General features: G+C 22.5%; 77 protein-coding genes across 77 annotated transcripts in view; 44 read left to right on the top strand and 33 right to left on the bottom strand. All coding sequences in view use genetic code 6, as the record gives it.

Moving 5' to 3' along the window:
• Positions 1 to 583: 583 nt before the first annotated feature.
• TTHERM_00476400 (hypothetical protein) lies at positions 584 to 1,433 on the top strand (the record flags this gene model as incomplete). Its single annotated transcript, XM_001017348.2, has 3 exons — positions 584 to 722; positions 804 to 950; positions 1,028 to 1,433. Coding segments are annotated over 3 exons (462 nt in total), but the record flags the coding sequence as incomplete, so codon positions are not given.
• A 482-nt stretch (positions 1,434 to 1,915) lies between these two features.
• On the top strand, positions 1,916 to 3,019 carry TTHERM_00476410 (ribosomal protein S6 modification protein RimK, putative; the record flags this gene model as incomplete). The annotated part of the gene is made up of 1 exon (XM_001017349.3): positions 1,916 to 3,019. One exon carries the CDS (start codon positions 1,916 to 1,918, stop codon positions 3,017 to 3,019), a length of 1,104 nt encoding a protein of 367 aa, XP_001017349.1.
• A 3,095-nt stretch (positions 3,020 to 6,114) lies between these two features.
• Positions 6,115 to 6,703, bottom strand: TTHERM_00476420 (hypothetical protein; the record flags this gene model as incomplete). The annotated part of the gene is made up of 3 exons (XM_001017350.1): positions 6,115 to 6,208; positions 6,341 to 6,404; positions 6,589 to 6,703. 3 exons carry the CDS (start codon positions 6,701 to 6,703, stop codon positions 6,115 to 6,117), a joined length of 273 nt encoding a protein of 90 aa, XP_001017350.1.
• Positions 6,704 to 6,864: 161 nt separating this feature from the next.
• Positions 6,865 to 7,956, top strand: TTHERM_00476430 (RimK-like ATP-grasp domain protein; the record flags this gene model as incomplete). Its single annotated transcript, XM_001017351.4, has 1 exon — positions 6,865 to 7,956. One exon carries the CDS (start codon positions 6,865 to 6,867, stop codon positions 7,954 to 7,956), a length of 1,092 nt encoding a protein of 363 aa, XP_001017351.3.
• Positions 7,957 to 12,219: 4,263 nt separating this feature from the next.
• TTHERM_00476440 (transmembrane protein) lies at positions 12,220 to 13,181 on the top strand (the record flags this gene model as incomplete). The annotated part of the gene is made up of 2 exons (XM_001017352.2): positions 12,220 to 12,758; positions 12,911 to 13,181. The coding sequence occupies 2 exons, from the start codon at positions 12,220 to 12,222 to the stop codon at positions 13,179 to 13,181; spliced, it is 810 nt and encodes a 269-aa protein (XP_001017352.2).
• Positions 13,182 to 15,780: 2,599 nt separating this feature from the next.
• TTHERM_00476450 (glycosyl hydrolase family cellulase) lies at positions 15,781 to 18,043 on the top strand (the record flags this gene model as incomplete). The annotated part of the gene is made up of 3 exons (XM_001017353.2): positions 15,781 to 16,300; positions 16,661 to 17,299; positions 17,682 to 18,043. The coding sequence occupies 3 exons, from the start codon at positions 15,781 to 15,783 to the stop codon at positions 18,041 to 18,043; spliced, it is 1,521 nt and encodes a 506-aa protein (XP_001017353.2).
• A 198-nt stretch (positions 18,044 to 18,241) lies between these two features.
• TTHERM_00476460 (transmembrane protein, putative) lies at positions 18,242 to 18,849 on the top strand (the record flags this gene model as incomplete). The annotated part of the gene is made up of 2 exons (XM_001017354.2): positions 18,242 to 18,446; positions 18,497 to 18,849. 2 exons carry the CDS (start codon positions 18,242 to 18,244, stop codon positions 18,847 to 18,849), a joined length of 558 nt encoding a protein of 185 aa, XP_001017354.2.
• A 389-nt stretch (positions 18,850 to 19,238) lies between these two features.
• On the top strand, positions 19,239 to 20,360 carry TTHERM_000476461 (hypothetical protein; the record flags this gene model as incomplete). Its single annotated transcript, XM_012797927.1, has 3 exons — positions 19,239 to 19,281; positions 19,435 to 20,014; positions 20,309 to 20,360. 3 exons carry the CDS (start codon positions 19,239 to 19,241, stop codon positions 20,358 to 20,360), a joined length of 675 nt encoding a protein of 224 aa, XP_012653381.1.
• A 1,832-nt stretch (positions 20,361 to 22,192) lies between these two features.
• On the bottom strand, positions 22,193 to 23,080 carry TTHERM_00476470 (aldo/keto reductase family oxidoreductase; the record flags this gene model as incomplete). Its single annotated transcript, XM_001017355.2, has 1 exon — positions 22,193 to 23,080. The coding sequence occupies one exon, from the start codon at positions 23,078 to 23,080 to the stop codon at positions 22,193 to 22,195; it is 888 nt and encodes a 295-aa protein (XP_001017355.2).
• A 1,914-nt stretch (positions 23,081 to 24,994) lies between these two features.
• On the top strand, positions 24,995 to 26,128 carry TTHERM_00476480 (alpha/beta fold hydrolase; the record flags this gene model as incomplete). Its single annotated transcript, XM_001017356.1, has 1 exon — positions 24,995 to 26,128. The coding sequence occupies one exon, from the start codon at positions 24,995 to 24,997 to the stop codon at positions 26,126 to 26,128; it is 1,134 nt and encodes a 377-aa protein (XP_001017356.1).
• An 819-nt stretch (positions 26,129 to 26,947) lies between these two features.
• On the top strand, positions 26,948 to 27,939 carry TTHERM_00476490 (hypothetical protein; the record flags this gene model as incomplete). The annotated part of the gene is made up of 3 exons (XM_001017357.2): positions 26,948 to 27,023; positions 27,077 to 27,430; positions 27,500 to 27,939. 3 exons carry the CDS (start codon positions 26,948 to 26,950, stop codon positions 27,937 to 27,939), a joined length of 870 nt encoding a protein of 289 aa, XP_001017357.2.
• A 784-nt stretch (positions 27,940 to 28,723) lies between these two features.
• Positions 28,724 to 31,504, bottom strand: TTHERM_00476500 (metallo-beta-lactamase domain protein; the record flags this gene model as incomplete). Its single annotated transcript, XM_001017358.2, has 3 exons — positions 28,724 to 29,436; positions 29,521 to 29,925; positions 30,001 to 31,504. 3 exons carry the CDS (start codon positions 31,502 to 31,504, stop codon positions 28,724 to 28,726), a joined length of 2,622 nt encoding a protein of 873 aa, XP_001017358.2.
• Positions 31,505 to 32,665: 1,161 nt separating this feature from the next.
• TTHERM_00476510 (coatomer beta subunit, putative) lies at positions 32,666 to 36,889 on the bottom strand (the record flags this gene model as incomplete). Its single annotated transcript, XM_001017359.3, has 15 exons — positions 32,666 to 32,944; positions 33,003 to 33,254; positions 33,657 to 34,149; positions 34,214 to 34,407; positions 34,469 to 34,628; positions 34,686 to 34,842; positions 34,957 to 35,047; positions 35,108 to 35,258; positions 35,321 to 35,510; positions 35,574 to 35,686; positions 35,748 to 35,866; positions 36,062 to 36,257; positions 36,345 to 36,511; positions 36,611 to 36,748; positions 36,887 to 36,889. The coding sequence occupies 15 exons, from the start codon at positions 36,887 to 36,889 to the stop codon at positions 32,666 to 32,668; spliced, it is 2,703 nt and encodes a 900-aa protein (XP_001017359.2).
• Positions 36,890 to 38,825: 1,936 nt separating this feature from the next.
• Positions 38,826 to 42,004, top strand: TTHERM_00476520 (hypothetical protein; the record flags this gene model as incomplete). Its single annotated transcript, XM_001017360.1, has 4 exons — positions 38,826 to 39,014; positions 39,075 to 41,132; positions 41,189 to 41,338; positions 41,402 to 42,004. 4 exons carry the CDS (start codon positions 38,826 to 38,828, stop codon positions 42,002 to 42,004), a joined length of 3,000 nt encoding a protein of 999 aa, XP_001017360.1.
• A 1,513-nt stretch (positions 42,005 to 43,517) lies between these two features.
• Positions 43,518 to 46,670, top strand: TTHERM_00476530 (STOP protein; the record flags this gene model as incomplete). The annotated part of the gene is made up of 6 exons (XM_001017361.3): positions 43,518 to 44,096; positions 44,254 to 44,854; positions 45,689 to 45,912; positions 45,972 to 46,067; positions 46,125 to 46,409; positions 46,485 to 46,670. The coding sequence occupies 6 exons, from the start codon at positions 43,518 to 43,520 to the stop codon at positions 46,668 to 46,670; spliced, it is 1,971 nt and encodes a 656-aa protein (XP_001017361.3).
• A 437-nt stretch (positions 46,671 to 47,107) lies between these two features.
• TTHERM_000476531 (hypothetical protein) lies at positions 47,108 to 47,614 on the bottom strand (the record flags this gene model as incomplete). Its single annotated transcript, XM_012797928.1, has 1 exon — positions 47,108 to 47,614. One exon carries the CDS (start codon positions 47,612 to 47,614, stop codon positions 47,108 to 47,110), a length of 507 nt encoding a protein of 168 aa, XP_012653382.1.
• A 2,174-nt stretch (positions 47,615 to 49,788) lies between these two features.
• TTHERM_000476533 (transmembrane protein, putative) lies at positions 49,789 to 50,310 on the bottom strand (the record flags this gene model as incomplete). Its single annotated transcript, XM_012797929.1, has 1 exon — positions 49,789 to 50,310. The coding sequence occupies one exon, from the start codon at positions 50,308 to 50,310 to the stop codon at positions 49,789 to 49,791; it is 522 nt and encodes a 173-aa protein (XP_012653383.1).
• A 2,177-nt stretch (positions 50,311 to 52,487) lies between these two features.
• Positions 52,488 to 55,251, top strand: TTHERM_00476550 (kinase domain protein, putative; the record flags this gene model as incomplete). Its single annotated transcript, XM_001017363.2, has 11 exons — positions 52,488 to 52,529; positions 52,586 to 52,635; positions 52,687 to 52,767; positions 54,091 to 54,177; positions 54,237 to 54,326; positions 54,376 to 54,465; positions 54,514 to 54,603; positions 54,650 to 54,739; positions 54,868 to 54,957; positions 55,018 to 55,107; positions 55,167 to 55,251. The coding sequence occupies 11 exons, from the start codon at positions 52,488 to 52,490 to the stop codon at positions 55,249 to 55,251; spliced, it is 885 nt and encodes a 294-aa protein (XP_001017363.2).
• A 520-nt stretch (positions 55,252 to 55,771) lies between these two features.
• TTHERM_00476560 (hypothetical protein) lies at positions 55,772 to 65,501 on the bottom strand (the record flags this gene model as incomplete). The annotated part of the gene is made up of 21 exons (XM_001017364.2): positions 55,772 to 55,801; positions 55,859 to 55,938; positions 56,033 to 56,285; positions 56,347 to 56,931; positions 56,997 to 57,228; positions 57,296 to 57,531; positions 57,599 to 57,831; positions 57,946 to 58,194; positions 58,405 to 59,235; positions 59,382 to 59,813; positions 59,868 to 59,982; positions 60,206 to 60,613; positions 60,666 to 61,114; positions 61,168 to 61,274; positions 61,327 to 62,222; positions 62,429 to 63,016; positions 63,074 to 63,156; positions 64,427 to 64,601; positions 64,771 to 64,838; positions 64,899 to 64,967; positions 65,177 to 65,501. 21 exons carry the CDS (start codon positions 65,499 to 65,501, stop codon positions 55,772 to 55,774), a joined length of 6,444 nt encoding a protein of 2,147 aa, XP_001017364.2.
• Positions 65,502 to 67,584: 2,083 nt separating this feature from the next.
• TTHERM_000476562 (hypothetical protein) lies at positions 67,585 to 67,926 on the top strand (the record flags this gene model as incomplete). The annotated part of the gene is made up of 1 exon (XM_012797930.1): positions 67,585 to 67,926. One exon carries the CDS (start codon positions 67,585 to 67,587, stop codon positions 67,924 to 67,926), a length of 342 nt encoding a protein of 113 aa, XP_012653384.1.
• A 1,466-nt stretch (positions 67,927 to 69,392) lies between these two features.
• TTHERM_00476610 (hypothetical protein) lies at positions 69,393 to 70,766 on the top strand (the record flags this gene model as incomplete). Its single annotated transcript, XM_001017369.3, has 1 exon — positions 69,393 to 70,766. One exon carries the CDS (start codon positions 69,393 to 69,395, stop codon positions 70,764 to 70,766), a length of 1,374 nt encoding a protein of 457 aa, XP_001017369.1.
• A 1,604-nt stretch (positions 70,767 to 72,370) lies between these two features.
• Positions 72,371 to 72,589, bottom strand: TTHERM_00476620 (hypothetical protein; the record flags this gene model as incomplete). The annotated part of the gene is made up of 1 exon (XM_001017370.2): positions 72,371 to 72,589. One exon carries the CDS (start codon positions 72,587 to 72,589, stop codon positions 72,371 to 72,373), a length of 219 nt encoding a protein of 72 aa, XP_001017370.2.
• Positions 72,590 to 72,811: 222 nt separating this feature from the next.
• Positions 72,812 to 78,669, bottom strand: TTHERM_00476630 (B-box zinc finger protein; the record flags this gene model as incomplete). The annotated part of the gene is made up of 8 exons (XM_001017371.3): positions 72,812 to 75,804; positions 75,863 to 76,061; positions 76,124 to 76,229; positions 76,293 to 76,562; positions 76,804 to 77,051; positions 77,108 to 77,213; positions 77,273 to 77,499; positions 78,019 to 78,669. The coding sequence occupies 8 exons, from the start codon at positions 78,667 to 78,669 to the stop codon at positions 72,812 to 72,814; spliced, it is 4,800 nt and encodes a 1,599-aa protein (XP_001017371.1).
• A 1,711-nt stretch (positions 78,670 to 80,380) lies between these two features.
• On the top strand, positions 80,381 to 80,857 carry TTHERM_00476640 (60S ribosomal protein L24; the record flags this gene model as incomplete). The annotated part of the gene is made up of 1 exon (XM_001017372.3): positions 80,381 to 80,857. The coding sequence occupies one exon, from the start codon at positions 80,381 to 80,383 to the stop codon at positions 80,855 to 80,857; it is 477 nt and encodes a 158-aa protein (XP_001017372.1).
• A 1,510-nt stretch (positions 80,858 to 82,367) lies between these two features.
• On the bottom strand, positions 82,368 to 83,943 carry TTHERM_00476650 (PHD-finger protein; the record flags this gene model as incomplete). Its single annotated transcript, XM_001017373.3, has 5 exons — positions 82,368 to 82,451; positions 82,511 to 82,943; positions 83,274 to 83,437; positions 83,607 to 83,654; positions 83,806 to 83,943. 5 exons carry the CDS (start codon positions 83,941 to 83,943, stop codon positions 82,368 to 82,370), a joined length of 867 nt encoding a protein of 288 aa, XP_001017373.1.
• A 1,704-nt stretch (positions 83,944 to 85,647) lies between these two features.
• Positions 85,648 to 87,824, top strand: TTHERM_00476670 (60S ribosomal protein L18a; the record flags this gene model as incomplete). The annotated part of the gene is made up of 4 exons (XM_001017375.3): positions 85,648 to 85,698; positions 86,158 to 86,273; positions 87,203 to 87,506; positions 87,723 to 87,824. 4 exons carry the CDS (start codon positions 85,648 to 85,650, stop codon positions 87,822 to 87,824), a joined length of 573 nt encoding a protein of 190 aa, XP_001017375.3.
• A 1,757-nt stretch (positions 87,825 to 89,581) lies between these two features.
• Positions 89,582 to 94,084, bottom strand: TTHERM_00476680 (calpain family cysteine protease; the record flags this gene model as incomplete). The annotated part of the gene is made up of 1 exon (XM_001017376.2): positions 89,582 to 94,084. The coding sequence occupies one exon, from the start codon at positions 94,082 to 94,084 to the stop codon at positions 89,582 to 89,584; it is 4,503 nt and encodes a 1,500-aa protein (XP_001017376.2).
• An 89-nt stretch (positions 94,085 to 94,173) lies between these two features.
• TTHERM_000476689 (transmembrane protein, putative) lies at positions 94,174 to 94,578 on the top strand (the record flags this gene model as incomplete). Its single annotated transcript, XM_012797931.1, has 1 exon — positions 94,174 to 94,578. The coding sequence occupies one exon, from the start codon at positions 94,174 to 94,176 to the stop codon at positions 94,576 to 94,578; it is 405 nt and encodes a 134-aa protein (XP_012653385.1).
• A 3,494-nt stretch (positions 94,579 to 98,072) lies between these two features.
• TTHERM_00476690 (mago nashi protein) lies at positions 98,073 to 101,015 on the top strand. The gene is made up of 3 exons (XM_001017377.3): positions 98,073 to 98,339; positions 98,798 to 99,060; positions 99,127 to 101,015. The coding sequence occupies exons 1-3, from the start codon at positions 98,126 to 98,128 to the stop codon at positions 101,002 to 101,004; spliced, it is 2,355 nt and encodes a 784-aa protein (XP_001017377.3). The 5' UTR covers positions 98,073 to 98,125; the 3' UTR covers positions 101,005 to 101,015.
• Positions 101,016 to 102,518: 1,503 nt separating this feature from the next.
• TTHERM_000476709 (mago nashi family, integral exon junction complex protein) lies at positions 102,519 to 103,383 on the top strand (the record flags this gene model as incomplete). The annotated part of the gene is made up of 7 exons (XM_012797932.1): positions 102,519 to 102,553; positions 102,642 to 102,760; positions 102,839 to 102,902; positions 102,956 to 103,043; positions 103,108 to 103,188; positions 103,272 to 103,316; positions 103,369 to 103,383. The coding sequence occupies 7 exons, from the start codon at positions 102,519 to 102,521 to the stop codon at positions 103,381 to 103,383; spliced, it is 447 nt and encodes a 148-aa protein (XP_012653386.1).
• A 1,333-nt stretch (positions 103,384 to 104,716) lies between these two features.
• On the top strand, positions 104,717 to 105,791 carry TTHERM_00476710 (cytochrome b5-like heme/steroid-binding domain protein; the record flags this gene model as incomplete). The annotated part of the gene is made up of 5 exons (XM_001017378.2): positions 104,717 to 104,885; positions 105,026 to 105,221; positions 105,297 to 105,396; positions 105,459 to 105,616; positions 105,716 to 105,791. 5 exons carry the CDS (start codon positions 104,717 to 104,719, stop codon positions 105,789 to 105,791), a joined length of 699 nt encoding a protein of 232 aa, XP_001017378.2.
• A 904-nt stretch (positions 105,792 to 106,695) lies between these two features.
• On the bottom strand, positions 106,696 to 112,228 carry TTHERM_00476720 (hypothetical protein; the record flags this gene model as incomplete). Its single annotated transcript, XM_001017379.2, has 11 exons — positions 112,044 to 112,228; positions 111,434 to 111,970; positions 111,207 to 111,374; positions 110,771 to 111,127; positions 110,625 to 110,695; positions 110,426 to 110,569; positions 110,299 to 110,340; positions 109,838 to 110,251; positions 109,114 to 109,777; positions 106,818 to 109,050; positions 106,696 to 106,752 (listed from the first exon to the last, which is right to left on the bottom strand). The coding sequence occupies exons 1-11, from the start codon at positions 112,091 to 112,093 to the stop codon at positions 106,696 to 106,698; spliced, it is 4,737 nt and encodes a 1,578-aa protein (XP_001017379.2). The 5' UTR covers positions 112,094 to 112,228.
• Positions 112,229 to 112,728: 500 nt separating this feature from the next.
• TTHERM_00476730 (hypothetical protein) lies at positions 112,729 to 114,390 on the bottom strand (the record flags this gene model as incomplete). Its single annotated transcript, XM_001017380.3, has 1 exon — positions 112,729 to 114,390. The coding sequence occupies one exon, from the start codon at positions 114,388 to 114,390 to the stop codon at positions 112,729 to 112,731; it is 1,662 nt and encodes a 553-aa protein (XP_001017380.2).
• A 1,323-nt stretch (positions 114,391 to 115,713) lies between these two features.
• On the top strand, positions 115,714 to 116,741 carry TTHERM_00476740 (hypothetical protein; the record flags this gene model as incomplete). Its single annotated transcript, XM_001017381.2, has 4 exons — positions 115,714 to 115,906; positions 116,140 to 116,247; positions 116,314 to 116,436; positions 116,686 to 116,741. The coding sequence occupies exons 1-4, from the start codon at positions 115,780 to 115,782 to the stop codon at positions 116,739 to 116,741; spliced, it is 414 nt and encodes a 137-aa protein (XP_001017381.2). The 5' UTR covers positions 115,714 to 115,779.
• A 2,296-nt stretch (positions 116,742 to 119,037) lies between these two features.
• TTHERM_00476750 (MORN motif protein) lies at positions 119,038 to 121,007 on the top strand (the record flags this gene model as incomplete). The annotated part of the gene is made up of 2 exons (XM_001017382.1): positions 119,038 to 119,629; positions 120,361 to 121,007. The coding sequence occupies 2 exons, from the start codon at positions 119,038 to 119,040 to the stop codon at positions 121,005 to 121,007; spliced, it is 1,239 nt and encodes a 412-aa protein (XP_001017382.1).
• Positions 121,008 to 123,998: 2,991 nt separating this feature from the next.
• On the top strand, positions 123,999 to 124,517 carry TTHERM_00476760 (hypothetical protein; the record flags this gene model as incomplete). Its single annotated transcript, XM_001017383.3, has 1 exon — positions 123,999 to 124,517. The coding sequence occupies exon 1, from the start codon at positions 124,035 to 124,037 to the stop codon at positions 124,515 to 124,517; it is 483 nt and encodes a 160-aa protein (XP_001017383.3). The 5' UTR covers positions 123,999 to 124,034.
• A 2,552-nt stretch (positions 124,518 to 127,069) lies between these two features.
• Positions 127,070 to 127,594, top strand: TTHERM_00476770 (hypothetical protein; the record flags this gene model as incomplete). The annotated part of the gene is made up of 1 exon (XM_001017384.2): positions 127,070 to 127,594. The coding sequence occupies exon 1, from the start codon at positions 127,100 to 127,102 to the stop codon at positions 127,592 to 127,594; it is 495 nt and encodes a 164-aa protein (XP_001017384.1). The 5' UTR covers positions 127,070 to 127,099.
• Positions 127,595 to 129,592: 1,998 nt separating this feature from the next.
• TTHERM_00476780 (hypothetical protein) lies at positions 129,593 to 130,093 on the top strand (the record flags this gene model as incomplete). Its single annotated transcript, XM_001017385.1, has 1 exon — positions 129,593 to 130,093. The coding sequence occupies one exon, from the start codon at positions 129,593 to 129,595 to the stop codon at positions 130,091 to 130,093; it is 501 nt and encodes a 166-aa protein (XP_001017385.1).
• Positions 130,094 to 131,013: 920 nt separating this feature from the next.
• On the bottom strand, positions 131,014 to 133,332 carry TTHERM_00476790 (EB1 protein; the record flags this gene model as incomplete). The annotated part of the gene is made up of 3 exons (XM_001017386.2): positions 131,014 to 132,813; positions 132,926 to 133,114; positions 133,228 to 133,332. The coding sequence occupies 3 exons, from the start codon at positions 133,330 to 133,332 to the stop codon at positions 131,014 to 131,016; spliced, it is 2,094 nt and encodes a 697-aa protein (XP_001017386.2).
• A 1,162-nt stretch (positions 133,333 to 134,494) lies between these two features.
• On the top strand, positions 134,495 to 134,926 carry TTHERM_00476800 (hypothetical protein; the record flags this gene model as incomplete). Its single annotated transcript, XM_001017387.2, has 1 exon — positions 134,495 to 134,926. The coding sequence occupies one exon, from the start codon at positions 134,495 to 134,497 to the stop codon at positions 134,924 to 134,926; it is 432 nt and encodes a 143-aa protein (XP_001017387.2).
• A 535-nt stretch (positions 134,927 to 135,461) lies between these two features.
• Positions 135,462 to 137,230, bottom strand: TTHERM_00476810 (Mov34/MPN/PAD-1 family: proteasomal regulatory protein rpn11 and signalosome complex protein; the record flags this gene model as incomplete). The annotated part of the gene is made up of 6 exons (XM_001017388.3): positions 135,462 to 135,533; positions 135,594 to 135,881; positions 135,940 to 136,116; positions 136,483 to 136,632; positions 136,793 to 136,902; positions 137,089 to 137,230. 6 exons carry the CDS (start codon positions 137,228 to 137,230, stop codon positions 135,462 to 135,464), a joined length of 939 nt encoding a protein of 312 aa, XP_001017388.1.
• An 825-nt stretch (positions 137,231 to 138,055) lies between these two features.
• On the bottom strand, positions 138,056 to 140,215 carry TTHERM_00476820 (holliday junction ATP-dependent DNA helicase RuvB; the record flags this gene model as incomplete). The annotated part of the gene is made up of 6 exons (XM_001017389.3): positions 138,056 to 138,146; positions 138,204 to 138,413; positions 138,494 to 139,114; positions 139,342 to 139,643; positions 139,890 to 140,024; positions 140,210 to 140,215. 6 exons carry the CDS (start codon positions 140,213 to 140,215, stop codon positions 138,056 to 138,058), a joined length of 1,365 nt encoding a protein of 454 aa, XP_001017389.2.
• A 2,736-nt stretch (positions 140,216 to 142,951) lies between these two features.
• Positions 142,952 to 145,872, top strand: TTHERM_00476830 (zinc finger CCCH type domain protein; the record flags this gene model as incomplete). Its single annotated transcript, XM_001017390.2, has 4 exons — positions 142,952 to 144,366; positions 144,603 to 144,773; positions 144,825 to 145,061; positions 145,152 to 145,872. 4 exons carry the CDS (start codon positions 142,952 to 142,954, stop codon positions 145,870 to 145,872), a joined length of 2,544 nt encoding a protein of 847 aa, XP_001017390.2.
• A 1,474-nt stretch (positions 145,873 to 147,346) lies between these two features.
• TTHERM_00476840 (MSP (major sperm protein) domain protein) lies at positions 147,347 to 153,687 on the top strand (the record flags this gene model as incomplete). The annotated part of the gene is made up of 8 exons (XM_001017391.2): positions 147,347 to 149,065; positions 149,300 to 149,691; positions 149,745 to 149,901; positions 149,961 to 150,549; positions 150,763 to 151,742; positions 151,841 to 152,730; positions 152,819 to 152,976; positions 153,029 to 153,687. 8 exons carry the CDS (start codon positions 147,347 to 147,349, stop codon positions 153,685 to 153,687), a joined length of 5,544 nt encoding a protein of 1,847 aa, XP_001017391.2.
• A 615-nt stretch (positions 153,688 to 154,302) lies between these two features.
• TTHERM_000476849 (hypothetical protein) lies at positions 154,303 to 155,214 on the top strand (the record flags this gene model as incomplete). Its single annotated transcript, XM_012797933.1, has 4 exons — positions 154,303 to 154,382; positions 154,464 to 154,576; positions 154,683 to 154,899; positions 154,950 to 155,214. 4 exons carry the CDS (start codon positions 154,303 to 154,305, stop codon positions 155,212 to 155,214), a joined length of 675 nt encoding a protein of 224 aa, XP_012653387.1.
• Positions 155,215 to 156,299: 1,085 nt separating this feature from the next.
• Positions 156,300 to 165,125, top strand: TTHERM_00476850 (transmembrane protein, putative; the record flags this gene model as incomplete). Its single annotated transcript, XM_001017392.2, has 9 exons — positions 156,300 to 158,123; positions 158,244 to 158,725; positions 158,790 to 158,889; positions 159,163 to 159,679; positions 159,785 to 159,886; positions 159,963 to 160,476; positions 160,528 to 162,539; positions 162,595 to 163,021; positions 163,079 to 165,125. 9 exons carry the CDS (start codon positions 156,300 to 156,302, stop codon positions 165,123 to 165,125), a joined length of 8,025 nt encoding a protein of 2,674 aa, XP_001017392.2.
• A 1,132-nt stretch (positions 165,126 to 166,257) lies between these two features.
• Positions 166,258 to 166,867, top strand: TTHERM_00476880 (Got1/SFT2 family protein; the record flags this gene model as incomplete). Its single annotated transcript, XM_001017395.3, has 3 exons — positions 166,258 to 166,408; positions 166,469 to 166,562; positions 166,618 to 166,867. 3 exons carry the CDS (start codon positions 166,258 to 166,260, stop codon positions 166,865 to 166,867), a joined length of 495 nt encoding a protein of 164 aa, XP_001017395.1.
• Positions 166,868 to 167,852: 985 nt separating this feature from the next.
• TTHERM_000476889 (transmembrane protein, putative) lies at positions 167,853 to 168,536 on the bottom strand (the record flags this gene model as incomplete). Its single annotated transcript, XM_012797934.1, has 1 exon — positions 167,853 to 168,536. The coding sequence occupies one exon, from the start codon at positions 168,534 to 168,536 to the stop codon at positions 167,853 to 167,855; it is 684 nt and encodes a 227-aa protein (XP_012653388.1).
• A 1,058-nt stretch (positions 168,537 to 169,594) lies between these two features.
• On the bottom strand, positions 169,595 to 170,580 carry TTHERM_00476890 (transmembrane protein, putative; the record flags this gene model as incomplete). The annotated part of the gene is made up of 2 exons (XM_001017396.2): positions 169,595 to 169,612; positions 169,660 to 170,580. The coding sequence occupies 2 exons, from the start codon at positions 170,578 to 170,580 to the stop codon at positions 169,595 to 169,597; spliced, it is 939 nt and encodes a 312-aa protein (XP_001017396.2).
• Positions 170,581 to 171,542: 962 nt separating this feature from the next.
• TTHERM_00476900 (transmembrane protein, putative) lies at positions 171,543 to 172,839 on the bottom strand. The gene has a single exon (XM_001017397.3). The coding sequence runs from the start codon at positions 172,751 to 172,753 to the stop codon at positions 171,695 to 171,697; it is 1,059 nt and encodes a 352-aa protein (XP_001017397.3). The 5' UTR covers positions 172,754 to 172,839; the 3' UTR covers positions 171,543 to 171,694.
• A 197-nt stretch (positions 172,840 to 173,036) lies between these two features.
• Positions 173,037 to 178,914, bottom strand: TTHERM_00476910 (ABC transporter family protein; the record flags this gene model as incomplete). Its single annotated transcript, XM_001017398.2, has 3 exons — positions 173,037 to 177,814; positions 178,177 to 178,648; positions 178,714 to 178,914. 3 exons carry the CDS (start codon positions 178,912 to 178,914, stop codon positions 173,037 to 173,039), a joined length of 5,451 nt encoding a protein of 1,816 aa, XP_001017398.2.
• Positions 178,915 to 180,823: 1,909 nt separating this feature from the next.
• On the bottom strand, positions 180,824 to 181,798 carry TTHERM_00476920 (hypothetical protein; the record flags this gene model as incomplete). The annotated part of the gene is made up of 1 exon (XM_001017399.3): positions 180,824 to 181,798. The coding sequence occupies exon 1, from the start codon at positions 181,730 to 181,732 to the stop codon at positions 180,824 to 180,826; it is 909 nt and encodes a 302-aa protein (XP_001017399.2). The 5' UTR covers positions 181,733 to 181,798.
• A 1,671-nt stretch (positions 181,799 to 183,469) lies between these two features.
• On the bottom strand, positions 183,470 to 184,339 carry TTHERM_00476930 (hypothetical protein; the record flags this gene model as incomplete). Its single annotated transcript, XM_001017400.2, has 1 exon — positions 183,470 to 184,339. Exon 1 carries the CDS (start codon positions 184,181 to 184,183, stop codon positions 183,470 to 183,472), a length of 714 nt encoding a protein of 237 aa, XP_001017400.1. The 5' UTR covers positions 184,184 to 184,339.
• Positions 184,340 to 185,714: 1,375 nt separating this feature from the next.
• On the bottom strand, positions 185,715 to 186,410 carry TTHERM_00476940 (hypothetical protein; the record flags this gene model as incomplete). Its single annotated transcript, XM_001017401.3, has 1 exon — positions 185,715 to 186,410. The coding sequence occupies one exon, from the start codon at positions 186,408 to 186,410 to the stop codon at positions 185,715 to 185,717; it is 696 nt and encodes a 231-aa protein (XP_001017401.1).
• Positions 186,411 to 187,249: 839 nt separating this feature from the next.
• Positions 187,250 to 187,954, bottom strand: TTHERM_00476950 (hypothetical protein; the record flags this gene model as incomplete). The annotated part of the gene is made up of 1 exon (XM_001017402.1): positions 187,250 to 187,954. The coding sequence occupies one exon, from the start codon at positions 187,952 to 187,954 to the stop codon at positions 187,250 to 187,252; it is 705 nt and encodes a 234-aa protein (XP_001017402.1).
• Positions 187,955 to 190,458: 2,504 nt separating this feature from the next.
• Positions 190,459 to 190,833, bottom strand: TTHERM_000476968 (hypothetical protein; the record flags this gene model as incomplete). Its single annotated transcript, XM_012797935.1, has 1 exon — positions 190,459 to 190,833. One exon carries the CDS (start codon positions 190,831 to 190,833, stop codon positions 190,459 to 190,461), a length of 375 nt encoding a protein of 124 aa, XP_012653389.1.
• Positions 190,834 to 191,768: 935 nt separating this feature from the next.
• TTHERM_000476969 (transmembrane protein, putative) lies at positions 191,769 to 192,950 on the top strand (the record flags this gene model as incomplete). Its single annotated transcript, XM_012797936.1, has 1 exon — positions 191,769 to 192,950. The coding sequence occupies one exon, from the start codon at positions 191,769 to 191,771 to the stop codon at positions 192,948 to 192,950; it is 1,182 nt and encodes a 393-aa protein (XP_012653390.1).
• A 611-nt stretch (positions 192,951 to 193,561) lies between these two features.
• On the top strand, positions 193,562 to 194,632 carry TTHERM_00476970 (hypothetical protein; the record flags this gene model as incomplete). The annotated part of the gene is made up of 1 exon (XM_001017404.1): positions 193,562 to 194,632. One exon carries the CDS (start codon positions 193,562 to 193,564, stop codon positions 194,630 to 194,632), a length of 1,071 nt encoding a protein of 356 aa, XP_001017404.1.
• A 672-nt stretch (positions 194,633 to 195,304) lies between these two features.
• Positions 195,305 to 196,468, bottom strand: TTHERM_00476980 (MAC/perforin domain protein; the record flags this gene model as incomplete). Its single annotated transcript, XM_001017405.1, has 1 exon — positions 195,305 to 196,468. One exon carries the CDS (start codon positions 196,466 to 196,468, stop codon positions 195,305 to 195,307), a length of 1,164 nt encoding a protein of 387 aa, XP_001017405.1.
• A 2,406-nt stretch (positions 196,469 to 198,874) lies between these two features.
• On the bottom strand, positions 198,875 to 204,617 carry TTHERM_00476990 (ABC transporter family protein; the record flags this gene model as incomplete). The annotated part of the gene is made up of 3 exons (XM_001017406.2): positions 198,875 to 203,688; positions 203,878 to 204,361; positions 204,420 to 204,617. 3 exons carry the CDS (start codon positions 204,615 to 204,617, stop codon positions 198,875 to 198,877), a joined length of 5,496 nt encoding a protein of 1,831 aa, XP_001017406.2.
• A 4,231-nt stretch (positions 204,618 to 208,848) lies between these two features.
• Positions 208,849 to 212,440, bottom strand: TTHERM_000477018 (cyclic nucleotide-binding domain protein; the record flags this gene model as incomplete). The annotated part of the gene is made up of 3 exons (XM_012797937.1): positions 212,231 to 212,440; positions 211,716 to 212,118; positions 208,849 to 211,397 (listed from the first exon to the last, which is right to left on the bottom strand). The coding sequence occupies exons 1-3, from the start codon at positions 212,390 to 212,392 to the stop codon at positions 208,849 to 208,851; spliced, it is 3,114 nt and encodes a 1,037-aa protein (XP_012653391.1). The 5' UTR covers positions 212,393 to 212,440.
• A 1,073-nt stretch (positions 212,441 to 213,513) lies between these two features.
• Positions 213,514 to 213,759, top strand: TTHERM_000477019 (U6 snRNA-associated-like-Smprotein LSm6; the record flags this gene model as incomplete). Its single annotated transcript, XM_012797938.1, has 1 exon — positions 213,514 to 213,759. One exon carries the CDS (start codon positions 213,514 to 213,516, stop codon positions 213,757 to 213,759), a length of 246 nt encoding a protein of 81 aa, XP_012653392.1.
• Positions 213,760 to 215,347: 1,588 nt separating this feature from the next.
• On the bottom strand, positions 215,348 to 215,851 carry TTHERM_00477020 (hypothetical protein; the record flags this gene model as incomplete). The annotated part of the gene is made up of 1 exon (XM_001017409.4): positions 215,348 to 215,851. The coding sequence occupies exon 1, from the start codon at positions 215,690 to 215,692 to the stop codon at positions 215,348 to 215,350; it is 345 nt and encodes a 114-aa protein (XP_001017409.3). The 5' UTR covers positions 215,693 to 215,851.
• Positions 215,852 to 216,322: 471 nt separating this feature from the next.
• Positions 216,323 to 218,338, top strand: TTHERM_00477030 (hypothetical protein; the record flags this gene model as incomplete). The annotated part of the gene is made up of 3 exons (XM_001017410.2): positions 216,323 to 216,971; positions 217,051 to 217,756; positions 217,894 to 218,338. 3 exons carry the CDS (start codon positions 216,323 to 216,325, stop codon positions 218,336 to 218,338), a joined length of 1,800 nt encoding a protein of 599 aa, XP_001017410.2.
• A 601-nt stretch (positions 218,339 to 218,939) lies between these two features.
• TTHERM_00477050 (macro domain protein) lies at positions 218,940 to 219,710 on the top strand (the record flags this gene model as incomplete). Its single annotated transcript, XM_001017412.3, has 1 exon — positions 218,940 to 219,710. The coding sequence occupies one exon, from the start codon at positions 218,940 to 218,942 to the stop codon at positions 219,708 to 219,710; it is 771 nt and encodes a 256-aa protein (XP_001017412.1).
• A 711-nt stretch (positions 219,711 to 220,421) lies between these two features.
• On the top strand, positions 220,422 to 220,988 carry TTHERM_000477060 (transmembrane protein, putative; the record flags this gene model as incomplete). The annotated part of the gene is made up of 1 exon (XM_012797939.1): positions 220,422 to 220,988. The coding sequence occupies one exon, from the start codon at positions 220,422 to 220,424 to the stop codon at positions 220,986 to 220,988; it is 567 nt and encodes a 188-aa protein (XP_012653393.1).
• Positions 220,989 to 221,887: 899 nt separating this feature from the next.
• On the bottom strand, positions 221,888 to 222,598 carry TTHERM_000477071 (alpha/beta superfamily hydrolase; the record flags this gene model as incomplete). Its single annotated transcript, XM_012797940.1, has 1 exon — positions 221,888 to 222,598. One exon carries the CDS (start codon positions 222,596 to 222,598, stop codon positions 221,888 to 221,890), a length of 711 nt encoding a protein of 236 aa, XP_012653394.1.
• Positions 222,599 to 231,091: 8,493 nt separating this feature from the next.
• Positions 231,092 to 242,818, top strand: TTHERM_00478070 (zinc finger lsd1 subclass family protein; the record flags this gene model as incomplete). The annotated part of the gene is made up of 6 exons (XM_001017415.3): positions 231,092 to 231,122; positions 231,173 to 231,218; positions 231,388 to 236,561; positions 236,847 to 238,352; positions 238,581 to 240,776; positions 240,834 to 242,818. The coding sequence occupies 6 exons, from the start codon at positions 231,092 to 231,094 to the stop codon at positions 242,816 to 242,818; spliced, it is 10,938 nt and encodes a 3,645-aa protein (XP_001017415.2).
• A 3,438-nt stretch (positions 242,819 to 246,256) lies between these two features.
• Positions 246,257 to 253,583, top strand: TTHERM_000478080 (zinc finger lsd1 subclass family protein; the record flags this gene model as incomplete). Its single annotated transcript, XM_012797941.1, has 10 exons — positions 246,257 to 246,287; positions 246,338 to 246,383; positions 246,569 to 249,639; positions 249,947 to 250,102; positions 250,166 to 251,455; positions 251,693 to 252,169; positions 252,360 to 252,769; positions 252,905 to 253,142; positions 253,205 to 253,468; positions 253,531 to 253,583. 10 exons carry the CDS (start codon positions 246,257 to 246,259, stop codon positions 253,581 to 253,583), a joined length of 6,036 nt encoding a protein of 2,011 aa, XP_012653395.1.
• A 48-nt stretch (positions 253,584 to 253,631) lies between these two features.
• On the bottom strand, positions 253,632 to 254,015 carry TTHERM_000478091 (hypothetical protein; the record flags this gene model as incomplete). Its single annotated transcript, XM_012797942.1, has 2 exons — positions 253,632 to 253,696; positions 253,820 to 254,015. The coding sequence occupies 2 exons, from the start codon at positions 254,013 to 254,015 to the stop codon at positions 253,632 to 253,634; spliced, it is 261 nt and encodes an 86-aa protein (XP_012653396.1).
• A 1,336-nt stretch (positions 254,016 to 255,351) lies between these two features.
• TTHERM_000478102 (hypothetical protein) lies at positions 255,352 to 255,819 on the bottom strand (the record flags this gene model as incomplete). The annotated part of the gene is made up of 1 exon (XM_012797943.1): positions 255,352 to 255,819. One exon carries the CDS (start codon positions 255,817 to 255,819, stop codon positions 255,352 to 255,354), a length of 468 nt encoding a protein of 155 aa, XP_012653397.1.
• Positions 255,820 to 255,827: 8 nt separating this feature from the next.
• On the bottom strand, positions 255,828 to 256,096 carry TTHERM_000478113 (hypothetical protein; the record flags this gene model as incomplete). Its single annotated transcript, XM_012797944.1, has 2 exons — positions 255,828 to 255,859; positions 255,952 to 256,096. The coding sequence occupies 2 exons, from the start codon at positions 256,094 to 256,096 to the stop codon at positions 255,828 to 255,830; spliced, it is 177 nt and encodes a 58-aa protein (XP_012653398.1).
• A 707-nt stretch (positions 256,097 to 256,803) lies between these two features.
• On the top strand, positions 256,804 to 262,653 carry TTHERM_00479080 (ABC transporter family protein; the record flags this gene model as incomplete). Its single annotated transcript, XM_001017417.2, has 8 exons — positions 256,804 to 257,425; positions 257,576 to 257,891; positions 258,576 to 259,090; positions 259,142 to 259,653; positions 260,181 to 260,961; positions 261,018 to 261,516; positions 261,594 to 262,159; positions 262,220 to 262,653. The coding sequence occupies 8 exons, from the start codon at positions 256,804 to 256,806 to the stop codon at positions 262,651 to 262,653; spliced, it is 4,245 nt and encodes a 1,414-aa protein (XP_001017417.2).
• A 3,044-nt stretch (positions 262,654 to 265,697) lies between these two features.
• TTHERM_00479090 (zinc finger, lsd1 subclass family protein) lies at positions 265,698 to 277,095 on the top strand (the record flags this gene model as incomplete). Its single annotated transcript, XM_001017418.3, has 5 exons — positions 265,698 to 270,774; positions 271,033 to 272,538; positions 272,858 to 275,053; positions 275,108 to 276,923; positions 276,978 to 277,095. 5 exons carry the CDS (start codon positions 265,698 to 265,700, stop codon positions 277,093 to 277,095), a joined length of 10,713 nt encoding a protein of 3,570 aa, XP_001017418.3.
• Positions 277,096 to 281,390: 4,295 nt separating this feature from the next.
• On the top strand, positions 281,391 to 281,831 carry TTHERM_000479100 (hypothetical protein; the record flags this gene model as incomplete). The annotated part of the gene is made up of 1 exon (XM_012797945.1): positions 281,391 to 281,831. One exon carries the CDS (start codon positions 281,391 to 281,393, stop codon positions 281,829 to 281,831), a length of 441 nt encoding a protein of 146 aa, XP_012653399.1.
• Positions 281,832 to 283,429: 1,598 nt separating this feature from the next.
• Positions 283,430 to 285,106, top strand: TTHERM_00480110 (hypothetical protein; the record flags this gene model as incomplete). The annotated part of the gene is made up of 3 exons (XM_001017421.1): positions 283,430 to 283,583; positions 284,364 to 284,421; positions 284,722 to 285,106. The coding sequence occupies 3 exons, from the start codon at positions 283,430 to 283,432 to the stop codon at positions 285,104 to 285,106; spliced, it is 597 nt and encodes a 198-aa protein (XP_001017421.1).
• Positions 285,107 to 287,209: 2,103 nt separating this feature from the next.
• TTHERM_000480149 (oxalate/formate antiporter protein) overlaps positions 287,210 to 288,358 on the top strand; it is a gene marked incomplete at both ends in the record, with an annotated part of 1,602 nt that continues 453 nt past the window's right edge. The window contains 5 exons of the mRNA XM_012797946.1: positions 287,210 to 287,245; positions 287,306 to 287,355; positions 287,608 to 287,697; positions 287,755 to 287,844; positions 288,091 to 288,180. Coding sequence (XP_012653400.1) covers positions 287,210 to 287,245; positions 287,306 to 287,355; positions 287,608 to 287,697; positions 287,755 to 287,844; positions 288,091 to 288,180 — 356 coding nt within the window. The remainder of the gene's footprint in view (positions 287,246 to 287,305; positions 287,356 to 287,607; positions 287,698 to 287,754; positions 287,845 to 288,090; positions 288,181 to 288,358) is intronic.

The raw sequence follows: 288,358 nt of genomic DNA on the forward strand, positions 1-288,358 counted from the left end.
CAACCCCAACCCCAACCCCAACCCCAACCCCAACCCCAACCCCAACCCCAACCCCAACCCCAACCCCAACCCCAACCCCAACCCCAACCCCAACCCCAACCCCAACCCCAACCCCAACCCCAACCCCAACCCCAACCCCAACCCCAACCCCAACCCCAACCCCAACCCCAACCCCAACCCCAACCCCAACCCCAACCCCAAACCCCAACCCCAACCCCCAACCCCAACCCCATTAATTAATTAATCAAATATTTTTTAAAAATTCATAATTTAATATCAAAATTATTAAATATTTTTGAGAAAGTAAAATCTTTTAATTTTCAATAATATCTCATTAAGTATGTATTTATGTATGGATGGATGGATTTGATTTAGTTGTTGAGGTGTTTGTTTTGAAGGGATTGATTGATAAACTAATAAGTTGAAAAATGTAATTTAGAAATGTATTTTTGATTAGAATATCTATGAATTTATTTGGATGTTTTTTAGATATTTAAAGTCAAAAATATTAATTTTATATAAGGATAATATTTAATCAGATTTGCAAACTTTCTATTCTAGATCATAATATTTTTCTTTAGAACTTTCAAAGAACTTTTTACATTCAAAATAATATAAAAAGATTGATTTTTAAATTTAAATCAATGGCTGAATTTTAGTGTTTTATTGAAAGATTTAAGTAAAATGATGCTGACTTTAAATCTCTATATCAAAAATTGAAGGTATTTAGCAGGCGCAGTATTGTGCATGATTATAATCAAGCTATTTTAGATGTTATAGAGTTTTTTTGATATTTTTTACAGGATTAATAAGAAGAATGTGTCAATAATGTGAATAAAATAAGTTCCCAAGTACCTGACTACAAGGATTTAATTGGCTATGATAAGTGCTATAAAGATAAGAAGGATTTTGATGAATATTTTTAAGCATATTCTAATCAGTTTGTAGAAGTAATACACTAAATTAAACATAATTTGCTTTTGAGTTTGTGATTTCATATTTTTATTTTATATATGGAAAAAAATAGAAAGGTATAGAAATTTGCTAGAAATCGATTGAAGATGAAATAAATAATCAAAAATAGTAAGGCGAGGCAAAAAAAAATTGTTTATAATTTTATTACAATAATCTCCTGGTTTTCAAAGATAATACAGTTAAAAAGTTATAAAATTTAGTCGAGAAAACTTCTATGAATTAACTTTGAGAGGAATAATATATGTGACATAAAATGATTCCTTAAAATAACATAGATTATAGACAAATTCATGGTGTTTAGAATTAATTATTATGATCAGATTAAAAAAAATAGAATTACTTTTTATCTATTTTAAAAGAAAATATTGTTAAATTTTTGTTAAATCTCTTTGTAATTTTTCATGTTTTTATTTTATCAGCAATGGAATCTTAATGGAAGCTTGTTACGTTGTTGGAAATAAAATTTTAAATGCATGTCCACAAAATTTGTTTAGTACAGAGGTTTTGGGTAAAACAAACATATATTAACGTTTACAGTAAATATAGACCTGTTAAAGCAGAATTGTTTAGATTTACTACTTCCCAGTCGAGTGATACATTTCCAATCCTTCGATTATTTTTCCTTTTTTTTTCTTTCTTCAAAGAAAGGACTTAAGGATGCACTCCTTTGGCGAAGTCACACAACAATTAAATATATAATTTGCAAAAAAGAAAGACTAGATTGATTGATTGATTGCTCAGATGAGAAATTTGAGTAGTTTTTAAATTTTTAATAAAAGTATAAGAAGGATGATAGTTAGAAATACCCAATAAAATAAACATCAATATTTAATAAATAAAAAAATCATATAAATTAATTAGAAACAAAAACTACAAATTGAAGAAACAAAGACAGAAAAAAAAAAATTAATTAAATTAAATTAATTGAGTTCAAATTAGAATGATGAAGCACTCTCACGAAGAATTGTCTGACAGCACAGACGTAGAAACCCTCCCAGAAAAGAAATAACTTAAGATAGGTTATATGGTCAACCCAGATCCTGTCTTTTTCAACGAATTAGATTATAAGCTTATCGATGAATTGAAAGAACTAGGTGCAGACATTGTTATGATAAATTTTGAAGATATTTACTTTAAATTTACAAGCGAAAAGATAGAGCTCTACTTCAAGAGCTAACCTCTCCAATTAGATGGTTTTATGAGCTATGGCTACATGAGCCCTGAGCATATGACCGACTATATCGAAATGGTCAAGATATTTGAATAGATGGGAATTACATGTCTTTATAATCATAAGGAAATCGAAGTATTTTCCAACAAACTCTAGCAAGCCGTACATTTCGCAAAAGCTAAAGTGCCCATTCCAAATACCTTTAATGCATATTCAGTTAAGTCTACCAAGGACTATTATTATACTTAACTAGGTTAAAAGGCTGTCATTAAATAATAGACTGATTATGGTGGTGATGGTATTAAATTAAGCAAGCATCCTGATGAAGGTATTACATAATTTTCCAAACTTAAATGGATCAATTAGAAGTCTATTTCTCAAGAGCTAGTTCCCGATGTCTGGGGTTAATCAGTTAGAGTCCTATTTATACAAGGAAAGCCATTTGCATGCGCTTAATATAACGATAAATCAGGCGATTTTAGATCAAATGTTTCCTATCATGAAAACTTCTCCTTGCCTTCTTTCATGGATAACCCAAAATTAAACTAATACTATGAAGTCGCTCAAAAAGCTGTGCACAGTGTCTCCTCAGATATTATGATCGCTGGTGTCGATTTAGTTGATTCTCCTACCAAAGGCGTAATTGTCCTTGAAGTCAACATCTGGCCTGACATGTACGACATCTAAGAGTCTACCAAAAAACCAGTATTTAAGAGCTTAGTAAGCTCTTTTTACGAAAGAGTTCAAAACAAAGTGAATCATGCAAATTTATTATCTCCCAATATCTTACCTAAATGGATAGGAGGCAATATACAAAATGAAATACCTCTACTAAACCAAAAATAATAACAAATAGTTGAATAAAAGATCTGAAATAAACTTAAGAATTAAAATTAATAACTTCTATAGAAAAATAATCTCAACCTACAACAATTTTAAATATAAAAACTGCACCAGCAAGTAAGCTGACAATACCTAACAACTATAAAAATCTAATTAAAATTGTCTAATTTGTTTGAAAAAACTAAATAACACTTTGACATAAATAAGCAAATAAATAAATAAAGCAAATACTAAAACAAAACAAGCAAATCTTAATAATAATAAATAAGTTGAAATATGAAAACAAATAAATAAATAAATAAACAAACAATCCTACTAAAACTAATTTATTTAATTGAGTTTATTTAACTGTAGAATTTTCCTTCCATTAATTCATACTCTATTTTAATATATGATTAAATTACTTATGATGAATATACATATTATTTGTCATATATATTAGTATTCTTTATTAATATTATATTAATTTTCAATTCCTTTCAAAAAAGAATAGATTGATTTATTTGTATTTTCTATTTAACACTCACAAACATACATATTTCATATTTCTTAAATTGTACATTAAAAACAAAACTTGACAAAATTTTAGAAACAAAAAAACAAAATAGCAAAGAAAGAATAATTGCAAAGAAAGAAAGGAAAGAAAGAAAGAATGAAAGACAGAAAAGAAGCTAACAAAGTTTATTAACTCGTTTTAGAAACCTTTCTAATCAATTTTTTGTTAATCAATAAATTTGAATTTTTTCTTTTAATTTATTGATTTGTAATTGTTTTTTACCAAATAAGTGAAATTCTAAATATTATTTATTTATTTACTATTCTTTAAAAGTCTCTATTTACAATTTTTTTTTCTAATCGTAAAAATTTATTTTTTTACAGTTTTTACAATATTAATTTGTATTTCTTGTGAGTGGGCTATCAAATCAATAACCAAAATAAATAAAAGAGCGTTATAGTTTTTTAGAATTAAAAATGCCTTTTTGATTTCAAGTTTACTTAATTGTATTGTAAGACAATCAAAAAATTCCATATACATATATATAATTCAAAAACTAAATTTATATTTAATGGAGAATACTCAAAAATATTTAAAACTCAACTAAATATTACTTAATTGAATAGTTGTTTAACAATCAAATGATAGGAATTTTTGTATAAATAATCATTTCAATTTAAAAAAACAGTTAGGTGTATTTCTCCTTTCTTAAAATGTAAAAATTATTCAGTAATTAGTAGCGGAAATATTTATTATATTTTTTAATAAATAAAAATGTATAGAAGAAATTTATTTATATAAATATATGGTGAAATAATACGTCACATAACTATTTCACTTATCTTAATAGAGCTATCACAGTACACCAAATAGAATAATCTGGGAGTTTTATGAGTTATTTCAATTGAGTTAACGGAGATTTTAAATTTTGTTTTATTTTTGTTTTATTTTGATGTCCTTTTTAGTATCTAATTAGATGAAAGTATACGTATATATTCAAATAATACTCAATAATTTTGATTTATAACTTTCGTCATTCAATGATCAATTTTTAAATAGCGATGTTAATTAAAATTTTGATTGAATTCATTATAATTTGAACTTCTTTACAATTGTTTGCACAAAAAAAAGTGTAATTTCATTCAATTAACATAATAAGCTCTAAACAAAATTCTACTTTGAAAACTAAAAAAAAATAGGTAATTTTTCACCATCATAATTACTATTTGTTTACTCTTAAATTATTATTATTAAATTGGCTTATTTTATAATATTGTATAGCTTATTCAATTGATATGAAAGAATTCAACTAAATAAAATTTATTATTTTAAAAATATTTAGCATTTACTTTATATGTTTTATGATTTGAAATTAGTTTAAAAGCTAATTGTTAACTTCCATATTTAATCAGGTTTTATTAAATTTATTTATGTCTAATAAATAGATATTCTTATCTTTTTGTACTTCTACCAAATTTTTTTATCACCAATCATTTCTAATTCTACTTCATACTTTTTATTTTATTTGTCTTTAATTATTTCAAATAAATTATTTGTTTGCCATTTATTTAAAATTTTTACCAATAACTAACCATTAAATAAAAAATTTATCTGCAATGATTATGTTAAGAATTATAACATCAATAACAACAAAAAATTTTATTATTATTTTAATTAGCATAAATTATTTTATTTTAAAAATCATAAAATTATTAAATTCCCAATTAATTTAACTTTTCATTTTAATTTTTAGGCATAAATATATATTAATACCTCTATAAAAAATAATGATAGGTTTTATTTTATTTTTAAAATTTAAACATTTTATAATATAAAACAAACAAACATTTTTCGTTGTAGTTTCTTCAAACATTTTATTTTAAATTTTTCCTATTTTAAAATAATTTTTAAGCAAGCAACTTGGTTCTTAATTTTATAAAAATTTTTCAAAACTCTTTAATAATTTTAATAATTTAGGTTTTTTTTATTTATTTAAATTATACCATCAATATAAGCTTAAACAATAAAAAGTAAGCTGATTAAATCTTTGTCTGTAATCTATTTTATGTTTCACTATCTTCAAATTATTTAAAAGCAATTAAATCTGATGAATTTTTTTAAATTTGCTTTTAATAATCTTCAGTTTTTATTATCTAAAAGCTACTTTTAATTTAACAAAAGCACACAAAATTTGTAGGCATATTTTAAAATATATTCTCTTACAGTTTTTGCTTTAGCTTGAACAAAATTTAATCTTTTTTTTAAATAACCATGAATGATTTAAAATTTTAGCATGCTTTATTGATTCCTATTTAAAGTTAAAATAATATTTTGCATAGTCTGTCTTTTTTTAATATTGACAGAAATTTTAAAATAGCTCAGAATTGAACAAAGATAAAAATGATTTAAAAAGTTCTATAAAATGGTTAGTTAATTAGTTCTAAATATTTATTAAAATTAAATATATTTGACATATAGAGTTAAATTAATATAAAAACTTTTAATTCATGTATATTATTTAAATTAATAGATTTGTCAAATAACCAATAGTTATAATTTAAAATGCTAATTGCTTTCTTTAATGCACAGCTTTTGAATAATTATTCACAAATAATAATGAAATTTATATTCAAACATTAGGATTAGCCCATACCATTTTAATTAGACATCTTTAGAAAACTTTTCTGGGTAGCCAATTATTGATTATTTCTTAAAAATTTAACCTATACATGGTAAATATCTTATCAAACCTCATTTATTCAATGATATTTTTTAATTTAAATGTAAAATGAATGGATTTCAAGGGAGATAAATTGAATGTGCTTAAATTTCCGTCTTAAATTATCTATTTTAACTTAGATGTCTATTAGCTGTATGTCCTAGATTTTTTTTATGCCATAGAGTAGACGAGCGAGATTCCTACATTTTTTAAAATATTATAATGATTCAATTTTAAATATGATCATTTAACATTATCTATTTGCTTTTTTGTCTATTTTGAGGTCTTTTGTAGAATTTTTTTTTTTAATTAATTCAAGCTCACTCATTAATATATTGATTGATTGATTCATAAATTCATTCTAAACAAATCTTTTTAATTAACTTATTTCTAACAAATCTATTCCTTAATTAATTATCATCAACTCTAATTTCATCAGAATTTAAAATGATTCAGCATATTAAATAATTATCCAGAAACCTTCTAATATCTCCCCCATGGCATGAAATGCCAAATTAAATAAACATTAATTGCTTATAATAAAAAATAATCATAAAAAACAAAACAAAATTTTAAAAAATCAATCAATTAATTACAACAATCATCAATTAATCAATTAATTATTATTTAATTGAATTATAATAAATAAATCCCTTCCAAATGAATAAATCATCTCAAGACGAATTGTCTGACAGTACTGATGTCGAAACTCTCCCAGAAAAGAAGTGCTATAAGATAGGCTACTTGCTAAACCCTGACCCAGTCTTTTTCAGCGAATTAGATTTAAAGCTTATCGAAGAATTAAAGGAACTTGGCGCAGATGTTGTAGAGCTAAACTTCGAAGACATCTACTTTAAATTCTCAAGTGAAAAAATTGAACTATATTTCAAGAGTAAACCACTTCAATTAGATGGCTTTATGAGCTATGGTTATATGAGTCCTGAACATATGGCAGATTACATAGAATTAGTTAAGATATTTGAAAAGATGGGTATCGTCTGTCTTTATAATCATAAGGAAATAGAGGTATTTTCTAACAAACTCCAACAAGCTATGCATTTTGCTTAAGCTTAAGTACCCATTCCTAATACATTCAATGCTTACTCAGTCAAATCTACCAAGGATTATTACTATACTTAGCTAGGATAAAAGGCAGTCGTTAAATAGTAATGTGATTTTGGTGGTGATGGTGTTACTTTAAGCAAGCACCCCGATGAAGGTATTACTTAATTCTCTAAGCTTAAATGGATCAACTAGAAGTCAATTACTCAGGAGTTAATACCTGATGTTGCAGGCTAATCTGTGAGAGTTTTATTTATACAAGGAAAACCTTTTGCATGTGCTTAATATAATGATACTTCTGGTGATTTCAGATCAAATGTTTCCGTTGCAGAATTCTCCTTGCCTTCTCTTATGAATCACCCTAGAGTAAAGTAATACTATGAATTAGCTAAAAAAGCAGTCCACAGTGTTTCTTCAGATATCTTAATTGCTGGTGTCGATTTGGTTGATTCTCCTACCAAAGGCATCCTTGTCATAGAAGTCAATATCTGGCCTGATATGTATGACATCCAGGATTCTACTAAAAAGCCTGTCATCAAAAGTTTGGTTAGTTCTTTTTATGAAAGAGTTCAAAACAGCGTTAACAGCGCTTCTTAACTATCCCCAAATATTCTACCTAAGTGGATTTGCTTACAAAACGATGTTCCCCTACTTAATTAGAAGTAACAAATGATCGAACAAAAGATTTGAAATCTCTTTACACTTAAAAAAAACTAATTTATATATATAAATAAATAAACATTTCTATGGAAAATAATCTCAAAACTACTATACTAAAAAAAAAATTGCACCAGCAAGTAAGCTGACAACGATAACAAAGGAATAAAAATTTAATTAAAATTGTCTAATTTATTAGAAATAACTTATTAACAATTTTAACAAAACAAATTTTGCCAATCAATTACAAAAAAAAAAAAAACTAACATATCAAATTTCAATAATAAGTAGAAATATGAAATCAATCAATAAATTTACTAAATAAAATTAACTTATTTAATTGAGTTTACTTAACTATAGAATTAATTATTCGTACTTTATCTTAATATATCATTAAATTACTGTATATTCTTAAAAAATTATATTCAATTCAATCAATCAATCCATCATATTATTTAATTATTAATTTATGCTTGTTTGTTTGCTTGTTTACCTATTTTTTGTGATTAAATTGTTAAGATTTTATGACAGACAGACTGACTGACTGCACTAAATATTCTTTTGAGAAATTTTCAAAGATAAAAAATAAAACATTTAAGAAAGCTAATTTTTTTAGAAATATTTAAATAAATTTTTTAATAATGTCAAAGGTAAAAAAAATAAACAAACAATATTTTTTTATTTATTAAATTTGTTAAAACTTTTTTGAGAATGAAAATAAACAAATAAATAAATAAATAGTTAGTATCAATAAATAAAAAATAAAAAATTAATTTGACAATTAATTAAATTTTTTTCTTTCGAAAAATCTTTAGAAGTCTTTATTACATTTATTTATTCCATTTACATTCATTTTTTACTTTTTTACTTTGATTAAATTACTTTCATAATTAAATAAATTTTATTTTGGGTCATATTATATGAAAGAGTTTTTATTTTTATTTGAAAAAAATAAAACCAAAGCCTTTTCATTTTTTAAGCAAAATAAAAAAAGTAAAATCTTACTTTTATTGTTCAAAATAAAGGCAATATTTGAAGAGAAAAAAGATATATTTATCTTATTTAAAAATTTTTTTTTATTGTTGTTTTATCAATTTTATTAAATTAATCTTAAAGGATTTCATGCTAAATGTAAATAAATGATAAAACAAAGAGAATAATTTTATTTACACAATTACATGATCAAATAATAAAAATTTTTACAATTACATGTGTTAATTAGGATATTAAACTTACTAAAATAATAAAATAATCAGAGATTTATGATGTTTTTGATTGAAGTTGAGGATAATTTCAATTTTATTTTAGTTAAAATTATTCGAATCAAATTGAAATTTTAAATAAAATTACTAAGTTTGCAACTCATAATTGTTTGCATCTTTAACTCCAGTAGTCATAAAAATAATATTATATATTATTTTAAAGAACTTCTGAATTTGTAATAATGATATTTCTATTATTATTGCTCAGAAGTTGCAATCACACTTAGTTAATTTAAAAAATAATGTTTAAAAGGAAAAAAATTGGCAAGTAACAAACGAATTAGAATATTTGATTTTACTAATTTAATCGTCTTAAAATTTTTAAATAAAATTTATTTAAATTCATTATTTAATAAATAAATAAATCAAATAGATTTATTAAATTAAAAATTTTTTTTTATTTATTAGAATAATTTAAAATTATAAAATTAAATATTTTGTAAAGAATTTTATTAAAAAATAACAAGTTTATATGTAGAAAGCTTATTCTAAACTAGCTAAGTAATTACTAAAAATTACTTAATTAACAATTTATTCACAAAATAATTTGACTTTTCATTTATCTTTACAATACTTGTTGATTGTACCTATAGATTTATTTAGTTAATAAAAATTAAAATTTTTTTAAAAACAAACTGATTTTTTCTCTATTAAAAAAATATTTAAAAATAAATATTCTATTTATTTTTCTAATTAATTAATTTTTTAATATCTTTCTAAGGATTTAAATTTTTTAAATTATTTTTAATCTAAGTATTTATATTGTAAACTATTAAACTAATAAATAATACTAATTACACTTAGTAAATGATAAATTCAAGTTAAAAAAATAATTAAATAAATTTTTCATTTTTATTAATAATTATTATTTTAAAATTAAGTTTTTAAACCTTGATATTTTAATAGCAAGAACTAAATATATGATAATAAAGACAAAGAGCATAGAAAATTCTTAGAAAATTATGTTTGAAGATATTACTTAATAGATACTTTTTTTAGTACTTCTCTTAAATTTATTTTTTTGTTTTGTTTTGTTTTTACAAATATCTAAATGATTGAAGTTTTAAATTTAAAATAATATTAAAAATTAATCATTTTGAAGTTGAAAATTGATATCTAATTAGACAGACAGACATCTAAGGTAATTCTTAAGTTTTTCTAAATCAGAAACTAAATTTCAAACTTCTTTTGCAATTATACTTAAACCTATATTATATTATTTATTTTTTTTAACTAATATTTTAAAAAGGATCAATAAATATATTATGGTGACTATATTTTTGCACAAAATATGTTCTATCTAAACACTAAAGTCAATCAAATAAAAGTAATTATCAAATAGTGTATTATTAATTAGTTATGCTTTTCTGAAATTTTTTTACCTTCTTTAAATTTCTAAAAAATTTTTTTTCCATTTTAATAGTAGATAAACATAATTAATAATTCTGATGGTTATATATTTATTTGATGCTATAATTAAAATTAAATAAAGCACTTTAAAAATTTGTATTATTTTTTAGATAATACTATTAAGATGAATATGTCATATCATAAATAATATAAGTTATTTACAAATTTCAGTTGAAATTAAACTTATTTTCTAAAAAATTTACCTTGTTAAAAATCAAATTTTTGAAAAAGAATGTTGTACCTTAATATAAATATTTGCATCTTATCATTAAATATAAGATATAAAAACAAGATTTAACTTAAAACTAAATAAAAAATTATTATAAATAATCAATAAAATGTAACTTGAGATTTGTAATCAGTAATTGAAAAGATTTTAGATAGATATGTAAATCCAAAACTAGTTTTGAGATAAAAATATGGTAAATTTTAAAATCTTCAATTAAGTAGTAAAGATTTTTAATTATTGATCATAAAATTTATCATAAAAGGACAAAAATATTTTAATTATTACCTTAAGTTAGAATATAAATTAATAATACTCTTAAAAAATATTTTTTAAATTGTTAAATTGATATATAAATTATATATTAGAATATAGAAATTGATTCCAAAAATTGTGAATTTTTAAAATAATCCTAATAATATTTTAATTTTTTATAAAAAAATGGCCTTAAATATTTTTAAACCATTATTTTCCTTATCCTTATTAGATATATATAAGATTAGATGAAATGTGTCTAAAAATGATTGACCCTTAAATAAAAATCCAAAATATTTTATAATTTTAATTATGAGTAAATTATATTTTTGTTTAAAAGAAATAACAATTTAAAGCAAATTACAATAAAATTAAATTGCACTTTTAATAATAGTTAATTTTTAATTTAAGCAAAATTATATTTTAAATTGAAAGTAAAACATTTTAGATTTCTAATTTTTAACTCAATCAAATACAATAAATTCAATTTTCGTTTGTATATTAAATTAGTTTTTTTATGTTAAATGCTTCTTTTAATATTATTTGATGTGGATATTTTTAGTCTAGAAAATAAATATTATTTTATATCTGAATGCTAACAAATACGACTATTTTCATGCTAATAAATAAATACTAAAATAAATAGATTTATTTATTGATTGGTCAGGAGAAAGAGTTTTAAGTGTAATTAAGATGAAAGATAAATTTATAATAAATTTAATGAAAGTGTAATTAAGGTATATCAGTTAACAAAAATAGTAAAAATTACTACTAAATTTGTTAGTATGTATTAAATAGAAAGATAGAAAGATGAAAAGTGCTCAAGTGAATGTAATAACTTGCAACTAAAAAATAAATAATAGTTCATATAAGAATAAAACCAAGTTATTATTAAATCATAAAACACAAATGACGAAATATCAAAAAGTAAAATAAAAAAGATTGAGTGGAATTCAAAACAATTTAATAATTTACTCTATGCAAACTAAATGGCATTGGTTTATTAATTGATTAACTGGAAATACAAATAATAAAAGAAAAGCATACTATTTACTTATAAAAAGCAAATTAATAGCAAAATCTTTCAAATAGGATATAATTAATAAATTAATTAATTAATAAATAAATAACTCTAGTTAATAAATGTCTTCAACTCAAAAAGAGCAAACCTAAGTATCTGAAATTCCTAATAGCCCTTAAAAAGAGGCTTCTAAAAAAACAAAGGATTTAGAAAATATTATAAAATAGTATTTACTTAAATTTATTAAGATTAGTAATTGCTCAAAGACTTCTCAATGCAAACATGATGATGGGTGCATTTTGAATGTTATTGTTAAAACAATTAAAGGACTTATTCTTGGATTCTCTGCCAAGACAGCATTGAATTTAGTAGGTCTTCTATTGAATTTTAAGAAAATTATGAAGAATCCTCTTAGCATTTTCAGTATTTTTAATGATTCAGTCAGATTTGGATGCTTCCCTGGCGTTTTCAACCTGGTCATGTAGTCTACTCTCTGCTTATTGAGGAGACAAGGATGCAATTAAACCCTACAATACTTTTTGAGTGGCTTTTTAGCTGGCTTCCTTTCTCTTGCCACACGCTAGAAAAATAATAGGTCAGTTTGGGGTATTTTCCTTCTTTCAAGAGGACTTGAATGCTTCTATCATTCCATGGCTAACAAGTAAATTTTGATAAAAAATTATATTGAAATTGACCCAAAAAATTTAAAATTAGAATACAAATCTTATAATTATTGACAAAATTATATATATATCTGTTTCTTATAATTATATATATTCTATTTAATTAAATATTTTTCATAATGTGAAACAGGGGAATCATCAAGAAAAGAAATATAGATTATACAATACTATTTAGTGTTTTGATGGTCTTCGTAGGAGGCATAGGATATGCTTATGAGCCATTATGTCTTCCTCCAGGAATCAATAAATTTTATAGACTCGTAACATGTGAAGATGATACAGACTTAACTTTCAGAAAATGTTGGATAGAAATTAGAAACAAAAAGCTTTCATAGTACGGAATAGCTCCTTAAAACCCACTTGAAGCTCTACTCTTACAAAAGAAGAGCAGAAAGCATTGAGTTAAATAAAATGAAACAATTAAAGAACAAATAAAAATAAGCAAATAACAAATAAATAAATAATTGATAATAAATTAGAAAGAAATGTTTAAATACCAAACCAATAATTAATTGCAAAGCAAGCAAGCAGTTAGTAAAAAAAGCAAACTACTCAACAAAATTCTTATATAAAAAATGATAAAAAATATATATATATAATTAATTATAAATATATTTATTTTAAGTACTTCAATTTCCAATACTTCTTGTATTTTTTATACTTAATATTTCTTTTATTAAGTAGATTAAATCATTTATCAATTCAAAAAATCTTTTATATTTATTAACAAAGTTATTTCATTGGTATTAGTATAATTAATTTATTAACAAATTTACTAACTTAATTAATTATCAAATCTAAAAGTTAAAATTTGTCCACCCACAAATTTTATTAATTTGATTATTTTAAAACTAAAGCTATAAATAGTCCAGCCAACCAAGGTAAATAAATACTAGATATTTCTCAACAAATATTTAACACTCAATACAGACAGTATTTATCAAAATTTATTATTATAGAACAATAAAAAATAAAATTTTCCTAATAATTAGCTAAAGAGAAACACAATTGATTAAAGCAGTAAAAGATTTTAAATAAAACAAATAATTTATTTCAAAAGGGTTTTAGCATTTAATAAAATTTTATATAAAAACAGCAATAAATAAATAAATTACCTTTTTTAATAAAAGAAAAAAATATTTTAAATATAATTTACTGATAATTAGATAAATGATTACCTAATTAATTAATTTATAAATAGTAATTAAATAAAAAAATCATAAATATAAATTTGCCTATTTTATTGCTTTCATTTTAAATTAAAAAATCAAAAATTTTAATAGATATTAAAAAAAATAGTTCTACTAAAAAGCTATTTATTTATAAAATCATTATTCTTATATTAAAAATTTTACTTTTTATTACAATTACTATTTCAATAAAATTTAAAAATTCTTAAAGTTTAAACAATTTTATTATAATAAAAAATAAACTATTTTGTAAGAAAATATATTTATTAAAATGAATTCGATATAAAAAATAATAGAATAATGTTAAATAAAATTATTACTAACCTTAAAATATGTTTAAAATCTATAATGGTAAAAATATTTTTACTTATATTTAAATGTAATAATTATTAAATAGATTATTAACTAAATTATTTAAATTTGTTTGTTTGCTTGTTCGATTAAATGATTAATTTAATTTTTATCATAATATTTAAAAGCTATAAAGTTACTAAATAAATAAATATGCTAGAATAGTGTTTACATAATTAATTCTATTAATTAAACATAATTGACTAATAGATTTAAATACACTTCAGTAACAAAATACAATAAATAAAGTAGTTATTATTTTTCCTTTTATCATTTTTTGAGTATGTGAAATTTGAAAATATTTGCTTTTCTTGTTAATATAAAAACTTGATACAATAGAATATTTTCATTTTATAAAATGTAAAATGCTAATATTTAATTTTTAATTTAAATTGTAAATTTTAGTATTCTTATAATAAAAGAATTTAACCATATATTTATTAATAAAAACAATTTCGCATATTAAAGTAAATAATTAATTTCAAAATATTTTGATTTTATTATAGTTTTTCCTGCATTTAAAATATCAACAACCTTAAATGATGGTATTATGATAAAAGGTTTACGAAAATTTATCAAAATATAAAAAGTTTATTCAGTTTCTTACTAATAATTAATAAAATATTTTTAACAAATACTTTCTAATTAATACACATTAACATTTTTTTAATGTTATGAAATCAATGTATTTATTTGTTTATTGTTTTCTTTATTTGCCTCTTTTAATAACAGAAAAGTAATTAATGATGAGATCATTTTTGTCATTTGCAGTAATATTTTAATTAAGAATCTGCATGTTTACAGACAGAATATGGTTAAATAATGAAACATAAAAGTGAGGTCAAGTAAAACTTTAAAATAATTCCGAATTAAGTAAGTAATCCATAAATATAATTTAGAGGGATAAAGAGTTACAAAGTAATTTGCTAAATAATTTTAATATGTGGCAAAAATTAGATAGATTAAAATCTAATTTCAATACTAAGTTTAAATGATGAAAGGTTTATTTAATTTTTATTCCTTTTTGTAGAGAATACATGTGCTAATTCATAAAATAGATGGCAGATAATACGATAATAATAGCCAACAATTAAAAAGAAAAGTAAATTATATTGCAACTTAAATTTAAAAAAACAAAATTTACCACAAATAAATCAAAAAATGAGTAAAAAATTTGCTTTGATACACTTACAATTAAATAAAAATCATGTACGTCATTTTCATTACTTTTTCTTTTATTTATTTTCAGAATTATTAATAGAAATAAAAGTAAGTAAGTAAAAATCTTTCTTCATTCACTATTTGCTTTTTGATTTAATTGATTTGATCAAATTTTACTTTGGATACTTGATCATTCATTCATTAGCAATCCTGCTAGTAAATAAAAAGGGAAAAGATAAGTTATTAAGCAATTTAATTATTTAAATTAATTAGAAACAACAACACTTTTAATAAAGTAATGAGAGTCTAAATGAAATTAGTTCTTTTAATCAGTCTTACAATTTGCTTGTCTTATTGCGAATTGAATGTTAAGGTTGATCCTAAAACAACTTTATTCGTTGATTAATTCAATAGAACTCGTGTTTATCACGGATTAAATGTTGTTTACAAAGTCTTCCCCTTTTATCCTCCCAACAATACATTTGATCCTTTAAACTCTTTTGTAGAAAAGGATGCCAGAGATCTTCGCAATTGGGGTTTCAATTCTATCCGTTTGTTTATGGCATGGGAAGCATTTGAGCCTGTAAGACAATAATACAATTACACTTATTTAGGAGAACTTTAAAAAATCGTTGAACTTTGTTAATAATACAACATTTCAGTCTTCTTAGATGCACATCAAGATGTCTACAATAGATTCTTTTGTGGAGAAGGTATGCCCGATTGGACTATTATGGATAACACCAACAAAACTTTCCCCTATCCACTACCTAAGAATTTCTTAAGAAGAGATGATCAAGGATATCCTCTTATAGAAGGTAAAAATTAATTTAAATGATACACTTGTTACTTCTAACACTATTTCGATTTATATTATTTTATTTTTTTGATACTTGATATTCACAAAAATCTATTTTAACTTACATTAACCTATTTATTATATTACTAATTAATACAAAAATCAATTAACCAACCAACAATCTTCATCCAAACTTTAAATCAAAATTTAACTGTATTTAAAACAAAATTTTAATTTTCTGAATCTCAAATAAGAATTAAAAATATTTTATCATTTTTATTATTATTTAAAGTTCATCAATTTTAATAGATATTATTTAATATTTTATTTGAGATCATAAAATATTGAAAATATTTTTAAATAAAAAATAAATAAATAGATTGCCTTAAGGTTGGTTTCTCAACTTACTATTTAACTAAAGATGGCAGCTAATAAGGAGAAAATTTATTCTTGAACTATCAAGGTTTAGCTGACGACTTTGCAAATATGTGGGGTGAAGTTGCAAAATACTTCTCAAAGCTTACTCATTTGACTAACTTCTTAGGTTATGAAATCATCAATGAACCTTTCGGTGTTTCACCTTGGAACCACTTCCTTGATTGGATATGGCCTGGAAGAGGTAACAACAAATACATGTTACCTTTCTATTAAAAGGTAGCCGATAAAATTTGGGCAAATCACCCTGACTCCATGGTCTTCTACGAACCTACAGTTGTTGATTATTTAAGTGGTGGTTTCAGCCATAACTTAGGCCATCCTGAAAAGGAAGTCCTCTCTTACCATGTTTACTGTATGGCTGTGAACCCAGTTGGTGATCCCTTCTCTAGAATACTTTGCGATATTTTAGACTCCATTTTTATTGGTGGTAAGGAAAAAAATGTCCAAAAGATCCATGTTGGAGGTTTCTTAACTGAATTCGGTGCTCTCTCTAACTCTACTAAATCTGCTGAAGAATTAGATTACCTTTTAGATAAGGCTGACAATCACTTAAGAAGTTGGGCTTACTGGTAATACAAAGGTAATCTTTTTTCAAATATTATTTTTAACATTTTTAAAATTTAAAAATCATTTAAAACAGAAAATAAATTCCTCTAAATCTTTAAATTATTTGATTTTTTAAAAAAATTTTCTATTCTTGTTAACTTTATAGAAAAGATATACAAAATTTAATAAAAATTGATAAAAATTAAGCGTAAGAATAATCTCATGACCTATTTGATAGAAATAAAATAATAATAAGAAAATATTTTCAATAATTAAAATTTTAAAATATCAACTTAAATTTTATTATTAACATTTAAATAAAAAATATTTTTGATGAGAAAAATATTAAATAAATTTATTTAAAAATTTTAAATATCTTAATGCTAATATTTGAATGTTATTTTATAAATTAAAAGGATACGCTGACTTTACTACTGCTGCTGGTCCTGGCTCTGAAGGTTTCTACACTGAAGATGGGTAATTATAAAGCAATAAAGTTAAGCATTTATCTCGTCCTTATGCTTAAGCAATTTGTGGTGAAGTTCAAAAGAGTAAATTTAATAGTAATAAGGTCACTTACGAATTGATTTATGTTAGTGGTACTTGCAGCGAGTAAACTGAAATTTATTTGAGCACTGAATACTGGTTCACAAACTTGAAATTTGAAAAGAAGGAAAACATCAAAGAGATTATTCCTAATGCTTAACTTCCTGGATACTTTACAATTATTGCATCAGAACCTAATAAAAAGGTTCATTTGATTGTTAAAAATAATTGAATAGTTTTTCTTATATGACATCACTAAAGTTAAGACTATGCCCTAAAAAGGAATTAACAAAATAATAAATAAATGAATGAATAGATAATATAATAAATAAATAAAAGAATAATTATACCTCCTTGTTTATCAAATAACTAATATATGTGGATTTGCAATGATTATTATTTTTGTAAATTTAAATACACCAATATTAATATGTGTGTTCACTTCTCAATAAAAAATTTAAAACCAAATTTTAATCATTAATCTAAATTACAAAAAAAAAAATTTTTTCATAAAAGAAAAAATATAAATATAAATTTTCATAAAAGAAATAATTAAAATAAACAATAAATAAATAAATTTGCAAATAAAATGAAAAATCATACTTCATTTTTTATCTTCATTTTAGCAATTTTTGGTAAATAATTTAAAAATAAAATTTTATTTTATTTTATTTGTTGAAAATAGATTTGTTTTATATTGCACTCGCAGGATATAGTAGCGGCCAAGAGTAAGAGTATCAGCAAGTCTATTGCTAGCTTTATAAGCAATTCAAAGAATTTGAATTTTATAATTAGATTTACCTTTTGAGTAAATAATATAATCATGCTTAATTATTGGGTTAGGATGCTCAAATAGATATCAAAGCTTAACAGAAATGCTTAGAAGCATTAGATAAATCCATTATTGATATTAGCTACGCCAAATAAATAATTTTTGAATAAGATGGGCTAATTATTTTATTCTTAAAAAATGATGAAGGATCACATTTAGAAAAATAAGTCTTATGTAAATAGTTTAGTTTTTTAATTATGCTTTGAAGAGAATTTATCTTCAATTTATTTAATGTCAACCAAAAAATTAAATAATCCTAGACCATGTAGAAAAAACAGAGTTACAATTAATTAAATTTAGAATAATATTTACAATTCTATCTTACTACTTTATCATTTGATTTATTAATTTTTTACCTTAATAAAAATTTAATTCTTAATTTTTTATTAAAGCTTTCATGATTACTCATCATTCTATGCATTCAAATACCTAATCTTAACCATATAAACATTTGATATTACAATCCAAAATTTCTGTGAAAGAATTACTAGAGCAATTTTTTTTTAATTAAATTGATCTTGCTAACTTCTAACAAAAATATCAAATTTCAGCAAATCATATAAACGAAAGTAACATAATTTTGTTTTTCACCTTGATGGAAAAATATTTTTGCTAAAACGACTTTAAGTTGGTTGCATGTAAGTAAATACAAAATATTTTCAAATTTTTTGATCATATCGATAAAAATTTGTAGATATTTAACCAAGTTGAAATTATTGATATTACAAAAAAATAAACTCATATAAAATTATTAAGACATTTAAGAAGCTTAAAAAAATTTTCTAATAAAGATTTATTTCATTGTAAAAATTATCAAAATTGGCTTTGTGTATAATGTGATGATGGATATAGATTGTAAAATCATATATGTTTTCCAGACAATAACAACAACAATAATAATAACAACAACAACAACAATAATAATAATAATAATAATAACAACAACAACAATAATAATAACAACAACAACAATAATAATAACAACAACAATAATAATAACAACAACAATAATAATAACAATAACAATAATAATAATAATAATAATTCAAACTCTAATAACTCTGGTAATAATGGAAATAGCAACTAAAATAGTAATAATAATGGAAATACAGGGAATTAAAATCAGTAAATAGTTTGTGGTTAGTTTTGCTTGAAATGTACTAGTTCAACTATTTGCATTTAGTGTGAAGATTAATATTTTTTAAATAATAATATGTGCTCACAATCTCTTCCTATTTCTGGAAGGTTTAGTCCTGAATAAACTAAAGCAACTAAAGAATCAGCTTAACAAGCTAATACAGCCTTATTGGCATCTTCATCAACAGCACAATTGCTAACTAGTTTTTCGAATCCAAATAGTTAGATGCTAATGTAAATGCTAGCTATTCAAAAAGTTTACTTTTTATTACTAGTAAATGTGCCTCTTCCAGATATTTTATATAATTTCATTCTGGGGTTATCAGGTATATAAATAAATAATTTAATTAATTTCTTAATCTATCAAATAAAATCCATAAAAAAAATTTTATTTGAAAACTTACTCACAAATCTTAATTTACTTACCAAAAGTTTTGAGAGATTGAGAAATTCTTGAAGTCCTAGAAATTTTACCTTATAGTTATATTTTTTTGGATTAATTTTTACTTTACTTTTTTATTAAAAAAGGTTCTTCGCCAGTGTCTTAAATACAGAAGATTAATTTCTTAGAAGAGATTGAAAGTTTGTATAATTAAGATAAGAATGTAACTATTGGTGACTAATTTTAGAAATAAAAAATATCTTCTAGTATTTTGATTAGTAGTGGTGGAGCGCTCTTTTTATTTCTATTTTTACTGCTCATTTTATTCATATTCTTTCTATTAATCAAATGGACTAAAACTAGTTATATCGCTGTAAAAATATTTGATAAGCTTGCTTCAGGTTTGATAGTTTAATTTAACTAGCTTCTCATTCTAATTATTTCGTTTGGGATATTCATGTAGCTGAAGGAGTTTTTTTCAGGAAACCATATTAATAATTTAGGTTTAAAAATATTTTTTGTTATTTTATTATTAGCAGTATTAGCGAGCATATGCTACACTCAAATCAAAATATCATAAAAGAATTATTTTTCTTCTAAAATAATTTATAACAGCTAGTAAGATCTCTAAAAAGAAATTATTAAGATTTTAGATCAAGATAAGGATTAAAATAAACTGTCCTAGGTGAAAATCATCACCTTTTTAAGAGAAAGAATATAGAATGATTGCTTGAAGGAAGTTACAATTTAAAGAATATACATGAACATATATTTGGCTCATGAAGCTATAATAATACCATTTATCATAGTTATGTTCAGCTAGTATTTCTACTTGTAAATCATATTCATCACATTTACATAGATACTTTTAGCTATGATCACCATTTATTTGAGGCCATTTTACTAAACAATCGATAATCTATTTTTTATTATTGATTAACTGTTGTGGGGATTCACTTTCTTTATTTTCACAATCTTAAGTTTCATAATTAATAATTTAGAGAGCTAAATAGTTCAACAAACTATCTCTTCTCAAAATATAAAAGTTCTAGATGCGCTGAGTGTATTGCTTATTGTTTAGTTGATTCTAATTTAGATTCTTAATCCTCTGGTTTCTTTTATTAAGATTGGAATGGACTTATATTACATTATTTAGTCCTATATAAAATAAAGAAAAGCTAAAAATGAACCACAAGCTGAATTAATAAACACTTCAATACAAAGTATGCAAAAAGCTATCTATAATTGACATATTTAAATTCTAACAAATAAAATTTTATTTTAAATGATAACAAATTCTATAATAAATACTATTTTATATTTATAATTAATGTAACAAAATTTATCAATTTGCTTTTAAATCTCTTAAAGTTTCTTTCTTATATTTTCTTTATATTTTAAATTATTTTATTAATTTCTAATTAAATTTTAATATTTTATTAATTACTAAACAAATTAAAAATAAATAATTTTATTCATAAACCAAATCAAATGTTTGTTTTTTATTCTTTCATTTTTTTATTTATTTTAAAATAAAATTTAAATTATTGAATCTTTTTATTTAGATTTTTTATTAAAAATTTTCTTTACAAAATACAATGTGTTCTTAAACATTAATTATAGATATCATCAATCAATTACATAAATTAAATACTTTTTCATATATATAGGGATGAATTTTATTTCTCCTTAAATCTCTATTTAAATATAAGAATGGTTGAGGTATCTTTTACAAAAAATCTAGTTAAAATACATTAATAGAGGTTAATTTGTCTAATAAAATCTTCCTTTTTTGCAAATATTTTTGACAAACGTTCTTTCATATATATGTAAGTAATATTTTACTTTAGGAATGAAAAATTTTAAGGTGTATCTATCTATGTATAAGAAGATTGATTATTCGACTATAAAAAAAATAAAAAAATTTTATTTTAAAAATCTTAAAAAAATACTAACAAACATGAATGAAACAAAAAAAATTTGCAATTTTATTAATTAGTACAGTTTTTGATTTTAACTAAGATTATGCTTCAATCAAAATATGGAATTCCTTTGAAGAAATACTCATAATGCTAGACATCTACTACACGTGTTTTAGAATCTAACTTTTGAAGTTATTCAATATCGCTTTGATCTAATTTCAACTGAAGTGATTGGAAGTTTTCTTTAAGTCTTGATGGCTTTTCAGTCTTTGGAATGACGATTATGCCTCTTGATAGCAAGAATTAAAGCAAAACCTAAGCAATAGGAACTTTGTGTTTCTCAGCCACTTTTTTGATAGTTTCATTATTGATTATGCTATCATATTTTGCCATAGGACTGTAAGCCATAACTTACATTTGTAATTTTTGGCAAAATTCAACTAATCTTTTTTATTAGTTAAAAACATGCAATTCTATTTAGTTAACGACTGGTTTAACATTTGCATATGATAATAAATCAATCAAACTTTAAGTGTTAAAGTTAGATACACCCAAAGATTTGACCAATCCTTTATTATAAACTGCCTCTAATTCTTACCACTGAACATGGACAGGTTTGTGATTGATCTAGAAATTTTCTCCAGGAGGAGCAAAAGTCCAATGCAAAAGCAATAAATCTACGTACTCAACTTAAAGATCTTGCAGACATCCTTTCACAGCTTCTTCAGTGTTTTGTTGTTTGAAAGGAAGAATCTTTGTGACAATAAAAATATCAGATCTTTTGTACTTGCCTTCGCTAAAAATTTCTTAGAGAGCTTCACCTATCATTTTTTCATTTTAGTAAATTTTTGATGTATCAATAAGTCTGTATCCATCATCTAAAGCAGTTCTAATGAGAGTAGTCATAATATCCTTATTTTTGGATTCATAAGTACCAAGGCCAAAGACAGGCATCATCTATCCACTTAAAAGCTTAACAGTGTTTGATTGAATCATTTTATTTTTTTGATAAGTAATTAAATTTATTGTTTATTTATATTTTAATTACAAATTTCTTAGCAATTATTTTAGCAGTTTTTAAATGAAAGAATGAAGAGTTTCAAATGAAAAATCAAATTTAGTGTTACATTATTTAATCACAAAATTAAAACATAAAATCAATTAAATTATTGAATCAAATTTTAAACTGATGAATTCTAATATTCTTTAATTGTTCTTTATTTTTTCTGTATTATTATAAAACTTAATCAAATTTGTTTTTTTACCCAAAGTTACTCACTTTATTTCTTAAATTAAAAAGATTAATTTTTATTTATATTCATTTACAACATAATTTATATAATTATTCTTTAGACAAATTTAATAATTCTATTATCTACTTTCCTTTATTATTTTATTTGTCATATCAAGTAAAAAGTGAATAAATATCAATCAATTAAACTGAAATATTCAGATAAAACTTTTAAAATAAATCAAAGAATATTTTAAAATTTAAACAATTTTTAACATTTTAAACTAAAATAAAAAATTATCTAGTAATATTCCTAAATTCGCTGTAAAATAGATTAATTAAATAAATAAATAATTTTTTTAATTTAGTCGAAAAAGCCTACTTTAATTATTTTTTGAAATTAAAATTTTACTATAAATGTTCAACTGTTAGTTAATTAAGTCCATCATTATTCATATTTAGTTATTACTAATTTTTTCTGGTTTTATCAAAAATTTTTATTATTGAATATTAATTAATAGAGACTTTAATTTATAAGAATTTAAATTTTATAATTCAAAAATCACTAAAAAATAATTAATAATTAGTAATATTTTTAAGACAATTAATTTGTTTTAAATAAAGAAAAAAAATGATTTCGAAAATTATTTTCTAAAAATAAAGCAATTAAAAATCAATAAATAATATATTATTTATGATGTATTTATATCTCCTTTTATTTTATTAAAATTACTAAGATGGAAATATTCTTTCAAATTTTTTGTAAAGAAATTAAATAATATCAAATGAATTGCTTATAAAAAACATTTTTCATTAATTTGAGTGAAACAGAAAACAAATTAGATATTGAAACTAAAAAAATGCTTATCGGTGAATTAAAAACCAACTACACTTTAAAGTGCAAATCTATCATTAATTTATATTTAGAATAGATTATTATTTAATAATATAGTTTTAAAAATGATTATTTTTTGACTGTTAATTAATAATCTTTTGAAATTTTTTTTGTTAAAGAAATATTATATAAACAATTTACTCTATTAAACTTGATCGAAATAATATTATGACTCTAATTAACAAACATATTAAATATTGGATTCAATTAAAGATTTTATAATGCAGTTAGATATGGGAATCGAAAGTTTCTATTTCATGAAAATTAATAGAATTTTAAGAAATGATATAAACTAACCTATACTTTTTATTCAACTTCCATTCATATTGATTACATCTATACTTTCGATTCCCATCTCTAAATGCAGCCTTTCATTCTTTCATTGATTCATAATTTAAGTTTATTTTTTGTTTGAATTGAAAAATTTTTAAACTTCCATTTTTATTTAAAGATGATTAAAAATCATCAGTAAAAATAATATAGAAAAACAAAGCAAAGCTTATTTACTTGTAACTAATAATTTAGAATATTTAATTTGTAGAAAAATCAATTTTAATTTTATTAAGAAAGTTATTTAATTGCTGGAGACACTTTATATCAAATTTATCTATATTCCAAATAAAACATCTGATTAAAATAGATAAATTAAATCAACATTCTTCAGAATTTATAAAATTTAAAAGATACTTTAATAAAAAAATAGTAATTAGCTTTTAAAAGAAAATTTAGATTGAATTTTAATATAAAAATTAATTAAAAAATTAAATTTAAAAAACATAAATAAATGGGTTAAAATAGTGCCAAAAATTAAAATGTAACAAAAAATAAACATTATGTTTAAGCATCAAATAAGGAAAAAGAAATAATATAAAAATATACTAATTTGAAGATTGGCGAAAATTTAAGAATATTAAATGTGGAATTTAAATTTAATGGGAAAGATACTTTTATTCACACTTTAGTTAGCGGAGAATAAAATTAGTAGGTTATTGTGTTGATACATGGATATTTAGCTACTTCGCTCTTTTATTACAAAATTATCGAGAATTTAAGCTAAAATTATAAAGTATATTCCATAGATTTGTTAGGAATGGGTCTTTCAGATAGGCAAAATATAGAATTTCAACAACCTAAAAATGCTGAAGTTGCTACTTAATTGTTTGTAGATTCTTTAGAAGAGTGGAGAAAAGCTCTTGGAATTTAATCTTTTAAGTTATTTGGGCATTCATTTGGTGGTTTTATCTCATTTAATTATAATTTACAATATCCTGAACGAGTTGAATAAATAATTTTAATATCACCTATGTCTGGATCATCAGTTTAACCTAAATATGATTTGAGGGATAAATAAAAATTTAAAAAATATTCTTCTAGTCTTACTTTCAAACAATCATTGTTTCCCAAATTTTTGAGATGCATGCATGAAAAGAAAATGACTCTATCAAAGTTTTTGCAATCATCTTTGATTCCATCTGACTACTTTGTAAATAAAATTATAGACTAAAGATTTGAATTTCAGACAAAGCAAGAGAAAGAAGATTGGAAAATTTATTTTAAATCTATTTAAATGCTGCCTGAGTGTACTGATCATTTAATCCATGAATTTGTATCTATGCCTTATGTCTAGCCTAAAATATCAATAGAAGAAATTATTTTATCTGGTAAAATGAAGGAACAACATATACCTATACACTATATATACGGGGGCTAAGATTGGATGGATTGGTCTGGTACAAAAAGGTTATTAAGCAATTAACAAATTATAGGTACTATAGATTACATCAAAGATGCCGGTCATTTAATACCTTTTGAGTAACCTGAATATTTAGTCAAAGAAATGCTTGAAATATTTTAAAATCAATAATATTACTTTAATTAGATGAAAAATATAAAAAAGTAGAAACAATTATAACTTTGAATAAAGAATTTAAAAAAAAAACAATTTTAACTTTTAACAATTTATTAATTATTTATTTATTAAAAACTTAAAAAATTACAAATATATTAATATACTAATCGCCATTTAAATTATTTTTCTTAATTAAATTTAATATACCATGTTTCCTTAATTAAAGAGCGCAAAACAAACTTGTTTCAAGTATAAGTAAATATTTTTTCAACCCATTTAAAAAAATCTGGTGTTAATATAATCGAATTTTATTTAATGAAAATTTATATTATAATAATTGCATTATGAGTAAGTATTACTTCAAATCCTATAAATTAATTTTTAAACATATTAATTAGAATAATTTGTCTGTTTATTATATCTAATTTTTTATTTATTTGTTTTTTATTACGAATAAAACTAATTTGGAAAAAATACATAATTTCTTATTTATTTAATATCTTTAATTTTAGGATTTTTTGCTTTGACTTTTTAAGTTAATCTAATATTTATCTAATTTAATTTTATAAACAACCCTTAAATAACAATAATAGATAGAATTTTGATTTTTTTTAATTATTAAAACATATAAAATTCACTTTTGAAGTATTTTAAAATTATAAATTACAAAATGCTGCACTTTTATTATGCTAGTATTTAGTTAGGTTCATTCATAAAAAATAAACTTACATTTTTAAACTTAGTAAAAATTAAATTAATTTTTGCAAACTAGGATTAATAATAATAATAATAATAATTGATTTACAAATCATCAAATTTTGATTAATTGAAGATTTTATAAACAAAAAGGAAAGTAATTAAATAATAACTTAGAGAGAATTAAATTAAATGAAAAAGATTTTAATAATTAAAAACAATATTCTTATTTTATTAATAAATGCTTGCTATTTGTCTCAGACAGCATGTAATTTCAATTCTCCTTAAAATATATCTTGAATATTGATTTAAATTAAATAGGTTTTATTCTTTCAGAAGAAATTAATGCTCAACACTCTTTTGTTATTACTTCGCGATATAATGGATTTCAACATGATCCTTGCAAAGTTTTTGAAGAAAATGAAAACAGCAATAAATTGAGAATAGACCATATTACCACTATGCTGTAAAACTCAATAAGAAGATTGTCTCCTTCTTATGAAGAGAAATTAGAGTTAAGTATTTTGGTATGGTCTGATAATTAATAACTACTTGATGAATTTGAAAAAAGAGCTATTGAAGGAGATTATCTTTACAAAGAAGAAAAAGAAATTTAGATTTCGAAATGTCAATTAAAAAAAAAATATTCTTTTCGCTCTTTTTCTTTTAATTCGGGTATTAATAAGCTTTTAAGATTTATTAGTTTCCTTTTAATGTGATTTATTTATTAATTACTATTAATAGGGAAATTAACTAATATTGATTCTCTTAATCAATTGAATTTACTCTTTGGGGAAAGTGGATTATTCAGTTAGTTTAATTATGGATCTCTCTATTTAGGATTCTAAAAATTTAAAGTAACTGCTAAAATGTGCCATAACTCTTGTTAATAATGCATAGGAGGCGATTCTGATGACATGTGTACTGAGTGCGCATCTAATTTTGAACTAGTAAAAGGAAAATGTTAACTCAAATAAATGTTTAAAAGTGTTAGATTAGAAGAAGATTTAAAAGATAACTCAAAAAAAATAAATAATGTTAACCAAAATTTTACCTTTCTAACTAAATGCTATAATGGGTGCATTTCATGTAATTATAGTACTGGAATATGTAAAGATACTATTAAAGGAAAAACAATTATAGAATAGCTAGTAAAAAATCAGTTCAGTAAAAAGTTATCTTGAAAGATAAAATAAACAAACAAACAAACAAACAAACAAAGAAGAGATTGAATGACCTTTATTTTGCAATTCTCTAAAAAATACATTATTTATTTATGAAATTTCAAATTACAAAAATTTGCATCTAAGTTAAATAAAAATAAATTTACATATTTTAATATTACTAAAATAGATTTTCTTAAATTTCAAAATATTTCCCAATTTATTTTAAATCTTTTAGTTAATTAATTAATTAATTAAGGTTCTTATTTTATAGATTATTTTCATCAATATCTATAAAATTACATAATGTTACATACAAATCTTTCATTTTGTATATTTTTGTAGATACTTGAAAATATCGATTTTATTCTGTGTTAAATTAGATTTATTCAATTAATAATTTTATTTTTATTTTGTCTCAAAAGATTGTTTTAGGATTTTTTATTTGAATTTGTATTTTAAAATATTAAATTTTATTTTTTTATATTTTAGTTTAGTTTATACTTAAAATAAATCAACTTATAAGAATCAGACTCGTAGAAAAATTAAAATAGTTAGATAATAAAGACTATCCAAGTTGAGTTTCAAAAGATAAATTTAATGAGTAACTCTTATTTAAGAAGAATATTGTACACCATCTTTACCAATACAGTTGGTAATATTTTAATATCTGGATTAGCAACATTGAGTTCAATAAAAGAAATAAAACAAAAATTTAAACAAATATAAGTACAATAAAAATTAAAATCTATAAACTATAAATAAAAATTTTGTTATATTTAAATAGAGAAATTTAATTAATCAATCAATACTCATCATCTTAATTAGGAAAAAGACTGTGTACGCACTTTGAAATAAATGGAACAGTGCTATACTTAGATAATTAAAATGCTAAATGATCTAAAGCTTGAGAAACTCGATATTTAATGAATCTATTTTTTTCTATGGATTAGTCTGAAAAGTCTCCTAGGTCTAACTTTGAGTGTCTTTTAGAAAGATGAGTCAGTACTAAAGCTTTAGCTTTTGCTTGAATAGCTATATCTATTGCTTCGAAGGCTGTAGAGTGTTTTGCATACTTGGCATGCTCTTACATATTTTGATTAAAGGTACCTTCATGGATCATTAAGTCTGAATCCTCAGCCGCTTAAGCAAACTCTATACAAGGTCTTGTATCTCCTGAATAGCTAATTTTTATGCCAGATGTATGCTAGAATACTATTCCAAATGCCTACGGGCAATGTATGACAGGGATAAATTTGATTTCTTGTATTCCTAAAGAAACAAGCAAAAATTAATTAAAATCCTATTTTAATTAATGAATTTCTGTTTAATCAGATTTCAAATAATTTGACAACTGCATAATTCTAATTTTGGCATTAAATCTTCTGTTATCTTCTCTTTCTTCATCTGAATTATAGTTTTCATCTTAAATGTTTTAATCTTCATTAAAACTTTCTTAGTTTTCTTTAATTATTTCTTCCTCCTTTGAAATCATTTCATTAGGAAATTATTTTTACTCTTTTTTAAATAACAAGAAAAACATAATTAATAAAAATAAATTGCATAAATAAATTTTTCTTTATTAAAATAAAATTTGTTTACCTTTTAGTTCTGTTTCTTGGACCTGATTATCGCAACATGGTTTTTTATTGTATTAGTTAAAGAGATCGTTGAGATTTTATCCATTATAATCTTGAAAATAAATGAGTTTGCAATTCATTTTTTCCATGTAACAATCTACAACTCCATACCAAGGAGCAAGAGACCAAGGCAGGGCAATATACATAAGCTAATCTTCTTCTGTAAAAAATTTTTTACCTTCATTAAAAGCTGTTTAGAAAGCTTTGTGTCTTTAATATACTATGCTTTAAAATCCTAAGTAATGGTCAGAGTGTGCATGTGTTAAAACAATTAATTTTAAATTTCTTAAAACTTCTTAGCACTCAGCTTCACCAAATTAGTTTAATAACTAATAATAGGTGCCTTCACCACAATCTAACATTATGCCTTAATTGATATTTTTAAAAAAGATATTAAAAATAAAGATATACATATGCATGTATGTATGAATAATGATGATACCTTATTTTAAACTCTACTCATAGATTAAAATGCTGCTGTTATTCCTAAAAATAGTTGGAGTCATGCAACTGGTACCTAAAAAGTAAATATGCGGATCATAATTCTTAGTGTTTTATCTTATTTAAGCATCAAAGAGAATGAATTCGTTTGATTTCATTTCTTAGACTAAATCTACCTTTAACTTTTCTGCTTCTGATTAGAATTCTTCAGTCAAAAAATATTTTTTTGTATTTTTCTAAGACAAAATTGGTTGATATGCTTATCCTGCTTATTTAGAATTAAAAATGAGCTAATAATTTTTTTTAGAAATTGTTTTATTTTTAAGATATGGAAACAATTAATTTAATTCTATTTCATAAAATTCTGATTCGCTTTTATAATTCTTAGTGTTTTCACTGATTTTAGGGAAATTTTCTGGAAATTACTCAGCAATTATGTTAGTAGCCTATACGTGTAAAAAAGTATCTGAATGATTGTTTTAAGGTATTTAAGTTTCTTTTATGTGGGAATTTACAAAGATGTGCAATGTATTTACATCAAACTTTTTCAAAAATAATTCATAATGATGACTCTTTAAGATATGAATAGGAGTCATGTGAATAACTGCGTAGACAAAGGAATCTTATGTTGTTGTATAAGAAATATCCTCACAATTAATAATATTCTTAACGCATTCTTCTGAAAGACAGTCAAATATGAGCAATTATTAGGCTGGCTAAGGATCTTCTAAAACTTCTTGTAACTTAATTATTTTACCATCTAATTCAATTTATTTATTTTATTGAAACTCTTTCATCATTTTACCAGGAATATTGAAAGATTTAAGTTTTTCTTTATTCATCTTACATTCTTATTTTTGAAATTTGATTAAATAAGCAAGGACATCTTCAGATTTAGATTGAACATAAATAGGTACAACCTCTATTTCTGCATCTTAATAATTGCCTTATTCGTTGATCATCTATCTTGCATCATTTAAGAAATTATTTTTATTTAAGCTCTATTGTTTAAATTTTTCATACAAATAAGCATTAGCCTTTTACTTATCCTAAAAGAAATTATTTGAAAATTAATCATCATATTTTAAGCCAAAAATGGAAGCCATATCATTAATTCCTAATAAGAAATTCGACATTTATTTATTATTTTCTAGTTTGTTTGTCTCAAATCCTAAAAACGAATAAGGTAGGCACTTTATATAAAATTTGCTCTTCATATCTTAAAACATATTCACTAATTTTTAAGGTCCATAAATCTTATCTTGTAATCCCATAGCATTACAAAATAGAAGAGTCATATTTGGAATTAGTCCATCTAGAGTTTCAGAAGATAATCTAGTTAAAAAGAAGCAAATCCCCTAAACAAGCTTGATTTTATTAAATTTTTAGAATCTCATAAAGTTTTCTGAGCAGTTAAAAATATATTTTTAACTTCCAACGTGCAAAATGATTGTAGGAGTCTATTCGCCCACATGATTTATTATAATTTAAAGGTATGTCTTCATGCTAAAAATAAATTAATTTATTTTACTTTTATAAAAGTTATTATTAATTTTGTTTAGTCTGAATTAATTATTTAAAACTATTTCGTCTTAAAGTTATTTTTTGAGAATAAATAAAATGTAAGAATAAATTATAATTATTTAGTAATTGATTAGATACAATTGATGTTTCTACCAGACGCTTTACAAAAATTTTGTATAAAAAAAAATTAAAAAAAGAAATAAATAAAAATACAGATTACAATTTAAAACAAAACCAAAAATTGCTTCAAAAATTAATAACTTTAAAATGCAAGTTATTTTTTTCTATTAAAAATAAATTTAATTTTTGAATCAATTAAGTAAATTTCTTTTTATTTAAAATCAATTAAAATATTCTCACTAAATAAAGCTAATTTTTATAAAAATTTAATTTTATAAATTAACTAAATTGAAAGAAATATCAAAAAAACTATTAAATGATGAATTTATTTTAAGAAAATAAATAACTGTAAAAATATATTTTATTTAAATAATTAATATTTATTTTACTTTTGTTTAAACTATACTAAAAATATACAAATACTTACATAATTTATAAAATTTATTTCCTAAATAAAATATAATATCTAAGAAATTTCTAGCTTTTAAAATCTATTTAAACTTGTTTAAAATATATTCTCTTTATAGGATTAATTTTAATAGTTTGTTCAAGTATTTGCTCATACTTAAAAACTCTTTTTACTATTATGAATTTAATTTCCTTCAATTTTAATAACAATTCAGCTTTCATAAGTTAAACATTAAGTTAAAAGATGTGAACAATTTTTAAGTAACTGATTAACATAAGAAGAAGAGGGAGGATTCTGCATTCAACGAGATGAATTAAGGATAAGAAAATTAAGATTTGCATTTTCATATTCAATAAAAAATATAAAAATTTATAAAAAATTCATAATTAAAAATAAATTATTTTTGATTTCCGAATAACAAAAATTAAATTAAAGAATAAAATAAATAAATAAATAAATAATTTATATCATGCTTTTGTAATATTTTTCAAATTTATTTATTTATTTAAAATACAAAATAAATGGACAAATTCATACAAATATTTTTAAACAAACTTTTAGAATTTAAAAAAGATGGGATTTAAAATAAAGCAGAGTATAAAGTAAGTTGTTTTCAATTTTCATCTTCAACTTCCTCTTCTTCCTCTTCTTCACCCTCTTATGCTTCTTCTTCTTCTTCCTCTTCTTCCTCCTCTTCTTCTTGATTTGGATTGAAATAAGGATTTTCAGCAGGTATATTTGGAGGTCTTAATGAAACTGCAGCTAAGTTTCTGTTAGGATCTTATTTTAATGCGCTGAATAAATCTACATTCAATCTCTATTCATAAATATCAAAGCTGTAACTAGGGATATCTTTATTCTTTTCTCTTTGGTCTTTGTAAAATTGTTCAAGCTTTAAGTTTTTATTATTTAAATTAATCATTTTTGATTTCTTTTCTAAAATATTTTACTTTTAAAAGAATTTTTAAATCAGAGAATGAGTCATCTTCAATATAATCCATAGGGTCAGCTATTTTCTATGCAGTAAACTAATGATGAGTTTTAATTAAATCTTCTTTCCATAACTTTGTCAATTCGCTTATTCTAGAAGGACAATATGTCTTTGCAAACATAGCTGCTTCGCTGATTCTACCACTTTTAACCAAAACATCAATACATTTATCTAAGTCAGCCAAAGAGAAGTAAATTTAGAAAGCAACATTCTTTTTAAATAGTAAAATATATTATCAAAAAAATTAAAATTCAAAAAATAAATTTATAAAATTGAGTTCAATAATGAACTAAAAAACCTACATTTATGAGATAAAAATATTTTTTAGAGAATTATTAAAAAAATTAAACAATTTATTAAAAAAAATTATTTAATCCAATCAAATAAAAAATTACTAATTTCAAAGTAAGAATTTTAGTTCAGAATTTATTTTATTTTTTTATTTATTTAGTTTTTAATTAAAAATATTTTATTGTTAAATCGTTTGCTTTTAAAAGAAAAATTATTTTTGAACTTTTTATATACTGATAATGTGGTCATTGGTTTATTAGTTAAATTGATTATAAAATTTAGTTATGAATAATAAAATATAAATAAATAAATAAATAAATACCATTCTCTTTTATTCCACGGCCTTTTTACCAAGCTCTTCTAATTCTTCTCTAAGACCAAGAGAGGTGTAAATCAAGAGCAAACTGTTAATATCTTCAGATTGTTTGAAACAGTTAATAGCTCTAGTTAAATCACCTTAGAAAAGGGCTAAGTCACCTACTTATTTCAACTAACTAGGACTTTAAGTTTCTTGTGCAATCAAATTAGCTTCATTAAGCTTTCCTAATAACAAAGCTAGTTCAAATTTATGTTCGGGATCCTAGGCAATATTAAAAGCCATTTCTTTCTTATCAAGTTAATCTAAGAATTTGGCCAATTTATCGTAATATTTAAGATCAATTTACTTAATCAATTCAGCTGCTTAATCATATTGTTCATCTCCTATCAAGCTCTAATACTTGGCTACTTTAACGGGAAGATCAAAACTGCTGATGTTAAAGAATTTGTCAAGCATATAGAGTCTATCTTAAGTAGGAATGTGGCCTAAAATAAATCTTTTAAATATTAAATTACAATTTGTGATGCAATCAACATGAAATTTATCAATAACTAAATTACTTCTTTTTATCTGTATGTTAGAAAGTGAATTATTTTCCTGCGAGAGAATAGCTGATTTTTCCTGTTCCATTTGTAAAGAAGAAAAGAGATTCAATCCAAATACCAGAATTAATGCTTTCAGATATTTCATATACCATTTCAAGAGCTTCGTCAATACCTTCATTACTTTCATCTTCAGCAATATCTGCAATAAGCTTTTTAAATATTTTTGAATGATTAATTTTCATGTTTGCCTATATTTTTTTTAAATAATACTTCTTTTTTGAATTGAAGAACGTAGAATTCATCAGCAGAAGCAAGAGTGACAAAGTCATTTTAGCTCCAATATAATTTTTTGAGACTGAGTTCAATTTTTCTAACAATCTTTGCAGTAGTCCAATCATAGAAAATAATAAAATCGCTGCTCTTGACACCTCTTTTAAAATTTAAATTATTAACCTGAGTTTTAAAATTAAATCAAATCTATTTTTACAATAAAGGACCACCGTAGAGACCTTCAACAATATAGTCAGTAGAAAATTCAAATATTTATTAATTAGAAGAACCATCAAATGCCTTAACTTAAAAGTTTTCCTTAACAGCATAATCACCATTTGTATTGAACACTAAATCAGAACCATTTCCATGAACTAAATTTATAAATAAGTAAGTAAGTAATTAAAAAAATATATTAACAAACAAATAAATCAATTTTAATGAATTTTAAGAGCAGAAATAAACATAAATTTGTTTATTTTATTTACCTATGCTTTTGAAATTGTTTGATCTATAGATAGAATATTCAGTGTCATTAAAAATAGCAAATGAGTGACCATTTGGAGCATGTCTTAAACCCTATTAAAAAATGGTAAGTTAAATTAGCATTTGGAATAATAACTATAATAAAATTTGTACAGTTGGATAAAAATCAGCTGTGCCTAAATCTTTGCTGTTAATATTGGGAATGTTTTCACCTTCAACAACAGCATCTTTATCAGCAGTATTAACGGATTTCAAGTTTGCAGTAAATAATTCTAAGTTTTTGGCATAGATGATCTTACCATTACTATTAAAGTATAATTTAATATTAATCTTTTATTAAAATTGCTGAAATATTTATTTGTTTACTTAATTGAAACAACAGGTTCGTCTGAGCCAATTTTTACTATTACAGAACCTTCATCACAACCAATAGCAAGCATGTTGGATGAATCTTTACAGATGTCTACTGACCATACTCTGTCTAAGTTATAATTTAAGGAAGTTTCTAATCTATAAGTTTATGAATGCCATAATTTAACAAAGCCGTCTTCAGAACCTATTCATTGAATAAATATCACTTAACTATCTAAATTTACACTAAATCAATTAAAATAAATACCAGTTATAATAATTGGGAGTTCGGGGTGGAACAAAGCAACAGAAATATTTTGAGAGTGTCCTTCGATGGTGTGAATGCACTACTTAGTAGAGCAATCCCAAATTTTTACTAATCTGAATTTATTAAAGAAATAAATTTAAAAATGAAAAATGAGTAAATAAATAGTTTGTTTACCTGTCATCACCTCCTGAGATAACGTAGTTGTGTTCTCCTCTGTGGTAGTCTACGCTATTTACACCTTGTTCGTGACCAACCAAAGAAAAATTAGGAGATTTACTTAATATGCTCCAAACCTATTTATTTATTTTATATAAAATATTTTATGAATTATGGATAACATTTTGTGATAACTAAAAATAAATAAATAAGCATTTGTCGCTATTGCACTTTAACACGTTTTAGATTCATGTAAATAAGTTGCTTCTCTCTCTTAATAATAATAATTTATTGTACAAGATATGTATATTTCTAATATTTGATTTCATTACCTTGATTGTTTTATCGAGAGAAGCTGAAGCAAATAAATTTGTGTCACGAGGATTGAAGCACATCTTCATTACATAATGAGTGTGACCTTCGAATGTTCTAGCCAAAGAAAACCCTTTTTCAAAATCCCACATCTTGATAGTAGCGTCATCTGAACTTGTCAAAAAGTAAGGCTCAGAAGGGTGAACTTCGATAGTTCTTTTTATAAAAAAATTAATTTTATCTTAATTTACTTATTTAAGGTAATATGAATTCTATATTAATTTAATTTATCCTCGCATTTACCTAATGTAATCTGAATGGGCTTCCCATGATTTAATCTTTTCCATTGTGTTATAATTGTAAACGCGAACGCATAAATCATCAGAACATGCAACAATCCACTATTTTCTTACAATAAACTTAGCAGCTCTTGTTGGAGTTACTGAATTTTCAAATGTTTTAACAGTTGTCTATTAATTTTATTAATTATATTTTAAGTTTCAAATATTCATTTTGAGTTTTGCTTGCTTTATGCTCGCAATCTAATTAAGCAAATCTATAATAATTACTTCATTTGAATAATCGTAAATAGTAATATTTCCTGAATATAAAGAGACTAAAGCCCAAGGAAGTTCAGGGTGCAATTCAACGCATTTAACACGTTCTGAACGTGTTTTCATTTTCTTCTTAATTTCAAACTTTAAAGGCTATATTTTATAATAAAATGCATTAATTAAATACATTAGCTATCCTATAAATAAATCCAAAATCAAATGAGTTTTTAGAGAATGTTGTTTATCAACTGCTCTAATAACTCCATTCTTTCATTAAATTAAGCTATCTACCATTTCAACAACTAATTTTAATTTTTTCCTATTTTATTAAATTGATCAGCGTTAGCTTTCGTTAGTGTTTATTTATTTATTTGTTTGCTTGTTTCTTCGATTAATCCCTTTTTAAAGCAACGAATCCTATTGTATGAATTTATTAATCAATAATAATTATAGTGATTTTTTGATGAAAATTTTATTGAATTAAATTATTAATCTAAATTATGATTTATCCTTATCTATTACGCAAAAATTATTTATTCTGTGCAGTGACTTTCTTTTTTAAATATCTTTTTATTTATTTATTTTTTTATTTCTCTCAATTAACTAACTAACTAACAAGCAATTAAATAAATAAATGAATTAATTCATTAATTAATTATATTGATTTATTCATTCATTTTCTTTTTCATTTCTAATACAAAATAAGATGAAATAAATCAATCAACTTTCTAATTTTTATCAAATTAATTGGCATTTAACTTGCTTATTTTATTTATTTTGATTTACGTGTAGCAGCATTAATAATTCTAATTTGACGAGCTGAGCATATCCTTTTTGATCCCAACAAAGAATTATTCAAACTAAAAAAAATAACAACATATCATGAAATATTTAAAATTTAAATTTTAAATAAAATATTAATTAAATCATTAAACTATTAAAAATATTTTATTTAAATAAATGGAAAAATGTTAAATTTGATGTTTATTATCATTTATTTTAGCATTAAACTTATTAATTGATATACGTGTAGCAAGCAGCATTAATAATTCTAATTCTAATTTGACCAACTGATCATATCCTTTTTAATCCCAACAAAGCATTATTTAAATTAAAAAATAATAATAACATATCATTCAATATTTAAAATTAAAATTTTAAATAAAATATTAATAAATTAATAAATAAAATTTAGCCATTATTAATACTTTACTTAAACTGAATGCAAAAAATGCTATTATTTGGTTTTTAAATTTTAATTTTAGTGTAAAATTTAATAATTGTGATTATTCTATTAACTTTGGTTCATTTACGATTGTTTACAGAATCGCTAATTTTAATTTTATTAAATTAATATTTATATTATATTTTGAACTAATATATCCTTTATACTATTAAATTTAATTAAAATAACAGATTTTATCATTATTTGAGATAAAATTAAAAATTTTAATTCGAAATTATGAGCATTTCATAACTCATTAAAAAGACGAAAATTCATAAAAATATAAGGTGAAATATTTTAAATTACAATAAATTTAATAATTAAATAAATAAATAAAAATTTAAACAAACTTTATTAAACAGATTATATTTACTTTTTCTTATTTGAATTAACACTTAAATAATTGATTTCAAATTACTTTATGTAAATAAATTCTAAATTATTTTAATATTTGCATTTAAATTTAGATTGGGATTATCAAGCACTTAATTGTTTTTACATAAAAAATTGTATTTTTTATAAGTATTAAAATAAATTTTATCATTTTTATAAATTTAATATGACAAAACAAAAAAAATAGTTATTTGTATTAATAAAAATTATTAAAAACTAAGTAAAACAGTAAATGATTTACTTTCATTATAAGTTTAAACACAATTAATTAAATAATTCAAGTAAAGATTTAAAAAACAATTTTATTAAATAGTAGAAATTAATTAATTAATTACAATTTAAAAAATATATATTGAAATATAAATAAATAAAGATTTTTAAATATTTAATTAATTTCTTGTGGTTCAATCAGCTTTGTTTTGTAAATAAATAAATTTGATTGATTTTAAATAAACAAATTCAAAATTTGACGGAACTTTAATAATACTCCAAACCAACCGCAAAATTTAAATTATTCAACAAATTAATATTGCTAGGCAATCATATCTAAATAGCAAGGTGATTACATCTCAAAAAGTTTGAAAGGCTTTTGCAAATTACAAAAAAAGTTTAATGAGCGACAGCAGCTTTTTGAATTCAAGCAATATACAAAAATTAAATAAAGAATTAAATGATCTGAAATCGCGGAAAGTTTTAACTGATATGCTTAATCAGCAGATTGATGTAAATGAGCATCTCTCACAAGAAAACGCAACTTTAATAATGAATTAAAGAAAGTTATTGAATTTAATTTAGTCAAAGGTATTTATTTATTTTTCAAAGTAGCAGATTGAAATTTGTATAAACATATTTTGATAATAGGATAGAATCATAGAAGATATAAAATCAGGTACTTTATCATTTTGTGATCAAGGATAGGATGATGGAGGAGGCGATCACAATGCAAGCACATATAGATAGATTTAGATATAGTTATATTAGAATAAAGCTCAGTTGATGGCTGATCATTAACAATAAATCATTCTTTAAAAAACTCTACAAGGAGGATTATAGTTAAAAATAGTTTATGAAAAGCATTCGCTTTAAAATAAGTTTTCATTTTTTGAAAGGTTGAAAGAATTACGATCTAGTATTTAAAAGCAATAAATATTTAGTTAAGTAGAAATGAAAAGCCAGTAGAATTAGATTTTAAGACTTTATTCTTTGTTTAAGGTCTTGCTTTCTTTGATTTATAAGAAAAAGAAAACAGGATTTGCTGCTCTGTGCTGCTATTATATAAAATAAAATTAGCAAGAAATATATTAAAAAGAATAGGTTAAGATAATTCAATAAATGTAAAATGAATATAAAAAAAATAATGATCCATTAACTATCTATAAATAATTCTATGATTTGTTTAAGTAAAGTAAAGCTGCTTAAAAATTCAGTAAAAATAAAGGGAAAAACTAAGATAATAAAATTAGTCATGCTTAGTCTTTAAACAAATTGACTTTTGTTGTATCTAATTATTCCTAATAATTATAAAAGTAAGCCAATCAAGGATCATTCATGAAAACAGTTTAAAAATTAAAATAATGCAATAAATATTAAAATTTTTCAAAGCGACTCAAAGCTGTGATTATTTAATAAAAGGATAGAATTTTAGAACTTCTTTAGCAATCCAATTCTAGCTAAGAATAGGTCTAAGATTTTATCAAAAAAACTTAAATTATAGTTAATACTATTTAAAATGATTTCAATGTCAAGTGCAAAGAAATAGAGCAGCTCAATTAGGAAAAAGTGTATTTATAATAAACTCATTAGTAGGAAATAGATAGTTTGGAAGAGTAGCTCCAAGAAATACGTTAGTAGAGAGAGGAATCTTTATAAAATTTAAAGGAAAAATAAGACATATAAAGCAAATATCAGTAGAAATGTATGGAAATAGAGGAATTAAAAGATTAAAATCAAAAGAATTCAAGAGAACTTTAAGTTTAAATTGATGCATACGAATAAAAGTTTAATCAATTCTAAGAGATTCATGACGAAGTCATAGGTTAGCTTTAAGAAGTTTAAGACGCTTACAATTAAAAGTGTGCAGAGAATGCACAAGTAATAGAAGAGAGAGATAAATAGTAGCAAGAAGCTGAGGAATTTATTTTAAAACTTCAAAAATAGTTGCAAGAAAGGCATAATGAAGGTGAAGAAGATAAATCACTAATTTAAGAATAACTCAAAATTTAATAGGAAAAGTACGAATAAAAATGTAATTAATATGATGAATTTTTGGAGTAAAGCTAAAAGCAAAAGAAAGAATTTGATGATGCTATTATGAAATTATAGAAAGAATTAAAGTAGTACAAAATAAATGATGAAGAAGGCCAATAGCAACTAATTTAATATGAGTAGAAAATAGAAATGCTTAAAAAGGAATTGCTATAAAACAAATAATTCATCAAAGAATTTGAATTTCAAAAGGAAGAATCTTAACTTGAAATTGAAACTCTCACTAAAAAAATTTAACAATTACAAGCTGAAAAGAATAATCTTGTCAACAACTTAGAAATAAGTGTAGCGAATCTCAAAGATCTTAAATAGTAAAATGATCACATTAACAGCCTTCTTAATAAAAACAAAGAAGAGAAGTCTTTCCTTTTCTAAGAATTAGAAGACAAAGAAAGCATGATTATTTAGCTCAATGAAAAAATTCTAGAATCAGAAAAAAGAATTAAAGATGCAAATAGAAGAGCATCGCACTCACCGAATATGCAGAATGAAAGAGACGAAGCCATTAAAAAATTTAATAAAATAAAGAAAGAAAAGGAAGACCTTCAACAATAGTTGGAGGAAGTCTCTCAAAAATTACAAAAAACAAAGCAAATTAACTAAGAACTAACAAAAGAAGCAATTGAATTGAATAAAGAAAAATTATAAATGAGTGTAAAATTAACTATAAATATTAATTTTAAATAATAAAAATTATTTTAAATTTAAAGGAAGAGTTTGATAATCTATGCCACTAGTTGGAAGACAGAGAAAACAAAATAGCAGCTATAGAAGATAAATTCTAAATACTTCTTCAAAAGTTAGAAGAAAAAGAAATCCAGCTGTAGAAACAAGCAGTGAAACCTGAACTTCTATAAAAAGTAAAATAAAAATTAAGAAATTAGATTTATTTTTGATTTTGTTTAAATTATTGAAAAATATAGATTACACAGGATAAGCTAGAACTAGAAGAAGAAAATAGAGGGTTAAAAAAGGAGCTACTTGATATCGATCACTAGATTCAGCAGTATTAAATAAATATGAAGAAACTTCAACAGGAAATAAACGAGTATAAACAGAAGGAAATAGAATAAAAAGAATAAATAAATGAAATAAATTAAAACTTAGCAAACTTAACAAGAGATAAAATAGGCTATCTCAGAGAAAATTCTGAAAAGCAGCACGAAATATAAAAGATGAAACAAGAAAACTAAAACTTAAAGAGCATGTGTGATTAATATTAGACTTTAATAGAAGACTATAATGATTAATTCGAGCTTTTCACAAAGACAATTAAGTCTATGGATTCAAAAATTAAAAATCTTGAAAACAGATCTCAAAATACAATGATGGAAGCTATGGGAGAATTTAAACAGAATTAAGAACTACAAAACTCTTAAGTTTCTAAAAGCAGCAACTAAAATCAGTAACAAAGTAAACCAGGTTCAATTTAACTAGAAAATATTGACTTAACTAACATGAACACAGGTCAATAATTAATAAAAAGGATAGATTAAATGAAAAATATGTATTCTAAATAAAATTGATTTTAATTTATTTTTAATATATTTACTAATTAATTAATTAACTAATTTTGTTAGCAAGAAATTATTAAATATTTCATATATATTTTATTACAATATTAATAAGTTTTTATATTAATATCAATACTAATACTAATAAGTAAATTAATGACTAACATAAAATTAACTATTTTTAATTTAGGTTGAAATAAAAATTATAAAACTGACTATTAGTCAATATAAATTAGTTAAACTTAATTTAAAATTAGTTTTTTAAAATGTTTTTTAATGAATAATTAATTATTTTTTTCTAAAAATACCCATAAGTTTTACTTAAATTATAATATTGAAAGGCAGTAAATACAATAAAGTTAGAGAATTAGGGGGGAAAGTTTATTGTTAAACACAATGACTTTTATTTTGATTATATGTTTTTCCAAATTGTTTCATTCAAAAACGTAATATTTTTATGAAAAATGTTAAAATCATCAACAAAAAAAATATAACCTATTTAAATTTAATAAAATCCATAAAAATAACTAATTTACTTCTAATTATACCTAGAATATTGGTGTATTTATTATTTATGTCAATAAAATGTATAACATCTAAAGAATTAAGAGAGAAAAAATAGAATTTAAATGCTGATTTATTGTTGTGTTTTGTGTTAATTAATTATTCAAAAACTAATTGGAAATTATTAAAATAAGCTTTAATATTTATTCAATTGAAAATAAACAAGATAACTAACAAACTAATAACTAAATGATTCATTTTTATTTAAAAATACCATTCATTTATTTATACTAATTATCATAAATAAATAGTGAAAAATAAGTAATAATTCTAAACTATAAAGAGATAATTAGAATGTAATTATATTGAAATAATTAATTTATTTCTTAATATATCATATTAATATTGATCTATTTATTATAAATAAATACATTAATAAAACCTATAATAATTAAGGAATTAAAAGAAATAAAATAGGATTTAAAAACTAATTTATTGTTGTGTTTAGAGTTTATTAATTTTTCAAAAGCTGACTTTTTGGAAATATTAAAATAGGCTTTAATATTATATTTCAATTTGAAAATAAATATGATAACTAACTAACTAATCAGCTAAATAAATAGATAAACAAACAAACAAATAATTAATTAATTAATTATTGTACAAAGCAATAACTTTAATCAAATCCTATTGATTAAAATTTGATAAGTTAAAACTTTAATATTCATTGATTAATACAAAAACTCTGAAATAATTAATTAATTAATAAATATAAGCCTATTTAAATTATTGCACTTTTTAATAGCTTAATTGCATATTTAGTTTCAACAATCAATCATCAAAAAATAGTAAATAAGGAAGCATCCTCATTCATATTGATTGATAAATTATAATTTAAAGAAAGAAATACCAACAAAGAATTTTGTAGAAAAAACATACTGGAAAAGGTTAATTAAGATTAAATAGTCGATTATTGAATCATCTGAAGTTAGTAGAACATTATTTGATAAAAATTTGTTAGATGTAGAAATCAGTTTCTTAATTGTCTACCTAATATAAGTAAAAAAACTCCTAAAACTGTCTTTAGGAAATGCAAAATAGGTTGTAAAATTTTTAATAAAGTTTACTTTAAGTAAACAATAAGCTAATACATACGAATGATAAGCAAGACTAATTTAGTGAAGGATAAGACAGTGAATTTTAGAACTGTAATTCATCAAAAAGATCTAATTATAAATATAAAAAAAATATCAATAAGAATCAAAATTCTTAAAATGAAAAAATTAATGAAAATCAAGTGGCTAAAGATTAAAACAAGCAGCTTTAACCAAATAATTTTACTGAATTTGTTTCAAAAACTGGCGAAAAACAAAATTAAAATGTTAATTCACAAACTATATCTCCGTCTACCAATACTAGAAATGTAGGAGTATTGCCTGACATCAACCAGCAACATCATCATAATCAATATTAAAAGGCAGACAATTATTATCTCCTAAAAGGAAAAAAAAAATAAAAAAACAAATATTAAAATGACTTATATGAAACCAGTTTATCTGAAACAGTTTCAAGCAAGTCCTCACAAAACTTTCAATCTTCAGTAAGTTGCTTTTGACTTCAAAGCATTTATCATATTATTAAACATAAATTTTTCATTAAAATACAAAGAAAATGATTGATTTAATTTAAATAAAAAATACTTTCATTGCAAATACATTTAAATCTTAGTTTAAAATATATTTTAAAAATATATTTAGTCTCACGAACACCTAAATCCTAATCATTAGAACAAATCAATTCAAATAAATAAAAAGGTCCAAGACTTAAAAACTGAAGAGGATTCATAAGATGGGATCTCTTTAAATGAACAGAGAAAAAGAATATTGTAAGGAGTTTAAGAGTTAAAAAAGCTAAGAGAAAGAAGATTTACTTTCAAAAAACTAAGAAAAATAGACAAGCTAAAACAGCGAATTAGTGTGCTTTAGGAATTAGAAAAGCAGATACCTCTGATTCAAAACATTTAGAAACAAAAAGAAATTGAAAATAAATTAAACATGAATGGAGGAGATGGAGATATTTCAGATATGTCTTTTATTAGTTAGGATGAGTGCCAATCAAGAAACAGCGATGACTTTATCTTTGAAAAACTAGATCAAATTTCAGTTACTGAAATGAGTGAAGATAATGAAAAGGATAGAGTAAATGAAATAGATGAAGTCGTGGTATAACCCAAGTAAATCAATAAAAATTACTAAGATGTTCTACCAAGCATTAATAATTCCACTAAATCCACAAAACTTACAAACACGCTAGAAAGCATTATGGAGGAGCATTAAGATTACTTCAACCATATCGCAGGTAATTAATTCTATGATTGAATTTATTCTTAAGTTAATAAAAACAATATTTAAGTTCATTAAAAATGTCAATTCTTTTATTTAACAAAAAATAGCCAACAAGAAAATTAATTGACTTTCTTTCAATTAATCTCTCTAATTCCATCCATTCTTAAATTAACTCATTTTAACAAAAACCAAAAGAATTAATTTCATTCAAAATTAAAAAAATTCATTTTAGCTAAAATATTAAAATTAATTTTGTAATTTTTCAACAAAATTTATCTAATTAATTTTAATTAATGATTTATTTATAAGCTGCTTCATTCAAATAAGAAGTTAATACAAATTGATTGAATTAAACTTTAAAATAAATTTTATTAAACAATTTCTTAAAATATTTAAAAATAAATTAGGCATGGATTAAATAAATAAATAAAGAAAGAAAGAAAGAATTTTTTTATAATTTAACTTTAAAATAATTTTATTAAAAAAATTTATATTAAAATTGAAAATAAATTCAGTTCAGCTCTAAATAAATAAATGTTTAATTTGTTCTTATTCTTTATTTAAATAAAAATTTTTTAAATAGATTTTTATTTTAAAAATGATAGATAATTTTGAATTAAATTAATAAAAAAAAAATTTAAAATTAAAACAATTTTTATTTTATTCTAAAAAATTAGAAAAATTTAACAAGATTAGATAAAAAAATAAATAACACTTAACAAAATTAAATTTAATAAAAAAATTTTTTTTGCAAGATTGAATAAAAAAATTAATTTAATCATAAAAGCATTTTTTTTTTGAAATTGAAGTTTAAAATAAATTTTGTATGTAATAAATAAATAAATAGGTAAGTGCGCATGTGGATAATGTGAATGTGGAAGATGCCATGTAAAATGTTTAGTAAATTAAAAGAAACCGTAAGTTTACAATATGAAATGGGAATCTTCATATAATAGATCTTATAACCATAACTAAAATAATATATTTAAAGATTAATATGACATAAAAATGATGAGAAAATCCTACTAACCTCAATAGTCAATACCTTTTGAATACACTTCAACTTTTAAAGTAAGTAATTCTTTCTAAATTAACTATTACTAAATTTAAAATATTTTTTACAACAAAAGAGAGATTATCAAAACCCACCAGATATTAATTTCTAAAGAGTTGTTAAATATGATAGAATCAAAGAAAGTCCTCTTTATAGCCTTTCTACTTATAAAGTAAATTATCTTTAATTTGAATACGTCCTATAATATTATCTTAATTTTATTTTATAGAGCAATTATGTAGACTGGAAGATAGGAGTAAAAGAAGAACCTGTTTAACTGTAGCCTGCAGAAATGAAAACAGTTGTATAAGGAGTTCCTTTAATTGGCTCTTCAACCATGAAAAAAGATTACTAAGCCATAGACCACGTTAAAACAAACACTGCTAAACCGCCTGATCAAAGTCCTTTACCAAGGTTTTCTATTCACAGAAGCAATTTTAAAAAGCATAATGGTTTTAATCCATTGAATTAAATGGAACCAAAAAGTACTGAATCAGATATTTTCAAGCAAAAAGTAATAAAATATTGATCAAACAAACAAGCAAACTAAAATACTTAAAATATTTTTATTTTAAATAAATATTATTAGAAGCATGAGTTCATTTCAATACCATCATTTGAAGGTCAATATCAAACGAGTTAATCAGTTCATTAGGATTTAGGAAAATAGCATTGCGAGGGAACACAAAAACTATATGCAATGTATCAAAGAAAAATAGAAAAGTATCAAAAAAGACTCTAAGAATAAATAGAAAAACTAGAATAAGCAAAATGAATGAATACTTTAATTGGCAAAATAATTATGAAAAGTTCATTAAAGTAAGCTTTATTATTGAAGACAAAGCTAATATTATATATTATTTATATTAATCTATTATAGTAATTACTTAAATCCCTTTAATAATTTATTAGATTATTTATTTTTTTTTTAATTAGCATATAAAAACATTCTTCAAGTTTTTATAAATTCTTAAACAAAGTATTTATTTATTTATTTACTTAATTACTTACTAACTTACTTATTTCCTATTTTATTGACTATATAAATAAATAAGAAAGAAAGAAAGATTTTTTCATAAATAATCAAAACTAATTGAAAATTTTATTTGAATTTTATTGTTAAAATCAACCAAATTCAGTATCAATAATCAAATTTAATTATTCATTTTAAAATTTAAAACAACTCTTTGATTTTTTAAATAAATAAATAAATCAATCAATAATTATTGATGAAAATATTTTATATAGCTGAAATTTACTTTTTTTATAATTTTTAATTTATAAAACTAAAATAAGAAAATAATAAATCAAATTGGAATAGTTTTATTAATGAATTAAGTATATTTACTATAATTAGTCATAAAATTTAAATAAAGATTTATATTTTATCTGCAAGTATTATTAGAAACTTTTTTTGAAAAGAGTTTTGAAATAATTAAATAATAATTTCATACTAAAAATAACTAAAATTTATTTTACATTAAAATCTATTTAAGAAAATGTTCTTTATAAAAAATAAATCAAAGGCAGTTAAAATTAGTTGCTTTGATGATATTTAATTAATTTTATTTATTTTTTATTTAAATTGTTTCGTTTTTAACTGATTTTTCTGTTAGCTGATTTTAATTATTTATTTATTTATTTTTTATTTATTTTTTTGTTTATTTTTTAATGATTTTTTTTTTAAAGATTCTTTTATGGTTTTTAAGATTTTATCATTTTATTTTAATATCTTTTTTAATGTTATTTATTTATTTTTAGTTGCAGGACAAGCTCAATTTTATCGCGTTTGATTTCTCTTAATTAATAGTTAGATTTTTTTAATGATAGCTTAATAGGTTAGTTAATATTAAAATTTTAATGGAGAAAAAAATAGTTAGATAGTCTCAAAAAAAAGAATAAACTCTGAAGCAAAAATAATAAAAATATATATGATACAACTCAACTTCATTACTTCGAAGTGTTTTTGAGAGGAATAGAGAGGGGAAGTTTCGCCAAAATTTTTTTTTTTGATCTCATTACCAGAGCAAAGTAATCGGAGGGATTGATTACTTTGGATATGGGATATAATCATGGCCGATGAGATATATAGAGACAAAGGTAGCAGTATAGATATCCGATTTAGTCGATAGGGACAATAAATGCAGGTGGCATTGTGCAGAAATATTGCCTTCAAAAACTTATTTTTTGTGTTGGAGTTTAAAACTTATCTATACTTTTACGCTCTGATCTCTCTTCTTAAAAAACTTTTCATTTCAAAAGACTTTGATAAATTTTGATTAATTAAAAATTATATCTAAAGGATTGCTTTTATTTTTTTAGACTTTAATTGAATTAGAAACTAAAGTATTCTGTGTATTTTTCAATATTTTTCTTATTATCATTAATTAATTAATTAATTTTTAACGGAATGAAATAGATTAAATTAAATTTTAATTTAAAAAAATACATAAAAATATTTAATTTTTAAATAATCTAAAAATTAAATTAAAGTTAGTTTTTAAACAAATTATTTTTTGGACTGAACCAAAAGAAAGAGGAAAGAAAGAATCATTTATTTTGTGTGATAAATTTATTAATTAAATAAACAAGATATAACTCTATGCGAAGTTAAGCAAAATTAAATCTATAAATTTTTTAAGAGGTGGCAGGTTTGATAAGATAAAATTAATAATTTAGGTCTCTTATTCTAGATCATGTTCTACTTACTTTTTACATAGTTTTTTTGGGTTAAGAATACGACAAAAAATAATATTTTAATTCTTTTTAAATATCCACTATAACTAACTAAACATGCTCATTTGATTGATTTTCTTCTTTCTTTTTTTCTAATTAATAGTTTTTCTATTGAAATAACATTTGAAAGAAGAATTGATTGATATGATTTATCTATTTATTTATTTATTTACATACTTTTCACTCTTTTTAGAAATTCTCTCTATTTCAAAATAGAAGCATAATTTAGCTAATACTATGAAAGCACCTAAAAACCCGTTTTTTCATGAAGTGGTTTGTGTGATGCTCTTAAAATTAAATATTTATTTTAAGAGAGCGTTTTTACTATTTGGACTATTTAGAATTTGAATGTAAAAAACAAAAAGATTAGCGCCGGAGGGAAGAAGATTAAAGCTTTAATTGATTGATTGAATGAATGTTTTGGTAAATTACTTACAAAAATTAAAGTTGTAATGCAAAATGAACAAATAGCTTTTAATTATTTAGATTATTCAGGAATTTAATGTTTATTCTTTTATTCTAAATGACAAGAATAGCTTTTGATTACTTGAAGATTATTAAGAATGATTTGATTTGAGTCTCTTCTAGAATTTTCAGAAATTAAATTTGAAATAATATTTACAAGTTATTAATTTTCTATTGGAAGAATTAGGTCATTTATTAGCTTGATATGCAAAAATCAATAGATCAAATATAGCGAATAGTGCAAAAAGTTAAAAAAATTAGAAGTGGGAGATTACTAAGGATCATTTGACTAAAAAACTAAATATAATAAATAATCAATTAAAACAAAAACTCTTTCTAAAATAATCAATCAATCAATCAATCGCACATATTTATTTTATCGAAAAATAAGTAGGTGTTAATTCCTTATCGATATCAAATATAAATAAATATATATTGCTATTTATTATAATAGATTAACTACCATAAATAAGAGCTCATTTTCCCTAAATCTTCCCTATAGATTAATAATAAATTTCAATAAACAAGTTAAATAGAATAAGACTATTTGATTGATTTGATTATTCAGCTACCTATTAGATATAGACATATTTTGCACCACGAATTAAGATATAATTTAAGAGTTAACAAAAAAATTAATACATCAAAAATTAAAAAAAAAAAAATCACATACAAATGGCAATTATTAAAATTCAATTCAACAAATAAATTCGCAAATTCAATGACAACTAAAACATCCAATTGAATAAAATCTACAACTTCATCATGAAGAACTTTGAAAACTTGCCTCCTTACTTCGAGTTACAGTTCAGAGATCCCCTAAACAAGATTAAGAGACAGCTTATGAATAATGATTAACTCCAAAGCTTAATCCAAATCAAACAAAACATAACTCTAATTGTAAAGCCCATTATTTTCGAGAACATCAGCAGATACTAAATTAGCAAAAAGAATATTGAGTAGTTCTAGTCAACTGGAATTCTCTCTGATATGGCTTTGTTGCTAGAAAGACTCTCGCTCCACTAATCCTACTCTGATAGTTAATATGAAAAAGAAAACAATAATAATAATAATACTGTTGTAAATAATTGTAGTAAGAATTTAATCAATAAATTTTTAGTTGAAGATTGCAGTGAACAAGAAAATATCAAGAAAGAAGAATGTTTCCAATTAACACCAGGAGTTAATAATAACTACTATTAAAATATCGTCATCTAAGATGAAAAAGACTTCCTTATCAAGGATGAAACAAGGGAATATGTCGATCAAATGTTTGGCCTCTCCTCTGACGACGACAGTTCTCAATAAATTGAATTAAACTTTTGAAAACAATTAAACAAATGAATATTTAGCTAACTTACTTCAACCATCATTAAATAGTTCATTTACTTTTAATTTCAAAATTTGATTCATATTAGAAATGATAATTTTTTAACTTCCCCATCTCTCAAATCTCTATTCTTAAATAATAATAATTAATTAAATGATTGATCGATTAATTAAAACTTAGTCTCATCCTATTAGTAAGTCTTTATGCTGTCAAAAATGACGCTAGTTATTAATCAATCTTTCCATGATAAATAAATATCCCTTAAAATAATTTTATCAATTTAAACTATTTCAAAAATTAATTAATTTCAATACTCCTATCATCAATCAGTTAACATAATTGATTGTTATAATCTTTTGAACCTACTCAAACATATTTAAATATCAATCAACTTATTGATTACAGTATAAGAATATATCATGCTACTACACTTATAAACCTCAAACCCACGTTTTAACTCGAAAATATGTATTGAAAATTTAAATAAAATTTACTTCTATTAACAAATTAAACTAACTAAATCAATCATAAAAATTAACTAAGTAAAATGGGATAGAAATTTAATTAATTAATCAAAAATAAAAAAGTTATTCATTGATGCATCTTAGAAGGAAATAAGAAAAAGCTATATTAAATATTACTCTTCACTCACTCACTCAATCACTGATAGACTTATTTCCTAAATAACTCACTGGCGTTTTTCAAAAATACTTTTGTTTATACTATACTAAAATATATAAATACTATCTTAAATTTCTTATGAATCTTTTTATTTTATTTCTATTTGTTTGTCTGTGTTGTTTCTTAGCTCTTTGCTAAGCTCTTCAATCATTCATTCAATAATCAAATCAATATCCATTTATTTACTTATTTAAAAAAGTACATTTTATCTTCACAATTTTCCTTTCACTCAATATTGATTGACTGACTTATTCGTTTTGTATTTTTTTTACATAATTATAAATTTATTTCTACTGCCTTATAAGGTTTAGTATATAAATGTCCCAGATGTATAATTGCTAAATTTATTTTAAGAAAAAAACCAAGTATGAAAAAAATCTTTTGTCAAAATAATTTTTGAGTAAATTTCATAAAAATTATTTTTATAAAATTTTTGTTTGAATACATTGTAAATTAAATTAAACAAATGCAATTTACTTTTTTACAATATATTTAAGAGTGCAAACAATAAATATTAGCTGTAAAAATGTGAAAAAAAATTAAATTTTTATGGCTTTGAAGAATAAGTGCTTTAGTATAATAAAAAAAGAATTCTTTTATAATAAAATGTAAAATGTAAGTTGTAAAGCAGTATAAAATGGATTCAAAAGTAAATTTTATTATATTTTAAAAAGTTGAGATAAACAATTTTTTTAAATTATAATATTCAAATACATTCTTTTTTCTGGAAAACAAACAAACATGCATGCAATTTTGCTATTTATTTTTCAAATTATCTTAATGTTTTTTATGATTGAATAAGTTGTTTTTTACTTACAAATTTATACCAATAATATATTAAATACTTACAATATTCAATTTCATATTTTACTAAAACTTGTATTAGTTATAGTAATCTAAACAGTTATAGTAATCTAAACTATATACTTGGCTAAAATGAAGAAAATATTTTAAATTGGTAAAATATAAACAAAAATTTGTTTGATATTCAAAACAAAATTCAAAATAATAGTTAATTGCTTTTACTATTTTTTATTTTTAGAAAAAATTATAATTTTTTACACATATTTATAAAATATTTTTTGTTAATTACGATTTGTTTGTTTCTTGAATAAATGAATCAAGTGAAATAATAAAATGATTTTTATAATTTAGTTGTTCAGAATGAAATTATGGTTTTATTTATTTATTTTAGTTTTATAGATTAAATAATTTTGTTCGTTAAATATTTAAAAATATGTCCTTTATTCAATAAAATATTAAAAAGAAATTATTTTTTAGATTTTATTTATTCATAAAAGCTCTTTTAATTTTTATAATTTAAAATTATTATAAATTTTAATTTAAAAAAGGAAAATCAACCAAGCAAATTATAAAAAAATGAGTATAAAAAGCAACGTTTGTATTGAAAATATTTAAGAAGTAAAATGAAAAATAAAGAAACTATAACATGAAAATATTTAATTTTAACTAAAAAGTTTGATAAATATGAAAAAAATTCTATTTCAGCAATAAAAATTAAAAAAAAGTAAATTAAATTTGATAAGTTTTAATATCATATATTTTTTTTTAAAAAAAGCATAAGTGCACAAGAAATTCTTTGTTTTATCTAAAATATATCTAAGTGCTCTACTCTCAGCTAAGTTGTGCTAAGTTTAAGGTATTTTAATCATTTCAAAACATGTTCAATTTTTAATATAAAAATAAATACTTACATTTCAACTAAAGTTAATTTAATATTTAAAAGATTTTTAATAAATTAACAAAAATAATTCATTGATTGATTAATTAATTAATTAATTTCATCAAAATTTAAAAAGTTTAATTATTTTTCGATTTATTTTTACATAAAAATAATTTTATTTAACTTATAAGTATTTGATATTTTTATTAATGTAATTTCTCTTTAAGAAATTCCTACACAAGGTATACAAAATTTTTAGTATAAATCAATATACAAATAAAAATTTAGTGGTTTGGATGCAACCAGAATTTAGATTCTTATATTAAAAAATTCAATTTAAATTAGAAGAAAAATTTATAGAGCTAAATAACATTTTAAATTTGGATAGTTAATGCTAATGAGTATTTACTTAAAAGAAATTTAGACAAACATTTAGCTTAAAAAAAATAATAAATTTAGTATTGAAAATCTTTGTTAATTTTTTGATGAAAAATAGATGGAAACTTTGAAAATTTGTATTTAATTTCAAAATTATTAATATTTCATTGACATATAAATAAAACTAAATAAGTAAATACTTAGAAAATTCAAGAAATATCGATAGAAATAAATGAATTTGTAAGAATTTAAATTCAAAATGTTTAATTAAAAATTAAAATATTCCCCAAAAAGTTTGTAAGTAAATTATCTTAATTAAATCAAAACAATTCCGATACTTTTCGAAATAAGCGTATTTATATAAATAATTCATTAAAATATTTAAATTTTCTTAAATAGACTTAATTAATTATTACATTTTCAGAATATTCTTAACTACTTTTACTTTATTTTTCATAAATAAATAAATTAAACTTACAATTTAAAAATATCTGATAAAACTTTTATTCAATTTATTTATTTATTACACATTCATTTACAAAACTTTAATAAATAAAGTACAAAATAAAATAAACAAACATTCAATAATATTTATTTAGGCATCGCTATACAAAATAAATGGCTATTATTTTCAATCTAATATAATTAATTTCATTAAAATTAGAAGCTATTAAAACTAAGTTAAGATTAAAGTTAAAAATAAACAACTCTTTTTTTCTATTTAAATTAATAATAAAATTAACCAAAAGTAGAAATTTAAATAAAAATAATTTATTTTAATTAAAATTGACCTAACCAAATTATTTTAATTTTTTAAATTTCTAACTTTAAATAAATTTTCAATTAATTAATTAATAGGAATCTTTAAAATTAAATAATTACATCTTATATATTTATGTTTAAAATTTATATTTTAAATAGAGGAAATTATCAAGCAGGCTATGATATCAAGCTTTTGTTAGAGAATTTAACATTTAAAAATGTTACATATTTAAGTCTTGATATGAGGTATTTTCAATTTTCTTAAATATTTTTAATTATTAATTTTTTTAATCATTAATGTTAAGCACAAGTAAAATGGATTATAACTAAGCAACTTTGTTAGGAAACAAAATAGGAACTCTAGAAAATATTACATATTTAGTGCTTTATTTAGGGTAAAAACATATTTTAAAATTTTTAATCAAACATATAAATTTATTAAAGCTTTAATCAAATATCAAACGAAGGAGCCTTTTAAATAGGAGAAGGATTAGGAAAATGCTAAAATCTCAAATTCCTTGTTTTTTAAGCTTTGTAAATATTTATTTATTAAATATTTTGTAAGTATAATAAATTTTTCAGTAATAATAATATAGGTATTAAAGGAGCTCAAGGTTTGAGTTAGGGAATAAGATAATGCTAACAATTAACTAATCTTAATATGGGCATTGAGTATTTTTATTTTTTTAGTATAATTTAATAACAAAATATTCAAAAGGAATAATCACATGTAAAAAAGTGGTGCTGATTACATTTCTGAGATGTTCGTTTCCCTTAAATGCTTAACTCATTTGAATTTAAATTTAGGGTATATAATTTTATTCCACAACTCTTTAATTAGTTTATTAAATAAAAATAAATAAACTTTAAGCATTTATTTTCTTAATTTTGTATTTCTGATTTTAATGATGAATTTATTTCTTAATCTTTAATCAGATAAAATTTAATAGAGTATTATGGAGCTAAAAGCGTGCTAAATGAAATAAATAATTGCAAACTAATGAAGACATTAACAATAAATATGCAGTAAATATTTAATATCAAATCAAAATATATTTTAATTTTCTTATTTATTTATTTACTTAGATAGAATTTAATTTACGGTTCTGGTTTATAATCTTTAGGTTTTTAGATAAAAAATTATTAATATCTAAATCTACTTTAAATTGATTTAAGGTAAAATGTTTAAATATTTTAAATTAATAATTTTTTCAATTAATTAATCCCTTTAAAAGACTAAATTAGAATCAAAACCCAACTTATTTCAAATAAAAAGCATGGAAATAAACAAGACTTGTCAAATTAATTTTATTTGTATGAATTCTTTTAAATGTGTTTGTTTATAAATTTACTTACATATTTTATTTTTAAACTGTAATTTAAGAAATAATTATCATTTAAAATAAATAAATAAATACACACTCAAGAAAAATTTACTCATTAAATTTTATCTAAAACATTTATTCAAATATAAAATTTTAATAAATCTATTTAAAAATTTTAATTTATTAATTTCAATACCCTAAATTTTCTACAAAAAAAATCTTGAAATTTTTAATTATTTATTTCAGTATGATTAATAAAAAATACTCAAATCAAATAATTGATATTTATTTTATCATCTGAAAAATTTTTATATAAGGGTAGCCACTAAATTTCTGATCATAATTAAATTAATATAAGTATTTTAATATTTATAAAATAAAGTTTTTTAAAGGGAAAAAGTATTAAGTCATTTATAGATAGATATACTCAGATAGAAACTCATTATAAATAATTTTTAGTTTAAATATCATTTTTAGTTTTAAAGTGGCTTATTTAGAAAAATTAATTATCTCACTCATTGATGTATATACTCTTCATTGTATTCCTATATTTAATTGAATATTTCAAATTTATTATTTCTAAAAATATAAAAGCATCTTACTTATGATTATTTTTCTTCTAGCTCATTTAGATCAATTTTAGTGATGATAAGCACATCGCTTGGTTTTTTGAGAAAGAGATCTTTTTAATATTAAATTGAATTATATTTATTACCATTAATTAATTCTTTAAAAAATTGATATTTATTAATAATAAAAATAAAATAATTATTTACTCTTTTATAAATGCTTAAATCTAACAATAAAGTTTGATATGTCACTGTACATTAGTTTAACTTTTTTACAGGAAGTTTACTTCATCACAATTTGGCAAGGCATGTATTCGCTGAGGAATTCAGAATATCTAAATTTAGCCAACTAGTTGAACTCTTAATCAATATTAAATATTTCTTAGTTGATTTTTTGCTGAATTTATATATTTAGCTTGGAAGGAATATTATATTAGCACACCATTTTAAAATTGAGAGTCTATTTTTTAAATTAAATCAAAAATTATTAATCAAATAAGAATAATTAATTAAATTTTTACTTAATTTGAGTTGAGCAAAGCATAATCATAAATTGATTTCTCTTGATACTCAGTCAGTTTTTAGTTTTGTAAAAATAATTCAATTATTGTTTTTTCAAAGTCAAGGGCTAGCAAAAATGTTTGACCAACATCAAGCTAATTTATAGTTTCTTGAAGAATAAGGTTCTGTATTATAAGAATTACTATATCCATTCCCGAATAGAAGGACAGAGAAGTTTTCAGGTTAACGACTTAGCTGAGGTCAGTGCTGTTATAAATAAATTAATTGATCTCAGATCTGTTATTACTATATTAAATGTTCTATCTTTTTTATTTCAATTCTATAATTAAATGTTAATAATCCTCTTTTAGTGATTCCAGGGTATGCTATTAAACAAGTTCTACACTTTAATTTAGACTTTATTTCAAATTACTTTATCTTTTTTACATAAGAGGTCCAGTACCAAGAATGGGGTCTTCCACATCTGGTTTGTTTATAAACTTCAGTCTTTAATTTAATCTAGAGTTAAACAATCTCTTTTGTTTGTCATCTATCACATTAATTACTGCAATTACTTTACTGTTAACCATAACTGTAAAATTTACCTTTTTTTGAAGAAAGAAAAAATTATTATTTTGATTAAATTTTTATTTTTAAATTAAAACTTTACTTGGATTTAATTAATTAATATTTTTCTTGTTGGAAGTGCAAATTAGTCTTAGTTTAAAGTTTTTGAGACATTTGTCACCTAAGTTATAGAGTTTTAAAAGTTCACTAAATATCTTAGTATAGGTAATTTCTCCATTATTTCTATAAATTGCTTCTTTGAGACTTTTAGATTTTAATTTGAAAGGGAAATAAGATTTTCATTGTTATGCATTATTTATTGAATGGGTTATGAGCTAGTTAATTTATTTTTTTTAAATATTTATTAATGAATTTATTTTGAAAAAAATTTATATTATTTACTCATCTGGTTTTTTGTAGGGAAGATCTGGTCTTTTGTCAAGAATTATTCTCTTAGTTACTTTCCAGTCTTTGTCTATCAAACAAGTAAACTTTGTTAATATACCTTCAACTCTATATTTTATATTTAGCATATATTATGAGTTGTTGAGTCCTTCGATTTAGTTCTTAATTTTTTCATCTAGCAAGTTCTTCAGTATACTTAAACTATTGCTACCACCTAAGAATATGTCTTTACACTTTTTATTATTTATTTTTAAATTTTTAAAATAAAATTTGTTTTTAATAAAAAATGTATTTTTTTACCTTTACTGCCAAATTGTTTTAATTTTGCATATTAATAATTTCTTTTGTCACATCTATTACAATATTGTCATTATCTCTAACTGTCAGTTCAGCCTTAACTACTCTATTTACAGATCCCAATATCGCGTATTCAACCATATCATAAATTTAGTTATCAGGAATATAAATCATGAACATATCGTAAATATATTTCACAAATTCTAAAACAGTGTTCATATGAACAAGTTATTCTTCTATTATAAAAATTTATAAAATAGATTTAAAAATATGTCAAAAATTCTCTAAATAAATCGATTGATTTTTTTAAATTTATTTAGAATAAAAATACTATCTAAAAATTAATTTACAATCTCTTTAAGAATCAAAGACTTAAAGCAGGTCAAAAAAAAGGTATAATTTTTGCTTAAAAGTAGATGTAGAAAAAAGTATGATTGAAACAATAAAATCCATGAAATAAAATGTCTTATTTGGATTATTTATCACATGAAAGTCAAACACAGTTCTCAAAAAGTTTACATTACTCAAACCACTAATACTCCCATCATTTAGAGATATTTTCAAGAACATTTTCATCACTTCGAAAGTTGTCTCAGAATCTATTTATTTATATTTAGAAATTCTTAAAAAATGAAAGGGAAGGGAGGGATTTATTTAAAATAATTTTAGAAATTCAAACATTTTTTAAATAATCAATGAAAAAAATTTGAATTTTTAAATGAATGTTTGAGATAAAATCTTGCTTCCCCTTTTAAAATAAATTTTTTAAAGGAGAAAATTTATTAAATTTAACTTTAAAGATATTTTACTTAGTCTCCAATTAATTTTTTATGAGGACTCTAATGAATAGTGAGAAATAGCACTAAAAATAGGTATGTTTTATATATCACTTCTAAAAAACTATCTCAAGGTATTAAAATCAGTTGTTTTAGTTTTATCATCAATTTTAAATAAGTAATTAACTAATTTAGTAGGATGATTTTGTAAGGCTAAACTTACTTGGTTTCTAATTGTATAAAGAGGTAAGTTGTTAATTGGAAAAGGAGATTATATTTATTAGGTGTATTTATCAGAGAGCAAAATAACAGAAATATCAATCTCACTTGTAGTGTAATTATGTATTGCTTGTCTGAAAGCACAAATATCATCAAGTAATAATGTTGTCTTTATCAGATAATCAGGATAGTAATAGTTAAGGTTAATTATACATTCTTTTATTAGCCTTTTTTATCCTTAAAGCTCTGTATTTATGCTCTTAGGATCCTCGTAAAGACGGATTGCTATTTTATCATAACCTTCGATGTATTAGAATTCCTCATAGTGATTTAAGAATATACATGTATCAACTATTATCTTTATATCTTATTTGAACTACTATTCATAGTTTATTTCCATCACTATTTCTGTATTTTCTGCCCAAAATAGCTTTAGTTTGTGAAAGTACAAAAAGATTCTCCTCAGCTGTGGCTTTCTAAAAATTGTCAATTAAGACGCTTATTACTATTACTAAACTTGATACTGATCAACGTCTTGGTATTGATTAAAAAAATCTAGATTGAAATTATTGTTCATTGTTGTTTGATTTGTTAAATTCATAGTATTCATTTGTTGCAAATCAGGCTGAGTCATAAAGGCTCCGCCTATTTATTAAAAAAAAATTAAATAAAATAAGAATAAACCACTAAAAAAAATAGTAATAATTGATTGAGAAAATTTAATTTTAATTAACAATTAATTAAGGAAAAAATGGTTTAAATAAAATAAAAAGTAATATTTATCCATCTACCTAGGGTGTTCAAGTTTGATTATTATTGTGCTGCTTTGTTTATCATGTGATTTAAAAATTTATTGTCTGCTAGCTGGTACATTTCTCTTTCATTTTCATCATCAAACTAATCTGGTATTTCTAGAGAATCATCAGGATCTTCACCTGATTTTTGATCCATAGCATACTTCCTTTTATTGTCTCTTTCTTTTAATTTTTCAACTATTTTATAGGTTTCATCAATTTGTATTGAATCGCATTTATCGAATTCGCTTTTAGCATTAACATAACAATTAATTTGCTAATTAAGCAATAATCTAGAATTGTAGTGCACTTTAAGCTCGTCCTCCAAATTTAATAAAATATTTAAGTAAAATGCTAGCTTTTCTACAAATTTTTTCTTGTTTTCTAAAACTTATTTGATAAATTCGCTTGATGACATAACGAAAAAGCCTATTTATTAAAAATTTTCAAAAAAAATATTTGATAAATAAACTAACACAATACCATGTATTTTTAGAACCATCTCAACTTCAGAGGCTCTTGAGCATTTTATTATATCTTCCTTAGAATGTTAAAGCAAAGTTATTATCACTGAAAGCATTAGAATATTAGTATGTCCCTATAAAAATAATGAATTATGAGTAAATTAATATATTTATTTATCTAACTAAATTGATAATTTTTATTTGCTGATTGAATGTTATTTTAACAACTTTTGATATAATTAGGAAATAATATTTTTGTTTTTCTTGTATAAAAATTTTAAATTAATTTGATTACTTTCTTTTAAGATTAAAAACATCTACTGAAAAAATAAATTTTATAATTTTATAAAATATTACTTCATGCTCCAAGGCACTTTCAAATAATAGTATGTCCCAGATTCTGAAGACAATATCGGTACTAAATAGACTAGAAAACATGGTGAGTAGATGAGAAGAAAAGTAATATTCAGTTGGCAATCCTACTTCATTGAGTTTCATTGCCAAATCTGGTATGTTTTCTTTGATTAAAATCTTTAAAAGTAACAGCTCTGCTTTTAAACCAACTAACTTATTACTTTAAAGAGGTGGGAACATATTAGGCATATAGTCTTTGATTTTAAACGATCCTCTCATACCTTCATGCTATATATTTGGATTAAATCTATAGTAATTTTTTAATATGAAATAGACTATGCTAACTAGTAGCCAAAAGACTTCTTCTTCCTTCTTAAATTCAATGAAGTCTTAGTCTATTTATATTTCATCCTAAATACAATAAATCATCACTAAAATGTTATTTTTATTTTAATAAATTTACATAAGCAAGTGATTAGCTAATATAATAAATGCCGATCTTGTCACAAATTTCAATCAGATCTGCTGAATAGTTTATATATGAAAAGTGGGAAGAGTTCGAGTCAGAGCCCAAAATAATGCTCCAAAAAATGAAAGCATTCATAATATTTTCTATTTAGCTCATAGTTAAAGAGTGAACTGATCTGTTAGTATGCTTTTTTAAATAATAAGTAATGTCATCCTTAATTTGTTACTGAAGCACTAAATAGTTTTCAGTTGATCCTCTTAGGAAATGCTCATACAGGGTTAATTGAATATCTTCCTCAGCAGCCGTTTTTAATGAAACCTAATTATGGCTGTAATAATTTCTTATACTTGTAAATTAAGACCACGCTCTCTCAGAAATAATCTTTAACTCTTAAACTCTGCTTAAGCTTTTCCAAATCTACATTCTCATATAGTTAGGGATACCTTAATATTGTGGAAAAATTATTAAATCTTAAAGTGGTATAAAAATATTTAACCTTCTTTGCAAATTTCTTCAAGTAAAGTGTATGCCTAAGGGCATTTTTGTCTCCATGCTTTTCTTTCTGATAGCAGTCTGCTGAGAGTAACACTTCCGAAATCATCTCTTTTTAAAAGTAATAAATATAAAATAATAATAAATAGATGTACTTTCTTACCTATCATCATCGTGGTTTAGTCTTCTTGTTGGGGAAGAAGGAGGATAAGCAAGACTTGCGTTTGATGGAGTATTTGCTTCTCTAACTTTTAACAGAAGCTCTTAAAGCTAAACAATTAAGTCAATATTTTTTTTTAAACGTGCATTTTCTAGTGATATTTGTTTGTTAAACTTTAAAATGGCATTTTTCTTAATCTTTTTGAGAATAAAAATTTCACGCTGATCAATAAATTTTAAATATTTTAATTCATCATTGATAATCTCCTTCTTTTCAAGTGTTTTTTACATTATTTTTACTTTTTTTTTGGTTAAATTTGGAAACTATATTGACTCACCATAAATAGGATCTATGAATGGTAAGTTGTAATCAACATAATATGTTACAATATCATCAAAATTTTTTGCATTTGGTATGAGGGAAGGTGATATGAAACTGTCTAATTTAATAATTGGCAATTAAGTATCTTAACTAAACAGGAAATTTCTAAAATCCAAATTAATCCAATTCCTCTTTCCGATATTTTAATCTACACAAAGTTCTGAAAAGTAAAATTTTCCTTTAGCTTTTTGTTACTTATCTGCAGACCCTAAATCTCTTAACTCAATCACTAAGGAATCATTTAAATCATAATTGTTTATTTTTAATTCATAACTCATTTAACTATCTCTAATTTAAATAGTATTTTAAAAGGGCAAAATCAAATTCTCACTAGGTCCTTTGTAGTGAGGTTAAGACTGCTAAACAGTAGAATCAATATTAAACAAATACCAGCTAATTGTGCTTGGATTTAATTTATTCTTTACTCTACATTGCAATTCTGTTTGAAAATAAACCCCTTCATTATTACTTGATAATTATTAATCGTTGACAATTCGTAAATCAAAATTTTCATTTTCCTGTTTATTTTAAAAAAATAATCTATACCTATCAATCAATCAATCCTCATAAATCAAATTTATTTATATTTATCAAAATTTTAAATTAATTTTGTCAAGTTTCAGTAGAAAAAAATTATTTTTCGATATTTTATTAATGTGGATTTACAGTTTATCTTAAATTGAAATTAAAAATTTTTATTAAAAACATTAAGAAAATGAATTACCTTAATCAACTAAATAGAAAGAATAGGTTTAATTAAATCTATTTTAGATTCAAGTTCTATTTCTTAAAAAGTAAAAATTATTGTTTTCTTTTGATTCTCAATTTCCTACTTCTTCTTAGCTGCTACTTGTTTCCAATAATCAACAAACTAGATTAAAACCAAGTTATCAAACTATTGAATAAATTGATTTTAACTTAGAGCCCACATTTATTTCTTTTACTGTGAAAAATCATTTTGATTTTAATTAGCTGATAAATTTGATTTATTATTATGGCTAACTATATCACTTTGAGAATGAGAGCCTTGTACTTATTTTGAAAGAATTTCTTCTGTGCTAAAGAATTACTACTATTCTTTTTGTTACTCAATAATAAGCTATTCGTTCTCCTATTACTACTTTAACAATTATATTTATTTTTCTTATTCATAGATAAATTGAGCTCTCTTAAATTAGGTTATCATACTGGCTGTATTCATAAAACATTTCACAACTATTTGATCAAGCTTCTAAAGTAATTTATTAGACTATAGAGACTACATTCTTATCTTACATCTATAATCAAAATTTTCTTTTAAGACTTCTCTAAACTATTAATTACAAAGTATAAAAATTTAATATTGTTGTAAAAAGAACTATAAAATTACACTTGAAGCTGCTCTAAGATAGAATATTTTTGATAGCTTTTGCAACGTACTATTTATTTATTACTGATTCTTGATCGCTCTAACTAATTTTTTTATATTCAATTAAAATTTTAATTTATTAAGTTAATTAATAATTTATAGCTAAAAAATATTTTATCTTTTTATCTAATTTATGTTATTTAATACATATTTTATAATTAGAGTGATGAATCAATATATCAATCAAACTTCTACATAACATTTTTAAATTATCAAAATAAATAGATAGATATTCATTTATTTTTTTATAATCCATTTCTGATAAATTTATCAAAATTTTTGAAATATCATTTGATGATTTTCTATTTTTATATTTTCAATATTATTCTTATGATATGAAAAAAAATAAATATCTAGCAACTCTAAAATTTATGTTTTATATTATCTCAAATTGAATTATGCTTAAAATATTTTTTAACTCTTCTCTAAATTAAGTTTAAATTTATTATTAATTTAATTAATTTCTTAAATTTAACCAACCTTTGAAATCTTCTAAAATTAACTATGTTAATTGATTTATTTATAAATATCATAATTTTTGTTTTTGATAATAGAACCGTTAAAATTTATTTAATTTTATATTAAATCCTCAAGATAATTTTTTATTTTATTTTGCTTATCTTAGTTATTTAGTGAAATATAAAATATTAAAAAAATATCTAAATATATTTTGTGGTAATTTAGAATTTTTTAAGGGAAAAATTATTTATGTTTGTTTGCTTAATTCGAGCTAACAAACTATTTAAAAATTATAAAACTTTGCTTAAATAAGAATAAACCAACGTTTTTAGATATTTATCAAACATATTAATAGTTTAATTAATATTTTGATTAATTGTATACCTTAAACTAAAATAGTTTAATTTATGTTTTATTTTGAATGTTAAATATATTAATTAATCTTAATAAGTATTTATTACTTACTGCTGATAAAATAATCTCATTTTAATCTATGCTTATTTATGTTTTGATTTATTTTATTTATTACACTAAAATAGTTTAATCTATTTTTAATTTTTAGTATCAGATATATTAATTAATTTTAATAAGAATTTATTACTACTGATATGATAATCTCATATTTATTGATGTTTTGATAACTGGTATTTATTACACTAAAATAGTTTAATCAGTGTTGATAAATTAATTAATCTTAATAAGTATTTACTACTTACTGCTAATATGATAATTTCATATTAATCTAATTTAATTTGTGTTTTTATTAACATAATTAATACACTAAAATAGTTTAATTAGTGTTTACTTTTTAGTATCGGATATATTAATTAATTTATTTTAATAAGTATTTATTACTGCTGATAAGATAATCCCTGACTGCGATTCCTTATTCGACAGTGTCAAAATAAATTGCCATTCCCTTAACTCTATTTTAGTAGAAGAAGAGTAAACGAGATTATTTTTACACTACAGATTTTGTCCATGGGAGCTCCTTGAGCTTTGATTAGGCATTAAGATTTGAAAATGTATCCTTTTTTAATTAAAAAATAAAAAGATATTTTTAGTAAATAACGAACAATAAATAAATAGTTTTTAAATTATAAAATAACATATATGTTTATTTATATTATATATAGCAGTGTATATATATATAGATATTTATTTCTATATAAAATCAGTAATTAATTAATATTATTTACAAAACTCTCAAACACAAATGATTATGGAAAATCAAGGAGTCTTTAGATTGGATTCTTTGAGTTCAAATCTACATTAATCACACTGGTTAGTTAATCAAATCAATCAATCAATAACTAATTCAAATTACTTTTTGCTTAAAATATTTATTCGCCATTAAAAAATACTGATCTTTTAATCAGACTTCCACCTTTTTTACCTTTATATTTTTTAAAAGTTTCAAGTATTTTTAAGATAAAAATTTTAAAAGAAAGCAGTTAGAAAGTGGTTTTATTTTTAATCAATTTATTTAAAACAATTTTCAAATTCTAAAAATTAATTTTAATCCAAAAATACTGGAAATGATTTCATTTTTCTATTTAGTTGAGTTGATTGTTAAATTAACCATAATTATAATGTATTTCATACCTATTTTTTCCATTTCAAAATATTTAATTTATTCTGCGCTTGCTTAAAAAGCTTAATCAATCCCATTAGAAATGATGTTAGCATTCTTCATATATTCCCTGTTGTATTTAATATTTTATAAATTAGTTATTTCTGATTCTAGTTGCTTCATTTGAGTCGAATTTTGCTTTAATTATGCAAAGATTGAGAGTCTTTTTTCTAAATAAAAAGCATTATTTATAAAATCTTCATATTCCTGCTTAGACATCCCTTTTAGCCATTCCGATTGAACCTTCTTTTTCTCAATAACTCTTTATTGCTAAACTAGACTTTCTTAATTGTTCATTTCTATTTTAAGCTAATTAAGTCTTGCTAATTAGATTGAATAATCGATTCTAATTGATTTGGAATATAAGTATTTATTAACCTTATTAATTATTTAATTAAGTCCAGTTTAATTCAAAATTGTGTTTAGACTAATATTAATTATTCTATCAATTCAAATACAAAATCAAATTCTTTTTATCAAATAAAAATAAAATCATTTAAAATTTCTACCAAACTTAAAGCATTTCACAAAAAAATATCCATAGCTTTATACATATATAAACTTTTATTAAAATTAATTGAATATTATATAAATAAATATTTAACGTACTCTTTTTTTATTTAATAATTTTTATTTTGTTTTTATTATTTAATTTTTATTTATTTATTTATTAATTTAATTGTATTTTTTATAATTTCATTTAATTTCTTATTTTTAATCTTTTATTTATTTATTTATTTTTTAATTAATTAATTTTTTCTTTTTAAATTTTATTTTCAATCTTTTTTTCTTCTTTTTTCTTTTCTCAAAAACTTCAAGATTATTCCACGCTCAATTGCCTCAATGTGATCACTTTTTAAAACTTTTAAAAATATTTTTATATAAAGGAATTGCTAAGAGAGAATTTTCCACTTTGAGCGGAGGTTATTTGGGTTCCGGGTATGAAAAGCATTTTACTTTTATTAAATGAAAATCAATCAATAGTAAAGTTGTGGAGATATATTTACTATGATTTAAATGTTAAAAACTTATAAAATGGAGAGGATTTTTGGAGAATTTAAAACTTTTATGTTATTCATTTAATAAATTTTAAGCTTTTCTATTTTCACTTTTGTCAAGTGACCTCAAAAACTTGAGATGATAAAACTTCATTTATCTATCTATTTATCTATTTTTAAAAAAGCATATTTTTTTGCTTTCTTTTTTTGTTTTGAAAAAATAATTAATTATCTCTTTTTCTTTTTTTAATCTCGTAAGAAAAAAGATTAATTATGAATTTTTTCAAAATTTAATTAAATAAAACCAATATTTTTTGATAAAATTTAACTTTTAAATTTTTTATTATATAAATAAGCAAATAAAAATCAAATTATTAAATTAAAAAATTAATTTGCTACATTCGATCTTATTTATTTTATTCAAAATTTACAATAAAAGTATTTTAGAATTTTATATATTTAAAATATGACAATAATATGTAGAACATAATAGATATGAAATAATTAAATGTTTAAATAAATAAACATAAAAATCTCCTTTTTAAATTTCTTTAAATTTAATTTGTTTCACATTTGTATATTAAATACTTTATTTTATTTATTATTTAATTTTATGAATAAAAATCTATGATATTTAAAAATCATTTATTCTAGTTTTATTTATTTATTTTAAATTAAAAAACATTTAAAATATTTTTAATTTTATTCAATTTATTTACTTTTTCACATAATTAGTAATTTATTTATTATTTTTTAAAGCTTTTTTTGAAGGTTTGTCAACACTCTATTATTTTTGTTTGATAAATTTTTTTATTGTGAATTTATCCTTTGATGGATTAGCATTTTTTATTTTCTCGATTGACTTTCAATTAATTTTTTAATTTGAGTATAAAATTTGCTTTTATTAAAATAATAAATAAATATTAAAGAAAATAAATTAAGTTTGGTGGTTTCTTGCTTAATCGAATGGATTTTTTGAGATCATATTTTATGTGAAAAAAATGTTTATTTTTAGCATATTTTATTAATTTGCTTCAGATTATTAGACAGAGGTAATCACTATTATTTTCTTCTCTCTAGTTATTTAGAGTTTTCATCTAATTAAATAATTTATAGATTTGGAGGGGAATCTTTTTTCAAATTTTTGAAAATTAAGAAAACTAGTTTTTTTATGTGTATCTTTTTATAATTAATTTCATGCGGAAGACATTCACAACGAAAAAATTATAAAAGGATCGAGAAATTTTTAATACCCGTAAATTTCGTTTAATCATGGAAGTTTTTAAAGTTTAACAATAAGTTGTGCATGTCTTCTAAGAGCCCTATTTTTTTTACTCCTCCGGGCTTTAAAATAGGAGTGAGATGGTCTCACCCAACCCAAAATGGGAGCTACTTTTAGTTTTTAAAATAACCAAACCCCGATTTAATAGAAAAGTAGCAAACATTTTGAGTTAAATGTGATCTAAATCGGCTTTACTTATAATAATATACAAGTATTTTTGATGCATGATATGCTTTTTAAGTTTTTAAAAGTTAATGAGTTTTTAAATCCCTAAATTCTAATGGTTTGTGAACCCTTCACGGAAGAAAAAAGCCTCTACATATGCATCATAAATAGTATTAAAAAAAAGTAAAGTCGATACTATCAAAATGTCTTCATCTTATTCCGCTTCTTATCTTACAATGTCTTATTCCCTTAGGTAAATCTTCGCTACTGCTACTGACGATGATGATACAGACAGACACTCCTCTAAAGATAAAGAAGAACAAAGACTAAAAGAGAGACAAAAAGAAAGATGAAGACATATTAAAAAAGAAAAAATAAATAAAAATTAAAAATAAGAAAAATAAAAAAAATAAAAAAATAAAGAAAAATAAGAAAATAATTAATTAAATAAAGAAAAAAAATTAGAAAATACAAGAAAACCAAATAAATTAAATTAAATAAACTCAACTGAAAAAAACAAACAAATTAAATAAAATATTAAAAAAATTAAAATAAATAGTAAATGTAATATTCTATCTAGCCATGTTGCTGTTTTTTTAATTTTTTGAATTTCGATTTATTTTTTGAAAGATTTTCAATTATATTTTTTAATTTTGATATTTACATAAAATTTGTTACATGATTTATTTCTTTATTTCTATAAGAAAAAAAATGAAAAAAAATTTAATACTTTCTAATGATAAAAAATAAATTATAACAAAATGCTATTTTTATAGATATTATTAGACAAATTTTATATTATTAGATATTTAAATTAATTAAAAAAATTTACTTTATTAATTAGAATATCAATAATATTATGCTTTTTTATTTTACAAAAAAAAAAAATTGGATTTTTTATGAAAATGAAATGATTGCACTTTATGTGTAGTGATATTTTGAAAAGTGATAAAAAAGATTATAAATATTAATTGAATTATATTTATTAATCGAGATTGGGAAATAATTAATTAAAAATACATTCAGAGAGAAAAAAAATATATTTAATATAATAATGTGTTTGTTTTTGCATGATTTGTGTTTTGTGGAAATAAAAAAAAAGATGAGGAAGGGAATTGAAATTTGAATAATAGGAAAAGAGGAAGAAGAAATCCGTATCAAAAAAGATTTGTCCAATCAAAAGTGAGATTTAAAGAGTCATCAAGTTTGATTTAGATAATTTGAAAAGAAATAATTAAATAATTAGAACAAGCAAAAAAGAAAAAGAAAATACAAAGGGAGTAGCAAGTTTTAATCAAACTAAGCAACAAGCAAATTTTTTTTTCATTATTAATTGAATAATAAATAAAGAAACAAACAAACAACAAACAATCTAATAAGGTAAATTATTGCAGTTTTTTACATAACAAATAGAATCAAACAATATTATTAACAAGAAAAAGAGGAATATCTAATTTTAAGTAGATTTATTGAATTACGCCATTTTTTATTACCCCTTTATTTATACATAAATAAATTCATTATATAAAGTTATTTTCATTTCTCTCTCTTCTCTTCAGGATTTTTACAGCAATCAACACTCCTTCCCCCCATTTTTGGAAACCAAGAATAAATACATTATTTTAGATATTTTTTCTACATTAGCGAAATGATTCTACAAATATTGATTTTATTGCAAAACCTGATAAAATAAAATGTTAGCTTTTCTTTGTATTTAATTCATTTTTAAATTAATTTAAAGGAATGGGAAAAACAAGAAGTGTTTCAGTAAGTCAGAAGAGCTCTAAGGATAGTAGATCCAAGTCTTCTAAGAAAGACGTAAAGGAAGTCAAAAAGGCTGTGGCCACTCATAATAAGAGAAAGGCTTCACCTAGCCCTTCTCCTTCTCCTATGAAAAAATCTACAAAGGGACCTAAGAAGGCCTAGTCTCCTCCTCGTTCTAAGAGCGCCGTAGCTAAGAAGAGAACAAGAACTCCTAGCTCTAGCCCGGAAAAGACTCCTGTTAAGGGTAGAGGAAAACCTAAAAAGGTCGACAATACTAAGGCTGAAGTTATCAAAAAAAGAAAGGGAAATGGCAAATAAAGCGAAGTCATTAGCATTGAGAGCAGTGATTCAGACAGTGTTCCAGCCACTCCAATCAAGAAGAAAGAGCAAAAGATTAAAGAAAAAGCTAAAGAAAAGGAAGTGCATTAGACTACCAAGAACTAAGGTTCAGTCACTCCTATGAAGAGTGTTATTTCTAAAAAGAAAAAGAAAACTGAGGATGAAAAGTCTGATTTACCTGCTGATCTTGGTGATCTTATTAGAAAAACAATTATTCATGAAAGTAAATCCAAGTTAACAGCCGAAAAGATTATTGAATTGATTAAAGAAGACTATCGTCAAGTCGATGATGTTACTGTTTTGACAGTTATTGCAGACTTATACCGTAGAGGACATCTTAGCGAATCCAAGTCTCACTTCACTGTTGAAGAAGATACTCTTCAATAGTTGAAGCCTCCTGCTCCTGCTATCGTTATTCATGAAGCTAAGCCTCAAGAAATTTAAATTATTGAAGATGAAGATGAAAAGAAAGAATCTGAAGCTGCTATCGAAATCGAAGATGACGCTCCTATTGAAGTAGCTCAAGAAAAAAAGCAAGAAGCTGCTCAATCTGAAGAAACCCATGCTGAAGGAAAAGTCTCTGCTACTAAGGAAAAGGAGAGCTCTTCCCATGAAGGTAGTAAGTCTGTTGCTAAGGAAGCTTCAGTCTCTGCTTCTACAAAAAAATCTACTGCAAAAGAAGATTCTACTTCTAGTTCTGCTGTTTCTACCAAAAAATCTACTTCTAAAGAAGCCGCTGTTTCAGCCAAAAAATCTACCTCAAAAACTTCCGTAGCATCAAAAGAAGTTGTAGCTGAAAAGAGTGCTAAAAAGAGTGTTGCCAAGGAATCTTCAAAGAAGTCCACTTCTAAGGCAGAAAGTGATGGTCACTCAGCCCAATAAAAAAGTGATGAACACATCAATGAAGAAGATTTTGCTAATAAAGTGATCAACAGCCAAGAACAAATCGAAGAAGAAGCCCTTAAAGTTCTTGACAATGAAGAAAAAGAATAATTAAAAAACTAAGAGAATTGAAATGAATGAATGAATTTAATAAATAAACAAATCAATTAATCAATCAATTCATTCTTTTTTAATAATTTACATTGTGAACAAATAAATATTCTACAAATGCTATAAAACTATCTAAATAATATTTCACTCTAAAACGTATATAAGTATATATTTTATTATGACTGAACTAATAAATGAATCATCACCTGCTCTTTCAATGAAAGTGGTTAATTTATCTAGCAAAAATAACAAATAGCTAATCAGATAAAGAAAGAAAGAATAATCAGTTATATCCTTGGCTTAGCTAATTAAGGAAAACATTATATAAACTAATTAAATAGCTAATTCTAACTAAGCTAAGGACTTCACGGATACAGTTAAAATGTTACCGTATTTGTTTGCATTATTTTAAATTAATAAACATTTTAATTGTTGCAGCTATATGTTTTCGTTCATTGTTATTGAGTTTTTAATTTCGAGTTACTAAGTAAATAAAATAATATATATATATTAAACCACTAATTTACTTTTTCATATTTAATTCATTACCTCCAATTTTTTTTCAAAATTTGTATTCATAATGCTATAAATGCATAGATAAATAAATAAAGCTTAAATTCAATAAATACAAATTTCAATTAAGACTTATTAGTAAAAATATGAGAATCAAGTTGAACAATTAAAAAAAATTATAAATTTGAAATTTCCCTCTTTTAATTAAAAATTTAATTAAAAGATATTTGTTTGCTTATTTAAATAATTTGAGTAGAACAAATTTTAATTAATTTAATTTGAAAGAAGAAAAATCCTATATATTTATTTATTTATTTCTCTTTCTATCTATGTATCTATCTATCTTTTCTCATCAGGTATCAGAAATTAATAATTTTAAATTTTAAATAAAAATTAAATCGCATGAGAATCGAACTCAATATGGACAATTTAATTTATCAATTTGTTGATAATAAATAGTTTAAGGTTCAAAAATGAAAAAAAAAATATTTTATCAACACAAAAATAAATGAATAAACAAAAATATAAAATTTAATTAATAGAATAAAAATTTTAAGATAAATTTTATGATAAGGGGAAAAAAGCAAACAATTTTATTTAGTTATTTGGAATTTGCATTTAATATTATTTTTAAACTATCAATATTAATTTTATTTGTTAATAAATTTTTCATTCTTTATTCCGCTTCTAGGTTTTCAAGTTTTTAATTTTTTGATTTTGTTATTTTACTTCTCTACTTTCTCTTTTATGGGATTTATTACTAGTTTGTTTGGTAGGCTAGTATTCAGATTCATGAATTCTATTCAATATTTTCTTATTGAGATTAAATTATTTGTAAGTTAATTTATGGATTGATTGTATTTATAACTAATAATTTTAATAAAAAGCTTAATTTTATAATTTTTTGAAAATAAAATCGATAAATAAACTTGAAAAATAAAAAAACAAAAGATTAGATTTTCGATTTTTTAAAAAAATAATTAAAATGAAAAAAAAAAATCTTAATGAATTTAGTGATGAAAAATAATAAAAAAGATTTGTATTTACAACTCTTTAATTTAATTAATTAGTAAATGATAAAGATATATTTTATTTATTTACAGTTTTTGTTTTCATATTTATAAATTTAATTCACAAAGGTTTCTAACTTTAAATTTTTCTTGCTGTTTTATACCTCCCATTTTCTTCTTTGTGTTTTGTAGATTAATATTCAAACTGTAGGGCTCTATTGTTTGATTTACTATTGAGGTTGCATGATACATAAGTAACTTATCACTAAGTATTTATATCTTATATTTCTTAATAAATATTTTAAGTTGAATAATAACCATTTTTTAATTATAAACAAAAAAAAAGAAAAAGTTAGGATTTAGTTATTTATTATATAGTTAATATGATAAAATATATAAAGCCTCATGAAATGATGAGAAAAAATAGATCTATATAAAGTACAATTTTATTTAGTTATTTAGGATTTATTTTTTTGAAATTCTTTTGTTTTATTTATTTATTAAATGATAAATATTAATTTTAATTAGTTACAAATTTTGTTTTCATTTTTCTTAGCTTTATTCTACAACAAGGCTTTCTAGTTTTTTAATTTCTTCTTCTTGTAGCTTAATATCGCTACTTTCACTTTCAGGAGATTGATTCTTAGTTATTGGTAGGCTAACATTCAAGTTTTAAGAGTTTTATTGTTTGTTTTCTTGCTGACATTGCTAGTTAGGTTATAAATAAGTGTTTATAGCTTGTTCTTAAGTTAGACCAGAATTCTTTTATTGGGATTTTTCTATTTATTGATTATTTGTATTTTCACCTGCTAAGGAAGAGGAAGACTGTAAACTTGAACCATCTTATTTGTTTTAAAGTTATTTATTTTTTGTTGAATTTTCTCCTTGGGCAGTACATGTTAGATTTCCATATTATTTTACTTTGTTAATCTTTTTTAAGAAATCTTCTGAGAAATTAATTGAACTTATAAGTTGTTTCCTTGCCTCAGAATAATTCTATTAACTATTTGAATTGGATGATTATTGCTTAAGTTAAGTTTAATCTTTTGATTGTAACACTCTTTATTGAGTGAGAGTGCTTTTTCCTTTCGTTTCTTCTTCTAATTTGTTCATCATCTCCAATTTTTATATTTATCTCTCCATAGCAAGTAGTGAATCATCTTTATTTTCTTTCTCTAATAAATCATTTATTTCTAGATCCTAATCATCGTTTGCTGCTTCAGATTTATCAATTTTGCTTTAATTCTTTTTGTTTACATAGTTTGCTGTTGAAGATGTAAAATTGTTTTGCAAAAGAGAATTTATTGGTGTTGTGGAATTTTTATTTAAAGAAGGTTTATTAGATTCTTCTTGCTCTTTTTATTGTGAATGAGAAGCAACAAGCTTGCTTAATGTAGGATTTGTAAATTGGCCTAACAAATTACTGACATCTTCTTTTTTAGATGCTGCCTGTAAGTTATTTTAGCTGTTTTGAGAAGCCTACAAAGATTAAACAGAGATAGAATTATTAAGTCCTCTATTCTCATTAAGATTATGAGACTGTGCTTAGCTCTATTCTCCATCATTCTTTTTGAAGTTATACTTAAATTATTATGTTTCAAATGATATAGGTTCTTTTCCTTCTCCTTTATTAGTATTAACTTAATAGGTATAAAGTCTATCGCTTTTTAAGTTGTTTATTCCTTCATTTTTAGTAACATCAGATCTTTAAGTGTTGTGAGTTGTTTCTGATTTAAATTAACTCTCATATCTCTAAATAAATGAGTCAAAATGATGGATATTTTTATCTTTGAATAAATTGCTTGACAAACCTTGCTTTGCCTGTTCTTATTATTGCTAGTATTAACTAAATGTAGGTTAATAAGAGTTATTTTTAACTGATTAAAACGCCTATTCTTCGCAGTTGTAGTATTTACTTTTTGTTGAGGCTATGCTTTAATTTTCATTGATTTTCTCGCTTTTTAAATTAGGGGTGATATTTTGGATTTGGGTAGGAGTGGATGCGGCTGAGTTTCCAGATATTAAATTTCTCATTTTTTACTGCTATTGTTGCAATTAATGTTGTTAAACTTCAAGCTTCTTTTCTTCAATGCGTAGAGCTTCTTGCTCGAATTCTGGTAATAGATTCTTTTTTATCATAATTGAACTTTCATTCATACTTTCATGCTAGGAAACTGGAATGAAGTGTACTTTATCTCCAATATCATCAAGCATCATATAAATATCAGGAAAATCGCTTTCTTAAGTACTTTTAGCTAATTTATCATCATTTTCATTGCATATTTTTGACTCTTCTAATAAATGCAAATCGTTCTTGTTGTCTTCGTCTTATTGTATCATTTCTTTTCTATTTTACTGCAGCAAGTTTGTTTTTAATGAGTATGGGTTAACAGTGAGTTATTGGCTTTAATTAACATTAGCAGAATCTCCACTTTTAAGAGCTTAGCTGACATTTTACATGATTCCATTCCAGCGCAATCTGTAATCATTATCTTTTGTCTATTATTAGATGCTTGGTTGCATATTTTATTCAGACTAAACTAAATTTTATTTATCTTCATTCTAAGAAACAGCCCTATCTGTTAGTTTAGATCCTTAGAGAATAGCTGATATTTCCTAGTCTCTGAACTAGAAAGATTTCTATAATTAATTATCGTTCAATTGATTATTTTATTTAGATCCTAGCTATTGTAGATTGTTAGAATATTCGTTGAATTAAATTTCTTCTTCCATTTTACAATATAAATCAATTTCATCTTAATCTTCATTTCTCTTATTCTTATCTGATTACCCTTCTGTCTTAAAATTGTACTAAGATTTAGTGTTTTCTTGCTTTAAGATATCTTAAATATCTTTTGCAATGCTATTTAATTCCAATTCCTCCTTTAAGTTTTGCTATTCAATAAATTCTAGTTCTTATTTTCTCTTCAATTTTTTAGCTGCCAATTCATCAATAAAAGAATCATATTCCATGGGTTCACTTTGATTATTTTCGAGTTCATCATCGTTATCATAATCATCCAAAGAAGCTTTGTGTTCCCCTTAGATAATTTTTTCCATGAATTCTTTATTTTAATTATTACCATTGTTGTTGGAGCGTTTATATTAATATTCGTCAACCTCATTATCATAAAGCGAATCTTCATCTTAGTGATCTTTTAAATTCTCAATATAATTTTAGCTTTCGAATTTTTCTTATTCTCCATCACTGCTTCCATCATGATCATCTTCCTCCTCCTATTCATCATCATTTTGTTCATGATCATCATTTTCATCTTCTTCTTCTTCTTCATCATCATCTTCATCTTCTTAGTTTTCATCATCACCTTCTCTAGCATCTTCATGATGATTGTAATTATTTTGATTAGCTTCATATTATTCCCCTTCAGTGTCACTTTTAGCGAATTCTTCCAAAGCTTTTTATTTTAAGTAATTTTCAAGTTAAGATCTAATGTTGGAAATACTTCCATTCTCAACTTCATTGATAAAAGTCTCAAGCTCAAAGTTATCAGCCTTAGATTCATTAATACCTTCAACTTTGAATTTAAATTATAAAAATTGAATAAAATTAGTTAAAAATATAAATAGATTTACATTTTAACTACTCACTAACCTAAAGCTGACTGATATCATCATTTGAAATTTAGCGTTGATTATGAGATTAATTTTCTTTCAACTATTTTATCTCTTCTTAAAGAAGTAAATTTTTAGCTTCTAACTCTTCGATTCTATTTTGTTTGCTTTAACAAAACTGGCTATAGCTTGGAGATCTGACGTAATACTTGAAAATTAGCTATCATATAATGTTAAAGTGTTAGTTAAAAAATGAAATATCAATTAGTTTTAATATTTTACCATATCACTTTCTGGAAGCAAATAACCTTCTGATTCTAATTAGCTTAATTTGAAAAATTTTTCATATCCCCATGTTGCCCCTGTTTCAAAAGGGCTGATAAATTCTCTGAATATTAATTAAAAAAATAATTATATTTTTTTATCTAATATTTTTAGATTATTTATTTACCTTGTTACTCTAAGGTCAGGATTAACTTGATTAATCATTTCTACTCTGTATTCGAAATTGCTGGGTTTGACACTGCCCTTTGTCATCTCAACAAAAACAGAGAGAAAACTGTCTTTTGCTTTATCTTTACCATTTAAATAAACCTTTAATCTCCATTCATTTCCATGAGCATAGAGAGTTTCAGAGTAAGAAACATCTGCACTCTTTCTCTTGACTGAATAATTTTGTAAAAAATAATCTGCAGAATCATAAGGAGGAATCATATCATATCTGTTAATAAAAAAAATATTTTTAAATAGAGAATGAATGAATAATCAGTGATTTATTAAATTATTAAAATTATTGATAGACTCTCATTAAAAGTGAAAAATTAAGAGAGAAAATATATTTATTTCTTTTTGATGATTTTCTTTTAAAAATTCTGAAAATAATTGATAATCTTATTTTTTAAAAATAGCAATGAATAAAGTGCACTGTCAATAATCAACCAATTAACTATAAAAATTATTACTAGAATTCTAATTTTTTCTCGTTATCTCCAATGAAATTCTTAATAACTCTTCTACTGTTGATTTCTTCTAATGTTTTGACGATTTCTCCTGATTTGCTAATAAGAATGCTTTTAGGTAGAGTTTCTATATATTCATTTATTTCCTCACTCATATTTTCAAGTAAGTCAATCTCTTCAGAAATAGGTCCTCTTTGTAAAGAGAGTTTTTCCAATTTAGATTTCAGCAGATCATTTAATTTAATATTAACCTATGAAATTTATATTTAAATAGTATTTAATATTATTAACATAGCATGAAAGTTACATAGTCCATTTGCTAAGTGAGTGAAGCAGCTTTATCATCCCTCATTTTAGTAATCTTTTCTATAACAACATCTACTTCTTGTTATTACTTATTTAATTCCTATAATCTATTTATTGTATTTAGATTAAACATTACATATCTATAAATTCATTAATCTTAGTTTACTTTTTTTTAACGGCACTTAGCTCTTAACGTACTTATTTAACGTGTGTTTCATAAACAGAATTTAATTTATCAAATCTATGATTTTTATGTTGTGATCCTATCATACCGCAGTCAGAACAAACAGGATGCTTGCAAATCTAACAATAATAAAGAAGAGGATTGTCATGTTCTTCGCAAATACCTTATTTCTCCTTCTTCTATTCAATTTATTCTATCTTTTCAAGAGCCTATTTATTTGAAATAATAAATAAAAGTTGATAACAAATTTATTATTTATTTTTAATAAAATTTTTATTGATTGGTTCAATGTAGCCTTGATTAACTTAACGATAAAATATTATTTTTCTAAGACTTATTTGCTAAATATCTGAATTATGCCTTCAAAATAATTTAATGAAAGACTATACAGATTAACTTTTCTCATTAAAAAATTGATTTATTAATAAAAATTTTTAGACAAAATAATTGATTGACAATTTGAAATAGTTTTTAAATTTGAAAAATAAATGGCAATTTTTATCATTTTAAATCTCTTAAAAGAGTTTATTACTCCTTATGCAAGCATAATTTTGTATTTACCTCTTATTTTATCAATTTATCAATCTACATACCTATGCATGAATGATAAAAATTGAATATATTTATTTGTATTTGAATCTTAAGTTTAAAATCTTTTTTATTTGGTTTAAGGTTAGTTAATATTTAGCTTAATTCAGTTGATAAATCAAGTTATTTTAAAATATTACTGTTGTGATTTCGTTGACAAATCTACATTTCATCAAATTGGAAGGTCTTAAATGAGATCTGCAGTGAGGACAGTGACTTTTACTTGATAGCCATTGTTTAATGCATGATTCGCAGCACATTTTTTAACAATCTGGACACATATGAGCATTTTTTAATTTTCCAAAACAAATTAAGCAAGTCAAAATATCTTAGATTTTAGGACTAGAATTTTATTTTTTACGTGTATTATTTGTAGAGCTAGATTCGTTAGAAACCTGAGCATTGTTAGAATATCTTTAATAACTATTGTTATCATATCTACTGCTAATGCTTGAAGGCTATTAATATCTAATATGATAGCTAGGTCCAGCTTAATTTTGTTACGAAGATGATTCGCTGTGTAAAAATTAAGCTTAAATTAAATTAGAATTACTATGTCCAACTATAGAGCTTGGTTGAGGATTGCTGCTTAAATTACTATTAACATGACCATTATTTTAATTTGAAGAAGATGTGTTTGTATTCAGGTTGCTTGCTATATTTGTGCTGTTATTGGTATTATTTACAGAAGTCAAAGGAAAACTCTACAAATTGAAATTGATTTCCTCGAGCATCTGAGCAAAGTTTCGATTATTTAAACCATTATTGTAAGTTCCGTTACTTCTAATCATTTGCTGAGATAATTATATAAATAGGCTTTTTTTAATAAATTGAGATTTGATGAGATTTTTGTTTGCTAATTATTTTTTGGTTTGTATTTATTGTTCTTATTCCACTATTGCTACCTACCTACCTACTATTTTTTTTTGATTGATTGATTGATCAACTCAATATATTGCTTAGTTTTTAATTTATTTTGTATTTGATTTTCTTTATTATTTCCGCTGAATTATTGACAAGAGAAGTAATTTCACAAATTAAACAAAAAAAATTTGAATGTTTTTAGATTTTTATAATCAAAACCAAATAGATATTTAATTTAATAAATGCTCTTTATAAATTTTCAAAAATATTCAAACTAATTTGGATGTTTGTAAATCAATCAATCAATCAATATTTGATTCTCAAAAATTTAAATGAAAAATAGATATCAAAAAATTTATCAATTTTATTATTTTTTATCAGTCATTTCATTCTCTTTCCTCACATGATTTGAAAATTAATACAATTTAAACTTAAATTTGTGTCTAATATAATAATAGAAATTCATTTCAAATTTTCTACTTTTACTTATTATTTAATTATTTTTAAATTCTACAATAAACATCTCAAAATAATTAATTTTCTAATTAAATATTTTAAACTTATAGAAATAGTAGAATTTTTATTTTTTTATAAATCCTAAAGTCAAACAATACTTTTTTAGATCTTGCAAAAAATTTTAAAGAACGTTTTTTGATATTGGTTACTACTTTTATTTAATGGTAGCTTTAATTGATTTCCTATTTAAAAAAATATATAAGTACATTTTTAATATTCAAACAACTCTTTTCAAATTATGATTTAACTGATATTTTTTTTAGGTTTGATAATTAAATTAAAATGGGGTTTGTTTGTTTGTTGAAATTCAGATCAAATCGGTTTTGGAAATCTATTTATTAACTCAAAAGACTTTTACTTTTAATTTGAGAATGAAAATTATAAATTTTTATAAAGATACTTTTAAAATAAATTTAAAGTTTGAAAGTTATTTTTTGTTCAGAAATTAAATTGTAATATTTTGGTAATTTATTTTCTGCTTAGAAAGTTTTCTAAGCGAATGAAAAAATAGAATAGATTTTAAATATTAAATTTTTTTTATAATTAAAATTAAAAAAAAAGAATTTATTTTAATCAAAGTAAGATGGAAGAATCAATGAAAGAAAATAATAAATAGCTGGTGATTTAATATTTATTTAAAATACTTAATGGCATCAGGAATTGATATAAGTGAGTTTATGTAAAAAAAAATAATAGAAATGCGATGATTTAAATACTTGGGAGATATTAGGCGTAAAGATTATAAAAGAGATGGAAGATAAAGAAATATTTTAATTAGATAATGTGTTGGATAAAATAAATTCAGGAAGAGTTTGTGATGGCAGGTAAGAAAATTGAGAAGTAATTGAATAGGGAGGTGAAAGGACATTGGAAAGATTAAAAAATGGTGAGGAATGTGAAATTCGGAGAGGTGAAGGAATGGGAAAGTAAAGGCAAATGGAAGGAAAGGCTAAAAAGAAAGGAGAGAAAAATAAACAAATAAGTGATAGGAAATTTTAGAGATTAAAGATATATTGAACACAGCGAAATTAAAAAAGTCAAAAGAGGAAATTATATAGATTTCGCTAATTAAAAAATTAGAAGAATAATTAATATAAATAACAAAGAAAAGAATAATAAGAAATGGTCGTTAGAACTGGTACTTGCTCATTCTGTGAATACAGAATTTACCCCGGTAGAGGTCAAAGATTCATCGCCAAGGATGGTAGAGGTTTCTTCTTCTTAACCAAGAAGGCTAAATGTCTTTCCTTAAGAAAGGTTAAGGCCCAAAAGATCACCTGGACCATCGCCAGAAGAAGATTATGGAAGAAGGTTAAGGCCACCGATATTGCCCAAAAGAAGAAGAAGAGAAACGTTACCGTCGCCAGAGCCATCGTTGGTATTTCTCTTGAAGAAATCAATAGAAGAAAGAATCTCGACGCTTCTCACAAGAAGGCTGAAGCTGAAAAGGCCGTCAGAGAATTGAAATAAAAGAAGGCCAATGATATTGAAAAGAAGAGAGCCGACAGAAAGTTGCAAGGAAAGGACGTTAAGGCTGCTAAGAAGGCTGAAACCAAGAAGACCAAGCAACCCGTCGGTGCTAAGGGTGGCAAAAAGTGAGATAAGCAATCACTAATATAATTTAAATATAAAATATATGCTCTCGTCTAGGCAAAAAAGCATTAAAATTAGCATCATATAAAGCGATTCATATAAAATGTTTATAATTAATGCTAGATAATTCAACGGGAATATAATATATATCATTAATTTTACTTAAAAAACTTAGATGTTTGCTCATTTAATGTATATCAATACTTTTTATCTTATTTAAATTCAAGCAAGACCAATTTCTCTACTTTCTACTTTAGTATGCTATTATCAAATCAATCAATCAACCTATCTATCTATCAAACAATCATACACACAAACATACAAAAAATTAATTAAACATTTTAGTTAGATTTTATTGCAATATTTCCAAAACTAAATTGATAATATAGAAACGGCCCTATTTTAGTATTCTAGCTAGCTAGATTTTTTGCTGCTGATTTTTATAAAATATTATCAACTTTTCATAATACATTTTCATCAAATTTTACTTTATTCATTTTTCAAGAGTTCGTATGAGATAGATAGCAACAAAAAAAACTACTTTAATTTATAATTTTAAATTTTCAACTTTTAAATTAATTGCATTAACTCATTTTTATATAATGTTTTCTTATTAGATTTATTTCCACTTACAACAAAAGCAAAAATTTTTTCAACTAATCAACATCCAGACAGGCAAAGCAATTTATAAAAACTAAATATCATAACTCATCTATCAATTAGTGGCATACATAAAAAGCTATTTCATAATATTTCACATTATTTTTGTTTAAAATAAACAAAATTTTAAATATTTGTCTGATTAATAATTAAATAAATAAATCGCTAAATTTAAATAAGCTGAGTTAGAAAAAATTTAATTGATAAATAACAAAAATAATATTTCACATAAAGATTTTTTTTTTGTAACATTAATTTTAATATCAATTCTCATTAAAGATCAAAGCTTTATTATCTTACTTTTAAAATATGAAAAACTTATTTATTTGATAAATTAGTAAGATATTCTCTTATATTTCTTAAAATAATGACTGATCAATAATTTATCTCATTCAATAATTTTATGAAATAGTTTTAAATTATGAAGTTTTTATGAAATGAAGATTAATTAAATAAAACTCACGCTTATCTTGTAAAATAAATTACAAGTACACAAATAAAATACATTGATTTATAAGAAATTAAAATCAATATTATGAATGTATGTATGTATATATTTATGTATGTTTGTATGTTGTTTAAGGAAGGAACATACACTATTTAATTATTTTAATTAATTATTTTATTTGTAATAAATTATCTGTCGATATTATTTTAGTAATTTAAATATATTTTTGTTGTTTATTATTGTTATTTCTCTGGTTATTAATTATTATTATTTTATTTTATTAGTTTTCTATACATTTTATAATTCATTTATTTAACCTTAATTACTATTTTATATTTAAAACTAGTTTTTTTTCATTTTAGATTTTAATCAATATAAGATTTGCTTGATTCATATTAGACTTGATTATCAATTTTTGGTTGCCTTTTTACGTGAAGCTTTATCCATACCATTGTTCGTAGATTGTTTTTTGATATTTCTTTCGGATTCTTTCTATAATATTATTTAAAAAATAAAGATATAAAATTAAAGCATTATTTCAATAATCTTACACAATCCTCACAAGTAAATTATAAGTCTTCAAGAGCTCTTGGATTTATATTTCCAAGACCTACACAAACAGGGTGGAACCACTTTATCTTGCAGTTATCGTTTGAACACTTTATCATCAGTTCTCCTTCGTATGATTTTTAGCACTTGCAGAAAATTTCAATGAGATTTGTACTCAAAATGATTGGATCCTTAATTTCAAAAATTACACTCTTTGGATTAGCTGTCAATTAATAAGTTAAATGTGATTGCATAATTACATTGGGATTTTTATTCGTAGTTGCGCCTGCCATTGCTGCTGCTGGGCCACTTTAAACCAGTTTTCCATCTAATACGTATTGGGCTCCAGTAACTTATGTGCCATTTATTGTCTTTTATTCTTTTGATTGGATTAGCTTAATGCCTGGCTAGTTATTTTTCCAGTTCTAAGTTTCGCTTGTAAATTATTTTAATAAAAAGACTTAAAAACGAAAAAAATAATTTTATATTTGTTTAACAAAAAATTATTGCTGTCAAAAAGTAAAAATATTAATTTTTCAGATATTTAAAATTCCTTTTTAATAAAAATGATATAAAAGTTTGCTTAAGAATGGGCAGTTTTCTTAATGATTATGATCATTATATCTATTATTTTTTATTTATAGGAAAATTTGTTTTTTCCTAATATCTTTTTTATCTATATTTCTATATTTTATTATTCAAATATCTAAGTAATTGTAAAAGCCCTTTTCAAATTAAAAAAGCGGCTTTATTTTTTTTATTTACTTATCACCAGGGATATTGTTAAGAGGATCGTAAGCATTGTCAAATGCTTGCTCTGTTTCAGATAGAGTTTTGTGATCAATTGCATCTATGTAATAGTATGAATCTCTATATACAATGTTTTAATTATGCTGAATGATATTCTCTCTTTTTAATTCCCTAGTTAGCTATTCATTTATTTATTGTATAAAAATAATTAGCAAGCTATACTTCTATAAAAATTTGCAAAAAAGTGGTAATTGAGTGCTTTCTGATTCTCTTCGATAAAGAGAAGAAGACCTTAACCAACTACATAATCGTTATGCAATTAAAATGCAAATAAATGCAAATATTTACGTCATCCATTGTTAGATTAGATGGATGTCTGAGTTCTTCTATTCCTTTCTATATTAAAAATTAAATTAAGAAATGCTAAAAATGGACTTTTCTTGGATAAAATGGAAAATTAGCAATGCCAAAAATATGGCAAAAGCTTTAAAGAACACAAAATATGTTAAATTTTGTGATAAACTTAAATTAAATGAATATAAATTACATTTTCAGGAAATTTTTGCTTGACTATTTCAATTATCTTAGATTAGTCATTAAAACCAGGAATTCTAAAACCTAGTGGACTATATCTATCGATAACATCTATATTTGCAGAGTGATCAACTTCTATTTCCATACTCATACTTTTTCAATCTACTACTTTATTAACCTTTGTCTCTCTATCACACTTTTTGATGATTCTGGGATACTGCTACTTTTAACTTTTTGTATTAAGTGATTTATTGTTATATAAATTTTTTTAATTAAAATATTCTTTATCAAGTGTGTGCTTTATTTATTATCTAACAAATTTTTTTACTTTATTTCGATTTTACAAGCGATCTATCAAATCAAGTAAATAAGTAAACACATACATATCTCATCTTCTTATTTTCAAACAGTAATTAAATGCAATCATTGATTCATTCATTGATATTCGTATTTTTTACTTAGCCTGTAAATTTGGTAAATTGCTTTTGTTTCCGACCACCATCATATAATATTACTAACATAATTAATAATTATCCAACTACAAATATACATATAAACATATACATACATATCCTATTATTTAATCTTTTCATTTATAACTAAAACGGTTTGGCAATCATCAATTAAAAAAATTTAAATTAAATAAACATTCCAAATTGCTTAATGTTTTATTTATCTAATAAGACAAATTGATAAATAGTTTATTTTTTCCAAAAAAATAACATTTACAATTTGGTTAAATTCTATTAAGATAAGGTTGAATAGTTCATATATTAACAAAAACACTTTTTATCTTTCAAATAATATTTTTACAATAATTTTAAATATTTTAAAAAACTCGATTAAGCAAACTCTAAATTTAATAAATAAAATTATATTTGTCATCTACTTTCATACGTAATATCTAAAATATTTTAATTTTTAAACTAGATTTAAATAGAAAAGTTTATTTTAAAATTAATAAAAAATTTATTCTCACTTTTTTTTTAAATTAATCCAATAAATAAATTTAAAATTCTAAAGAATTATTTTTATTTAAGAGATAGAAATTTAATCAATATTTTTACTTATTTTAGTATAAACTCATTGATTAAATATTTTATTCCAACAAATAAAAAATTATTTAATATTTATTTTTTATTTATTTGAGAAAAATTAAAATTATCAACAAATATTTGAAAACAAAAAGAAAATATTTTGATGAAATAAATTAATTATGAAAAATTTATAAATGTATGTTGATATTTTTTGCCTGTTATTTGGATATCGAAAGTGCTGATAGATAAAATAAATATGGTGAGGCTATAAAAAATTAGGGCTTTAAATTTATTGAATCTAGGAGAAAATATCTGATAAAGTGTTAAATAAAAAGAAGATGAAGCAAGGTAGGTAGGTAGCTAGCAAGTTAAAAGGTAAATAGAAATAAATAAAGCAGACATGTAAATAAAATAATGCAGTAATATGTTAGTGTTATCATAAATGTATTTATTATAAATAAAAATGAATGAATATTAATGAAAAACAGTGAAAATTGAATGAAAAATAAGATTGAGTAAAAATGGTTGTATTTATTTATATATGGAAGATATAATGAAAGAATGTTAGATAAATAGTTAGATAGATAGATATCTGAGGAGAAATTAAATGAAATGAAATGAATAAAAAAATGATTGATTGAATTATTAGGGAGAAATATAAAGCGGGGCGAAATTGTGAAGGGTAAAAGGGAAGTGATTTAATTTAGTTTTAGAGGGGAAGAAACAAACAAGATTAAAAAGGAATCAAAGATATATATTTAAAAAAGAGTAAAAATAATAAGTAAAGAAATATAAATTAACAAGCAAGATTAATAAAAATGGTTAGAAAAGCTGCCCAAGAACCCAAGGATGACACCCTCTAAATGAAGGTAGGACCAGCTTTAAAAATAAAAAAATTTTAATTTCTTCATCAAGTATTTCTTCAGTCTTTGGTAGGAAGGCATATCATGCTCACCTGACTACCTCATGCTCCTTATTAACTTTAAGAATGCATTTTTACACAACATCTCTCTTGGATTTATCAAAAAAAATAATAAGCAAATATTGCTTCAATTAGTAATTTAACCCTATTAAATATTGCTATCATGTCCAAATCTAGCAACTTTTGAAAAAAATGAAAAGCAAAGGAGAGGTTTTGCAATATTGGCATTACGCTTCTGATTTCATTCGATCAGAAATAACAAAAATAGTGTTCATTATTTGATAGGGAGAGATGGATGGAATTAATTAATAATTAATTGCATATTTAGAGAAATACTCAAAATAAAAAGACTGACTTGAATGAAATTAAGTTATCATATTTATAATTATTTATTATTAATCAAAAGGTCAGACAATACGTCGTCTCTGCTGCTAGACTTCCCATCGAATAGGGTACCAAGCCTGAAATTCTCTAAATGAGAGTCTTCGCTAGAGATGAAGTCCATGCTAAGACCAAATTCTGGTAAGATAAATTTAAGATAAATTCAGATTTAGTCTTCAAAACGAATTAGTCAGAGAGAAAAATATTTTAAACCCATTAACAATCACAATCGTTCATTTGCTGTGAGAAAATAAATATACTGGATGGATTAAGCAAAAGGCATTATAGTACAATAATTTAAGGTTCTACAATAAAACATATTATCAGTGCAATCTATAAATCAATCAATCAACCACTGCATACTAATATATCTTCACTAATACAATATATAAATAAATAAATAAATAAATGAGTGAGTGAGTGAGTTAGTGAATTAGCTGCATTAATAACAGCAAGCAACAATAAAAAAACAAATTCATTCTGTTAAATAAATCTAATAAAAATTTAAAAATTTTAATTAAAAAGTTGAATTAACTTAGGCTATAATTCTGCTCTTCTTTAATTAAATGCAAAAATTAGTTTTATGGCTAGGATACAAAAAAATTTAATAACCTTAACTTGTTAGAATAAATTTGATTAGATCAACATCATAGTTTTAGCATTTATTTAAATAAATGAAGGAGCAAACAAACAAGTAAATTAATAAATAAATAAATCGATTGTGAAAATGGGAAAGGCTTAAAGTAAAAATAGTTAAAACAATAATATTTAGAAGGATAGATATATTAATTTATGTAAAAAAAGATCTTAAATCAAAAAAAAATTCAGCGAAATCAAGCAATATGGGTGAACATATTTAGTTGAAAATATTTATAAAGATAATCCTAAAATTATCCTGATGAAAAGCAGCAAATATTTCATTTTTAAATATTTCAAAAAAAGCATAGCTTGTAATTAAAAAAAAATTATGGAAGCAATCAACAAAATAATTCCACTAATTCGATTTGACTGACACTCTTACAAATTCCATTAAATAAATAAATATTAAATATATTTTCTTTTTTAAATAGGTACAACATGAGAAAGTTGAACAAGATTAAAAGATCTTAAGGTAGAATCCTCTCCGTTAACGAAATCTACGAAAAGTCCCTCAACACCGTCAAGACCTACGGTATCGTTCTTAAGTACTAATCTAGAACTGCTATCCACAACATGTACAAGGAATACAGAGATGTCTCTTTAAACGGTGCTGTTTCTCAACTTATCTAAGATATGGCTGGTAACCACAGAGCTCAACCTGATACCATCCAAATTATCAGAACTGCCACCCTTGAACCCAAGGACATTAAGAGACCTGCTACCCTCGCCATGAGAGTAATTTATCAATAATTTATTAAATTAAAAATTCTAATTGAGGACAAACAAAACTTTTCATATTTTATATTTTTAAGAATTCTATTTCCATTTTAAATGAATTATATTGGATCTAATTTATTTTTAATGAGATATGTTTGTTTGTCTTTGATTTACTGAAAAAAATATGCTGTTAAAAAAAACTATTTATTAAAATTTATCTTCATAAAAATTTAGAACGCTGCTCTTAAGTTCCCCATCGTCAAGACCATCCACAGACCCTCCGAAAAGAAATACAGAACTGTTTACAAGGCCACCAGACCTACCACTTTCTAGTGATCAATATAAATATATTAAAAATTTTTAACTCTTTTAAAGATTGAATTAAATTAATATTCATTTTTTATAAGTTGTATCTACGCACTATGTATACATAAAATTATTTAAACTAAAAATATACTTTGCGAAAAATTATACACTTCCTACCTCCCTCACTTCTTATTAACTTACTTAATTACTCTATTAAAAATAATAAAATAATAAATAAATAAATAAATAAAGTGTGTTTGTGTATATGATTCTCATATGTATTTATTTGAAAAAGCACAATCTAAAAAGTATAAAAAGATAAATATTAATTTAACAAAAGTAAATAAAAATAAATTAATCTTCCAGGTAAATAGAACAGTAAATATAGCAAAAAAATATACAATATTTACATTAAATTTAATTTTAAATTATTTAATAATATTGGTTGATTATTGCTTTTATCTCTAATTTATTGTTAAAGTCTTAATATTTTAGAAATTTAGATTTATCTAAAATCATATTAAAAGATTTTTCATAATTTATTAAGTTAAATAGCAAAAGAATTTTTTAGAAAAGTTATAAATTTAAAATATTTAATTAGTGTTTTGTTTTAAAATGCTTGTTTGTCAGTTATTTTAAATAATTTTATTAAGATTATGCTTTCCAATGCAATTATTTTAAATATAATATTCAAACTTTTTAATTTTTAATATATAAAATACAACACCAAATAAAAAATTATATCATAATTATTGCTTAGATTATTCAATTTTATTTCTATTTTCAATTCTTATTTTTTTTAAGACAATAGTTTTAATAATAAATTATTTTAGCCTTTTGGAAGGGTTAATTTCTATTATTCCCTACTTAATTCAATATTTAATTAATTGTTACTAAATTTCAATTTTTTTTTTAGGACGATTCTTTTTAGGTTTCCTCCCCCTCCTTTCCCACTTATAACTCAATAAAAATAAATTAATTAAGTTAATTTACTAGCAGTTTGCATGATAAAGTAAAAAACATATTTTTATCAATATTATAAATTTTTTTTATTTGTGGAAGGAATAAAAAATCAATAGAAAAATATGGAATTTATATAAATTAAATTATTTTTATAGAGCCATTATTGAACTTATAAATCTTAAATTCACAGAAATCTATGTAACTTTGTAAGATTTTATATATATAAAAAATGAAAAATAGTAAAGAGTCAAACTAAAATTAGGATGATATTACTCTTAATAAAAGAGAAAAGAAGTAAAAGTATTTGACTAATACTATTCATAAAAAATATATTTTAACAATTTGCATAAATCAAAATAAACAATTAATCTATTCCACTTTTTTTTCTCAATTTGCCCTGCTTTTATATTATTTTTAATACCAATTTCATTTTTTTAAAGGTGTTACCAAGCAGCCATACTAGTTAAAAGAAGTATTTTGAAGGTGAAGTAAGATAAGTGGTATGAAGTGCTATAACTAGATATATATCAATAGTATTTATTAATCTAAAACTTTAAATGATATTTGTTTGAAAAAGATTGAATTTTAAGGGTTACTCAAGATAATAATGGGTGCCATATATGTTTAATTTCACTAATATTTCTTATTGATTTAATAAAATTTTATTGGATTAACAATGCATAAAAAATTGTGACAATGCCTCTTTTATTAATATATTTTTATGCAAGTAGAATATATAAAATTAATTTTAATAATCAAAAAAATTATAAATTAAACTCTATTTTTATAAACAAGGTAACTTTAAAAAGATGACAAAATATTCTTCATTCGTTCAATTATTCGATGTTTTCTGTGAAATAATTTGTAAAACACTAAAGAGCAGGACTATTTGAAAAGCTACTCAACTACTTTGAGTCTTTCAAATTTTATTTAACAACTAATTTAGCTTTATTATCCATAAATTAGTTTTATTTACTTATTATAACTGGCTAAGCTATTGTGGATACTTATAATTAAGATAAATAATTAGTTGGAGTAACATCATTAATTTAGTAAGTTTCATTAAGAATAATTTAGTCTCCTTCTGTTTCTATGTTAATTGATACATCATCAATTATATCAAAATGGAATTATTTAATAACATATTAATTTATGTCAATTATTCTAATTAATATACTATCTATATCTTAAGATTAAGGAGTTCCTTAAAGAATGATTACCCCATTTTTCAAATTAAATTTAATCCAATTAGGTAAAGCCATATTTTTTGAAATTCCGTAATTGACGTAGTCCAAATTAAAGAACTTTTTTAATGATAGGCAATTCTAATTAGCTACTTTCTAAAAGACTTCTAAAGATTAAATTTGATAAGGAAATAAATGAATTGATTCACCTACACAAGGCGAGAACATAGAGGGAGAATATTCAACCAAACCTAAAGCATCTGCAAATAAAACTTCTCTAATTAAATTAAAGTTAATGTTACTCCCATTTTGTTATTGCACTAAATCAACTGAGTACTATAGGTTAATATCTAATAATATTTAATTTATCTGCAATTCATTAAGTTAGCATTCTGGGAAAGGGACAGGGAACCCAAAAGAATCCCTTTAACTAGTAACAATCAAATTTACGAAGCATTTGTACCAATCATTTTGAGTGTAAGATGAGTTATTTTAGGCATAAAATTTTAGGTAGTTATACACTTCCTATGAGTTAGTATCTAACTTTAAAAAATATCTAGCAGCAAGAGCCTAGATAGATTTAAAAATTTTGGATTGAGGGTCCTTAAAATCTGTCTTGAAATTTTGATAAGTGTAAGACTTTCCTTTCAGGTTGAAACTAACATTAAACTTTTTGATGGATTTAATTATTTTTGAGATATTTATATTGCCATCTTATAGCAAGTAATCTTTTTCAATTTATTATTTTAATTGGTATTTTCTTGATTTTTCAATTGTTTATGCTGGTTTTTTTAACTTTTATTGTAATTTTTATTGAACATTCTTAACTAATTTTTATTTATTTTCATTAAATTAATTTTGAATTGTTTATTTTCTATGTTCCAAATAGTTCTGAGAATTATCTGTTTATTAAATTGTTATTTTTTGATTTAATTTTAATTTTAAAATATCCTACTATTATTATTGGCTCAAGCTTTTTCTTGATTATTTTTAGCGAACTTAGTTTTTATAGTTTATCCCATTTTTTTGTAAAAATCCTTTAAATAACAGTTAACTTTTTTCCATTTCATCGCCTAAGACAGCTATCTTTTTCTAAAATAGTTTGCCTACGATTGCTGTGTCTTTCGAGAACATAACTTTTTCTTTAAAAAGCAAATTTAAAAAGTAACTTTTGTACTTGTACAATCCTAAAAAACCAAATATCGGCCCTAGAACTTTTAGTAGCAAATTAAAAATATATTAAAATGGAACACCTGACACATCTATTTTAAATGAATCATAGTCTTGAGTGTATCCATCAGATGCTATTATCTTAATTAAGAATTATTATTAGAAGCATGAAATTGGAGGCTACCCTTAAAAGTTGATAACTCCAGAGCTATTTTAAAATAAGATCCAGTCATTTTAAGTTAGCTCAATGTATTAATCGTGTTACAGAATGAATGCTTGATAGAATATCTATTAAATATCATCCACTTAGAAAGATTTCTAAGAAAAGGTTATTGAAAACTATTCTTCGATATTAATTATAGCATCAGAATACTATCTGTTAAACTGCTGTTGTAGGCTTAGATCTACATTTTTTTTAAGCTATAATTTTTATTTGATAAAAACACATTCTGCTATCAAAGCAATTTAAGATATATCGTAATTGACTCCATCAATCAGAGTAAAGGTAACAGAGATCGAATTCCATGATGTTTGATTCGCAAATATTATCTTTTATTATAAAACTGAGTTTATGTTTGCTAACGAACCCTCAAGTATTAACTAGGTCTACTCCTGGTTAGTAGAAAAAATTACTCCCTAGAAATTTTATATAACAAATTTACCATCGTTTTATTTAACTTATAAGTAGAATTAAACTTATTATGATAATGTTTGAATGGGAGTTTTTGAATTACGAATATCTAATTTGAGAGAAGATTCTACATAAAATTGAACAGGGTTTATATAGTAGCTTCTTTAAAGTGTCAATAAAACAGCATCAAATAATAGTTTGGAGCTATTTATTCCGCTTAATTAAAATTGCAGATTCTTATCTGCATCGAAACTCTGAGTTATATATCCGGAAGAATCTAATAAATTCGATTATTAAAGGTAATCATAAATAGCCTGGGCTTAATCAGGTGAGGTTTAGAAATCAGAGTTGTTATACTGAAACGAACTTACTTATACAGGTAGTAGTACTTTTAGTAAAATTATATTTTGGTTTGCTTCTGTTAAGCGATTTGTATCAAGACCACTTTTGTCAATATTGAGCACAAGAATTTAATTGTTATAATCATAGTTTATCCAGAAAGGAAGTTCCTATATCTATAAATTAAAATAATATTTTACAGAGTCTATTTTAATTCCTGCTGTCGGGTAGAGAAAAACAAAGTTAAACTAGATATTTTGGCCTACTAATAATGTTTAGCCTTTTTATAACGTAGTATAGGTCTGCTTGCCGCTTCCTAGGCTATTTACTAATTAGAATTCTGCGTGAATAAGCACTTAACTTTTTAAAGGAAGAACAATAGTGCCTTGTTGATTAAGGATAAAAGAATATTCTTAATTTGGACTAGTGCATACTCCATACGCTGATTGTTATTTATATTCATAAGAAGATATTAATTTAGGCGCTGTTACATTTTATATGTCTATTAATGAAAGCATTCCTGAGTCAGCCTCTGCTACTAATAGATACTCATCATTTTTTATAGGATAAATAAAATTTGCCCATCCTTGAACAGAAATGCGACTTAAATATTTAATCTCAGGCAAAACTGTGAGATCTAAAATAGCTATTCCATTTAGGCCATCATATAAAAATGCATAATTATTGTTGTATAAAGATGGAATAATCCCTTCACCTCCTAATGTCTAGCTCTAGTTTTTCAAAACCAAATGCGTCTTGTTAGTAGCATCAAGAATGTAAAACCCATAATTTTCAACTGTGCCAATAATATATTTATTATCATTTGTTATCATAGCCCCTAAATTATCTCCTGCCATTTCAGGAAGAGCTCTCCAAAAATCTAGCAATACTAAGCTAGGTGGTTGAGAGGCATCAATGAGAATGACTCCTACTTCATAGGAACACACAATGTACTAATAATCTTTCGAGAAGAAAAACTGCTCATTAAATTAAATTACATCATTTTTCATTTCAAAGGCTATTTATGGCTAGGTTATATTTGAAATATCAAAAACGTAAAATGATGTTTAGTTGGATTGTCCAGGCACGTAAAGATATCGTAAATCAGATGATATTTATATGTTATCAACAGCATCTGGTGGATTTACAAATAAATAAATTTGCTTTAAGTTATATGGATCGCTTGCATCAGCTATGTAAGCCCCATGAATATCAAATGCTCCAAAAAAGTAATCAGTTCCTTATATAGTCCTAGTGAGACATCTCCATTTAAAAATAGCTGGACTGTTATTCTAAGATTTAGCTTGATGAGTATTAAAGAGATTTGGGTATTCATTATTTAAATTTGGGACAGTTTGCTAAAATATATAAATACTTTTAGCATTCGCATAATAGAGAAATCTCTCATCAAAAGAAAGAGCTATTGATAAAGCTAGCCCTTCTACTGGAATCAATTCAAACAGTTGAGGTTATAATCTATTCTTAATATTAAATATGCATATTCCTAGAGAACGCATTCCTACAAACAGATAGTTATTGTCCATCGATAAAATCAGATCATAAGTTACATATATATAGTCAAAAGGCCAATAATATTAGTAATTTATAGAAATTGGATATTATTCTTAAGTAGCATTCAAAATTTAAGAAAAATCACAAATGTAAATACCACTCCAAGAATCTGTACCATAAACATAGCCGTTATCGCTGGTGATAGCAACAGCGTAAGTCTTCCAATACATTTAAGATTAAGCGACTAGTTGAAAATTTATATTATTATTTTAAGAGTTTTTTTAGATGGATAAGACTGATAGACCTAAAAGATCATCTCCTAAAAGAATCCATTTCTCATCGGATGAAAGAACAAGATTGTTTATTAAATTAGATTGCGTATTAAATTCGCCAATTTAATAAATCTAGCTTTTGTTCGAAATATCATACGCAATGACATAACCACTAAGTCCTACTACGAAAACAATAGTTTCTTAGGAATTCATTTTCATATCTAAAATTCCTGTAGGAAACGCTGCTTAGCTAAGTAGAATTAACTGAGTTTAATTTTTAAAACTAAACAAACTAAATTATTTTTTATATGGAATCATTAAAAACTCACCATCCGATGTAGGCTAAAGAGCAAAAAGAAATTCATCAGAGGTTTATTAGAAAATTAATTGATTGGTTTTCCCATCTATAACAATAACGCCTCCTTTACCAGCTGAAGCAAATACCAAGTTTGCTTTTTTTGCAACTTTTATTTATGTAGAAGAAGCTTAATTCTGTAAAATGTCAATTTTTTCCAAGTAAAATGGTGAGTAAATAAAATCTATTTATTAATTATCATATGATAATTAGCATTATATCAACAAAAAATGACTAAAAAGGAGAAAAATATAATTTTTTCCTAATAAAATATTTACTATAATTTGTAATATATTTCTCATAATAAGTTCTGAATTATGTTTTTTTATATTTATTTATTTTTTGTTTGTTTGTTTGAGATAGAAGTTAATGTAATGAAGTAATAATAATAAAGATTACCACTTTAAATTCAATAAATTATTTAAACCATTACTGCCTTAACTAAAAACTTATGTTTTTCAAGAAAAAAATAAATTAAAAATTAATAATATTCATTCACATTCTTTAATTGTCTCTCATTGATAAATTATTAAAAGGAAATGTGTTCAAAAAAATTATCTCTTTTTCAAGTAAAATAAAAGTTAAATTATTTTCATTCAATAAATAAATTTATTAAAAATCCCTCTTACTTCGGGCAATAATATTGAATAAAGCTTTTGATAAAGCAAAATTTTAAATGGATAATATAAAAGAAGTAATAATTTTTTAAGTAATTACTAGCTGCACTTTTAATAATAAAATATTAAAGCAAGAAGGTATTAAGTTTCATTAGCTAAGCATTGTAATAATCTAAAATAAAATATTTTCACTATTTTTATAACAGTTTCTTTACTCTTACTTCTTATTTTTAACAATGTTATGAAAAAAGGAAAAAAATAAATAATTATTTTGAAAAATATTAAATAAAAAATGAAAATTAAGAATTCATAATTATAATTTACAAAGTATATTTGACTGAATTATAGTTATTTTGTATAAATACTTCAAAACTAATATAGTAATATAAGATATCTAACTCAGTTTAGTATCTATTTATTATAGTGATTATTATTGAATTTTTTGTTATGAAGTGATCTGATTTATTTGATTGATCACTTAATTTACACAAGAAACAATACTAAAAAATAATAATTATTATTTAGAGATGATTAAATCATATTTGTTAGTAAATTTTATTAGTTTAAAGATGAGATATAAAACTAAAATTAATTTTTTGAAATCTTTTGACATATATATTAATTCAATCTTTTGGAGGGACTCTCGTATTTGTGATGTATGAAGAACAAACTTGAGTCAATATCAAAAAATGAAAATATAGAAAGGTCTTTGTTATTTAAATAATTAAAAATTTAATCGCAATCTATAATTATTAAATGAAATGGTTTCTCATTATAACATAAATTTTTTAGTTCTAAAAAAATAAGTATTCATCATTTATTATTAAAAAAAAGATTTAACAGCTTTTGAGTTTATAAAATTATTACTAATGAAAAAATAATCTGATTGGATTTTGATTACTCATTTTTTTGAAGAAATAATAATCTATCTAATAAAAAACAAAAAAATGTTAAATTCACTAAAAAGTAAAACTTATCGTGAATATAAATTGGGATATAAAGAAATTTTTCACTTTTAAATATATATCCCAATATTATAAAATTTAAAAAAACATACGATATTTACCGTAAAACCTCATTCCCTCGTCCCTCGTTTTAGGTGAACGAACGAAAGAGGGCGAGGGTTGTTTGTTTTACTCAAAAATAACTATCTTGTCATTTTTGTTCACAGCTTCAAAATAATAAATTATGGTATAGACATGTAAGTATTAAATATAATTCATTCCTATGAAATAGATTATTAATGATATGGGTAGTTTAAAACAGAAAATGAAAAATTTTACTTACTTTTAAATTTGTGTAAATTATTTAATTAACATGAAACAGGCTTCTAAAAAGAAATTGATATATTCATCATATTTATAAAATAAATCAAACTGAATGTTTAATAAAAATCCTTTATATGATTTAATTTTAATATTATAAAATAGAAGGATTGCTAAAAAAGAATTATTCAAATGCTATAATTTTTAATTTAAAAATTTAAATAATAAGCAATTAATTAAATTTGTATGAAAAAACAAACTCTAAAAATAGAAATATACATTAAAAATGTGCTTTGATCAAAAGATAAAGAAATTAGAAACAAATAGCCTGCCAGATTCATCTTTTAGCTAATTTAATGATGATAAGATTAATAACAGATTTAGAGATTGCAAAAATAACTATATAAGACAATAAAATCTTTAATTATTTTTATCTAGAATAATTATCAAAAATAAAAATTTCTTTCAAAGAAAATTTAATTGAGTTATTGCAAAAATAATAATAGAATAACTTTATAAATAAAAATCAGTTAATTTAAATTAAAAAATAAGTTATATTTTGAAAATTTTAATAAAATGCTAAAATAAATTTTTGTCTTTTAAAACAATAGAAATAATTATTTATTTATTTATTTATTTTATGATTTTTCTATTGATATTATTTGTTTGTTTCATTTACACAAAAATTGTACTTGGAGTGTATTGCCGAAATATTAAGTAAACAAAAATGAAAATAAATAATTAGAGTCTTACTTGTTATAAAGAATTAATCATTCTTAAAAATCATTTGTGGCTTATAAATGCTATTGATTTTTATGATGAATCTTAAATTAATAAAAGACTAAGTTTTAATTAAAAAATACTCAGATTAATTTATTAAGCAATATTTATAAATATAAAAGCAACCTAATAAAAAGAAGAATAATAGCAATCAAGCTAGCAAACAATAAAAATGGATAAGAAAAAGGAGCAGAGGGATATGAAACAAAAATAAGAAAATTAAGGATAGCAAGATTACTAATTAAATAAATATAACCTAACTTTTTATGATAAAGATCTAGAAGAGTAATTTTAGTAGCAAAATTTTAGATAAGTAATAGTTCAATTAATTATCTGTTTGTTTTATTAGCAAGTGTAGATAGAATTACATTATTGTAAATGAAATTTTTTAGCAAATGTATTTTTAGAGATAAGATTATTTATATATTTGAAAATATTCTCAATATTCTTTTTAAAAATTATTTTATATTCAGAAAATAGCTTTAACTATTGTCTTGCAGCTGTAATTTATTGTCTGGCAAATATTCTACATAATTTAGAGAGATGAATTTTTTTACGTTAGATTTGCTTTGATTGCTTATTTGCTCTTAAGGATAGTAACAGTTTAAAAAATAAAGCCTAAATATAATTCAATATTGACATCCTGCGAAATTATTTTTAATGTTGCCTTTGAGGGCTATGTTATAAAAAGGCATATTTACTATAGCTCTGACTTAAACTTATTTTTGCAAGGAGAAGTAAATAATTTATTTATTTTTTTATATCTAGTACTTAAAATCTCTGAAATATGTGGTATTTAGATAAAGTCTGCAAATCAATAAATAGTTTACACATTTAAATCTAAACATTAAAAGAATTTTTAATGATTTTTTATCAAATGTATTAGAAAAATTTAAGTTCAACCTAATCAAAAATGAATTTGTTAATATTTTAATAGTAGTTAAATTAGATAATATTTCCAAATTATTTAATTTGGAAATGAAATAACAAATAAAATGCTTAAGATATTTGTTTTAATTCACTTTGAATAATAGTTTGTTTAAATGAATGAATTAATAAATCAATAAATAAATAAATTGATTGTCTTTTTTGGATTTTTAAAATTTACTGAAATAATATTAATGAATTTTTCTCCTTATAAAATTAATTAAATTAGAGTATAGGAATTTTTCTTTTTTTGGATACTTCGAAATTTGTATACGATGTTTGTGTAATTTTGATAAGCTAATTCAGCCTATTTTTTATGACGGAAATGAATGAGCTGGACACAATTTTCAGGATCCTTTTCTGCACAATTTAGATCCTCTTTTTGAAATACATTTATTATAGGCATTAGAGACAGGGTTTCATGAAGTATATGAGAGAAAAATTACAATATGAATTGATTGATCAAATCATCCCTATGCAATTATTTGTCATTAATTATAATCCCATAACACAAAGAATTGAGTTAGTAGGTAATTTATTTTTTTATTAATTAATTAATTTTTTTATACAAATCTAATATCAATCACATAATTAATAAACGCAAAATAAATTACCTTAATTTTTTAATCATATTTCATTTAAGTTTTATCCCTTAAAACTAAACAAAAATTAATGTATCAAAAAAGCAAACTTATCTATTTTAGCTTAATATTATTTTTTTTAATGAAAGAAGTAGCTTTTAAATGGCATATATATCTCTTATATGCTTTGATTGATCACATAGACTTTTCAAATATTTTTATTGATTGAATTTCTAAAATTTTAAACAATAATTAAGAATATTGCCATTCTTTCCTACTAATTTTTTGATATTAGCCAATTTTTTTGATGTTTGAAATTCTTTTTTAAGTGTTAAGATATAAATATTTATATATATTTTTTTTTGTGATAATTATGATAAAGTAATGAATTTTTATTTCAATTGTAGATAGTAACATCAGAGCAAAGCAAGTTAACTAAATTAGTTCTGATGATAAACTTGATATATTTATGCAATCAGCTCAGCTGAATTTCACTGAAAAATAAAAAAAGAAAATTATTACTCTTAAGCACTTTCTTTTGGAAATGTTCATAAAACTAGATAATAAAAAGTAGACTTTTTAAGAGATATTCAAGAATTCCAAAGAATTTAATAAAATAATTGCTTATCAAGTGAACAAGGATGGTGGAAATACAGTCGGTAAATATAAAGTAAGAAGTTAATGTTTTTAATAATTATTTCTAAATTTTGATAGATTTTGTTTTATTTAAAAATAGATAAAATTGTTTCCAAGAGGGAAAAAAAATAACTAAATTGTTGTAGCTTTAGAAGATCTTAGTCAGATTGAGGAGCTTAAACTAGTAAAATAAAAGGCAAAATAGGCTGATTAGCATCTTTAAATTTTTTTTGAGTACTTCAAATAGAAGTTTGCTAGGATTTTTCATACTATTGACATTTCGTGTTCTATGAAAATAGAAGATCCTATGGTAGAACTTATGTAGGCAAAAAGAATTACAACTAAACTATATTCTACTGTCCAGAATATTGCTGCATTTAGAAAATAAGATAATGATGAATAAGGAACATATAACGCATAAAGATTCAGCAAAAGAGTTAGAATGAAATCACTTAATCCATCTAGCGTTTCATAGTTCAATTTCAATAACTTAATTGACGATGTCAAAAATATTTATCCTGATTTTTTCAATTCATACAGCTATGAAACTCATTCTAATTCCTCTTCTTAAAACTAAATATAAATTTACAGTGATAATGAAAAAATGAAATCAATTTTTATTACTCTGCTTAATTAAATTGAAGAATGTTTACCTGAAAAATACTTCAAAGGATTGAAGGTCTCTTTTACCGAAGAAAAGGAGACGCATTTTGAATTTATAAAGGTCAAGATATAATTTTAAGTGCACAATGATTGTGTTCAGAATACATAGCTAAAAGATGCTTCTTTTTTTCAGCTTGAAAAAGAAAATAAAAAAATTGATTCCTATGAAATACTTAAATAGCTGCTATGCTATTACAATTCAGATAATGATGAAATAAGAGATATAGAAATAGCTATGATAAAATTCTATCTGTCTTAGATAAGTCCTTATGAAATGGAAATCAAAGAAGAAGCTATTGAACAAGAATTCTAACGACTTCTCTCAAATAGTCTTATTGGAAATATGTAAAAAGATCATAATTAAATAAGCGAGCTAGACTCAATTAAAAATACAACTTAGAATCAAGAATTTCATTATTATTAGATGCCATCGAATAGATAAGTCGATGGTATAGAAACTACTCCTTAATCTTTCATTTCAACAAACAGACAGAATGAATTCGAAAATGATTTACTTTCGCAAGAATTAGTCAGAAACACCAATAAGAAACTAAACCAAGATACTTTTATATCAGAAAATGAAAACAATAAAAATCAAATTTAGTATATTAGTAACAATATCTAACATAATATTAGTAACACAATTGAAGGTAAAGTGGATGTAGAACTTACAAAAAGACAATCTTTCAAAAGAGTTAATCAAAAAAAGCTTTCCTAATTTCACAGACAAACTAAATAGCATTCTATCGACTATAAAGAACATAAAAATATTATACTTTCTATGACATTTTTTAAAGATATCAGAGTTATTTTAGAATTAAACTTAAGATAAAATAGTTAGGCTTCTAATAATAATAATAATAATAATAATAATACTAATAATAATTAAAACTACTTAGATTTAAAATCTAGATAAAATTCAACATATTCTTACAATAAAGGCAATACAAATTTTAATTAAACTGATATGAACCTGTTGCCAACTATGTAATTTATTCCAAAGCAATCAATCTTAAAAAAAAATTCTATGTAAAGCAATTAGTCTCCTATGTCCTCTCCTACTCAAATCAAAAGATTACTTAAAAACAATTCATTAGTTTCAAACATTAATATTTTTAATAATCCAAATAAAATTCGTTCTAACACATCTATAGATGATACAGGAGAATCAAAATAATAAAAATTAATTCCATTTTTTGAAATTCATACACTAAAGAAATTGTAATAATAAAACGAAAAAATTAATAAAATTAAATAAAACTTAACTAATGTAACAATCTAATTAAAGTAAAAAGATAATATTTCTGATCTATGAAAATATCAAAGCAAATTTAAATATAAAATTCTATTTAAATTATTAAAAAAATAGTTAAAAAATGTATTAAATTTCATAATTATTGTATAAACATTTATCAAAATTTATTAAAATAATAACATAAATTCTCTATTTTATAAGGAATCTTTATAGTTTTATACATTTTAAATAAAAATTTAAATTTTATTGATATTAAGAAGATTAAAATTTAAAACTTGGTCACAAATTAATTCTAAATAAATTATATATATATAATTTATATTATTTTATATTTTTTCATAAATTATTTTTATATTTAAATATAAAATTAATAAATTAAATTAATCAAAAAATAGCTTTTTAGAGCCTAATTAAAGGTGAAGAATCTTAATTTTGCTTAATCGATCTTATCATTTGCTAAAAACAATATCATTATAAAATTTTCCATAAAATTATTTTTGATTTTGTTTTTTTATATCTTTTAAAAAAGCATATCAAAAACTAAACGTAGAATTAATTATTTTTTGAAAATAAAACTTTATTTTCATTAATTATTTCATAAAGCCCGTGTAGCTCAGTTGGTTAGAGCGCGAGTCTCATAATCTCGAGGCCGAGGGTTCGATCCCCTCCGCAGGCATTTTTTAATTTTTTATATTATTTAATGCAAAGAGTTTTTTGACAAAATTGATAAATTTTGTTTTACAGGTTATTAATAAAGAAATAAGAGTTAGTTTTTATCAAATAGAAGCTATAAAAGTTGAAATTAAGAGCTATTTATATAACTAAATACATACCTAATTTGTAAATTTTAAATTATAAATTCTTATCCATGTATATTAATTAGTTGGAATATGATATTTAAGTTTTTTAATGAAATATTTAGATAATCTTTTTCTTTAACATAAAGTTAACATTTTATAAATTATAAAATTTATGCAAAAATATAAATAATTTTTTTTAACAAAACTCTATTGATATTTTTATTTATTAAATAAATTTATTTATTTATTCAATCATTTTTAATCAAATTTTTTTGTTTGTTTGCTATTACATAAAATATCCATTCAAAAATTATTATTTTATTTGATTTTTAAAATATTAATTCATTAATAAAAGTTATATTAATAATATTAAAATATAGGATTTTGATTAGGGAAAAAAATTTTAGTTTATTAAAATACATTAAAAATAATTTTTTTGTTTAAAAATGGTTGCTTTACCTCATTTTATTTTAATCTTAAATGTATTAAATATTTTTATATAATATTTTAAATATCTCTAATAGTTAAGTCTTAAATAAATAAAAAACACTTATGTCTATTGAACCATTGCAATCATGAAAAAAATAGTTGATTTATTATATTCTTCCTTTTTTTGAAAAATTGATAGACAATTAAATGATAAATAATCTTAATTATGCATAATTATTATAATTTTTCTTTTGATGATTGCTTTTGCATGTATATCTTTTTTTGTATTTAACTCAAATTATATCAAAAAATATTAAAAATCAAAAATAGCTTAATTTTTTAGAAATGGATTAAAACGAAGATTTCTACGTCAGATATTAGTAATTAGTTAATTGAAATAAAATAAATTGGATGAAATAGCCATCATATATAATGCATAATCACTCAATTTTATTCCTTAATTAATAGCGTAGGCCATAAAGGTCAATACGGTCATGAATTCTTAGAATTTGAATTCAGAAAAGATGGAAGACTTAGATATGCCAATAATTCTAATTATAAAAGCGATAAATTGATTAGAAAAGAAGGTTAGAAAATATTAAACATATTAAATAATTATTAATGAATGAATATATTTGAACCAATTCTTTTTAATATCAAAATAGTTTATGTTAATGACATAGTTTTGTAAGTTTTAAAAAGAATCATAGATGACAGTGAAATTTTGAAGTATTAATTTTTAAAAAAAATTTTTAATAAAAAAATGATTTATTTTTTAACAGAGAAGATGACAGCAACTGGCCAAGATCAGATAAAAATGGCAGATAAGAACTTGAAATTAAATTAGGAAAAACCCATATTAGTTTTTCAGTAAATAAGAATCTGAAATGTATAAATAGCAGATATAAATAATAAATTTTTAAAATAAAAATAGACTAGCAAGATAGGATCTCTAAGTGACATTAAAGGAAGCAAGGATGCAGATGGTCTTGCAATATTTTTCTATCTCATTCAAGTAAATATTAGAAAGCAATTTATTAATAGATAGCTTGAATTTTATATGTATTTGTATTTTGAAATATTAATTTTTTAAAACAGGATTTAAAGGCTTTAGTTTTTTCATTAATAGGTCTTCATTTCAGAGTAAACTTTTTAGATGATCCTAATTTAAATGATAAAATATTTTTTAAAATAGATCAAACCAGTATGAAGTGTTAATTTAAATAATTTCTATAAAAATATTAATATTTGTACTATTTTTAAAATATATATTATCCTTAAAAAAAAGTAACAAATACTATTTCTTATTTTAAATTTATCTTAAATTTTTATTATTTTAAAAACTTAAGTATTCTTTCTTGTTTATTTACAACCTAGCAAATATTTCTGTTATCATTCAGCAAAGTAATCCAATATTTCATTGATATTTATTATAAAACAACAATAAATAATAAATATAATTAATCATCTACTAATCTAAAAAAAATTAAAAATATCATATAATGTTTATAAAATATATTAAAAAATAATATTTTTTAGTTTTAAACATTGAATTAAAAAATTCTTCTTACTAAATTCAATTTATAAATATAAAAATTATATTATAATTAACCATTCAAATATCTTCTTATTCTATTTATTAGACAGATTCAATTAATTATTTGTTCTTAAAATTAATTTAATATTTATTCCTCTTATTTTATTAGCAATTAAATATTATGTCTTACTATCAACAAGTTAAATCTGGCCTTGTTAAAATTAATTGTGGTTATAAATTATGTGAATTAATCCTAATATTAAATTTAACTTGATGTGAAAGAATATTACTTTTATCACTTACTTACCTCAAATTTATACAAAAATGGAATGACTTAGTTAACTTATATTATAAAAAAGAAAGTTATTTAAGTTTAGGAAAACACATATTTTATAGCAAAGGAGATTTTTTAAAAATGCAAATGAGTTTTTTAAACTAATTTTTTAATATTCTTTGCTTTTATAAATTGATATTTTTGTGATTATGTGTTTATTAATGTTATTAAATTTGAATTTATAAAATAGATTAATTGTTATTTATTTTAATTAAATTTATTTACAATATAATTCCACAAGCTTTAAAAAAAATATGAAACAAATAAATTTAATTTAATTGTTTTGAATCAAATAATTAATATATTTATTATTTATTTATTTATTTATCTATTTATTCTAAAATTTATCAAATAAAATGTTAATTTAATCAAAAATAATTTTTCATTGATTAAATAAACAAAGAAAGATTGGTCATAAAAAAATTTCTTTTGTAACTTTCACAATTTTTATTTATTTATAAATATATTATGGTTAAATCTCTAAAAATTAAATTTTTTTGAAATAAATAAATCAATATTCATTTGTTTTGTTAGTTTTTTTGCTTGTTAATTAGCAAATAGTGAATAAAAAAATTAGTAGAGTATTCAATAAGCATATATCATAACATAATAAGCTATTCATTAAATAATAGTGTTTGCATCAAAGATTAATTTAGCACAAAAAAGATAGATATGAGTTCAAATGAAAAAACAAATAAATAGTTTCTTCCTAAGCCATATACTTAAAAAAGATATTATACCATAGAAGATTTGAAAGTGCATAATTAGGCTAATGATTGTTGGCTTACATTCTTCAATCAAGTTTATGACATTACTCCTCTAATCTAATAAAATATTAATTGTATAACAGTTAAAATTCATCATTAATTAAATCCATTTTCATTCGCAAAGTCAAAAGCAATTAAACGAAAAATCAAAGCTAAGACATTTATAAATAGATTCGCAATTCATTTAAAGCTAATATTATTCTGTTTATAAAAGCGCCATTGACAAGGCCACTTATAGAGGCGGCAGGTACTGATATTACATATTGGTTTGATCCTAAAAATAAAGAACCTAGGAGAATGATTGATGTAAATACAGGATTAGAGAAATTTTACTGTCCTAAAGGAGAATATTTACATATCCCTCCTTTAGGTCCTGAAACTAATTTTGATCTCTAAGAAGTGCAAACTCCGTAAATGAATTAATAATTTAATTTTTTTAGATATTTAATATACATATCAATAAACAAATTTCAATTTATTTAAAGTTGGTGGAGAAATTCACTCTATTTCATTGGACGCCTTACTGTAAGAAGTGTTAAAATAAAAATCATAAATATGTTGACAGAACATTCAGATATAATTGAAGTATTTTCTTATTCAAATAAATATTGCTTTTAATTCTTTTCTTTTATTTAATCTAAATAAAGGTGCCTTGTGAAGAAACAATAAACGAAATATTAGAAAGATACAAAGAAATAAATAAGCATGCAGCAAGTTATACATGGAAAAGATTAGGAAGGCCTCTTGATATGGAGTTAAACTTAGAGGAAAATAATATTATAGATTAAACTGAAGAGTTTGAAAGGTATTTATTTATTTATTAGCTTATTTTTTTAACATTTTATTTATAAAAAAAATATTTTTATCCAAAATACCAATTCTTTAAAAATAAATAAATAAATAGGTTGGGAGTTCCTGAGAAAGATTGGTATTGGCCTGTAATTCATTTATATTTCGATGATGATTTAACTGTTGCTTGATTTAAAATAATTCTTAAGATTAAATTAAATAAAACTAAATAAATTAATTAATTAATATATTTAAGAGTAAAGATGTAACATATAAAATTATTTACTTATTTATATAATTTTAATCATAAATAGGATAAAATTAATAATTAATAAATAAATAAAATAATTGATTAATCTACTAATTATTGGTTACTTATTTCTAGTAATATTTAATCTATAAAAATAAACATACAAACAAACAAATAAATTAAAGGAATTTTAAATATTAAGGATGGATTAACTCTTGTACTTACTATTTTTATAAGTAAAAATTTATCTGTAAGGTAGATTTTTAGAATATTCATTTTATTAACCGACTATTTTAAGTAAAAATGTAAGTTTAAAATAACTAATTTGTTGTAATTGATATATATTAATTAATAATAAAGGGATGTATTATGATTATTATTCTCAGCAGAATGTCAATCTGCATCAAAAAAGCTATAATTTTTTTTTTTCATTTTTCTTTCAAATAAAATCAACTAAAATTTTAATCATAAACAGGATAAAATTAATAATTAATAAATAAATAAAATAATTGATTAATCTACTCATTATTGGTTACTTATTTCTAGTAATATTTAATCTATAAAAATAAAAATACAAAAAAACAAATAAATTAAAGGAATTTTAAATATTAAGGATGGATTAACTCTTGTACTTACTATTTTTATAAGTATAAATTTATCTGTAAGGTAGATTTTTTAGAATATTCATTTTATTAACCGACTATTTTAAGTAAAAATGTAAGTTTAAAATAACTAATTTGTTCTAATTTATAAATATTAATTAATAATAAAGGGATGTATTATGATTATTATTCTCAGCAGAATGTCAATCTGCATCAAAAAAGCTTTTATTTTTTATTTTTCTTTCAAATCAAATCATCGAAGAAATCATTGTTCTAAGCTTTACTTGCTAATTACTTTTCCTAATTTTTAAATATAATAGATATTTATTTATTAATTTAAATATAAATTTAAAATAATTAATTACTCTCTCTTGTTTATTTTCTTAGTTCTTCTTGCTGCCTAGTCCTAGTGAAGAAGGTTACTACTGGTTTGTAGGTTTCGAAGGCTTTTTACCAAAGAAATCATCATCGTCATCATCATTATAATTTACTTTTGGCTTATCTTATTTTAAGAAATCCAAACCACTTCCATCATCGTCATCATCAAATGGAGATTTATTACTTGATTTTTAATTCATTCCAGAAGGTTGATAAGATTACTACTGTTGAATAGGTTTGCTTTCCCCACCTGCTCCACCAACTTCCTTAGGAGCAGCTAAACTAAATTGTTAGTCACTAGAATCTCCTCCTCCAAAAATATCTCTTTTTTATACTTTAGCAGCCTCTGCAGCATTAGGCTTTTTATTTACTCTTCTTCGGTCATTTGGACCTTAAAATATAACATCATCATCTTGCTTTTTTATTTATTAAGGTTAAGTTTATTACTATTACTGTTATTGTTATTATTTTGGTTATTCTTGCTGAATTTATTATTTATTTACAACAATATCTTACTTATTTTCATTTTCTTATTTTACTTATTGCTGTTCTTCTTACTTTTTCTTAAAATTAAACTGCTTTGGCTGTTCTTATACGCTTTAACTATTAATATTGCTATTGTTGTTATTGTTCATACCAAATGTATTATCGTTCCAATTACTTGCTTGGTTAATTCCTCCTTTACCTAATACATTACTAGTATCGTTATTATTCCATGACCATTTATCATCATTATTATTATTTTTATTTAATAGATTACTTGTTTATTTATTTTCATTATTTTATTGAACCTATTAGTTGTTGCCTTATCCAAATTTATCTATGTTATTGTTTACTGAGAAATTGTTATTATTATTTGTTGCATTTTCATTTCCTGTATTCCAGTTCCATTTATTATCATCAAGCTTATTACTAGGCTTTTACTCATTATTGCTAACTTGATTCCTAGAAAAATTATACTCACCAACTACATTATTTGAGCTATCATCTTTTTATTAATTTGCTACTCCACGTCTTCTTGAAACTGCATTTATATTGAAATCATCATTTTATTGTTGTTTATCATTATTTAAATTATTCGAAACCGAATTGCTGTTTCCGAATGAATTGAAATTGTTTTTATTATCAAAATCGTTATTCTTTTAATTGTTATCTAAATTATTTTAAGCTGCTAAAGTTGATGGCATATATCCTGCACTGATATCACTATTCATATTAGAACCTGCTCCCTGCCTTCTTCTGCTCACTCCTGCAGTAGGTTAATAAGAATCACTAATATTATTTAAGCTGTTTTAGTTTGCATTTTTATTGGAATCAAGTCCGCTAAATGCATAACCTCCACCTAAACCACCTTAAGGATTACTATTTTATGTCAACGCTGAAGGGTTATATCCTCCTCCACTAACTTATTTTTCATTTGAAGTTATTGCTGATTTCTCATTTTCGATTTTGGATTTTTCTTCATCTATTTTAGAAAGTTATTGCTACTCATTTGGTTAACCTTATGTAGCTCCTCCTTTATGACGAACTCTCGAAACTCTGGAATTAGCAGAAAAATTATATCCTTCATCTTCTTACTTTTAAGGTTATACTTATTGTTAATTCTAAGTTTAGTTGTTTTATCCTATGCTCTCTAGTGGATTGTAATCGCCACCACCTCCTTAATGACTGCTTTCGTTATTGTTTTCTTTCTTAAATTTAAACATTTTCTGAGGCTTTGAGAAAACTTCTTCTTATTCTTTATTTTGATCTAACTGAGTTTATGATTATTGTTTATTGTTTAAATTATCATTTGATAGTAATTGCTACTAGCTGCCTTATTAAGGCTGTTTTAATTAATTATTGTCACCCTATTAATCATTTTTCTTTTTAAAGTTAAATGAATGAGGAGTATCAACATTCTAAGAAGTAGGAGTTTATAATTAATTTTTCAAAGGAGACTATTATAAATTACTGTTACTGTTCAGATTGTTATTGCTATTTTAATTATCTTCCGGTTTCCAAACTCTTGCTTCCTAATTGTTATTTTTCTTAAAATTGAAAGGCTTTGAAATAACTTCTTCCTTTGAATCTGAATCAATTTAGTTTTAATTTAGGTTGCTTTTTGAATGTATTTTTTGGTGGAAATTTATACTTTCTGTCTCAATCTCGTCCTTTATTATATCGCTTCCTTTTCTTTCTTTGCTCTTTTCTTCTTTTTTAGTGTAGTTTTCTTTTTTTCTAAATTTATTTTAATAAAAGTTTTATTTAAAATTTTTATTTTATTATTATTATTTTTTTTACATAAACTTAAGATTTGGTTTGGAATTAGATGAATTTTTAGAAGAAGGACTAACAAGGTTATTGTGTCTGACTGGAGTTAGACTGCTTTCTAAATTTTTGTTTCTATTTAAAGATTCAGTTGATCTGTGATGATGCATTCCAATACTGCTTTCAGGTAACCTATTGAAAATTTCCTTTAAGTTACTTGAGTAAATTTTTTCCTTATCAATTCTATCAGAAATTCTATTCTTTAATTCAATGATTTCGATTTCCATTTAATTTATTTCATCATCTTTATTTTAGATTTCTCTTTGGACTTCCTCTAACTCTCTCTTTTATATATTTTCTTTTGTGTTGCATAGTTTTTAAGCTGTTTAGTTGCTTTTTATTAAATTTTCTAAATCTTTTTGCAAATCTCTGTATTTCTCCTTGCGTTTGTAAGAGTTTGACTAAAGACTTACATCAACATTTAGCTGCTTCGCTTCTCTAACTTTTTCATTAAACTCTTTCTCCTTTATTTCAATTTGATCAGCTTTCTTTTTAAACATGTCTTCGATTTCTTCTTTTCTCTTCTAAAGCTCATTTATTTTATTAACATATTGCTAGATTTCTATTTTTAAATTATGAGATTCTTTTACACTACCAGGTATTCCATCACCTCTTTCAATTTTACTGAGTTCCTTAGCTTATTTCAAATTTTAAAATAATAAATTTTAATTTAATTATTTTCATTATTTATTTTTACCTTGTTAGTCATTTTTAAGTATAACGTGCTTAATGTCAATTTTGAATTTGTTGATAACCAACTTTGCAGACTCTATTTGTTGCTTGAGTTTGCTTACATAAGATTAATCTTCTACAACAAGTAGTCTTGATTCCAATTTATCATATTCTTCCTATAATCTCTTCATGATTTTCATGTTATTTTCTTGCTCTGCATCAGCAGTCCTCATCTAATTGCTTCTAGAACGAGGCTAATTAGAAGAATTCTATTAAATTGCTTATTTCTAAATTAAAGTTTAATTATGCTCTATCTTTTCAGTTAATTGCTGATTAAATTATTTTAATTTCTCCCTTAAAGATTCGTTTTCTATTTTCAAATCTTTGAAGCTCATGTGATCATAGTTTTTTTCTTCAAGTAGTTTTTCAAGATCTTTCACTAAATAATTTAAATTTTAATATTTTTAATTATGACATAATATTTACTATTGAGCATCTTAAACATTCTGCCAGCTGAAAACTACCTCGCTTTAAATATAAAAATAAAATATTTAAAAATTCAAACAATAATTTTTTATAAGATTCAAAGTGAATAAAAGTTAGGTTAGTTTACACTTTGGCTAAGATTTACTAGAAGAAGAAGGAGGAATCTTATTTCTTGTTGCTTCTCTCGATGCTACCTTATTATTAGCAGGCTTAGAGGCGAGATAATTTTCAGAGTTTCTTCTCTAACTTCCTGAGCTCAATTCACGAGATTCTAAATTAAGTCAATGATAAATTTGATTGATTTTTTTTTTCAAATAAAATTTTACTCTTTCTTTAACGATCTGCTGAATCATTTGCGTTTCTTTTTTGCTAAGCATTTGTTTTTTATGGTTAAGGTCTTTTTATAAAATTATTTATTGAAATTAATTTGAAAAATTAAAATTCATTCTATGAAAAGAATCATTTAAACTACGGTAAATTTTATTTAGAGGGTGCTTTCTCATTTTTTTTATTTTATATGCTGAATGGTTTAGACTCTTTATGTTTATTATTATAATTATCTTCTTCTTCTTCCTCCTCTTAATCATAGTCTTGTCTGAAGTTGCTATCACTTTTTTTTTAGTTATTTGAGTGAATATTTTTGTTATTGTTTTGATTTTCATATTTAGGAGAAGCTTAATCGATATCTGGTAAATCTGATAAACTACTCAAAGCTTCCTCTTCTTATATATTGTTTTTATTTCTATCATTTTTGTTTCCTTTATCATCATCATCAAAGCCTTCGTAGTACTCTTCTTCAAAATCTTTATTTTCTTATTACTATTTGATCCTATTATTAAATTATTTTTGTCATCTCTACTAAAACACCTTCAAAAATTTAAAATTAAAAAAAAAAAAAAAAAATTTACGGCTCTTGCTTGATTTTTTAATTGGCAAAATTTGGCTTTGATTTAATTGCTTCTGTTACACCTGATCTGCTTTGTGGTTTAACAGGCGATTCTTACTTTTTAGAATTATTTTAATAATAATTATCATCTAAATCTTCAAAGCTATTATTTTCTGATTGCTTTTTGATCCTATTATTAAATCATTTATTTCATCTCTACTCAAAATTTAAAATATAATTTATATTTACTGCTCTTGTTTGATATTTGCTTTACCAAAATTTGGCTTTGACTTAATTGCCTCTGTTGCACCTTATTCGCTTTTATTTTTTATTGGGGATTCTTATTTTTTATTGTTATGACTTTAATCATAAATATCATCTAAATCATCCAAATCATCAAATTCTTATTCTTCTTTTTTTTATGCTGGCTTATGAATTGGTTCATCAATTTTAAATGGATCTAGACTGATAGGTTACTTCGAAGCAGGCTTATTAATTGAAGGAAGACTTGAATTATTTTGAATAGGAGGAAGAGCTGATTGCTATTTTGAATTCGAGTTATTATTATTATGTTAATTCTTTTAGTGATTGCCAAACCCAAAATCATCAATGTCGCTTCCTCTTTTTTAATTGTTTTATTGCTATTTTGGAACGCTTTCTTTCAAAATATCATCATCAGAAAATTCAATATCGTTATAATTGAATTCAGACTACTTCTATTGTTATTGAGCAGGCTTTTTAGCAACTTATGCAGCAGCAGCTCCTCCTCTTCTACTATTGTAGTTGCTAATTTATTAGTAAGATATTATAGAAATGATTATTGAAAAAAGTATGCAATCTAATTTATAATTGAAATTACATATGATTCAAATCATTATTTTCGTCTAATAAATCATCATCATCGAACATTTTTAATTTATGCCTATTTCTACTACTTATAAATAAAAAAAATAACTTAGCTAATTGTATTAGTTTATTCCTATAGCCCTAAGCCTAGTAATTATCTATATCTAAATGTTTAATTATTATAAATTTCTAATTATTGTTTCAAAATTTATAAAATTAAAGATTTGATAATAATAAATCAATTAAACAAACTCATTAATTAATTAATTATTCCCTTCACAAGAAAATTTGATAAAGCACTGGTAAAAAATTAAAAATTAGGATTTCATGAAAGCATTTATTTTTTAAATTTTTAAGAGATATTCTTTGGTAAGTAAATCTTTATTTAAATCACTAATAAACTAAATAATTATCACAAAACTTTCATTTTATTTAAAAAAAGCATTTTATAGAATTACTTTAAAGCTAAAAGTAGCATTTTAAGATAAAAAATCAACTTTTTTTATTAAATTTTAGTTTTAAAAGCTGTCATTGTCAGAAAAAAATATATATAAAAAGATATTTTGAATAAATTTGTATTTCTAATTCTCTTTCTTTATAAAACAATTTAAAAAAATATCAAAAAAAAATAAATTTTCTGCAAAAATAAATAAACTATTTTTATAAAAAATTAATTAAATTTCTTTTAATTTTAATGATCAAGAATCTATAAAATTTGAAATTTTTCTCTAAAGATTCAAAATTTTCTCTCTTTGTTCTAAAAAGTATGAAGCTAGTTATTCTGCTATTGGGTCTTAGCTACTGCTACTACCAGGGAACCATCCTTAATTTTATTGTTTGAGATTACAAAAATCATATCTAGCGTATTCTTCAGTTGTTGTATATGCTAAGTAAACATATCCTGTATTTGTCCCTCTTGATACCCTTCCATCTTAGCTTATTCTAAATCTATAAACTCCTCTCATACCAGGATGCATAATTTCTTCATCCATTTAAATATCAGAATATTATTTCCACTTTCCTTTAATATTTAACTTAGAGAGTAAATAGTTGCAATGATCTACAGTTTCCTTTTTAACTTTATAGATTTGGCTATTTAATTCAAATAAATTAGGTTGAAGACTTTCACTTAAATACTCTAACTTGGTTTAAATATCATCAATTTTTTCTTAAAACTTAAATTATTTAAGCTTAGCCTCTACACTTTTTTAATTTAAATCTACATATTCAATTAATTATTCAAGCAGAGACTGCCTATCTTATGAGAAATTTGTTTCCTTTAGCTGATAAATTAAACTTTCAGGTTAACTTGATACTTCATTAATTCTACTATGCATATTTTCTACTTCTTATTAAATATCATAAATAACTCTTAAGGAGCTTTTTATGAATTACTAAAGTTCTGTAGATTTTTGTAGCAACTAAAGTTTTTAAAATTTCAATGAAGATTCGAATTATGAAATTAATTAATCAAATGATATTTGAACATGGTAAGGCTAAATTAAAAATGCAGGTTTAGACTCGATAAATTCACTCTTTTCCAAGTTTTTCTGCTCTAAAATTTTCTTTTCTTCATTGTTTTCAGCTTAATCTTATGAAACCTTGGACTATATCTTTAGTTCTTCATTATTTTATGATGAAGATTAATTCTATGATAATAAAGAATGATTTTATATTGATTCTTCTTTAATTTAAAATGTAAATAAATCTTTTTTATCTATAAGGCTACAGTCACAAGTAAAAAGTTAAGAAATAGCTTATGAGCTATTTTCTGATATTTAACTCAATAATTTTTATTCTTATTTGTCATTTTTAATAGAGCTTTAATTTTATAATTCACTTCTTAGTGATTAATTTTTTTCGTTTAAACATGAATTAAAAAGCTCTAAACTTTATTAAGACTAGGACTCTTTACACTCACCTTAGTCGTTTTATTAATGTTTCAACACTAAATCAATTTTGTTTTCATTATTTTAATCTGTACCAGTAGTCTCGTTTAAGGAATCAATTTATTTGTTTTGTTATGCTTTCAAACACTGGCTGCAAATAAGCTGAACAAAATTCTTTTCTTTAGGTAGACTGCTGAATATTACTATAGACGGTTCTTCTAATCCTTTACACACAAAGCATTTTTCATCATTATTCAAAATTTAAGATACTTTTTAAGATATTTAAGATTATTATTTTTCCATTTTTTATTCTATCTATTTATTTTGTATTTTATTATCAAATTTTTTTGTTTTTTTTATTATTTTTTTTTTCAGTTTAGGTTAGGTATTACACAAAACAATTATTTTTAAAGATTACTAAATAGAGTCTATATTCAAAAAAATAAAATAATCATTTACTTAGCAATTCATTTATATTAATATAATCTTACGATTTCACTTCTTTAAAAAGATTTTATTTAAATTCTGCTTTTTATTGCTTACTTACCACTCCAAAATATATTTAAAATAATCAATTTTTTTTTTAATTATTCACTTTTATAAAAGAATCTTTAATCTTTACATAAATTGATTACTTTTGATATATTTTTTTTAATAATTAGATATAAAAAATTTAATCATTTTTATTTTGTATTATGTATTTATTTTCTTTTGAAAATATCACTTTTAAAAAGATTTTTCCATTTATATCATTTTTGAAATAAATTTAAAAATAATAATGCACATTTACTAAGCAGCAAATAAAATAATTTAATTTTTTATATAAATTAACTGATGTAAAACTTTTTCAAGATTCTTTTTAATAATTTCAAATTCTTTTTATATACCTTTCAGTTTTTTAAAAAGATTTTATTCTGTTCTAAGTTTACTATTATTAAAATAAATTAAAAAAAAAAAACTTTTTTAAAATAATTATTCCTATTTCTCAAAGAGTAATCGATATTAATTTAATTTTTTGTTTTAATTGATTAATTTTGATAAAAATACTCTAAAAATTATTTCAACTCATTTTAATTCATATTAGAAAATCTCTATTTTTCAAAAAGACTTTATCGTCTTTTTATTTACCTTTTTACAAAAAATTTTAAAGTAATAAGCTTTTGTTTGTTAACCATCAATCACAATCATCAAAGGTTAATTGATATTAGTTTAATTTTTTGTTTTAACTGATTACTTTTTATTTTTCAAGATTTAAAAGATATCAAACATGTTCTTATAAATTTCTTCACACTTAATTTAATTAATATTAGAAAAAATCTATGCTTGAGATTAGAATAATTTTATTTTTCTTAACAAATCAATAAAAAATTGAAAAAAATATAAAGTATTTGAATTCATATCACTAATTAAAAGCTCGAACAATTTAAACTTGCAATAAATAGCTATGTTTAAAATCCTCTCTTTTCTATTTAATGTAGGCAAGCCACCTTATTTAAAGCTACTAAAATTGTGCTTCAAGATTAAACTTAAATTTTATCAATGTTAAATAAAACTATTATCAATCTACCAGTCATTCAGTCTTTAAGCTAATTGTAAATTTTTAATAACTAATTTAATTTTCCTAAATCATGGCAATAAAAGATTCACTTGAATTGATATATGAGGAATTAAAATTAAATAAGAAAGAATTTATTTTACATAGAAACTGATTAAGATTGAAAGGATGGTAAAGGTGTTTTGAATTTTAATAAATTTTTATTAATTATTTATTAGTTATCTAATTTATCTAAAAAATTCAATTAAGAAAATAAAAATATCCAATAATAAATAATACATTAGCATTAAGAATCACTAAAAATTATGGGAAGTTGCTGTCAAAAAAATAGCGCAGTTACAAAACTAGATAATGGAGAAGAAGTTGATTTAGACCATTATTAAAAAGAGGAAAATTTGGCCAAGATTTAAATGATCTAAAATAAATTTAAAGGTAGGCTTATCACTAGTTTTGTTATTTATTAATCATTTTTAATGAGATTAAAATTTATAAAATTGCTAAATTATAAATACTCTACAATAATTTTTTCAAAGTTTTCATTTATATGCTGCAAATTAAAATAGAGTGTGTAGTAAAATCATAACCCGCTTTTTTTAATCTAGCCTATTTTTTAGTTAAATAAGATAATTTCATCTCATAATGAATTCATTTTAAATATTAAAAAGAAAGTTAAAAAAAGGAATCTACAACTACCACAACTACAACCACAAATAAAAAGGGTGAAAAATAGGAATCTACCACAACCAAAACTACAACCACAAAGAAATAGGAAAGTAAGAAGCACTGAAAAGGGAAATTAGCTGGAAATGATGTTTATCTTTTTTTATTTAATACTAAAGTTGTCGAATAAGATCATAAAAAGGGAGTAGAAAAACTTGATAATGGAGAAGAAGTTGACTTGGATTTTTATAATAAAGAGGAGAATTTGAAAAAGATTTCTAAAATCTAAAATAAGGTTAAAGGTAATTTAACCTAATTTCAGCACTTATAAATAAACTTTGAATTAAATATTTAAAACAAAAAATAAATAAATACATACATACTCTACATTAATATTTATTTTAAAGGGCTTCATTTATAAATGATATAATAAAAAATAATAGCAACAATATAAATTAGTTTTAAGCTTTTTCAATTAAGCTTGCTTACTATATTAGTTTAAAAAGTATTATTAAGTAAAATATTTAATTTTTTTTTATTTTCTAAAAAAGAAAATTAAAAGAAGGAATCTACCTCAACCTCAAAGAAATCTGAAAGTAAGATGTGATGGTAGAGCTTCTCAATCAGCAAGAAAAGAAGTTTTTCTCTTTTTATTAAATCATGGCAAAATATAGCAAATTATTGTTTATAATTAGAGTTAAATTATTATAGCATTAAAATTTAATTTGTAAAAATATGCTTATAATCAAGTAAAATAAATAGATTCTGCTTATTACTTTAAGTCCTAATCTACTTTTGTGTTTATTATAAAAAATTATATTTTAATCGTTTTTTTATTAATTAATTTATCGATTTTAATTACCTGTTTTTAAACAAAAATATTTATTTTTTTAAGTATGGAGTATTTTCTCAAAGTATCCTATATAATTTATACGAGATTAAACCTTTAAGTTTGTATTAGATTTTAAAATAATTAAAAATCAAATTTATTAATATATGACTTTTGTTATTTCTAATCCTTAGATGAATTATTGTAAAATAATTATTAGAAATGATCATTTATTCTTAATAAATTGTATATATTAACAAAATTAAGATTATAGAAACTTTTTAATAATCTTGAATGATATTAATTAAATAAAAAATTAATAATTAAAAAAATTTTTAAGAATTTAAAAAAGTAAAGCGAATAAAGAAATTTCTTTCAAATTAATTAGCGACATAAATTTAAATTTTAGTAAAAATATGCTCAAAAATATAAAATGAATGGAGAAATATTAAGTATTAAACTATTATTTTGAATTTATTTAATAGTAAAAATATCAGTTATTTAACTATTATTTATTTATTGCTTCAAAAAAGGGTTGATTATTTATTATTTATTATTTCATTTGATAAAAATAATAATAAAATATTAATCTCAAAAAAAAAATAATTTTTAAAACTGTTAATCTGTTATTTATAATATTATTTAATTTTAAATTAGATATATTACAATTTCAACATATTCTTAATAGAATAAAAGTAAAAGTTAACAATAACTTTTTTAACATTTTAATTTGGAAACAATCTTTTGCTTGAATATAATTCTTTATTAATTTGCTAATAATCTTTAATTAGTATTTAAGAATCTTTTTATAGTTACTTTTTATTTTCAAATTTAATTTATTTTTAGTTTTAAATAATGAATAAATCAAACTTAATTATTCAAAAATAACATGAATTCTCATTTTCTATCTATTTTTTCTATGTCAAGAGTTTTTTTGGCTTACTTTTTTAGAAAGTCATTTAATAACACCGAATTTGTATAAAACTTATCCAAAAAATGAGAAACTAGTATAGCTAAATATTCTGTATTGTTTTTGAATTGAATTAATTAGCATTTTTCATAAATTAAAATAATACAAATATAAATAAATTTAACTACGATTCTAAAAAATTTTGAATATATATTTCTAATATTAATTTACATTTGATGGTATTACTTAATGGAAAAAATTAGCGATTATTTTTCTTAAAAGAAATTAAAAATAGATGCAAAAAATTTGGCTAATTATCAATATCAAGGAGGTTTTTTTTTTGGAAAAATTAGTACAGTATTAATAATACTCCATACATTCTACTTGTTTGAAAAATTTACTGGATATAATAATAAACTTATGTAATAATTTAATTTATAATTTTTGTAAAAGCTGTAATGACATTTTTATGGTGAATTTTTATTAAATACAATATAACATTATTTCAAATAAGAGTCAATGAAGCTAAAATTTAATTCATTAAAATAATTGAGTTTTAATGCTACTCAAATAAAATAATTTTACATATTCTAAGATCAAAAAGATGATCTAACATTATTTTAATAATGTGCATGCAAATAAAGCTTAAAAAGAATAAATATTAAATGACTAACAACTATTTGTATTTTAGTTGTAAAGGAAACTTATTTTTGTTAGTTTTGTTTTGGTATTAAGAAAAAAGAAGAACACATTTAATTATTTAATTAATACACAAACATTACAAATCATATAAATAATTTACGTTGAAAACTGTAGTTGAATTTAATTGCATTAAATATAAAGTTTATTTATTCAAAATTAGAGTCGAATTTATATTTTGCTGGATAGTATCGTAAGTAAAAGTTGGTTTGCTCTTTTAGTCCGCAAAAGTTAATTCTTCATTGCTATTAGCTCTGATAAGCTAAAATAAATTAATATAGCTAAGTATTTCTTTCCTTAAGCGATTGTATTTTGGTTTAAAGCATCAATAGTAGTAATAGGGAGAACTTTGATATTAGGCTTAGTAAATAAATACAATATAAATAATCATATCAAAATAAAAAGCAAAACACAAATTAGGTAATTAGGGATATTAAATATAGATATTTTACTCTTTAAGTAATCATGGGTAATTGCAGTGGAGTTAACTGCTGCTCGAAAGAAAATGAATTAGTTTTAAAAAATAATGAAAATGGAACAGCAGAAATTACTACATTAGAAAAAACCAATTAGCGTAATTATGCAAATGGAATTAATCACGATGAAGACACAACAACATATGGTTTCAGCAAGGAAAAAGATGATACGTATGATCACAATAAGCATTCTTCAGGAAATGATAATAATTAAAGCCCTGGCAACAAGGATAGATAAGGACTTGAATCCTCGATAGCATTATTAAATAGTAAAAGCAACATTTTAAAAGATCAATATTCAAATAAAGCTGTTTCAGATGAAGATAATTAACTCATCAAATAAACATAAAGTTAAAATTTTAGAATGAAATTAAAGTAAATTATATTTGAAAATGGGACAAAATATGAGGGAGAATGGCTTTAGGGCAAAAAGTCAGGTTATGGAAAATAAGTATGGCCAGATGGGTCTTATTATGAAGGAGATTGGAAGGATAACAAAGCAAATGGAAAAGGAAAATTATATCATGTAGATGGTGATATATACGAAGGTGATTGGTTGAATGACAAAGCAAATGGATATGGTAAAATAATTTAATATGTGCATGACAATAAACAAAATATTTTAGAAGTATTTTAATAGAAAGTTTAGTTATTAATTTATTTATTTGTTTGAGCATATAATCGTTTGATTGATTGACTGATTATTTGTTAATTATCTAAGTTTAAATATCAGTCTTAAGAAATTTATCAACCAGAATCAATAAAATGTTAATTGATTACCCAATTATTTTGTTAGTTAATTATTGATTAACATTTACTAATGAACAAATAGAATTTAATTGAATTTCTTAGCAAATTTGAACTAATATTTGAGATAAAATACTAAATTTCAAGCTTTTTATATTTTCAAAGATTTTTATTACCTTCAAGCTAGAAAAATTACTCTATCCTTCATAAGATCTTTGTTTAGATTCTCTCATCCCTTTTATTTAATTATTCTTATATATTTAATTTACTTCCTAATCATTTTGGTTAGAGCTTACTTTTAGCTATTACTTATTTTATTAAAGTTAATAAAGAATAGAAATTATTAATAAGATCTTTTATCTAATTGGTCCTTCACTTTTTTCATGAATGATAAAAATTATTTTTCCTAAAAAGATAAAAATTTTAATTTTTTGTTTAGAAATTCCTTTGATGAATTTAATTAAAATAAATATTTTTATGATATATCTTTCTATTTACACAGATTTCTAAAATTTATTATTTTTAATAAAATTATTAATTACTTTATTATTTTAATAATAAATAGGAGTTTATAACCATAGCAGTGGAGCTAAATTTGTTGGTTAATGGGAAAATGATAAATAGCATGGATAAGGCCTTGAAATTTGGCCCGATGGTACTCAGTATGAAGGAAACTATGTTAAAGGAAAGAAAGAAGGATACGGAAAATTAACTTTCGCAGATAATTCATATTATGAAGGAGAATTTTAAAACAGTGAAATACATGGAGTGGGATATTATGTTTGGCCAGACCAGAGAAAGTATATAGGCTAGTGGAAATAAAGTAAAATGCATGGCTACGGAATGGTTGTTTGGAAGGATTAAAGATCTTATGAAGGCTAATATCTAGATGATAAAAAGCATGGCTTTGGAGTATTTAAATGGGGTGACGGCAAGAAATACGAAGGTCTTTGGGAAAATGGTAAACAGAATGGAGTTGGAATTTTTACTAACTCTAAAGGAGAAAAAAAATATGGGTCAATGAAAGAAGGAAAGAGAGTTAAATGGATAAATGCACAAATTACAGAAGAAAGTGAGTGTTTGGATATTATAAAATAAATTAGAGATTTTGCTCAAAAACACAATTTTCCAAATTTTGATCCAAAAATTTATGACATTTATATTGAGACATAAGTATGCTTGCCTCCAGAAATCTCAGCTAAGTGTAAATGAACAAAAGCAAAAAAGTATTTGTATAAAATAAAAGGAGAGACTTTTTCGTTAGTTAATAAGAAAAAAATAAATACCAAATTTTAATTCCAAATTAGTTTAATTAAAAAAAAAACGAAATGAGTTTATAAAATAAATAACAGCTTTTACAAAAATAAATAAAATAGTTTTCTAGAAATTAAATTTTACAATCAATTTTCACAAATAATTAATAAATGAAGTAACTAACTAACTAACTTTCAATAAATTCTCATAATTCTAATACACAAAATACTCAACTAAGAATACTGCTTTAAAATATATCTAAAATCATATTTAAAGAAATTAGTTTTGATTGTTCGTTCAATTGATTGCTTGCTTATTTATTGATAAAAATAGAGAAATAAAACTATTTCTAAGAGGATTGATCAAATCTTTCTTTCTTTATATTAAGTACTTCTAAATGTATATAGCAGATATATTATTAAGTAAATTAAAATATCAAAATCTCAAATATAAATAAATAAATAATTTATTAATGCAAACAAATTAACATTTATATATTATTTTTCTATCATTAGTGTTATAAAATTTTTCTCTTTCTTCAAAGATATTGCTTAAATACCATTTATATTTATATGTTTTATTACAAACTATTTTATTTATATTTCAAACAAAAAAAGTAAATCTATCTCTGTATCAAGGATAAATTAATTATTTAAATAAATAATATTTACAAATATGAGTTGAACCCATTTTTCATTAATAATCATTAGCTTTACCCTATATTAATAGTAAATCCCACTTATAAATCTGATTAAAAATCTATTTAAATATTTTAGTGCGTTCAGAAGGTGTTAATTATTATAAAATTTTGTAATTTGATTGAGAATAATATTTAAAATAATTTTTCTATTGTAATTAGAATCCTCTTTTATGACAAAAACAAAACTGTTTGTATTTTTCTATAATTTTTTAGGTTTATTTAAAATATTTTAAAACGAATAATACAAAGAAAGTATCTGATAAGCTATTGCAAATTTTAAAATAAAGTGTAAAAATGTATTTTCACTCCCAGAAAATTAAAAATATTTAGAAAAAAATAAATTCTTCAATAAAATATAAATTCATGTTCAAGAGGGATAAAAGGTGGATGACTTAAAGCAATTAAACATAAAAATAATGAACACATTTTAAATATCAAGGATAAAAAATAGAAAATTTCAAATTTTAAAGACTCTAGAAAATATTAGAATATTTTCATTTTTACATTTATTTTAGATTGTGTTCTGTGATCTCATTGTTGAATACGTATTAAGCATAGATGGAGCTATAGTTGTAGATTTCGTAGATTTTTTATTGAATACGAAGCTTTACAAAAATTCTTAGTAGGGAATACCTTTTTTTGTAATTTTACTATTTAAAAAAAATATATATTACACTTTTTAAAGAATTTTTTGTTAAAAATTTTTTGTTTCCTAAATCTGAATGTTTTCTATTATAAATAATTTTTCGCTAATTCGACCATTAAGTAAAAAATATTTTTCATTCTCTTCAAAAAAATATTTGCAATATATTTTTGTTTTTAGAAAAGAAATCTTAAAGATTAAGAATCGAACGAAATTTTATATAAAGATAAATAGAATTTAGAATAATTAATAGCTGTAAAAAATTACACATAATGTTTGTTTTTATCAATGAATGAATTGATAGTTTTTGATATTATTTTTTTCAAAATTTTCCAAAAAAATTAACTAAAAATTAAAGGAGAAAATAATAATTATTATTATTTTTACTGAACGATAAAAATTAAACAAAAACTTAATTATACTTCAAGGAAATAAAAATAACAAAAAGGAAGAAGCTTAAATCAGCTTTATCGTTAATAAAAGAATGATGACTAAAAAAACACATTTTGAAAATTAGCTCATTTACTTTAGCTAGAATATTATTTTCTAGAAAGTTATTTATTAAAATATGATTAAAATCTTAAATTAATTGAGGATAGAAATTATAATCTTAATTTATAGGGGACACAATTTATTTAACTTTTTAGTATAGAAAAAAATATTAGCTAACTTTGTTACATGTGTTAAATTATTATGAATAAATCATTAATAAGAAATACTTTTATTTTATTTATTTTATTTTTTATTCTTTTATTCATTTTTAAGTTGTTAAAATAGACTCGAAAATCTTTTAAAGTAGTAGATTTAGATGATTTATTAATTAATGGAATATATATATTTTTAAATTAATCTTGAGTGTAAAAAATAAAATATTATTTCTAATTCATTGTATTTTTACTTTTTTATAAACTTAAAATAAATACAAGATTTTTAAAGTCTTTTTATTATTTTATTAGCTAAATAAGCTATGCTTGCTTTTGTCTAGTGTGCAAAATGTTTAATTATTTAAAAAATTAAAAATGATCTAGGCTTAAAATAGATAATTTTTCTATATCATTTGAATATGAAGTTAACTTTTTTTTACAAAAAGTAAAAACTATTTAGTCAATTTTTTTTATAAAGCTATAAAATAAGACTTTCAAAAATATGTGATGTATTTTCATATGATAAAATTAATTATTTTTATTTATCTTTTAGTTTTGCTTAAATTATGTGATAAATAAAAGAATTTTAATATTTCTTTATTTAGAATATTTAAACAGTAATTTAAAATTTATGATAAAAATATTAATTAATATATTACAGACCAAAATTTCTTGGTATAGATAAAATTCTTTTTATACTTCATCTCTACAAAGATAACTCTAAAATAATATATTAAATAATTGAGTTAGTTGCTTATGAAACTATTTTATTGGTTTTAGGTGTAATATTTGCAATTGATTAAAATAATTTATTTTTTTGATTTATAAAATTTTTTTCTAAATTAAATTAAACTAAAAATAAAAGTGTTTTAATAAAAGTCTTTTATTAAAATATAAAAGACTTTTATTTTGAATAGTTGTTTTAAAAAGCCTTCGATCTCACTCAATAATTTATTATAATTAATTAACATGAAAAAAAATAATAATAAAAAAATCAAATGACTATTAAAATCAACTAAAATCCTAAAGTCTCTTTTTTGGCATAAAAATCAAAAAAAATTTATAAATCAACAAAGCATACAAAAAAGGCTAGTTATCTTACTGTAAATGAGAATAAATTTAACTAAATTTCTTAAGTTAGTAAACATCATTTATACTTGAATGATTTAATCACTAACCTTAACCCTGATGAATTAATATCTATCATAAGCTAATTTGACTAATTGACTATCTAAGAAGTCTCTCCTTATAATTACATAGCTCAGTACTAAAAAAAGGTTATGGACTTTGATTTCAATGAAGAAACGGATGAACTGTTTGAAGTTTATAATGACATCACTATTGTAATCAAATTTGAAATTAAATAAATTATTGAATGCTCTACTAGATATACAATTTTATTTTAAAATTTGTCTAAATAATATGATATTGAATATTAAAATCTCAAAAGCGACTTGATCCAAAATATCATTTCTTTTTGAAGATAAAGGTCTTTCTGACATGATAGACAATTTTGTAATTAATTTCTACTGCTGCATACAAAAATGAATTGTAAAATTTATTATAAATTTTAAAATTTAACTTTAACTAAATTTTAAAAAAATTAAATCTTCTTGCTTAAACAACTGAAATTAGAAGAAAATATTTAACAAAATAAGAATTATCTCTTCATTTCTTTCTTGATTCTCACTGTAAATAATCCTAATTAATCAACTTTATATATATAAAAATAAGAATTTTAATCTTAGTTAATAATTTATTTGTGTATATATTCATTCCTCTTTATTTTTGTTGAAATCTATTCTAAAATTTAAATTATTTTTATTTTTTATTCTAAATCTTTCAAAAATGCTCAAAATAAAATATTTCAATTCAATAAAAACTAAAAATAAATAAAAGAAATAAATAAATAAATGAATCAATCAATCAAGATTAAATATCATCCTTGAACTGATAGATGAAAAAAAGCTAATTAGAAAACCAATCAAATAAATTATAAATAATGAATGAAAAAAATTTAAATGATTTAATCTTATGAACTAGAAAGGAAATTAAAAATATCAAAATATAAAGGTGACAAGACAAATATTAATTAATCTGTCTACTTTATTAACAATTAAAATTGATAGAAATAAAATTAAGTCTGATTAATTTAATCTTTCTATCTAGATATATAAAAAATACTTTGCCAAGCATGTTTAATTCAAAAAAATAAATATAAGTGGATTTTTTATATTAAAAGCCATTTTTTCTCACTAAATTTTCATTTTATTAAAATTAATTTTATTTATTAAGTAAAAAATTAATAAATTAAATGCCTAAATTTTTCATTCGTTTTTTAAAAGTTTCAAAAAGTTTTGTGCATAAAAGAAATCAAAAAGCTTTATACATTTTAATATATTCATAAAGGTATGCACATAATAATGTAAGAAAAATATGAAAAACTATATTAATCATTGAAAATTTTTTGTATCTATTTCATTATATTCATTATTTTTTTAATATAAAATAAAACACTTTTATTTAGATGATCAAAAGATAATTAATCAAATAAATACAGATACATTAAGATTTTTTTCATAGAATTTACTTATAATAAATTTTAACTACATTTCTTATCAATTATTTATTCATTTTTCCTTTTTATCTTTTTTTGATTTTTTAAATAACAAACAAATAATTTTCTTTTTAGTCTTTTATGATTAAAATTTATTTTAAAATCTACTTTTTAGTTGTAACTCTAAAATATTTTTATATAAACTCTTTAAATAATAAATAAATCAATTATACATATATACTTGTTATGAAATAAGTGTATTTTAACAAACTAAAACTTTGATAAAATCTTACTTATTTACTTTTACTAAAAGAGAATTAATATTTTTTTTGATAGATATAAGCATTTTTTAGACTATAAAAACAAACTTGCCTAAAAATATCTTAAAGAAATTTTAGTAAATGATAATAGTTTTAATATAAGTTAAAGACAGACACTTATTTTGTTAAGTATTTAAAAATAATTTATTTTACCTTCTTTGATTAGAAGAAAAAAAATACACTAAATTATCAAGTTAATACTAAAATTCCTTTTGATTAATATACTTATTATTACATGCTATGAATAAGTGTTTGATAGATTAACTTCTTAAGAGTAGCGTAAATTAAAATATTTGTAATTATTTAATAATACTAAGAAATATCTAAAAAGAATATTTATTTTCTTACCATTTAAATTATTCTATTTGTAAAAAAAAATTGACTATATATTTTATTTTTCTCCTTATTTTTGATCTATCTTTAGTATATATATTCTTAAATTTATTATAAAAATACTATTAGTGAATTTTTAGATTAAAATTTTATTTATGATTTACTAAAATATTTATATTCATTTAAAATCATAGACATTTGCATTTTTATAGCTTCATATTTTAAATGCTCATTAAAAGCCTTTAAATTCCATTAAAGTTTTTGCAATTATCTTCGTTGTTTACAAAATTAAATTTTATATTTTTTTAATTTGAGATAAAATATTCTCATCTCAAAATAAAAAAATTAAATTGGAAATTTATTCTCAAAAATATTGATTTTGTTTTTTATCTATTTTAATATTTCAATAAATTTTACTGGTCAGTAAAAAAAAAGTAAATTAATAGAGGCAGTCCTTTTAGAATGTGTCTCTTCTAATGAATATCTATTTTTTATATATAAATATGTATAAAATAGTTTATTCTTATTTAGCGTTATAAACCAAAATAATTTATTTAATTATTTTATTGATGTAAGTTTATTGAATTAATATAAAATATTTATTTAATTGTTTGAAAAAAAAGAATTTTATACTTATTTATTAATTAAAAATCAAAAAATTAATAAAAGTAAAAAAAAATTGTTTTTGAAACTATGTAATAGCAAAAAAATTAAAAGTGTTTTGTTGTTTTGATTAATAATTCAAAAATTGTATGCGGCGATGATTAATTTACATAATTAATTTCAAAATAAATAAAAATAAAATAACAAAAAAAAATAATCTAAATAAATACATTAATTAATACATAACCAAATGGCAATCTAATTCAACTAAATTTCTCTCAATCTTTTAGGCTAGTCTAAGATAAAAAAGTAGATTTAAAAAATTTCTAAATAATCAAGACATAATAAAAAAAATAATTACCTTGCTGTCAATCAATAGAATATTATCTAAATTTCCAAGGTCAGTAAAAACCATCTATATTTGAGTGATTTAATCACTAACCTTAATCCTGAAGAATTAATATCAATCTTGAGCTTATATAACTAATTGTCTATCCAAGAAATATCTCCTTACAAATACTTAGCTTAATACAAAAAAAAAATAATCGACTTTGATTACAATGAAGAAACAGAAGAAATATTTGAAGTTTATAATGATATCACTATTGGAATAATATTTGAAATTAAATAAATAAGTGAATGCTCTACTCAATATACAATCTTATTCTAAAACTTATCTAAATAATACGATATCGAATATCAAAATCTCAAAAGTGACTTGATTCAAAATATTATTTAATATTGAAGAAATAGATTCAACTTCATTACATTTTTCAATTAAGAAGCTATAGCTAATATAGAATAAACAATAAATTTAGCAAATTATTCATTAAAATATATTTTCTGATAATTTAAGGAAATATTAAAAGTACTTTATATATATTTGTATTAAATGTTTCAATTTTATTACTCATTTGTAAATATTTTAATAATTAATTTATTACTATTTTAAAATTATTTACTGATTATTAAGAAAAGATTAAAAGAACTATATATATTTTTTTATTAATTTCAATTTTATAACTTATTTGTAAATATTTTTTATTATTACTATTTTAAAATTAATTTTAATCTAAAAACCTAATTTTATAAAAAAATTGTCTGAAGTATATTAATTAATACATAGATATAATTTATTCTAAAAAAATAATTTAATAAGTCAGGTATAATTATCAATTAGAGTTTCGAGTTTCTAATTTAAAGTTTTGCTTTTTAAAAATGAAAAATTTAGATTTTTATCTTATATTATTATCAATTGCTTTTCATGTATGTATATATGTATCTTTAACTAGCAGAATATATAAAATTTTAGCTTAAAAAATTCAATTTTCATTGAAGTAATCTTAAATTTATTAAGGGGATATCTGGCGCAAAGATTGATCTAATGCTGTTGTCAATTGTCAATTTTTGCTTTTCATAATTAAGGTAAATAAATTGATGATTTTGTGTTACTGATAAATCTTACAAAAGTATATTTAGTAAAGTAAATCTAAATAAAATAAAAGTTAAAATTATTGAGATAAATAAGAAAAAAATTTTAGCTCTTAATTAAATCTAAAGAAATTTAAGAAAGATAAACATTTCAATATTTTGTGTTTTAAGTAATCTAAAATAATTAAAATTGATTGGACAAACATGATTTTTTCCTTACTTTTTACAATTTTAAAATAACAAAATTAACTATAAGATGCTTAAATATTATAAATAAGCTTACATATAGATAATAAAATCATCACAAATTTATTTTAGAGTTATTTTAACTTTCTTTAAGCTTTTAAAATGTATCTTTACTATAAATATATTTGATATTTTAAATATAAGTTATTTATAGTAAAAAAATATATCAATTTTTATATGAATGTGAATTTTATTTTATTCTAATTTAGGACTTATTGTTTATAAATGATGAATATTTTATATTTGTATTCTTTTTAATATAATTAATAAATGCCTATATTATATATTTAACATGTTTTGTATTCATATTTTAAAATAGTATAATTTGAAATATCCTAGTAATCTAAATTTATTTGTTTATTATTTTTTTGTCAGTACTAACTAACTAACAAATTAATTGTGATAATTAAAATAGTTGTTTCGAAATTAATAAAATAATAACTTTTGATTTTATACTTTCACAAGTTAAGTAAACATTTGTAAAAATTAAAAATTTAAGAATAAATCAAGTAAAAATATTAATAATTTATTTTATTTTAAAAAAATTCTTTTATGTCTCTGTCTAAAAAAATTTTGAAGAAAAATAATAATAAGCTAGCTGCTAAACATTTAAAAATAGAAAGATTAAATATACCCAGTAATATAAAATCTTTAGAACAATTCATCTTCATTCAATTCCTACCCATTTTTAAATTTAATAATATAATTTGAATTTATCTCAACCCCTCTATATCTACTTCATTTTTTGAGCTCGTATAGTATTTATTTGCATTTCAACTGAAATAAAACTTTCTATTTTAATAAAATTCAATTGTTTTACTTAATATTAACTAAAAAATATTTTTAATTATTCATTTAAAAGCTAAAATAATTTATTTTGGTATTAATTTGTTAAAAATAATTTAAAAAAGAAAGAATTTAAGAAAATTTTATATAAAAGTATTTTTTACTCATATTGAATAATATAAGAGATCAGTTGAATCAATAATTTTAATAAACAAATTAATAATTAAAACAAAGAAAATCAATTCAAACAAAAAAAAAAGAAACAAAATTAATAATTTAAATGACTATTAAAACTAGCTAATCACCTTCTCCCTCTATCAATTCTTTTAATAAATAGATTAATAAGTAAATACAAACAATATCCAAAGATAGAAACCACAAGAAAAAAAGCTATTACAATAATGTTGAAGAATAGAAAATAAAATAAATTTCCAAAGTAAGTAAAGACCATTTATACATGGGCGATTTAATAACTAATCTTAATCCTGATGAACTAATTTACATATTGAATTAATATCCCTCCTTTTCTATCTAAGAAGAATTCCCATACTAATACACTGCTTAATACTAAAAAAATGTTATCGACTTTGATTTTGATGAAGAGACAGATGAATTAATTTAAGTTTAAAATTAAATTACTATTAAAATTAGGTTTGAAATTAAGTAAATAAGTGAATGCTCTACTCAATTTACAATTTTATTTTAAAATATATCCAAATAATACGATATTGAATATTAAAATCTCAAAGCTGATTTAATTTAAAATATTATTTCTTTTTGAAGTTATAATTCTAATAAGTTTGATAAAGTGCTATTTATAAAACTATAATAGTTAAAAAATATATATAAATATTAATTAATTGATTGTATTGATAATTTATTTTATTACTTTTGTAATTTTAATTAAAATTTTTGATTTATTAATAATTAATTTCCTTAATTTTTTTGATTTTGTTTTTATTTGATTTATTAATAAGCTTATTTATTAACTTGAATAATTAAAAGATATTAATTTGGTGAAAAAATAAATGATTTACTTATTCATCTTAATTTAAGTATCTGCTCTTGCTAAAAGTTATATATCAAAATAGCTTAAGTTTAGTAAATTTTCATATTGTAAATAGAGGATTTCTTAAGAAGTAAATTTAATATATAAAAAATCTAATTTTATTTTATTAAAGAATAATTGGCAAATAAACAAATATTGTTATTACATTTAATGATTTAAAGTATAAAAGCAATATCATTTAAATAATTAGCAAAAATTAATTCTTTTTTTCTTTTCGAAAATTATAGTTAATTCGCTATAATATTATTTTAGTATGTTCTATATTTAGAATGAATTTTTTAATTTCTGCAGTTTTAAGCAGCTACTTTACTCTAAAATAAATAGAAAATAATGTAATTAAAATGATAAAAAAACAGGATGCTGAAAAATAAAAACCAGTATTTTATAATCCAAAATTTTTAACAAAATTTAAAAGACATATACACTATTTATATATATTTATATAAAGATAATCAAATAAAAGTTAATTAAATGTATTTTTGTGTATTTTTATACTCAAATTAAAGTAAAAAAACTTCAAAATTAAGATAGTTGTTTAAATTTATAATATTTATTTAGTAAGTTTTAAAAAATCTTTTAGATTTATTTCCTATTTTTTTTTAGTTATGGTTTTGTTTCAAATTCCATTTTTGTCAATTTTGTATAACATTTAAAATTTAATTCATAGCTGAGTCATAATCACACTAGCATAGCTGGATGATTTGAAATATCTTCAATATTTTATCCTTATTTGAAGAATTTTTCACAAAATTATTTTCTGCTTATAATGTTTAATCTAAATCTTCTTTATTGTTAATTTATACTGTAGTTTGATTATATCTTTCAGAGCCTTTAGAAAAGTTTTCATTATCTTCATTTTTCTTTTATTTTTTGCAAATAGGAGTTTCATATGAGTTTTATGAATCAAGATCATCTAAATTATTTTAAATTTGATTTATTTTATCATTCTTTTCTAGTTTACTAAAAGAGCTACTAACATCTTCTGTTATGTTCTGTTAAATTTGAATTGAATTTGAATTGGTATTATTTTAATATTCTCCGTTTTAATTTCTATCACATTCTTAGTTGGATGCTGATTCTTAAGAGCATATATTCCTATACAAGATATTACTTTCCTAAGAATCGCTTTACTATGAAAAACTGTTACTCTGATTAATTTAACCTGGTTTTTCATTTACTATTTTGTTTTCATTACAATTAAAGATATTATTTTAATTTTTTTATTCAGCCTTAAAAAAATTATCTTTAAAGTTTTTTTCTTCAAACTAACAATTTTATTAATGGTTTATTGTTTCTGCTTGTGGCTTTTCTTAGTCATCAAATTGTTATTATTATTTATTTTAAGAAATATCTTTTTTAAAAAAGGAATCGCCCTAAAAATCTAATTTGACTTCTTTTGTGATTTATAAATTTGAATTAGATGGTGATTTATCTTCGTACTATGATTATTTCTAGAAAATGTCTAAATTACTTTTTTCAGACGTTTCGCTATTCTTTTTTAAAAGAATTTATGAAACTTCTGTCAATTGTTAGAATTTACTAAGCAAATTGCTAGTGGATAGAGAAGGTGTTTTCTTTTCATAAGATTTATCACAACTAAATTTATTTGAATTGTTGCTACTAGCCGCATCAAAATCTTTCTCATTATTAATATTAAAGAAATTATTCTAATTTGATTAAGAATTAAAATTTTATGCTCTTTATTTACTAAAAAAGCTGCTTTCAATAATTGAAGTGCCTTGATTATTTTGATTTCCTTAATTTCCATATTTATTAGCAATAAATTTATTTTAATTTTAATCATTAAGTTCACTTTATAATTTTTCTTTTTAGAAAAAACTACAAGTGTTGTCTTATGTCTTTTGTCCTTCGCTTTTTCCAAAGAATTAGCTGAATTCCTTATTACTATTACCTGCTTCAAAGAAAGAATTTTTAGGAGTTATTGATTAATTTTACTCTCCTCTTTAAAAAAATGAGTTGCTTGTTTAATTTAAAGAGGCGGATTATTTAGGAGGATTCATTTAATAAGATTATTGCTTGATTTAAGCTGAACCACAACTACTACTTTAAGGGGAGTTATTAGAAAAGAAAGAGGACTATTTAAGGGGTGTACTTTCACTTTTAAAAAGCCCCTAAACATTATTATTGCTAGAGTAGCTTTCACTTTCTGGAAATTCAGGTTCATGTTATGAAGAAAATGAACTACTAGAAAAATCGTCAAGTGTTAGCTTTTCATTAGGATTTCTGAAGAAAAGAGTTTATTTAGGAAGGACACCACCTTTGCAAAATCCAAAATAAGGAACAACATTTCCTCTTCTTTTTAATGCATCATAACCTCTCCCTTTTTCTTTGCAATTGATATCAAAGTAAGCTTTCATCCATTAAGCAAATTCTAAATTGTCTTAGTACTTTGCCTTAGCTAATTTATTGACCTTATTAATGATAAAAGAAAAATATAAGAAAATATTTTGTTTCTACTTATTCTAATTCCAAAAATTATGTGCAAAATGTTTTTTTTATAAAAAAGAAAAATAAATTTTTTACTGGAATCATTTTAGGCACTTAAAGCTTATCAAAAGTTTGCTGCAAAATCTTGAAATTATGCAAAAAATCATATTCAAGCTTAGCAGTCCACTTTACTTTAGAAAGTGGAACTTATCCAGGATATATGACATCCAAAAGTTGGCAGTACATAGTACCACTACCAAGCTATTCTATTAAAGTCATATTAACCTATTTGGATTTAAAAAAAGTATTAAAAAGACAATTTTCTTATAATTATCAGGTGTTTTATTTAAAAAAACAGCCACAGTCTTAAATGAAATGGGCAATAAAATATTAATTACCTTAAGCAAATCATTAATCCATGCTAATATCTCATTTTTGGATATAAAATTTTTGCCTATTACTGAGCTCTTCTTTGCTGAAGATGCTGAATTTGTATGCGACATAAAATTGTATGAGAGAAAGCCTAAACTTATTTGTTTGAGTAGGATTGATTGATTGATTTTAGGATTAACTAGTTTATGTTTTGTTTTTTAATCGCTGATAGAAATATAGATAAAAGTATTAATTTAAAGAAATCAATAAATAATGCAAAAAGATTGTACAAAAACAAAAACAAAAAAAGCAAATCAAAGAAATTAAAATGAAAAATCAATAATTAAATTATATAGGAAGAAGAAGTTATGAAAGAACGTATGGGAATTAAAGAGTATTAATAATTAATTTGATAAATTCTTTCTTATTTTAAATTATTATCTTTCTCATTTTCCCGCAAAATCTTTTTTTTGTTTGTTTATTTTTTCATTCACAAATTCTTTCTTTTATTAATTTTACAATTTCATAAAATAAAGTCGTTAGGATGCTTTTTTTGATTAATAATTAAGATTCGTTTTCATTTCTGCTTTAGATTCGCTTCTCTTAATTCTTAAATAATTTTAAATTTAATTTTTAAAAATGGATTTATTTATTTGTTTTCTAACAGGTTATTTCTAACCAACTCCCACATTTACCCAATGAGTACACATACAAAGATGTATGTATATTTTAATTTAATTATTATTTTTAATTCTTTATTAATTTTTATTAAAATTTGTTATTTTGATTAAATCTTACAACTCATCATTTTCCGCGAAATTATATTATTATTATTATTGAGAAAAATTATATTTCTTTCATTAATAATTAGAATGTAAATCATCTTCAAAATTATTACTATTCATTTAACTTAAAGAAATTTATTTTTTAAATATTTATTGATTATAACCTAATTTACATTAATTTAATATTTTTTTCCTAAACTAAATCTCAAAAATTAAATATAAAATTAACTATTTCTATTAAAAAAAGATAACAATATGAATAATTAAAGCAATATGATTAAAACTTAGCAAAATCACATTTTATTTTAGAGGATTTTTCTAATAAAATATTTAAATTTATTAATTCAATTATTTAATTTAAAAAATTTTTAAATTAAAACAAATTATTTGCTTTATATTTACTTTCTGAGTAAATATTTTTAAATTATTAAAAAAATAAATATCCATAATTTGAAATAAGTACTTTTTTAGAATTAGCTACACAATATATAAAGATATTTCTTTTTAAATGTCAAACATTGATAAAATCTCAAAAGAATTAGAAGCTCATAAGAACGCAATAGTTGATGATAGATAATTAGAAGAAGAAGAGGAATAGAGAAGAAAGAAAAATTAAGAATTAATGGATAGATTTAATGCAATTAATGATTCTCTTAAGTTTGATGAGAATCTTTTGAAACCATCTGCATTCGAACTTAAATTCAAATAAGACTAGGAAGCAGGTAAAAGTAGTAAGTTAGATGATCTCGATCTAGAATTTAAATAAACGTTTGCTAAAATGGGAGAACTTATTTTTAATTCTGGTCTTTTTAACTAACTTCAAAATCATTATTAGGAAGATGAGGAAAATTAATAGTAAAAATAAATAGAAGATGACGAAAGTGATGAAAAGGATTAAATTGAATAACAAGTAAATAAAGAATAATAATAAGAAAAATGAAAATATTATGAACCTAAACAACTTTATTGTTTTGTTTTATTTAAGAGAACCAATTTGCTTTTAATTTTATGAAAATCTATTAAAAAATCTTTAAAAATATTAAGAAAAAAATGATAAAACGTTTTTTGTAAAATAAATCTAACTTTTATCATTAAAAGAAAGAATTCAACTTTTAAAAGAAACAAATTAAAATCTGGATTAACATGTTTAATACATATTAAAAAGTAGGAAAGCCATTAATATTATTTATTAATAATCTAAATGTAATTAATTTATTTATGTATTTTAAATTCATCAAAAAATGAAGGTATTTTCAAGTGCAAATTAGAAGATAATTTATTATTATTTTAATGTAATCAAAATAAATTTTGAAATTAAAAATGGCATGAGGTAATTTTATTGTGAAAGTGTGAAGCTAAGTTTCTATACAAATAAATTTTATATAAATAGTTGATAAATTTAAGTTTTTTAATGGAGAAGAATGTTTTTATTATATGGCTTATTCTATGTAATTTTATATCGCTTTTAATTTTATTCAGAATGATTTTTGGTTCATGCTGGTTCCTAGTGTATCTACGATATTTTAGCTCATTGTGTCATCGATATTCTATTTATGTAAAAATAAATTTATTTGGTTTATATTGCAAAATGTTTATTTAAATATTACAGATAAAAGATGGCGTTAAGGATCAATTTTACCAACATTTCTAATGGCAAGTTAATCTTTTGTTTTTTTGGATTCATCTTCAATCCATCTAATATAGTTTTTAGCTAAATTGCACATGGACTACATTTTTTCAACATTATTTTTTTGCTTTTCTTCATATTTATCTTGCTTAAGTGCTTCGCTCCAATTTTTCTTATACAAATTAAGGAGCATTTATGTTTCTAATTCATTTTTTCTGTAATTAATGTTTATTGAATAATAGTATTTATTTAATCCGTGATAAATAGCCTAATTTCATTCATTAAAATATATAAATAAAATTAAATATTTTTCTCAATAAATTTACATTAAATGAAGGTGGTTGCAAATGTCCTATATTACTAGTTGTCTATCTTGCTTCAATCTGTAATTGCTATGTTGCATTATTTATTAATCTAAAAGCATCCATAACTACTTTTCCCTTAACTGATTGAATTGGATCTATAACCAATGCAACAAATCTAGGATGTAACTGTTCAAAACTCTAATTTTTAAAATAATTTTTTTAACAAAATTGATATTATTAGTTCAATCTCTCTTTCGATATTCACATATTTAAAAGCTATTATTTGTATTCTAATTCTTTTATGCTTTCAAAAATATTTTGCTTTTTAAAAAATTGCTAAAAAATTTAAAACATTTTGAATATATTTTCCCTATTAATAAAATAGAAATATCCAAACTTTATTTATATTTTAATTTTGCTAATTTTTATTTAATTGATTAAATGCAGTAAAAAAATATTTTCTTTCGTCTATTTAATATTTATTTATTCTTTGAGTAGAAAAGCTAAAACACTGATTAGTTCTATCAAGTAGAAACAAAATATATTTGCAAATTAATATTTTACCATTTAAGTATTCATATCAACACTTGATAACCAAGGACCGAAACCAGGGTGAGAGTGATACCACCCAACAACCATTTCATTTCTTTCTGTTTATTTTAACATTTCTAACATTTCTGCTTAAAATACGGGATCTACTGCTTCTACTGATTCCTATGATTTGAGAATAGAATGAAGATCAGAAAGAATTATTTTAATGTAAACTTTAAGAAAAACTCATTGATTTAAGCCGAAACTTAAATCAAAAGTAAAATCACTTCATAAATTTATGATAAAGTAGTTTATAATTATTAAGGAATCTTAAAAATCTTACACCAGTACCAGATTAGGGCATAGCGAATACATCAACAACCTTAACTGTATAATCATCAATAATTTCACCAAGCATCAAACCCATAACTTCCAAAGGAACTCCTGCTCTTGCTATTGTAAAAATAATAAAATGCTTAATTGCGATACTTAATAAAATGAAAAAATATTTTCAAACTAATTCATATTTTATTAACATAACAAAACCTAAACTTTTTATAACTATTTTTTAATAATTAATTCTATTATTTGCTTATTAGAAAAACTTGAATAAAAATGGAGGAAAAATTTGTTAATTACAATGCTTGAGCATTTTTAATAATGCTAAAGATGAGATGTAAATAGTTTCTGAGGTGTCATCTAAAGGCATTGATATATTGCCTGCTTATTAACCACCATATCCTTATTATTGTAAAAATTATTATAAATATTCTTGATTCATCTGTTTTATTTAGTTTTTATCTTAATATATATATATATTTTATTAAATTCAAATATAGTATATCTTATATCCTTCTATTACGTTTTTCTATCAAAATCATATATAAAAATTACATTCATTCATTCAATCAATAAATCTTATCTTTTAGCTAGTAATTTATATTTTGATTATTTAAAGTTCTGATTAGAGAGAAATTGTTTCTGTTGTCTTATATTTTATCTTTTATCAATTCACATGTGCTCATTACTACTAATATTTTATTCAATTACAAATGAGCACAGAAAAAATTTAAGTAAATTATTAATAAATTATTTAATAGCAGAAGAATCGGCAATAAAGAATAGTTTGAAAAAAATACTTCTTTATTTATAAATTAAACATATTATTTTGATTTATTCTGTCAGAAATCAATTGATTTGTAAATAAACAATTTTCATTAAAATGTTTAAATAAAGAGGATTTAATTATTTAATAAAATAAACTAACTATTTTTTAAGATGAATAACAATAAACAGAATTTTTAAATTTTACTTTATTTGCAATAAAAAATATTTAACCTGTTAATTAGATTAAATTTTCTAGCAATTTAAATATAAATTACTCATAATATATTTTAATATCAATTAAAGAAACTAAAAATAATAATTAATAAATAATTTAATGTTGTGTATGTGTGTGAGCTATTTTCAAGGAAATGATACTAAACACGTAATATAAAAAATAGCTGTTTGAAAATTTGTTTGCAATAGATTATATACATTTCTATCTAATTCTGATGATGATTGTTAAAAATTAAAATTTAATTAGAAATTTATAATATGCTTTTCAACTGATATACTTTTCTGCTTGTTCATTTAATAATTTAGCAGAAGATTTAGCATCTAAGAATAATTTATTAATAACTTCAATATCTTCCCTTTATTTTTACAAGAAATTTTATTTAGCAAAATTAGAATAAAAACTAATAATTTACTTAGTAATTTCGGTTCTTCCTTCTGTTTGAGCTAAAACACTTGCAGGAGTTAAAAGTTGAACTGCATATCTGAGAGAAGAGGAGCTACCTACTTGACCTAAAAATGATAAAGCTTCAGTGGATAATTTGATGCTTTCAGTTGAAGCTCTGATAGCAAGAATTTTAATTAAATCTTCTAATCCGTAAGGAACAGTCTTGATAATCAAAAGTCTATTAAAAAAAAAAATTTATTAATTAAATTGATAAGGAGAGCAATGTGATTAAAGATAAATAGTTAGTATAGTGATTACCTGTCCAACAAATCAATAGGAATACCATGAGGAGATACTATGTCAGTTCCTCTAATGGTGCACATACCTCTGTTGGTAGCAAGAATAACAATAGGAGCAAGAGTTGATTCTAAGGCTCTGTTAAGATAAGTGAAACATTCAATATCAAGCATGTGGACTTCATCAATAAAGAGCACACCAGGGACAAGTTCAGCAATACCTTAGTCAATATATTTATTAACGATTTAGTTGATTTATTGACGTAACTTTTCAGTAATTTCAGTCTTTTTTGGTTTCATGATTTGACCCATAAGAGAAACAAAGTCTTAGCCGTGTTGAGGACGAGCATTGGCAACGTCCAAGTCATGGAGAGTAATATCTTACACAATTTCTTTCTTCTTGTGTACATCACCCTTTGGTAAGGGGACATATTCTTCAGCTTCTAAATCATACTCAGAAGCATAAGCGTCACATCTACCAACTCTTTTGACATTACCACTTGAAGCTTCAATGTAGATAACATCACCAACACTAACTTTTTCTCTTTGCATATTTTCATAAATAGAAGGATCTAACTTTAATTGCTTGGTACCTTTAGAAGTCTTCAAAGTAACAATGACACTGCTAACTATTTTACCGTATCTAATTTATTAAAAATATTATTAATAAAATCAATTTTCTTAACAACTTATTTTCAATTATTTTAAAATTAAATGAGCTTCCATTTAAAAATGCAATCATACATAAATTCATTTTAACTTTAAATAGACACTCATAAATTTAATTGCATTTTTTTTGCAAGTTAAAATATTTATTTGTATTCTTCACTATTTTTTCTTAATCTTATAAATTATTAACAAAAAAAATACCCTTAAGCTTCTTCTCTTTCTTCAGTCTTAAGTTCAGTGACTTCTCCTTCCCAGACTTCCTTTGTTTCTTTAATCTTTAAACCAATTGCTCTACGGAAGTTTTCCATAAGAATTTCAGTTTTCTTAACTTCTGTGGAGTAAACTTCAGAACCGACCATTGGGCAGAATGGAACTTTAGGACCTAATTCAGAAGAAATGGCAAGTGAGATAGCAGTCTTACCAGTTCCGGGAGGACCAGCTAAGAGGACAGCTCTACCAGCCATTTTCTTTGTTTTAATTAATTCAACAACAACACCAGCAGCCTATAATAATAAAAATGTAATTAATCAATATATCACTTGCTACTTAGATAAGCATTTAAATGTAGTTTGATGTATGCTTTTTACATTAAATTATATTTCATTTAAGACATATTTTTGATAACTTATTTAATAACTTGTTTATTTTATAAAATAGAAATATTGAAAATTTATATTTTTCTATTTTTTAGATGAAACATGGATTAAGCTTTTATTAAATACTAAAACTATCAATTAATATTAAATTACTTCTCTAGCATTTTCTTGGCCGACCATACCAGAAGCGACTGCAACAGCAGTACCTTCTTCATTTAAACCCAAACCCTTAACGTGAGAGTGAGAGGCGATTCTTTAAGTCTTTGTGGTTGATTTTACTTCTTCGATCTATAAAATAAAAGTATTAGTTAAAATACATTGAGCGACTGCAAAAATATTTTCACTATTTAAAGAAATGCTTATGGAGTATTTATTTTTTGAAGAATTTTTCAGTTTACAAAACTAACAAATTTATTTTCTCAGCACATTTCTTTAAATTTTTATTTATCAAATAAATTAATTTTATTTTATACCTTCATTTCTTATATTGCAATTTATTATTTTCAAAACTTCTACGCTTGCTTGCTTCTTTTGTTTGCTTTTTAAAAATTATATTAATCAAAAAATATTGTTTGATTTTGTTTATTTCTTGAATTTTGATTTAGCTTTTATATGTTTTTATTGAAAGAAATCAAAAACTTAATTTTTTATAAATATAAATATATTTAATTTTTTATATTAAAATATATATAATTTTTTTTAGAATCTTTTTTAATTTTAAAATTTAGGATTTGTTTGTTTCAAAAATCTATTTAATTTCTAAAAATATCTTAGCGTAAATTGCTTTATTTATTTATTCAATCAATTCTTAAAGAAACTATTTAACCTATTTATTTAATTATTCCCGCTCTATTCTTATATCTTTTAATAATTTAGTGAGGATTTATATTAATTAATTAGTATACTCTCTTTAATTTTTATCAGTTTCAAAAATATATTTACAATTTTAAATAATTTTAAAGTATTAATTTATTAGTCAAACAAGAAATTCTTAAAACTTTTATATAATAAATTAGTATTTCAAATTATTGAAAAATTATATATATTTTTTATTCTTTTCTAAGAATTATTAATAATAATCTTAAAATAATAAAATTTTTTAGTATTTAGTTAAAAAAATGTTTGATTTTTTTACTATTATTTACTATTTATTTAAAAGTATCTATAATATTTTTAATTAAAAATATATTAAATAATCAAAATTTGTTTTTATACTAAGATTAATTGATTTCAGATCTATATTCCTATTGATCTTTTTTTAATTAAAAATTAGTTTATTTTTAAAAATTTAAGCTTTACTCTTTTTTTTTTCAGAAATAAATTTATTTGATTAAAATTTTTAATCAGAAAAAAGTTTTATTACTTCATTAAAAATTTAATTTGATGAATTCATTTCATAAATGAAACTATTTTATTTAGAATAATATTTTTCATTGGAGAGGATTATTTAGATAGTCAATCTTATTTATTAATTGTAAATTAATATTTTTTATAATCTCTTATTTATAATAAATATATTTTTTTTATCAAAATCTTTTTGACAAAAATAACTTTTGTATTTAATAATTAGTTGAAAAATATTGATTGAAACTTCAAGATTAAGTATTATTAATTATTTATTCTACTTTAATATTATTTAGATTTAGAAAACATAAAAAAATCTATTATATTTAATTTGTTAGATTTAGTATTGAGAAATAGCTGTATCTATTAAATTCAAAATATTTCATTTATAATTTAAAAAATACTAAAGAAAAACTCAATTATAATTTTATGATTAAAATTAATTTCAAATTAAATAAATACTAAATTAAAAAATTTATTTGTTAGGAAAGTAATATTTAATCATTAAATTCTTCAAATAAATAAATATAGTTGTTTAACTCTACTAAAATGTATATCAAAACAATACTTATATTATCATTACTGTTATAATTCTTTATTTAAATATTAAATGTATTTAAACAAATAATAAAATCTTATTTAATTTAGTCATTATAAATAAATATTTTCTTAATTAAATTTAATTTCAATGTAAACTTCAAAAAAAAATTTTATAAAAATTAATTTCGAGTAAGCTTATTTTTATATAAAGTAAATTAAAAGCTGAAGCAATCAATAGAATTTAGTTTCTTAGATTTTAAAAATAAACATAATAATCGCTTACAAATTTTAAAGAGTAAACTTTTATCATAAACCACTTATATTTTAACCTAACCAGGATATATTTATTATTTTAAATATAAGTGATGATAAAGAAATTAATTTATTTATTAATATTTTAAAAAATGAATAAAATAAGCAAGATAAATCTAATTAATTTTTATTAGATTACAAAAAATATTTTGTAAGAGAAGAAGTTAGTATTCTATTAGCCTTTATTATATAAAAAATAGTAGGCTTTAGTAAAAAAGTAATACCTTTTGTTAACAATTCGAGTGAAAATAATATATAATCTAATTTTTATTAACACTGAAATTTTCAGAAACAAAAATGTATCTTTGATATATATTTTCATAATTGCCTTTTTTGATACATAAAATATGGATCATTTTCATTTTCTATTATTTGTAAACACATGTATTGGTTTTGAAAGATACTGTAATGAATTTTATGGAAAAAAAATATAAGAAATTAAAATTAAGTTTATGTGAAATGGCTCGCTCAGTCATTCGCTCACTTTATTGAATTAAATGACTAGAGATTATATTTTCAAATATATATATTAGATAGATTCTGCAATTTGTTCATAAAGAATGTTCAATAAAAAGAAAAAAAAACTTATCTTTTTTTTACCAAATCAACTAAAAAAAGGCAAACAAAATCAATCTAAAACCCATTTCGTAAATTTGTTTATTATTATTTGATTTTAATAAATATTAAATAAACACTTATTTTTTTCAAGATCTATAAGAAGGAAAGAGCTATCGATTATTAAAAAAAAAAAGAAATTAAATTTCGCCAATCATTAAAATATTTAGCAACGCTGACCAACTGATATTTTAGATAAATAAACAGATAATTCAACTTTTATTCCCTCTATAATCACCTTAACTTTATAAGGCGCATCATATTGATTGAGGTAGTAGTAGTACAAGGTTATTTATAATTCAAACCATTTTCAATCATTAGACAAAAAATTAAGGCAAAAAAAAGGCTTTTAGGTAAAATACAAAAATTTGTGAAATAACAGGAAATTTTTCAGTAAAATAATTATGAGTAATTAGAACAATAATTGGATGTATTACAATATGAATAATTAAGGAAATCAATAATATCATCACATGTAAAATAATAATAATGGGAATGTTAATTCTGCTAATAGTAATTGTGCAAATAATAGTAATAATTCTTAACAATAGCAATAAAATAGTCATTCCCACTCTTAGCATTAGTAATACAATAGCATATAATAATAGTAATATAATGAGTAGATTTATTAAGCCATGTAGTAGTAATTTAATCATTAAATGCATCACCCTCACTCTTAAGGTTAAAATAGCGGAATAGTTTAGCCTCCTCCTGGTATAGCTTTTATGCCATCGACTTTTCCTCAAGGCTAGTATCCACATTATAATTAATAAGTTTATTCGCAACAATAATAACCTTTAATTCTTTAGTAGTAATAGCAATAAGCATCAAATGGCTCAAACAACTCAAGCCCTAACTAGAGTCATTAATAGCAGCCATAAAATACTAACAATAACTAGCAATTTTAAACTCCTTAAAGCCAATCTCCTTAAACTACTTAACAATAGCAACAAATATAATAAAGCTAAACACAGCAATAGCCAAAACTAAGCAAACTTCAAAAATAGTATTCTTTGATAGATGATAGAGTCACTCAAGCATCAGAAGAAGAAAGATCAATTTCTAGCTATTAACAATCATAAATAGGAAATTTCAATAATTAATAGGAAGAATACCTTTTGGAACACTTAGAACTTAGTATTTTTAAAATACAGCCTTGTCCCAATCAAAATATATAGCATAATCATAAATAGTGCTAGTATTATCACGGATTGAAGGACAGAAGAAGAGTAGGTACAAATTATTCACATGATCCTTGCTAATTTATTGATAGTTTTGGAGCTAATTGTCCTCTAGGTGATAAGTGTCCTAAAAGTCATAACAAGGTAGAATAGTTGTATCGTCCAGATAAGTATAAAACAAAATTTTGCACATACTATCCAAATAACTGCAAATCTTGTGAATATGGTATATTTTGCTCTTTTGCTCATTCTGAAAATGACATTAATACTGAATTAATCCATAATTATGAATATGATGTGGACTTCTATATTTTTTATTATAAGACTGTATGGTGTCCATTTAATTATATTAATCACGATAGAGGAATGTGTGTTTATGCTCATAATTGGTAAGATTACCGTAGAAAACCTCACTCAATTGAATTTGGCTATGAACCTGATGGATGTGAAAGTTGGAATCCTAACTCTTTTATCACTGAATATGAAATAGGTTGTCCTAATAAACAAAATTGTAAAAAATGTCATGGTTGGAAAGAATTAGAATATCACCCAAAAATATATCGAACTAAACCTTGCTAGCAGCAACCTTGCCCAAAAGGAAAAGCATGTCCGTATTATCATAATATTTAAGAAAAAAGGTATTCAATTTATTATTTTATAATATTCAATAAAAATTAATAGTTTTTTAATTAGTTCGCCAATATTTATTAATTGATTTTGAGAAAAATAATCAGTGAATAAATCCCACAAAATTAAATTCAAATTAAGTCTATTAAAATTTTCACAAATAAATTAAAACTATTAATACTGAAAGAATTTAAATTTTATAAATAGAATAAAAAATAGTAAAAATATTTAAAAAATTATAATATAGGAACCTCTCTAATAATATTTAGTCTGAGCTTTTTAGATATGCTCCTAGAAATAGAATTACTAAAGGTCTATTTAAAGTATCATAGCATCTAATTCCAAAAGAAATTAAATAGCCTTAGTAACCAGGTGGTGGAGGCAATAACAATCCCACTAACGGAAGTAGCGGAATTAAGTAAGATAAATAAATGTATAAATTGAAATTTATCTTCTATTTTATTAATAGCAATTAGCCATCAAAAATAGCATAATTTAATAGCAGCCATTCCCTCTCTTCTTAGAATAATAATTCAGTAGCAAATTACTAAGGATATTAAGACAATGCTATAATGAATAACCAGTAAGTTAAAAAATAAGCTTCTCTTAATTCTAAAAAAGTAAAAGGCAGCGCTGTCCTATAAAAGATGAATACTTGCAATGATCTCTCTTCTAATATTTACGAAGAGTCTACAGACAACGAAAGGTAAAGATATAAATTTAATTATTTCATGTTAAATATTTTAAATTTTAGTAAAAAAAGAGTAATAAGTTAAAATTTAATTATAAATAAAAGGTATCAACAGTTCTAAAGTGTTTATTAAGAGAAAGGAACATAAAATCACCCAATTACTCAATCTCCTCCTCTTAAAAAACCAGCAGTAGGTGTAGTTAATAATAGCAACAATCCTAATAATTTTAAAAGAAGTGAGAGCTAATAATTTGAAGAAGTTGCAACTTAAAACTCCACTCCATAGCCTTAATTTGCAGGTCAAGAAGAATAAAAAAAATCTTTGAAAATTGCAGTCCCTTTCATTCTTGAAGAGTAAAAGGATTCTGGTAAGAAATAGAGTACATCTGAAATTAATAACAACTAATAACAATACTCATCTTCTTCAATAAAATAAGGTATCCAAGCATAATCTTAAAGTTAACAGGAAATGTTCTCTAAAGATTAATTAGCAGATTAGTTACATTAATATGATTAATTCACTAATGCATTTACAACTTAACCCACTACTCTGTAGCGATAAAACACAAATCCTGCATAAAACATCCCTTTCTAAAACTAATAATTTATGCATTATGAGAATGCAAATTACAATCCTTAAAATAACTAAAACTTCCCTTAGAAAGGAAGAGCTACTTATTCGAAACAAAACTCAATTCAAAGTATTAATAATAGTAGCTGTAATAATTTAGATAATATTTAATAGAAAACGGCTAATGATAAATAAGATGATGAATATGATTAAATTAACTTAGCAATATCTGATTTTAATGGCTTCTAATAGTGAATGTTCTTATATGTATAATTTATAAATAATTATTTAACTTAGTCTCAATAAATTCTGTTATTAGCAATTTACTTATGCAATAAAACCAACTAATCATAAACAAAATGAAATGAACTACCCTTTATAATATTTTCCATAAACCAAGAGGAACCTGAAAATATATTATTAATAATAATAGTAACAACAAACAAATGATCTTATAATACAACTAATAAATAATAAAATTTATTATTACCTAATCCATTTACTTAAAAATATCAAATTTACAAAATAAATTATATAATTGATAAAAGTAAAAAAGTTTTTATTTAAAGAAGAATAAAATAATATTGCTAAAGAAATAATAAGAATAATAATAAAATTAAGATTTTAAAATAAACTCATTTATTGATTTCATAAATGTTAAATGTGTCTTTGATTGATTTAATAAAATATTAAAAGTTATTTTCAAGCATTATTTAACAAAGAATTAAATTAAAAAAATTTTAATCATTTTACCTTAATAGAAAAAATATATATATAATTCATATAATCTTCCTAATATCTTTATGAAACCTTATACTCTGACTTATCTGAATTCTTGAGATTTATCAAAAATAAAACTTTCGTTTATAAAACTCTTAATGAATCATTTTTTCTCTCCATATACATTACTTGATACTTCAAATAAAACTAATTTAAAATTTATTTTTAACATTTAATTCAAAACAAAATTATATTAAAAAATTTCAAATATTAAACTATATTAAAATTAAAAATTGTTTGTTTACTCATAATGTATTTTATCTATTTTATTAAAGTCTAAATAGATTTATTTTAAAAAAAAATTTTTTTATTAAATTTTGTTAAATTTAAATAAAAATTTAGTTTTGATAAATTAGAAAAATTTTTGGTTATTAAAATAAGCAATTTACCAAATTATAATACATATCAAATTGATCAAAATTAAGTGATAACTTATTTAATTCTTTCTATTGATTTAATGTTTTAAATATATTTAATTCAATAAATTAATCTTTTTTGTTATTATTTAATGAAGATATGATGCTTAAAAAAGAGATATATAGTTGATTTTAAAGAATTATTTTGAATATATTTTTTTCAAAATAAAATCTTCTGTATGTTGTAAAAATATGAGTAAAATATAAATTTTTAACTTTTCATTAATTTATTACTTTATTATTAAAATAAAAATGATTTTATTTAAATAATATAAATAATAATTCTGATAAGATATTATATGTATATTCAAATCACTTAATCTATTTATTTTAAATAATTAATAAAATAATCTAACTAAATAATTTTTGATTTAATAAGAAAACGAAGAAATTTTATAAGTTACTATTTTTTGCGCACATATAATAAATTAGGATAGTATATTCACAATAAAAAAGGAGAACTTAGCTAATTTACAAAAAACAGGTAGTTATTTAAAGTAAATTAAAATTTCTGAACTGAAAGATATTAGAAAATGGAAGATGATTATGAAGCGCTTAGAATGAGTTTAATAGATAGAAAAAAAAAGGAAATAATTCATAAGCCTATTTTGAATAATATTGGTGATTCAATAGATTTTGGTTTTCAAGCAGTTAACTAGACTTAAGAAAAGGTCTTCACTTTAGAAAATAAAAATGACTATTAAGTTGAATGGAATTTTGAGTCTGAAATATTCTAAGTATTTCCTTCATTTGGTACTTTAGATGCTAAAGGTGGTAAATAAACAGTAGTTATCTCATTTACTCCTTAAGAAGCATCAGCAATTTTGAATACTATTATTTTAAATATTGACAAAGAGAAGCCCAGGATAATTAAGGTAAGTGGAATTGGAAAATACCCATTTATCTAACCATAAGCTAGAAAAATACATTTTAATACTCTTTTAGTTGGTAAATCTTTAACAAGAGAGGTTATTGTGAAAAATCTAAGTTAGGTGGGTACAAAATTCACCATTACAAAGCTGATAAATGATGAATTCAAAGATTCATCTTTTTCTATAAACTGTTCAAGTGGTTTCATTCCACCTCAATCTTCATTTTTGGTTTCTATAACTTATAAGCCACAAGTTGAGGGATTATGCTCAATAGCTCATTGGAAAATAGAAGCTCCTGGAGGCAATAGTGCTTAAATTAGTGCAATTGGCGATGCTGAAGGATTTAATATAAGATTAAGTGATCAAAGCATTAATTTTGGTGAAGTAAAAATTGAAACAGAAGCAAGTCGAATTTTAACTATTTACAATGATAGTGATTTGCCAACAAAATACTAGTTTTACATAGATTAAAATAGTATTTTTAGTATTTCTAAACCCAAAGGTATTATAAAAGATCATTCCTATGTAAGAATGCTAGTTTAGTTTGTTCCACGCCATACTATATGTTATTATTAGAGAGTATTTTGTGTTGTTTAAAATCACAAAGTAATCTATGTAGATCTTATAGGAACATGCTATGATTTGCTATTTAAACCCCTACCTTTAGTTTAATAGTAAATTGATTCTTTTAGAAAGAGAGTTATAGAAGGTAGATTATCGAATATTGATATGAAATACATGGAAAATTCAATTTTACTTAAAATTCAACAAAATTCACCTCTAAGTAAACGTAAAACAGCTCATAATCTGAGTTAATAATTGGCAATTACAAACGGAACCAATTTTTCTATAGGATAATTCGGGAACTACTCATAACTAAATAATTTAAGCTTACAGTAACAAAGTTAAATAAACAATGGTAGTGGATTACTTTAAAATTAAAAGAAGCAACTATTGCCATCTTAATCTCATCAGTAGTTATCAGTTTTTAAATCATAAAGCCAATAAGAAAAGGTAATTAACCCTAACAATAGGTACACAAAAAACAATTTGAGTCCTTAGAAAAACCTATCTAAAAATAAGAGTCTTCTTTTAACAAAAGAAAAATCAACCCAAATTACTTCAACAGTAGAGAGTTCTACTAAGCAAATCCCATCAATAAATTAAAAATACCCATTAAATTCAGCAACATAAAATACTTAAGGAGGTACTATTGACACTATCAATGCTAACTAAAATCTTGAGTTGTAGTAGTAATAATATTTTGATAGAATTCCTGAAACTTATGAAGATGATACTTCTTAGCTAAATTCATAAATAGCCCTTCATAGAGAATTATTTTTAAGCTAAACAAGTGGAACACGACTGATAAGAATTAGTGTAAAATAAACTAATTTTTATTATTTATTTAAAGAATTTTTTAATTATTTCTTAAACTAATTCACTTGTTATTTTACAAGCTAATTAATTATTTCTTAATACATTTTTTTTCCTTTTCCTAGTCTTTTTTCTTGCATAAATAATATTTTATAGAAAGATATTTTTTATCAAAATTTGATTAAATAATAAAAATATTTTATATTGAAATTTGAAATAATTAAATTTAAATAATAGGAAGAGTTTTTAGATTTTGGATATTAAGAATTAATGACTCTGAGCTAAGAAAGAGTAGTTACTATATTTAATAATATAAATAGTAAAATCACAGTTTTTTGGACCATATTAAAGAAAAACAATAGCTTAGATAATAGTCTATCTGTTTTTAGTGTTTAACCCGAAACAGCTTCAATTAAGCCTAATTCAAGAGCAGATTTTAAAATCTCATTCCGTCCTATAAAAAATTCATTCTATTTCTTTTAGGATCTTCAATTTATAGCTTATAAATATAGTGAAAAGCTAACTAAAAATGTAGTTGATGAATTCTAGAAATCAATTTTAGCATAATCTATGAAATTTACAAATGACTAATTATCTCTTACTCATACACAGTCTTAAAATTCGCTAAAGTAACTAAATAAATATATAAAACTATTAAATTTAAAATTATATTCTATTATAGGACTTCCACAGTGTTCTTAAAGACACTGAATAAAATAGATTACATAGCAGATGAAACTCTGCCACCATTTTCTGGATTTGTAAGTTGTGTTGGACACTCTTTTGGCCCACATAATTAAATATATATTCCAATGGTCGATTTTTCACCTTCTAGTAAAGTAAGTCTAAAGTTTTTTCTTAAAATGTATTGAATAACTAAAAACATGTAAATCAAAAGGTCTATTTCAAGTCTTGTAGAGTTGGAGAAGTTTCTTACTAATCAGTAGAATTGTAAAACTAAGGGGACACACCAGTATATTTTAGAGTTTAGAAGGACCCTAGTAGCATTTATAATGTTTATCCATAAGTAGGTTTAATTTAGCCAAAATAATTCATATTACTGGTAATACAATTTGCTCCATAGAAAGCAAAAAAATATGAGTATTCAATTAATATAGTTCTTAACCATAATAACTCAAATATTAAACCTCTAAGTTTATATGGTTTTTGCAGTGAGCCTTTGGTTGATATAGAAAACGATGGAAAGCTGTTTTTCCCTCCAAGCTTCTTAGGTGTCTACTCTAAACAAAAAATGAAAGTAGAAAATAGATCTAAAATTAATTTAGAATTTGATATATTGATTCCTGATAAATATAAAGAAATGTTGCATTTTGAACCTTAATCAGGTGTTATGAAACCAAATGAGCACGTTTACATAACATGTGGCTTTGTTCCTTACCAAAAAAAAAATTACAAGATAAAGCCTATATTTAAAGCTAAAGAAAGAATAGATTTAACTTAATCTATGGTAGGATACTTTATGCCTGGTAATAAATTTTATTAAATATTTAAATTATATTGTGATTTATTTATTAAAAAAAATATTTACAATAAGAAAATTATTTTACATTATTTAATCATTGATTGGTTTTAATATAAAAATATTGCATTTGAAAAAATGCAATAAATATCTTTGAATTAAAATATTTTATTAATCAAATTTAATAAAAACATAATTGTTAAATTAAAAACTTAAATAGGGTCTGGAAGCAGTGAATAGTAGTAAATTTAATAAGAAGATGAGATACAAAGTTTAAAATAAATTGAAAAACAACTTGAGGTTGTTGCTAGAGGTGCTGATGGATCAATAACGATTAAACCAGAACTGATTGATTATGGAATAGTGAAAGTTAACTTTTAATAAAGGATGACTGCACAAATACGAAACGATTCTAATTGCACTTTTTACATTGAATTAAAACTTGTAAATGATGATGAATAAGAGGAAACTGAAATATAATAAAGTTAAACATAATTATCATAACTGATTAGTGATTAAGATATTGAAACTAGAAGAAGAAAGAACAAGAAAAAAAATGGACATCTTTAAATTAATGAGGATGAGGAAGATGATGAATAAATAAAAACTGGAGAAATTGATTAAAGTCATACTATGAGAAAAAATAAATAGGTTTATGATCAAGAAACTATTCATTAGAATTTTAAGCTTGATTTTACTGAAGGAATAATATCTGCTAACTCAAAAATAGATATTGGAATTGTATTTTGTCCTAATTAAGTTAACTTTTTTAACATGAAGTTGGAAGTTATAGCAACAGAATGCAATCCAAAGGCTAGTATAGTGCGTACTTAAAATAGATAGTTTATCTAAAAAACACATCTAAAAATTAAAGCTAATGGTAATTACCCTCTATTGAAAATAATTGATGTTAGAAATGATGCTATTAGTGTAGCATCTTTATGGGAGAATTTTTAAATTAACAAGATTAACTCAGAATTAGCAACTGATTTAAACGAAGATGAAATAAACTTTTTGAGAATAGAATAGCTTAACATAGAATAAGCTTAGAAGCTCTAAAGAAAATTAAAAAATTATACATGGAATTTTGGATATTTACCAAATAATAAGAATGTAAAACCAAGAAAAATTGTTGTTACAATTCAAAATATAGGAGGGACTGAGCTAGACTTTAATTTTAAATTACCTTCTGATAGTTAGGTAATTTATTATTACTATTATTCAACAATATATTCATTTTTAATTTAAAAAGTTTTTTTTTAATATTTATAATTTTCTATTTTTTGATAATTTAAAAGATTGACTTAGAACCTTGGGCAGATCCAGGTGAGCTTTAGGGAGATGAAGCTTATGAAAAAGCTATCATAGATAGGAAAATATTTTAAATTATTCCTAAATCAGGAACACTGAAACCTTAATAGCTCTAAGATATATAATTAATATATAGTCCAGGAAATATTGATGATGGTTTTTAGATTTTATCATAAAAATAAGAGAAAATTACTTCTGAAAATCACCTATTAAGGGTAGTTTTATAGATAAATAATGGCAAACCTTTGGTTATAAATCTAAAAGGAATGATGCTTTCTCCTACATAAGGCATGCTCTCAGTTAAACAAAATAGAGTAAACTTACCTGACTGTCCTATAGGTATGCTTCTACCTTTGTAGTATCCTATTGAAATATAAAATGTTGGGTTAACAAAATTAAATTACTCAATCGAAGTTTAAGAAATAGATGAAAAAGGATAAAACATAGATTCAAAATTTGAAATTTTCAACATTTCTAATAAAAATGGCTCTCTGATGCCTAATGAAAAATAATACTTATATTGTTTGTTTAAGCCTCTGGAAGCTAAAAAGTATTATCATATTCTAAGCATAAAAGCTACTGATTTTATGAAGCCTCTTAAAGATATTAGATTGCATGTAATTGGCGAAGGATTTTCAAAAATTCCTAAAAAAGTTATTAAAACAATAGAAAATGAGTATCCTTAGCAAAGATCGTCAGTTTCTGCAATAGGAAGCAAGGTTTGCTTTTCGATTGAAGAAATTGATTTTGGTGAGCTAAAACCTCATTAATAAATAACAAGAGTAATTATTTTATATAATTTATCAAACAATGAAAAACTATCCTTTGATTTTACGTATGGGTTTTCTTTACAAACAAAAGCACCAGGATTAATTTGGTAAATATTTCTCTAAATCTAAATTTTTTGATTGATTGATTTAAGAAAGTGAATATAATTTTTAAACTAATATTTTATTTTTAAATAGTGAAGATAAATTTTCAATAGAACCTAGCTAAGGAAGGTTAAATCCGGGTGAATTTATTGAATTAAAGTTAACATTAGAAGCAGCTTTACAACCTTCTATTTATTCTGGAGAAATAGAGTGTGCAATTTATTGGGGAAACTAAGATATCGCAAGTGGAAGTAAGCTAATTAATTAAATTATAAAAATTATTAATTTAAAATAAAATAATAGATAGAATGGTCACAACTATGAGTTCTGTTTCTAGCCATTCAGGTATAGAAAAAGAAACACTGTTTTTAAGAATTAAAAAATAATCTAAATTAAGCAACCACTTGCAAAAAACAAAAGATAACTTACAAAGCTAAAATTCTAAAGAGCACATGATGATGAATATAATAGGATAAGCTATCAAAGATATTTTAAATGACGATAATTTGTTTGATTTAATAAAAAGAATTGATGATTAGCCAGTTCAATTGTATTAACAATTTGATAAGGAAGATACAATGGATATTACTATGGTTAGTAAAGGTTTAAATGATATTTTAGATGTAAGTGGAATAGCAGATGATATAATTAAAGATTTAAAAGAAAACTACGATAACAACTATGAAGAAAATAATAACTTATCTGAACAAAATAGCTTTACAGTGAATCGTTCAGATAGTAAATTTAATAATCAGAATGTTAACAATTCAATCATAACAAACGGAAAACAATAAAAAAATAAAATGTATAATGATTACAGACAGATTTTCCTTTAGGATGAATTCTCAGAATTAGCTGACTTAATATTTGAAAATACATACTTTAACATCATTCAAGAAGCTACAAGAAGGGAATGTGATTTGTTAAGAGTTGGAAAAAATTTTATAATTCCTCAAAAATGATTGGATTTAATTGAAGCTTATTATTTAAAATATTTGAATATTAAACAATATTTATTATTTATTAAAAAGTTATTTTTATAGTCAATTAAATACTTTATCACATACAAATAAAATATTAAATTAAAAAATTTTTTTTTAATTATTCTTCTTTTTTTCTTTTAAATCTATTTTCTAAATTTATTATTTTAATACATTTATTTTCTAACTAATTTTTTAGTACGAAAATAAATTTTTTTTTAGTTTAATATATTAATTTATTTTAAAAAGCTGTAATTTAATTATTCCTTAATGACTTAATATTAAATATTTTAGGAAGCCATAAAATGATTTATAAAAAACGCAATTTTTAAAATTTTTAAGAAGAAATTCAAGAATTTTATAAAATTTTAAAAGGATATTTTTTAATGATTGATTTTTTATTGAGCTTAAAATAAATTTAATTTTTATTTATTATGAGTAAAATTTAGAATTAGAGCAGTTACTTAAATTAAATAACAAAGAAAATTAACAATTATTAATTATTTGATATCTTAAAAAAATCAAGCTACAATATTTTAACAAATACAAATTTTACAAAAAGTTTATAATTTAGCAAATTAGCAATTTTTAAAATAGATGGAAGATTAATTTTAGGATCCAGGCATGTGTCAAATTCATAATAGACCATTTGAGTGTTATTCTTTAGATGAAAATTGGTAAAACAGAGTTATTAGCTTTGTTTATAAATTTTATTTTCAATAAATGAATCCAAAATAAACATAATATTTAATTAAAAGCTTAATATGTCCTTCTTGTTTAATGTTTGGTCCTTATCAAGGCAATAAAGTTTGTAGAATAGAAGAGGCTGCTAAAAAACTAAGAGCGAAATTATCTGAAGCAAAAGATTAAAGTAAATGATTGAAAAAGTGATTTTAAAACAATCTGAATAGAAATTATAAATTAGAATCAAAATAATACACAAAAAACAAAATTCAGAAAATAATTTTTTAAAATAGATATTTTGCAGTACGAAAGAACAGAAAACATTCTATTAGACATAAGACATACTAAAATTGAATGCGAAGAAAAAAAAGCATAAATAATGAAAGAAGTTGAATTAACTTTTTCAAATGTTATTAAGGTTTTAAAATAAAGAAAAGAAGATGTTATTAGTGAACTTGTTGATCACTTTAATTAACAGATAGAATCAGTTTATGAACAAGAATCTAAATGGTAAAAAATTATATTTTTTTTCTTTGTATAATAAATAAATTTACAATTAGGGTAGAGAAATAAGAAACAGGATCAGAGTTAGCAAACCTTTTAAAAGAAGAAAATGATTTAGTATTAATTTAAAAATCAAATTTAATATTGAAAGGAATAGAATCATTGAAGGAGTCCTAGCAATACAAACAAGTTAAAATACTTAATACTTTAGATACAAATTTTAAGGCTTCAAAATTAGATTCATCTATTAAAGAATTTTTAAGAGATTTAGAAAAATTTGTTGTTAAAGGAGAAGTTATTACTATTTAATATAAATGCTGATAAAAATAAATTTAATATTTTTTAATTTATACAATTTTATATGATTTATTATCTACTGCATAAAATTGTTGAAATTAAATTTTAAAAATAGTTTATTTTAATTTTAATAAATTAAATATTATTAAATTTAAATTTAGTAAATTATAATATTATGAAATAAAAAAAAATTTGATTTTTATTATATATATATATATATATATAGCACCCTAAGGTACTGCCTTTTTTCAAGGCTACATACACGAATAATATTTGAGTAAAATATTTGTTTACCTAATTAGAAATTCATATTTAAAATTTAAAGACTATTTGAACCTATATATGAAATATTATAAATTATAGAAACATTTTAAAAAGAACTCCTAATAAATATTTTTTAATAAATATATTAAGTAAAGTAAATTCACTATTTTAAATATTATTTTCATTAATAAAAATTGATTTTTAAATATAAATCTTATTTCTAATAAATTATCATGTTAAAACTGAGTTCATATTTAAAGAAAAATTAATATTTGTATTTTAAAAATTCGCTCATTAGTTAAATTTTGATTGTATTTTAAACTAATAATTACAATTATTAGGTGATATTATACCTACTTTATTGCTTTATTAATACTAAATTGGAATTGGTGTTTTTTTAATTTGTAGAAATAGTAATAATTTAATTCAAGAAAATAACTTTGACAAATCATATAATGAAATATTTTTTTAAATAGTTTGTTATCTAATTTTTGGTAGCATAAATTTAATTTAGACTGGCTTAAGGTATTTAGTATTGTCTTTAATAAAGTTCTGATTAAACTACCTGTCTATAATGTATTGATGACTTAGTATTTGATCCATACATATCTACTAATTCATGTGTTTAAAAAAAATGTTTGGACTTTCTTTTCTATGATATCAATACAAAATAATGCACATCAACTTGTTCTGGAAATTAAATTGGAAATTAAATAACAAAAACGTGCGATTATTATTACAATTGTCCTTAAATAGATTTATTAGGATAATAATTCCATGAAAATGGTTATGTATCTTAAATAATATTGCTAGATTCTACTTTAATAAATTTTTATTCATCTCCAATGATCAACACTATAATAATTTAAGATTAGAGCAATGTAGAACCTATCATAAATAGTTATCTATATTTAATATCTATTAGTAACCAGTCTTCACAGATAATAATATGGGACTCAAATACTGGTATAATAAGAGCAAGCTTAAAGGGACACAAATTTCCTATAATGCAAATTCATTATATTCCTACTTCATAAAATATTATAAGCTTTGGCTCTGATGGCGAAGTTATTACATGGAATTATAAAAATGGATAATTATTAAGTACAGAAGTGATTTTTCAAGGATAAATTTTACCAAAAAGCCCTATCGATTTAAAATAAAACTCTATTTTTACTTTTGGGACATATGGAGATTTTTATGATAATAATTTTATAACACTAGAGTATAAGACTTATTTAGGGCATACATAATAAGTAACACAAATATTTATAATTGATTAAAATATTTTAATTTCTTTCAGTGAAGGAGATAGCATGATAATTGTTTGGGATAGAATTCTATCTTAAATAATATTAAACCTTTATGGAGGAATTAAAAATTTTAGCTCATTACCTATTCAACTGTTTGCTAAACAAAATTCTTATTAGCAATATTTTATTTAAATTGTTATAACAAATAGTTTAACAATGAAAACTTATCTTATTCCTCTTCAAATTAATTTTGATAATTAAAAAAATATTTGGAGTAATTAAATGTTGGATTAAGTTTTATTAACATCAGATAGTTCAATAAATAGCCTATACGTTGATATAAATAATAATTTGATATTTTTTGTTGTTAATTAATAATTAAACATATGCAGATATGATGACACAAAAAATGATTTGATTATAAATCAGTAAATTTAATTATCTTCAATATTATAAATTTCTAACTAAGATAATATTACTTAATTGATTTATAACTCTAACTCTATCCTTTTGATATCTGATTTAGGTTAACTATTTTTAATAAAATATAATCCTGAGAATCCTTAAGCTCAAATTATATTAAATTCAATACCTCTATAAATAGTTTTAAATACCTAAATTATAAATGGATTTATGTACTTATCAAAGTATGACTAACTTTTTGTTTTTGGAGGATAAATTGTTTCTTACAATATTCCTAAATAAAATGTCAACTTTGTTATTTCTTCTTTATAATCTCCCTTACCATAATAAACATAAAACCTTAATCGATTTGACTTCTCAGATATTAGCCAAATAATTGTTAATACCTCTGATGATGGTTAAATATTTATTTATGATTACTTTGATGGAAGTTTTCTTAACAAAATAACACATCCTGATTACGAATACGCTCCTTTCCCTAAAGCTACTTTTATTAGCATAGTTTCTGATGATAATTTTTGTGTTTCTTTTAGTAATTAATAAATTGTGTGTTACTCATCATATGATTATCAAGTAACTAGTAAATTTTCAGTAGACGAATAAATTAATTCATAAATGTTTGATAGCAAGCTCAACTTGGTAATTGTAACATCATTAAATACAGTATATATTTTTGATTTAACTGCAAATAAGCTAGCTAGTTAAATGAACATAAAAGATTAATTCTACTAAACTTAAATATATAGAATTTTTTAAACTTTAACATGTTATAACTAGGCAGGTGATGCTATTATTTTACAATACCCGATTCTTAAAATAATGTACTAAGCTAATAACAGTATATACAATCCAAATAATGCGTCTTTAACAATTTAAGATAATTTAAAGCTTTATGAAATAAATATCGTTTGCTTTCAAAATGGAAACGTTGTTATTAGAGATAGTACTTTAAAACTTATAAAGACTTTTTAATTCTAATTTTCTATAAGCAGAGTAATTTAAATATTTTTACTTTAAAAAAATTTTTTTTCATAAGAAAAATATTTTTGATGGTACAAAATAGAATAAAAATTATTTAATATAATCAATAATTTTAATATTTAATTTATTTAGTGCGGATCAGATCCTAATTCCTTACTTCTTTTAGGAGGTTCTTATGATGGAACTATATTCACTTAATCAATATATGATACTTAAATATTTTATAGTCAAAAACTTTTACATTTCCCTATAATTGGTGGTATGATAGACTCTGTTAATAATAAAGCAATATTCGTGGTCGATTATGGATCTTATGGTGGAGGAGTACTTATAGGTGACACAAGGTCATTTAAAATAGAATAAACATATAACACACAGAATTTGATAAGCTACTATAATTTAGATAGCTATAAGAATAGAATGATTATTTAAGATTTAAATAATTTATAAATTAGCAGTTATAGTATATCTACTTATTCAATTTATTAACAATAATTAGCATAAAATAAGGATTTAAGATACTCTAAAGTGCTACTTATACAATCTTAGTATTTAATTGTTGTCATATCTTAAATTATAACTATATAAAAATATATCTCTCTTGATATATTTAGGTAAAAAAAACAAAAATTAAATATATATTTTAATAAATTTTTTATAAAAATATTATTTTTTTAGGTAAAATAATAGACATAATTCATAACCTATAGACATAATTATAGATCAAGACAGATACACAATAATAAGTATAAGTGGTGATAATACAAATAATCTTTAAGTATGGAATTACTAAATAGATTCTTCTCAATTTTTAATAGGGCATTCTTAAGGAATTAATGGAATTTTATTTGAGACTAATTAAAAAAATTATTTTATTACTTATGGAAAAGATGGATTAATAATTATCTGGAGAAATAGTGTTTATTAAATTTTTTAATAATTTAATTTACATTCAGGTTTTGAGATAAATTCTATTTAAATTATAGCTTATAGTCAAGACCAGAGATAATTTTACAAATAAAATATTTTAATTTCTACTGATTTTAATTAGAATATCATAATATCAACTTATTAAAATTAAACTCAAACTCTAATGAAAATATAGAATAGCAATTATCAAATTTTACCAGATGTTAAACTAGGAAGATTAATACTTTATGGACCAACAGTGTAATTTATAAATATTTAGAATGGTATAAAAATATAGGAAATATATGGATTTGATGGGAATGTTTAAAATATATTTATTTTAGATGATTATATTTTAGCTTATGCTACTTTAGTATTATAATCAATAGATAGAAGCAGCATGACTATATAGTTCATAGGAAAATCATCTTTTTAAATTTTTAAGATAGTTATCATCAAAAATCTAGCAGCTATGATTAGTGACTCAAACGATTTTACAATTAAAATTTGGGATTATACGATAGGATAATTTTAGATAGATATAACTAACACTTATTATCCATAAAATATTAGAAACATTTACATAGATGAAGATTCTGATACTATAGTGGTAATCAATGTTTAAAACCAAATATTTACAATAAATCCATTTTTATAAAGTATTTCTAAAATAATTCATTATTTTACGCCTAAAGAAACTCTAATTTCTTAGCTAAATTACATAACGATTGATAGTCAGAGCAATATAATATTAATTTATTCAGATCAAGAAATCATATTTTGGAATTACTACTCTTATATTGGTAATCAAGGAAACTATTTGCCTAATAATTTTTAATCATAATATGGTATCACAATAGATGATAGTAATTTATTAATTAAAAAAAAAAATTATCTTCTTTTTTACTTAAATTAAAAAATAAATTTAAATTTATAAAATAGATCTTTATTTTTTGTCAGGTGATAGCAATCTTTGGAAAATGCAAAATAGCAGTTTAATTTTTGTTAAATAATTTTAAAATATACCTACTTTATTAAAACTTGTTGGAAATGTTATTGTAATAGGGGATACATAATTTGTTTATAGTTTAATGAATGAATAAGTAATAGTTTCTAAATTGAAAATATTTCCTATTTCATTTCACCCTGAAAATGATTAATTTTAACCAGATGCAATATAGGGATTAGTATTTATTATTAGTAAAATAAATATAATCTACTAGGTTTAAGTAAATTACCAAACATCTGAATTGATAATAAAGTAAAATTACACTTTATTCAGTTAAAATTCAAGAATTAGTAAAATAATTGTTGTTAAAGAATTTGGTCACTTAATTATAACAGATATTAAAGGTAGGATGTTTTTAATAGATTATATAAATTAAGTTTTAGTCTCTCAACTTAGTGATCATTAAATGCCAATAAGAGACATCATAATAAACACATAACTTTAGATGTAAGGAATAAAATTATTTTTTAAGTTAATTTTTCTTATTTATTGAAATAGTTTAATATCTTGCTCAGAAGAACCTAATATTATCATCTATTAGTACGATTAATAATCTATTATACAATCCTAAGTTATAAGTAGCCTATAGGCTCCTTCTTAGATGCTCTTAAATCTTGAATAGAATAGATTATTAGTTTGGGAAGATAAAAAATAAATAATAACTGTTTTGAACATTAAAGAAAATTATTAATTTTAGTAATTTATATTAGCTCCAGGAAATAACTTAGTTTAATTAAAGGCTTTTAAATAAATCAATATATTAGCTATTTTTAATTAATTTTAAATAAACTTTTATAATTATGATTAATTATAATATTTATTTAATTTTAGGAATCCTTCAAACATTAACAGTATTGCAGATTTAATATATATATCTGATTAAATTATGCTGTTGCTAACATAATCTAGCTTATTAGTTTTATAATTTTAAAATGATACTATTTTAGTTTTATAACAATATACCATGTAAAATCCTATTATTGTAAAAGCTTCTGTCTATAAAAGTGATCCCTATTTAAACATAGTAGGTGTAAGTTTATAATAAGCTTTCAATTTAACCTTAGTGTATGGAAATTAATATAACAATAAAAATTTATGCTATTACTAAATCACTGATAATGGGAGTCAATTTAATCTATTGGATCGCGTAAATAATCTTTACTAATAAATTAACTCATATAATTTACCTATTTAATATGTTAAAGTTGGTATTCTTTTGAATAATAATGCAAAATTTCAATTTATTGATACTTCAAGAATATAAAATATTAATATATAAATAGATTATAGTGCTTAATACCCTTTTAATGAATAAAACATAACTTCAATCTTGCTATAATAGTCAGATTAATTCCTTTAATAGAAATTTATAATGGAAAATATTTCAGTTTTCACCTTACCTAATACAAACTACATTTTCTTCTAAAGTACATAAATATTTATATTTAAAAATTAATTTTATAGAGATCTTTAATTTAGAAATGTAAGCCTTTAGCTAATGTAAGGGAACTTAGCTGAATTAGATTTCTAAAAATTCCAAAATATCAGTTTTAAAGCAATTTACTACTCATAAGCAGATGCCTATATTTATCCATCTTTGTTGACCATTTAAAATATCTAGACAGGATATTTAAACAATTTTCTTATACTTAATTGTTCTTTAGAAAAAGCTTCTATTTATAGATTTGAAAACATAAAATCATTATATTTATATAATATACAAATTGAAAATATCATAACAGAACCTTCTGATTAAAATTTAAAATATACCATTTTTTATTTAGCTAATATTAGCAATGTGTATATTAAAAATGTTACACTTATTAACAAGTAAGGGCAGGAATAACTAACTCTATTTTACATGCAAGGAATACATAATACCTACATTTAAGATTTAAATGTATAAAACATCCAAAATGTTTAAATAATTAACTACTAGAATAAATTTGAAGATGGAGATGGAATATACTATCTTAAAAATGATAAAATTGAAATAGTTAATGTAAATATCTAGCATTCATTTTCTTCTTCATCTGAATTAATGTATTTTTAATCTGATTAAATAATAATTAAAAATATGACGTCAGATGATGTAGTATGCTAATCATGCTATGGTTCAGTTATAAATACATTTTAAAGTTTTATTAAGCTGTTTGACTCATTCTTTAGTGATAATATTTCATTATTAGGTGGTTCCATTTTTTTAAGTTATTGTAATAAGCAATCTGCTTTTTAAAATACTAATATAACTAAATGCTAAGCAGAAATAGGTGGGGCTTTGGTTCTTATTTCATGTGATTTGATTCTATAAAATTCTTTTATTTATAATAATGAAGCATATATTGGAGGAGGTGTAAGATACCAGGTTTAAATTCCTTCTTTTATAAGAGATATTAATCTTAAGGATAAAATTTTTAACAACAAAGCTAAAATTTATGGAGATAACTTTGCTTCCTATCCTTAAAGCTTGAAAATTTCTTTTTATGATGACTAATAAACAGGATTGAATAGTAAATTTCTTTTTTTTTATTAACTTAAAATTGTTATTTTAATAAATATTAAAAGGTGTTTAATAAAATGTAAGTGATTTATAAAATTTCCAGAGTGGTAGTTAATTAAAAATTCAAGTTTAGTTTATCGATGAAGAAAATTAACCTTTAAATCTAAACTAATATTTTATACAACCAAGTATATCAAATGAAATTAAATCTGAAATATAAAGTTTATCAGTAGGAATTGCTTCTTATAGTTAAAATGTTATCCTAAATGGAGAAACTGTCAGCTTCATAAAACAATATGATTAAAAATCCTTTTCTTTTAAATTTACATAACTTTAGGTTACTGGTATACCTGATTCATAAGGTTTAATTTCAGTATATAGCCCGTCTATTATAGTCCCTAATCCTTAATCTAGTAATTTTTCTAACTAATCAGTTATCTATTCAATAAATATTTACTTTAGAGAATGTATAGAAGGGGAGTAATATATAAAGTAATATTTTTAATTTAGTATTTAATAAAAAAAACATGAATTTTATATTTATAAAAGGGTTTTATAAGGTATTTATCAATGCTAAACATGCCCCCAAGGCATGTATTCTTTAAAAAAACCTGATTTTGATTAAAAGATTTATGGGTAATGCTAAGTTTGCCCTTCAGCAGCATCACTTTGCCAAAATAACACTATTATTTTAAAAAATGGCTACTGGAGGGATAGCAATTCGACAGATAAAATCTTTAGTTGTTACAATAACATGGATAATTGTATAGGAGAAGATCCATAAAATATAAACTATTGCAGAGAAGGTTATGTAGGACCACTATGTGAAACTTGTGATTTTGAAGGGAAAATTTGGGGTGATAAATATTAAGAATATAATAATTACTATGAATGCTAAAAGTGCTAAAATTAAGCATTTAGATCTTCTTTCTAAGCATTTATATTTATTTTCTTAATTTTATATATTCTGTTTTGCTTAGAATAAATGATTAGATAAAATAGAAGATCTGCATATATTTATTATTTAAGATAGATGAACATAGCTAGCTTCGGAGTAAGCGAAGATTAAAATATGGTTACTGTTTACCTTAAAGGGATGATGCATTATATGTTTATAAGCAAAGTACTCAGCTAAAAACTTACCTTTTCTTAAATTTCTGACAATTTAGGGGTCTTAAGTCTTCCAAGTAGTGGGCTGAAAAACAATATTTCCTGCTATGAATTTCTTTTTCATTTTAATTTAGGTTTTTACATGATAAGAAATTTAATCACTATATTTATATTTCCTTTATTATTAATAATTATTATATAAATAATATCTTAGTTGGTAGCTAAATTATTTCATTATTGCAATTACGATGGTTTTATAGGATTAAAGTATATGCATTCTTGTATAATTATTTTTACCCTCTTTTAACCAAATGCTGTACTTGATATTGTCTAATTTGTTTCTTGCAGATAAATAGGTAACAATCTATATATAGTTGATTATCTAAGTAAGGAATGCTATACGACTGAACATTTATAATTCATTCTTATTTTTAACCTTCCTATGTTGCTATTATGGGGATTTATACTACCACTAGTTATTTTAGCTCAAATGAAAAAATATCGTAATAATCTTCAAGGCATTTTACCTACACTTAGATATGGATTCTTTTATAAAGAATATAAACTTAATAATTACTACTGGGAATTTATTAAATTTTATATAAAAACTGCTATATCAATAATTGATTCATTTTTTAGAGATTAACAGGTTGTTAAATATTCTCTTGTTTCCTTTATCATAATTATCTACTTAGCTTTTTTAAAAAGCTAGAATCCTTACAAAAATTAATATGTAAATAAGCACGATTAAATAGCTCATTTAATTCTTTTGATTAACTTAACTATAGGTAACATTTCAAACTCGAACTCTTATTAGTTATTAGTTGCTATCTGCTTAAATTTAATTTCATTTCTACACTATTTACTTATTTTAAGCTATCTCCGACACATTCTTTAGGAATATACAAAGCAATTAGCTATTAAAATTTTATAACTTTTCCCTTCTCTTATATAAAAATTTTAAAGTCTCCAAACCTTTGTTAAGAGATCTAAAAATCTAATTTAAGTATTTTTAAATTGGAAAAAAGTGAAAAGAGCTATTTTTAGATTTGTTAAGAATAATAATTAAATTCAGTCTTTAACTCAAATTTAGAACAATAATTAAAATTCTGAATTTTCTATTTCTAAAAAAGAGATGAATAAAAATAATACGAACGAACAAATTAGTTTTAATTAATTTAGTGGTATTCATTAAAAATTTTTCTCTTCAGTAAACTTTTTAAAGCAAACAAGTGCAACCTATTTTTAAAGAAAAAAGACACTAAAATTAAATAATTTTGACTCACCGACATTATTCTTGAATAAGAGTAAGCACATTATAAATAATACCAATACTTCCACTGATTAGAATAACATAGAAAACATAAATCAAATAGACAATTTAGACTTTAATATTGACTAAGAAAACCAAGTTTAAGAAAACTAATTAGAAAATTACAATTTTGATTTAATTAAAAAATGTAACAAAAATTTTAAGTAGAAATGAAAATCATATTGATAAATAAGAGAAAAAACAATATTTTATTTAATTCATTAAATTTAATAAAAATATAATTTTCATTAACTTGTATTTATGAAATGTTATTTTATTTGCTGCATAATTTTCATGTTATTTTGTTTATAATAAAAATTTTATTTTTTGAAGTCCAAAATTTATTCAAATTTTCAAGTTAAAGATATTATGGCTTTATTAATATATTTATTAATTCAATCTAATACTTATAATACATATTATTTTTTTAATAAATACAAATATTTAAAAGTCTTATAAAAAGTTATTATTTATTTAGTAAAATTAAAGAAAGAAAATAATGATTAAATATAGTTTTTTGATTTAATAATTAGCTATAAAATAAATTATATTAATTCAATTTAAAATAATTATCATTATTTTTGTCTTATCTAAAAATAAAATTATAATTTATGAATATTTAATACTATTTTAATTAAAAATGCTAATTTTTTTCTAATTTATTCATTTTGAAAAAAAATTATAAATAATTGTTATCAATAAAATAAATTGCAATATTTTTTGCTTTTCAACATAAAATTTTAGTAAAAAAATTTAATATAAAAACTAATATACTAAATACATTTATCAAAAATATGATATATTTAAATTTTAATTTATATAAATCAAATTATTTTAATGCATTATCACTATTTAAATCAGAGCAAAGTCAACCTAAATAGAAAACGCTCTAATTAGATAGTTGCTGACTGTTTTTAATAGTAAAGCTTCAAAGAATTCATAATAATTACAATATGTGAGGAATAAAATATTAATCTAAATTCTAATATTTATATTTTAGTATTTTGAATAAACTATTTTTTATTATTGTAGCAATACAGAGTTTATTCAATTTAATGTTGATATAGATTAAATTTCAAACTGATTAAAGCTATTTTGATTGTTTTAAATATCAATTTCTATGCGAAAAAATTTTTGACTATTTCAACTAGAAATATTGATCAATGAATTTAATAATTAGCAATCAATTGAATAATTTATTCAATCCCTGCAATATTTGTTAAAATAAATTAGATGAATATATAATTAAAAATCTAAACAAATATATATATAAATAATATCTCTTTAAACCACTAGTTATTATTAGATGGCATCATTTTTTAAATTTAGTTCTGAGAAATCAGCTGACGTTGAAAGTTAAAAGCCTTCTAGCACTTCAATTAGCTAAAATGATTCTTGCTTTCCATAATTGAGTTTGAAAGAAAGATTGTTAGGTTTTGGAATGTGCTTTATTTTGGGTAATAATTTTTTTCAATATTTATAAAATTAATAATGATCTAAAATTATGAATAATATAGGCACTATGATTTCTTTCCTTTCCTTTTTACCAGGGAAATCAATTTATGCAACAGCTACTCTTTATAGTATTGGAAATGTCATAAGTATTACAGGGTAATTAAAATTTATCAATTAAAAAAGTATTTAAATACTAATATCATAAAATTAGAACTGCATTCTTGGTTGGATTTTAGAAACAATTCAAAAACATGAAAGATAAAACAAGATTATTAACCACTCTTGTATTTTTGTCTTCTCTTATAATGACTTTTGTTAGCGTTTTTGTTTTCAAAATGAAAATTTTGGTACTCATTTTCGTAGTCATATAATTCCTTTCATATTTTTGGTACACTTTAAGCTATATTCCTTATGGACGTACAATCTTAACTAAATGTTTTGAGTCTTGCATTAAATCATGAAAAAATAAATTAGAATTCAATAAAAATGTTATTGCTAATAAAATATAAATTAAATAAATATTCTTTTAAATAATACTATATAAGAAGTTTAATTTTATATGTATTGACAGAATAAATACATTTTCTAAAACAATTTATTGTATAGTTATTCAAATTAATTTTATAATATTATTATAATTATAATAAATAAAAAAATTTGTATTAAAAGTTTTATTTAGATAATGTAAATTAGATTTTTGAATATAGAAATATTTTTTTAAATATAATTTAATAATTAATAAAAGATATTTAATTAAAATTTTCTAATCTAATTAATTTAATAAATTTTTTTGAATAATTTTACAGATAATAATAATAAAAACTCATTTTACTTTTAATTAAAATATATAAAATTTGTATGATTGTATTTATTAAAATTAATGATATAATATTTAATTAGAATATTTATCATTTTATAAAGTATTTCAATAGTAATTAATAGTATCATTAAAATTTGATAAACTTTTGGAAACATCAATTGTTTAATTTAACAACTCAGGATGAGAAATATATCTCTTAAATTAAAGCATTCCAGATCTCTTAAACATGTTATTAATTTGCTAAGAGTTGTACATTTAAAGACTTTAGACATCTTCTTATCTGATAGATTTTTCTACTGAATTTAATTGCTAAATACTTATTGTTGACTAGTTTTGATTTAGTACTTATCTAAATTTTTATTTTTCTTCATCTTGTTTTATTGATCTTTCAACAGTGTTATGAAGCTAAAATCCTACACTAGATTAATTTTATCTATTTATTTCATTATCTTTAATTATCTTTTACTAGTTTTCAATATCTTAGTCTTGGTCCTTGGGTTAAAAGTTTTCTTTTGTATTTATAAATTTCGATTCTTCTGCTTTGATAGTAGAGTTGTTTAAAATAGAGCAATCAATTATTGTATTCGATTTCTCAAAGAATAAAGCTGGCTTATCTGGGCATTTACTCACAATATAGCAGAAATTTTTTAGAAGTTTGTCATTAAAATATCCTTTACCTCTTCTTGTCCTAAGACCTTTTTTTGTAAAAATATCTTTCCAGTCATAAATAGACTTAGTGTGGTCATAGATGATACATTCTTTTTTATCAGGATTTAGAAGCTCTTCATTTTTTTATACTATTAATAAATCTTTATTTTTCCTCCAAATATCATAAAAAAAGAAATATAAATAAGAAAGGAATGTATTTTTCCTATGAAATTCTATTTTTTGATATAATTTTTCAAATTCTTCAGGGTAGTCCTCCATTAGTGTATGAAAAAGTTTATTTTTTTCAGCCAAGAGCTAATTTTTGAGATATTATTTATCTTTAAAGAACCTAAATGGAACTGCAAATATAGATATATTAAAATCATAGGATAAAGTTTCTGTTCTTCTTTCACACTCTCTAACTACATCATCCCTGTACTACTTGTAAAGCATTTCAATTTTAATTACTTCATCCTTCCAAATAGGTCTGTTTTTCTCTATTATATCCGCTAAGACTTTTGAGATCTCACCTTAATCACTAATGATCCCAAAAAATGAGTTATCTAAAATTAACTTTCTGCTATAATTAAATTTTTATCCTTCATTGTCTATTCCCACTCCTTCTAAAAATTCTATACTACAATTAAAGCCTGTTCCAACATCTATCACTTCTCCAGTTGAAAGCTTGACATTAGCTGAAGACAGAGCTTAGTACTTAAATACTCCTTAAGAATAAGTTACTACAGCATCACTATAATAATCTTCTTTAAATCCGTTCGTCTCTCTGAATTTCATATGCTTAACATTCACATTATACTCAAAATTAACAGTTTTACCAGATAATGCCCTAAGAATTCTTCTAATTCTTCTCTATTTTATAATTTCTTCATTTTAGTTTTATTCCCAAATATCTTTCAAGAGATCTTCTCCCTTTAATTCCAAAGGTGGATTGGAAATAGATGATTATTTAAGAAGGTCTTCGTCATCATACTAAAGAACTAATGTAAGAGGGAAAAAAATAGCTGTTACACGACAAAAGTAGCTTTTTCTAGGAGGAAGATTCTTAAATTTCTTACTATAATTATAGTAGATATCAACTCCAGGTAAGCAATTCAAGCAATTTAGAATAGTAAATTTGTAGGTGTTATCTTTGAGTCTTAATGCTTCTAATTCTTTTATATACTCTTCTTTACCAATTTTTTGCATAATTCTTATGTTTTCCTCAAATCTTTCTTATACAGTACCATTAAAATTACATAAAAATGGAGGTGATTGTGGACCAACATTAACAAATTTCATGATATGATTATTTTTAATCCTGAAGTCTTTATCTTACTGCATGAGCTTCAACCAGAAAGGCTGCCATATATTAAGTAGAACTTCTCTGTCTTTCTCATAATAATTTTCATTAAAATAAAGATAATTTGAATATCTATTGCTTAATCCAGCATAATTAAATATTCCTCTTTCATTAATTGAAGTAAATTCAAATTCTTCAAGGACACTCTTCATTATACTCTAAAGAAAAGAAAACTTAACGATCATCATTTTCAAAAAGTAGAACCCAAAAGATAAAAGACAAATTAAAAATTGAATTACAGAAAAAATAATTTGTATTGTTTTATTATTTCCATCTTCTATCCATAATAATCCAAAATTGAATAGAGAGCAAATTAGCACATCCACCTAAGAGATTAGCAGCAATCTATTTTCCCTATAATCATGGTATGGCTAAGTTCTTATGACATAATGGATGAATATGCAAATTTAAACAAAAGTAAAGACGTACTAGCAAATAAATCCTACTAAATTAGAAGAAGGATTAGTTAGGAACTAGAATGTAAGGATAAGCATAAACTTATATACCATAACTAGTAACTTATGATAGCTTCCATTATAGTTGTATAGATTGCTTAAAGCTGCAAAATTCTTATAATCTACATATTATAATTTTATTGATTAAGGGATGAATTCTACATCGTAATCTACTATCTCTCCATTATGATTATATAATGTTTGGAGTTATTTATTCATTCTAATTCCCCTAATAAATAAATATGGGTTTAATAAAAGCATAAAAAAAAGTGATATTCCGCTAAATATTTATGCTAACAGAACTTATTCATTATCTAAAACATCATTTGGATTTAAGAATACTTTCAAACTCTCATCCATTAAAGGCATAAAAATACTTGTTAAAATAAAAACTATAGTAGTATCATAAATTTTTCTTTACTTCCTATTTAAAATTTCTTATGTAGTCCCAACTCCTCTAACCTCAGCCATTCTTTTTTTATCAAATATTGAGGCCAATATGACATAGATTTCGCATAGTATCATTATAATAAAATGCACAGTCATCATAGTCATAAAAGGTACTTAAAAATGTGATGTAAAATCAAGTGATAATATGTCTGAAATTATAACAAAAGTATAACTTAACACTGGCCCTGAACAATTACCTAATGCTAATGTAATAATTCTAAGTACTTATGTAAAGTCTCTCAAAACTTCTAAAAGGACTAACAGCTAAATCATGCTAATTTATATTGATTATTATTTACAAAAAATCTACTTTTCAAGAAAGAATAAATAATTAAAAAATAAGTATATTTTTTTTAACTTATTATTTGTTTTTATTACTTTCTTACTATAGTTTTTCTCTTGGTAAATATTAATCGATTTTATTAAAATTACATCAAACATTTATTTCTTTTCATCATTAAAAAATACTATGTAAATTTTGTAACAAGTTTAGTAATAGTTTGTTAATTATATTGAATTATTTTTTTTGTGTATGTTTTACTCTTCGTTCATATTTGGAAGTAAGTTTTAAAGGGATACAGGCTCAAATTTATTAATCAAACTAAAATCTAATTTTATAATTTATTCATATTTTTTATTTGCTTTTGATATAAATAGATTCTAAAGTATTTAATGTGAATGTATTTTTTATTCAAATCATTTCTTTTTAATAAATTTTTTCACCCAAAACCATTATTTTGAATAATGTTATTTTATTATCTTTAATGAATACTCAAATTATATTAAATTTTAGTAATCAATCAATAATTTGAAATATCCAAAATAAATCCTACAGAATTTAAGAAATATTATATGGATATTATTAATTAAATATTTAACTACTAATTCATAATCACAAACCAAAGTTTTAATTACATTTCCAAAAAATAGAATACTGCAAGTATTATTGATATAGCATTTGTTGGTTACAATTTTTAAAATTAAATACAAACTTCATATTTAATTATCATTGCATTTAAATATAAAATTAATTTAATTTGATTTTATCTTAAAATTAGCATTAACGCTTAAAATTAAGTAAATTATTTTTAAAAATAAAATTAATGAAATATTCTTTGTTTTTTCCTAGTAAAAATTTATTTATAAATATTAGTTAATATAATTAAATTCATTTATTTTTTTATAATTAAATAACATTATTTTTTTAGTATAATTTGTGAATATTTTTCACTTTTCAAAGTTATTTAAAAAAAAATATTTTTCTCAAAATTCATTTTTGATGTCATTAAAAAATTTAAATTAATAAAAAAATTTAGATTTTATAATTAAATATGAATAATCTTCATTGATAGATGTGTAATAATAGAAGTAATTTATATAAGAAAATCAAAATTAAAACATTGAAATAATTTTCTAAACTAAAAGAAAATATATTACTTACTCACTCAAAAAAATATAATTAAATCCACAATTTATTTTATAAAATTATTCAAAATTTACTTAATTTATTTATTTAAATTACTTTTCAAACCTCATCATTTAGATTTGAAATTGCTCAATCATCTTTCTTTTCTTTTTCAGATTTTTCTTTTGTTTATTCAGATTCATTTTCCTCGATTTATTAAGTATCTTTGCTATCATTCTTTAAATCTGTATTAGAATCCTAATTTTTTTCTTTTTTATTTTCTTCTTCATTCTCTTCTTAGCCTTCTTCTCCATCTTCTTCTTCACCTTCCTAATCTTCTTCTCCTTTCCCTTTTGTCAATTTTTTACCATTTGGACCTAATTCTTTTTTCAATTATTTAACTCTCTCATACATCTACTCTCTTTCTTCTTTTTCTCTGCTAAAATTAAAGAATAAGCAGCAAGTAGAAGGTATCAAAATCAGTAAAACTAAGCAAAGTAAATAAAGTCCAATAATCACGCTATTAAAGTGCATTCTCTGTAAATGTCTTGAAACATAGAAGCAATTATATTGAGGGATTCCTATGTTAATGTCAGACATTGAAAAAATATCTTTTTTCTAACAATATCCTGAACATCCAAATACTTCAAGCTAAATCATAGTTTATAAATAATGTTTTTTTTCTGGTTGTAATTGTATATCATCTAAAAAACCTGGGCATTGGGCTGCTGATTTAGCACCTTCATACTTATTTAAAACATAATTTTAAGGATTCTTTCTATATATTTCTGTTGTATTTTGCCATTTACAAGGACACTACTGAGAGCAAAGAAGCTAAGTAGTTTAGTCAAAGTAATTATCTAATTCTCTATCTATGAAAACTTAATAAAGTGGATTTATTTTAATTAAATCATCGCATCCTTTACTTAAATCAAAATAATCAGCTAGCAATCCATTTATCATAAACACTATGACAAATGTTACCATTCCAAACATAACTGTGCAAAACCCTGAAATATAATTCTTCTTATTTAATCCAATACAAGAACAAGTACTTGTGAATAAAAAGATAATTAGTATAATTAGTATGGGTAAAGATGTTATGAATCCGCTCTCAACAGATTTGTAAAGACAATACAAACTAAAACCCAGTAGATATATGGTACACGTTTTAGCTATAAAACTCAAAAAGCCTGATGGACAGCACATAAGAATCTAATTTTCTTCTCTTCCTATATTTAAATTTTTAAATTTATATGAATATTTAAAATCTTAATAATTTTTTTGTATATTTTAAATTATCAATATAATACAAGATATTGCTGTTTTTTAATATTTCTTCATTTACACTACCACAAGATAAACAAAATGAATCATTTAAAAATATTTAAATCAAATAAAAAGTTAATTTCCAGTTTTACCATTAAACAAAAAATATATTTATGGATTACAATATAATAAAATGGTAATTTTGAAATTCATATATTTTTTTTCACCATTATCTGTTTTAATTCTTATGCTCTATATTTCTGATTTAAATGATCTTTGATTTATCACTTCCTTAAGATTAAGGAATAGACTCATCATTCACTAAATACTTAATCGGAGTTTATTCATTTAAATCAGGAATATTGATCATTTGAATTTCTTGTTTTGGTTTATGTTGTTATTCCAACTATTCTTGCTTAGGATTTTTTTACTTCTTTTGGTAATTTAGAGGAATCTAGTTAGTAGCAAATAAATTGAAAATTTATTCTATGGTTGCTTACTTAACTGAGTAGTTTTAAATAGAAAGTCTTGATTTATTTTGTTCGAATGCTTCAAACATCTTACCAATAGAGATAGATGCCTCGATTCTAAAACGATAGAAATCATCGAAATGTTCAATAACACTAAAATCACCTAATTGTTCTTTAATGTATTTTTTGATTTACTCACCAAGATTTTCAAGAATAATATATTGTGCTAGTGATACTAAACTAACTCCAAATGTTGAGTTAAGTCTTGAATAAAGTTATGAACCTTCCTTATCAGGTTAGATTTAAGCCTTTAAATGAGTTGCTTTCATCTTTTCAAGGAAAAAGCCAAGGTCTTTCATGTGAATATTTGATGAAATATGCTCCTTTTCAACACCAAATGATTAGATATATTCAATCGTTTATTCATCTGAAGGTACATTCAGCTTGATTTCAACTTCGTAACCTTCACCAAATTTATCTTTAATCTACTAAACTGTACCTATGCATTTAAGAATACCTTCTACTTAAATAGCAATACGAGTCGATAAAGCTTCAGCTTCTTCCATAGAGTGAGTAGTAAGAATGACACTTGAGGTTTTACGTTTTGTTGATATTCTGGATATAACACTCCACATAAAACGTCTAGCAGCTGGATCCATACCAGTAGAGGGCTCATCTAAGAAAACAGTAGGGGGATTACCAAGCATAGCTATTGCCACAGATAATTTACGCTTATTTCCTCCACTGTAAGTACCAGCCAATTTGTGTTCGAATTCAGTTAAATCCAATTCCTTAATTTTTTATGTGATTAAACGATCTCTAAGATCTTTAGGGATACCTTTAATCGCAGCGTAAAGCTCTAGATGTTCTCTTGCTGTTAGATTTTCAATAAGAGCATCGAATTGAGGACAATAGCCAATATAGTTACGAGCTTAAGCTAGTTAAGTCTTAACATCAAATCCGTTAATATGACAGTCTCCAGAAGTTTAATTAATTTCACCTGAAAGAATTTTAAAAGTTGTAGTTTTACCAGCTCCATTTACTCCTAATAATGTGAAGCACTCACCATTAGAAATTCCAAATGAAACTTAATCAACTGCTACCTTTATACGATCTTTTGAAGGTACAAAAACTTTTCTAAGTTTATTTACCCTGACAACATAGTCAGATGGTGTAGATTTCTCAACTTCATCGATTTCTTTTTAAACGTCGTCATCATATTATTTTGGAACGTAGGGAACAGAATTTTCATGGCTCATTAACTAAGTAAAGCTACTAATATGAGAAGCATATTCAATTATGAATACTAATATGAAATACAAGAAACCTTCTAAGAACATCATAAGCAAATCTCCACCAGCAATATTCCAGGCGTAGGCAGATTAAACAGTTTTAGATCCGCTATCAGAGAAGGCATATAAACTCCTATTACCGATATTCAAAACGCCATATCCAAAACTAAAAGATGGAATAATTCTTAAAATCCAGCCAACATATATACCTGCGTTTCTAGTTGAGTCAATTATTCTTAAAATAGCGATAATTAATGGGATTATACCTCCGCAGAAGAAATTAATAAAGAAGGCAGCAACTTGTGCATTACCATAATCTGCAAAAAGGAATCCAGAGACATAAGTAAATGGAATAACACTCCATCCATATAAAAACAATAGCATAACAAGAACTCCTATACTATCGCTGTCATTAAAACCTTTGATATTGTATGCATATATCATAAGATAAGAAAAGATTGCTGGAACAATGTGCTTTACAAAATCAATCAAGTAGTTGCTAAGCCAGTAACTAAAAATACTAACACCACTAACAAGTTATTGATGTTTTATTTTATCTGTACGCTCTTTAACAGTGAATGTTATAATAGAAGCAGGAATAAACGCTAAACCAATTGAATATATAAAGCTTGCCACTAATCCACTAGCAGAACCTTCGAAGTTGTTTATTTCATAAGTATTTAAGAATGGGTCAGAAATAACTTGAATTGAAATGGTAGGTTTATTTAATTATTTAAGCTAGTAATTTATTGCTGCAACATTCATTTAGTTTATAACAAATGGGGCTCCGTCTCTATATATGCTATTTACCTAAGAAACATATGATACTTAATTGCTAGAAACTTAAGTTATGAAATATGCCCCAACAGAAGTAGTAGTTTTTTCAGAAAATACTTATTAGTCCCAAGCATCAGGTGTAGTGATAGATGCGTAGTCTTTTTCAAAATTATATGACTAATAGCTTGCAAATGAGCTGTAGATTGAGTCTGCAATATTGTCTGGTACAGAAGGAGATTTGGAAACTACTTCGTTTAAAGGATTAGGAAAGTCTGATGGAGAAAAGCTAACAGCAGGAGATTCGTCAATGAATTTAATTAGAGTTAAACTCAAACCAAATACTATGACCAAACATGGAAGAATAACTTCACAAAGAAGAGATCTGATATCCCTCTTGAAGTAAATAGCTCTTTTTACAAACATAGCCCACATATGTATTTTAAAAAGCTCAAATTTTTTTGTAACTCTAACTTTGTTTAAGTCAAAACTATCTTCTAATTCAGCAATCTAACTCTAAGAGCCTAAATCAGATTTGTTTTTATCATTCCCATTTTTTATCCTTTCTTCTTCTTCTTTTTTCTTTTTTTCAAGTAATTTTTTCTCTTCTTTAAGATGGGCAACTCTTAAGAATACTTCTTCAAGTGTTGTAATAGAAATACCATAAGACTAGATGTTCAAGGCATCCAACTAAGAATCTAAGTTCTTAAATAACTCTGGGAAACTGCTGATTTATTCATTTTGCAATTGGAAACACACTTCTGCTGAGACATCAGACAGAATTTTGACATCCTAGATATACTATTTCACAAATTCTTTGATAGGCTATGAGCTGTCAGTAGGATTCTTTTTAACTAATGTTAAGTTATAACCTGTACCAAATTTATTTTTTAAGAAAAGAGGACGACCAAGACAAACAATTTATCCATCAGCCATTATACCAATTCTATCACCTAAATAATCAGCTTCATCCATGAAGTGAGTTGTTAAGCAAATAACTTTATCACTTTTGTAACGTTTTAGCATATCCCAAATGTGTCTTCTTGCTGAAGTATCCATACCGCTTGTTGGTTCATCTAAATAAATCAATTTACTGCCTCCAATAAAAGCTATTGCAACACTTAATCTTCTTCTTTATCCTCCAGAAAGATTTTTGGATAATTCGTTTGTTTTTTCTTGCAAATCTACATCTTCAATATGCTTTTTAACTTCTTCTTCTATTTTTTTACTATCAGACATTCCTTTGAAAACAGCAAAAAGCTCAAGGTGCTCTTTTACAGTTAAATCATCAAATAAAATATCATATTGAGGACAAACACCCATGAAGGTTCTAATTTCTTCCATTTAACTTTCAACATCTTTTCCTAAAGCCACTGCTTCACCATCTGTCATTTCATACATTCCTGTTAACATTGAAATAGTAGATGTCTTACCAGCACCGTTATGACCCAAAAGTGCAAAAATCTATCCATTGTACATAGTAAAGCTTAACCCGTTAACAGCCTTCTTTCCTGAGGGATAAACCTTCCTTATATTTTTAAGGGAGACAACTTGATTTAACTCTTCTTAGTCCTTTAAGTTTTTGGCTACATCTTCAATGTTATTATCAAAATTGATGTATTCTTCTTCGTCATTCATTTTATCAAGTAGAATCTTCTTTTATTATTCTTTTGTTTATTTTTTCTTCCAAATCCACTAGATAAAAAATAGTGGATGCAATTTTTTTCCAAAGTCATTAGGGAAGACTAAATCAAAATATACAGATAGGACAAAGAATATGAGTATATTGATAGCATCCATCCATAAATTAGTGCTGATTCTATAATTATTCACTAGTAATGTTAGGTTATCCCAAGAAATACCTTTCTCTTATCCTTCAACTAAAAGAAATACATCACAAGAATATGTAGTGCCTGTATGAGAAAAGATAGATGTACTTAGTCTAGTACTTTCACTAGGAACTGAGCTACTATCCAAAACGAACTAAATCATATATTGAAACAAGAAAAAGAGCATAGCAGCTATATTACCAATTCTAGCTTTAGTGAAAAAAGTTGTTATAAACAAACTCTAGAAAAGAAGGGAAATACCAAAGAGGAAGTGCCATACAAAAAGAACACTCCAGTCACTATGCTTGAATATAGCCGTTTTTAATATAGTTGCGACAAGGATACTTGTCAAAACAAATATAATAAGATAATAAAGCACCCAAGAAATGTAAAAACTTGCTGTACTCATACCCATAATTTTCATTCCTTCTCTTATTTTCTTTTCTTTTTCTATGAGAAGCCCATATGTCATTCTTAAATAGCCTAATATCATAGGGAGAACAACAAAAACTGAGAAATTACCTTTTAAAGTGTCTGCTAAATCATCCTTTCTATGCTATTCAACAGTCATAGAAGTAATAATAGGATTTATTTTTTAAGTTGGATCACCACTTGCAGTTCTTAATATGATATTATCTTTTTTATAAGAAGATAAAATTTGTAAATGTAAGATTTTAACTTTCAAAATACGTATTCATTTAAAAATGTAAGCTAATAATGTATGCAGAAATTTTTGATTAAATCACTTATTATTTTTGATAAGAAATTTATTTGAGAAATTTATATTTTTTTGATTTATTTAAATATAATGAAAGTAATCTTCAAATATGATTAAAAATTGATGAATTAATTGTTTGTCTATTTGTAAAATTTTATTCTTATGTTTTAATTATTTAGATTGAAGACTTTTTAAAAGTGATTTTTATTTTATTAATAATAATACGTATAAGAGGAGATAAAAATCTAAATTATTCAAAAAGCTCAATATAATTAATTACCTATCCAAGTCTGCAATTGGAGGAAACCTGAATCTCTCCATGGCAAAAATTATTATGTAAGTTATTCGGTATAGTAATCCAATATAGAGGGAAGAGAAGAAATTGGGATTTCAATATAATCATAATCAGAGGAATTAAACATTAATCTATATTTATATTAGTTATTGGTATATTATTCCATATAAATACCCATACAAACATCATTTTAATATCCTTGGCTAGTTATATAATCATTTAGGGTATCTATATCAGGGTATTACTTTATTTGGTAACCATAATCATTTTACAAAATGTTTGCTACATCTGTCAGAAATCCGCTGCTATCTATCATAGCAACATGGCCATTTCTAAAAGATGGAAAGTCGCTATTAGATCCAGTAAGACAATCTTTTATGTATGGCTTAAATGTCTAACCAGTGAGGGGATTAGTAAGTTATTGATAGTCTGGTACCAATTCAGTGTAAACATTTTCCTTAAAAATAATATAAAATTATATTAAATTTAATATAATTATTTTAATTTAGAAATAATTTTTACTGATGTTTATCCAGGATCATATGTCATATAACTGTATTAAGGAATATCTTAAATTTAAATTTTAGCTCTTATCAAATAAAAGAAAGCGACAAGCAATACAGGAAGAAAGACTTCGAATATAGAGCAGCACCAATTTCTTTTCCACAAGATATAGTTCTTGCGCATAAGGGCTTTCAAATGTATAGAGAATTTAGATTTCATAGTTTTCAATTTTTTGTAAGGACTGGTAAATTTATTTTATTTAATTTTTTTTCTAAGTTTTAATAATTATAAAAATGTAAAGAGGTAATTATTTTTACTTTTAATCTACTTTTTAGAGATCTATTTAGGATTATTCACTTTAGCATGAATTTTATTATTTATTAATTTGATTTTCCTGTTTTTCTTAATTAATTTAAATTTACATGATTTTAATTGAAATTACTTTTTACTTTGAGTGATTACTCGTTTCTCACATCCCTTTCATTTTAATACAAATACATTCTCTTCTATTTTAATTTCTTATTTTTTAATTTTTGATATATTGTCCAAATTCAAGTGAAAAATACAATCTTTCAAAATTTATTCTTCTATTTTTGAAAAGTCTTCTTATTTCACCAGATAAGCCATTAATATAACAACATCAATTTATAACCTGAAAATTCAAAATTCCCAAAATCTCCGAAACTTAAAAATATAATTAAGGCTTAAAAACCATTTTCACTATGAAAATATTGATAAGTATAAATTTAATTTAAAGTTTTTATTTACATCTAGTTTTCATTTTCAACCATATTAAAAAGATTGATAATTTATTAAATGATATTTTTACAAAAACCCTACATGATATTTATAAAAAACTATATTAAAAAATGATGATGTCTAATTAAAGTAAACAAAGTAACAATAAAATGTTTTTCATTAATTCAAAATTAATTTCAGTAGCATCTAATCATCTGCTCATATTTCATATTTGATAAAAATAGAATTTATAAAAAATAAATAAATATTTTATAAAATAAAATTTACTTATAAAGAGAGATATAATTAATAAAAATAAGTGAAATGTAATTAATATAAACTTATTAATTGAAAAGAATAAATCAATAACCTTGATTGTAAAGATGTGATAAAATTTAAATTATTATATTTAAAATGATGCAAATTTATTCAAACTCAATTTTGTTAAAAATTTGAATAAATTAAGAATTCATCAATTTAAATTAGTGGGTTCAAATATATTAATTAAATAAAGAATAGAAGAAAGTGTTCTATAACTTTTCGAAAATTTAAATTATTTTTCATTCATGCTTAATTTACATTTTTGTGATAATACGTACTATTTAATTTTTAGGAAATCAGCAATATTTTAAATATTTTATTTATGGTAAAAACTTTCATTATTGATAAAAATACTACAATAATTAGGAAGATAAGATTAAAAAAATAACTATTTTTACCACTAATTATTTTTTTAAAGATTTTAATTTGAGTTTATAACAAATAAATAGATAATTTATATTCAACAAAAGTAAATCAAAGATTTTTTTTATTTAAAATTTTTTGATAGAAACAAATTATTTAGATCCATGAATGAAATAAATAATATATATAAACTAAATCCTCATTAATTCTCATCTAAATTAATTATCTTTATTTTTGATAAATTGTTATACAATATTCTCAATCCGCTCATATTAAAATCCAAAAAAATATTAGAAACCAAATTTTCAATTATGAGCCAAAATTTTTTTTGAGTTGATCTTAATTAATGAGAATATTTTAACTTTTTTAGAGATAAAAAAATTAATTGATAGCTGGATCATATGATTATAAACAAAATTTATTTGAATATGATAAAAAAATTAATAAATTAAAAAATATCTATTTTAATTTAAATGATAATTTTGATTAAATCTTACTGTATCATTTTGTTAAATATATTTATCATTTTCTTCTTATTTTTTCTGTTAAGGCAAATTATGACAAATTTTAGGGTATTATTATTCTATTTATTTTAATTAAATAAAATTTAAAAAAGTAATTAAGTTTAATTAAAACAAACACAAACTTTAAAAAATTCAAATACAAAAATATTATTTATTCATAAAATTTTAAAATAAAATAATTATCAAGATTATTTTTATTCATTAAGTTTGTCATAAAGCTATCCTAGAGTAAGCTCTTTGTTTTCAAGCATAAAATTTCTAAGATCCTTTTAAGATTTTCCTGTTATTTTAGATAGCTATTCAAGCTTTTCGTCAAGACCGTCTCCAAGTTTTTCAGTAGGAATTTCTTCTTATGATTAAGTTTATTAAGATTATACCTTTTATTCAGCTTTATTTTACTCTATTTAAGGATTAGATTGATTACTGATGACTTAAGGTATTTCACCTTATTTTCTTATTATTTTGTAGCAGTTTTTAGGATTAGTACTGTCATACTATTCTTCAATCTCCATTCCATCTGAAATATAATGGACTCTCTTAAATACACGATTTTCTGATTTAAGCTGGTCAGAGCTATCAAATTTCTCGCTATTCTAAGCAGCAATATTTTGCTTATTTTCTTATATCTTTTTATTTTCTTCAGCAATTCTTGCAATTTAATCTGTAATTTCGTTTCTTTTTTTCTCAACTTGATCTCTGTTTTTCTTTAATTATTCAATTTAAGACTCATATTATTTAATATAATGATTAATTTCATTCTCTTAGTTATGAAGACTGTTAAGTCTTCTTCTAAGTTATTCTTCTTTAGAAATTTTTCTATCAAAAATATTAAAAGGAGTTCTCATTGTTGAAAAATAATCAGAGAAATCTTCATCCCAGAAAGAATTAAATGCTCTGTTAAACTCCTCAAAAGGATTGTATCTAGAAGTATGAGAAAGGAACATTAATTATTTATTTAAGTATTTTGTAATTTTGATTAGCTCTTTTTATATATTTTTTAATTTATTTTTTATTTTGTTTTTCATAAGAGAGAGCTCATTTTTAAACCTTTTTTTTATAATGATTAAATGACAATAGAAATAATTAAACATAATAAAATAATCATCTAGAAAAAATATAATAGAAGTTTAGAATGATTCTTAATAAATGAAAATTATATTTTGATAATCTATGAATTTATCTACAATAATACAATAATAATATTTTTTATCAATACATATAAATTTAAAGCATAAATCATACATTAATAAAATCATTTTATTTTTTTTATTTTTACTTTAATTTTTGTAATGAATATAAAAAAATAATCATTTTAAAAAATAAAATTAAAGAATAAGTTACTCTAATTTAAAAAAAAGAAATTCTTTTTATTTCTAAGTATTTATAATTTTAAAAATTTCTAAGAAATTCTAAATATAAAATATAGCAACAAAACAAAAATATAAAAATAATATTTTCTACATTACTTAGTAATATTAATTGCATTATTGATATTTCTAGCGTAGATAAAACAATTTAGATCTCTTAATTAAAAGTTAAATTTTTAATAATACATTTATTATTTTTTTCTTCTATAAGGTTTTAAATATTTTTTTTTTTTAATTTACTATATTTTAATAAAAGATACTAATTATTTTATTAAAAAGAAATTTTCTTCTCACAAAATAATTAATTGAGAATAATTATAGTATATTTAAATATCTTTATTTTTATTAGTATATTGCTATACAAAACTAATATAATTTTAATTTCTAAATTATTTAAACGTTCTTAGAGGTAAATTGACAAAGAATAAAATAAGCTCCTAATCACTGCTATTTTAATTTATAAAAAGTGTATCTTATTTTTTTTAATTTTAAATTACTTTTAGATTCTTCCTTCCTCTTAAAAATAGAAGGATTTTTACTTTAATTAATAGTGAATAAAAAAATAATGATTTCATTTTATTTTGTAAATTTTCTTATTTTAGAAAATAATTAAGAATTTTTAATTATGGAAATAAAGCATAAATAAATCTAAATATTTATTTTTAATTATGATATATTAAAATGAAAAATATATTTAAAACACCTTCATTTACAAAATAAATTTCATCCTCCTTTAAATTTACAGAAGTGGTAATTGATAATTACTTTGACTGTGTCATGAAGATTTTTTTCTATTTTGGTTTGTCATATATTTTTAAGGTTCTTCATTTTATTTTAATTAGAAGCAATAGATTCTAAACTTAATTTAACATTTAAAATCGTTTGTAGTTTAAAATTAATGAACAAAAAAATAAATAGTCTAATAGCTTTAGGATTTTTAATTAAAAAAATATATGGATTTGCTTGTATTAATTTATATTTTTAACAGAACTTAAACTATAAAAATAAAAATTAAGTATATTATTCTATATTTGTTTTGGAAAAACTTTTGTTATTATGATAAAAAAGTGGGATATTTAATAAAAATTATTTTCAAAATTGTAGGTAAAAAGTACTGCTTAATTTAACTAATATCTTTTGTTAAATGCAATTTTTATCAAAATGAAAAAGATATCAAATTTCATCTCAAATATATTTTAAAAATAAGAAGTTAATATATTTTAATTTAAATATAAATTTATTTTTTTAAGTTTGATATTTCTAAATTAGAATTTTAATAAGTAAATCTAGATATTATACGTTAAAAATAAAATTAAAATTATTAATATGATTCAAATATCTTCAAACATTTTTAAATATTTTCGAAAATTAAAAATCTAAAACAATAGAATTGCTAAGATAATTTAAAATATATACTTGTTAACAACATATAATACGTAAATGCATTTAAAACATATTAAATCATATTAATTTTAGCTCATTTGCTTTATCATAAAGTTATCCTATTGTTAAATCTTTATTTTCAATAACAAAATTTTCTAGTTCAGAAGCTGGTTTTCCACTCATTTTGCATAATTAGTCTAGTTTTTCGTCTAAACCATTTCCCAGCTTTTATCTTTTTTGTTATTGTTGCTCTTCAGTTTTATTTTATTAAATTTAAGCTTGCTATTATTCACCACTTATTATTTATGGAGTTTCGCCTTATTTTCTAATTATCTTATAGCAGTTCTTAGGATTTGTACTATCATATTACTCTTCTATTTCCATACCATCAGAAATATAGTGAACTTTCTTAAATATGCGATTTTCTGATTTTTAATTATCATTATTACCAGATTTTTGATTTTGATTTGTTTCTAGTTATTTTTTCTTTTCTTCAGCAATTTAGGTAATTTTATTAGAAATGTCGCTTCTTTTTTTCTCAACTTGTTATTTATTTTTTTTCAGTTATTCAATTTGTGATTCATATTACTTAATGTAATGATTAATTTCATTTTCTTGATTATGAAGCTTATTAAGTTTTTTTTTCAGCTTTTCTTCTTTTGAGATTCTTTTTGTGCGTGGTACTCTAATTGTTGAAAAGAAGTCAGTGTATTCATCACTATCATCATCCCAAAATGAATTGAAAGTTCTGTCTAATTCTTCGAAAGGATTATATCTATGAGAAAGGAACATTTTATTTAAGGTTTTTGTTAGATTTTTTGTTGTAGAGTTATTTTTTATTTTTTTATGAATTAATTAATTATATCCTAATTAGAGTTTATTTTTCTGTAATTTAAAGTATAAAAAAGAAAAATAGTAAGTTCCTTACTTTATTATAATTAATTAAGCAGAAAGAATCTAGAATATAATTAATTTTGATAGAAATTTTCTTTTTTCTTCATTATTAAATTGTGATAGACTGAATCATCCATAATCTATTTCATTTTAAATTTAATAATAAATGAGCAAATAAAATTAATCTTTAAAAGAAAAGACTTCAGCCATTTTCTAAAATATAAAATCTAAGTATTTATTGTTTTTGAAAGTGTTAAAATCTTTTAAAGAAGTTAAATATATTTGTAGGAAAAATAAATAAATAATATTTTATATTTCACATAAATCACATCTATTAAAATACTAAATATAATAATATTTATATAAATAAATTTATTTATCCTACTATAGAAAATTAATTGGTTATTAAAAGGTTTCAAAAAAGAAACAAAATTACAAATACTTATTACACTTAAAATCAAAAAAAATTTTTATTTTGTTAATTTATTTATTAAACAAAATTATTTTTTTCAAAAAAATGGAATATTTAGTATAAATTTAAAGTTTAAACATACATAAATATATGAAAGACCATTTTTGAATAATCAACAATATATAAACCATTTAATTTTTTAATATTTATAATTAAAAATTAGGTTAATTAAATAAAGTTTATTTTTATATTCACCACATTTTTACTAATATTAACTAATTTAATAGATAAATTTGTATAGCTGAATAACCTAATCTTATTGATTTTACTTTATATCTATGTTATAAATATAAAAATTAGTATCCATTTTTATACCAGTTAATAGATTTAAAAAAAATAAATAACTTTTATGAAATTTAATATAAAAATGCATTAAAAAATGTTTAAAACACAGTTTTCAAATTGTTTTTTATTCAGATGCTTTATCATATAATTATCTGATACTTAAATCATTGTTTTAAAAAATAAATCTTTCAAAATCAGATTCAGTTTTTGCACTCATCCAGAAAATTTATTCTGTTTCATTATTAATCCCTTTTCCTAGATTTTATATTTTTACTATTTGTTATTTTTTAGTTTTATTTTATCAATTTAAGCATTCTGTTATTCACCATTTATTTCTGTGGAGGTTTCCCTTGCTTTCTAATGATCATAAAGCAACTTTTATGATAAGTGCTATCACATCCATTTCATTAATAATCTAATCTTTTTTATTTATAAAACTTTATTATATGAATATTTTCAAAACTAATTAATTAATATTATTTATTACAATTTTTATTAGTACAAAATTATTTAAAACTTAAAAAAAAATGTTAAAAAATTAAATTAAATTATAAAAATATATTTTTAAAGAAAAAAATTGATTTTTTTACTAAAATAAATATTCCTAATAATTGATATTCATAAAATTATTGGCAGTATGGACATATATACATACAGATAAAATATAATTATTCAAATTAATTTTTATTCAGATGCTTTATCAAATAATTAACCAATTGTAAGGTCTTTATTTTCAACAACAAAATTTTCAAGTTCTGAAAATGTTTTTCCAGTCATTTTGCATAGTTATTCTAATTTTTCATCAAGTCCATTTCCTAATTTCTATCTTTAAACTTATTATTGCTCTTCAGTATTGTTTTATTCAATTTAATTATGTTATTATTCACCACTAATTATTTGTGGAGCTTCTCCTTATTTTCTAATAATCTTATAACAGTTTTTAGGATTAGTGCTATCGTATTACTCTTCTATTTCCATGCCATCAGAAATATAGTGTACCTTCTTAAATACATGGCTTTCAGATTTTTAATTTTAATTATTTTCATTTTGGTTAGTTTCTAATTGTTTTTTCTTTTCTTCTACTATCTTAGTTATTTATTCAGTAATAACATTTTTTTATTTTTCAACATGCTCTTTATTCTTCTTCAATTATTCAATTTAAGATTCATATTGTTTAATATAGTGATTGATTTCATTTTCTTCTTCATGAAGCTGATTAAGTTTTCTTTTCAACTGCTCTTCTTTTGAGATTCTTCTAGTTTGTGGAACTCTAATGGTAGAGAAGAAATCAGAGAAATCATCATCCCAAAATGAGTTGAAAGTTCTGTCGAATTAGTCAAAAGGATTATATCTAGTAGAGAGGAACATTTGATTTTGGTTTTTTTATTGTTGAGTTATTTTTTTATTATTTTATTAATTAATTGAATATACTGATAAGACTAATTTATTTTTGATGAATTTAAAGATTAAAAAAGAAAAATAGTAAGTTCCTTACAGAATATTTATTTATTATAATGAATTAAATAGAAAGAATCTAGAATATAATTAATTTAAATAGAAATTTTCTTTTTTCTTTATTACTAAATAAAAAATAGACTGTCTTGCAATCTATTTTAATTAAACCTAATAATTATCAAAAATAAATTACAAAATGAAATCTTTTTTTGATATAGACATTAAATAGTATTAAATATTTGTATTTAAAATATATTTCTCTTTATGATTTTTTTTAAATAAGTTTTTCTTTCATTTAAATAATATTTCCTATTAGCGAAAAGTTAAATATTTTTTTCGCGGATAAAGAAACAAATAAAATTATATTTTGAACTTTATTTTTATTAAATTTTTACTAATTTAATTTTTAATTTTTTTGATAGAGTATTAAAACACTTTTTTCATATATTTTAATATTTTAACTTGTTATAAATAAAAAAAAACTTTATGAAATTAATTTAATTTCTAAATAAAACTATTTTTATCTTTTTATTTAAAGCTTGAAAACAAATTTAGCTTACCATTAATTATTTTTTAAATTTAATTCTTAAAATTTATTTTTTTTCTGTAAGTGGGTCTAAAATTTTAAATTAATGTATATTTTAACTTTAATTTATAAGTATTTCATTTAATTATTTTTAGTAATCAATTTAAAATAGAATACAAACATATAATAAATAAATAACGATATATTTACGATAAAATAATTTTATTCAAATTAATTTTAGTTCATTTGCTTTATCATAAAGTTATCCAATAGTTAAATCTTTATTTTCAATAACAAAATTTTCAAGTTCTGAAAGAGTTTTTCCACTCATTTTACTGAGTTATTCTAATTTTTCATCAATCCCGTTACCTAGTTTCTATCTTTATTCTTTTTACTACTCTTCTTTATTGTTTTATTCAATTTAAGCATGTTTCTGTTCTCCACTAATTATTTATGGAGCTTCTCCTTATTTTCTAATTATCTTATAGCAGTTCTTAGGATTAGTGCTATCATATTGCTCTTCTATTTCCATTCCATCAGAAATGTAGTGAACTTTCTTAAATACATGGCTTTCAGATTTTTAATTTTCACTGTTATTAGGTTGTTAGTTTTAATTGTTTTCTAGTTCTTTTTTATTAATTTCAGCAATTTTAGCTATTTATTCAGTGATGAAATTTTTTTATTTCTCAACATGTTCTTTATTTTACTTCAATTATTCGATTTAAGATTCATATTGCTTAATATAGTGATTGATTTCGTTTTCTTCTTAGTGTAGCTGATTAAGTTTTCTTTTCAATTGCTCTTCTTTTGAAATTCTTCTCGTTTGAGGAACTCTAATGGTAGAGAAGAAATCAGTAAAATCGTCATCCCAAAAATAATTGAAGGTTCTGTCTAATTCATGAAAAGGATTATATCTTGTAGAGAGGAACATTTTGCTTAAACTTTTTTTATTTACTTTTATTGTAGAGTTATTTTTTATTTATTTTATGAATTAATTTAGTATATTGAAAACTTTGTTTTATTCTTGATGAATTTAAAGATTAAAAAAGAAAAATAGTAAGTTCCTTACTTAATAATAATTTATAAAAATAAATTAAATAGAAAGAATCTAGAATATAATTAAAATTTATGGAAATTTTCTTTTTTCTTATTTTATAAATAAAAAATAGAATGGACTGCAATCAATTTCAATCAAGAATATTTTAAATTTCGAAATTGAATGCAATTAAACAAACATGATTGAAGTAAAAAAAATTATAAATTGTAATATAATTTATTTTACTCAATTTTTACAATTAATTGAAAATAAATATTTTTTATTTAAGAATATTTTTGTTTGTTCTTTTTAAATTTAATTCAAATAATAAAAGTAAACATTTTTTTTAAATATCTGAAAAGATAAATATTTTTCTCATATGAAAATAAATAAATTATTTTATAAAAGTGCACTAAAGCTACACTTAATAATATTTTATGTTAATTTATTTTTTAAAAAGCCTTAAAATAATAAATATTGCTTTGCTAAGTGATTTAATCTAGTTAAAAATATTTTTGGATATTTCATTTATTAAAAATATCTTTTAATTTGTTTTATATTTGAGAATAAATTAGTAAAATATATTTTATTAACAAAAATATAAAATATATATAGATATATTTAATGCTATTTAAATTTCGATTTATTAATATCAACAAATGAATTTAATTTTGATGGGTTTATTTTTATAAATTTCAATAAGCATAAAAATTATAAAAAAATGCAAATATGTAAATAAAAAATTATTATTTCATACATTTAAAATATAATATTCAAAACAATTTTAATTCATTTGCTTTATCATAAAGTTATCCAATAGTTAAATCTTTATTTTCAACAACAAAGTTTTCAAGTTCTAAAGCTGATTTTCCACTCATCCTGCATAGCTATTCTAATTTTTCATCAAGCCCGTTACCTAGCTTTTATTTTTATACTTGTTGTTCTTCATCTATTTTATTTTATTCAATTTAAGCATTTTATTACTCACCACTAATTATTTGTGGAGCTTCCCCTTATTTTCTAATAATTTTATAGCAGTTCTTAGGATTTGTGCTATCATATTACTCTTCTATTTCCATACCATCAGATATGTAATGAACTTTCTTAAATACACGGCTTTCAGATTTTTAGTTTTAGTCATTGTTAAGTTTTTAGTTTTTATCTGCTTCTAATAGTTTTTTCTTTTCCTCAGCAATCTTAGATATTTTATTAGTGATATTATTTACTTAAATTTCAACTTACTATTTATTCTTCTTCAATTATTCAATTTAAGATTCATATTGTTTAATATAGTAATTAATTTCATTTTCTTATTCATGGAGTAAATTAAGTTATTTTTTTAATTGTTCTTCTTTTGAGATTCTTCTAGTTTAAGGAGCTCTAATGGTAGAGAAGAAATCAGAGAAATCATCATCCCAAAATGAGTTGAAAGTTCTGTCTAATTCGTCGAAAGGATTATATCTTGTAGAAAGGAACATTTGGAAATAGGCTTTTTTATTGTAGAGTTATTATTTAATTTATTTATTAATTAATTTAATATATTGAAAACTTTATTTTATTTTTGATGAATTTAAAGATTAAAAAAGAAAAATAGTAAGTTCCTTACTTAATATTTATTTATTATAATGAATTAAATAGAAAGAATCTAGAATATAATTAATTTTAATAGAAATTTTCTTTTTTCTTTATTATTAAATAAATAAATAATAGATTGGCTTTTGAATCTATTCTAATGAATAATTAAGATTTTTTATTACCAAAAAGGTTTACTTTTATAAAAAAGATCTATTTTATTTATTTAATGATATAAAAATATTATTTTTTTTTTACTAAAATCTGGCTGGACTTCGATAAGGTCGACCTGCGCAAGCATACCAAGTCTTTAAATGTAGTCAGCCTACTAGACTTTAGTTTGTTTTTGCATATAATTTTTCAAAAAAGTTTAAAAAATCAGCTCAACCATTAAAAAAAGAGTAAATATAAATTTTAGGAAAATATTTTATAATTTAAATAAATTATTTTCACTAACATATTACAGATAGATTGTTTTTATATAAACAAAATAAAAAAATTTTTGATAAATTTTAACTATTTTTAAAATAAAATATTAACTTATATTAAGAAAAAATGAATTATGCAAAGAGCTTATTCAATCTAGAATGGATATTGTTAATCAAAGTATTTTTGATAAAAATAAGAAAATTATAAAAATCAAAATTTGCATATTACAAAAAAAGCTAATAAATGTTTATACTAAATACATATAATATAAATATTACAATAAAAAATATATTTATTCAAAATTAATTTTTATTCAGATGCTTTATCATAAAGTTATCCAATAGTTAAATCTTTATTTTCAACAACGAAGTTTTCAAGTTCTGAAGATGTTTTTCCACTCATTCTACAAAGCTATTCTAATTTTTCATCAAGTCCATTTCCTAGCTTCTACTTTAATACTTATTAGGATTCTTCAGTTTTATTTTATTCGATTTAAGCTTTTTATTATTCACCGCTTATTATTTGAGGAGCTTCACCTTATTTTCTAATTATCTTATAGCAATTCTTAGGATTTGTGCTATCATATTATTCTTCAATTTCCATTCCATCAGAAATATAGTGAACTTTCTTAAATACACGACTTTCTGATTTTTAATTTTCAGTATTAGTAGTGTTATTAGATTATTAATTTTGATTGCTTTCTATTTATTTTTTCTTTTCCTCAACAATCTTAGCAATTTGATCAGTGATATCATTTTTTTATTTTTCAACATGCTCTTTATTTTTCTTCAATTATTCAATCTAAGATTCATATTGTTTAATATAGTGATTGATTTCACTTTCTTGTTCATGAAGTTAATTAAGTTTTCTTTTCAATTACTCTTCTTTTGAGATTCTTCTTGTTTGAGGAACTCTAATGGTAGAGAAGAAATCAGAGAAATCATCATCCCAAAAAGAGTTGAAAGTTCTGTCGAATTGATCAAAAGGGCTGAATCTGTGAGAAAGGAACATTTTATTGAGTATATTATTTTACAGCTACTTATTGTTTTTATTGTTTGTTGATTGATTGATTGATTTATTTTATTGTTATTTAATTGATTATAATTAAATTTGATTTGATCGAATTAGCTTTTAATATCATAATTCAGAAAATAGTAAGTTTCTTACTTAATAAAAATTATTAAAATTTTTAGGAATAAGAAAGAATCTAGAATATAATACATTTTTATAGAATCTTTCTTTTCTTTTTTTTAATTTAATAAAAATAGACAGTTAATTATTTAATCAATTTATTTTTCAATTTTATTTTAATAAATACTCAAATAGAATTTCATACTTTATTTCTGATTATAAATATATTATAAGTAATTCTTATTGTCTATCATCTAATCTTGATTATTTTTTTTAATTCAATAATTTTATTACTAATTATTATGAAATCATTTATTTATGAAAAAATGATTTTTAGATATTTTGTAATTTATTCTTTTATTTTAATTCTATGAAATATTTTTAAGTATTTAAAATTTTTTACTTCATTTAAAGCAAAAAAATTAGTTTTCATAAAAAATTAAACGGCCTTTCTTTTTAATAAAATCACAGGTATATCTGATAAATTCTGATAAACAAAAATAAAAAAAGCAAGAAGGCTACTTAGCATTTTATTTTTAAATAAAAACTGATTGAAATTCGGCTGACTGGATACATAATGTCAGCGGAATTTCAATACCTGGATTAGCAATATTATTAAATCAAATTTATCTGCTTATTTCATTATCTTTTTAATTTGTATATAATTAATATTATCTTGAAACAAAAAATGAAAATAAATAACTAGAAAAAAGAAAATGTTTAAAAATAATAAAAAGGTGGATCTGTAAATTTAAATTGGTCTTGTAATAAGTGCTCGAGCAATAAATTAGAATTATTTGACTAAGATTTGTTGAAAAGATAATATCTTGTGAAATAATTGATTATTAATTTGAATGAGAGTCACTTAAATGATAAAACAATGAAAAATTTATCAGAAATTCTATTAAAAGCTAAAATTTAAGAAAATTTGTAATTGAATTTAGTAAGTTGCATATTTGAGTCGTACTATTTTATATCAGAAATATTATAATCCTAAAATCAATTAGTTAATTTGAGTTTAAATTTTGGTGCTGTTAATATGTTTAATGGTTAAATTGATTTTATATGTAAAGGAATTATAAATTACTATAACCTTTAAAAATTCAAACTCAATTTGACTGGATGTTCTATCTAAGATTAAGGTATGGAAACATTAGCTGACTGCTTAGTCTAATTTAAAAAGCTAAAACATTTAGATTTAAATATTTAACAAAACAGATTAGGAGAAAAATCTGGGAATCACTTTTCATCAGCTATTTGTAGTTTATAAGAATTAAGTATTTTGAAGATAAACCTATACTAAAATTATATATTTACATCTGACTTACTTGCGAACTCAATTAAAAACTTAGGATCCTTAAATAAACTCTAAGACATATATATTTAGGTATCATACAAAACATTAATTATTGCTATTAACGATTATCCAGATTATGTTAATTATCTAACTAATTTTTTTAATGAGCTAAGTAAATGTGTAAATCTTAAATCATTTAGCATAGATATTTCATCTTCTGCATTTATGAATCAATTGGTGTGTTAACATTTTAATAAAGCAATTATTTCTATGTAATTTTTAAAAATACTAAGAATAAGTGCCTTTAGAGGTCAACTTGTTAATTTAAATTAACTATTAAGTGGTATAGAATTTCATTAATCTTTAGTTTATTTAAATATAGATATGGATACATTACCAATATACCTCATCTAGCATCAGGCCTTAAAGAAAGCCAAGAGATTAGTTATATGTTAGCATTGAAAAACAAATTTAAATAATTTAATTAATAAATTTATTTATAAAATAAATGAGTTTAATTAATTATTAAGACAATTAATTAACTTCTCATATTATAATATAATAAATATCGTTAAGTGTACTAAAATAATGTTTAGTAAAAATTTCAACTTATCCATAAATAATTATTTTAATTCTCTCTTTTATATAAAATATTTTAATTTATTTTACATTTTTTAATGTAAAACTTAAATTATTTAATATAATAGAATACAGTGAGTATTAATATTACTATTTTTTAGAATTTATCAAAATTAATATAGAAGAATATTTGAAATAAAAATACTGTAAAATTAGAATTTCATACTTTATTTCTCATTATAAATATATTATAAGTAATTTTTATTGGCTATCATCTTATCTTGATTATTTTTTTAATTCGATAATTTTATTATTAATTCTTAAGAAATCATTTATATTATTTTTTTATATTTTTATAATTAATTTTAATTTTTTTAAATAATTAAATTAAAATTTTTTGTTTCAAAAATTATATTTATTATCTAATCAAATTTTTGTGCTTTTTTCATGCTCTTTTTAATTTGTATAAAATTAAAATTATCTAAAAAGGAAAAATGAAAATAAATAACTAGAAAAAAGAAAACGTTTAAAAATAATAAAAAGGTGGATCTGTAAATTTAAATTTTTCTTGCAACAAATACTCAATCAATAAATTAGAATTATTCTAGCAAAATTTGTTGAAAAGATAATATCTTGTGAAATAATTGATCATTAATTTGAATGAAAGTCATTTAAGCGATTAAATGATGAAAAATTTATAAGAAATTCTATTAAAAGCTAAAGTTTAAGAAAATTTTGAATTGAATTTAGTAAGTAGTTTAATTGAATCGTACTAATTTATTTCAGAAATATTATAATCCTAAAATTAATTAATTAATTTGAGTTTAAATTTTGGTGCTGTTAATATGTTTAATGGCTAGATTGATTTTATATGTAAAGGAATTATGAATTACTCTAATCTTTAAAAACTTAAACTCAATTTGACGGGATGTTCTATCTAAGATTAAGGTATGGAAAAATTAGCTGTCTGTTTAGTCTAATTTAAAAAGTTATAACATTTAGATCTAAATATTTAACAAAACAAATTAGGAGAAAAATCTGGAAATCATTTATCAGCAGCTCTTTGTAGTTTAAAAGAATTAAGTATTTTGAAAGTAGACCTTAACTAAAATTAAGTATTTTCGTCTGACTTACTTGCTAACTCAATTAAAAATATAGGATACTTAAATAACCTCTAAGAAATGTAAATATATGTATCTCACAAAATATTAGTGTTTCCTCAGAAAGATCATCCAAAATATGTTAATTATCTAAGTAATTATTTTAATGAGCTAAGTAAATGTGTAAATCTTAAAACATTCAGCATAGATATTACTCCTTCAATATTTAATAATCAAATGCTGTGCTAGCATCTTAATAAAGCAATTATTTTAATGTCTTTTTTAAAAATACTAAAAATAAGTGGCTTTGAAGGAAGCCTTTCTAATTTAGATTAACTATTAAATGGTATAGAATTTCATTAATCTTTAGTTTATTTAAGTATAGATATGAATATACAACCAAAAAACCTCACTAAGCATCCAGCTTTAAAGAAAGTCAAGAGATTGGTTATGTGTTAGTCTTGAAAAACAAATTAAAATAATTAAATTAATAAAACTATTTGTAAAATAAATGAGGTTAATTAATTATATTTACAACTATTTAACTTCTCATTAACTTATTTATTAATTTTTTAATTAAACTCCTTATTCATAAGAAAATATACTAAATTCAAATATTTATCAAAGCTTATATTTTTAATAAAAAATGTAAAAACCTTCAAGATCTTCAAAATTTTTTAATTTGAGATAGGTTTTAAATGATTTAAATAATAATATTGAGCAAATTTTTAAAGAAAAAATGAGTATTTAATTATTTAATATAACATACTAAAACTAAAAAAATACTTTAAATAGTAATAATTTTTTCTAAAAACTAATACTGTTTTTGCAAATAATTTTTTTAAACCATTTTAACAAATATTTAGTAAAAAAGGTAATTTTTTACTGAAATTAAATTAAAAAATAAAATATTTCTAAAATGAAAGATGTAAAAATTTATTTATGATAAATTCAGATATTTAGATATTTTTGTTGAACTTAATTAAATTATTAAATTAAAAAAGTAAAAAAAATAATTTGATAGATATATATTTATATATATAATTATTATATTTCTAAAAAAAATTATTATATTTAAAAAATTTTTAATTTTAACATTTATCGTGTTTACTTATATAAAAACATCAATAGCTTATTTCATTTTTGTGTGATTGTTTGTTTCTTTTTTCCGAATAATAGATATTCAACAATATCAGTTCTTGAATTTTCTTTAAGAGGAGTTCTTAAATTTTTATTTTAAGGAACTTCTTGCTTTAATGCAAAACTGTATTATTTCACTGTAGATGGATCACGAGGAACATCACCATTTTTTAAATAATATTCAATTGTATCTCTTAAATGCTATTAGACTTCTTTATAAGAAGAAGCAAGGTCTGATAAGTAAGAAACAGTAATATTTACTGGTTAGGGATTTTAAGGAACTCTACTTTCCCATGCGTCCCAAGCTTTTTCTTCTTTCGAATGGCTTAAATCAGGAGTGAAGAAAATATAGTTTTCAGCATCTTTTTAATAAACAACGGAGGTAGTATTTTCAGTTTGATTGAAACTGGCATCAAAATTAAGATTACTCATGATATAGTTAACTTCTAAATTAACCTAGTTTTTAACTTCTTAAAAATCATGAGTTTCTACGTAGGTTGTATTTAATAATGTTAATATTTTAGCAGTTCCTCCCATAACTATGCTAGAAACATAATGAGTTCCGTAAGCTTGAACAACTTAGTTATAAAAAGTTTGTCCGTTTTAATCCTAAGGAATTTTGACATTTTCATTAAGATATTCTAAAGCCCTTTTAAATTGATTGTTTAATGGCATCAAGAAAGCAGGAGAATTAGTTAAGCTATATTTTGACCAGTAAGATTAAGACATTGTAACTGATTTACCCTCTTTAGTAATCTTTTCATAAATTTCTTCTAAAGAATGATTAAAGCCTAAAGAAGCTTTTATATCTCCAATTTGAATACCGCCTTAAATACTTATTGATTCAGTTAGTTTTTTTTAGAAGTCTGTAAAAGATGTGTAGACATTTTCGCATGTGACTTCCTTTCTTGTGAGTTCTGAAGTAGCTTAGACAACTTATGAAACCTTATATGTTTTTCCTTCATATTCAAAGTCATAAAAGCCTTAAGATGAATCATTAAGATCAAAAATTGCAGCTTTAGTTTAACCTATTCCAGTAGTTTCCATGATCTTAGTTGCATCAAATCCACTTTTTAAGTAATCAAGCCCAGGAAGATTTTAGGCGAGAGTTAATGCTAATTGGACGATAAGGCAAGATACAATGTGTTTAAGTTTCATCATCGTTTTTTTTTTTATTTAATGTTTTTTTATTTTAAATTTAATATCCCAATAAGCTTTTTGAGTTTTTGAATGTTAAATCCTTGATATGTTCCCTAATAACTTACTTTAAACACAATATTAAAAAGTAAATTGGGTAATTATGATTAAAATTTAGAATGTGATACTTTACTTTTACAAAATATCAAAAGTTAATTAAACACTAATATCTAAGTAAATCAAGTTATAATTAAAGTAAATTATTTTTAATCTAATCAATTTTTACCATAAAATCGATTATTTTAATATTTAGATCAAAAGTTACTTACCTATGACTTTCAAGCCATTGGTATAATTTTATTGTATCGCTTACCTCAATGCCTAAATTTACAATTAAAATAAATTTTTAAATCAATAATGAGATATTTATTATTTGTTTATGAATAGAATAGAATTTTTTGAATATTACAAATATCAAAAGCAAAAAAAAATACAAAAGCAGTTTTTGCTCAGGATTTACTGACTACTTAGATCTAAATAAGTATTATGGAATAATATAATTATTTTAAATCAATAAATATTTAACTTACCATAAAAATTAATTGGAATAAATAATAGTTAAGTATAATAAATAAAAAGTTTATAAAATGATAATAAGCAAATCTTTGAATACAGAAATATTAACATAAAATATATATAACTTATCTATTATTAATGATAAGTATTTATAAATAAAGTTTTCTAGTTATTTTATAAATTAGATTTTAACTTTTTTTTAAACGAAAATTGTATTTAACTTTTTAAATTTGGTGATAAAAAATATAAATAGAAATTAAACAAATAAATTTGAACTCTAAAGTAATAAAGAAAAAATCAAATGTAAATAAATTAATTGTAAATTTAATAGTGAAAAAAAAGAAAATTATTAATCTATTTAAGGAATTATATTTATTTTTTCATAAAATTATTAACATATATTAATTTTAATAACTGGCTTCTTAAAAATATTTTAATTATCTTTTTTATATTTTAAAAACAATTTAAATCCTTTATTTCTATTGATTATTTATTACAAAATCTAACAGGGAAATTATTTATTTTTTTTAACTGAAATTGCAAGAAAAAAGTTAATATCTTTTAATTATTTAATAATTTTTTTTAGATTATACAGTAAGATAAGCCAATACATAATATATTAATAATTTAGATTGCATAAAAAAACTATTTTCTTTAATTTGTATTAAGTATTTGGTTAACAAATATTTTCAAGATATTTACAAAGCATAACAATTGGTTAATTTATTTAAATAAAATATACTTATTTATATTTATAAATCATTAAATATAGTAAATCTAATATTAATAATTAAGGTGAGGATATTGTATTTTTATTAAATTATTTAGGATTTGCTTTTGGTATTTTTCTAGTAAGATTTGGTTGAATCTCTTTAACTTAATTTATGATTAATTATTTTTACAATAAATAGTGAGCAATTTTATATTAATTATAATTTAATAGATATTAAAATATATCTTTGTATATGCTGATGATGTATATTTATTTGTTGATTGTAAACTTAATTTAATAAAAATATACTTCTACCCACTTACGCCTTGCTTCTTAAGAAATCCAAAGTTATTTTTAATTTATAAAAGAGTGATAAAACTAGCAATCATTTTTGTCTTAAAAAAATCAAAGCAAACTCTTTTAAGCTATTTCAGACCTTTAAATATATTATTAAGATATTTAAATATCATAAAAACTATTTGTAAAGTGAATACTTCATGTTTTAAAATATTTAACAAAGAGTTATTTAAGAAAAATTCAAGAAAAATTATTTTTTATTTTTTCCCACCTTATTTCCTTAACAATTTAGCCCAATAGTAAGATATTTTCGTTTTATATTCTTCAAAGTAATTGTTAAAATTATGTAGGAAATAACAGATGTTGGTCAGGTACCTGATTATCTAATATATGATAAGTGAAGATAAAATAAAATCTAAAATTATGACTCATTTCTCTGCTTCAAAATTAATAGATTTAGCATAAGATAAAATAATAAAAAATAATCTTTTTTAATTTAGTTATTTTTATATTTTAAATATGTAAATAGATTTTAATTTTTAAATGCAATATTTAATATTTTTATTAAAGTAATAATGATTAGACATTCTATTGGGTATTTAAATTTTAAACAAAACATTAGATACATTATTATATATTGAACTTTTTTAATAGCTTAATTTGATAAATACTTTGCAAAATTTTTTCCAAACAAACTAAATAAAAAGAAAAATAATTTTCCACTAAAAATTTAAGCAAATTTGTGTCATAGAAAAAAAACAAAAAACAATTAATCAAAGTTTAAAAAACAATTTTTTTAAAGAATAAAATTAACATATTAAATTTTTTAATAATTTATATTATAATCATTATTTTTGATTTGGTTTAAAGTATGTATTGTTGCTATGATGTTCGAAACCTTTTATATTTATTACATTAGCTTCATTATTAGGAGGTGTTTACATCGAGTCAGAATTAGCTATATATTTGTCTTATACATGAAGCTATTAGTGCTATGGATTGTATTCTTCATTTTTATTTACATGAGTTAATTCAATTTATTGAGGATTTTATTAAATCATGTTTTATTATTGTTATTAATGATTATAGTGGTTATGATTTCCCTTTTTCTTAAAGTTGAGGGGAATAGAATTTGTAGCAAAGAGATTAAAAATTTATTCAATAGTGGCTTATTTAACTGAGTAATTATCCACTTGTAACTTAGCTTTATTTTATTCAAATAATTCGAACATTTTTCCAATTGAAATATCTGATTCAATTCTAAAACGATAGAAATCATCAAAATGCTCTATAATAGTGAATTATCCCAAGTTTTATTAGATAAATTATTTAATTACATCACCGCGTGTTTCTAAAATAATATATTAGGCTAATGATAATACACTAACACCAAATGAAGAATTCAATCTGGCATAAAGCTAAGAACCCTCTCCGTTGGCTTAAATTTTTTCTTGGTAATGCATTCCATTCAATCTTTATAAGTAAGAGTGGAGTTCATTAAAGTGAATATGCTTTAAAGCTTCTTATTAACTAATACCAAGGCTTGATAAGTTGCTAATCAATTCATCATCTGAAGGTACTGTTAGCTTGATTTCAACTTCATAACCTTCACCAAATTTATCTTTAATTTGTTAAACCGTTCCTATACATTTAAGTATACCCTCAACCTAAATAGCAATACGAGTAGATAATGCTTCTGCTTCTTCCATAGAGTGGGTTGTTAGGATTACGCTAGATGCTTTACGTTTTGTTGAAATTCTAGAAATGACACTCCACATAAAACGTCTTGCAGCAGGATCCATGCCTGTTGAAGGCTCATCTAAGAAGACAGTTTCAGGATTACCAAGCATAGCTATGGCAACAGAGAGTTTACGCTTGTTACCACCACTGTATGTACCAGCTAATTTATGTTCAAATTCAGTTAAATCCATTTCTACTATTTTTTATTTGACAAGACGCTCTCTTAGTTCGTAAGGTATTCCCTTAATTGCTGCATAGAGTTCGAGATGTTCTCTAGCAGTTAAATTTTCAATTAAAGCATCGAATTATGGGCAATAACCGATATGAGCACGTGCTGAAGAAAGCTCTTTTGATACATCATAGCCATAGATATGACATTCACCAGAGGTTTGATTTATTTCTCCTGAAAGGATTTTAAAAGTTGTTGTTTTACCAGCTCCGTTCACACCTAATAAAGTGAAACATTCACCATTAGAAATACCGAAAGAAACTTAATCTACAGCTACTTTAATACGGTCTTTATTTGGAATGAAAACTTTACGAAGCTTATTTACTCTGACAGTAAAATCACTTGGTTTAGAATTTTCAACTCTTGTAATTTCTTTTTGAACATCTTCATCATATTCTTTAGGTACATATGGAACTGATGCTTCGTTACTGATTAAACGAGATATACTGCCAATATGTGAACCTATTTCGATTGCAAATACTAAAAAGAAGTAGAAGAAACCTTCTACAAATGTAAGAATAAGGTCACCACCAGAGATATCCAAAGAAAAGGCTGATTGAGGTGTTTTAGAACCATCAAAGAAGGCATAAAGATTACGATTTCCTATATTTAATATACCATAACCAAAGCTAAAGGAAGGTATGATTCTTAATATCCATCCAACTATTATACCAGCATCTCTTGTTGATTTGATAATTCTCAAGATAAAAATAATGAGAGGGAAAATACCACCAGCCATAAAGTTTATGAAGAAAGCTGCAACCTATGCATTACCATAATCTTCAAAAAGGAAACCAATAAAGTAAGTGAAGGGGATAACACTCCATCCATAAAGGAATAGAAGCAAGACAACAGCTCCCATGCAATCATCAGCTGTGAAAGCACTGATATTATATGCATAAACCATGCAAATAGCAAAAACGGCAGGAATTATATGTTTTACCATATCTATTAAATAGTTACTGAACCAATAACTAAAAAGTCCAACACCACTAACTAATTATTAATGTTTGATTTTATCAGTACGTTCTTTAACAGTAAATGTGATAATGGAAGCGGGGATGAAGGAATAGGCTATAGCATAAATAAAACTAGCAACAATACCAGTTGCGCTACCTTCAAAGCTTTTAATTTCTTTTGTTAAAGGTAAAGGATCGTTTGTAACAGTAATGGTTATAGTTGGCAAGTTATTTTACTTCAGGTAATAATTAATTATTGCATTATTCATTTAATTCATAGCAAAAGGTGCTGCATCTCTATAAATGGTGTTAATTTCTGCTGTATATGAATAAGTAGTTGGTGAGATAGAATTGATATAATAACCAAGAACAGAATCAGTATTTTTTTGATTAAAAACTTCGGTGTCCCATAAATTTGGAGTAATAGCAGTTTGATATGGTTTGGCAAAATTGTAAAGTGAGCTATTCACGAAGCTGCCAAATATACCATCAGCAACTTAAGAAGTTATTGAAGGATCTTTGCTAACTACTGCATTTAAAGGAGTGGGGAAATTGCTTGGGACAAGCTCAACTGCAGGTGATTCTTAGATAAATTTAATCAATGTTAAGCTTAAACCAAAAACAACAACTAGGCATGGTAAAACTACTTCACAAAGAAGAGAACGAACATCACGTTTGAAATAGATAGCACGTTTAACAATTTAGGCCCAAACATGAATGAAGAATAATTTGGATGACTTTGTGATTCTTATCTTTTGGAAATCAATATTATCAGCTTCATTCATGGTATCTTCTTCAATTTTTTATTGTTCAACCGATAAACGCTTTTTTTCTAGATGTAACTTTTCTAAACGTATTTATTCTTTCTTTTCTTCTTTTAAGTGAGCAACACGCAAGAAGACTTCTTCGAGAGTGGTAATAGAAATACCATAAGATTGGATATTTAATTATTCCAAACTTTAGTCAAGACTATTGAACATCTGAGGGAAGGCGCTTATTGATTCATTCTTTAATTAAAATCCTATTTCAGCTGAGACATCTGAGAGAATTTTGGCATCTGGAATAAACTTTTAAATGAATTATTTGATTGGTTCTGAGCTATCAGTAGGATTCTTTTTAACTATTGTAAGATTATATCCAGTACCGAATTTATTTTTCAAAAATAGAGGACGACCTAAACAAACAATTTAACCATCTGCCATAATACCTATTCTATCACCTAAGTAGTCAGCTTCATCCATGAAATGTGTAGTTAAACATATAACCTTATCATTTTTATAGCGCTTAAGCATATCCCAAATATGTCTTCTAGCTGATGTATCCATACCACTTGTGGGTTCATCTAAATAAATTAGCTTACTTCCACCAATAAATGCTATTGCAACACTCAATCTTCTTCTTTGACCTCCTGATAAATTTCTGGCTAACTCATTAGTTTTTTCACCAAGATCTACATCTTGTATATGTTTAAGAGCTTCTTATTAGATAAGCTTAGAGTCAGTCATACCTTTAAATACAGCAAAAAGTTCAAGATGTTCCTTCACAGTTAAGTTATCAAACAAGATATCGTATTAAGGACAAACACCCATGAAGGTTCTGATATCACTCATTTCTTATTATACATCTTTTCCTAATGCTATTGCCTAACCATCAGTCATTTCATACATTCCTGTTAGCATAGAAATTGTTGATGTCTTACCAGCTCCATTATGTCCTAGAAGGGCAAAAATCTAACCATTGTACATAGTAAAGCTGATTCCATTTACTGCTAATTTTCCTGAAGAATAAACTTTCCTTACATTTTTAAGAGTTACAACTTAGTTTAAGGCTTCTTAATCCTTCAAGTTTTTAGCTACATCTTCAACATTATCATCAAAATTGATTGCAGCTTCTTCATCATTTACTTTGCCTAAAAGTCTTTATCTTTTTTACTCAGGAGTGAGCTTCTTTCTCCATATCCAATTAATGAAGAATAAAGGATGTTACTTTTTACCAAAATCATTTGGGAAAACTTAGTCAAAGTAAATAGAAAGAATAATAAATATAAAGATATTAAGAATATTCATTCCCATATTGACAGAAATTGAGTAATTATCAATGGTTTATCCTAGATTAGACCAAGTAATACCTCTCTATTAGGCCTCTATGAGCAAGAAAACATCACAGGCAAAAGTAGTTCCTGTATGAGAGAGAATAGATGCACTGACCTTGGTTTATTCAGTTGGATCAGAATTACCTTAAACGATAAAAACAACCATGTACTAAAATAAGAAGAAAACCATTGCGACTATATTTCCAATTCTTGCCTTTGTGAAGAAAGTTGTAATAAAGAGACTCTAAAAAATGAGGGAGATACCAAAAAGCAAGTGCCATATAAAGAGGACACTCCAATCTGTGTGTTTGAAAATTGCACCATTTAAAACTGAAGCAACTAATAAACTAATCAAGACATATATAATGAAATAATATAAAACCCAAGAAACATAAAAGCTCGCATCGCTCATACCCATAACTTTCATACCTTCTCTAATTTTCTTTTCTTTTTCAATTAGTAAACCATAAGTCATCCTGAGGTAAACCAAAATCATAGGTAAAATGACATATACTGCAAAATTTCCTTTCAAAGTAGTGGAAAGAGGATCATTACCATATTTCTCAATAGTCATAGAAGTAATGCTAGAGAATATTTTCATATTCTAATTATTTGCTACCTGTCTAAAAATGATATTATCTATTTTATTAAAAAAATATTACTTTTCTAGTAAATAGACAAAACTTTTAAAAAATTCAATTTTAATTTTTAAATCATTAAGATAGCTCTATGTTATCAAAATCCTTATGCTTATAATTTCTGGCTAATAAAAATTATGCTATTATATCTATTTAATATGAATAAAGTATATATCTCTATATTAATTACCTATCCAATTTTGAATTGTCAAGAATCCATTATCTCTCCAAGGGTAAAAATAGTCTTTAATCATTTGATAAACATAAGTGAGAACACTTGGATCTAACGTATTCGGAACTTCTAATTGATTTTAATCAGAAGTATTAAAGAGGAGCCTATATTTGAAATTATTGTTTTAATAAGAATCTACTGCTACACCAAAGCAAATATCTTGATTGTATCCTGAACCGCTAATATAATCTGTTAAATCTTAAATATTGTTATAGGATTTCACTTTATATTTTTTGTAATTAGTAAAAATATTTGCTAATGGTTAAAGCAGGTTTCCTGGGTCTACCATAGCAATATAACCATTTCTATAATCTGGAAAATCACTAGTTTTTCCAGTTAAACAATCTTTTATTTAGATTGGCAGAGGTATGTTGTGAATGGGATCGTTGACAGGAGTGCTATCAGGAAGAAATGTAGAATATACTGGCAATAAGTTATCAGCCTAAATTAATAAAATGGTAAAATTTAATTGGAATATATACTTAAATATTAAATTCTACATAATTTTTAGAAACATAATATGGGTCTATGAAACTCTCTTAATCTAAGTAATCGATTGAAACCTATGATCTAATTAGGAAAAAGAAACAGCAGAGGAAAACTGGTAGAAATACTTCTAAGCAAGAGCAGCAGCAGTTTCTCTTCCATAGTATATAATTTTTGCGCATTAGCGCTTTAAGGTGAGTTGAAAATTTCATTTTGAACTCTTTTTTTGTAAAAATTGCTCTATTGTTTTACTGAATATTAATTTTATTAAAGTTTTATAAAAAATTTTTGATGATTAATTAATTTATACTACCTTAGAGCAATAAATAAAATTAAAAATATAAATAAATATAGTACGCCAATCAATCAATATCCATGAATTATATTAGCTTGATTGAATGTAATTTAAGCGTAGAATTTAGTACTAAATAAATTGTATTTAAAAGACTTTACAATTCTTTTTTACTCACTCAAATTGCCTAATTTACCAGACGAAAATTTATTTATCTAACTTGTTTTTTTTTTTTTCTAGAAGAATTCTTATTAAAATCTATTACATCTTTCAAATTTAAATTTCAAGATTTAATATAATAAAATTTAAAATTAACCATTTCTATATCAATAAAATAATAAGCACTTACTTCAAACTGCATTTTTTTAATTTTCATAAATCTATTTTTTGAAAATGTAAGATAACATACAGATGAATGAATATATTTGATTCTATCCAAAAAATATTAGTTTAAGTTAATTTGCCAATAATAAAATATTTAAAGTTATTAAAAATTTAACAAGTAAAATTGTAATCTTAATTTTTATCCATCAAATTAACGTTTAAAAATTTAAAACTATGTGACATATTTTTTTGGAAATTTAGGTACAGCGTTTACGAAAGTTCTAAATAAAAGTTAATAGAACCAGTACTTAAAATAATATATATGCTTTAACTTCAAAATAAAATTGAGTTATAGGCAGTCTAAATACAGCTTAATAAAAAAAATAAATTACAATTATATGCAATAGATAATATATTTAAGTAAAATAATATTAACTATAGAGGACAATTAGTCAGTCAATAAAATTTAAATTCATTTGATAAAAAATACAAAGGAAAAATAAGTATCAGAAATGATTAGTAAATAATTTACTTTACTCCAAATTATGTGCTAAGATAGCTCAAATCACAAATTAATTTATTTACCTTTGAGCAAATAGATTTCGATTATATTTACATCATTCTATCAATAAATTAATTAATCAATACAATACTATTATTTAAAATGAGAGATTTCTTTATTGAAAAAACATAACTAAATTGATATTTTTGTTTACAAAAATTTTTTACATTTCAAATTTATTACAAAAGCCTGAAATAAATAAATAAATTTAAATTTCAATATTCCAAAATTCCGTCACTTTCTTTAATGAATATAATACAATAATAAACTCCTTTATTTCATATTTTATTTATGACATTTAGAAGAAGAAAAAAATGCAAAAATACTAAAAAAAATAAGTAATTAATTATTTTTTTTACTATTTGCAACTTGCTTATTTTAAGATTAAAGAATTTAAAAATATTCAAATTACTCTTTTTATAATGTTTTTTTAATACTAAAACTTTCTGAAATAAATTCAGATTTTAATCGATAACTTTCTATTTTACATTTTTTATTGCATCAAATCGCATTTATCAGATTTTACTTTAATAAAATTAAATTTTACAATATTTTTCAAAACTTTACAAATTATTATGTTGGTGCTTTTTTGATTATGTAATCCTAATAAATCATCAATATAATAGCCTAAAATGTTAGCTTAAAATTTTAAGTGTTATCTCAACTACAAAGTCTAATAAAAAGGTTAAAATTTTATGAATTCAAAAAATATTAAAAAATATAATTCTAATTTTATAGTTTGAATGATATTTTGTTAATATTTCAATAAATATTAATGGAAGATTACTCACCATTTTATGTAAATTTATATAAAAATAAATGATAAAAATTAAATAAAGAAGTTAATCACTTTTAAAAAGGTTTTCTCTAAAATGCTATTTTTAAAGAGCATTTACTTCAAAAGTAAATTTTATAATATTAAACAATATATTTTAAATAGCTTTTATAAAAATGCATAAAATAAAATCTAAAAAATATCTGTAAGTATTTATTTAAGTAATATTTTCATTAGTTTTTTAAACAAACAAAATAAATAATACAGTTAAAACTGCCAAACTGGGCACTCTTATTGGCTGAGAACTGTTTAAAAAAGGTTTAATATTTTGTCACAAATTAAATTTTTCATTATAAATTCTATTTTAAACAGAACACTTCGATATTTTGAATAAAATTTTATGTCCCACGTGTTTGTTCTTAGTTTAAAAAAGTTTCACTTTATTTAATAGTTTTAATAATAAGTATTTCAAATAAATTTTTATTTATTTTACTACTTTATAATTATAATTTTAAAATTATTTCATAATCAACTCTGATAAACCCCGCCAAAATTAAAGTAACTAACTTGCTCTAAATTAATTTTTGTATTTTTATTGTTAGTTTTTTACAACATTCATAGAGTTTTTCAAATTCTAATAATAACTTAGTTGAATTAAGCAAAAATAAAAATAAATAATTTTGATAATCAATTTTTTAAAAATTTTATTAATTAGCACAATAAGAAAACTTAAATTAGTTAGATTTGTAATTAAATTGGTGAAATATTTTATGATAATGTTATTAACTTCTACATATAATACCTATTCAGAAAATACGTAAATTGTAAAAAATACAAAATATAATGATTATTTTGGAGTAATCATTGTAGTTTCTAATAGAAAACACTGAGATAAAATAAAAATTTTTGATAAATCAAAAATATAGAAATAAATTAATCGCTATTAAAAAATTTACTTCTAATATAAGATTTATTGATTATATAAAAAATGATCATATTTTAAAATTGAATGCATAAAAAGTAAACAAATCAAATAATGCTTTTATTTTTTCTAGAGTGATACTAAAATCCAAGTATTCACTTTTTGATTAACTAAAAAATTTTTTAATTTTAAATTAAATGCATTTTAATCATAGAAAAATTTAAAAGTAATAGGATAAAATAAATTTAGAATCATCAAATTTAATATAGTATTGAGAAAAACAATTTTAATTTCTATATCAAATGTTTTTTGATTATTTTTTAATTTTATGTGTTATTTATAATATTAGAATGCAAATAGTATTTGATAATATTGATGCCAAAAAAGAACATATAAAAAAATATAAAAGTTATAAAATCAAGTTTTTAATTCGGAATTTTAGAGATTTAATTCATTAAAACCTAAATATAGTTTAAACTCAAGAATTATTGAAACTAATCTAATTAATTTAATCAAAAATATTTGTACATCAAAAATATAATTAAATTGTTAAAATTTAAATTGTAATAAGTAAGTTAATTGATTTTAAAGAACTTAGTTAAAATGCAATTACTATTAGGATTAAAAGCATTAGAATTATTGAATCAAATGAAAAGACTTTTTATTCTTAATTCAATTTTTTTTAGATCCATAAATATTAATTAATTAAAAAATTTTTTAAGTAAATTTAATGAAAGAAATTATTTAAATAGCAAGCAGTTAAATAAATTATTTATTTTTTAATTTTTATTCTTATATCAGATATCTTGAATTGCTTAAGAAATAAACAAAATTAAAAATGAAGATGTGAAATATTGTTTTTTTATTTGATATTTATAATTAACTAATTTTTTGAAATAAATTTTATCAATAATATCTAAATTAGAATGTTATTGCAATTTATAAACCTAAAATTAGAATTTTTTAACTTTAGTTTTTTGAGATTTTACATTTTACAAATTTTTATTTTTCTACTATTTAATTGATAAAATTAATGAATAAAATTTATTTTTATTTAAACAATATTATTTAATTATAATTATAAATTTTTTCACTTATTTTATTTTGAATTAATAACAAAATAAAATGATAGGACATTTAAGCAATATTAATTAAATGATGTTTTATAATAAATGCCTCAGTAATTTTAATTTTTTAATTTTTTTCTCTTAATTATTTATATTGAAGAAAAGCAAATGTAAGTAATAAATTAAAATTTTTATATGAAATTTTTACAAATAATTAAAATATATTTTAAGTGTTTCCTAATTCTTAAAAAGTATTTAATTTTAGATAAAAATTTGAAACTAAAATTTATTTAGTGTTTTATTTAATTATATGCTTAAAAAGTCTATATTATTACTAGATATGAACATATTAACAATCGATTAAAATAATTAGTTTAATAAAGGGAATACAAAATTTTAGTAGGTAAATTAACTATAATAAATAAATGAATAAATAATATTAAAGTTTTAGTATTATAATTAATTATAAAGTAGTTCTATTTAATATAAAATATTTTTCTTTCAGTCTTGGTAAGATTTTATTTACAAAATTTCTGTTATTTTTTTGCTTGGAATTTTTAGTTTTTTAATATTATTTTGGGGAAAGTGAATATACCCGTTTGTATTTGCTTGTTCTGAATACTCATTAAATATAGTGCTTAATTAATTTTATCCTGCTTTTTTTAGAGTTGTAGATAAGTTTGAGAATGTTTAATTACTTTTTAATTATGTTTGACTATTTTAAATTTCCTTTTTAGTTTGTGAAAACTACTGATTTAAGCGCTTATTTAAGATATTAGAAGCTTTTTGTAGTGCTGATGAAGGGCGAGTGCTATTTTTAACTTTTATTCTATATTTATCAATATTTATAATTTTCTAATTTTCTATATACGCAAAACTCTTAATTGATGTATTGTTAGTTTTAGCTTGTTCATGAGACTATTCTTACTAAGTTATATTTAATGGTGGCTACTCAGCATAATTTTGTTCATTTTAGGATTGAGATATCACTCTTCTTAAGAGGCTAATTGAAGAATTTTTAGTTATTTAAGATCTATAATCATTATTATGTTCCCCATTCAAGTAATGTGAGTTGAAATAGAAAATATTTGTCATTACTTTATTTTGCTGCTGATTTTCGTGTTGGATCTTACATTATACAGAAGTGGATTATCTGCTTGTATTTTTTGTGCTTATGTCTGACTAAATGCAATTATTATTAATTAAATGTTTTTAATCATTAGTTTCTTCAGTCAAAAACTCCTTTTTGATTTTATTTTCATCAATTTTTAATAAAGTCTTGGCAGCAAAATCTTAGGATTTTGCATTGAAATTTGCTAAAACACTATGAGTTTGAAGCATTTTTTTATCTTTAATCTATTTTTTAGTAGGGCTTAGTGTAATTGCTCTTTTTCTTGAGAGCATCTTACTTTTTAAGTGCTATTTATTAGATTCATCATTTTCTTCCTAATCTAAGTCTTACATAGATGTTTAATTACTCCTAAATGAGCTATTTTATTGCTACGAAAAGACTACTTTAGATGTTTAGCTTATTGGTTTAGGGTGTTAATTGTTAACATGATTAAAAAATTATATTTAGGATTTTAAAGTCTAAGGATGCGTATGTATATTTTATATTAATTCGCTTTGGGAGGATTTTAATTATTGTAGTAATTAAGATTTATCAAAATTTAATTGATGGTTTTCAGTGTCAGTATAAATTTATTTTTCTTGCTAATTTTTTTAGTCAAAGTTGTTACTTTTATTAATTTTATCTAGTTAATGGAAAAGTTAAATACAATTAGTAGGTTGAATGAGTTATTCTTTAAAGAAATTTATATTATTGTTAATGGAGGATTAATGCTATTTCATTTACTTAATTTTCAGTAATCTTGGTTTCAGTAAGCTGCTTTAGCTCTAATTCAGCTCGTTTTTATCATTTTACTTTTTGCTTTCAGAATTTTGATTTGTAGTTTTGGTTTCTGGATTTTAATATGTGGTTTTGCTTTCTAAAATAATTGAAGGAACTTTTTGTGGGCTTTTTGACAGCTAGCTTAAATCAGATGAAAAGTGTATTGTACTTTTTGTAGAATTAGATGCATCTGATATATTTTTATTCCTGATGCTTACTTTTTAAATTGAGGAATGCAAATTTATCATTTAGTTGAGATGAGACGAGCTCTATTAGGATAAAATTCCTGATTAAAATGGTTATTTTTGATCTGTCAAATTAAATTAACAACTATTATTTATTTAATTATTTTAATTTAGTTAAGCGCAACCCTATTAGACAGAATTTTTAATTAAAAGAGAAGATGATTAAAACTCAAGTGATTTGTTTACAATTGCTTTCCCAATATTTTGTGCATTTTCGATATCTGAATGTAAAAATTCATTTATATTCAAATAATTTTTACTGTCCATTAAATTTTAATTTTATTTTTATTGTATTACTTTTCCTTATTCATCAAAAGCTTAGCACACAGCAAATCTATCTTTAAAGTCGCAAGATCTAGATTGCGTCATTTAAAATCTACTGTTTTGCATAATTTATTGTTTTTCTTAAATTTTTTGATCCGTATAATCTAATCTCTGATTGTAAGCTTGTTAAACGCATTTCTCAAAAATACTATCACTTTGATTTGAAGTAAGATACTCTCTAAATTGTGAATAATTAAAAGCATATACTTCACTTTTTGAACTAGAACAAATTGCTTTAAAAACTCTTTTTGGAAATCCATCCACTAAATTGATCTCTTCGCCAAAAATATCACCCACCTTTAGCTTACAGATTTCAATAGATTATCTTATTTTCAAGCTAAGAGGTACTTAATTTTCTTAAGACTTATTCTAAAAAATAATTGCTTTCATTAACTTGAATTCTCCTTATTTGACCATGTAAATCTTATCACGCTGAGAGTCTTCATCAAACACAACTTGGCCTAATTTGAATTTTTCTACTTACATGTCCATTTGCATGTACTTAAGACTATCAAAATTCCAGTTCATGCAGAAAGGATATTTAGCTAGAAATTATATTTTTTCATAGACTTCTCTTTTCTCGTATTGTCCTTTTGTAGATTGAAATATTAGAAAAAAAATATTTAATTGATATTCAAATTACTCTAATATAATTTAATTAAAGCAATCTCTAATAAACTACCATAAAATTAATTCTCTTGACAAATAAAGTTTTCCGAATTAATTAAATTACTTGAGAGATTTTTTTTATTTTTTGCAACAGATTTTAAAAAAGTAAATAAATAAAAAGCAAAAGAAGTATTTTCAGTTGGATGAATTTTTTTACTTTTTTTTTTCTAAGTTTACAAAATAACAATTTTCTGTTGTTTTATTTGATAATTAAATTGAATAAATTAGATTATTTTTACCTACAAGATTAAAGTAACTCTACTTGCTAAAAACTATAAACTCACAGTCTCTTTCAGTCTCTATATACGATTTATCACTAGCTGTAGAGTTGAATCTAACTTACTACCCAAATTAATTCCCGATTTCCAAACCTTCTTAGCTATTAGAGTTAGTATCTTTAGTTATCAAGCTTCCTTGAATCAATATATACATAAATGGGTTATTACATCTTGGGTTCAAAAGAATTTATCCTTTCTCTACAAAGCAATACTTTAAATTATAAATTATCTTATCGATTAACTTTTATCCATATCTTTCCTTCTACATCATGAAAAATTCCATACCATCTAGCAAATCTTAAATGCTTTTAACTTGGCTAAATGATCGCTTAGTCGATTCAAGCTTGAGTGCCTCGATTCCTTTCTAATTAAAAGTGTTATTTTAAATACAAAATTAAAAATGATGTTTTATAGGATTAATTTAATTGCATTCACATCTTAATTGCAAAAATAACCATTGTAAATAAAAATAATACTTGTATAAGTTCAGTATTATCGAAAATCTCTGAATCACATCTCCTAAGTACACATTACTCTTAAGCGTTTTAATCTAAGAAAGCTTAATTTTGAGCAAAATGGCAGCTTTATTATTGATGCAGAAAGAAATGATTTGTACTTTCTAATAATTAGCTATTCATTATACAATTAATTAACCTTTTTTTCTTAGTTATTATTTAATAATATTCCAAGAGAGTATTATTATTATTAAAATTTACAAATTAGATTGAAGATAGGCAAGGGTTATTAGGAAATCTATTACTTTTAATTAAATTCAAATAACCCTAACTATCAAGATATAATGACTTATAATAACCAATTACCTTTTGAATATTAATATAACAATAATTTATGTCTCTGTTGATATAATACCTGACATTCTCTAGTCTTATTGCTAAATTTGTGGTCTTAAAGCTTGTGAAATTGATAACAAATTCTAAACTATAGATACTAGTAATAAAATACTCTGTAAAAATAATTGATTTATGTAACCAATAAATAAAAGAAATTATTTGAAACATACACACATTAAATTTTTAAGGCAAATATATAAAATTATTCAAAAATTTATTATTGATAATTGTTTGTATGACCAAAACTAAGCACAAACAAGCAAACTAACAAAAATAAAATTAAACTTTCAAATTCTCACAATATTTTTTGCTTTATAACAAAAAATCTATTTAAAAAACAATTTATATAGAAATTATGAGTGACAAGCATTAAAATACTTATTTCTAAATATTTATTTAAGGTTTTAATTAAATTAAGTTATTAATATTTAGATTTCGAGCTCCTATTAAATACAAATAAAAGTTTATTTTTTATCGAATTTTATATTTAGCTCGAATACAGCTAATATTCACAATCACGAGCAAAAATACATTTTGAAAATAATATAGTTATTTTATATATTTAGGAATAGTAAGAATTATTTGATACGTTTATCTAAAATATTGTCTTATTATCTTTTTTAGCTAGTAAAGCTGTTTATCTATTAATTGAGATATTAAATACAAAAATAGACTTTTTAAAAAATAAAACATTAAAAAAAATATTTTATTCATGTAAAAATAAAAATTGCAGTTCATCAGCTTTTGAATAAGTAAATTATTTTTTTGATAGAAAATACTCTGAGCAATAATTATTCAATCATTAAATTTATTTGTTTTAGTTTGCAAAGGATTTAGATTTTAGAAATCAATTAAAATCACTAAAAGAAATTAAAATTTTAGACTTTGATAATTTTATAAAGTAAGAAATGAGTTCAGCTGTTAAAAGAAATCCTACTGATTTTTTAAAGTAAATCATGGGTCGTTTAGTTAGTGTAAAATTACATAATGGAACAGAATATGTAGGAGTTTTAGCTACTTTTGATGGTTTAATGAATGTTGTGCTTCAATAAGCAGAGGAATTTGAAAATTCAGAATCAAAAAATAAATATAGCGAAATATTTATTCGTGGAAATAATGTTTTATATTTATAACAAAAAAAGAATAAAAAATGATTGCTTACAAAAAATTTTTGTATCATATATTTGAGACTATTTATTTTATATATTGTTATAACTCTATCTATTATGCAGCTTTTGCTTGCGTTTTGCTAAAAATCATTTATCTGTTTAAATAAATTTGATTGATATTATTTAAAATAAATATCTTTTGTCTAGAAAGCAAGCAAGTATATTGAAACCTAAAATAAAAATTATTGAATTTATAAATAAACAAATAAATTAATTTTATTTTTTATAGCTTTTCTATTCAAATGAAATCTCTAAAATTAATTATTTAATACTCTTACATGTGATTTTTAAAATTTGCTCACATCTGAAAGATTTTAATTTTGATTTTATAACTTTTAAATTTAATATTTTTAAAAATTTTAATATTATTTTTTAAAATTAGGTAAAAAGAGCAGATTTTAAATTAAATTTTAAAAATATTTTTTATACCATTATAAAACTAAAAAAATAATAATTAATCAGAAAAAGAAATTTTATTGGATCAGTTAACTTTTAAATAGAATATTTTAAATTAAAATTTATTTTAAAAATACAACACAAAAATAAATTTAAAAAGATTTTGAAATTATTTTTAAAGTAGTTGAACTAATTTTGAAAAAATATTTTTTAAATCATTCAATTATTTTAAATATTAATTAAAATTTTAGTTCTTTTTAATTTTTTGATAAAGAATTTATTTTTAATATAAAAATAAAAAAAAGAATAAATTACTATTTAACTTATATCAAATAATTACAAAAACATTTTATTGTATTTTTTTAAGTAATTGTAGAACAAATTTTTTAGAATTTTAGATAAAGCATTATTTAGATAAATATCTATTTTTAAATTTTCTAAAGAAGATTTGAGAAGAATTTAAATTATCAATAAAATTAATTAATGGCAATTTAATTAATTTGTTTCGTTCTTAAAAATTATAAAAGATAAACATTTTTTATGATGCTTGCTTTAATTTAAATAGGTTAAGCTCTTAATGAGACATGATTTAAAGGGAAATAAAATTGGAGGTGATGACTTTTATAGTGAACACTCTATGAATGTTTGTATGAAAAAATGAAGTTGTTTTAGTAACTTTTAAATAGATATTTCTGGAATTGATAGTTTTATTGATGAATTGAATAAATTAAATTAGATTATAGATAAATAAATGGTAGAGTGGATGGGTGTAAATACAAGATATATAACATAAATTAGTTGTTTATATGAGAAAAAGAATAATATTTATAATTTAATTTGCGATTTCATTGTTATTTTCATTAGCTAATCTGAAAACAGTAATCTTTTTTCGTATTTGCTAGCTACTCTTAACTCAATGCTTTATTTAGATCTATTGATTTAGTGTTGCAAATGATTATTAAAAAATTTAGTCAATACTTCATGTCTATCACTCAAGCTCACTCTGCTTCATATATTTGTTTTTTGCTTATTTTTTGGAATAGATAAGATTAATTTATTAGCTAAATACATGGATGCGAGTTATGTCTATCAGTCAGATTATGGTGATGACTGATTAGTTACTTTTGTTTGTTTTAGTGTAGTTATAATAGATATTTTTGCTGCAATTTGAGTCCTTTCAATTTTAAATTTCTCTGATGAAATCATCAAGATAACGCTTAACATTACTTTTGGCATTTTACTTGCAAATATCATATTTACCGCTATTATTATTTGCCTTAAAACAGTTATAAGTTTCATTTTGGAGGAAAGCCATTCTAAATTCAAACTTTTTTTCTTCACTGCTAATTTTATCAGTGGCTTTGTTCATACAGGTGACAAATCTTTCAACATCATCTCTGCTATCGCTGAGGCATCTCTATTCGACGCCACTGAGACTTTGAAAAACGAGCTATTCGGTTTATTGGAGCTATTACTAGAATTCGCGGGAGAAATTAAGCAATTCTTGTTCAAATTATGACATGATGGTTCTTTATTTTATAGTTTTTTTGTTAATTTATTAGGTTTTATTCCTCTTTATAAGGTATTTGTTGTTTATTTAGAAATTTCTTCTTTTTTTTTATTTGTGATGAAAAATATATCTTCTTTTTTAATTATGATTTTTTGAATGTTAAATAAATTTAATATTTGATAGTCCTTCGTTTTGGGTTATATTTATATTAATTGTTCCCTAATTTTTACATTGAAAGAAATAAAGAAACAAACACAATTTAGTGAGATAGCTAGTTAATAATTCTGCGAATAAGCATTATTTTCGCAATTACATAGATATCTTTTTCTATTACTTACCAAAGCTACCTTTTTATCTTAACTCTTCAATACATTATTAGCTGCTTGCTCGTCTAAATTATCTTTCATCAAAATATATTTTAAAGTATTTATTTATTTCTTTTTACATTTTTTGCAATTAACATTACTAACTAACACTTATTCACTTCATTTTTATCATTTTTACTTTTATAAGCAATATTTCTCATTTAATTTAAGAATTTACTATTTTTTTTAAAATGAATCTTTCTAGAAAACGCTTTTTTCTTTCATAACTAATTGTTTACATTATTTGCATACACTTAAAATTTAATTCTGATAAACCATGTCTTATTAAATTTTCTAAGAAATATTTGAAAGACTTTGCCAATTTTAATAAAATGTTAATTCTACCTAAGCTTCTATTATTTAAATATCTTACTTTTATACACTTAAACTCTCATTTAAAAGTATTAACTTCTGCTTTCATCAGTAAATTTATGTTGAACTTTTTAAAAAATTTTTCTTAGTGCGTAGCATTTAGAAAATAAAAGAACAACTTAGAATTTTTATTTCCAAAAGATATTATTCTTATCAATTCAAATTATTAATTTTTTTCTACTGTTTGATAAATGATTAAAAACGCCATCATTCAAATAGCAAGGAGCCCTCTTTAGGCTTAAAAACTTAGATTAGCATAATCCTAAATAGCTTGTTTCTTGACCAACAATAATTATAGCAGGATTAATAGTTTATTCTAAAAAAATGTGTATCATTACAAGCAATAATACAATGTTTTCGGAGAGGAAATAGATCAAGTAACAGATCCAGCAACAGATGTTCAAGAAACAATCAATCATTTTATTCAGTATTACGCTAGAAAAGATGTCAATACTCCTAATGTTCTTGTTTCTGCTTATTTCAAATTACAAGGAGCTCGTCTTGGTACTCATTAATCTGCACTTATTATTCCTTTCTGTTTCTGTTTTTAATCAGTATCATTTAAGATTGATTCAATTTAAAAATAGGAATAATACCATGTCATTTTTAATTAATTTTTCAATATTTTTATAGGAATTAGAGTAAAAGATGTTAAATTTTAACAATTTTTGAAACTCACTGAAGATATGATTGTAAAGAGAGAATTAAAAGGATCACATGTAAAAAATATTGCCTTTAAATTACAATAAATAGGTGTTTATACTTCCTCCATATGGAAACATATTCTTGAATATGCTGATTAAGATTTCGATAAAATAGATGGAACAACATATATAGAAATAATTTATACTATTTACGACTCAAAAAGCGATACTGAGGTAGAAAAATACATTCAGAAAAATGAATAAAAGATAATGAAAGCTATTCGTAATTCATCTAACAATGTATTAGCTTTTGTCTAAGGAATATATTTAATAAGTAGAATAAGAGATATCAGATAAAGTGAGAAAGAATAAATGCATTATTTAATTTAAAACAGAATTAATGATATTTATTCAGTATTTACTTCAAATTAACTTGCTGATATCCTCTATCTCGTTTATGAACTGTTTAATGATGAGCTTAAAACTGAATAGATCAACTCATTCATTAAAAAAACATTAGATACCTTTATTGTAAAAGATCTAGCAGAATATGACACTATGCTCTAATAATACGAATTTGTAGATAGGAAGAACGATGAAATAGGAATTTTAGACAATCTTAAATGGTCTTCAGCAGCCAAAGTTCTCACAGTTGTGTCTGATGAAGTATTTTATGACTAGAACTTGTTTAGAAGGTGATTATTTTAATTGAAAAAATAAATAATTTATGTCCTTGGAAACTAAAGAATAAATTGATATTTTTGAAAGCTTACATTTATTAAAAATTTTATTTATTTTTAGATTATTGATCTAATAATATATACTAAAAAAGAATTGAAGACTTAACAATGAGGAAAAGTGAAACAGATATTATAGATATTGATAGTGCAAGTTTATTGTTAGAAAGTTTGATATTAATAGAAATAACAGAAGTTTAAGTTCTTTTACGTATACTCGAAATGGTTGATAGAAGATTATAAGAAGAAGGCAATAAGGCTTTTGAAATTATCCATCCTTCTAGCATTGTACGAATGATGACTGTCCTAAATCATTTCCTCGAAATCGATATTGGTCTTGAATTTTGCGATAGGTTATAAAACTATTTTGCAGGTTTAGTAAAATCAGGTGATATAGATTACAAACTCACTTCAGAATACCTAATTGAACTTAAAATGGCCTTCGAAGACTCAGCAATAACCCATATAAACAAAGAACTATTTTAGCATATAAATGAGCTATTACAAAAAAAATAAATTGAAGAAAACTAATAATAATGAAAAAAATTTTAATATTTATAAACTTATTTTGTATTTTTTATATTTATTTTTGTTTCATTTTACTTTTTAAATGGTAAAATAATATGAAAAATTTATGATAAAAATCAACTTAAAATAATTTAAAGTAGATAAAAACCATAGTCAATTTATTATTTTATTTTTCATTTCTCTGCTAAAAAAGTATGTATTTTTTTAATGTGCTATCTCTATATATTTATTTATGAATTAATTTGATGGATTAATTATGAATAAATTAGATCAATTTATCTTTGTTAAAGGAAATGATTGTATTTATTCATTATTAAAAATCAAGAGTAAAAGAGTCAAATTTATGTGGTTAATATAAATGAATTTATTATAAAAATACAAATAACAACAAAATTATTACAATAAATTTTTAGTTACTTAAATACTAAAGCAATATTTTAATATAAAAAAAATTATTATATATCTATAGTAAGCTGCACATAAAAAGTTGAAATTAAAAAGATAAAAGACATAAGAAAGATAATAAATTTATAAAAATATTCACTTTTAATTATATAACATAAAGTAATAAATATATTCATACACACTATTATAAATACTTTTAATAAAAAAAATGGGCATTTGCTGTTGTAAAAACGAGCCATAAGTTTAAGAAAAGATTCACTAAACTAATATAACTTACAAAGATGTATTTATTACCTTCAAGCAAGGATCTATTAAAAAAGAAGAAGCTGACGTCTTAGTCATCTCTACTGACAGTTTTATTAGCAATAAGTCTACATCAATATTTAATGAGGATATGATCATCCAAAGTATCAACTAAGAAATAAAAAGTTCCAGAGGTAGAAACGAAGAGCCTCTTTAAACAGGAGAAATTATCTTTTCTAGCCCAGGTCTGCTCAAAAATGTTAAAGAATTAGCTCACTTGGCAGTCCCCATTTGGAGAGGTGGCAATTATAATGAAATAGAGAAGATAGTAAATGGTTATGTTAACATTTTAAAGCAATGTGAAGAAAAAGGATATTCAATAGTTATGTTCACTGACATTACATCAGGTAGATTTGGTATTCCTAAATAGCTAGGAGCAGAATGCTTTATCTCTGCATTAAAAATATACCTAGAAAAGGAAAAAAAAACTAACTAAATTACCACAATAAAGTTCATTCATTAGTTGAAATCAAACTTAATATTTTTTGAAGAGTTCTTCTAAAAAGAAGCTGGTACTAAAGAAAAAAGTCAAGATTCTGAATATTCTGATCACCTAAAAATAGCATATGCATATAGTCCTGATAACAACAATTCAAAATTAGAAACAGTTGTAGAAATGAATGGATTGATTAATAATAAAAACAATCATAATGAAAAGGATGAAAAGAAAGAATGAAAAAATAGCCCTAATAAATTAAAAAGTATATTAAAATATCAAAGATTTTAAAATATTTCTTTGAAATTAAATTATAAAAAATCTTAAATCATGCTAAATTAAAAAATTAAATATTTATAAATTTATTTTGTAAAATTTTTTTATCATAAATTATTTTTTTAATTATTCATTTTAGATAATTTTATTTATTTTATTCATTTTTAAGATTATTTTATCACGATTTATTTATTTTTAATATTATCAATATAGAATATATTTAAAAGTTATTATTTTATATAAAATGTTCTTTAAATAAAATAAAAATTATTAAATTTTCTAAAGTATTTTATTTCAAGTTTTTATTTTTATACCTTAAATTATTTTTTCTTTTCGTTATTGCTTATCAATCAATTTTAAAATATTAAAATTTATTGAAACAAAATTCAACAAAAAAATAAATAAATTTAAATTAATTTAAAGCTTTTAACATTTAAAGAAAACATTTATTAAAATAAAATATATTTAAATTTACTATTTACCTTTTTATAAAATTTAAAAGAATTATTAGTTAATTTTTTATTAGATTTTTTGATAATTTTATTATTTTTATTATAGTCAGAAATTCAATTTTTATGATTTTTTTCAATTCAAGTTAGATAATTTATATTCGTTGTAGAAATCATTAATAATATTTTTTAATTTATCTGTCTTTAATATAAATTTAGTTAATCCATGATTTCCATTTTCAATTGTAATAAGTTGACAATCTTTTATTTATTTTACACAGTCTACGCTGTTTTCATAAGGAACTATTTTATCGCTAGTACCATGAATTATTAAAATATTTTTACCCATGTTTCTTTGATTTATTTTTTCAACTATTTCATTCCATTTAAAGTTTGGGGTTTATCCTACTGTGTCAAGTAGGTGTTTGAGAGCTGGACAGCAAAGCACTATAGGGCCATCCCAAATTCCTTCAGAGACTAACAAAAGTCCTATTGCTCCTCCCCAGCTACTTCCTAAGATTATATCAGGTTTGTTTATTTTTAGCTCAGCTTCTTATATGGCAAGGCAGCCTTTTAAACTATCTTCTACAGCTCTAGAGGGTCTAAAAAAATTCTTAATTAAAGTACGTAGAAAACTATTTCTTTTGTTAAGTTTCCACTTAGACATTTCCATAGAAACAAAATAGCATGTTTTGTAATTCTTTTTTAAGTATTTGTGTTTAGTTCCATTGTATCCGCATTCAAGCCCATGAAGAAAAGAGATAGACTGAGGAACAAAATGATGTTCCTTTGAATCTAAATGCTATTTGTTATTGTTATCTTTAAGTAACTATTCCATATCTTCTTTTTTTATTTATTTTTTAGTTTTTAAATTAAATTATTTACATCTAAATATGTAGATTAAATCTACTGAATTTAAACCAATTCTAATTAGGATTTCCTTAAGACTAAATTAATTCACCTTTATTTATTTTCAATAAATACAAATATAATAAGTAAAATGGAAGCTAAATTATACACGACTAATCCCAATAGAAATTTAGTCACTAAAGAGTCAAACAAATTTTCAAAATTTATTAGGTGTTTTTATGTTAGAGGCGCTATCCTTACAAAACAAATTTTTTCTGGTAAGAAACAATTAAAATTTAGTTTTAAAAAATTGAAGTAGAAAACAAATTATTTAATTTTATTTCTTCATTTTTGAAATTCAAACTATCTATTTTATTGATTAATGAAAGGAATAAAATTTTTCTTTATTACCTGATATCAACAAAAATTTTACTCTAAACAATAGAAATAATATCATTTAGGAGTTAAAATATTATTTTCTAATTAAAAAGGAATCTAAATGCATCAAAACTCAAAAGTCAACTCATTACCTAAGGAAGAGACGCACAAAAAAGATATAATTTTAAAATAATATAATTAATTATGTTTTTATATTATTCATATTTAGTTTTTGTGTAAGAATATTATTTTCTAATTGTACTTTTAAACAAATTATTATCAAAAAAATTTAATACTAATTTATTTCAATATAACTTCAACAAAATTACATAAAAATATTTATTTTAATGATTATCTTTTTTAATAATTCTTTTAAAATTATTTTCCTTCTTTTTTTATTTAAACTAAAATAAATTTTATTTAACTTTAATATTTTATTTTTAATTATTTATCAAAACATTTATTTCATTTATTTAGCTACTCGAGCTTGTATTTTTTATATAAATCATACATTATTCCTTTTAATCTATCATTTTTTATTATATAATCATTTAACTTGTGGTCACCGTTTTCTATAGTAATTAATTAGCAATCTTTTATCTATTTAGAGCAGTCTACGCTATTTTAATATGGGATTGTTTTGTCTTTCGTGCCATGTATAATTACAATGTTCTTACCTAAATTTTTCTAATTTATTCTATCTACGATTTCATTCCATTTATATTTAGGTGTTTACCCTACTTTATCAAGAAGGTATTTTAAAGCTGGGCAACATAGAACTATAGGACCGTCCCAAATACCTTCAGATACCATTAATAATCCAATTCCTCCTCCCCAACTACTACCTAAAATTATATCAGGTTTGTTAACTTTCAATTCATCTTCTTAAATTTTTAAACATCCTTTTAAGCTTTCTTCGGCTGCTCTTGATGGCCTAAAAAAATTTGTACATAAATTACGTAAAAGAGAATTCTTTTTTTAGATATTCCATAATGACATGTTCATAGAAACATAGTAGCATTTTTAAAAACTATTCTGCAAATATCTGTGTTTGGAGCCATTAAAGCCACTTTCAAGTCCATGCACATAAGATGCAGATTAAGGAATTAGCTGGCTGTCTTCTTTGCTTTCTTCAACTTAGTTAAACTCTTAATTTACTACTAATTATTTATCCATATTTCTTTGAAAAAAAACTTTTTTATAATCTTTCTTTCTATAAAAAAATATTAAATTTAAAACAAAAGCTACATAACATTCATTTAACAAAACAAAATCACTGCTATATAAATCCAAATCAGTACCATACCAATGAAAAATGTTATATCTAAAATATAGAAAAATATGTTGATTATTATTTATTGAAATAATACATAATTAATATTTAAAAGTCATATTTTTTGCTATCAGATAATATCATATCATATACCTCTATTTTAATTATAAAAAAGTTGTTTTAAATTTTAACTGCAGATTTTTTTTTCTTTAAATTTGTTCAAAAACTTCATTTTTAACATAAAATTATTGATTTTTTTAATAGACTTTATAATGTATAAAAATCAAATAATTTAAATTAAAATTTTTAAATCTACTTTAAATAATATATATCTATTTACATAGCTAAATTTGCTTCAAAATAATATGAAAAACCAAACAATAATTATATATTATGACAATGTATTAAAAAATTAATAAAAATTTTATTTGTTTTATTTTTTACTATTTTTTACACTTTATTTTGATTTAGAATTTTAATTTTAAATATCTTCATTTTCAACTTAAATTGTTGATTAATAAACTTGTTCAGGTTGAAAATAAACTTTAAGCAACACATTTATAAATTAAAAAACAACTAAATTTTCTTTATAATAAAAAGTAAATGAATAATTTTGATAGATTATGTTTTTTAAACTTGAAAAAATTTTGCTTATTTTTTAATATTTAGTAATTAATATTTCTTTATTTTAAAATAGAAGAACTGTCAATTAATAGATTTATAAAATTACAATATTTAATCTATAAACATTACAATTTTTATGGATGATATTATTTTTTTTGTGTGAAATAATAAGTTTTTATTTGATTTAATTTTTAAAACTAAATTATTATCCACAAATAACCTAATAAAAATTTTAAATGAAAGGTTATTGTTTTCAAATCATAACTTAATCTATTTAAAAATTTTAAATTAATTATTTTAAAATATTAACTTATTTGAAAATTATGATTTAGCCTTACATTACATATTTCTAATTTATGATTTTTGTAACTAAGTACTTATATTTCTTTAATATTTGATGAAATAAAAGTTGTATCTTTTATAAATTTGAAAATATATTTTTGTAATGAAATAAACGTAAAGTGATATTTTTACAATTTATCTTGAAAGATATTTTTACTTTTTTAAATAAATTATATGGATAATTTATTTGTTTGGATAGTTCATATATTAGAAGTAAAATAATAATAATTATTATAAAATTAAATTGGGAAAACTATAATAATCTAATTAAAAAATTCTCTTCAAAACTAACAAAAATCTTAAACATATATCTAGCTTTTCTATACCAAATTTATTTATTTTTTTTAAATAAATATATTCCAAGGTCATTGCTTTCAAATAATAGCTTTATCTATTTATTAAAAAATGCTAGATTAATTCTTTAAAATATTAATTTATTTAAAAATGATTTAGTTTTACATTCCATATTACAAATATATAATTACTGTACCTCAGTTTTAATGAATTCTTTTGCATATATCATTCTTAAAATATAATAACACTTAATAAAATGTAAATTAATTTAATTTTTTCTTGCTTTTAATAAAAAAAAGTACAATTAAAATCACAGTTTAGAATCAAAAAATATCACTTTTATTCTAAAACTATAAATTAAATTTTTCAAAATTTCTTTTTAGAGACTAGCTGAATTTATGTAAATATTTAAGAAGAGTATTATCAATCTAATAAAATTAAAATCGAAGTCATTAACAAATTTGGCTTTATGATAGATAGATAGATAGATAGATAGATAGATAGATAGATAGATAGATAGATAGCTAATTAAAATAAATAATAATTTATTAATGCTTTTTTGATTAAAAAGAAAAGTTAATTTTAAATACAGGATTAATTAAACTTTTTGGTAGATAAATCTTCTTAATTTTATAATTTTGTTCATTATCAAATTTTAAAACTAACAAAATTAATGTAGAAATAAAAACTGATTTCTGATAAACTAATTTGAGCATTTTTTATAAATCCTAAATTAAAAAAAATTGATTAAATTTTTACTGATGTATAAGAATATTATAAATACTAAGTTACATCATACTACTAATACAGAAGCAATAAATTAAAATAATATTTCAAGTGTAATAGAAAATTTTTGATACTCTTATACTTATTAACTTTTATATTCATTTGTAAAATAGAAATAGCTTTTTTATACCTAAAATTTGTGTATTATATGAGATCTCATAAAAAATTTTTAAGTTTTGAACTGATTTTTCTCAAAATAATAAAGATATTTATATATATGCACTTGAATAATTCTAAACCTAACATTTAAAGGTACAAAAAAATTGTTATATGAATTCATTTTATAAACCATTAAATTAATACTAAAGAATATTTAAAATATCAAATAAAAAAACTTGTAAAAGGCAAAGAAAAATTATGATAAATACAAAACCAAGTAATTTTTAGAAATTTAATATAGTAAAATCAATAAGATATTTACAAAAATTAATAAAATTCAATATTAAAGTTTATAGACTGATCAATACCAAAAAAAAAGTTATTATTAAAATAGCTTATCTTATAGTTTAAACATGTCAAATAAAGAGCTTAGAAAGCAATATAATAAAGATTTCACAATAAGGATAATAGAATGAGAAATATATTATATACTTAAAAATATTTTGATTGATAGTAGATTTTTTCAAGCAAATATAAAATTAATTGTCATAAAATTATTGAATTTAAGATATCAAACAATAAAAGAACTTAAATCAATTGCTTAAATAGGAGAAAAATTCAATAATTCATTTAATTCTACAGCTAAAAAGGAATTCGATTGGTTTTAAGTTGAAAAAAGACCTCAATGAAACTTTTAATTTCTTTATGAGATATTATTTAATAGAATAACTTATTAAAACTAATATTTATTGCACAGAAAGGATTACTATTTATTTTTAATTTTTATAATAATTTCTTCAAGAAATAATATAAATATTTAACAAATAAATAAATATTATGCTAATCTAATTATTTTTACAAGATTGTACTGAGTTGTTATGTTATTTTTTAATGTCTATCCTAAGCTTTAATTATTTTTCAAAAAAGAAAAATACAATCATAAAAAAAATATTTTAAATATCATGCAATCTAAAAATAATCTTTAGACTAAATTTACTTTCTCAATAAATTAATTACAATAAAGTAAGTGATCACTTTGATTATTAAAATTATTTTTAAAAATAAAAATATATGATTAATTTTAGTTAAAAAAAACAATTTCTGATTGATATTTTAGTTTTTTACTTTCTACTAATAATAAATCCACATCTCTATCTATCTTGGTGAAGCTTTTTTCTATTTGCTATGTATTTAAAAAAAGTATTAATTCAAGAAATTATAAATAATCATGAAATTTAAATAATAGATTTTTATTTTAGATTAAATTACTTCAAAAAAAATAAAGCTAAAAAATCCCTATACTAATAAGTGCCTTTAAGTTAAATTAAAAATTTATTTAATTCTTACTTTTATTGAGGATTAAAAATAAATACTACAAAACAATTTAATTTCTAAGACTAAAAGATAATCTACATCAAAAACTACTTTTCTTGATCCTAAAGTTATATATTTATTTTATAATTCAAGTTATTTGTTTGACGAGTAATTTGCCTTTCATTTTAGCAATATCTTTTCACCTCGGTTTATTATTATTTTTTAAATAATAAATAAATAAGTATTAATTGATTTATAAAATTTATGATATGTTTTTGAGGTTAACTTTTATAAAATGATTGAATTTATTTAACCATTAGCTGTTTTTTTTCTAAAAACTTATTTTACTGTTTTTCATGCTTTTAATAATAATAGAATAGTACTTAATATATGCAAATTTGTTATATTTTTATTTGTTATTATACCAGTTTAACTTTGCCCTTAAAATATCTTTCAAATAAATTGTTCGACTTAAAATAAATATTATTAAAACTCCTCTTTTTCAATATAACATTTGATATTTACATTGTGAAATAACTGCTTAAAATTTCACTTAAATTAGTTTTGAATTAAATAATAATCATTGATTGTTACCTTAAATTTAATAAAGAATTCTCTAAAAAAAATTTTAAACTTAATAAATGATAATTTTAAATAAAATTATTCATATCTTTAATTTCATTCTTTAAACGAAGGTAGATTTTTTACATAAATAAGATTATTATTTATTTTATTGATGCTTGAAATATCTTTCAAGTATTAAAAATTATATTATATATGTAAATAGAGTTAGCTGTTCAATAAAAATTAAATTTATTGAAGCTTGTAAAAAAAGTCCTTTCTTATTTCTAATGAAGGTAATGAAGTAAATTTCTTTGACTTAATATTTAGATAAACATTATATTTTTTACCATTTAGCCAAATAGATTTTAAAGTATAAATGACAAGGTCAAATAATTAGTGTCTTAGAAAAAAAACCACTATTTATGAATTGTAAAAATTGCAAATATTTGAGAAAAAAATCATAAAATATATTTAAATAAATAGTATTTATAAAAAATATGATTATTTAATAATATACAGTAGATCGTCTTATCACATTAAATCAATTCTCAAATACTATTTTGGTTAAGATTCCAAATTATCAGGGAATTACATTATTGTATTTTATAATGAAATTTGCAATAAATAAAAAAGAATCACATTAATTTGTTTGAATATATTTTTAAAAATTATTTAAATTGATATTTTAAAAAAATAAATATATTTCTATTTCAAATAAGAAACATAAGATAAATATTATAAATGAATAAAGCATTAATTTGATTATATTTGCAATTCAGATTTAATTGATAAGATTTATTTCCGTAATATTTTTTTCATTCAAATAAAGTTATAATATATCAATTATCTTTTTATTTTAGAAAAATTTTACATTTTTATATTAGATATTAGTAATTCTTATTTTTAAAATCTCTATAGTATATAATAGGATTGTTATAATGATGGGAGAAAGAGAAAAATATAATTTGAATCAATGAATACTAAATGATGAAAATTGGTTGCTTGATAATAAATAGTTTCAAGTCAATCTTAACTATAAAAGAATTTTTGATTGATGTAAGTCATAATCAGCAATTATTAAATAGATAAATATAAAAATCAGATAACAAATAAATTTGAATATCTTAAAACTTAATTTATTAATTGTGGATATTTACAGTCTATTTATCATATTTACAATAAATATATATCCAATTATTTAAAAATCTATTATTTCAACTAAATAAATTTACTTTTTAAAACAAGTTTTCTAATATAATTTAAATTTATTTAATCAAACATATAATTTATATTTGTGATACTCATTCAAATAGATATATTAACATCTAATAAGATTTCTTGATAAAAATCAAATTTTTTATAATATTGAATGAAGATTATGAAGTTTTAGTTTTTTATTTATTTAGATTTATTTATTGAGGTAAAAACCAAAATGTTATAAATATTTTAGAAACAAAATGGTAAAAGCTATTTTTAAAACTGCAGTAAGCTCTATAAAATTAATAAGATTTTGTAAGCTAAATATTCATTTAAATTACTATATTTGTATGATTTATAAACCAAACAAACATTGAAATACAACAAAAATTAAAATTATAAAAGATGGAAATGTTTAAATATCGAACTTTTTAAGAAGCAGAAGGACCTGAATATTTATTAATTTATTTTAATTTGGCAATTTAGTATTAAATATTATTTAAAAAAGCTTATTACAGAATAGAATCTTTACATTCATTTCCATAGAACCTAACACTAATTATTATAAATAATTTAATAATTTGCCATAGGATTTTTTTTTAAATATGTAATATAATTATATTTCTAACATTAAAATCATGTATTTGACAAAAATATGAATATCTTTTAATGTTTTCACTTTTCTTATTTCTTCTATAGTGTTAAAAACAAAAAAATTAGGGTTTCATTTTATCAATCCTTATATAAATATTAAATCTTACTCAAATATATAGCTAGTAATTAAATAATTAAACAAAAACTAAATTTCTGAATAAAAAGAAAAATTTTATCAAGTAAAAATGACCCAGTTGCATTAATTTTTTTCTGTATTTAATCACTGTTTTGTAATTAAATTATGCTTTTTTACAAATTAATTATAATAGATGCTGCTAATGATATCATACTATCGAGTTACCATTTGTCATCAAATTTTTAAGCTTGATAACAAAAAATCATTAAAATTTACCACAAACCTAAAAAGAAATTTTCATCATCATAATTATTCAATACATCATTAAGTTAGTGATATCTTCTTTAATTTTTTCACTTCTATTATTAGCCATATTTTATAATACTCCTTTAATAAGTGATCAAATATTAAAAAAATAATATGATTTGTTATTTTTAAATTATTTTTTCAGTAATTTTTAGTCTATGTTTCACTTAAAGTATCTAAAATAATTTTTTTTCTTAAAATAATGAATCGGAAACAGTAAATAAAATATCATATTTTTATATGTTTTTATTTATAAGAAAAAATTTATTTTGAGATTTGTTTGATTACTCTATTAAAATTAATATTATGAACATTTTATCACTTATTCTTAAAAAAGCTTTTAGTTAATAAAAATCGTTTTCATAGCATTTTTTGTATTTAATTTGTAAAAATTTAAAATATATTATAAATTTTGCAACTTGTTACAATATATGCTTTAAATACGCAACCTAAATACATTAGATAAATTATATTAAATGCTTTGATATTAAACATTCTACTATTATAAATTAAGGTTAACCAAATTACATATTGAAATAAACTAAAATATGCTGAATAGAATATAAACCATATTTTCTCATAATATTTTACTCATAAATTTACAAAAAAAATTTTAAATAATATTTAGAAAAGCTCTCAGATAAGAGAAATAATTTTCAAATTAATTTACTGTAGGAGAATTCTTATTCTACAATATATATTATTTTAATGTTTACATAATATATTTGAAACATCATTTATTTACAATCAAAATAGAAAATCATAGAACATCAGAGGAAAAGCAAATACTAGCTTCAATAGAATTCCAATCAAAAAGAGTAAGTTAGAACTAGTTGATTGGTATTTGATTGCTTTTTAAGCTGTAATAAATATAAAAGAAATATATATCTGAGTAAATTAATCATTTAAAGATTGATAAATATGTTTATAATTCAGGTTTTAAAATAAAGGTTTTCTCCCTAACTGTTTTCAATATTTAAATATATGCATTGATTTATATTCTTAGCTTTTTTATTAGCCTTTTTCAAAAAAATTTTTAGACAATACCATAACTTTAATAGTAAGATAATATGTATAATTACAGATTTATGTATATTTTAATTTATTAATTTTAAATAAATATAAAAATAATTATTTTTAAAACAATTGAACTAAAATATGTTATAATTATTATTTGAATAATTTATATAATTTATTTAATATGAAGTTTTATTTTATCAAATCTCTTTTAGAAGTATATTTTATTTCTAATTGCTTTATCTATTAGAAAAAGGTAAAATAATTATAATAATATAAAAAGTTTTTTTAGTTTATGATAATTCTAACAAGTATTATGATCTCTTTTTGACTAATTAAATTAATTTTTATTTAATAAAATTATTTATTCTTTAAATAAAATCGCATAAGGTTAACTTTGCAATCAAAGAATTTTAGAAGCTTATCATATTTGAATGCATTATATATATATTGTAAGCAAAAAAGACTTGTTTTGTTTAATAATTTTTATTGGGGATTCAAGAAACTATTAAAACCTAAAGCAATAAAAATAAGTTAATAACTTACCATAAAATTTTTTTAGAATTCAATAAAAACTTTTTATTCTTTAAAATAGATATAGATTGGTTTTTTATTATTTTTTATAAAAAATTTGTATTGTTTCAATCAAATGAAAATATTTTCTATACAATTTTCTTATTTTTCATAAATTATTTATTGGTAGAATACTCTATATTTAGTTTATGTGATGTTATCTTCTGAATTAAATTTTACTCAGAGATGTAGATTAGATATAAGTTTTTAATCGTGGAAATTAGATTCTGAAAAATACGAAAATTTTTAGTGATAAAAAAGCAGTCAGCTGAAAAAAAATTTGTTTTTTTGCCAATATTTTTAAATTAAAGTTTAATTTTTAAAGCCGAGCGCAAAGAAATAATAATTTGTTATTAATCTGGTTTATTCTAATTGATTATAAAGGCAAAAACATAAATAAATTGAATAAATTTCCTGCAAAACCTATTTATCAATTTTTATATATTCTTAATTTTTGTACTAATTTTATAATAAATCCTTACAAGCAAAAAATATATAATTAATAATTTTTGATTTAAATAAAAAAAATTTAGATTAAAAGTATAAACAAATGTTTTCATCACTAATTTTTACATTCTTAAGTAACTATGATTTAATCGCATTAAACACTAATTTTCATTTTTATAAAAAGTTTCTAACATTATTGCTCTATCTTATGATTATGAGCCTTAAATCAGGTAAAAAATATAATATATTATTGATTTCCTTTTAAATAAAACTTAATATTGATAAAATTTGGTATATTTTCAATACTGAAATAGACCTATTTTTTATTCAAATTAATTAAAAAAATAAAATTTTAATTAAAATTTTTTGAAAATTATATTAATCTATCATTTGTAAAAGCAAAAAATCATTAAGAAATTTAGCATATTGTAATACAAGTTGTAAATGTACTGTATCATACACATGTACTAGTTGCTCAAATTCAAGTTATTACTACTATCCTGACACTAGTGAATGCTATCAATCTATGTACTGCACATAAGATTATTCTGGTGGCGAAATTTATACTCCAGATCCAACTAATAAAGTATGCTGTATAAGAAACTGTGCAACATGTAAAAATAATGGTAACGAAAACTAAGTTTGTTTTACTTGTTTAGTAGGCTATTATTTACCATCAGTAGGAGCTAATACTTGTAATTAATGTAATTCATTATGCTATACTTGTAATGGCCCAAATTCTAATAATTGTTTGAGTTGTGTTACAGGATAATTTTTATATCAAAACAATACTTGTTAAAAAACTTGTAATACTAATAATGGGTATTACGTAAATGGAACTAACTGTTTACAATGCAATTCAAGTTGCTTAACTTGTAATGGCCCTAATTCAAATAATTGCCTCTCATGTCCTTCAGGTTCATATTTCTTTTAGAATAATACTTGTTCATCCACTTGTAATACTAGTAACGGATATTACATAAATGTTAATAACTGCCTATAGTGTAATTCAAGTTGTTTAACTTGCAGTGGTCCTTCTTTTAACAATTGTCTTTCCTGTCCCTCTGGCTAATATTTATTTTAGAATAATACTTGTTCTTCTACCTGTAATGTAAATAATGGGTATTATATAAATGGAACTAACTGTTTATAATGTAACTCAAGTTGTTTAACATGTAATGGTTCTAATTCAAACAATTGTCTATCATGTCCTTCTGGTTAATATTTATATTAGAATAATACTTGCTCATCTACTTGCAATACAAGTAATGGATATTATATAAGCAGTACTAACTGCTTGAAATGTAATTCGAGTTGCTTAACTTGCAATGGACCTAATTCAAATAATTGTCTTTCGTGTCCTTCTGGTTAATATTTATTTTAAAATAATACATGCTCATCAACTTGCAATACTAATAATGGATATTATATAAACAGTACTAATTGTTTATAGTGTGATTTGAGTTGCTTAACTTGCAATGGATCTAATTCAAATAATTGCCTTTCTTGTCCTTCTGGTTAATATTTATTTTAGAATAATACTTGCTCATCTACTTGTAACATAAATAATGGGTATTATATAAATGGAACCAATTGCTTGTAATGTAACTCAAGTTGCTTATCCTGTAATGGACCTAATTCAAATAATTGCCTTTCATGTCCCTCTGGTTAATATTTATATCAGAACAACACTTGCTCATCTACTTGCAATACAAGTAATGGATATTATATAAGCAGTACTAACTGCTTGAAATGTAATTCGAGTTGCTTAACTTGCAATGGACCTAATTCAAATAATTGTCTTTCGTGTCCTTCTGGTTAATATTTATTTTAAAATAATACATGCTCATCAACTTGCAATACTAATAATGGATATTATATAAACAGTACTAATTGTTTATAGTGTGATTTGAGTTGCTTAACTTGCAATGGATCTAATTTAAATAATTGCCTTTCATGTCCCTCTGGTTAATATTTATTTTAGAATAATACTTGCTCTTCGACTTGTAACATAAATAATGGGTATTATATAAATGGAACCAACTGCTTGTAATGTAACTCAAGTTGCTTATCCTGTAATGGACCTAATTCAAATAATTGCCTTTCATGTCCCTCTGGTTAATATTTATATCAGAACAACACTTGCTCATCTACTTGCAATACAAGTAATGGATATTATATAAGCAGTACTAACTGCTTGAAATGTAATTCGAGTTGCTTAACTTGCAATGGACCTAATTCAAATAATTGTCTTTCGTGTCCTTCTGGTTAATATTTATTTTAAAATAATACATGCTCATCAACTTGCAATACTAATAATGGATATTATATAAACAGTACTAATTGTTTATAGTGTGATTTGAGTTGCTTAACTTGCAATGGATCTAATTCAAATAATTGCCTTTCTTGTCCTTCTGGTTAATATTTATTTTAGAATAATACTTGCTCATCTACTTGTAACATAAATAATGGGTATTATATAAATGGAACCAACTGCTTGTAATGTAACTCAAGTTGCTTATCCTGTAATGGACCTAATTCAAATAATTGCCTTTCATGTCTCTCTGGTTAATATTAATATCAGAACAATACTTGCTCAGCTACTTGCAACATAAGTAATGGATATTATATAAACGGAACTAATTGTTTATAGTGTAATTCAAATTGTTTAACTTGCAATGGACCTAATTCAAATAATTGTCTTTCGTGTCCTTCTGGTTAATATTTATTTTAAATTAATACTTGCTCATCAACTTGCAATACTAATAATGGATATTATATAAACAGTACTAATTGTTTATAGTGTGATTTGAGTTGCTTAACTTGCAATGGATCTAATTTAAATAATTGCCTTTCATGTCCCTCTGGTTAATATTTATTTTAGAATAATACTTGCTCATCTACTTGTAACATAAATAATGGGTATTATATAAATGGAACGAACTGCTTGTAATGTAACTCTAGTTGCTTATCCTGTAATGGACCTAATTCAAATAATTGCCTTTCATGTCTCTCTGGTTAATATTTGTATCAGAACAATACTTGCTCAGCTTCTTGTGACACAAGTAATGGATATTATATAAACGGAACTAACTGCTTATAGTGTAATTTGAGTTGCTTAACTTGCAATGGATCTAATTCAAATAATTGCCTTTCATGTCCTTCTGGTTAATATTTATTTTAAAATAATACTTGCTCATCTACTTGCAATACTAATAATGGATATTATATAAGCAGTTCTAATTGTTTATAATGTGATTCAAGTTGCTTAACTTGTAATGGATCTAATTCAAACAATTGCCTATCATGTCCTTCTGGTTCATATTTATTTTAAAATAATACTTGCTCAGCAACCTGCAATACTAATAATGGATATTATATAAGCAGCACTAACTGCTTGAAATGTAACTCAAGTTGCTAATCCTGTAATGGACCTAATTCAAATAACTGCCTTTCATGTCCCTCTGGTTAATATTTGTATCAGAACAATACTTGCTCAGCTTCTTGCGACACAAGTAATGGATATTATATAAACGGAGCTAATTGCTTACAGTGTAATTCAAGCTGTTTAACTTGCAGTGGCCCTTCTTCAAATAATTGCCTTACTTGTCTTTCTGGTTAATATTTATATCAGAATAATACTTGTTCAACTAATTGTAACTCTAGTAATGGGTATTACATTAGCAATAATAATTGCTTGTTATGTAATTTAAGTTGTTTTACTTGTAATGGCCCTAGTTCAAATAATTGTCTATCATGCCCTTCTGGTAAATATTTATTTTAGAACAATACCTGTTCAGCTTCTTGCGACACTAGTAATGGATATTATATTTAAGGTACTAATTGCTTACAGTGTGATTCAAGTTGTTTAACTTGCTATGGTCCTTCATCAAGCAATTGTCTTTCCTGTCCATCTGGTTAACTTTTATTTTAGAATAATACTTGCTCTACTACTTGTAATATAAATAATGGGTATTATATAAATGGAACTAACTGCTTGTAATGTAATTCAAGTTGCTTAACATGTAATGGACCTAATTCAAATAATTGCCTTTCATGCCCTTCTGGTTAATATTTATTTTAGAATAATACATGTTCTTCTATTTGTAATACTAGTAATGGATATTATATATTAAATTATTAATGCCTTCTTTGTGATATATCTTGCTAAACATGTAATGGGCCAACTTCAAAAAACTGTTAATCATGCCCTTCTGGATAATTTTTATATGCCGATAATTCTTGCTAAATAAGCTGTAATACAAGTTTAGGATATTTTGTACAAGGCAATAATTGTCTTGTTTGTGATTCTTCATGTTAGTCTTGTTCAGGACCCTTATCTACAAACTGCTTAACATGTTATACTGGAAATTTTTTGTATGCTGATAAAAGTTGCAAACCTTGTAATATAAATAATAGCTACTTTATTAGCTAAAATTAATGTATATAATGTAGTCCGTCATGCTAAACATGCAACGGAGAATTATAAACGTAATGCTTAACATGCAAATCTGGTCTTTATCTCTATCCAGATAACTCTTGTTAATAATGCAATATTTCCAATTAATAATTTTTAGATTCTTAACAATTATGCAGAAACTGTAATCCTTCTTGCTTGACATGTAATGGTACAGGTTCTAACTAGTGTTTGAGCTGTCCAGCTGGTTAAAATCTATATCCTGATTATAGTTGTTAAGTATGCAATATCTAAAATAAGTAATATATAGATAATTAAGGTATATGTAGATAGTGTGATCCTTCTTGTTAAACATGTAATGGATAGTAATCAACCTAGTGTACAAGCTGTCCAACAGGAACTTATCTATATCCTGATAGCAGCTGTAAAATTTGTAATACTTCTAATTATTAATACTTAGATACTTAAAATATATGCAGATCTTGCGATCCTTCTTGTTTAACGTGCAATGGCCCTACATTTACTTAGTGCTTAGCATGCTCAAGTGGAAAAAATTTATTCCCAAACAATAGTTGCAATATATGTGATATAAATAATAAATACTATTTAGACAATACATAAATTTGTAGATCTTGTGATTCTACTTGCTTAACTTGTAATGGATAAACTCCTTAGTCATGTACAAGCTGCCCTACAGGAACTAATTTATATCCTGACAACAGCTGTTAAATATGCGATATTACGAATAAATAATACTTAGACAACTCTAATATTTGTAGATCTTGTGATCATACTTGCTAAACATGTAATAATTCTTCACCTAAATCTTGTCTAACCTGCCCATTAGGGACTTACTTACATCCAGATTAAAGCTGTAATACTTGTGACACAGCAAACTAATTTTATTTAGACAGTTAATAAATATGTAGGTAATGTGATCCTTCTTGCTAGACTTGCAATGGATTATCAGCGAATTAATGCTTAACATGCCCTTAAGGATCTAATTTATATCCAGACAATAGCTGTAAATTTTGTGATACTTCTAATAAATACTATTTAGATAGTTCTTATGTCTGTTAATAATGTGACTCTTCTTGTTTGACTTGCAATGGTTCAACTTTAAATTCATGCTTGAGTTGTTCTTCCAAACCTCAGGGTAAGTTATGAAATTAATATAACTTATAAATTAAAAAAAACGTTTACCATATTTTAACATTTTTTAATTTTACATTTTTAAGCTATGAACTTTTTTTTGGGTTTTTAAAAAAGAAATTAAAATATTTTTTCAAACAAAAAATCAAAAAATTATAGAATTAAATAAAATAAAGTATATATTAATTTAAAATTCTAATTTATTTTTCTAACCTTCTTAATTTTAGCTTTCTATACTTTACTCATTATTAAAATAGCTAATATTAACCTATTTTTATAAACATAAAAGGTGTTTAACTCTATTTATATCCTGATAATTCCTGTAACACTTGTGATACAGCAAATAAACAGTACCTAGATGCTTCAAATATTTGTAGATAATGTGATTCAACATGTCTAACTTGTAATGGTCCATCTGCTACTTAGTGTTTATCTTGTCCTTCAGGAACATATTTATATCCTGATTCTAGCTGTAAAATTTGTAATACTCAAAATTAATATTATTTAGATCTTCAGTAAATTTGTAGAAAATGCCATCCTTCATGCTTTACTTGCAGTGGATCATCTTCAAACTAATGCCTAAGCTGTCCGTTAGGGACTAACTTATATCCTGATAATAGTTGCTAGGTTTGTTATATAAATAATTAATAATTTTTAGATTCATCAAATATTTGTAGAAAATGTGATTCTTCTTGCTTAATGTGTAATGGTTTGTAGCCTAATTAGTGTTTAAGCTGTCCAAATGGGACAAATTTATTCCCTGATAATACTTGTTAATTTTGCAATTTAAATAATAAATAATATTTAGATATGTCTTAAATTTGTAGATCTTGCGATTCTACTTGTTAAACATGCACAGGACCTGCTAAAAATCAATGTTCCAGTTGCCCTTCTGGAACAAATTTATTTTAAGATAATACCTGCTCGCTATGTAACATAAACAACTCATTTTACATAGATTCAAACTCTATTTGTAAACCATGTGATTCTTCATGTAAAACATGTAATGGATCTTTACCTACTTAGTGTATATAATGTCCTAGTGGAAAATATTTATATCCAGACAACAGTTGCTAAGTATGCAATACAAATAATCTTTAATTCTTAGATTAAAATAATATTTGCAGGTCTTGTGATCTTACATGCTAAACTTGTAATGGGTCTACACCAAATTCTTGTTTAACATGTCCTGTAGGATCTAACTTATACCCTGATTTTAGCTGTAAGGGTTGTAATACAAATAAATAACAGTTCTTAGACTAAAATTAAGTCTGCAGAAATTGTGATCCTTCATGTTAAACATGCAATGGATAGTTAGCTACTTAATGCTTAAGTTGCCCTTCAGGTACTAATTTATATCCTGATAAAAGTTGCAAAGTTTGTAATTTAAGCAAATAATAATTTTTGGACTCAAATTAAGTATGCAGATCTTGTGATCCTACTTGCTATACTTGCTCTGGATAAACAACATAGTAATGTTTAACTTGTAATACAGGAAGTAATCTTTATCCAGATAATAGTTGTAAATTTTGTGATACTAGTAACTAATAGTATTTAGATTCAAATTAAATATGCAGATCTTGTGATCCTTCTTGCCAGACATGTAATGGATCTTCAGCTAATTAATGCTTAAGCTGCCCATCTGGAAAAAATTTATATCCAGATTTTTCATGCAGAGTATGTAATGTTAATAATATGTAATATCTAGATTAAAACAATATATGCAGAAGCTGTGATTCTTCTTGCTTAACTTGTAATGGATCTACTCCATAATCATGCTTAAGTTGCCCATCAGGTAATAAATTTGAAAAAAATGATTTTAATATATTTTTCATTTTAAAATATAATATTTATTTGTTATTGTTTTTAATAACAAAAATCTAAATTTTTATTAACAAATGAAAATTTTTAGAATAATAAACAAAAGATAAATAATTTAGAATTCACTTAATAAAAATAATTTGAACACTAAAAAATTTTAGCACAAAAATTAATACTAAATTAATTATTTTAAATTTAAAAGGTACAAATTTATTTCCTGATAACTCATGCAAAGTTTGTGATATAACTAAGTAGGTTTATTTAGATTAATCAAATATTTGTAGAAATTGTGACCATAGCTGTTAAACGTGTAATGGACCTTCTAAGAATTAGTGTCTGACATGTCTTACAGGAACCTACCTCTATCCAGATAATTCCTGTTAATAATGTTAAACTAATAATAAATAATATTTAGATAGCTCTAATATTTGCAGGTAATGCGACGATTCATGTTTGACTTGTAATGGACCTAATCCCACTTCATGCGTTACATGTCCTAATAATAATTCACTTTTCCCAGATTTTAGCTGTAGATTTTGTAACATAAACAAGTAATTTTATTTAGATTCTAATAATATTTGTAGATAATGTGATGATACATGTTTAACATGTTCTGGACCTTAAAGTACTCAATGCTTGAGCTGTCCGATTGGATAAAACCTATTTCCAAACAACTCATGTAATATTTGTAATATTTCTAATTAACAGTTTATTGATTCTAATAAAATCTGTTAAGTTTGTGATACTAGTTGTTAAACATGTAAAGGGCCAAATAATACTGATTGTTTAACATGTATTACAGGAAAATATTTTTATCCTGATAAAACTTGTAATGTATGTAACACAAATAATAAATTTTATCTTGATAGCAATCAAATTTGTCAATCATGTGACAGTTCATGTAAAACATGCAACGGTTCAAATAAAAATTCCTGTTTATCTTGCCCCTAAGGAACAACACTTTATCCTGATAATTCCTGTTAATTTTGTGATATTTCTAATCAATATTATATAGATTCAAAGAATATTTGCTAAAAATGCGACAATAGTTGCCAAACCTGTTCTGGATAAACCGATAAATAATGCTTAAGCTGTCCTGCTAATACTTATTTATATCCAGATAATTCTTGTAATTCATGCAACACTTCAAATCAGTATTTTGTAGACTCCAATTCAGTATGTTAAAAATGCGATACCTCTTGTCTTACTTGTGATGGATTATTTAAAATTAACTGTACTTCCTGCTAAAATGGTTTTTATTTAGATACTAATAAAAGTTGTAAATCTTGTGATTCAACATGTTTAACTTGTAATGGTTCTGGTAAAAATAGTTGCTTGACTTGCCCCAGTGGTTAAAATATTTTCAAAGATAAGTCTTGTAATATCTGTTAAATTAATAATAAGTACTTTATAGATAGCTCATAAGTTTGTTAATAATGTCATCCTACTTGCTTAACTTGTAATGGTTTGCTCTAAAATAATTGCCTATCTTGTCAAAATGGGTTTTATTTAGATTCCACAAAATAATGCTTACCATGTGACTCCTCATGCTCAACTTGTAATGGTCCTAGTCCATTATAATGCTTAAGTTGTAAATAAGGTTGGAATTTTTATCCAGATAAACTCTGTAAATATTGTGATTTATCAAATAAGTATTTCCTAGACAATTAAAATATATGCCAATAATGTTCATCTAATTGTTAAACTTGTAAAGGACACCTAACAACTGACTGTTTAAAGTGTGTAAGTGGAATGACTAAATTCCCTGATTAAACATGTAACATCTGCAATATAAATAATAAATAGTTTATAGATAGTAATTAAATTTGTTAAAACTGTGATAATTCTTGCTTAACATGTAATGGTTTGTCATCAACAAATTGTACCTCTTGTATGTAAGGATAGAATTTATATCCTGATAATTCATGTTAAGTCTGTGATATAAATAATTAAAAGTATTTGGATAGCTAAAATATTTGTAGATCATGTGATAAATCATGCTAAAAATGTAATGGTCCATAGAAAAACTAATGTATATCATGCATCTAAGGATTGACACTCTACCCTGATAACTCTTGTAAATTTTGTGATTTAGATAATAATCAATTTATTGATAACAACAACATTTGTTAGCAATGCCATAGCTCTTGCTAAAAATGTAATGGTCTATAAAATATAAATTGTACTTAATGTTCTTAGGGTTTGAGCTTCTAAAGCGATAATACTTGTAAAATGTGCAATGTTTCAAATGGATTCTTTATTGATTAAAAAAATTATTGTAAAAATTGTGATTAAAATTGTATAACATGCAATAATACAAAATAGTGTACAAAATGTGCTTTAAGTTTCACATTATTTAATGGGATGTGCTTTAACTGTTAACCAGGAACTTATATTGGTAAAATAAAATTTATTTATTTATTTTCTAAACAATAAAATCATTTTAAAATTATAGATTCAATAACGATGAGTTGCTAAAGTTGCAACAAAAAATGTAAGACATGCTTTGGAAGTCTAGAAACATAATGTATTTAATGTGCTAACCCATCTTAATTTTTTGACTAAAATAATTATTGTGTTGATTCTTGTTAAACTGGATATATTAAAAATCTGAAGACAAATAAATGTTAGTAATGTTTATATTATTCAGCTAATTTAGAAAAATCTGTTTGTGTTGTGGAATGCCCAGATCAATTTTATGCAGATTCTAATAATAATTGCTAGAAATGTGGAAACAATTGTAAACACTGTCTAGATCAATAAACGTGTACAGAGTGTAATAAAAATTATAGCTTTAAGAGTAGTAGTAATAGAGAATGCACAATTTGCTAAGCAGATGAATACAAAGATGAAAATAATACATGCCAAAAGTGCAAAATTTTAAATTGTGAAACTTGTTAAAGTAAAGATATTTGCTAAACTTGTGCAATAGGTTATTTTAATAAATAAACATACTGTGAATATGATTAGAGATATAACCATTATACTTGCTCCTATTCAACTTAGGAATAATGTGAATAAGAACTGAAATTAATTACTAAAGCAGACATTAGTATGTAGTCTGCTCAAATTGCTTCATTAGGAGTACAAACTGTCAATACATTATTGTTTGCATAAGGATCATAATTTACTTACTCATTATAAATATAACAAATGATAGGAAATACAAAATTTTCAGATAAATTTAAATAATTAAGCATAGGCTCAACTTTTATTGATCTAAATTATTAAATGAATATTTTGAGTGTTATACCTAGCCCATTAAGTTCGAATAACTCATAAAATGCTTCGTAAACATAATCTAATAGTAATTTGTAAAGCTAGAGAATACTTGAAGACAACGCTTCATCAAGTGATTTAAGAAAAGTTTAATCTATTGATTTAAGTAAACTCTTTTTAAGTGATGCCCTAATTTATATCATTATTACAGGTATTTTTATCATAATTATGGCAATTTGTAAGTTGCTAAGCAAAAGATATGAATATTTTAGTGATATTAATGAGAAAAAGTATTCTTATATAATCAAGCTTTAGCTTTTGTTTTCAAACTACATCCTAATTTCTATTTTTAAAGCATTTAAGAACATAGACTTTTCTACAACACTTCAAATAGCTAGCTTCGCTTTATAAGTATTATATCTGATATGTTATGCCTTATTCTTAATATTTTTTTATTTCTAAATTCGAAAATTTGATAGAAAATCTAATATTAATTCAATTAATAAATACTATGTTCTCATAGATAATGTAAATATTGACATTCCTTTTGGAAAATATTTTTGGTTCTTTTTTGAAATAAGAAAAATATTAAATATAGCGTTTACTTTTTTAATTCCCTCTGTAGTTTGTTCTCTAGTTTTAGTGCTATCTTTAAATTTAATATTTTTGATTTACATGATTTATTATAAGCCAATCATAGCTTTGAATGAATAGAGATATTATTATGTATTAGAATTCTTATAGTTAGCTATTAACATAAATATAATTTTAGTTTACAGCTTTGATGATGTAAGATTAGCATGGTGTACAGTATCCATAATAGGAATACTCTTCTTAGTGATATTATTATATTCGATCTATATATCATATAATATTTTGAGAATTAAGTATTGCAAAAAAAGATTTATTATATCTAAGAATTCATACTATGAAGAAGACATTAGATAGAAATCATTCTAATAAATTATTGATAAAAATTAAATGAGAATCAAAGTCAGGTCAGGAATCCTAAATAAATTAGAGAAATCATTAAGTTTATCCTCAAATACAGAGTAAGGAACTTATTTATTTATAAATTTTATTTTTAATTTAATTAAAAAATATATTAGAAGTGATTCAAGGATAGAGTATATGGACAATATACACTAACTCTCGATTAAATGGAATAAAAATCCAATATATACTAGAAATGTTGCATTGAGTGAATAAAAAAAATAATGATAAAATATATTTTTTATTTGTCTTTTAAACTTGAATAAATTTGTTATGATAAAAGAATTTCTGTAATTATTAGATAGAAAAATTAAGGGAAAAATTTTAAATAAAAGATTTTTGTCGAGATTTACAAAAATTAAAAAACTTCTCTTGATACTTTAATACCTTTAATCTTTTTTTTAAATAACATTTTAAGGTGAGATATTGTAGATTTTAATTACAATCTTAATATTGAAAAATTTATTTTTTGATATAAGGTTTAATTAAAAAAATTTCTAACACACATAACATATAAACGAGGTTTCAAAATTATATATAACATTCATTTTTTATTTTACCTAATCAATTATTTTATACATTCTTAAGATGAACCTTCCAAAAGATTATAAAAGAATTAATCTTATACAATTTAAATAATTTATCTTCATTTATATTATTTTTTAATTCTTCCAAACTAACTCTTTTAGAATTGTGCATAATCCTTCTATCAAATTAAGATCAAGAAGATTTATTTGGTAGGTCATTATAAATTAAAGATACCATACCATTATGATCAGCCAATATATTATGTGATCCTCCATATGATGTTGTCCTAAATATTTTTAAAAATGATACTCTACTTCTAGTAAATTATTTTCTAATTCCTCTACATACTTTTAAGAATTTAAGACTTCATTTAATCTCTAAATCTTTAATCCTAAATTACTATCAATCATTCCCCAAACGGATATTTTTAAATAATTCGCACTAATTTTTAGAAAATTAATTATGTATTATCTCTATTATCATTAACCCTTATACATACTTTCTATTCATCTAAGTAGAGATATAGGATTCATCTTTATATCATTTAAAAAAAAAAAATCACTATAATATTATTATATACTGTAAATGCTCGTTAATTAAGGCATATTTTAATTAAAACATTTTTTTCTTAAAAATTATGCCAAAAAAAAAATTAGAAAAGATGGAAATCATTAATTATCTAACTTTTTAAGAAGCAGAAGTTACTGTATATTTTATTAATTTATCTTAATTTGGCAATTTTAGTATTAAATATTATTTAAAAATGCCTATACACAATAGTAATCTTTACATTCCTCTCCATAAAACTTAACACTGATTATAAATAATTTAATAATTTACTATAAGATTTTCTTTTATTTTTAAAAATATGTAATATAATTATATTTCTACCATTAAAATAATGAGATATTTTGGTAAAAAAATGAATATTCTTTAAGGTTTTCACTTTTCTTACATCATCTATAATGATAAAAACAAAAAATTTAGGTTTTATTTTATAAATCCTTATTTAAAAATTGAATCTTACTCAGATAAGTAGCTCGTAATTATATTAATTAATCAAAAATTAAGTTATTGAAAAATAAATAGGAAAAATTTTATCAAATAAATATGACCCAGCTGCATTAATTTTTTTCTTTATTTAATCACTTTTTTGTAATTAAATAATGCTTTTTACACACTAGTTATAATAGATGCCGTTAATTATATCATACAATCGAGTTTCCATTTGTCATCTCATTTTTTAGCTTGAAAACAAAAATCATTAAAATTTGCCACAAACCTAAAAAAAATATATAATTATAATTTTAATGCATCATTAAGTTAATAAAGTTAATAGTATCTGTTTTAAGTTTTTCACTATTATTATTAGCCATATTTGATGTTAATCTTATAATATGATATTAAAAACTAAAAATATTTTATAAATTATTATTTTTAAATTATTTTTTCAGTATTTTTTAGTTATGTATAAAGTATTTAAAATCTTTATAAGAAAAATTTATTTTGAGATTTGTTTGATTACACTGTTAAAATTAATATTTTGAACATTTTATCACTTATTCTTAAAAATAAGTAAAGTAAAAATAGTTTGTAGCATTTTTTTTATTTAATTATAATAATTTAAAATATATTTTAAATTTTGCAACTTGTTACTATTTATGCTTTAAAATAGCTAACCTAAATGCATTAGATTAATTATATGAAATGCTTTGATATTAAAGTTTCTAATACTATAAATTAATTTTTGGTACTGATCGAAGGTTATTTTAAATAAATTAAATATTGAAATAAACTAAAAAGTATACTCAATAGAATATAAACCATATTTTCTCATAATATAAAACTCATAAATTTACAAAAAAATTTAAAATAACTTTTAGATATTGGGTAAGAGAAATAATTTTCAAATTTTTTTACTGTAGGAGAATTCTTATTCTACAATATATATTATTTTAATATTTAGATAATATATATTTTTGAAATATTATTTATCATAAGAAAAAACAAATAATTAAAAACCTCAAATAGGATTCCAATCAAAAAGAGTAATCTAGAAATAGTTGATTGGTATATGATCGCTATGTAAAGAATATAAAAGAAATATATCTTTTAGTAAATTAACCATTTAAAGATTGATAAATATGCTAATAATTCAGGTTTTAAAATAAAAGTGTGGACTAAAATATATAATATTATTATTATATGAATAATTTAAGTAGTGTATTTAAAATGAAGTTATATTTTATCAAATCTCTTTTATAAGTAGATTTTATTTCTAATCGCATTATCTTTAAGAATGAATAAAGATAAAATAGTTATAAAAATATATAAAGTTTACAAATATTATGATCTTTTATTGCTGATTAAATTAATTTGCATTTAATAAATTTATTTATTCTTTAAACAAAATTGTAAAGATAAACCTTTAAAATCAAAGAATTTTAGAAATTAATCTAATTCGAGTGTATTATATATTTATTAGAAGCAAAAAATATCTGTCTTGTTTTATATTTTTTATTGGGGATTCAAGAAACAATTAAAAACTAAAGCAATAAAAATAAGTTAATAATTTACCATAAAAATTTTTTAGAATTCAATCAATAAAAACTATTTATTCTTTAAATAAATATTGATTGGTTTTCTATTTTTATAATAAAAAATTAGTGTTATTTTGATTAAATGAAAATATTTTCGCTATAATTATTTTATTGGTAAAATAGATATTGAATTTATCTTATTTTATGTTCTTACTTAAATTTTACTCTGGGATATAGCTTACAAATTAGTTTTTATCATGGAACTTAGATTCTGAAAAATACGAAAAATTTTCGTGATAAAAAAAGCAGCCAGCTGAAAAGAAAAATTCATTTGTTTGTCAGTCTTTTTAAATTAAAGTATTATTTTTAAAGCCAATCTATAAAAAATAATAATTTGTTATTAATTTGGATTATGCTAAAAAGTTTTAAAGGAAAAAGCTAACATATGTTAAATAAATTTTCCACAAAACCTATTAATCAATTTTTATGTAATCTTAATTTTTTTGTATTCACTTTAAAATAAATTCTTACAAGCAAATATATATAATTAATAAATTTTGATTTAAATAAAAAAAAATTAGATTAAAAGTAAATACAAATGTTTTCATCGCTAATTTTAACATTCTTACGTAAATATGATCTAATTGAATCCAACATTAATTTTCATTTTTATAAAAAGTTTCTAACATAATTGCTCTATCTTACGATTATGAACCTTAAATCAGGTAAAAAATATATTATATATATATTATATATTAAACAAATTATTTATAACCTTTTAAATAAAATTTAATGTTAATAAAAATTGGTATATTTACATTACTGAAATACCTATATTTATTCAAATTAAAAAAAATAAAATTTTAATTAAAAATTTTAGAATAATGTATTAATTTATCAATTCTAAAAGCAAAAAATCATTAAGGAATCTAGCATTGTGCAATTATAATTGTAAATGTTCTGTATCATACACATGTACTAGTTGTTCAAATTCAAGTTATTACTACTTTCCTGATACAAGTGAATGCTATCCATCTTATATATGCGATTAATAATATTCTATCTTTGGCGATGTTTATACTCTAGACCCTGCAAATAAAGTATGCTGTATAAACAACTGTGCAACATGTAAAAATAATGGAAAAGAAGACTAATCTTGCTTTACTTGTTTAGCAGGTTATTATTTGCCATAATTAGGAGCTAATACCTGTTATTAATGTAGTTCATCATGCTATACTTGTAATGGCCCAAACTTTAATAATTGTTTGAGCTGCGTTACAGGATAATTTTTATATGAAAACAATACTTGTTAATAAACTTGTCCTTCGATTGGCTATTATATAAGTGGTAGCACCTGTATAAAATGTAACTCTTCTTGTTAAACATGTAATGGCTAGACAAGTAACACTTGCTTATCATGTCCAACAGGGGTATATTTTTATCCTAATAACAACTCTTGTTAATCAACATGCATAAGCGGTTATTATATAAATGGAACAAGTTGTTTATTGTGTAACTCAAGTTGTTTAACTTGTAGTGGTCCTTCTTCAAACAATTGCCTCTCTTGTCCAATAGGCTAATATCTATTTTAAAATGGTACTTGCTCTTCGACTTGTAATACTAATAATGGGTATTACATAAATGGTACTAACTGTTTACAATGCAATTCAAACTGCTTAACTTGTAATGGCTCTAACTCAAACAATTGTCTATCATGTCCTTCAGGTTCATATTTATTTTAGAATAATACATGTTCATCTACATGTAATACTAATAACGGGTATTATATAAGTAATAATAAATGTTTGTTATGTAACCAAAGTTGCTTATCCTGTAATGGACCTAATTCAAATAATTGCCTTTCATGCCTCTCTGGTTAATATTTATATCAGGATAATACTTGCTCAGCTTCTTGCAACATAAGTAAAGGATATTATATTAACAGTACTAACTGCTTACAGTGTGATTCAAGTTGCTTAACTTGCAGTGGCTCCTCATCAAATAATTGTCTTTCGTGTAATCCTGGTTAATATTTATATCAGAATAATACTTGTTCAGCTAGTTGTAACACTAGTAATGGATATTATATTAGCAGTAATAATTGCTTGTTATGCAATTTAAGTTGTTATACTTGTAATGGCCCTAGTTCAAACAGTTGTCTTTCATGTCCTTCTGGTTAATATTTATTTTAGAATAATACCTGTTCAGCCTCTTGCTAAACTAGTAATGGATATTACATAAGTGGCACTAATTGCTTAAAATGTGATTCAAGTTGTTTAACTTGCAGTGGTCCTTCATCAAGCAATTGTCTTTCCTGTCCATCTGGTTAACTTTTATTTTAGAATAATACTTGCTCTACTACTTGTAATATAAATAATGGGTATTATATAAATGGAACCAACTGCTTGTAATGTAATTCAAATTGCTTAACATGTAATGGACCTAATTCAAATAATTGCCTTTCATGCCCTTCTGGTTAATATTTATTTTAGAATAATACATGTTCTTCTATTTGTAATACTAGTAATGGATATTATATAACAAATTAATAATGCTTTCTATGCGATATATCTTGCTAAACATGTAATGGACCAACTTCAAAAAACTGTTAATCATGTCCTTCTGGATACTTTTTATATGCCGATAAATCTTGCTAACTAAGCTGTAATACTAGTTTAGGATATTACTTACAAGGTAATAACTGTCTTGTTTGTGATTCTTCATGCTAGTCTTGTTCAGGACCCTTAACTACTAACTGCTTAACTTGCTTTACAGGAAATTTTTTGTATGCTGATAAAACATGCAAACCTTGTAATATAAATAATAGTTACTTTATTAGCTAAAATTAATGTATATAATGCAGTTCATCATGTTAAACATGCAACGGAGCATTATAAACACAATGCTTAACATGCAAATCTGGTCTTTATCTCTATCCAGATAATTCTTGTTAATAATGCAGTATTTTTAATTAATAATTTTTAGATTCTTAACAAATATGCAGAAACTGTAACCCTTCTTGCTTAACATGTAATGGTACAGGTTCTAACTAGTGTTTGAGCTGTCCAACTGGATAGAATCTATATCCTGATTAAAGCTGTAAAGTATGCAATATTTAAAATAAGTAATATATAGACAATTAAGGTATATGTAGATAATGTGATCTTTCTTGTTAAACATGTAATGGATAGTAATCAACCTAGTGTACAAGCTGTCCAACAGGAACCAATCTATATCCTGATGGCAGCTGTAAAATTTGTAATACTTCTAATTATTAATACTTAGATACTTAAAATATATGCAGATCTTGCGATCCTTCTTGTTTAACGTGCAATGGTCCTACATTTACTTAATGCTTAACATGCTCAAGTGGAAAAAATTTATTTCCAAACAATAGTTGCAATATATGTGATATAAATAATAAATACTATTTAGACAATACATTAATTTGTAGATCTTGTGATTCTACTTGCTTAACTTGTAATGGATAAACTCCTTAGTCATGTACAAGCTGTCCTACAGGCACTAATTTATATCCTGACAATAGCTGTTAAATATGCAATATTACGAATAAATAATACTTAGACTACTCTAATATTTGCAGATCTTGTGATCATACTTGTTAAACGTGTAATAATTTTTCACCTAAATCTTGCCTAACTTGCCCATTAGGGACTTTCTTACATTCAGATTAAAGTTGTAATACTTGTGACACAGCAAGCTAATTTTATTTAGACAGTTAATAAATATGTAGATAATGTGATCCTTCTTGTTAGACTTGCAATGGACTATCATCTAATTAATGCTTAACATGCCCTTAAGGAACTAATTTATATCCAGACAATAGCTGTAAATTTTGTGACACTTCTAAGAAATATTATTTGGATAGTTCTAATGTCTGTTAATAATGTGACTCTTCTTGTTAGACTTGCAATGGTTCAACTTCAAATTCATGCTTGAGTTGTTCTTCCAAACCTCAGGGTAAGTTATCAAATTAATATAACTTATAAATTGTTAAATAGGTTTATTAAAAATTTGTTAAAAATGTTTTTAAAAAAGTGTTAAAAAGTAGCCCTCCAAGGAAAATACTTGGAAGGCGAAAAAATAGTAGGCAGAGAGGTTTTTTTTGCCTACTGATCCTAAAAAGCCCCGATTGTAAATTCTCTTGGAAGTGCTATATATAAATTTAGAATTCTAATTCATTTTTCTAATCTTCTTAATTTTAGCTTTTTATATTAGATACATAATTAAAATAGTTAATATTAACCTATTTTTATAAACATTAAAGGTGTTTAACTCTATTTATATCCTGATAACTCTTGTAATACTTGTAATACAACAAATAAATAGTACCTAGATGCTTTAAATATATGTAGATAATGTGATTAAACATGTCTAACCTGTAATGGTCCTTCTGCTACTTAGTGTTTATCCTGCCCATAAGGTACATATTTATATCCTGATTTTAGCTGTAAAGTTTGTAATACTCAAAATTAGTATTATTTAGATCTTCAGTAGATTTGTAGAAAATGCCATACTTCATGCTTTACTTGCAGTGGATCTTCTTCTAATTAATGTTTAAGCTGTCCGTTAGGAACTAACTTATATCCTGATAATAGTTGCTAGGTTTGTTAAACAAATAATTAATAATTTTTAGATTCATCAAATATTTGTAGAAAATGCAATTCTTCTTGCTTAACTTGTAATGGTTTGTAGTCTAATTAGTGTTTAAGTTGTCCAAATGGGACAAATTTATTCCCTGATAATACTTGTTAATTTTGTAGTTTAAATAATAAATAATATCTAGATATGTCTTAAATTTGTAGATCTTGCGATTCAACTTGTTAAACATGCACAGGACCTGCTAAAAATCAATGTTCCAGTTGCCCTTCTGGAACAAATTTATTTTAAGATAATACCTGCTCGCTATGTAACATAAACAACTCATTTTACATAGACTCAAACTCTATTTGTAAACCATGTGATTCTTCATGTAAAACATGTAATGGATCTTTACCTACTTAGTGTATATAATGTCCTAGTGGAAAATATTTATATCCAGACAACAGTTGCTAAGTATGCAATACAAATAATCTTTAATTCTTAGATTAAAATAATATTTGCAGGTCTTGTGATCTTACATGCTAAACTTGTAATGGGTCAACACCAAATTCTTGTTTAACATGTCCTGTAGGATCTAACTTATACCCTGATTTTAGCTGTAAGGGTTGTAATACAAATAAATAACAGTTCTTAGACTAAAATTAGGTTTGCAGAAATTGTGATCCTTCATGTTAAACGTGCAATGGATAGTTAGCTACTTAATGCTTAAGTTGCCCTTCAGGTACTAATTTATATCCTGATAACAGTTGCAAAGTTTGTAATTTAAGCAAATAATAATTTTTGGACTCAAATTAAATATGTAGATCTTGTGATCTTTCTTGCAATACTTGCTCTGGATAAACAACATAGTAATGTTTAACTTGTAATTTAGGAAATAATTTGTATCCAGATAATAGTTGTAAATTTTGTGATACTAGTAACAAATAATATTTAGACTAAAATTAAATATGCAGATCTTGTGATCCTTCTTGCCAGACATGTAATGGATCTTCAGCTAATTAATGCTTAAGCTGCCCATCTGGAAAAAATTTATATCCAGACTTTTCATGCAGAGTATGTAATGTTAATAATAATATGTAATATCTAGATTAAAACAATATATGCAGAAGCTGTGACTCTTCTTGCTTAACTTGTAATGGATCTACTCCATAATCATGCTTAAGTTGCCCATCAGGTAATAAATTTGAAAAAAATGATTTTAATATATTTTTCATTTTAAAATATAATATTTATTTGTTATTGTTTTTAATAATAAAAATCTAAATTTTTATTAACAAAGAAAATTTTTAGGATAAAAAGCAAAAAATAAAAAATTTAAAATTCGCTTAAGGAAAGATAATTTTAATTGAAAAAATACTAAAAAATTTTACCATAAAAACAAATGCTAAAATAATTATTTTAAATTTAAAAGGTACAAATTTATTTCCTGATAACTCATGCAAAGTTTGTGATATAACTAAGTAGGTTTATTTAGATTAATCAAATATTTGTAGAAATTGTGACCATAGCTGTTAAACATGTAATGGACCTTCTAAGAATTAGTGTCTGACATGTCTTACAGGAACCTACCTCTATCCAGATAATTCCTGTTAATAATGTTAAACTAATAATAAATAATATTTAGATAGCTCTAATATTTGCAGGTAATGCGATGCTTCGTGCCTGACTTGTAATGGACCTAATCCCACTTCATGCGTTACATGTCCGAATAATAATTCACTTTTCCCAGATTTTAGCTGTAGATTTTGTAACATAAACAAGTAATTTTATTTAGATTCTAATAATATTTGTAGATAATGTGATAATACATGTTTAACATGTTCAGGACCTTAAAATACTCAATGCTTAAGTTGTCCGATTGGATAAAACCTATATCCAAACAACTCATGTAATAATTGCAATATTTAGAATTAACAGTTTATTGATTCTAATAAAATCTGTTAAGTCTGTGATACTAGTTGTTAAACATGTAAAGGGCCAAATAATACTGATTGTTTAACATGTATTACAGGAAAATATTTTTATCCTGATAAAACTTGTAATGTATGTAACACAAATAATAAATTTTATCTTGATAGTAATCAAATTTGTCAATCATGTGACAGTTCATGTAAAACATGCAACGGTTCAAATAAAAATTCCTGTTTATCTTGCCCCTAAGGAACAACACTTTATCCTGATAATTCCTGTTAATTTTGTGATATTTCTAATCAATATTATATAGATTCAAAGAATATTTGCTAAAAATGCAACAATAGTTGCCAAACCTGTTCTGGATAAACCGATAAATAATGCTTAAGCTGTCCTGCTAATACTTATTTATATCCAGATAATTCTTGTAATTCATGCAACACTTCAAATCGGTATTTTGTAGACACCAATTCAGTATGTTAAAAATGTGATACCTCATGTCTTACTTGTGATGGATTACTTAAAACTAACTGTACTTCCTGCTAAAACAATTTTTATTTAGATACTGATAGAAGTTGTAAATCATGTGATTCAACATGTTTAACTTGTAATGGTTCTGGTAAAAATAGTTGCTTGACTTGCCCAAGTGGTTAAAATATTTTCAAGGATAAATCTTGCAATATCTGTTAAATTAATAATAATTACTTTATAGATGGCTCATAAGTTTGTTAATAATGCCATCCTTCTTGCTTAACTTGCAATGGATTGCTTTAAAATAATTGCCTATCTTGTCAAGACGGGTTTTATTTAAATTCCACAAAATAATGCTTGCCATGTGACTCCTCATGCTCAACTTGTAATGGCCCTAGTCCATTATAATGCTTAAGTTGTAAATAAGGTTGGAATTTTTATCCAGATAAACTCTGTAAATATTGTGATTTATCAAATAAGTATTTCCTAGATTATTAAAATGTATGCTAATAATGTTCATCTAATTGTTAAACTTGTAAAGGACCCCTAACAACTGACTGTTTAAAGAATGTAAGTGTTGTTGAATGCCCAGATCAATTTTATGCAGATTCTAATAATAATTGTTAGACATGTGGAAATAATTGTAAACACTGTCTAGATAAATAAACATGTACAGAGTGTATTGAAAATTATAGCTTTAAGAATAGTAATAATAAAGAATGCACAATTTGCTAAGCAGATGAATACAATGATGAAAATAATACATGCCAAAAGTGCAAAATTTTAAATTGCGAAACATGTTAAAGTAAAGATATTTGCTAAACTTGTGGAATAGGTTATTTTAATAAATAAACATATTGTGATTAGGATTAAAGATTTTACCATTATACTTGCTCCTATTCAACTTAGGAATAATGTGAATAAGAACTAAAATAAATTACTATAGCAGGCATTATTATGCAGTCTACTCAAATTGCTTCATTAGGAGTACAAACTGTCAATACATTATTGTTTGCATAAGGATCATAATTTACTTACTCATTATAAATATAACAATTAATAGGAAATACAAAATTTTCAGATAAATTTAAATAATTAAGTTTAGGCTCAACTTTTATTGATCTAAATTATTAAATGAATATTTTAAGTGTTATACCTAGTCCATTAGGTTCAAACGACTCTTAAAATTCTACCTAAACATAACCGAGTAGTAATTTATAAAGTTAGAGAATACTTTTTGAAGACAACGTTTCATCTAGTGATTTAAGATTAATTTAATCAATAGATTTAAGTAAACTCTTTTTAAGTGGTGCCCTTATTAATATCATTATTACTGGTATTTTTATCGTCATTTTGGTAATTTGTAAATTGCTAAGCAAAAGATATGAATATTTTAGTGATATTAATGAGAAAAAGTATTCTTATATAATCAAGCTTTAGCTTTTGTTTTCAAACTACATCCTAATTTCTATTTTTAAAGCATTTAAGAACATAGATTTTTCTACAACACTTTAAATAGCTAGCTTCGCTTTATAAGTATTATATCTGATATGTTATCTTTTATTCTTAATATTTTTTTATTTCTAAATTCGAAAATTTGATAAAAAAATGAATATGGAATCATTTAATAAATACTTTATTCTCATAGATAATGTAAATATTGACATTCCTTTTGGAAAATATTTTTGGTTCTTTTTTGAAATAAGAAAAATATTAAATATAGCATTTACTTTTTTGATTCCTTCTGTAATTTGTTCTCTAGTTTTAGTGCTATCTTTGAATTTAATATTTTTGATTTACATGATTTATTATAAGCCAATCATATCTTTGAATGAATAGAGATATTATTATATATTAGAATTCTTATAGTTAGCTATTAACATAAATATAATTTTAGTTTACAGCTTTTATGATGTAAGATTAGTATGGTGTACAGTAACCACAATAGGAATACTTTTTTTAGTGATATTAATATATTCGATCTATATATTATATAATATCTTGATAATTAAGTATTGCAAAAAAAGATTTATTGTATCTAAGAATTCATACTATGAAGAAGGAATTAGATAGAAACCATTCTAATACATTATTGATAAAAATTAAATGAGAATCAAAGTCAGGTCAGGAATATTAAATAAATAAGAGAAATCATTAAGTTTTTCCTCAAATGTAGAGTAAGAAGCTTATTTATTTTATAATTTTTTTTTTTAATTTAATTTTAAAATATTCTAGAAATGATTCAAGGATAGAGTAAATAGACAATATACACTAACTCTAGGTTTAATGGAATATAAATCCAATATATTTTAGAAATGTTGCATTGAGTGAATAAAAAAAATAATGATAAAATATTTTATATATTTTTTACTTGTCTTTTAAGTTTGAATTAATTTGTTTTGATAAAAGAATTTTTGTAATTATTAGATAGAAAAATTTTAATTAAAAGATTTTTGCTAAGTTTTACAAAAATTAAAAAACTTCTCTTGATACTTTTATACCTTTAATCTTTTTCTTTATTTAACATTTTAAGGTGAGTTTTGTAGAGTTTAATTATTATATGTAGCAGAATTAATATTGAAAATATTATTTTTTGATTTAAGCTTTAATTTTAAAAATCTTTAACACAAATGACATATAAATGAGGTTTCAAAGTTATATATGACAGCCATTTTTTATTTTACCTAATCAGTTCTTTTATAGATTTTTAAGAAAGAGCTTCCTATAGATTATTATACATTATTATTACTATAGAATTAATCTTATACATATTAAATAATTTCTTTTTTGAAATCTTTTTTTATTTTTCCAAACTAAATCTTTTAGAATTGTGCATAATCCTTCTATCAGATTAAGATCAAGGAGTTTTAATAGGCCATTATAAATTAGAGATATTTTTATGGTCTAGAAAATTTATTAGGTGTGACTCCATATGATGTTGTACTAAATATTGTTTAAAAAAATAGTCTGCTTCTAGCAAATTATTTTCTAATTTATCTACATACTTTTACTAATTTAAGACTTCATTTAATCTCTAAACATCTAGTCCTGAATTGTTATCAATAATTCCCCAAAATAAACCTATATATTTAAGTGGTTCGCTCTAATTTTTAGAACATTTCTCCTGTAATATCTCTTTTATCCTTAACCCTTCATACCTACTTTCAATTCATCTATGCAGAGATATAGGATTCATCTGTACATCATTTTTTTAAAAAGAAAAGTAATTAAAAAATTATTAAGATAAAAAATATTAAATTTAAAATTAATGATTTCACTATAAATTACTTAAATTATTTATATTTTACTAAGTATAAAATGTAAATAAATTTTGAATCTTTTCTATATTTTTAAACAATTTAACTTGCATAAAATAGAATTTTAATTTATATTCTTATGTTTCTTTCAATTTAATATATATTAATAAAGCCATAAAATAGGAAGGAAGATAAATAACTAATTTACTTTTCAAATATTAAGTAATTCCACATAGAGGTAAGTATTATAAAATCTATTAATTTTTCTATTTTATTTCAAATGATTTTAAAATATAGATTTTATGATTACTTAATTATAAAAGATAAATAAAAACCTAAAAAAAATAATTGTCTATATTATTTTTATGAAAATAAGTATTTCATTTTAAGTTTATATTAATTCAAATGTAGAAAATTGATTAATTAATTAGTGTAACCAAAATCAAAAATAAATTAATGTTTAGATTTTCAGAAAGAAAGATAAATAAAAGAAAATATATATAATCTATATATTTTTCTTTTCTAATTTTGATTTAAAAATGTATCAAATTTATTAAGATTAAATAAACTTATATTATGGTTTAATTAGCTGATTATCAATAAATAAAAAGTTCTAGACACTACAAAGGGAATTATTAGAAAAAACAAATGATAAAATGAAAAGTGGATATATCAAAACCTACTAAATATATATTTATAAGTTTAAATTGAGGAAGATCATAATATATTTAATATTTAATTAATAAGCTCTCAAAACTAAAAAAATAATATATCAAATATAGCTTTTAAAAACTGGAAAGACATTTAATAATTAATTGATTTCTTCAATCTAAATACTAAAGCTACTTATCATTTTATTTTAATAAAATAATTAAGTTTATTAATGTAATTTAATATTTAAGAACAAAGTGGTTAGCAAAAAGCTTAAGCAGAGAACAGTTAATTAATTACGAAATAAATAAGTTAAAGAAAATATAATCCTAACAACGAAAATAGATAAATTTAAGAAAATGTCTTTGAATAGAAAAAAGATTTGATAGAATAGTTTGTTCCTAATAAAAGCATTAGAAAAGAAATTGAAATCTTAGAGGAATGTATAGTTAGTTCAATCAGAAATAAAAATATTGATAAGGAAACAGATTAAAATATTTAAAAAAATACAATTAATAGAGGTTAAAAGATTAAAGAAAATGAGAAAACTGAAAGTGACGAAGAATTTGATTATAACAACTTTTTATCTTACGATTAAGAAAAAATTAAAAGCAAAAGAATGAAGGACATGAAGTGGAAACAGTTTAATTTTTCATATAATGTAAGCTGTTTCTTTAAATTTTTCCTGATAGATTATTTGAAGCACCTTTTAGGGATTTGCAGAAATATCAAAGTTTAAGGATTATTAGATTTAAAGAATATTCCTTTACTCAAACCGGACGAGAGAGTAGAAAATAATTATTAGTAATTATAAAAGAATATGGAAAAAGTTATTTTAAAAAGAGAAAAGGAAGGTAAAATGCTAACTTCACTCGATATGCTTTTTATCATATTTCGTACTTTTTCTTTACCTATTATATTAATCATTATCAATTCTCTTCTTTTCCATTCGCTGAAAATATTCTTTTCATATCAGATCAACTTTTTAATTTCTGCAGTGATAGATAAAGAGAGTTAATATACTATCTACGGGTGGGCTATTGTAATGGCTTTTACATAATTTTTCTACATATCTGTAGTTCATCATTCAGTTCGTCCATATTCTGCCTTCTTTTTACAATTTAAGGCTACCTTTAATCGAGCTCTCTTCCTTAAAACTTCATCTCTTTCATCTTTCTCAATAAAGGAAGCAAATATAGGAAAACTTGTCAACTTAGTGTCTAACGATTTAAATCTTCTCGAAGTGAAAGGTTTTTTTATCATTACTTTGCTTATTCTACCTGCCCCAATTATTGCAGTAGCTCTTATTCTCTACTACAGGTAAAATTAAAAATTTATTTTATAATGATAAACATCTTAACTTAATCTTCTTAATTTATTGAAGAACTTAGAATATTACTCTAATCCATTTTCTTGGAATAGTTTTTTTCAAATCTCTCTTTAAGAAAATCTTTAAATTGGATAGTCTTAAAAATTATGAATTAAAAAGGTTAGAAGTATGTCTTTAACAAATCAGTATTTTATCCTACAATTTATGATAGGGGATTTATTTTGATAAAATCAAACTATCATTTTTTTAGTAATAATATTTTTTTTTCTTAATCTCCTTTCTATTCTAAATAAAAACCATTAAATTTAAAAAAAATAAATTTCAATGATAATAAAAACATAAAAATTTATTTTCTTTGAATCACAAAAAAAAGATTTTAAACAAAGCTTTCAAAATTCAAATGATTTTTATCTATATTCCTACAGCTTTAAGCCTTTAATTTATTTTAGTCATAAAAAAGATTGCATCAAATTGATACATTTAGATAAAATTTTATCTAAAAAAATAAAAATAAAAATATATTAAGAAAAAAATCTTTGATATTTAGTTAAAATATCATTAAAGTTAAATTTATTTTTTGCTAAATTATTAGTTTACTTTAATTTATTTTTTCATTATTTTTTAATCAGCTATTTCTTATATCTGATTATTGAAATTTATGTTGATTTAAAAAGGTTTGATGGATTCGCTGTTATAGGGCTAGTAGTTATGATTGGATATATCCCTTTTTAGTTACTTATTGCTAAAATAAGCTCAAAATTTTTTAAAGATAAGACAGTTTTAGTAGACCACCGTGTTAAGTTTACAAATGAAATTATAGAGGGAATCCGTTTGATTAAAATGTATGCTTGGGAAGAGGCTTTTTTGCACATTGTTTAGACTTTCAGAAAATCTGAGCTTAGAAAAATATTTTACATCCAATTTATTTACTCAATAGAGCGCTCATTTAGTTTTGCTTCAGGGCTTTTTGCCAGTTTTATTGTGTTTTTTGTAATATATTAGCATGGAAATCCTGGTTCATTAAACATTGCAAATATGTATTCTACCTTAGATTTACTTCTGTATGTTAAATAGTAAATTATTTCATCAGCTGGATCCGGAATAGTTGGTTTGTTTGAGCTAAAAGTAATATTAGAGAGAATGATTACAGTAGTTACTATAAAACCATCATAAATGATTTGTATAGAGAGTAATTAATATTATGTTTCTTTATACTCTTTACTTATTAATTCAAAAATAGATATACATGATTACAACGGAAGAAATCTTGAAAATGGCGAGATTGAGATCAAAAATTTTACTGCTTTCTGGAAAGATCAAAAACCTGTTTTAAACAACTTAAATTTAGATATTAAAAAAGGAGAGTACATTGGCATCGTTGGCTAAGTAGGAAGTGGAAAATCTTCTTTCTTGAGTTGTATCGCTAAAGAAATTCCTAAATATTCAGGTTACTTCAGCTTTAAGGGTAAAATAGCTTACGTTGAGTAAGAACCTTATATTTTTAACAAGACAGTCAGAGAGAATATTTTATTTGGTACAAAATATGAAGAAAACTTTTATACCCAAGTGATAGAAGCTTGCTGTTTGGTAGATGATTTCAAGCAATTTAACTGTGGAGATTAAACTTAAATTGGGGAAAGAGGTATTAACATAAGTGGTGGATAAAAGGCTCGAATCTCTTTAGCTAGAGCAATATATTCAAGAGCTGACATTTATTTGTTAGACGATCCTTTATCAGCTGTTGACTCAAAAGTAATATTTAGTTACTCTATTCTAATTAATAAAATAGCTATTTTAAATTATTTTAGCATTCTAATTTCATTCAAAAAAACACTATCATAAAAATTCATTTATAGAATAAAAGTTTTAATTAATTGATTTGAGACTAAACTTAAAATTTTTTATTTTTTTATGAAATTTAAAAAAGATTGTGGCTAAATAAGTTAATTAAATAGCAATTATTCTACACAACATTCAAAAATTTGAATATTTTTAGTTCACATATTTTTTATTTAACAAAATTTTTTGAATTAATTTAATCCTAACATATGTAAAATATATTCAAAATATTTAAAAAATTATATCAATTACTTCTTATATATTATTTAATCATACTCATACTGAAAAAATTTTTTATGAACACTTACAATATTTATTCTCAATTAATCAATTTAAAATTTATTATTTTAAGATAATTAAATATGTTTAAAATAAAGCATATTTAATAATAATTGCTGAAAAATTATAACTTTACAAATTATAAAATTATTAACATTTAGGTAGCTAAAGCTTTAAATGATAAAGCTATTTAAATATTATTGAAAGGAAAAACAATACTTTTAGCTACTCACTAAATTGCACTCGCGAAAAATACTGATAGAATAATTATAATGAGAGATGGCTATTTTTAAAATATTGGAGTTTATAATGATCTTTAGGAATCTCTAAAAACAATTGGGCATTAAATATAAATCTAAGATACTTAAGCTTAAAGCAAAGATTATCAATTTTTCTAATAATAAATTTTATAGAATGAAGAAAAATAGGAAGATTTCCTCAATGATGGTTAAGAAGATAAAATATAATAATACCAAAATTCAGTTGAAGAAAAATAGTAATAAGAAAATAAAGCAGTGAAGCAAGTTGAAGAAACAAAAAAGAAGAAGGATTAGCTTTATTCTAAAGAAGAAGATGAAAGAATTGTAGTTAATTTGTAAACATATTTAAATTACTTTTTAAGCTCTAAAATATGGTATTTAGCTCCTTTAATATTTGGCTTATTTGCTTCATGTGAGGTCGTTTTCATATTCTACTCAAAGACAATAGGAAAATATGGAGATTAAGATTTTGATTAATTTTACTGCATCAGCTTACTTGGCTATTTATCACTTATTTACTTTATAAACCTAGTATTAAAATACTTTTTATTAAATTTTGTTGCTAATCGCAGCAGTTTGCACATACACAACTAAATGATTCAGTCTGTTATTAGGGCTAAAGTTCTTTTTTTTGACAGAACTCCATCAGGAAGAATACTAAATAGATTCTCATCAGATTTGGGTAATTTGATTAAATAAAATAAATTATTATTCAAATAAAATATTTTTACTATTAAGGAAATATTGACTAAGAGTTAATAAGAGTATTAATGGACACATTTGAAATTATTTTCAGTTTTTTAATATTAATGGGTATTATTATTTCTATTAACCCATACTTTTCTATAATTGCTGTTGTCGAAATTTTTATTCTTGGTTTGTACTTAGGAATTTCCAAAAACGCAATAATCTAAATAAAATAACTTGATTTAATATATAGATCTCCTGTTTATACATTCTTTAATGAGGCCACTTAAGGTGTCTTGCCAATTAAAATATATGAGAAACAGTAGATTTTCTCTGATAATTTTGATTTCCTTATAAATAATTCTCTCAGATCTTCTTATGCTTTTTGGTTTTGTTAAAGAGCATTTGCTTATTATGTCCAACTAGTTACAGCTCTTTCAGCTATTATTGGTATCTTTATGCTTCTCTCAACCGATTAAGATCCTTCGATACTAGGACAAGCAATTGTATATTTTCTCAGTATCAGTGATAGTATTTAGTGGGGTTTAAGGTATATTTAAAAAATATGATTTTATTTTTACATTCCTCCAGTTAACTTAATTATATTTTAATTTTTTTATACTTTAGGTAAATGATTCAAACTGGTGTTGTTATGTCTAGTGCTTAGAGAGCTATGAATATGACTTTAATTAATTAAGAATCAGCATTGAGGACAGAATATGATAATAAGGAGTTCAAGATAACATAAAAAGACAGAGCAAAAGTGGGATAATATTCTTTTCCAAAGGAAGGGAGTGTAGAATTTTAAAATGTGAAAATGAAGTACAGATAAGATCTGAATTGTGTTTTAAATGGAATAACTTTCTCAGTGAAAGCTGGATAAAAAGTTGGTTGCATAGGTCGAACTGGTGCTGGAAAATCTTCTATTATTTAAGCTCTTTTCAGAATGACTGAAATAGAATCAAAAATTGAAAAATTAGTGGATGAAGAATCAAGATTCAATTAAGAAACGTGTATTAAAATCGATGGACATAATATTAAAGATTTGGGTCTACAAACATTGAGAGGAGGAATAAGCCTAATACCATAAGTACCATTCATATTCTCAGGAACTATAAGAAGGAATCTAGATCCATTAAACCAATTTACTGATAAAATGATTTTTGATATTTTGTAAGATATAAATTTACTAGGTATATTAATTTTTTTTTAATTAGAAGAAATATCCATTTATTAATAATTTGATTTACTAGATAAAGTAAATAGCTTGGATAAAGGAATATATACTGATATGAGCAATATTAGTGAGATATTTAGTACAGGATAAAAATAATTAATTTGTTTAGGTAGAGCTATTCTAAAATAGAGCAAATTGATTGTGCTAGATGAAGCAACATCAAATTGTGATATGCAAACTGATTAGTTTATCTAAAGAAAAATTCGAGAAAAGTTCACAGACTCTACAGTAATTACAATAGCCCATAGATTGAACACTATTGCAGATTATGACAAAATAATAGTCATAGATAAAGGTGTTGTAATTGAAAATGGAGTACCTTATGAATTACTATGTTAAGAAAATAGTATATTTAAATAGATGGTAGATCACACAGGTTAATATAATTCACAGCTTATCTTAAAAATAGCCTAATAAGCATACAAAAAAATTATTAACCATAAAAAGTGACATCTATATATATATTGTATTAATAAATTTTTTTATACCTGTTATTTTTTATAATCATTTTTTACTCATCATAAACAAACCTAGCATACCCTTTTAAAATTTTTTAGATAAATTTTAGGAAAAAAATAAAAATTATAGTAAACAAAATAACTATTAATCTTTGATAATAAATTTATCATTTTAAATTAAATAAAATTCTAAAAATATATTTTATCTTATTACTAATTCTAAAAACCAGATAGGTAAAATTGAGATATTGTTATTTTCTTTAAGATGAATAATTTACTGATGAAATCGGATTTTATTAGATATATTTTGTAATACTTTAGCACATAAATAATTATGTTAATTTTAGTATGAAGTATCTTATGAGTAAAAATAATATTAATATTAAAAATTTTGATGGAATTATAACTAGAATGTATATCTAATTAAAATATAATTTCGTTTTAATATCCTAGTAAGGACTCCATTTTGAAATATGTATTTGTAATCTAATTTATATATAAAAATACAAAAAATTCATAAAATCCATGAATTTTTTGGTAATTAAATTAGATATTTTGACTGTAAACATCTAAATCGAACAATTAATTAATTTGAATATATATCATTCCTTTAATTTAAATAAGATCAATAAAAGAAATAATCTGTCATAGATAAGTAAAATTGTCTAAATGATGACTTAATTTTTTTATTGCATATCACTAATAATATTATTAATTAATTTATTAGTGTAAGATTGCAAAAGAAGAAACTAATCATTAATTACAAGGTAACTTTTTTTATTCAATATATTTCAAATATATTTTGCAAAATCTAAAAATTTCACTATCTTTATATTTATAATTATAAATCGCATAAAAAATATTGTAAATATTTGCGTGATTACATTTAGTGAAAGAATTTAATTGTAAAAAATTGGGTATTAATAAACATCTATTTTCATGATCCTTTATTAATAAATTAGTAAATTAATTAATTTTTTGCCAGACCTGATCTGGTAAATTATTTAACTAAATAAACTCGATTTCTTATTTTTTTTTTTCGTAATGAGCTAATTTATTCTTGTAGTATGTTTTTAATTTCAATTTTATATGAAAATGCATAATTGCTTATTTTAGCAAATGTTTTTTTATAAAATTTTGAAAAAAAATTTAGAATAAACTTATACAAATTAGTAAATAAATAATTCCAAAATTAAGGAATATTTTTAAGTTGAATTAATAATCTGTAAGCTAAAATATTTGAACAAATAAAGCAAATTATCAATTAATTTCAATAGAATAAAGTTAAATTCAAATACAAAGAATTAGATACACTTTTTTCATGTAATCAATAAAAAAAATAAATTGGTTATTTATATTACAAGTAAGCAAATACAAATAATTTTTTCTCAAATTGATTATCAAATGAGTAAAAAAATTTCAAATCTTATTAAGTTAAATAATTTTAAATTTATTAATTATGCTATTGTAAAAAAATCGCTTGTATTTAATTTATATTTTAAGTGAAATTGCTTAAAAAATGTTAAATTGTATGAATATTATCAAGGAAGAACAATTAATTAATCGTAGAAAATAATATCAACATGAAAGCTTGATTCAGAATCTTACTTGTTTTAATTGATCAACTCCTGGATTTTATTTATTATTTTACCTTACATAATTTCTAACTAAATTAAATTATATTTGTAAAAAATTCTGGTAAAATAAAATTCTAACTATTACTGAACACAATTACAATAATTCTATTATTTGTTAAGAAAATTTTTTACTTTTAATCATAAATAAATCAATCTTAAGATTATCACAAAATCTTAATAAATAAAAGACATAGTGAAGTTAATAAAATGTATTAAAGGCCTAATTTATTATTATACTTGATTTATTATTTTATCAAAAGAGTAAATTTTTTAAAGAAATTTAATTAATTTATAAAAATATAGATTTCCTAATGAATAGATTAATTGATGATTAAAAATGATCTCAATAATTTCTTTAATTTGTGGTTAACTTTTGTTATTAATCTAATTATTTTTTTTACAAATTTAAAAGCTTGATTAATGCAAAATTAACAAAAAAATTATGATTCCTTGAATCAAAATATAGAGTTACCCTTTTTGCTTGAAAGAAATTTTTAATTATAATAATTAATTGATAAAAAAATTGAATACAGACGACATACTCTAGTAAAATGGCCTAATTTCAACTAAAATCATAAATAAGTATGTTAAAAATATTTATTTAAAAAGATTATTAACATATTTTTCTAAATTAATAGTATTTTTGTATATAATATCATATTCGTTTGTTCACACACTAAGAAGCGATGGAATTAAGTTGCATAAGTAAATGCCATTTTTTTAGAACTAAATTATTTTTATCACAATTTTTGAAATATTTTAATCGCTTATCTTGTAATAGAAATTTAAGACTAATATTCCAGCTTTTTATAACAAAAAAATGTGATAAATAAAAAAGTATAAGCTTAAATATGAAATAAGAATAGTTTTTTTTTTTTTGAAGTAACAATTTTTTCTAGAAATTGGATTGAATTAAATGTTATATATCTTAAATTGAATTTCATTTGAGAAATAATCAAATAAATTTTTCATCTTAATATTTTTAAACATAGAAAAGTTATTTAAATATAATACAATGGAGATCAAATATTAAAATTTTCTTTTTTATAAACTAAAAATTTTTAAAATTAAAAGAACATGCAATATTACCGAATTCTATTTTTCAAACAAATAAAGATGTAGGATGTAATTTGATACATATTTTATATAATAAATAACTTAATGCATCTACTTTAGTTAAAATAAAAAATTAAAAGCCCTTTAAAATAACTCATTTTATTTTTACATCCTACATACTTTAAGCAATTTGGTTTAATTTTTTAATTAAAAAAATTTCATATAATAATAAATTCTATATATTATTAGAAAAGAAAATCAAAGAAATCTTGGTCTTTTTTGTGGCAATAACTGTAATTGTATTCTTGGTGGATGTAGTTCTTGTATAGGTAGCAATTATTATATGAGTGGCGGAGATTGTTATCTTTGCGATACATCGTGTTCAACTTGTAATGGAGGATCCTCAACTAATTGTTTGACTTGTCCTACTGGTAAATATTTATTTGCCAATAAATCATGCAATACTTGTAATGTGAGCAATGGATACTATATAAATGGAACATAGTGTATTGCTTGCGATCCCTCATGTTAAACTTGTAATGGATCATCTGCAACAAATTGTTTGACCTGTTCTTCTAGTAAATATTTAACTGCAAATAATTAATGTATTGCTTGCGATACCTCATGCTCAACTTGTAATGGAGGTTCATCAACAAATTGTTTGACTTGCCCTTCTGGTAAGTATTTATTTGCCAATAAATCATGCAACACTTGTAATATAAGCAATGGTTATTATATTAGTGGAATTTAGTGTATTCCTTGTGATCCATCATGCTCAACTTGTAATGGATCATCTGCAACAAATTGTTTAACTTGTCCTTCTGGCAAATATTTGTTTGCAAATTACTCATGTAATGTTTGTAATACTAGTAGTGGATTTTATATAAGTGGAATTTAGTGTATTTCTTGCGATCCTTCATGTGCCACTTGTAATGGATCATCTTCAACTAGTTGCCTAACATGTCCTTCAAGCAAATATTTATTTGCAAACAACTCATGTAATATTTGTAATACTACTAGTGGTTTTTATATAAGTGGAATTCAGTGTATTGCTTGTGATTCTACATGTACTACATGCAACGGATAATCTCCAACAAATTGCTTGACTTGTCCTTCTGGTAAATATTTATTTGCAAATAACTCATGCAATGTTTGTAATACGACTAACGGTTTTTATATAAGTGGAATTTAGTGTATTCCTTGTGACACTTCATGTGCTACTTGTAATGGATCATCTGCAACAAATTGTTTGACTTGTCCTTCTGGTAAATATTTATTTGCAAATAACTCATGTAATGTTTGTAATACTAGTAGTGGCTTTTATATAAGTGGAATTTAGTGTATTGTTTGTGATCCTTCATGTGCTACTTGTAATGGATCTTCCACAACAAAATGTTTGACTTGTCCTTCTGGTAAATATTTATTTGCAAACAACTCATGTAATGTTTGTAATACTACTAGCGGTTTTTATATAAATGGAATTTAGTGTATTTCTTGTGATCCTTCATGTGCTACTTGTAATGGACCATCTGCGACAAATTGTATGACTTGTCCTTCTGGCAAATATTTATTTGCAAACAACTCATGTAATGTTTGTAATACTACTAGCGGTTTTTATATAAATGGAATTTAGTGTATTGCTTGCGATCCTTCATGTGCTACTTGTAATGGATCATCTCCAACAAATTGTTTGACTTGTCCTTCTGGTAAATATCTATTTGCAAATAACTCATGTAATATTTGTAATACTACTAGCGGTTTTTATATAAATGGAATTTAGTGTATTTCTTGTGATCCTTCATGTGCTACTTGTAATGGACCATCTGCGACAAATTGTATGACTTGTCCTTCTGGCAAATATTTATTTGCAAACAACTCATGTAATGTTTGTAATACTACTAGCGGTTTTTATATAAATGGAATTTAGTGTATTGCTTGCGATCCTTCATGTGCTACTTGTAATGGATCATCTGCAACAAATTGTATGACTTGTCCTAATGGCAAATATTTATTTACAAATAACTCTTGTGATAATTGTAATACTAGTAATGGCTATTATATTAGCGGAATTTAGTGTATTGCTTGTGATCCTTCATGTGCTACTTGTAATGGACCATCTGCAACAAATTGTATGACTTGTCCTTCTGGCAAATATTTATTTGCAAACAACTCATGTAATGTTTGTAATACTACTAGCGGTTTTTATATAAATGGAATTTAGTGTATTGCTTGTGATCCTTCATGTGCTACTTGTAATGGATCATCTGCAACAAATTGTTTGACTTGTCCTTCTGGTAAATATCTATTTGCAAATAACTCATGTAATGTTTGTAATACTATTAGTGGCTTTTATATAAGTGGAATATCGTGTATTTCTTGTGATCCTTCATGTGCTACTTGTAATGGACCATCTGCGACAAATTGTATGACTTGTCCTTCTGGCAAATATTTATTTGCAAACAACTCATGTAATGTTTGTAATACTACTAGCGGTTTTTTAATAAATGGAATTTAGTGTATTGCTTGCCATCCTTCATGTGCTACTTGTAATGGATCATCTGCAACAAATTGTATGACTTGTCCTAATGGCAAATATTTATTTACTAATAACTCTTGTGATATTTGTAATACTAGCAATGGCTATTATATTAGCGGAATTTAGTGCATTTCTTGCGATCCCTCATGCTAAACTTGCAATGGATCATCTAAAACTAATTGTTTGACTTGCCCTTCTGGTAAATATTTATTTGCAAATAACTCATGTAATATTTGTAATACTAGTAATGGTTATTATATAAGTGGAATATAGTGTATTTCTTGTGATCCTTCATGTGCTACTTGTAATGGACCATCTGCGACAAATTGTATGACTTGTCCTAATGGCAAATATTTATTTACAAATAACTCTTGTGATAATTGTAATACTAGTAATGGCTATTATATTAGCGGAATTTAGTGTATTGCTTGTGATCCTTCATGTCAAACTTGTATTGGATCATCTGCAACAAATTGTTTGACCTGTCCTTCTGATAAATATTTATTTGCAAATAAATCTTGTGATGTTTGTAATATTAGCAGTGGCTTTTATGTAAACGGAATTTAGTGTATTTCTTGCGATCCTTCATGTGCCACTTGTAATGGAAGTTCTAATACTAATTGTTTAACATGCCCACCAGGAAAATATTTATTTTAAAATAATTCATGCAATAATTGCAATGTAAGTGGTGGATATTTTATTAGTGGAAATAATTGTATAGCATGCGATTCATCATGTGCTACATGCTAAGGAAACACATAAACAAGTTGTTTGACTTGTCCGACTGGAAAATATTTACTTTTGGATAATTCATGTCAAAGTTGTATAGTAAATAATGGTTTTTTTATAAGCGGAAATAATTGTTTGCAGTGCGATCCAACTTGTTAAACTTGTAATGGTCCTTCACCAAATAACTGCATTTCCTGTCAAATTGGTTAGTATTTATTTAAAAATAATACTTGTTAATAAGCTTGTAATATTAATAACGGGTATTATATTAATGGAAATAATTGTTTATAATGTGATTCAAGCTGTTTAACTTGTAACGGTCCCACTTCAAATAATTGCCTATCATGTTTATCTGGTTAATTTCTATTTTAGGATTATTCTTGCTCATCAAATTGCAATGTTAATAATGGATATTATATTGATGGGACTAATTGTTTAAAATGCCATTCGAGTTGTTTGACTTGTGATGGTCCTTCTTCAAATAATTGTCTTTCATGTGCCTTAGGTTAGTACATATTCAAGAATAAATCTTGCTCACTAATCTGCTAGACTAATGGTTATTATATAGATGGAATTAATTGTTTAGAATGTAATTCAAGCTGTTTAACATGTAATGGTCCATATTTAAATAATTGCCTATCATGCCAACCAGGCTAGTATTTATTTTAGAATAATACTTGTTCATCTTATTGTGATACTAATAATGGATATTATTAGTTTAACAGCTAATGCCTTCTCTGTGATCCATCTTGTTAAACATGTAATGGACCAACTTCAGTAAGCTGCTTGTCATGCCCTTCTGGAAACTTTTTATATGCTAATAATTCATGTCAATCTAACTGTAATACTAGTTATGGATATTTTATATAAGGAAATAATTGTATAGCTTGCGATTCTTCATGCTAGTCTTGCTCAGGACCCTTATCTACAAGCTGCTTAACATGCTTTTCTGGGACCTATTTGCACAATGATAATTCATGCAAACCTTGTAATATAAATGAAAGTTATTTTATCAGTTAAAATAAGTGTATTTAATGTAGTTCATCATGTTAAACTTGTAATGGATCTTAAGTAACTAATTGCTTGACATGTAAATCTGGTCTCTATCTCTATCCTGACAACTCTTGCTAAGTATGTGATATAACTAATAAATAATTTTTAGATACATAATAAATATGCAGAAACTGTCATTCTTCATGCTTTACATGTAATGGTCCAAATGTTAACTAATGTTTGACTTGCCCAGCTGGATAGAATCTATATCCAGATAATAGCTGTAAGATATGTAATATTTAGAATCAGTAATATTTAGATAATTAAAGTATATGCAGATAGTGTGATTCTTCTTGCTAAACATGCAACGGATAGCAATAAACTTCTTGTACAAGCTGCATATCTGGAACCTATTTATATCCTGATAACAGCTGCAATATTTGCAATACTTCTAATTAATAATATTTAGATACTTAAAATATATGTAAATCTTGTGATCCTTCTTGTTTGACATGCAGTGGACCCTAAGCTACTTAATGCTTAACTTGCTTAAGTGGAAATTATTTATTCCCTGACAATAGCTGTAATATATGTAAAATAAGTAATAAGTAATATTTAGATAGTGCATAAATTTGCAGGTCCTGTGATCCTAGTTGCTTAACTTGTAATGATTAAACTCCATAGTCATGTACAAGCTGTCCAACAGGCACTAATTTATATCCTGATAATAGTTGTTAAAAATGTGATATTGCTAATAAGTAATACCTAGATAACTCTAATATATGCAGATACTGTGATCATACTTGCTTAACATGCAATAATTCTTCACCTAAATCTTGTCTAACCTGCCCTTTAGGAACTTACTTATATCCAGATTAAAGTTGTAACACTTGCGATACAGCAAATCAATTTTATTTAGATAGTTAATAGATTTGTAGATAATGTGATTCATCTTGCTAAACTTGTAATGGGTAATCAGCAAATTCATGCTTAACTTGTACTTTAGGAACTAATTTATATCCGGATCGCAGCTGTAAATTTTGTGATATAAGCAAAAAATATTATTTAGATAGCTAGTATATTTGTTAATAATGTGATACTTCTTGTTAAACCTGCAATGGCCCTACTTCAACTTCATGCTTGACTTGCCCCTAAAGTGAAAGTAAATAAATAAATTTTTTATTATTTTAATAAGTCTAAATTAATTCATTACTATAAATTTAAATGAGTAAAATTGAATTTAAAAAGTTTTTTAATTAATTATTAACCATTAACCATTACTTTTTTTGTTATTCGGATTTTTATAAAAATTTTATTTTTTGATAATAAAATATCAAGTTTATAAAAAAAATTTCCCAAAATTTTTATCGATCTTTCATCTTTCTTACATATTGTATAAAATTTTTTATAAATTTAAAAGATGCTAAATTTTACTTATATCCAGATAATTCTTGTAATAGTTGTGATTTAACTAACGGTTAATATTTAGATGCAGCAAATATATGTAGGTAATGTGATATATCTTGTAAAACATGTAATGGTTCGGCTCCTACTTAGTGTTTAACTTGCCCATCAGGGACAAATTTGTTTCCAGATTTTAGCTGTAAAGTTTGTAATATTAAAAATTAGTATTATTTAGATCAACTATAGATTTGTAGACAATGTCATCCTTCATGCTTAACTTGCAATGGATAGTCTTAAAATCAGTGCTTAAGCTGCTTACCAGGAACTAACTTATTTCCTGATAATAGCTGCTAAGTTTGTTAAATAAATAATTAATATTTTTTAGATTCATCAAATATTTGCAATTAGTGTGATTCATCTTGCTTGACATGTAATGGATTTTAGCCTAATTAATGCTTAAGTTGTCCAAATGGAAAATATTTATATCCTGATAATACATGCTAAACATGTAATTTAAATAATAAATAGTATTTAGATGCATATTAAATTTGTAGATCTTGTGATTCTACTTGCTTAACTTGCACAGGATCATCAAAAAATCAATGCTCAAGCTGCCCTCCTGGGACAAATTTATTCTAAGATAATACTTGTTCAGTATGTAAAACAAATAATCAATTTTATATAGATTAAAATACTATTTGTAAGCCATGTGACTCTTCTTGCCAAACTTGTAGTGGACCCTCATCAACTGAGTGTATAACATGCCCAAATGGAAAAAATTTATATCCAGATAATAGCTGCTAAGTATGTAACACAGATAATCTTTAATATTTAGATTAAAATAATATTTGTAGATCTTGTGACTTAACATGCTAAACTTGTAATGGACCTACAGCAAATTCTTGTTTAAAATGTCCTACAGGGTCTAATTTATATCCTGATTATAGTTGCAAAGGATGCAACATAAATAAACAATAATTCTTGGACTAGAATTAAATTTGTAGAAGTTGTGATCCATCATGTTAAACATGTAATGGATAGCTAGCTACTTAATGCCTAAGTTGTCCTTCAGGAACCAACTTATATCCAGATAACAGTTGCAAGTTTTGTGATTTAAGCAAATAATAATTTTTAGATTCAAACTAAATTTGCAGATCTTGTGATCCTTCTTGCTACACTTGCTCTGGATAAACAGCTTAGCAATGCTTAAGCTGTAATCCAGGTAATAATTTGTTTCCAGATAATAGCTGCAAAATTTGTGATATAAGTAACAAATAATATATAGATTCTAATTAGATATGCAGATAATGTGATTCTTCTTGCTAAACATGTAATGGATCTTCAGCTAATTAGTGTTTAAGTTGTCCATCTGGCAAAAATTTATATCCAGACTTTTCATGTAAATATTGTAATACGAACAATATGTAATATTTAGATTAAAACAATATTTGCAGAAGCTGTGATTCTTCTTGCTAAACTTGTAATGGATCTACTCCATAATCGTGTTTAAGTTGTCCATCAGGTAATTTATATGAAAAATTATTGAAACACAAATATTTATCAAATTATTTTTCATTTTTTTATTCATCATATATATTTAATTTTGCATTGTAAGTTTAATGATATACTGACTCTTATTAATTAGCACATCATATCCCAATACTATATCAAAAAATTAATTTTAGCATATTATATTTCTAAAAAATTTTAAATTAAAACCATGCTCTATTTATCAAATGAGTATACCGTAATTTCAAAGAAAAAATGCAAAAATTAAATAATGTTAAATATTCATTTAATTTTAAATATGAGATTTAGATTAAAATTTTGTAAAATATTAGGTACTAATTTATTTCCAGACAATTCTTGCAAATTTTGCGATGTAAGTAATCAACTTTATTTAGACTAATCTAAGGTCTGTAGATCTTGCCACTCAAGTTGTTAAACATGTAGCGGACCTACTAAAAATGAATGTTTGACTTGTCCAAACGGGACTTATCTTTATCCAGATAATTCATGCTAACTATGTTAAACCAACAATTAGCAGTATTTAGATAGTTCTAACATTTGTAGATAATGTGATCCTTCATGCTTAACATGTAATGGATCTTCTTTAAATTCTTGTGTCACTTGTCATCCAAATAATTCACTTTATCCTGATTTTAGTTGTAGTTTTTGTGACATAAGCAAATCCTTTTACTTAGATTCAAATAATATTTGTAGATAATGTCATAGCACATGCTTAACTTGCTCTGGACCTTAAAGTACTCAATGCTTAAGTTGCCCTAATGGATAAAATCTTTTTCCAAATAATTCATGTAATGTATGCAATGTTTCTAATTAATATTTTATTGATTCTAACAAAATATGTTAAGCCTGTGATTCTAGCTGCTAAACATGTAGTGGACCAAACAATACAGATTGTTTAACATGTGCTACAGGAAAATATTTTTATCCTGATAAGACCTGTAATGTATGCAGCACTAATAATAAATTTTATCTTGATAGCAATTAAATATGCCAATAATGTGATAGCTCATGCAAAACATGTAATGGATTAACTAAAAATTCATGTGAATCATGCCCCTTAGGGACGACACTTTACCCAGATTATTCATGTTAGTTCTGTGATACATCCAATCAATTTTATATAGATTCTAAGAATTTTTGTTAAAAATGTGATTTAAGTTGTCAAACCTGCTCTGGGTAAACCAATAAACAATGTTTAAGTTGTCCTGCTAATACTTACTTATATCCAGATAATTCTTGTAATTAATGCAATACTTAGAACTAGTATTTTGTAGATAAAAATTAAATTTGTTAAAAATGTGATAGCTCATGTCTTACTTGCAATGGATTGCTAAATAATAACTGCACATCATGCAAAGATGGTTTTTATTTAGATAAAAATAATACTTGCAAGCCTTGTGATTCAACCTGCTTAACTTGTAATGACTCAGGTAAAAATAGCTGCTTGACTTGCCAGAGTGGATAAAATATTTTTTATGATAAATCTTGTAATATTTGTCAAATAAGTAATAAATATTTTATTGATAGCTCACTAATTTGTCAGAAATGTCATCCTACTTGCTTAACTTGCAACGGCTTACTTTAAAATAATTGCTTATCTTGCTAAGATGGGCTATACTTAGATTCCACAAATTAATGCTAGCCATGCGATTCCTCATGCTCAACTTGTAATGGCCCTAGTCCATCATAATGTTTAAAATGTAAACCAGGATTTAATTTTTATCCTGATGGGCTTTGTAAGTATTGTGATTTATCAAATAAATATTTCTTAGCTAACTAAAAAATCTGCTAATAATGTTCACCTAATTGTTAAACTTGTAATGGGCCTCTAACAACAGACTGTTTAAAATGTATAAGTGGAATGACTAAATTTCCAGATTAAACTTGTAATTTCTGTGATACAAATAATAAAAAATTCATAGATACTAATTAAATATGTCAAAACTGTGACTCGTCTTGTTTAACATGCAAAGGTTTATCATCAACTGATTGTACTTCTTGTAATTTAGGATAGAATTTATATCCTAATAATTCCTGTTAATTTTGTAACCTAAATAATTAATAATATTTGGATAGCACAAATGTTTGTAGATCATGTGATAAATCTTGCTAAAAATGTAATGGTCCATTGAAAAATCAGTGCATATCTTGCGTTTTAGGATTAACTCTTTACCCTGATAACTCTTGTTAGATTTGTGATATAAATAATAAATAATTTATAGATAATAATAACATATGCTAATAATGTGATAATTCTTGTTAAAAATGTAGTGGTCCTTCTAATACAAATTGTATTGAATGTGCATATGGATTGAGCTTTTAAAGTGATACCACTTGTAAATTTTGCAATACTTCAAATGGATTCTTTGTTGATTAAAATAACTATTGCAAAAATTGTGATTAAAATTGCATTACTTGTAAAAATAATAAATAATGTACTAAGTGTGTATCTAATTTCACACTATTTAATGGAATGTGCTTTGACTGTTAACCTGGAACTTATATAGGTAAAGATTTTTTATTTTATATTTCTTCTTTAATTAAATATTTTATTATTTTAGATTCTACAACTATGAGCTGCTAGAGCTGTAATATAAAATGTAAGACTTGCTTTGGAGGTCTAGAAACATAATGTATCCAATGTGCTAATCCATCCTAATTTTTTGATTAAAATAATTATTGTGTTGATTCTTGCTAAGATGGGTATATCAAGAATCCAAACACAAATAAATGTTAGAAGTGTTTGTATTATACAGCTAATTTTTAAAAAGCTATTTGCGTTTTGGAATGCCCAGATCAGTTTTATGCAGATTCTAATAATATTTGTTAGAAATGTGGAAATAATTGTAAACATTGCATAGATTAGCTAACATGTATAGAGTGTAATGAGAATTACAGTTTTAAAAGTTAAATTTTAAGAGAGTGTGATTTTTGTTAAGCAGATGAATATAAAGACGATAATAATGTTTGCTAAAAATGTGAAATATTAAATTGTTAAACTTGTTAGAGTAAAAGTATTTGCCATACCTGTGCAATAGGATATAAAAATAAATAAACATATTGTGAATATGATTAAAGATATGATCACTATACTTGCTCTTATTCAACTTAAGAATAATGTGAATCAGAATTGAATTTAATTACAAAGGTTGATACAAGTATGCAATCTGTATAAATTACTTCATTTGGAATACAAACTGCAAATGCTATATTATTTGCATAAGGAACATAGTTTTTATATTCTCTTTAGATTCAACAAATGATAGGAAATATAAAATTTTCAGATTAATTTAAAACATTAAGCCTCGGTTAAACTTTTATTGATTTAAATTACTAAATGAATATTTTAAGTATTATTCCCAATCCAATAAAATCAATGAATACATAAAATTCCAACCAGAATAAATCATCCAATAATTTATAAAGTTAGAGAATACTTGATGAAAATGCATCATCAAGCGATTTAAGAAGAATTGAGTCAATTAATCTCAGTAACCTGTTTTTAAGTGATGCTTTAATTTATTTCTTTATTACTGGAATATTTATCATAATTTTATCCATTTGTAAGTTGCTAAGTAAAAGATTTACCTTTTTTAGTGAGATTGAAGAGAAAAAATACTCATATATAATCAAACTTTAGCTTTTGTTTTCAAACTACATCCTAATATCTATTTTTAATTGTTTTAAAATCTTAGATTTTTCAACAACTCTTCAAATTGTCAGCTTCGCCTTATAAATTGTATACTTGATATGCTATGCTATATTCTTAATATTTTTTTATCTTTAAATCAAGAAATTTGATAGAAAATCTAACATGGCTTTAATTAATAAATATTATATTCTCATTGATAATATTAATATAGAGATTCCTTTTGGAAAATACTTTTGGTTATTTTTTGAAATTAGAAAAATATTAAATATAGCATTTACTTTTTTAATACCTTCAGTGATCTTGTCTCTTTCTTTAGTGATGTCTTTGAATTTAATATTTTTCATTTACATGGTTTATTACAAACCAATTATGTCGTTAATCGAGTAGAGATATTATTATGTATTAGAATTCTTGCAAATATTAATTAATCTAAATATTATTTTAGTCTACAACTTTGATGATGTAAAATTAGCTTGGTCCACAGTCATTAATATTGGAACACTCTTTTTTGTGATATTTGTATATTCAATATTCGTGTCCTATAAAATCATAAAAATAAAATACTGCAAAAAAAGATTTATAGTATCAAAGAATTTATACTATGAAGAAGATGTTAGATAAAAGTAAATCTAATCAATTATAGATAAAAATTAGATGAGAATCAAAGTAAGAAAAGGGGTCTTAAATTAATTAGAAAGTTCATTAAATAACTCCTTAAACACAGAGTAACAACACTTTTTTAAAATAATATTTTTAAATTATTTAATTAAATTAAATAGGAGCAATAATAGTTCAAGGATAGAATACATGGATAACATTCACCAACTATCTATTAAATGGAATAAAAATCCAATATATACTAGAAATGTTGCATTAAAAATCCATAAATAATAATGATCAAACTTAACAAAATTCTTAAGATATTATATTTTGAAGTGTTTTGTTTTATTTGATTATTTATAAAATTGTTTTTTTATTTATTTTATGATGGTATAATTGAAATTATTGATTAAATACACACTATTGTACATATATTTTGGATTGCGCACTTTATGCACAAAATAAATCATAATTTAAAAAATAAGCATTATATGTTCATTAATTAATAAAACCACTTTTTTAAAAATATAGAGTAGATTGATAGCATTTCAAACTGCTTAACATTTCGAGTTTTTCATCTTCAGTGCTTACAAACATTTTCCTACTATTTTTTTATGACATTTGCAAAAATTTCTGCAAAGTAATTTTAAATAAATAAAAAAAACAAATTCTTCAAATTTAAAGGTTAACTCTTATCATATTCTGACTAAACTCAACTTACATAAAATTAACCTTAAATTGAAATATAAAATGTTATTTTTCGCTTAAAGGTTTAGTTTGAATTTATCATATTAATTATTTTCATTCAAGCAAGATTTTTTTTAAAAATTTATTAAAAATTTTAAATTAAAATAAAAAATTTTTTATTTATTTTATTTTTTATGGTTTTAACAAAATTTAATAATATGAAGTAATAAACTAAATTAGATTTAAAACCTAAGATTATAATTGTATTTTTTATAAAATTTTAAATAGTAGTTTAAAATGACATAATTTTAGAATTTTTATTTACATTTTTAAAAATTAAATTTCAAAATGAGAACGATAAACATTCAAAAGTAAGTATCACTTTCAACCAAAAGATATAGTTCTTTTTTATATTTTTCAAATAAAATTTTAATTAACTTGAACAAGAATCATAAAAAATATTCATTTAATTTTTCTAAATATTTAGGAATTAAGTATTAAAAATATTTAATATTTTTACTCCTATTATATCATTTAGTTTTGAATATTAATATTTATTTTAGAAGTAATAATTTTCAAATGTAAATTAAAAAGACAAAACAAAAATAAACCCTATCTAGTTATTTAAGTTAAATAAATAAAGTAAGATTAATAAGATTTAATGATTCATGCATTTCTTTAATCATTAATTGAACATGTAATAACAAATTTCTTTATTTTTAGAACAAAAAAGGATATTTTTTATTATAGTAACAATTCATTTAAGTGATATCTTACGAATTTTATATAAAAAAAACACTATAATATAAAGATAATAATATAATTATTATTTTTCATAAATAAAAAGATAAACCTTAAAATATGTTTATATTATTGATTTTTATATGGTATTTTCATGTATTTATCATCAAAATCAATCTCCTTTGCAATCAAGGGTTAAAGGATAGCAATAAAAACAGTATTTTTTGTTTCAGGTGAATACTAAATAAAAAAGATAAAAATTTTTGATCTAAAAAATAATTTGGGGAAGCTAGTTTGTTTGATATTTATATTTATGTTTTTTAATTTGTAATTTAAAAATAAACATTAATCTCAAGTTTAGTAGCTCTTTATTAATATAAAAGAGTAATCTTATAGATTGATATTACTATTCGCAACACTTAAAATAAAATTTTTATATTAATATTAATTAAGAAAAATAATGGTTTTAGGCATAAGAAACAACTAGTTTTTTTATTTATTCATGAAAATGGGTAGAATTTTTTTGATAAAATAGAAAAATAATTTAAAAAATTCTCGATTGAAGTAAATTTACAATCTTAAAAAAAGAAATTGAGTTATCATACATTATTTATTTAAACATTTACCTAATTTAATTTAATTCAGAAAAAATTGATTAATACATATTTTTTATGTAAGAAAAAATGTGATGATATGATTAAATCTTAAATTTTATTTGGTTTAAAACAAAATATTATATTTTAAGATAATTAATAGTTGGTATTATGACATAATAATATCAATTAATTCTATAACATTAGCATTTGAAAAAGAAAAACTATCTGTTAGAAAAACCCACAAAAGTCATAATATCAATAACCTATACAACAAAAAACTTATAATTTTATATTATGCTGTTTTAGTTTTTTTTTAAATATCTAAAACATTATCACTTATTCAAGAATATCGTAATGAAATATTTTAATTTTTGCTTTTAAAATATATTATGATTATATAAATGACGAAATTTAAATAGTTTTTGTCCACAAAAAATTAAGTCTATCTGTTAGGAAAACCCATAAAAGTCATAATATCAATAAACATATACAACAGAAAACTTATAATTTTATATTAGGTTGTTTTAGTTTTTTTTTTAAAATCTAATACGCAATCACTTATTCAAGAATAATGTAAAGAAAAATTTTAATTTTTGTTTTTAAAATGTATTATGATTATAAAAATGACAAAATTTAAATAATTTTTGTCCAAAAAAAATTAAGTTATCGAATTATTTTCTGTAAATATAAAATCAATCTCAAATTTCTTCTTAGAGTTTTTATAAATTATATCTAAATTGCTATGGATTATAGAAAGTATTTCTCAAATCAATTCAAATTAAGTAAATTAACCCATTTTTTTAAAAATTATTTAGCTAAATAGAAATACATGTCAAAGAGCTAAATTAATAAATGCATTTAAAAACTCTAAATTTGCTTACAAAAAGCAAAATTGGCCTTATTTTAATCCATTTTAATAATTTTTCTTTAGAAAAAAGAATTTCTAATTATAAAAAATATAAAAATTAGAAAAAGGTTAAGTATTAATGAGTGCTAAGTCTTTTATTTCTTCTTCATCGATCATTATGAAATAAATACATTTCCTTTTTTCCATCTTAAATATGTTTAAACCACTCATTAAACATTTGATTGAATTTGTAAGCAAATATTAACTATTACTATAATATACTAGTCAATTTAAATAATATAGAATAAAAAAACATCAAAATATATATATTACTCCTCTAATTAATAGATTTGTTGCATGATAAAGTTTGAAAAATATATTAATGTTGCAATTCAAAATAAAATTTAAAGATAGAAGTTTCCTAAACTAAATTTATTTAAAATAATATGGGTCGATCTTTATAGAATAGAATGGTAGAAATTAGGTAATAAAACATAAAAAAAAAGGTATCTACTCCATCAGTATTGATTACTAACAATAATACTATATACTCTAAAGAAAAATGTAAGAATCAAAAAAGGTTACTCCTTTAGCTTTTGCGTTTATATATTTTATTCAAAATCACTATCAATTTATATTATTCCTATTTTAATTAAAAAATATATTAAACTCATTTATTATAGAAAATAAATTTTTAATCTATCTAAAAATATTGATAAAATTAGATTAATAATCTTTCTTTTTATTATTTATTGGTTAGAAATTGAAAAGTAGATTATTGGAATTAATAGACAGATTAATCAACTTCTATTATTATTAAACTGAAAAATTGATTCAAAATATTGTATTCTTTTCTTATTAAAAACTGATTCTTTTCTTTAAATATTTAATTTAATTTTTAAATGTATATTTATAAATTGCCTGAAGAGAAATCTCTTCTACATTAAATAACGAATTTTATGTATTTAAACAATAAATATAGTAGGATAACATTGTTTAGGCTAAAATAAGAATATTTAGCAATTACATAATCAACAAATTACTTACAATTTTATAAACGTAAAATTTTTTAATTTATTTAAATTATAATAAACTAAGTACAAACTACCTAAAAATAAATAAAATATACAATTATATAAATTTATTTAATATTATATTAAATAAAGATAAATAATTATAGGTGTAACCTATCACTATTTATCTCTCTATTACAAAAAAAATAATCCATAATTTAGAATTTTAATTTACATTTTTTAAAATTAAATTTCAAAATAAGAAAGATAACCTTTCAAAAGTTTCTCAATAAAGATATAGTTATTTTTGTTAATTTGTATAATAAAATTTAATTTACTAGAATAAGAAGCATAAAAATATAAATTATTTTAATTTTATAAAAGTATTAGAGTTATTTAATATTAAAAAATATATGAATATATAAAAATGATCAAAAGTCTTATTTTAATAATTAATTTATCTCCTAATATATCAATTTGTTTGAATTTTGATGGTATTTATTTAAGCGGTAATAATTTTCAAAAGTAGATTAAAAGACAAAAAAATATACGTATCTAGATATTTAAGCTAAATAAATAAAGTAAAATTAATAAGATTTTAAGATAATGCATCTTCTTTAATATTTAAATGATTATATGATTACAAATTTCTTTATTTTTATAAGCTAAAAAGATTATTTTTTTAGTTACTGTTGATTTATTAAAATAATGAATAAATCTAAATTATTTGCTTCCTTAAATAAATGGATTTATTTAAGTGATATCATAAAATTTTAAAAAATAAAACATATTTTAATCTACAAAAAATAAAAATATAATTATAATTTTTCATAAATCAAAAGATAGATCCTAAAATATATTAATAATATTAGTTTTAATATAAGTATCTTCATTTATTTATCAGCGATCAATCTCCTTAGCAATTAAGGACTAAAGCATAGCAGTACATAGAATACCAACCGTCACCATAACCAGTAAGTCCAATATCACAGCAAAGATATCTATTATATTGGTAGTAGTTAAAACTGTTACCGCCACTAGCTTCGCAAGCATTAATACACTTGGTGTTGGCTTTTGTGTAATAGGTAGGAATAGGAGCATTAGTAGTTGATTTTATTCCACTTCCAATCAGCATTGGTACACCTCTGATTTCTTCTGTGGTTTATTTTCTAATATGCTTTTTAGATTCTACAACTGATAGTAAAATTGCAGAAGCGATTATTAATATTACTAAGCTTTTTCTCATTTCTTTTAGATTTACTTATTTTATCTATTAATAAATAATTATAACATTGTTGCTTATTATTTTGTAATTTATAGTAATCAAATTTATAAAACGTATTTCTTTGTATCTTTGTTTCTAATTTATTTTAAAAATGGGTGTTGAAAAAAAAAGTTAAAAAAATTATCCGATTAAGTAAATTTTCAATTTTCACAGTGATAAATTGAGAAAGATACATTATTTATTTATTTATTTATTTGCCTAATCTGATCTAATTAATTTCAAAAACGAAATATGATATTTTAAGCAGATTTTTTATTTTAAAATTTTTGTGTTGATATTTTTAAAGCTTGAATATTATTCAGTTCAAAATATATTACCACATCTTAGGATAATTAAAAGTTGTAATTATGACGTAAAAATATCTATCAATTTTTAAACATAAAGCATTTTAAAAAAATAAAATCTATAGCTTACAGAAGTATTACTATCCATAGCTTATATATCATAGAAAATTTATAATTTTATTTTAAGCTATTTTAATTTTTTTTCTCTTTCAATCTAATGTGCAATCATCCAAGTATAGAATAATGAAATATTTGATTATTTGCTTTGAAAAATATGATGATTATGTCCACTAAAAGTTAAGTTATTAAATTATATCTTATCAAAGCCTTTAAAAATTGCATCTAAATAATGTTATAGAAAGTATTAATAAAACAAATCATATTAAGAAAATGAGTTCACTTTTCTCAACAATTATTTCGCTAAATACAAATACTATGTCTAAGAGATAAATTAAAAATGCATTTAATAACTCAAATTTTGCTTTCAAATATAAAATTAAATTTATTTTAATCCATTTTAATATTTTTCACTAGAAATAAGCATTTCTAAACATCAAAATTATAATCATTAGTTATAAGATTATCTCTAAATTTTTCTTCAGTAATAATGAAACAAATACATCTCCTCTTTTAATCTTTCACCTTAAATATTTTTAATACGCTCATAAAATATTTGATTGAATTAAAAAGCAAATATTAACTATTTATAAAATGCTTTAGTCGATTTAAATGCTTAAATTATATATGATAAAAAATCATCTAAAATATATACAGTACTACTAATTATTAGGTATGTTAGATGATGAATTTATTCTTTTAATTATTTGATATTAAGATATTTTTAATACTGTCTACGCTCTAATATAAGAAAATTATTTAAGTGAGCTCTAGAATTAAATTAATTAATTCAAAAAATTTTTTATAGTTTATTAATCCCCTTATCTAAGACTCTCTAAATGTAAAGAGTGGACTGAATATATAAATATAAAACCATTTAATATAGAAAATAAATTTTTAATCTATAATAAATATTGATAAAATTATATTAATAATGATATTATTGTTATTTATTTGCTAGAAATTGAAAAGTAGAATATTGAAATTAATAGACAGATTAATAAATTTCTATTATTAGACTGAATAACAATACAAAATATTCTATTCTTTTCTTATTAAAAATGATTGACTTATTTATCATTTATTTAATCTATTTTTAAAACTTATGTTTATAAACTGCCTTAAGAGAGATCTCTATTGAATTAAATGACGAATTTGATTTATTTAAGCTATAAGTATAGTAGGATAACACTGTTTAAGACTAAAATAAGAATGGTAAGTATTTACATAATATTTTTATTTTAGGAATATTCAGTAATGCTTGTTTAGCCCATAGAATTCAAGTTTCTATCTTTTTCTTGCATAGATTAATAAACTCTTTCTTAAATACTGAAAAATAAATATTCAAATAATTTAATAAATATCATCATTCTTTTTAACTACTCATTTCTCTAGAAGACTAAAATATTAGCACTTAATTAAATTTAATAAAATTTCTTATAAGCATTCAAAGTCAGCTAATATTTCTCCTAAATATTTTTTCTTTTTTATTACCATTCTAATATGTTTAAGTACTTGGATTAACTTTAGCTATTTCTATTAAATTTGGGATTTTTTACTCATTTAAAAAATAAAAAAACTAAGATGTCCACTTCTTTGTAATTTTTTATACTAACAAATATTTATTTTGCTTTTTAAAATGTATCGAATAAATTAATATTCTATTTTTAATAAACCATTTTAAAGATTTTGAAAAATTTTTTTACATTTTAATGATTGTCAAAAATGACAAATAAGAAAGGAAATTTATGTAACTAATTTAAGAATCATAAACTAAAAGTTAAAAAAAAGTGAATTAATTTCATAAAAATACAAAAACAACTTACTTTTTAGTTTAAAAAATTCTTAAATATTTAAATATTACTTTTTAAAATAAAATAGTCACCATATTATTGCTTATAAAGAATATTTATCATTTATTTTCCTTACTTAAAAAATTTTTTAATTTTCTATTTTGTTTTTTATAAATTTATTTTATTATAAAATTCATTACAGAAAATCATTACCATATATAATAGCAGATTGATTTACGCTCTTTATCTTATCACAGATAGTAAATAAGAATGAAATATTTATTTGTTTAATAATTCTTGAAATATAATAATTTAAACAAAATTTAATAACTTAAATTTTCATTTCTAATTTGATAGAATTTTAAAAATGAATGAAATGTAATTATTTTAACTTTTAATTAGGCAATTAAATTGTTTTTGTTTTAAAATTTTAATATAATTTAAAAAAAAGCACAATAATTTTAGATTATATCAGGAATAGCTATATTAAAATATCCTTAAAAACAAGAAAAATTGCTTTTTCTTTAAAAAAACAAACTAAAAATTGATTAGTTGAGTAGATAGATAAATTGTTTGGTAATCCTCTAATTAACATCACTCTCTATTTATTAACTTTATTTTGTAAATATTGCTGATAAAAGATGTGGTATAAGCGGATTATATTCTTGTGATAGGTAAACAGAATAAATATAACACAACATATAAGCAAATATCACGTACTCTGAATGCTCTAATCTTAGATGCAGTAATTCTACCAAGGTTTAGAAATTTAATCCTATTTCATCTTCGTCACTCTTCTACTTATTTGAGTCTGATAAAAATGTCACTTACAAACTATGTAGGAATAGAATTTAAGGCTATTATCCATTTGCTAAAAAGGTTCCTATTGATTAGAAATGCAGACCAAATTAGAAATACTGCAGTTGGAATCGCACTATAAATTGAGAATTTGATATAAATTATGGGTATTGTATTCCATAAGATAGAGAGTGTTTTTCATATGCTGTTTAGTTATCGGATTTCAATAAAAATTAACCATAACTACCTTTGATAGATTTTTCTTAAGATGATTAAACTTCTAAATTGAATAATATTGAAGATTATCAGAAAGTATTTACTCAATAGTTATTAAAAATTAATAGAATTAATTTTGCTACTGAATACAATAGTTTTCTTCAGCAAAGCCATTTTTTCCACATAGTATTCATGTCAAGAGTGCAAAATAGATGCAGGCAAAAACTCAAAAATACATTAAATGTCTACATAGGTCTAGAAGTAGCTCTTCAAATTTAGACAGCTATAACCATTTTTTCATTCATTTCAATTATTTCATAGTTTTTTATTACTGGCTTAAAGGACTTTGAAGATTTCTAAGATTGCAATAAGTAAACTAAATTTCAAAGTTACTTGCAAAAAAGAATATGCAATCGCAAACACCCACTTGATAGAAAGCTTTATTACATCAAAAAATAATAGTGCATATTATTCAAATTGCACTATATGTTTGTATTTTAAGCTTATATGTACCAATGATTAATGTATTTGGCGACATGATAAACTGTCACTATATAGAGAGTCAAATTGGTGAAGTGATAAACTTTAAAAATCTAAATGGTGATGTTTTTAATTATAATATCTCAACAGCATTTTAGCTCTGACTTTTTTCTGTCTGATCACAGACATTAATTTTTATGTATTTTTTAAAAAAATATTGAGAAAAATTGTTAGAATAATAAAAATTTTGTTTCTAGTAATATATATTTTATTCACTTCTAGAGATTTTAGTTAAATTTAAAAACAAGAGTAACCTCTTGATCCAGATGTAGTAGATTAGTACAAAATTAATAGAAATAATAAAAAAGATCTAGAAAACTATAAAATAGAAAAAAAATCAACCACCTATCTGCTCAAATAAGAATTAAAGTTTCTAAGATATATCAATCATGAACAATTTGAAAGTAAATGAATCTAAATAAAATAATAAAATGACAGATGAACCTGAAAATGCTAAATATGTGCAAAAATTTACTTCTAGAAGTGACAATGTATTTGCAGTCTAATTTAATAACCAAATCAATTAAAGTTAATATTTTGGTAATTGAAAATAAATTACCTAATTAAGAAGCCGAGGAAAAAGAAGATATGAATTCAAATATCAGATTTCTAGAGTCCTCAAATATTTCCTAATTCATACCATAAAATGCTAATGATCACAAAAAAAAGCAATAAAAATATTTTAAAAATGAAGAAGTTAACTAAAATAAAAAAACAGCAAAAACTTAGCCAATTTTTCTAAAGAAAATAATTAAACATAAGACTTAACAAAATAAATAATTAATGATGACTTTTAAATGTAAAAAAAGGACAGTGAAGACATATCTAACAATAATGATTTTCGAACACCCTTAGTATTAATTACCTCTAAAAAATGTAGTAGCGCTGATCCTGTTTAATTAGATTTTTAAATAGTAACACAAAATTTATGAAATATTTTGAAAAATAATATTTAAAAATTTACCATTTATTATAAGTCTAATAATTTGGTAAATATCTATGTTGATTATAGAAATTTATTAATGTTTAATTACACAATTGAATCAAACACCAGATTTCAAAATAGCTCAAAAATATAGTTATTTAATAACTTAAGTTTTATAAATTGTTTTAAAAAATGTTTAATTTTTTTTTAAACGTGTAAAATAAAAAATACATTTTAAGTACAAATTAAAATTTATTTATCAAAATAATTATTTTTAAAACTTGATTTTTTAAATAATATGATATTAAATTAGCTTTAAATAAAATATATAATTGATAAGAATCAAAAGAATATTTAAGTGAGAACACTTTTATAATATTTCTTCCTAAAAGCAAACATTATAAATAATTTTTCATTTCTTATTTTTTGTTTAATTTATTCAAATAAATTCTAAATAAAACCAAATTAATTTTTTAATATTTTTATAATTAAATTAATTTCCATAAATTACTATTTTGAAAAAAAGTAAGAAATTAAGTAAGTAAGTAAGTAAGTAAGTAAAAAAATAAATGATATAATTTGATAACTTTGGCAATCTATAAAATGTAATTATCTATATATTTTTTATTAAAATTATTTAAATTTATTTTTATTAATAAAAAAAGTTTTTAAAATCTTCTCTAAAATCCCATTTAGCTCTCAATATTAATCTTTAGTAAATTTAACTCATTAATATAATAATTTTTCTTTTTTTTAAATTTAATTTTCAAGTTATTTAAAATATTATTTTTGTAAGAGATATTATCATCTATATTCTATCATTTTTAGTTATATAAATATTTCTTTAATTATTTTAACTTATTTTTAACTTTTGGTTTGATTATCAACTAATTAATTTGTTATTTTCTCATCATTTTTTTCTTCTAAATAAAAATAAATAAATTATATCCCATCAATATTTAAAAAGTGGAAATTAAATAAGTAACGAAGTTACATCAGGCCTAGGTCCAGCTTTAGCAAAATGCACTAATCTCGCATATTTGACACTTGAATTCTTGTAAAAACAGTTTATTTGCATTGGATTTTGATATTGTTAAATATAAAATAAAAAAAGTGGAAATTAATTATGTGATGAATGTTTATCAAGCTTAGGTTCAGTTTTAGGAAAGTGTACAAACCTCTCGAATTTGACACTTTTTCTAGGGTATATACAGTTTATTTGTTTTGGATTTTGATTTTTTTTAATATAAAAAGGAATTTAAAATAATTTAATGGAATCTTTTAATTTATTTATTAACTTTTATTTGATTTATTTTTCTTTTTTACTCTGCTTTTTCTTCTTCTTATTTTAGCTCATTCATCTTTTCATTTTCTAATTTTGCTTTGTTAATTAATTAATTAATCAATTTATTTCTTATAATTTCGTATTTCTTCTATAATATTTAAAAAGTAAATGTTAAATTGGTGCAACCGGTGTATAATGCTTAGGTGATGCTTTAGCTAAGTGCATTAACCTCTCAAGTTTGAATCTTGATCTCTAGTAAAAACATTTTATTTGTTTTAAATTTTGATATTTTTAATATCAAAATAAATTTAAAAAAATAAATAACTTTAAATATATTTATTTGCTTATTATTTGAATTATTTTTCTTTTTTATTTAGCTTATTAACTAATTCATTTCTTATTATTTTATTTTTATTTTTTCCTTGTAATCTAC

Source organism: Tetrahymena thermophila (genome assembly GCF_000189635.1).
Source record: "Tetrahymena thermophila SB210 genomic scaffold scf_8254611, whole genome shotgun sequence".
NCBI classification, from domain to species: Eukaryota; Ciliophora; class Oligohymenophorea; order Hymenostomatida; family Tetrahymenidae; genus Tetrahymena; species Tetrahymena thermophila.